Source organism: Mytilus edulis, chromosome 1, assembly GCF_963676685.1.
Source record: "Mytilus edulis chromosome 1, xbMytEdul2.2, whole genome shotgun sequence".
NCBI classification, from domain to species: domain Eukaryota; kingdom Metazoa; phylum Mollusca; class Bivalvia; order Mytilida; family Mytilidae; genus Mytilus; species Mytilus edulis.
Genome location: NC_092344.1, coordinates 81,029,208 through 81,309,291, shown reverse-complemented (window position 1 = coordinate 81,309,291; position 280,084 = coordinate 81,029,208). Strand labels below are relative to the sequence as shown.

Below are 280,084 nucleotides of genomic sequence, written 5' to 3'. Positions count from 1 at the left end.
AATTACAATTTAAGAGTAAAACATATGCTATTTTTGTCTCACTTCAACAAAGTGGAAAAAGTAAAACTTGACAAGCTGTTTTACATCAGCTGTGACAGCTTAGTCTCAACAATGTATTAGTTTGTGATTTGGTCATTTCAAGGTCAATGATATGAGGTAGAATTTGTATAAGCATTTGTACATCTGAATTGCATAGAGATTATTTGGCCCTCCCCCTCAGCCATTGTTTATTGACTTTGAAAGTTTTGCATAGTTGACATGTTAAAACTGCTGATTAAGTTAGTTTAAGATGAATCACTCATTGAAGGTCAATAGTAATTGGTCTTCAGTTGTTTTAGCATTTGTATATCTTATTTCCATGGAAATTATATGACCCCACTCCCTCATCATGGTTCATTGAATTTGACTGTTACAGATTGTGTTTATGTCAGTTTAAAGGGACCACTTACAATAAAAGAGGGGCAAAATTGGTGGTGTTTGTATTAGCATTTTCCTTTCTCATTTTTATTTGACCCTGCACCTTCAGTCATGGTTTATTTATTTTTTTAATGTTTGCAAAGTTTATACATGTATATTCAAATTTTCCATTCCAATTTCAACAATTTCATTAAATGATCAAAATAACATAAAGGTGAGATATATATCTGTGTCAACTTTTATTTATAATTATAAAGTGAAAATCTATTAATGTTTTAGTATTAACCCTTACCATGCTGTGACTGTCATATGATCGGCTTACCCAAACCACAGTGATTTGACTCCAATGGCTCTCAATACTTGTAGAGGTCAACCTTATGATGCATTTGTACTTAATTCAAAATTTATGCATGTTCCCTCAATCTGAGGCTATCTATTGTCATGTTTCTTATGTTTAAGTTACATTTTGAATTCGAATACGAATTTGGAAAATTGAAATCAGATAAGACTGATTTTTCTGCAGGGGTGGGCTTCCTTCAGTGTCTTACACAGGAAGTTCAGAGGCCTAAGACTTTTAAAAATGGTGCAAACCCACAGGAATATAACTACTTATCCTAATTATTATTGAAATACACATAGGAAACAACTACTTGTGGTTTCAAGACCAGTTGAAGTCAAAAATCGAAAAAAAATCATCATGAAATTCAGTATTTTTTTCCAAAGTTACCTTCTTTAGATTGCTGGACCCAGATCAGTTTCACTCTGACCTAAGAACAGTTGGGGTGATGGTTTCAAATTAATATCTGCTGATCAAATTAAAATGTCCACCGCTAAAACATTTTTACACAGCATATATTAGGATAGTAGGATAAGATCATTAAATATTTGAATAATAATCTCAAACTATAAAATGTGTTGGAATTTTATTATCACGAAAACAATATAAAATATATATTTATGTCAAGCCTTAGGTTTCTAAAATTTAACCTAACTTTGTTTTATATGTTTAACTTCATTATTAGGCCCTTTGTTTTTCCAGTCGAAATTTTTTTTCTTCATATTTTTCTTATGGGGCCTTTTATAGCTGACTATACAGTATGGGTTTTCCTCATTGTTGAAGGCTGTATGGTTGCCTATAATTGCTAACATCCACTTTATTTGAACTTTGGTAGATAGTTGTCTCATTTGCAATCATACCACATCTCCTTATGTTTATGCTAAGCCATTGTGATTGGGAAGTGTAACACATCTGTCTACCTTGGAAACATTTCAATTTATATGTTTATTTTTAAGGTTTTATAAAGCATAATTTTAGCTTGTTTTTGTTTTTTACGTTTCATATTTTTAACCACACTTGTTAATATAATTTGATATCATTCCGAAACAAAAGTTAACCTTAACTTTACATATATCCCTTCCCATGATCAAAAAAGTAATCAGATCAAAACACTTTGGTACCACGTTAAGGATTCCTGTTTTTTGGGCCTATTAATTTGTTTATGTTTGATATTGTATTTTTGTAATGTGATATTCTGTTATATATTATTATAATACTGTAACACTAGTAGTTCTTTCATTTTGAATATTGTAATATCTTAATGTTATAATTATATTGCCTTACTCATTTATTGTTAAGAAATATTGTCTATTGTTTATGATATTATATTATTCAAAAGCTGTGATTTGTCAATTCATTTAGAACATAGCCCATATTCAACATTATCGCTATTTTACGAAATTTTCATTTGATCTTGCTGACTGATAATTTTCTTTCTCAGCGGAGTTGAGTGATATGAAAATTATCGCTAGAAACTGAGGGGGCACATAGTGTTGCTAATGAAATTTACATGAAATTGACAACGTCATCATAGGTCAAATAGTGATAAACAGATTATCATTGGTCATCTCAACTCGATTGCTTTTCTCACTTTCGCCGTACCGGCTCAAAGATAATTATACATTATCATTGGTTATCTCAACGAGATTGATCGTCCCGCTTGAGCCTGTATGACAAAAGTGAGAAAAGCAATCGAGTTGAGATGACCAATGATAATCTGTTTATCGCTATTTTACCTAAGAAGACGTTGTTAATTTCCTTGACAACAGCACATGTTCCCTTAGTTTCAAGAAATAATTTTCATATCACTAGACTCCATTTTCATATCACTCAACTCCGCTGAGAAAGGTAATTATCAGTCAGCAAGATCAATGAAATTTTCGTAAAATAGCGATAATCTTTAATTATAGCAAGACAGTAGAAATGGACAAAAATGAAGTTTAAAATGAGTGATCAAAATTGAAGGGTGAAAGAAAGATTTTGGATAATATGATATTATAATATGATTATTGTTGCCTTTTCATATCAGTCAATATTTATAGATTATTACATGGCATTTTCCATATGGCCCTAGTATCAGCCCTAGACTCCCATATCAAGCCAGAGGGTTTTAGCCCGAGGGCTTGATATGGGTCGTGGGCTGATACCATGGACCATATGAAAAATGACATGTAATAATCTATTTATCACATATTTTTAAGCAAGAGAAAACAAATAGCTTACACCAAATTATGTTTGATATTTCTTCAAAAATCAAAAAGATATTTACGGAAAAAAAATAAAAAATGTATCGCTGTGAGTTAAAAAAAAGTTCGTATCACAGTAGGTAAACAACGTTTTGTGAAAAGTTTCAGAAATAATTAACAATAAATATATTAATTCTAAGAATTGCAAATATTAAACAACTTTAAAGTGTTACATTACAAATGCTTAAGAAGAATCCTATATCGCTACTCATTCCAGTGTGGCTTCATCTATTTTCTAAATTCTTTATGAAGTCAAAATTTTTACGAACACTTTTGTGATTTTAACTGTTGATTTCTACTTTTTTTTTACAGTAGATTCGTAACATTCTCAATTTCTTTTCATTGTGTTCAACTTGTTTACAAATAGTTATGATTGACAGGTTACCGGAAGTTAAACTCGGGGGCTTGATATGGATTTCGAGGGCTGATATCGATATCGGCCACGAGGGCTGATAACCAACCTTGACTTCCGGCTATTATTGGCCATGCAAAAAGGTACATATCAGTACAAAATATGTGATAACTGTTTTTATTGACCCTTTCTTATTATGTTTGTGTGAAATATTAAAGGAGTAGAATCATATGGCCGTAATATGACCCCCCTATTTCTAACTTTAATTTTAAATAAGGATTTATTTACCATATCATAATAATTCTAAGCCAAAGAAATGACTAGATTGGAAACATATCTCTTTGTTGAAAATTTACGAATCAGCATTCTTTTAATGAAGTCTCAAAATACTTTTGCCTTGAGCATGATTTTTTTTTAAACGTCCAAAACATGATAGCATAATAAAATTGCACACAAGGTATTATTGTATAGATCCATCTGTTTTTAAATTGATCAGTAATTGTTAACAATGAATGTACAGGAATTGTCTTATTTAGGACATTTTTTAAATTTGCCCAAGATGTAACATTTTCTTGACAATCCTTTGAAAATATTTTATACCTTGCAGTCTTACCTCCCTTTGTATTTACATTTTATTCTGTTATAATTTACATATACATATTTCTGATATACATGTACCTATTAGCTGTATTGTTTCTGGTTTAAAACAAACTTGAACTAAAAAAAAGTATGATTTTGGGAATTTCACAAAATTAATTTTGCAACATTTGTTTCATTTGACTATCATATATTTTAATCAATCTTATTAGAATTGTTGACTATCATATATTGTAATCAATCTTATTCTTCTTAGAATTGTTGACTATCATATATTGTAATCAATCTTATTCTTATTATAATTGTTGACTATCAAATATTGTATTCAATCTAACTAGAATTGTTTCTTGCCTAGAAAATATTTTGCCAAAAGTTTAACAAATTGTTTACCAGGTGCTAAAGAACCTTTTTGCTTGTCTATAGTAAAATAAGAAACTTGAGTATACCAACTGACCTCCAATTAAAAATGTTGATTTCATTGAACAAGGAAATTTAAAGTATTGCAAAAGAATTTGGAGGTACAGTGTAGTAGTTCATAATTTTGTATTAAATGGTAAAAAACTTCCACTTGATTTACGTTTCTAACTAAGGGTGTTATTCTGGAATAGAATTATTAAGTAGGAGTATATGTTATCTTATTAAGTAGGAGTATATGTTATCTTTCCAGAATAGAATCATTAAGTAGGAGTATATGTTATCTTATTAAGTAGGAGTATATGTTATCTTTCCAGAATAGAATCATTAAGTAGGAGTATATGTTATCTTATGTTGAATTTTCATTAAAAGGAGATTTGTTCTATAGTTTATAAGTGTGAGGTAGCATAGCTTTAAAATCAGCGATACAAATGTTATTCTTCACATGCACATATGATTTGCAAGATTCCTAAAGATTTATTCCAAAAGCAATGGTTCAGTATTGATGAAAGTGTGTTTTTTTAGAGAGCTTTATTATTTAAAACACAATTTGCTCTTGAAACCGATATGCTTAGAATATCAAGAAGCAAGCCTAATCTGGATAACAAAATTTAGAACATGTAATATAAACATTCCAATTACAACAATAAATAGCACAAATTATTTTCCAAAAGAGGATAAGACCTGTACAGATTGCAAAACTGGTATAGGCAATCAATTCAACTACCTATTCAAATGCTCAGAAATAGACAGAAATTATGATCAAAATTTGTCTCAAATTATTTTTAAATGAATCAATTATCAATATAAAAAAAATATGTTGTCTGTATGCTATAAGAAGTTGATGTTCAATCTTGCCTTATTCAGAAATGTGTCATAATGTTGTTTTAATTTTAGATTGTTGCTACATTTGTTTTGAAATGATACGTGTTATTATACTGATATTAATGATTTTAATTTGCTATATATAGAAATCAACTGTCTCCACTACCAACATGTATTAAATATATTGAATATGTATTTATTTTATCCTCGTGTCTAATATATTGTTACTGAGTATATTAATGAAATCTTTGATGGGTATATAGATAAGTACTTGTCTCATTGTCATTAGTACTTTGCTATATATGTTAAAAAGATGGATCGTGCTGACATGACATTTGTACTTAAAAAATATGGAAACACCACACATTTTCAATAATAATGATTGATTCTTATTCTCTAATGTAGATTTCATAATGAAGATTATTTTTCTACCATTTAATTTGAAAATCAAAAAGAATACTGAATCTATTTAAAAAAAAAGGTTCAAATATTCACAAGAATTAAGGCTGTCAGATATCAGTAATTAGATTTTTATGCCCCACCTATGTCCGTCTGTTCGTTCATCCGTCTGTTTGTTCGTCCGTCTGTCCCGCTTCAGGTTTAAAGTTTTTGGTCAAGGTAGTTTTTGATGAAGCTGAAGTCCAATCAACTTGAAACTTAGTACACATGTTCCTTATGATATAATCTTTCTAATTTTAAAGCCAAATTAGACTTGACCCAAATTTCATGGTCCACTGAACATAGAAAATGAAAGTGCGAGTGTCAGGTTAAAGTTTTTGGTCAAGGTAGTTTTTGATGAAGTTGAAGTCCAATCAACTTGAAACTTAGTACACATGTTCCTTATATAATCTTTCTAATTTTAAAGCCAAATTAGACTTTTGACCCAAATTTCACGGTCCACTGAACATAAAAAATGAAAGTGCGAGTTTCAGGTTAAAGTTTTTTGGTCAAGTTTGTTTTTGATGAAATAAAAGTCCAATCAACTTGAAACTTAGTACACATGTTCCCTATGGTATGATCTTTCCAATTTTAATGCCAAATTAGATTTTTTACCCAATTTCACGGTCCATTGAACATGGAAAAGGAAAGTGCGAGTGGGGCATCCGTGTACTTTGGACACATTCTTGTTTAATTTTGCCTTATGTTTGCTTTAGATCTTCAAACTGCAAAAGCTGACAAAAACCTCACTTTGAGATATTGCCATTATTATTTATTTTCAACAGTCAATCCAAAAAAGATAATGTACTTAAATATGAGATGTCTTATACAAAGATGTTGATGTGAGTAAAATTATTTCTTGGATAAAGGCTAAAGCTGTTGTAAAAATTATTATAATATGGTAATTTTAATTACATATGTCAATTTCAGCATTTTATATGACAACTCAAATGACATGATTTTATCATATTTTAGATTAACACTAAATCAGAGTAATCTACTGATCCTGTTTGTAATATTAATCTTATAATTATATTTTAAAAGATCATGTTTGCTGTGGTATCAAAGCCAAGTGTACTCATTTTTTCTCTCTCAGAAAATAGAAGTTCATTTATTTCAAAATTTTAATAGGTTTAAACAATCTAAATGTGTATGTGTGCACTAATTACAGCTTGATGTACATAATAATAATATTAACAACAATTTTCCAATAAGATGGATATTTTAAGTATAAAATTGATCAGCATTTGAATCACAAGTTTACAAGATGATATACTCATTCTATGAAACAGTATTAAATGAAGGTATTTTTATACATTTCTGTCAGTGAACTGTTGATATTTGCTAGGTTTATTTACACTTAATACTTATATTTGTAATATTTATTGTGGTATTTTATGTAATAAATAGTTACATATAATATGTGTTTGTTTTTCATTATTGAGAGGATTGTGGATTTCAAGTTGTATTTTCATTTGTATTTCTTTACAGTGAGTTGACTGTTAGTGTTGCTCTCCACCAATTGCAACTCATTCAAAATTTTGACCGAATTGCAATTTGTTTTTTAAAATCAAATTGTTCAACTGGTCAGAAATTTGAACCAACTGCTGTAGAAAACCACAGCCAAGTCATGAAAGTGCAAGGTGATAAAATAAAACATACTTACAATCCTATAAGACTTTAACTCCACTTTAATGATGTTGTGACAAAATTAGTTTATCAGTTTGTATAGTTATATTATATTCATTTCCATGCTGAAGAGGAACTGTTTATTTTGAATTGCTATAAAATTGTCCAAACTAAGCTTTCATATAGTTTTTCTTTCTAAAAGTATTCTATATTTATAAGAATCAGATATCATTTTAAATAAAACATCATATATTCAGTAATATATGTGTGAAATAACAATATGCTATTGATAAGTTTTCAGGGGAGATAACCTAAAATATTATTCTTTTGAATAAAGACTTTTTGAAAGAAAAATTATTATCTCCCCCATGGAAACTCCCTACAAACATATATTGCAATTTTACACATATTTTACTGAATATGAAATGTTTTAATTCACATAATGTCTGATTCTTATAAATATAGAATACTTTTAGAAAGAAAAACTATTAAATTGTCCAAACTAAGCTTTCATACAGTTTTTCTTTCTAAAAGTATTCTATATTTATAAGAATCAGACATGATGTGATTTAAAACATTTCATATTCAGTAAAATAAGTGTAAAATTGCAATATATGTTTGTAGGGAGTTTCCATGGGGGAGATAATAATTTTTCTTTCAAAAAGTCTTTATTCAAAAGAATAATATTTTAGGTTATCTCCCCTGAAAACTTATCAATAGCATATTGTTATTTCACACATATATTACTGAATATATGATGTTTTATTTAAAATGATATCTGATTCTTATAAATATAGAATACTTTTAGAAAGAAAAACTATATGAAAGCTTAGTTTGGACAATTTTATAGCAATTCAAAATAAACAGTTCCTCTTCAGCATGGAAATGACTATTATATAACTACACAAACTGATAAACTAATTTTGTCACAACATCATTAAAGTGGAGTAAAAGTCTTATAGGATTGTAAGTATATTTTATTTCATCACCTTGCACTTTCACATTTTGACTGAACAATTTGTTCAATATTCTGACCAGCTGAACAATTTGGTTTAATAAAACAAATTGCAATTTGGTCAAAATTTTGAATGAGTTGCAATTGGTGGAGAGCAACACTAACAGTCAACTCACTGTAAGATATGTTGTAAGGTGAGGATATTAAAAAAAGGTCTCATAACAAAGATTATACAAAGCTATGTATTGTGGAAATGGGTAGGAGCAGTAATGGTATTATTTGGCTCTAAGTATTGATTCCATAATTTCAAGACATTCAGAACGGTGAGCTTTTGCCATCACTTGGCGTCTGGTGTAAACTAAAACAGCAAAAATGTTCAGCAAAGTAAGATCTACAAAAAAGCTTATATGACCAAAATTGTCAATCGACCCCTTTAAGGAGTTACTGCCCTTTGAAAGACAATTTTTCTGAATTTGTTCATCTAGTTTGCTTCCTTTAAGACTGCTGAATCAAGTTCAGCAAAATACTTAGGCTGTAGAAGTATCGTAGGTGGGGCATAAAAAACAAATATGTTACCCAGCAACAAAAGATAACCACTGAATTACAGGCTCCTGACTTGGAACAGGCAAATACAGAATGTGGCTGGGTTAATCTCGCTTGAAGGCACCAACCCTCCACTAACCTGGGTCAGTGGTATAACAGTACAACAAAAGAACCAACCACCGGTATATCAAAAGAACAGAGTTCCAATGTTCCCCGCATTGTACATATTTTATATTTCCAAGGGGAATATATCTTTTAAAAATAATCAATTGTCCACAATTATATAACTTAATTGCTGAAATCAACCTATAGTACAAGTTTTATAAAAATCTGACAAGAATTGTACCTATGACAGTGCTTCTGAGGCCATTTTCAATAATTCTAATATTTCCAAAGAGCATAACTCTTTTAAAAAAAAGTTGATTGTCCAAAGTGATAAAACATGTCCTAGATATTTCTGATATAAACCTATAGTATAAGTTATATAAAAATCTGGCAGGAATTGTACCTGTCAGAGCGCTAACCACCTGGATGACGAACGTATGACGCCTGGTATTTCCATGTCCCCCGCAACATGTTAAACTAGAGGCTCTAAAGAGCCTGTGTCGCTCACCTTGGTCTATGTGAATATTAAACAAAGGAAGCAGATGGATTCATGACAAAATTGTGTTTTGGTGATGGTGATGGGTTTGTACATCTTACTTTACTGAACATTCTTGCTGCTTACAATTATCTCTATCTATAATGAACTTGGCTCAGTAGTTTCAGTGGAAAATGTTAGTAAAAATTTACAAATTTTATGAAAATTGTTAAAAATTTATTATAAAGGACATTCTTAAAATTACCAGTTCAGGGGCAGCAACCCAACAACGGGTTGTCCGATTCATCTGAAAATTTCAGGGCAGATAGATCTTGACCTGATAAATAGAGAATAATACATGGCAAAATCCGTATCATATGTCGTATCATCCCGAGACACCAATATCAGCCCAAGGGCCTTTAGGCCCGAGGGATGATATTGGTCGAGGGTGATACGGCATGCGATACAGATTTTGCCATGTTTTATACGCTTTATCATATATTTCAACAGGAGAGTATTATATTATATGAACTGTTTTCTGATCCATAGCACTGGGTTACCTGCAGTTCTACTTTTGTCTTGCTTCAAAAGCCTAAAAAGAACTTCTCAATTACTTATCCGAAGCACCTGGGTTACCTTACAATTTGCGTGCTGTTGTTTTAAAAATATTTTGTTTATTATTGTATTTTTTTGTGTGTTTTGTATTTTTTAAAGTTCCATTTAGTGTGCCAAAAAATATGAAAACTTGACGTTCGTGACGTCACATACCAAACAATGACGTCATTCAATAAATTACGTACTCCCGAATGACCGTTCTATCGTTTTGAGGAAAAATTTTCTTAAGCTTACATAAATAAAAAATTGACTTCATGTTAAAAAAAAAAAAAAATTTAAATTAGGGGTGTGATAAAGGGTATGCGATAAAGGGTGCGCATCAAAGTTGCGCGATATGGATTAAATCACATATGCAAAACTACTGTATTTACTACTAAACATATGATAAACAATTTTACCACATGTCAGATTTGCTCTAAAAGCTTTGGTTTTTCAGTTATAAGCCAAAATCTGCATTTCACCCCTATGTTCAATTTTTAGCCATGGCCACCATCTTGGTTGGTTGGCCGGGTCACCGGACACATTTTTTAAACTAGATACCCCAAAGATGATTGTGGCCAAGTTTGGATTAATTTGGCCCAGTAGTTTCAGAGGAGAAGATTTTTGTATAAGATTACTTAGATTTACGAAAAATGGTTAAAAATTGCCTATAAAGGGCAAAAACTCCTAAAGGGGACAACTGACAATTTAGGTCAAGTTGACTTGTTTGTAAATCTTACTTTGCTGAACATTATTGCAGTTTACAGTTACAATGGCCAAGTTTGGTTTAATTTGGCGCAGTAGTTTCAGAGGAGAAAATTTTTGTAAAAGTTAACAAGCTTAAAAGGCTTAACTCATCAGATTTTTGGATAAACTTTTCTCCATTAATTGTCAATCTCACACAATGCAAACATTTCTTCAGTATGAAAGGGAAGTAATAAATAATATGCAAGTTTGATTAGATATTTAATAATACAACCATCCTCAATATACAAATATAGATATATAATTTGATTTATACAACATAATCTGAGCATTAAAGATATTTAAATAATGAATTTTGTCATATGTCACAAAATAATACAAATTTTAAATATGTATTATTTATGGCAAAACAATCAAGTGCTCTAATCAGAGCACTATTGAATAACAAGAGGCTCTCAAGAGCCTGAATCGCTCACCTGGTAAACAATGCCATATTGAACATATTGAACCATGCCAGGCAAACATGTACAGCTAACAATTCTTCAATATTACAAATATATATGACTTACTGTTTATAAATAAAGAAAATGAGACCAAAACACAAACACTTAAAACTTACCAATGGACTGTGAAAATGAGGTCAAGTTCAAATAAAACCTGTGTAACCGACATATAGATCATAAAATATTTTCATACACCAAATATAGTTGACCTAATGCATAAAGTATTAAAAAAATAGACAAAAACTAAAAAAGTTAACTTTGACCACTGAATTATGAAAATGAGGTCAAGGTTAGATGACACCTGTCAGCTAGACATGTACACCTTACAATCATTCTATACACCAATTTTAGTAGACCTATTGCATATAGTATAAGAAAAACAGACCAAAACACAAAAACTTAACTATAACCACTGAACCATGAAAAGAAATGCTTTCCTTTTTGAGATATAAGCCAAAAACTGCATTTGACCCCTATGTTCTATTTAAAGTAAGGGCGGCCATGTTTTTTGACGGATCAAAAATCGAAGCACACACTTTGTGCAGGATAATCTAAGGAACTATCATGCTAAGTTTCATCTAAATCCATTCAGTAGTTTCAGAGAAGATTTTTTAAAGTTAGCAAATATGATGAACAAATTGTGAAAAATTGTCATTAAAGGACATTTACCCCTTAAGGGGTCAATTGACAATTTTGGTCATATTAACCTATTTGTAGATCTTACTTTGCTGATCATTTTTGCTGTTTACAGTTTATCTTCATCTATAATAATATTCAAGATAATGACCAAAAACTGCAAAATTTCCTTAAAATTACCAATTAAGTGGCAGCAACCCAACAATGGTTTGTTTGATTCATCTGAAAATTTCTGGGCTGATAGATCTTGACCTAATGAACATTTTTACCCCATGTCAGATTTGCTCTAAATGCTTCCGTTTTTGAGATATAAGCCAAAAACTGCATTTGACCCCTATGTTCTATTTTAAGTAACGGCGGCCATGTTTTTTGACGGATCAAAAATCGAAGCACACACTTTGTGCAGGATAATCTAAGGAACAATCATTTTAAGTTTCATTCAAATCCATTCAGTAGTTTCAGAGGAGAAGATGTTTGAATAATTGTTAACGACGACAGACGACGACGACGGACCCCAAGTGATGAGAAAAGCTCACATGGCCTTTTAGGCCAGGTGAGCTAATAATGGTTTCAACATCTTCATATCAATTTATTTTAAATAAATGATGCAATACAACGAAATCTCAACTGGCATAACCAACAAACACTGCTTGTTTAAACAAAGTAATGCATTAACATTATTACAATGTGATTATTAAGTTACTATAAAGAAATATAATTTAATTACAAAATCAGACTAGAAGCACTGCTAACAAAGTAACATAACCAAATGAATGATGCTGCTTACAACTAGCAAAGAACCCTTATATGGAAATAAAAATAATAATATGTGTACATACATGGTTAAGATTCTGAGAAAGTTTCAATAAATTTGAATTATGGGTTAAGACGAAGTTGTGGATACAAAATAGTCCTAGATGATTGCCTAAGGATTCATTAAAATAAATTTTGATCCAAAAACAAAGTAGGAGTTGCACAATGGTATCATATGGTGAAGTTAATAAAATTGTGTACTTTAGTACATTGATATTACATACCGGTGTCCATGTTATGCCAAAGTAAACCCCAAAAGCACATCACATGAGTTTTTTATGAAAGATTTTTTGAAAAATTTGTTAAAATTCTGTTCAGTAGCAGTTACAGATATAAAAGTGGAACGAAAGAATGAACGGACGGACTCCATCATCATAAAACACTGCCTGTTTTATAAATGAGGGGTATAACGACATAATAAATATTATACAATCTATACAAAGTAATACATACTGGACCACAACATATGAATATTACTATTGCAGCGGTTGTACTGACCAACAAATGTTATTTCCACATACAGTGCTAGTAATCTTTACATACCTTTATTTACATGTTATATTTTACATAAATATACAGACAAATAGCACTTTACGCCAACAGGAAAGCAAAATTTGGACCCTTGTACAAGTGGAATACATTCATCTACTATGCCTATGTACACATAGTGAGTATTAAAACAATCTTAATAAGTCATTATTGATTTAGCTAACTCCATGTCTAGTTTATACTGGGTTTACTAGCATCTCTTAAGAGAGGACGTCTCTCATCATCTTCTATTTCTTTTGCTACTTGTTCTGCTATTGCCAACTTTTGTTTTCTGCTAAGATTTAATATACCACCCTGAAAAGGAAAAAAAATAAATCTAATTATCGATATATTCATTTCAGTCTACACTTTATTGTCCATTGTAATAAGTATTTCATGCAATATCAGTGCCAGTAAAGGAGTGGTCTCCAATCAAATCTGATATGTCCCAGTATGTTTTAAATCACCATATCTAGATGTTTTTGTCATTGCACGTCTTTTCTTCTTATTTCATAACCTGAAAAACCGAGGGATGCTGATAGATGTGTCTAACTGAAGTCTTCATGAACTCATCAACCACAACAGTTCTTAGGTCAAATCTAAAAAAGGTCATTTGCACAAAAATTCCTGATTTTTTATAAAATTTCTAACTTCAACCGAACATAAAACCAGATGTAGTCATTTCCTTGGTGTATTTCAATATTAACCTGATCAGTATTTATATGCCCACAGGTTTACACTATTTTGGGAAGATTTGACCTCCGAAATTCCTTGTTCAGACATCCAAGGGAAGCCCTCCCCTCCAAAAAAAACCCAGTTTTATCTGATTTCAATTTTCGATGTTCAGGCCATTATATTATGCTCCCTGCATGGTAAGGGTTAATATCAAGAAATAAATTCTTGAAACTTTTCCATAGAATTGACTTATTAATAGAGTGGATTATGTCTTAAACAAATTACTGTGGATTCATTTATTCTGGTGGGTACCAATTTTCCTGGATTAATGAAAACATGTTTCATTTTCATGGAAATTTAATTTCATGGTTTTGCCAAAGTCTGCATAAATTCGTAAGCAAATTTTGTAATTTGTTGGACATTGGAATTCATAGTTCCAGGGTAACCACAAACTCAAGGAAAAATGGTATCCGAAGTATAATAATGAATCAACAGCATTCTTAAATCATGTCATGAATAAAGCACAGTTTGTATATATACTACACTCAGTACACTTAAAATTACAACTTATACCTATTAACTTCCAATATATTTAACTAGTCATGAACAAAGCAGCTGAATACATACCCTTCTTTTATCATTTAGATTAAGAATTGTAGTGGCTGAGAATACATACCCTTCTTTTATCATTTAGATTAAGAATTGTAGTGGCTGAATACATACCCTTCTTTTATCATTTAGATTAAGAATTGTAGTGGCAGAATACATACCCTTCTTTTATCATTTAGATTAAGAATTGTAGTGGCTGAATACATACCCTTCTTTTATCATTTAGATTAAGAATTGTAGTGGCTGAATACATACCCTTCTTTTATCATTTAGATTAAGAATTGTAGTGGCAGAATACATACCCTTCTTTTATCATTTAGATTAAGAATTGTAGTGGCTGAATACATACCCTTCTTTTATCATTTAGATTAAGAATTGTAGTGGCAGAATACATACCCTTCTTTTATCAATTAGATTAAGAATTGTAGTGGCAGAATACATACCCTTCTTTTATCATTTAGATTAAGAATTGTAGTGGCTGAATACATACCCTTCTTTTATCATTTAGATTAAGAATTGTAGCAGCAGAATACATACCCTTCTTTTATCATTTAGATTAAGAATTGTAGCGGCTGAATACATACCCTTCTTTTATCATTTAGATTAAGAATTGTAGCAGCTGAATACATACCCTTCTTTTATCATTTAGATTAAGAATTGTAGCAGCTGAATACATACCCTTCTTTTATCATTTAGATTAAGAATTGTAGTAGCTGAATACATACCCTTCTTTTATCATTTAGATTAAGAATTGTAGTGGCAGAATACATACCCTTCTTTTATCATTTAGATTAAGAATTGTAGTGGCAGAATACATACCCTTCTTTTATCATTTAGATTAAGAATTGTAGTGGCAGAATACATACCCTTCTTTTATCATTTAGATTAAGAATTGTAGTGGCAGAATACATACCCTTCTTTTATCATTTAGATTAAGAATTGTAGTGGCTGAATACATACCCTTCTTTTATCATTTAGATTAAGAATTGTAGCAGCAGAATACATACCCTTCTTTTATCATTTAGATTAAGAATTGTAGTGGTTGAATACATACCCTTCTTTTATCATTTAGATTAAGAATTGTAGTGGCTGAGAATACATACCCTTCTTTTATCATTTAGATTAAGAATTGTAGTGGCTGAGAATACATACCCTTCTTTTATCATTTAGATTAAGAATTGTAGTGGCTGAATACATACCCTTCTTTTATCATTTAGATTAAGAATTGTAGTGGCAGAATACATACCCTTCTTTTATCATTTAGATTAAGAATTGTAGTGGCAGAATACATACCCTTCTTTTATCATTTAGATTAAGAATTGTAGTGGCAGAATACATACCCTTCTTTTATCATTTAGATTAAGAATTGTAGTGGCTGAATACATACCCTTCTTCTTATCATTTAGATTAAGAATTGTAGTGGCAGAATACATACACTTCTTTTATCATTTAGATTAAGAATTGTAGTAGCTGAATACATACCCTTCTTTTATCATTTAGATTAAGAATTGTAGTGGCAGAATACATACCATTCTTTTATCATTTAGATTAAGAATTGAAGTGGCTGAATACATACCCTTCTTTTATCATTTAGATTAAGAATTGTAGTGGCAGAATACATACCCTTCTTTTATCATTTAGATTAAGAATTGTAGTGGCTGAATACATACCCTTCTTTTATCATTTAGATTAAGAATTGTAGTGGCTGAATACATACCCTTCTTTTATCATTTAAATTAAGAATTGTAGCAGCTGAATACATACCCTTCTTTTATCATTTAGATTAAGAATTGTATCATTTAGATTAAGAATTGTAGTGGCTGAATACATACCCTTCTTTTATCATTTAAATTAAGAATTGTAGCAGCTGAATACATACCCTTCTTTTATCATTTAGATTAAGAATTGTAGTGGCTGAATACATACCCTTCTTTTATCATTTAGATTAAGAATTGTAGTGGCTGAATACATACCCTTCTTTTATCATTTAGATTAAGAATTGTAGTGGCTGAATACATAGCCTTCTTTTATCATTTAAATTAAGAATTGTAGCAGCTGAATACATACCCTTCTTTTATCATTTAGATTAAGAATTGTAGTGGCTGAATACATACCCTTCTTTTATCATTTACATTAAGAATTGTAGCAGCTGAATACATACCCTTCTTTTATCATTTAGATTAAGAATTGTAGCAGCTGAATACATACCCTTCTTTTATCATTTAGATTAAGAATTGTAGTGGCTGAATACATACCCTTCTTTCATCATTTACATTAAGAATTGTAGCAGCTGAATACATACCCTTCTTTTATCATTTAGATTAAGAATTGTAGCAGCTGAATACATACCCTTCTTTTATCATTTAGATTAAGAATTGTAGTGGCTGAGAATACATACCCTTCTTTTATCATTTAGATTAAGAATTGAACAAAGTAGGTGAATACATACCCTTCTTTTATCATTTAGATTAAGAATTGTAGTGGCTGAATACATACCCTTCTTTTATCATTTAGATTAAGAATTGTAGTGGCAGAATACATACCCTTCTTTTATCATTTAGATTAAGAATTGTAGCAGCAGAATACATACCCTTCTTTTATCATTTAGATTAAGAATTGTAGCAGCTGAATACATACCCTTCTTTTATCATTTAGATTAAGAATTGTAGTGGCTGAGAATACATACCCTTCTTTTATCATTTAGATTAAGAATTGTAGTGGCTGAGAATACATACCCTTCTTTTATCATTTAGATTAAGAATTGTAGTGGCAGAATACATACCCTTCTTTTATCATTTAGATTAAGAATTGTAGTGGCAGAATACATACCCTTCTTTTATCATTTAGATTAAGAATTGTAGTAGCTGAATACATACCCTTCTTTTATCATTTAGATTAAGAATTGTAGTGGCAGAATACATACCCTTCTTTTATCATTTAGATTAAGAAATGTAGTGGCTGAATACATACCCTTCTTTTATCATTTAGATTAAGAATTGTAGTGGCAGAATACATACCCTTCTTTTATCATTTAGATTAAGAATTGTAGTGGCAGAATACATACCCTTCTTTTATCATTTAGATTAAGAATTGTAGTGGCTGAATACATACCCTTCTTTTATCATTTAGATAAAGAATTGTAGTGGCAGAATACATACCCTTCTTTTATCATTTAGATTAAGAATTGAAGTGGCTGAATACATACCCTTCTTTTATCATTTAGATTAAGAATTGTAGTGGCAGAATACATACCCTTCTTTTATCATTTAGATTAAGAATTGTAGTGGCTGAGAATACATACCCTTCTTTTATCATTTAGATTAAGAATTGTAGTGGCAGAATACATACCCTTCTTTTATCATTTAGATTAAGAATTGTAGTGGCTGAGAATACATACCCTTCTTTTATCATTTAGATTAAGAATTGTAGTAGCTGAATACATACCCTTCTTTTATCATTTAGATTAAGATTTGTAGTGGCAGAATACATACCCTTCTTTTATCATTTAGATTAAGAATTGTAGTGGCTCAATACATACCCTTCTTTTATCATTTAGATTAAGAATTGTAGTGGCAGAATACATACCCTTCTTTTATCATTTAGATTAAGAATTGTAGCAGCAGAATACATACCCTTCTTTTATCATTTAGATTAAGAATTGTAGCAGCTGAATACATACCCTTCTTTTATCATTTAGATTAAGAATTGTAGTGGCTGAGAATACATACCCTTCTTTTATCATTTAGATTAAGAATTGTAGTGGCAGAATACATACCCTTCTTTTATCATTTAGATTAAGAATTGTAGTGGCAGAATACATACCCTTCTTTTATCATTTAGATTAAGAATTGTAGTGGCTGAGAATACATACCCTTCTTTTATCATTTAGATTAAGAATTGTAGTGGCAGAATACATACCCTTCTTTTATCATTTAGATTAAGAATTGTAGTGGCAGAATACATACCCTTCTATCGAATTGTAGTGGCAGAATACATACCCTTCTTTTATCATTTAGATTAAGAAATGTAGTGGCTGAATACATACCCTTCTTTTATCATTTAGATTAAGAATTGTAGTGGCAGAATACATACCCTTCTTTTATCATTTAGATTAAGAATTGTAGTGGCAGAATACATACCCTTCTTTTATCATTTAGATTAAGAATTGTAGTGGCTGAATACATACCCTTCTTTTATCATTTAGATAAAGAATTGTAGTGGCAGAATACATACCCTTCTTTTATCATTTAGATTAAGAATTGAAGTGGCTGAATACATACCCTTCTTTTATCATTTAGATTAAGAATTGTAGTGGCAGAATACATACCCTTCTTTTATCATTTAGATTAAGAATTGTAGTGGCTGAGAATACATACCCTTCTTTTATCATTTAGATTAAGAATTGTAGTGGCAGAATACATACCCTTCTTTTATCATTTAGATTAAGAATTGTAGTGGCTGAGAATACATACCCTTCTTTTATCATTTAGATTAAGAATTGTAGTAGCTGAATACATACCCTTCTTTTATCATTTAGATTAAGATTTGTAGTGGCAGAATACATACCCTTCTTTTATCATTTAGATTAAGAATTGTAGTGGCTGAATACATACCCTTCTTTTATCATTTAGATTAAGAATTGTAGTGGCAGAATACATACCCTTCTTTTATCATTTAGATTAAGAATTGTAGTGGCTGAATACATACCCTTCTTTTATCATTTAGATTAAGAATTGTAGTGGCTGAATACATACCCTTCTTTTATCATTTAGATTAAGAATTGTAGTGGTAGTAACACAGGCCAAAGAATTGGCCAGCAGATATATCATTACATATTTCCATCTCAATAATGAATCTTCTCTTGACAAACTGAAAGTAGACAATATTTTTATGATTTATTTGTGGAGTAATAATAATAACATACATTTTTTCCACAGAAATACAATAAAACTACTAAAACATGTATTCATAAATTGCAATATGTTCATCCATTCATTCACTTTTAATACCAAACATAGAAGGTCCTTTCTTGAAACTAGCTACTTTACAGGTAGTTACAAGCATAAAACCTGATTTCTTTATCAGTCACATCCTATTTTGTCATTTGTTAAATTTTAACAGTGTCAAAAACCATTTTTGTTCACTTTTATTTCTGTATTCATGATGCAAAATTATATATATTTTTAACAATTATTTCTGTGAACCCTTTGAAATTATTTTTTTTATGCCATGCAATTATAAGCAAGAATCTATTTCCACATGACATTGTGATCACTCTCGCAATCCCATTTCAATGTTCAGTGAACAGTGAAATCAGGGTCAAAACTCTAGTTTGTAATACCGGTATGTTTCAAATATTTCTGATGTTTAAGGAGTTGATGTGATGACAACTTCATGGTGAACCACATATGTATTCATTATCAAAAAAATAATCGCGTATATTATCTATTATGTTTTATATTCATGTTTTTTTCCTTTGAATTGTTTCACATTTTTATTATAGCAGATGACATAGCTTTTCTCATTGTTGAAGACTGAACTGTGACCTATAGTTGCTTAAATCCACTTCATTTTTGGATTCTACTGGATAATTGTTTCATTGACAATCATACCAAGTCTCACTACTTTATATCTTAAACCAAAGTTTTAACCAGATCCTGAAAAGACCTACTAATGAACACTCTGTCAGGAAAACATGATGCCCTTCCAACATAGGCTAGACACAAAACTTTTCCTTTGTGCAATGGATCAAAGATATTTTTTTTTAATTTTTAATTTTCCTATATAAAAGTATTTGTAGATAAAGACAAGAAAGGGTCAAAAGGAACTATTTAAAAACAATTTAGAACAGACAAACTTACTCTTGACTTTTTCCCAGTATTTGTCCAACAACCAAGTTTGATATACCAATACCAATCATCTGTATTGAGGTAGTTAGTCCCATAGCTGTACCAACTGTAGCCTGACTCACAACAAGTGGGATTGAGGGCCACATACTAGCCTACAAATCACAAAATTTGATCATGTAAGTTTACTATGAAGAATTTGTACTAGTAACAGAGTGGTCTTGCCATCTTGTTACATTTAAAATCATACTAGTTATGTGTTCCAGTTACTAATGTGGATAAAAGCTTTCAAAACTGAATACTTTTATCAGCTGTACAGAAACCAAATATAATATTACTTTATTTCAAATCCAAATATGATACATACCTCCTTCAGACTAAACCAAGATGAAATGTTTGAAATGACCAATAAAGGCAATTAGGTGTCATCCATACAGGAAGTGATTATGTAACATATCATTTATCATGAACTTTCACAATTACTTTCTTTACAAAATCACAAAGTCACTATACCAACAATATATAAATATAGCCTGTAGAAAGTTGAATATACAAAATTGTCAACATGAGAAGGTTAATTCACAGAGGGCATTATTTTCATGGGAGATAACTCATGTGCAAATCAAGAAACTTAAAAAGTGACTTGCCGGTGAATAATAGGGTTATTCATCGCTGGTGTAAATTTTTAGGGTTATTTGTTCTTCCTATACATAAATGAAAATTAACTGAATTAATCCATGTCACATACAGTTGTTAAATACACATGATTTACGTATCCGATGGAGAGTTGTCTCAATGGCAATCATACCACACCTTCTTATTTTTATACTGGTGCCAAGATATTTACAAAAATTAAAGCACGCTCACATACCCCACGTCCCCACATTGTCACTGGAGAAATAAAAAAAATGAATCCTAATTTCCTGTCGATATGCACATCTACATAGTATGTCCTAATTATCTAAAAAGGTTTCATGAAATTCTGTTGTGTGGTTTGAGAGGAGTTGTGATGACAAGAAACAGGACTGACGGACTGATGGACATACAGACAGATGGACAGACAGACGGATGGACGGACGGACGGTACGACGGACGGTACGACAGACGGACCGACAAGTCAAAAACATTATACCCTTCCCAACTTCTTTGTGTGGGGTATAATAAGGACTACTCAAGTAAAATTTAGCATATATAACATGACATAAAAGAATAATTTCTTTAATATGTAAATGTCCAAAAGATGTCCCTTAAAGTGGAGAAACAAGTCAACAAGATTAAACAAATAAGCTGGTGTTAATTGAAGGTGATGCTGTCTTTCATAATTATTTTCATTTATGTTAACAAATCTAACTATAACTTACTGCAGCAAAAGAATAGGTAATTCCCAGCCATAAAGTTGCCACAAGCGGGTATACATAAGTAAAAGCTAGTATTCCAAAGACAGGTATAGTTAACAAGGCACAAGTTAAGGCAAGAATTCCTCTCATTCCAATAACATCCTACAATATATAAAGTTCAACAACTCAGACACAGTTGACAGTTCTCAGGGTAAGTCAATAAGCTTTGTGAATACTCTACAATATAATGAAATGATTACATATATATACAATAGTTGACACAGGGACATGTTTTATCTGTATGTAATTTTGATTATAAAACGCAAATGTTGATATCAAAGTATCAATAATTTGCAAAGCATATGAAGTTGATGAACCAAATACATCAAATGTGAATAAATTTACAGTGTTATTTCTGAAATTTTCTCAATTCAACAAAACACTGTGTGTGTAAATTGAAAGAAAACGGAGTAAAAGAAGAGGGACGAAAGATACCAAAGGGACAGTCAAACTCATAAATCTAAAACAAACTGACAACGCCATAGCTAAAAATGAAAAAAGACAAACAGAAAAGCAATAGTAAACATGACACAACATAGAAAACTAAAGAATAAACAACACGAACCCCACCAAAAACTAGGGGTGATCTCAGGTGCTCCGGAAGGGAATGTGAATCACAGACAACTTTTTACCATTTATAATTAACCAGACAACATTTATATATAAAAGCTTTTACATTAAAATAAATTACAACATGACATTAAAGATATAAACATAGTGTACTTACAATTAAACCACCAAGAAAAGGTGACAATACCATAGAAACATCATATACAGCACCAGCCAATATGGAGGATGTTCTCTTACTGAAGTCATATTTATCTTTATACTTTTCAAAAATAAAATCACTGAAAAGGAGGTTACATGTTTAATTTAATCCTAAATTAATTTATGCAAAAGCATGAGGTAAAGAATAGATTCACTTTATTGTTTGAACATTTTCATTGGGAATTATAACACTGTTTTTTCATATTTTAATATATTGGAGAAAAAAATTGCTTGTGTAAGTATGTTGGCATAAGGACTCTATTAATATTTCTGCTGACTGACAATAATTATTTTGAAAATTATTTTTTTTGTTTTTCAAATATTTTTGTATCTGGAAGACTATAGACTATAGCAAAGTTGATATTATTTTTAACCAATTAACATGAATTATTCCGTCTACAACATTTAGATATATACTATACCTTGCATCTGCAACAAAAGGGAAAACTCCATTATAGAAGAACATAATGGTCAATGCCAACAACCAGTATGACATGGAGAAATACTTTATGTCTGTTACTTTCTGTAATGTAGAACAACAAAAGGGAAAAACTCTATTATAGAAAAACATAATGGTCAATGCCAACAACCAGTATGACATGGAGAAATACTTTATGTCTGCTACTTTCTATAATGTAGAACAACAAATCAATTATGTAAATAAATCTACAGTGAATTGTAAAACACAGCAATTGCACGAAAGGATTTTTCCTTCCCTTGTTGTCAATCTGAAGTTTATTCTTTTACCAAAGTAATACCACAGTTTTACAAAATGTCTAACTGCAGTATTGAAACTTTATATATAAACCACTCAGTAACTACTAAGTGCCAATCTGCCTAAGAATCAGGCAGTGGTACATACATGACAAACAAAAACCGACTAAAATTGACAATAATTTATGTTTAAAATGAATAATGCACAAATGTAACATTCGTTTCCTTTACCTGTTCTGGTACTTCAAGATATAATTTGGTTGAAATGCAGTAAAAGTAAAAAGTAAGGGGAGATAACTCCGTAAATTGCTACCAATCTAACCAAAATTTATCTAGGTATTTCTCTAATTAAAATTACCAGACACAAAGATAAAAGACATTAAAAGACTACCATTTCTAACTCGGTTTGAGGGTAAGTTTTTTCGATTTTTTTCTTCAAAATTGCCTGATTCTTACAAAGACTTGTACTTTTAAAACTTTAAGCTAACTAATCTGTTGTAATAACATATACCGTATTTTTTTTTATTACTTTGAAAAGATAAGAGAACTACATCAAAACTAAATGGACAAATGCTCTAAATCAAAGGTGATGAAAGTATTTTTCAAAATGTGTAATTAATGGGAGGCTTTGGTGACAGCAAACTAGTTTAACCCTGCCACATTCTGCATGTGCCTGTCCCACAGGGAGAGATCGTAGTTCATTGGTTGTAATTTTTTGCTGTATACCATTTTGTTTTTCCTTCATTATTTTGAAAATAAATCAAGTTGTTAGTTCTCTCCTTTGAATTGAAGAGTATTGTTTCAAAATTTCAAGAGTATGTGTCAACTGACCCAAAATTCATTGAATAGCATTTTGTCTTCAGATGTGAACATTCAAATGAAAACGATATCAAAAACATAACATATGACAACAAAAATGTGTAGTCATATAAAGAGTATAAAATTTTAAAAATATAGTTTATTTGATTTGCCTGTGTTATTAGGATGCTGTCAATTGATGTTAAATCTACATCATCTTCATGCGGACTGCATGAGTTAATGAGCTATGTCATGTGTACTTACTAGTTTTTTAGACTCTGTTTGAAGGTTTTGTTCATCTCCAAGTTGTCTTACTCCATATATATCCATAAAACTTACAATAAAGGATGAAATGAATCCCAAACCACATAAGATTGCACCTACAAAAAGAATGCATTACTGTTGTTGAAACAATAATATTTGGAAATAAGACAGATATGCATTTTTACAATACATGTACTATGGTAACTTATAAATATTACAGAAAATAACATTTTCATAATATAGTGCAAATGAAATTCAAATCTTCATATGAGATATTCAATTTTGATGAAATTTACATAATTTTACAGTTATAATCTCCCAATATTTATGTTCTAACAGTTATCTTATAAAATCTTACCATTGAACACATTGGACTAGTAGTTAGACATTCAGGATACTGAAAATAACTTCATAATTTTTGAGTGAGAAAATTTTGTTAAATCACATTTTAACAATTAATACATGGTAACTTACTATACTACTTCAAGTATAATGGAAATGTTTAAAAAAGCCTTTAAAATTTACAGATTATAATCATATACCTGCCCATAAAGTCCATGTCAGTCCATAAGCATCCTCAAATATTTGTGTCATAAAGAAATTCAATACACTTCCAAGACGTGAAAAAGCCAGAGTTATTCCAAAGGCCATAGCGAGTTCCTTGTTCCTAAACCAGTATGCTGTAATTCTATTCTGAACAACTGAGAAGACATTAAGACATAATTTGTATTCAAAATATTTGAAACTTCCAAGCTAAACTTAACCAACATTAAATAACAAAACACATATACATTTGTATATATATACTTTCAGTTAAAAGAAAAATAACTAATGTTAAATGTTCTGCCAGCCATCACAAATGCATTATACTTTATACTTAAGAGTTATATTTACCCTTTTATTTTCTTATTTTCGAACTCTTTATTTTAGTATTGGTGTTTGTCAACTTATATTTTACAATAGTAAGTTCATTAAATAATTTTAAGTATTTTAAAGTAAGTAACATTAACAGTCTGTTGACAGGGTAAAACACTTATCAATCTACATGATCTATGAAACTTACTTGTCAAAGAACCATTCCCAGATCCAAATAACAAACGACCAATTAACATCACTGGTAACATGGCTGATGTTCCTTTAAAGAATACCCCAGCAGCAAACGTAGCTGACCCCAGAACACACAGGAATGAAAATAGGAATAATCCAACTGTCAAAAAATAATTATTCATATTAGTTGAATCGTGTAACACATTTTTTTTATATCAAAACAAATCAGACTTTTAACAAAATCCTTTGTTCAAATGGTCCTGAATAATTTGTACCATAACTGACCACATGAGTGGAGGCTGTCTGAGATCAGTCTTATAAATTCAATTTAAACTAAAGGCTCTAAAGAGCCTGTGTCGCTCACCTATGTGAATATTAAACAATGGACACAGATGGATTCATGACAAAATTGTGTTTTGGTGATGGTGATGTGTTTGTAGATCTTACTTTACTAAACATTCTTGCTGCTTACAATTATCTCTATCTATAACAGTACTTTCTGTGAAAAATGTTATTGAAAATCTTCAAATTTTAAGAAAATTGTTATAAATTGACTATGAAGGGCAATAATTCCTTAGGGGGTCAATTGACTATTTTGGTCATACTGACTTATTTTTAGTTCTTACTTTGCTGGACATTATTGCTGTTTACAGTTTATCTCTATCTATAATAATATTCAAGATAATAACAAACTAGAGGCTCTAAAGAGCCTGTGTCGCTCACCTTGGTCTTGTGCATATTAAACAATGGACACGGATAAATTCATGACATAATTGTGTTTTGGTGATAGTGATGTGTTTGTAGATCTTACTTTACTGAACATTCTTGTTGCTACAATTATCTCTATCTATAATGAACTTGGCCCAGTAATTACAGTGGAAAATATTTTCTAAAAATTTACAAAAATTTATGAAAAATGTTAAAAATTAACTATAAAGGGCAATAACTCCTTAAGGGGTCAATTGACTATTTTGGTCATGAAAAATTATTTGTAGATCTTATTTTGCTGAACGTTATTGCTGTATACAGTTTATCTCTATCTATAATAATATTCAAGATAATAACAAAAAATGGCAAAATTTCCTTAAAATTACCAATTCAGGACAGTAACCTAACAACGGGTTGTCCGATCCATGTGAAAACATCAGGGCAGATAGATCTTGACCTGATAAACAGTTAAACCCTGTCAGATTTTCTCTTAATGCTTCGGTTTTTGAGTTATAACTTCAATTATTATAAGCCAAAAACTGCATTTTACCCTTATGTTCTATTATTAGCCGTGGCAGCCATTTTGGTTGATTGGCCAGGTCACACCACACATTTTTAAAACAAATTACCCCAATGATGATTGTGGCCAAGTTTAGTTGAATTTGGCCCAGTAGTTTCAGAGAAGAAGATTTTTGTAAAAGATTACTAAGATTTACGAAAAAATGGTTAAAAAATTGACTATATAGGGCAATAACTCCTTCAGGGGTCAACTGACCATTTTGGTCATGCTGACTTATTTGTAAATCTTACTTTGCTGAACATTATTGCTGTTTACAGTTTATCTCTATCTATAATGATATTCAAGATAATAACCAAAAACAGCAAAATTTCCTTAAAATTACCAATTCAGGGGCAGCAACCCAACAACAGGTTGTCCGATTCATCTGAAAATTTCAGGGCAGATAGATCTTGACCTGATAAACACTTTCACCGCATGTCAGATTTGCTCTAAATGCTTTGGTTTTTGAGTTATAACTTGTAAGCCAAAAACTGCATTTTACCCCTATGTTCTATTTTTAGCCATGGTGGCCATCTTGGTTGGTTGGCCGTGTCACGCCACACATTTTTAAAACTAGATATCCCAAAGATGATTGTGGCCAAGTTTGGATTAATTTGGCCCAGTAGTTTCAGAGGAGAAGATTTTTGTAAAAGATTACTAAGATTTACGAAAAATGGTTAAAAATTGACTATAAAGGTCAATAACTCCTAAAGGGGTCAACTGACCATTTTGGTCATGTTGTCTTATTTGTAAATCTTACTTTGCTGAACATTATTGCTGTTTACAGTTTATCTCTATCTATAATAATATTCAAGATAATAGCCAAAAACAGCAAAAATTCCCTAAAATTACCAGTTCAGGGGCAGCAACCCAATAACGGGTTGTCGGATTCATCTGAAAATTTGAGGGCAGATAGATCTTGGCCTGTTAAACAATTTTACCCCATGTCAGATTTGCTCTAAATGCTTTGGTTTTTGAGTTATAAGCCAAAAACTGCATTTTACCCCTATGTTCTATTTTTAGCCATGGCGGCCATCTTGGTTGGTTGGCCGGGTCACGCCACACATTTTTTAAACTAGATACCCCAATGATGATTGTGGCCAAGTTTGGTTAAATTTGGCCCAGTAGTTTCAGAGGAGAAGATTTTTGTAAAAGTTAACGCAGGACGACGACAACGACGGACGACGACGACGACGGACGCCAAGTGATGAGAAAAGCTCACTTGGCCTTTCGGCCAGGTGAGCTAAAAAGGAAAAAAAAACAGAAAAACAGATTTGGTTTCCCAGATATAACCCTCAGTTTCAAGCTTTTTCTAAGATCATGTGTTTTATTTTGTTTGCTTCTTCTTCCTAAATAAACATTCCTAATTTCTGGTTATATTACAATTACATTAAAACAATGTTTCCTCCTTTTCTGTCTGTCATAGATATAAGAAGATGTGGTATGAGTGCCAATGAGACAACTCTCCATCCTAGTCATAATTTATAAAACTAAATCATTATAGGTCAAAGCATACTTCATTAACAGAATAAAAATGTAACATTTAGATAGTCACATACACACAAAAAAATGTTCGGTACAAATGTTATAGTAACTGTAATACATACTTCTATTTCCTAGTTTATCAATCAGAAAACCAGCACCAATTACTACAACAGCATTCCTGTAATATAATTAAAAGTTGGTTTTGAAATCAAAATCATTTTTGGAATATTTTTTTCAAATTAATAACTTATTAAAAAAACTGTTTAACATAGTCAAACCAGTGTATAACCTATGATACTTGATGTCACATATGTGTAATAAAGAGCGCTATAAAATTGATCAGACACACATTTCAAATCACAGCCGACCATGCAAGACCCTCATGGACAGTCAAGGTTGTTGAAAACCACCCTCATCATTAAATCAAGGCAAATAATAATTGAGTGCTATAGAAAATAACTTAATTACAAAGAGGTTACTATAATATGATTAAAATATAGAATAAAAAACGCACCTGATTTATGGTGGATTTTTTTTTGTAAGACGAATTGCGTTTTCTGAAAGCCAGTGTGAGGACAGGTATGCCTCTAGTTTATAAGAGCATTGCACAAGGGGGCAACATTTTCTGTGACATCTTTACATTAGATGTTTTGGATGTAAGATGATTGATATTTTGTTCTGAGTAAACACAATTTATCTTATACATTTGAGTTGTGATTGGCTTTGAACTACCTTTCAGTAACTGCAAGTACTAACAGATCTTTACTTTATTGGCTTTGAACTACCTTTCAGTAACTGCAAGTACTAACAGATCTTTACTTTATTAGTTGTTTTTTGTGGTTCAAGTTGATCTTACTGAATTACCCTTTACAATTCAATTTAATACCTAGTTTTATATGTTGTGCTGTAACACGACTGTTCCAGGTTAGGGAGAGTTGGGAGCTCGCAAAGGTGTTTAACCCTATGATATGATTGCCAATGAGATAACTGTCTACCAGACCTCAAATGAAGTGGATATAAATTCATTTATGGACCTGAAACCTTATCCCTATGGACACCTTTAGCTAATGGAAAAAATCTTACGTCCATGCATAAATAGCATATAACAGATTGTAATCATCATTAGACATTCCAAGACATCCTTTACACTCATCGCATATGGTGGAATTTTCTGTGCAGTTTGATACCTGTAACAAAACACATAGAAAGATAAATTGCAATAATAAAATTATGACATTTAAAAAACTATATTCTATAAAGAAATATTGTTTCTTTTGTCAATATGGTGTACGTCTGAATTATTGGAATATCAATCCAACAACTTGTACACTATTCAGTAAACTGTGCTTGCATAAGACTTGGCGTATTAACACACCTACCCCAGTAATTTCAACTACCGGTATGCTTGTAAAACACTGCATATCAAAACACTTACCCCAGTAAAATGTGCTTGTAAAGCCTGTGGTTGTAACATTGGGCATATCAAAACCCTTACATTTACCCAAGTGAACTTTGCTTGTAAAACATTAGGCATATCGCATGCATATCAAAACACTTTACTGCAGTAAACTGTGTCTGTTAAACATTCTGAATATTAAAACACTTACCCCAGTAAAATGTGCTTGTAAAACACTTGGCATATTAAAACACTTGCCCCAGTAAAATGTGCTGGTAAAACACTTGGCATATTAAAACACTTACCCCCAGTAAACTGCTTGTAAAACACTTGGCATATTAAAACACTGTGCTTGTAAAACACTTGGCATAATATTTCAATACTTACCCCAGTAAACTGTGCTTGCAAAACACTTGGCATATCAAAACAAAAATAAGATCCAAATGTCAGCATACAGTTGAAAAACAGCAACAAGAAACGGTATGATCCTGAAAATATATATATGTACTACTAATCAAATCTATTTTGGACCTACCTGATAGTATCATTCAAAATAAGAGATCATTCGTTAAAGGTGCTTTGAGGTTGTTTTCATAGATGTATTCTTTGGTTACATTATCAAAATAATTATTATTGTCGTGCTTGTACTTGTGTTTTGTTATCTATCATACAGGTATAATATATTTGCTTTTCTTATTCAATGAATGTAACATGAACTATTTTCTATTCATTTAGCTTTTGTCAGATTACTAATCAGTATTTAAATGTAAGCAAAAGACTTCAGTCTGTGTGTACAAATATGCACACTGGATCATCCCCGATGATGAAGTAAAGGCATGCTTTAGATTGGAGAATTCAATTTTTCGTGAAGTTAAAATATTTTTTTTGGTCATCAGAGAACATGATTGTAGAAAGGGGTCATATGTGACCTTAACAGTAAAAATTATGGCAAGTGTATGGTTGCAAACATGATTCATATGAAGTTGATACAGTCATACAGTGTATGATACCACTTGACACTATCATTATAGACAATATATTTGAGAGACTTTTAAAAGTTTTTCTAAATGAGAGGCAATCATTAGTTAATGTATTTTGCAGTGATATATATATATGTAATGATTGGCATCATGCTGTTGCACTGGCTTTGCTGATCATTGCTGCTCAAGTGTAGACATATGCTTCAGTGATATTTCATATCTTTGTCAATTAAATATGTGTATGCCTTTAATATAGATATCTCTTTATAATATAAGGTCTGAGTATTAAGGTAGAGCATAATGTCTGGAAAAGAATGGTTTTCGACTGTTCAAAACGCCCCCTTAGATTATATATTTTACTGACAGTTTTTGTTAATTAAACAGTTTTAAGACTTACTATCTGTTGCTTCCATATCTATTTTGTCCGACTATATTAACGGCTTATATTGTGTTACCAATTGTCAGCGTCGGGGACAGATCAAAAGTCAGTGTCACATGATCACTCAGAAGCTCTCATATTTAGTTTGAATCAGAATATTGTCATACTGGTTGTCAGTATAAATCACAGTTACAAATGAGACTTTTGTCAGAAAAATCCGTTAATGATTCTAAATACTTCAATATATAATAATTGGCAGCGACTTAGTAAAGTTTAGTAGTAAGAAAGTCGTGAAGTATTGTGTTGTTTATATTTGTTTCCATTCGAGTACTCTCGTGTCTTTTCCTTCTGGAATGAAAAGGACAAAGGCAAAAACCGCGGGAAATCTGATTATTTACTGTCGGTAAAATTAAATTTTTAGAATTAAAATTTAGTTTTGTAAATTAAATACTCACCTTCATAAATTTAGATATCAGTCCACTCGCTGCATTATTCAACCGGAAACCAGCCAGAAAAAGAAACCATGACCCCGTGACAACCTCTCCCACCTGACACCTGTGTGTCCTAAACCTTCATCATTTATTCCTTAAAATGCTAGGCACTAAAAGGGGGATGAAGGGGAGGAGGGAGGGACCTCTGATTTATGAAGGTGAGTATTTAATTTACAAAACTAAATTTTAATTCTAAAAATTTAATTTTTATTACATTAAATACCTCACCTTCATAAATTTAGATAACAGAATTTAACGAAGGGCTGAATCCCCATCACTAGGAGGAGGAAAAACAACCTGTTGAGCAGCAACCAAAGGCCCTAAAGAATAGAGGTTGTCACAATGAAGAGGCATGGACCGTAAATAATGGTTATAAAAGGCACTATCAGACCTCCAAAAACCAGCTGACATGATTTCCGACATAGAGGAGGAATTAAAAATGTTCCAAGAAGAGGCTAAGGCTCTTACTTCGTGTGCTTTAACTTGATGTTTAACTAAAACTTCAGAAGAAGAAGATTTATAGGCCAAAATGACAGTATTGCAAATCCAAGTAGAAATGGTTTTGGCAGAAATGTCAGAAATTCCTTTTTTAATAGGAATAAACAACCTAGAAGAACCAGCAGATCTTAATTTCGCTGAAGAAGCTAGGTAAACAAGCAAGGCTCTCACTGGACACAAAACCTGATTATCCGATGTGGGAGGTAAAGCAGGAATAGTAATAATACCAGAACCTTTATCAGGTAACTGGTTCTTTGCTAAAAAAGATGGATCAGTGAGAAGAGTAACTGAAGACTTATCAGATGCAAAGCGGAGACAAGACTCAGAAATTGACAGAGCATGAATCTCACTCCTTCTGCGACCAGTAGCCAAAGCTATCAGAAAACAACATTTATAAGATAAAAATTTGAAGGAGGCTGAATGTAAAGGTTCAAAAGGTGAAAACTGAAGAACCTTCAAAACTAAACCTAAGTCCCAAGAAGGAACCAAACGCCTTTGACGAGGTCTATTAAGGCAAAAGTTTTTTATCAATAATGACAAAAACTCATTATCCCCAAAATCAGAGCCTCCTGAAAGTGATATTGTTCTGGCTATGGCAGATCTATATCCCTTTATAGTAGAAGGCGAATAACCTTTCTCCTCAAAAAGGTAAAGGAAGAAATCCGCTAACTGTTGTACAGTGACAGAGAGTGGATTAATCTGCTTCGACAGACACCAAGTACAGAAGATAGACCATTTGGAGTCATAAACTGCTCCTGTAGATTGTCTGACTGATCCTGAGATACGCTTGGTTGCTCCCTCAGAAAAGCCTCCCTTTCTGAGGGAATCCCTGACAACAACCAAGCGTGCAGATGGAGATTCTCCAGACCTTGATGCAGTTTTCTTCCTTTGAATTGAGACAGTAGATCCTCTCTTAGAGGCAAACAAAGGGGCTTCGCACAACACAGAAGTAGTAGTTCTGGGAACCAAGACTGTCTTGACCAAGCCGGAGCAATAAGAATGGTCTTGCAAAGATCCCTCTGAATCTTGTGCAAGATCTTTGGAAGAAGACGAAAAGGAGGGAACATGTAACTGAACATTCCCTTCCAAGATAGGGTCATAGCATCTACTGCCCAAGCTTTCTCGTCTGGAATGGGAGAAACGTAAGTCTCCAATTTGTGATTCAGACTGGTGGCAAAAAGATCTATATGAGGACGATCCCAACGAAGAATGATCTCCTGAAACACTGATGGATGAATTTCCCATTCTGTGTTCACTGGAACACGGGAACGGGAGAGAGCATCCGCCAGAAGATTTTGACTGCCTGGAACATGTCTCACTGACAGAAAAATATTGAGACTGTGACACAGAAGAAGAATTTCCTTGCTCAGATGATACAGAGAAAAGGAATGGGTCCCTCCTTGATTCTGAAGATAAGCCACTACTGTGGAGTTGTCCGTGGCAACCAGTAGTGACTGACCCTGAATCACAGCCTGAAACTGACGGAGAGAAAGAAACACAGCTCTCATCTCTAGAAGATTGATGTGTTCCTCCAACTGAGCACCTGACCAAAGGCCTGATGCTGTCCTGCCCTCCAGATAAGCTCCCCAACCCATCAGACTCGCATCTGTGAACAAAGTTAGGCTGGGGTCTGGAGGATCCAACAAAACTCCCTTCCGAAGATGTTTTTCCTGAAGCCACCATTGAAGATGAGGTAACAACCGAGGAAGGATGGGAACAGGTGCCTCCCACAACTGAGAAATTGGATGCCAAAACTCCATCAGATACCACTGGATTGGACGAATGTGTAGACGTCCTAGTGGAATGACGTCCATGATCGAAATCAAGAAACCCACCAGCTGAAGCAATTGACGAGCTGGGACAGATGAAAACTGAGTCAGAGCATTGACTAACTGACATACCTTGACTACCTTCTCTTCTGGAGGAAGCACTAGACCCAAATCTGTCCGAAAATGTTCTCCCAGGAAATTGAAACTCTGACTGGGAATTATCTCTGATTTTTCCCATGAAATCAAAAAACCCAGTCTCAGGAGTAAAAGGATAGACAAATTGGTGTGTTCCTCCAAAAGAGAACGGCAATGATTCTTGATGAGAGAATCGTCTAGGTAGGAATGAATGAGAACTGCCCGAGTATGAAGATACGACACCACCGTCTGAAAAATCCTGGTAAAAACTAGGGGTGCAATAGCCAGGCCAAAAGGCATAGCCTTGAAACTGTAAACCTTGTCTGCCCACACCAGTCTCAGGAAATGACGAAACTTGTGAGAAATAGGGATGTGAAAATAGGCGTCCATCAAATCTAGAGAGGTTGTCCAAGTTCCTAAATGAATTGTCGACCTGATAGACCTGTTGGTCTCCATTTTGAAATGTGGGACCACCAGATACTGATTGAGAACAGAAAGATCTAGAACCGGTCTCATTTTCCCGTTCTTCTTGGGTACCAAAAACAGCCGGGAATAAAACCCTAGATGAAAAGGAGGATTTACCTCCTCCAATACACCCTTCTGAATCAGAATGTTCACTTCGTTTTGTAACAACTGATTCTTTTGAGAATCCTTTGTCACTGACAGATTGATTGGAACAGGAGAAAGAGGAGGCTGTTCCAGAAACTGAAGTTCCAATCCCCTCCGTAAAATCGAAAGTACCCACTTGTCTGAAGTTATCAGAGCCCATTGATCTAGAAAGTGGGACAGCCTGCCCCCCACTGGAAGATGAGGAAGAGGAGAAGTATAATTTTCCTCTTCCAGTGGGGAACGATTCAACGGAGGGGACAACACATCACTTACCCTGCTTCTTTCCCTTAACCACTTTAGCTTTCTTCCCACTTGAATAGTTGGGACGAGAAAAAGCTGGCCTCTTCGTAGACTGTGAAGAAGAAGAAGAGGTAGAAGCCTTGGGTTGATGAGAAGACGAAGAAGGATTATTCATCCGAGTAGTTTTGACAAATCTTTTCCCATCAGTGACCTTCACATCCACCTTGACTACAGGAGGGGCCTTATTCACCTCCTCCTGTAACTGCTCTAAGGAAACAGAGAACAACTTGTCCTTAGACAAAGGAGAACTGACAAGTCTCTGCTGAAGAGCTTCAGAGACAGTTGATTTTTCAAGAATCTCCTGTCTCTTAGCAAGAGTAAAGTTGGCCACAGTACCAAGAAGAAGGAATTGAGACATTCCAAGACTCTTGTCTACCTGAAGCAGCATAGACCTCAAATCTGAAAATTCCTCCCCTTTGTCCTTTAACAGAGACCCAGCTGCTGACAAAAAGTGCTCAGCTGTCTCAAGAACAAAAGTCAAACACCTCAGATTATTCTCTGACTTGACATAAGAAGCTTGAGAAAGTCTGAGGCCATCCAAAGGTTTCGAACCAAGCAAACTAGAAAAAGCCCGGTCACAAGCAGGAGCCGACATACCCAAGGAAGATCCATGGATCTCAAAGTCCTTAGATCTACATCTCCCTGGGTAAGAGGCAGGTCCGAAACCAGAGAACTTACTACCACCAGTTTTGCTAGTGTTAGCAAGATTCTCAGCCAGAGAAGAGTTTACAAAAGACAAAGCAGTTGTAAAGTGCCCAGACTCTGGAAAAGAATAATACCCCTTAGACTCTGGCTTGACTATACCTGAGCAAGCCATGAAATCTGAAGGAGTAGAAGAAACCCTAGGTGGAGACGACATGGGCATATCCGACATATTCCTACGAATAGAATAGACCAGACTCCTAAGGCATTCTGGGTTGCCTGAAGCAGGATCCTTAGGAGCGAAAGCATCTCCCTCTGTGCTTACTACACTATCAACATCAGAAATACCATCTTGGTCCTCCAAAAAGTTACCTTCCTGACTTCTAGGGGCCAAAGAAACTGAGTCGTCTTCCAACAACTGTCTAGGAGGTCTGGGAGGATCCTGTGCAGGATCCTGAGACAGACCCCTAGACTCCATAAGATCAAGCCTGTTACCAAATTCCAAAAACTTAGCATTAACAGTAGCTTGTATCTTGTGAATGGAGGTGGTAAGACTCCTCATCTCATCCTTAAAGGAGGATGACTCTGAAGAGGATCTACCACCAAACCCCTGACCAGACCAAACTGATTGAGCCGAATAAGGATCAAAAGGCTGGGGATAAGGCGGCAAGTTGGGCATTCCCATAGGCATGGGAGGGTATGCAAAATTCATGGGCCACCTAGTCCGAGAAAAGGGGTCACTCCTGATGCCAGCTGGTAGTGTCTCCTGCCTGCTTGTCGTGCAAGCCACAGGAGACGTTGGTATCTCTGCAGGCCTAGTTACGGTATGTGATACCCTGCTAGGCCTAGATAACCTCAACTGACTAGCACCAGGAGTGAAAGGCAAAGTCCTGACAGGAACAGGTTCCGAGTCCTGTTCCAGACCGACACCAGAAACACCTGGAATAAACTCCAAACTTCTATCCCAAAATTCATCTGAATGGGTGGCCGAACGCCAAGGGGACAACAAATTACCATTGGATGTGTGAATTTGACTGTCACTTACCTCTTGGGTACCTGAAGCTGGAATTTTATCCATAATATTCAGATAAAATTAATATAAAATTATCCAAATATACTATAATTATAAACAAAAATATCAATATAAATTACTAAATATATAAATTATCAACTTGTTAAACTGTTTGTGAAAAAATAAACTTTTTCCTCCTCCACAAAAAAAACGTGCAGCATGCGTTGTAGAACCGGAAAAAAATGATGAAGGTTTAGGACACACAGGTGTCAGGTGGGAGAGGTTGTCACGGGGTCATGGTTTCTTTTTCTGGCTGGTTTCCGGTTGAATAATGCAGCGAGTGGACTGATATCTAAATTTATGAAGGTGAGGTATTTAATGTAATAAAAATTTTCCAATGAGCTTTTCGAGTATAGATCAATATAGACTCCCTTTTAGAAATTGTCATCTAACTGAGGGTCTGGAAGTCTTTACTGAGTTCTTAGATATTTAAAAAATGAAATTATTCGGTAAAATACTCAGGAAAAAGATTATTCCACCAGCAGTGTTATTTGGCATCTCTTTTGTTGTTATTTAGGGAGCTACCATTTGATTTTTTAGCTGTAATCTCTGTCCTGCCTTTTTATTTTTCTTTCTGTTTGGTCCTGCTTTTTTATTTTAGTTTATCCTGACTTTTTTTTACCTAAATTGTCGTCCTGACTTTTTTTTTTGGCAATTGTCTCATCCTGCCAAATTTCATCCTAGCCCCCCCCTAAAAATCAAATGGTAGCTCCCTTATTCAACCAGCAGTGTCTTTTGGCATCTCTTTTTTTTTTAATTTCTACAGTAGTGTTATTGGGCATCTCTTTTGTTGTTTTTTTCCACCAACAAGGTGATTGTGCATCTCTTCTGGTTTTTTTTATTCCTACAGTAGTGATATTGGGCATCTTGTTTGTTGTTTATTCTACCAGCAGTGCATTGAGCATATATTTTGTTGTTGTTTATTCCACCAGTGTCATTGGACATCTCTTTTGTTGTTGTTTAATCCACCGGCAATGCTATTGAGCATCTCTTTTTTTGTTGTTTTTCCTCCAACAAGGTGATTGTGCATCTCTTCTGTTGTTTTTTATTCCTACAGTAGTGATATTGGGCATCTTGTTTGTTGTTTATTCTACCAGCAGTGCATTGAGTATATATTTTGTTGTTGTTTATTCTACCAGCAGTGTTATTGGACATCTCTTTTGTTGTTATTTATTCCACCAACAGGGTTATTGTACATCTCTTTTCTTGTTGTTTATTCCACAAGCAGTGGTATTGATCGTCTCTTTTGTTGTTTTTTTATTCCACCAGCAGTGGGATTGATCATCTCTTGTTGTTTTTTTGTTCCACCAGCAGTGGTATTGAGCATATCTTTTGTTGTTGTTTATTCCACCAGCAGTGGTATTAAGCATATCTTCTGTTGCTTTTTATTCCACCAGCAGTGGTATTGATCATCTTTTTTTTTATTATTTCACCAGCATTGGTATTGATCATCTATTTTGTTGGATTTTGGGCATCCCTTTTCTTATTGTTTATTCCACAAGCAGTGGTATTGATCATCTCTTTTGTTTTTTGTATTCCACCAGCAGAAGTATTGAGCATATGTTTTGTTGTTTTTTATTCCACCAGCAGTAGTATTGGACATATCTATTGTTGTAGCAGTGTTATTTGGCATCTCTTTTGTTGTTATTTATTCTACCAGCAGTGTCTTTTGGCATCCCTTTTTTTTATTATTCCTACAGTAGTGATATTGGGCATCTCGTTTGTTGTTTATCCTACCGACAGTGCGTTGAGCATAAATCTTGTTGTTTATTCCACCAGCAGTGTTATTGGACATCTTTTTGTTGTTGTTTATTCCACCGGCAGTGTTATTGGGCATCTCTTTTGTTGTTTTTTTTCCATCAGCAAGGTGATTGCGCATCTCTTTTGTTGTTGTTTATTCCTACAGTAGTGAAATTGGGAATCTTGTTTGTTGTTTTCATTTACCAGCAGTGCATTGAGCATATATTTTGTTGTTGTTTATTCCATCAGTAGGGTTATTGGTCATCTCTTTTCTTGTTTATTCCACCAGCAGTGGTATTGAGCATATCTTTTGTTGTTGTTTATTCCACAAGCAGTGCATTGAGCATATATTTTGTTGTTGTTTATTCCACCAGAAGTGTTATTGGGCATCTCTTTTGTTGTTATTTATTCCACCAACAGGGTTATTGTACATCTCTTTTCTTGTTGTTTATTTCACAAGCAGTGGTATTTATCGTCTCTTTTGTTGTTTTTTATTTCACCAGCAGTGGTATTGATCATCTCTTTTGTTGTTTTGTATTCCATCAGTAGTGGTATTGATTATCTCTTTTGTTGTTTTTTTATTCCACCAGCAGTGGTATTGAGCATATCTTTTGTTGTTGTTTATTCCACCAGCAGTGGTATTAAGCTAATCTTCTGTTGTTTTTTATTCCAACAGCAGTAGAATTGATAATCTTTTTTTTATTATTCCACCAGCATTGGTATTGATCATCTATTTTGTTGGATTTTTTATTCCACCAGCAGGGATATTGGGCATCCCCTTTCTTGTTGTTTATTCCACAAGCAGTGGTATTGATCATCTGTTTTGTTTTATCTATTCCACCAGCAGAAGTATTGAGTATATGTTTTGTTGTTGTTTATTCCAGCAGTGTAATTTGGCATCTATATTGTTTATTCTACCAGCAGTGCATTAAGCATATCTTTTGTTGTTGTTTATTCCACCTGCAGTGATATTGAGCATCTCTTTTGTTGTTGTTTATTCCACCAGCCGTAGTATTGGGCATATCTATTGTTGTAGCAGTGTTATTTGGCATCTCTTTTGTTGTTATTTATTCCATCAGCAGTGTTATTTAGAATCTCTTTTGTTGTTTTTTATTCCTACAGTAGTGATATTGGGCATCTCGTTTGTTGTTTATTCTACCAGCAGTGCATGGAGCATATAATTTGTTGTTTTTTTATTCCACCAGCAGTATTCTTGGGCATCTCTTTTGTTGTTGTTTATTCCACAAGCAGTGTTATTGGGCATCTCTTTTGTTGTTTTTTCCACCAGCCGCAGTATTGGGCATATCTATTGTTGTACCAACAACACTGCTGGTGGAATAAACAACAACAAAATATATGCTCAATATCACTGCAGGAGCATCTCTTTTGTTGTTGTTTATTCCACCTGCAGTGATATTGAGAATCTCTTTTGTTGTTGTTTATTCCACCAGCAGTTGTATTGAGCATCTCTTTTGTTGTTGTTTATTCCACAAGCAGGGTTATTGCGTACTCTTTTGTTGTTGTTTTCCACCAGCAGTGTTAATGAGCATCTCTTTTGTTGTTGTTTTTTCTACCAGCAGTGTTATTGGAGCAATCTATTTTGTTTATTCCACCAGCAGTGTTATTGGGCCAATCTATATTTTTTTATTCCATCAGCGCTGCAGTGTTATCAAGCATCTCTTTTGTTGTTGTTTATTCCACAAACAGTGTTATTGAGCATCTTTTGTTGCTTTTAATGACTTTAAACTGACAAGTTTTCAGTAACAGTGGGTACTCTCAGATGGTCACTTTGTGACGTTTTTGTCTTTAATGTTTTGTTGTTGTTTATTCCACCAGCAGTGTTATTTGGCATCTCTTTTGTTGTTGTTTATTCCACCAGCAGTGTTATTTGGCATCTCTTTTGTTGTTGTTTATTCCACCAGCAGTGTTTAATATTTGGCATCTCTTTTTCGTTGCTAGTGACTTTAAACAAGTTTTCAGTAACAGTGAGTACTCTCAGGTGGCCACTTTGTGACATTTTTGTCTTAATGTTTTGTTAGTAGTTTATGTGCTTCATATCAATCTGTTGAGTCAAGCTCTTTTCAAGTTTGTACTTATATTGTATTGTGAGACCACTGTCCCAGGTAAGGGGGAATGTTGGTCATACAAAATTATGTTTAATCACACCACATTCTGTGTGAGCCTGTCCAAAGTCATGAGTCTGTAACTCTTTGGTTCGTCTTTTGTTGCTGCAAAGCATACAATTTTTTGTTCGTTGTTTTGTTTATAAATCAGCCATTGTGTTTTTTGTTTGAATTGTTTTACATTTTGTCATGTCAGGACCTTTTATAACTTGCTATTGGGTATGAATTTTGCTCCTTGTTAAAGATGTACAGTAATCTATAGTTGCTGAATTGCATCCTGTATGAGCTGGAAACATAAGTTTATAGATTATTGTTAAATTGACAAATTTTTATCCATCCTAATTTTTTTGGGTGGAAAAATTGCAGTATTTTTAATTTAAGTCTGTTAGGCAACAATGACTACCCGGTGGTGATAACATTAAGATCTAACTCAAGTTGAATCTTCATGAAATATTATGTAACCAACTTTTATAGTCAATGCTTGTCGCCTTTCGATCAGCGAAAAAACCTAATACCGCAACTGGAACTCAATCCAGATAATGCAAAAGGGCACATGGCGTCAATTTTTTCAGAAGAAAAAGAGCATGGCGAAAAAAAAGGGCTTGGTGTCTGAAACAAGAGGCTCTCAAGAGCCTGAATCGCTCACCTGGTAAACAATGCCTTATTGAACATATTGAACCATGCCAGGCAAACATGTACAGCTAACAATTCTTCAATATTACAAATATATATGACTTACTGTTTATAAATAAAGAAAATGAGACCAAAACACAAACACTTAAAACTTAGCAATGGACTGTGAAAATGAGGTCAACCAACAATGGTTTGTTTGATTCGTCTGAAAATTTCAGGGCTGATAGATCTTGTACCTAATGAACATTTTTACCCCATGTCAGATTTGCTCTAAATGCTTTCGTTTTTGAGATATAAGCCAAAAACTGCATTTGACCCCTATGTTCTATTTAAAGTAAGGGCGGCCATGTTTTTTGACGGATCAAAAATCGAAGCACACACTTTGTGCAGGATAATCTAAGGAACTATCATGCTAAGTTTCATCCAAATCCATTCAGTAGTTTCAGAGGAGAAGATTTTTTAAAGTTAGCAAATATGATGAACAAATTGTGAAAAATTGTCATTAAAGGACATTTACCCCTTAAGGGGTCAATTGACAATTTTGGTCATATTAACCTATTTGTAGATCTTACTTTGCTGATAATTTTTGCTGTTTACAGTTTATCTTTATCTATAATGATATTCAAGATAATGACCAAAAACTGCAAAATTTCCTTAAAATTACCAATTAAGTGGCAGCAACCCAACAATGGTTTGTTTGATTCGTCTGAAAATTTCAGGGCTGATAGATCTTGACCTAATGAACATTTTTACCCCATGTCAGATTTGCTCTAAATGCTTTCGTTTTTGAGATATAAGCCAAAAACTGCATTTGACCCCTATGTTCTATTTAAAGTAAGGGCGGCCATGTTTTTTGACGGATCAAAAATCGAAGCACACACTTTGTGCAGGATAATCTAAGGAACTATCATGCTAAGTTTCATCCAAATCCATTCAGTAGTTTCAGAGGAGAAGATTTTTTAAAGTCAGCAAATATGATGAACAAATTGTGAAAAATTGTCATTAAAGGACATTTACCCCTTAAGGTAGCAATACACAGTTAGGAGTTTAGTTTCGCATTATGGCCCCTGTGGATTTTTCAAATAGGAAAGTTATTGTGAAATAAAATTCATTTTTAGACAGATGAGTGTTAATTTAGCCTTCAAAGGTAGTTTATAAGAGCATCAAGATTATTTTTTACATGTTTTATGGGCTGTTTTCTGTTTGACAGTCCGTATTTTCATAGCTAGACCGGCCATCGGTCCAGAAATTAATGTACTGTTTACAAACACTCTTTTTCTACACGAAGTTTTTGACGCAATTTTACAAAAAAATGAGATGAAAGACATATGATTTTCATTGGATTTGCTGAATGATATATGTACACAGTTTCAGAAAAGGTATTACTTCAAGCAATTGAAATTCTACTTTTAGTAAAATTTTGGGGAAATATGTGACATCTTTCCCCCCCTTTTTGCAATATTTTATAACAAATAAATGCAGATTGTTGCCATGGATACACCAAAAAGAAATTATATTTTACCATTTTATATACTGGAAATAAAATCTATGAAAGATTCTGATTACATACATATGCCCATATATGACACAAACAGTAAGCTTGATATTGCAAGAAAGCAATGAAAAGGGAATGGTAAAATTCATAAGGGCTAATTTTATTATTTTTTCCTAACTGTTTATTGCTACCTTATGGGGTCAACTGACAATTTTGGTCATATTAACCTATTTGTAGATCTTACTTTGCTGATCATTTTTGCTGTTTACAGTTTATCTTCATCTATAATAATATTCAAGATAATGACCAAAAACTGCAAAATTTCCTTAAAATTACCAATTAAGTGGCAGCAACCCAACAATGGTTAGTTTGATTCAGCTGAAAATTTCTGGGCTGATAGATCTTGACCTAATGAACATTTTTACTCCTGTCAGATTTGCTCTAAATGCCTCCGTTTTTGAGATATAAGCCAAAAACTGCATTTGACCCCTATGTTCTATTTTAAGTAACGGCGGCCATGTTTTTTGACGGATCAAAAATCGAAGCACACACTTTGTGCAGGATAATCTAAGGAACAATCTTTTAAGTTTCATTCAAATCCATTCAGTAGTTTCAGAGGAGAAGATGTTTGAAAAATTGTTAACGACGACGACGACGACGACGACGGACGCCACGTGATGAGAAAAGCTCACATGGCCTTTTAGGCCAGGTGAGCTAAAAAAGGGCATTGTGCCATGCTTAAATGTTTTAGATAAAACACTAACACTGTCTATGACTGAACACAGTGCTCTACAATCATATCTTATTAGAAATAATTTGAATTATATATTACATCAGGTACAACCTAAATACACTCTATACATATCAAGGAAAGTTATACATGCTCTAAGGAGCTGTTGAGATGGGAAATAAAATTATTCACAATAAAATAATTCCTGTGTGATTAATTTATTTTTTGCACTGTTCCTAATAATGGCTGATTCTCATCAGATACATTGTTATCCTTTTCAGTTGAATGTTCCACTGATATCGTCTTCTCAGTTTCCAAATATTTACTTTGCAACATCTGTTTTCTGCTTTGATTCAAAATGCCTCCCTACAAAGAAAATTAAAATAACTGTTAGATTACTATTAAGTCTCCAATAATCAGTTATATTGTTCAAAACCATCCTTTAAACCTTGTATACATTCATTACATGATGTTATGTACCTACCGTATGTAAAACCATGGAAGTTTTATATTTACTTTTATGGTAAAACATAATACATCTTAAGGATGTATTGCAAAAGGACAAAGTATTTCCCTCGTTTGAGTAGCTTTAACTGTATTGTTTTATTTTTTTGGACAATAAACTATCCCATTTAAGAAAACAGATCAATTTAAATGAAAAAAAAAAATTCCCTAAATAGATGAAAATATGGTTAATGGACTTGGTGGTCACATACTACGATGTCTATTTCAAACCTCATTATTTTATATAATTTATAGATTGAATAAAAAACAAAATTAAAATTTAAAAGTGCTCATATCGATCATGTCCAACCCATTCTCAGGTAAGTGTTTGATTTCTTATTTCGCAGATGTAAAGTTATACATGAATTGAAAAAGGGACATTGATATAATAGTTTTTGAAAAGAGCTCGTTCAATTTTTTTTTAGTAAAAATAGTAACAATTGAAACCATAATCACATTTTCATAAGCAGTAACTACATTGATATAAAAAGGATTGTTTTTTTTTAAAGTGGATAACGTTTTGTGCTGTTCTGTATGTAAATTTTTGAGAGTATTATATCATTTTCTTGGAGACATCTATTATCAATTTTAATTGTTGAACTAATTAAAACAAATATTACCCTATTTGCATCACTAATATTGACAAATACTGCAGCTGTGAAACAGGCTATAGCTGTACCCATTAGGAAAATCATCATATACTTCCACCTCACCAGTCTCTCTTCTTCTGTTAGGCTATCAACAATAATCATTAAGTAAGTATATTGAGCTTTGGCATCTACTTGATTGGTCCTTTATACCTTACAGTTTCGGCTTTTTATCATGTAATTTGTAACTGTATATATAACCCAAATATGTTTTAATGAGGCAGAATTTTGTTTAACAAATTCAAGATAAAATTAAACAAAGGATTAGAAAGCATAAAAATATAGAATATATACCAATACACATAATTAACAGCGCCTGGTGATGTTTCATAGCCTGACCGGTTTCGGTCCAAAAAGGACCTTCATCAGAGGCAGAAGGCAGAATGGTGGATTAATGTTTGCACCCTATTTATATAGATATGGTAACCGGCGGTTGAGTTAACCGGCGGTTGAGATTTAACAGGCGGTTGAGATTTAACCAGCGGTTCAGAGTTAACCGGGGGATCAAAGTTATCCAGTGGATAAATATGTATCTGGTTGATGTCTAAACAGGTTAAATTATCCTTTCAGTGAAAAATCCTCGTGGGGTTTCCTTGGTTACAGTTATCTATATTTAGCTAATGTACAAGTTACAGTAAACTTTTTGACATGTTACGGTAAACATTTATTTTGACATTATACGGTAATGTGACCTAATGATATAACCATACTTGGGCTTTAGCATTGGGTAAAGGGTGTTTTAATAATTTAAGAAGTACATGGTAATCATTTAGTCGTGATCTGTGGCTTATGATACACCTAAATATCAAGTCTTGGAATAGTATTTCATGGTAGTTATGTGATCTTGATATTTGGCTTATGATACACCTAAATATCAAGTCTTGAAATTGTACTTCCTAGTAGTCATGCAGTCTTGATTTCAATCTTATGATACACCTGAATATCAAGTCTTGAAATAGTAATTCATGGTTGTCATGCAGTCTTGATCTTTGGCTTATGATACACCTCAATATCAAGTCTAATAATAGTATTTCATGGTAGTCATGCAGTCTTGACGTTTTAGCTTGTTAACTCAACCGCCGGTTACCATATCTATATAAATAGGGTGCAAACATTAATCCACCATTCTGCCTTCTGCCTCTGATGAAGGTCCTTTTTGGACCGAAACCGGTCAGGCTATGAAACATCACCAGGCGCTGTTAATTATGTGTATTGGTATATATTCTATATTTTTATGCTTTCACATTTCTCTCACTGATACACATAGTTAATATGGCTTCTACTAACGAAAGCTCCATTTGGAGTTAATGTGTTTAGAGACTTCTTATGTCAGTACACCTTTCCTATATTGCCTAAACAAAGGATTAGGTCCAGTAAGACCCCTATTTGGTCCCAAAATATAGCAGTTCTACAAAATTGTAAAAATGTAAACTATTTATTGGATGTAGAATGCTTCTGCTACATAAATATGGGCTGTTTTTTGACAATACAATGCACATATATCGAGAACTAGCATCATTAAGTCATGTAAATTACTGAAATCTTCACAATTTTAGCATTTAAGTTATATTTTAGACGGTTTCCATCTTAAATGAAAGTGGCCACATTTGTGATCATTCTTAATATTGAAATGTAAGTTGTATTTGATGATAATACATAACATATATAAAGGTTGAGGATGAACACGGATGCGGCCACTTTCATTTTTGACAAAAACCATATGGAAAGTGACATTTTTTGGTATATTTGATAGAATTTTCCTATTTAAGCTTGAATAGGAGCGTTTTTAATGATTAAATCATTTAAAATCTTTCACATAAACTAATTGAATCAACTGAAATAGACACTTTAAAAAGTGTCCAAAATCTTTCGACAGATGAACCTGAAATTTGAGGCCAAAATCGGCCCTTATTGGACCTACTCCTTTCAGATGTGATATGACAATTAAATATAAAGACCCATTGCTATTGTTTTTTGTACATTGTTAACTTTTAAAAAAAATCTCTTCTGAAACCATTGGGCCAATTGAATCAAATCTTGGCATACATCGTCTCCTCTGGTCTACTTTGAAAGTTTTGTAAAATGACTCTGTTGGTTTTTCTTTCTTCTTCGTGCCAGTAATATAAACATAAAGATAAAGAATACATGTAATATAATTTATTCTTTACAGAAGAAGGTACACATTATACCTGTTATTTTTGCCCAGAATTTCTCCTACAACCAGATTAGCTCCTCCCACACCAAGCATTTGTATGGAGTTATTAACACCCATAGCAGTTCCTAACATAGACTGTTTTACAACTATTGGTATAGATGGCCATATAACTGCCTGAAATGATAACTAGGAAATGAATAGTTATATAGCCATATTAACAAAAATAGATTGTTGACATTATTCTCAACTCTTTTTCCAAAATTCATAAAAAAAACACCTTAAAACACAAATTTCTGACAGAAAATCAGAACCATAACTTTGCACACAAACAAAATGAAAATACCTTGTATTTCATGAATGCATAACTGTGTCAAACGTATAAAAAAATTGGTTAAGAAACAAATATTTATATAGAAACATAAAAAAATGTCAAGGTTTTTCATACAAAAGAAAGGAACTTCTTCTTTAACAATAACTGTCAGACTTGGTAAGTCAGGGTTTGTCTTTCATAATATGGTAAATAATATTGTGTAAAAGGAAATTTAAAGATATGGCGACAGGTAAAACATACTTAATATATTAGAAATCCTTGAAAAAAAGTGATTAAAAAGGGCCAACACTTTGATGAACTTGAAATCTGTGTTTGTGGCTTTTTATAAAACATTTATATTGGTGGAGAAAGTAATCTACATGTGGGATGATTTTTTTAATCTACATAATACTTATAGTCTGAACTACACTTACACTAGCAACAGAATATGTAATCCCTAACCATGCAGTCACTATCACAGGATGGATATGGGTAAAGGCTAACACTGTATAAACTGGTATCATCATAAAGGAACATATCAACATCATAATGCCTCTCTTTCCTATTCTATCCTATAAAAAATAAACTGGTATTATTATAAAGGAACAGATCATATTTAAATGGCAATAGTTCTGTAATGAAAGGGGTTAGTTGACGTTTTGGTTATTTGACCTATTTGTAGGTCTAACTTTTCTGAACATTTTTCCCTTTTAAAGATTCTCTTAATCTTTCATAGTTTCTGTAAAAAACTAAACTAGAGGCTCTAAAGAGCCTGTGTCGCTCACCTTGGTCTATGTGAATATTAAATAAAGGAAGCAGATGGATTCATGACAAAATTGTGTTTTGGTGATGGTGATGTGTTTGTACATCTTACTTTACTAAACAGTCTTGCTGCTTACAATAATCTCTATCTATAATGAACTTGGCCCAGTAGTTTCAGTGGAAAATGTAAATAAAAATTTACAAATTTTATGAAAATTGTTAAAAATTGACTATTATAATAAAGGACAATAACTCCTCAGGGGGTCAATTGACCATTTCGGTCATGTTGACTTATTTCTAAATCTTACTTTGCTGAACATTATTGCTGTTTCCAGTTTATCTCTATCTATAATAATATTCAAGATAATAACCAAAAACAGCAAAATTTCCTTAAAATTACCAATTCAGGGGCAGCAACCCAACAACGGGTTTTCCGATTCATCTGAAAATTTTAGAGCAGATAGATCTTGACCTGATGAACAATTTTACCCTGTCAGATTTGCTCTAAATGCTTTGTTTTTGAGTTATAACTGCATTTTACCCCTATGTTCTATTTTTAGCCATGGCGGCCATCTTGGTTGGTTGGCCGGGTCACTGGACACCTTTTTTAAACTAGATACCCAAATGATGATTTTGGCCAAGTTTGGATTAATTTGGCCCAGTAGTTTCAGAGGAGAAGATTTTTGTAAAAGTTAACAACGACGACAGACGACGGACGCAAAGTGATGGGAAAAGCTCACTTGGCCCTTCGGGCCAGGTGAGCTAAAAAAAATAAATGGTAAAAATCATCTTTCAATTGCAATAGTCCAATAAGGGATCAATTGATGATTTTGGTCATGTTTGACTTATGTGTAGGTCTTAATTTGGTGAGCATTGTTACTGTTTGAAGTTTCTCTATTTCTGTCATAGTTTCTGCAAAAGAATGAAAAAATGTCTTTCAATGATAATAACTCATATAAGAGTTTAATTGAAATTTTCTGTCATGTTGACTTATTTGTAGGTCTTACTTTGCTGGACATTTTTGCCATATAAGTTTTCTGTCTATCTATCATAATTTCTGTTAAAAATTTGTTATATGCAAGATAATAAACAACAAGAAGTCCTTAATTTCTTATGGGAAATAGAATTTGACCTGCTGATCAGTTTTTTTCTAACTGCTTTAATTTTAATACATGCTAAATCTTCAAATTTAGCTTCTGTTGGGTTAAGGAGTCCAAAACTGTCCAAATAAATTATTTAGGTGAAAAATATGAAATTGTATTTCTTAGTTTTAATAAATCGAAAAATGTGAAATAAATAGCAGCTTTTAAACATTTAAATATCCAACTTATTTTTGTTTCTCAACATGAATATAACAGATTACAAATTTAATTATTTGATAAAACAATACATTGAAATTGACAAATAAAATTGAGAATGGAAATGGGGAATATGTCAAAGAGACAACAACTTGACCAAAGAGTATTTTTAAATTTAATTGCTTAAAAATATTTAAATCAATACCCCCAATTCTTCATATTTGATGACATATTCTTTCTTTTTTATAGAAATTGTTACTTACTATGATCATACCAATGATAGGCACCAGAACAATAGACAAGTCATATACAACTCCTACAATTATTGAAGACATTCTAGGACTGTAACCATATTTCTGGTGTACAAACAAGCTGCAAGAATAATACAAATATACAGATACTACTATATATGTTATTGCTGTTCATACAAAAACTTACATCTGAACTTTTAAAGTTTACACAAGATAAAAGTCTTGAAGATATCTAGTATAAAGAATATTCTTTAATTTCATAATTGAATCATTTCTCATTAAGAATGCTTGCTGCTCAATGTTCATTTCATATTAATATTTTTCAACTTCTCAGACATTTCCGTCATGAAAGAAAAAAACTAAAAGAATTTGTTCAGGGACTGCTATATTTCAACATTACTGGGGTAATTGTTGTCAGTCTTTTAATATTTTGTGTATTGTAAGCATATAGGTGTCTCAAAAACAAGTAAGTGGATCTATCTTTTATTTTCAATAATTTCTATTTTTGCACTTTACCTGATGATTAACTTTATTAAAACAAAATAATTTTGACCATCTGTAGCAGACCTTTCAAGAAAATAATCATTTCTCGATCAATTCATGTAATTCCAATAAAATGTTCATTTTTTTCTCATTATAATTTACAACATCCTTGTTAAAATTACTTATAATTACAACTTTTAACATTCAAAATGAGCTTATACACAATTGCTTTAGAGGGTTTGAGCCTTGCAGCAACATTTAGGTGAAGAATTTTTAAGTGAATATAAGCTTTGGTCATAAATTGCAGGAGCAGTGTAATTAAACGGGTTACTAACACTGATCTGACCTGGCATCTGCCATGAATGGTAGAAGTGAGACATAGTAGAACATGACTGCCATAACCAATAACCAATAAGTCAACGTAAATTGTTTTATGTCAGAAAGTTTCTAGAAAACAAAAATGTTCTGAATAAAGCTAAAAAAATAGATATAACTAAAATGAGCAAAGCATTGTGACTTAGGGTCTGTAGCTGCATTAAACATGGTATTGAGATCTAATAAACATGTTAAACCCCGCCGCATTTTTGCGCCTGTCCCAAGTCAGGAGCCTCTGGCCTTTGTTAGTCTTGTACTATTTTTAATTTTAGTTTCTTGTGTACAATTTTGAGTTTAGTATGGCGTTCATTATCACTGAACTAGTATATATTTGTTTAGGGGCCAGCTAAGGGACGCCTCCGGGTGCAGGAATTTCTCGCTTCATTGAAGACCTGTTGGTGACCTTCTGTTGTTGTCTTTTCTATGGTCGGGTTGTTGTCTCTTTGACACATTCCCCATTTCCATTCTCAATTTTATAAATAATCCTCAAAATTGGAGAATCAACTCAATGTATTCAAAATATTCAAAATTGCTTTTATAAGGACACCCATTAATTTTACCATGTATATAACTTTGTTGAATTATTCAGACATATGCAACTTTTTTCTCCTTTTTTTGTTAAGATATTTAATATACATATGCTTTAAAGATACCGGTTCTTAAAACCTGCAGTCTTTTATCTCAAATTTTGACTTGATATGTTGAATCTGTAAGCTTTTGTGAATCAAAATAATGAAAAATTGAACAATAAACAGAAGATATTTGTTAGGTTTACCTAAACAGTACTCTGATGAGACAGTAAACTTAATCATTGTTACACAGAAACAGTAGTTAATGAATACAAGCAACTTACAAATTTTTTGGATTCTGTTTGTAATGCTTGATGATCCCCTAACTGTTTGACTCCATTAATATCCATTATACTGACAATGATGGCTGATATAAATGCAACTCCACATAAAATAGCACCTACAAAGTTAAACACTAATATTTTCCACAATTTAATATTTTCCTAACTATACAATATGTACATTTTGATTCTTAACTCTTTGTTCCATGCAATCAAATTAAGAGTAACCTAAACCATGATTTGTTTATGTCTTTAACAAAAATACACATAATATAATACCTGTTCTTGTAAAACATGAACAAACACAAGAGGGGACATTTTGCTTCCTTACTTATCATAATTATTTTTGTGGTAAGTCTTATAGTAAACAACAATACATTTCATTACATAGACTTTCTAAATGATTCATATAGTTGAGGTAAAGGTCAGACGAACCCTGTCAGACAGAAATGTACACCATTCAATCATTTCATACACCGGAAATAGCTAACCAGTATTCAGTATTGCTTATAGAATCTGAAAACGTACATGACCATGAAAAAATTACCCTGACTTTGAGATCCATCATGATAAGGTCAAGGTCAAACAACTTGCCACACAGACATAAACACCATGCAATCATTTCATACAAAATACAGTTGATATAACACTTCTAATATCTGAGAAACAGGCCTTATAATGAAAACTTAACATTGACCAATGAATCATAAAAATGAAGTCAAGGTCAAATGAACTCTGCCAGATAGATATTAAGGATACGGACTTGACCCCAATAACTTAAAAGTGATCACTGATCCATGAAATGAGGTAAGTGTCAGGAGAACCCTGTTTGAAGGACAAGAAGACCTTGCAAGGATCCCATTTACCAAATAAAGGTAACCTATTACTCAATATTAGTGAGAAATTCATGCAATATATATTAAGGTACATAAGAAGGGGGACAAAGGATCAGAGACAAGTACTTGTGTACTTACATGCTCAAAAAGATGTAAATGAAAATTATCTTATGTCTACAACATGTTTTACTTATACATGTAATACTTTGTATGAAAAATGAATATGAAAAACAGTCTGTATATACATTATCAGAGAATGATTCACTGTCTCTACTTTGAATATAAAGTGTAATATAGAAAGTTGAAGGATACTATATTAAAGCTAAGTCAGATTTAACAAACATACAAATGAAACTGTCAATATTAACAATTACCATTCCAAACAGCTAATATCAAACCAAAGTGACTGGCAAAACTCTCAGTAAAGAAGAAGTTTAGTACACTAGCCACCCTTGACATGGCAGTTTTACAGGCAAATGAGAAAGCCAGTTCTTTGTTCTTGAACCAGTAAGCTGTCACTGTACTCTGAACAACTAAAATAGGTAAACAATGTAAACATTGATATTTTACTGTAAATTGTAAGAATATATGTGGACAGAAAAATAGCCAGTATGACATATTATCTTCAAACCAATAACTGCTTCTTATTTTCTTACTATGAAGTGCATCTTTTGAATGAAAAAAAAACAACACAAAAAAACACTTCTATCACTTATGCAATATATAAGAAATAATTCATGGGGGCTTGAATATATCGTGATTTTACCACAGGTTGGCCCTTAATGACAAATATTTTACCCTGAGCGATCTTCATGAAGGGCCAACCTGTGGTAAAATCAAGATATATTCAAGCCCCCATGAATTATTTCGATTCTAATTGGACAAATACTGCAATTCTCATGGATCGAAGCGCTCTAGTTGGAGGCAAATATTTGCCTTTCCCATAAATAAACGCACTCTTCAATTGGTGTAAAAGAACAGAACAAACTGAATTAGTGACATGCTTGAACTATTTACAATAGCGTATTAAGATAGTTTTGGATGAATGTAAATGATAATTTACTTATGTGTCTTATATGTTTTTAAAAAATGGCTTATATCACATTTTAGCATCGTTTGTTTACGTTTCCTTGTTGTGATGATTTTCAGTTTCACAAGTGTGTATTTTCCCGTAAACTGCTTATATTATTACATCATCGTTCTATGACGTCGGGATGCTCATTCATAAAAAAGCATATGACATGGGAGTACGATCAGAACAGCCAAGGAAAAATATTCATATTTTACCACGGGTGTGTACTCAAAGCGTTTGAAGGATGTCGTCACGTCATGTTAGAATACTGCATATATATATATGTTATATATGAAAGAAAGAGTAAAACATAATTATCATTTAAGGGCAATAACTCCCATGATATATAAATTCTGTATGCCATGGACAAACAATTACCCCTACAGTCATCATACAACCTTTTTTTTGTAAATTCTCAGGCTGGTATTGTATTTTGTGATAATATTACTAGAAGCCCAGAATATTTTTGTAATACAGGAGGAAATAACTCTTGCAAAAAGAAAAGTAGCATATGTGTAAACCAGAATAAGTATACCTGTCAAAGCACCTCCGCCAGATCCAAAGATAAGTCTTCCAGTCAGCATGAGAGGAAACATTGCAGATGTGGCCTTCAGCATGGTACCAATAGCAAATAAAGACGTCCCAAGTAAACACAAAAAGGAAAACAACAACAGTCCTACTGAAAGCAAATTCAACTAAGGTTAATGATTCCATGAAATATATATATAGATACAAAATTAATATCAAACAAACAAGTTATCAAAATAGATAACAAAACTCATTTACTTAAATTTTTTTAACTACCATATATATACTAAAAATTTATAGTCCATGTTAATTTTACAAGGACTTTTGTTAAAACTGATCATAATCATTGATAAAAAATAAGTTTTCTTATTATTTTCCCTTTTTATTTATTATCAGTTCATTCCTCTTTTAAAGCTCCAAATATTTCATTCTATTCACATATATGGTCATGTATGAATTAGACAAAAATATCTCCATTAAAAATTATACCTCTGTTGCCAAGGCGATCAACTAAAACACCAGCACCAATCACAACCACAGCATTTCTGAAGCAGACAAAATTTCTGTTAAGCCAAATACATGTATTTTTTTAAAGGCTGCTGACTTTCAGCAAAGCCCTATGTTAATCATAATTCCTATCATTTAAGTTATTCAGAAATTCTAATACCAAAAAACTAATGTTGAAAGAAATATTGTTTATTACAATGCAAGAATGGATTAGAGTGCACTTACAGTAAATTAGCCTGTAATATAACAGAATAAGAATGTTCATTTATACTTACGTCCATGCATATATAGCATAGAGTATGTTGAACTGTCGGGATGACATTCCAAGACATCCCTCACACCGTACACAGGTTTCATTGTATCTTGTGCTATTATCTGTACAGTTTGTTATCTGTAATATAAAAAGAATTTGTCAAATGAATCCAAATACATTTTTTTTTATTTAAATATAAATTTTTAAATAAAAATTTGAATATCATACTTTGATATTACTATCATTAATTAAAAGGAGGCTCACGGATATAAAAATTTCAGAAAAAATTAAACATTTTTTTTTTTTCATTACAAATTTAAATAATTACATTATTAGTTGTTACTTTATCATATGGTACAAAATTCATTAAAAAAAATCAATTTGTTTTGGCCACAGATGATTTTTAAAATGTATACATCATTGAAAAAGCTCCAAATTATCTCCCTTTGGTGCCAAAATGCCATTTTTTAGCCATAAAATTGAAATATCTTTCTTAACTCATCGGTGACCTATATTTTTTATTATAATTTTCAAAAAAGCTTTACTTAAACTAAACTATTGTAAAATTTGAGCGATTTCTGTAATTAATTTCTTTTCTTATTTCGATATTACCTCTATTTCTCCTATTAATCCAACAAAAAAAAAGTACCCTTACAAAAATGTATGCTTCTTTCAAAGGCAGATTGTGAGCGTAAATGAAAGGTGACCCCATTTTTTTAATTTATTTTTCTATTAAGTATAATTTAAAGTTTATTCATAGAAAAATATAGCGAAATCCTATATTAAGAAAAAAATTGATTTAGACCCGCGAGCCACCTTAACAACTTTGGCTCAACAGTAAACAAAATGTATTTTTGTTCTTTAAATATATTTCAGCACATTCAACAGAGATTGCCCAATTTATTTTCTTTCAAATCTTTCACATTTTCAAGAAATAAAAGCCCAAGATTTAAAGCTACATACAATAAGGTGCAAAGATGCAGAATATTCTATTCTCTAAAGTTTAATTATCTTTTTTCATAGTTGTCACAAACCCAAACCCCTGGGGGTGGTCTCAATTTCTCCAGAAGGCAATGCAGATCCTGCTTCACATATGACATACCTGGTGTCGCTCATGTCAGTACATATATGTTTCCAATACTGAATTAGAATAAATCTTAATTAATGCAAACAGTTAAAACTTACTCCTTCTAGTCTATGCTGCAACACTCCTGGTAGATCAAAACTAAAGTACATTCCAAAAGTAAGAAGACATGCAAAAAATAGTAGTACAAATCTGTAAGTACCTGAAAAAACTATCATTGTCAATTTTATATATAAACATAGGTTTTAGTACAACACATTATGATCATTGGTACTTTTTTGTTTGTTTCTTTGTTGGGTTAATGCCACATTGTATTAGACATTCATACAGTTTTATTAGAGTTCCCATGGAAAAGTACATCATGGACCTTGGGTAAGTAACAGATTAACTAAATGGTATTGTAAATGCATGTGCAAAACAGTCAATTGAAAATAAGTGCAATGTAAATATTGCATAGATTGCAAAAATCAAGTCCCTTGATTTGGTTTTAGAGAATTTACACTATAAAATGAAAATATCTGAAACTTTTTTCTTTTTTTTTTAGGACAAACTTTTATAATTTCTCATTTTATTTTTGTTGGTTGAAGGAAAATAATATCTGTTGGTAATTAACAAGCCACAAATATTGTATGGCTTATGGTCCGAGTACACAGTTATTTCGTAGTGCATTTCTTTTAGACAATAAATGTAAATAAAAAAAATCCCACCTGCGCTTTCTCAATTATATTTTTACAGTGTGTTGTACTACTTTTGGGACAAATTATATCAAAATTATAGAAAACTTCATCAGCTCTAACTCAAAATATGGACAATTTTGTGTTAAGGGGGTCTTGAAATCTTTTGACAGCTTCCGAAGTGCTAATTTTTGACCTTTTTCAGCTGGACCTAATCACTACTTTACCTAAATATTTATGACCCAAATTTTTTTACAGTGTCATTTCACCCCCCAACTTGCTATATGAGGCATAAAACATGGAGAATTAAATTTGGAAGGGGTATAACAAAAATTGGCAAGTAACACACTGTCCACATTAGGGACTATATTCGTGGACAACGAAAATCAAAGGACGATAACTGTGTACTCGGACCTAATAGGATAGAAAAAGTTGACCAATCTTTATAAAACTTTGTATGACAAAAGCTCAACATATTACAAGACTGCTTACAAAGTTTCATATCAATAGGATATATATTATAGACACTATGATTAATTCTATATTCAACTTTACGTGTTAAATTTGAACGTTAAAATTGAGAAATTTCAACTATCAACATTTGGGGCTTTTAAAATTAAAATATTGCAAAAAAATACTTTTAAAATGCCTTAATATATAATACATCATGTATTTAAAGCAATAGAGTACTCATTTGATATATCAGACTTAGCATAATTTTTCAAAAGTCAAATTTATATGAGCCTGTGCCTAAAAATGGAGGTTTTCCAATGAAGGGGAGCCTTACATGAAGATGTAATATTTCCAGCAATTTTAAATGTGTGAAGCTTTTTGATTATAAATAATCCTTACATATGTACTTAATATACTTTAAATGGAAAGAAAACTTACAAATAACATATCATATTAGTTTAAAAGGGTCTTAGGCCAAGTATGACTAAAAATAATTTAGGGTCAATTTAGGCCGTAGCACATATTTACATTTAAAAATGCATATTGAAGCTATAGGAAATAAAAAATTGTGTCTTTTCTATCATTTCTATACTCAGGTGACATGATACAATAAATCTGAGCACAAAAAGGCTCTTACATTCAACTTTTTGAGCAGACAGTATGGTCTGATACAAAGATTTTTCACTTTTTGGTGAAAAACTTGCATGCAATTTTAGTCTCAACAGGCTTATATTTGAACCACATGGTACCCTACAGAGGTAAAGAAAGATATTATGTGAAATGCAACAGGTGCAGAAGACATTGTTAAATGCTTTTTATACAAATTTAGTGAGGTCTTTATTATGGACTTCAACTTTTATGTGCCATGCTCCTCACATTTAACTTGATCCAAACAGGGCGTTAGATGAGGGTCATTTATACAACACACTTTGCTCATATTGTCTGAGATAATCTTCTTTTCTGTAGATTCAGAGTTCACAAATGAGTAATACAACTGGATTAAAGCATAGAAACACAAAAATTGACAAATGAAAACATGTCAGATAGAAAGTCAAAATGCCACTTATGCATCAAAATTGAAAAAGCTATGAAATGCTTATTTTGACCATATAATGCCAAAATTGGTCAATTTTGCAGAAATTCTATCAAATAAAAGTTTAAATCCTTTAGTTTTATGCTATTTGACAAATTGACACAATCAAATCATTCAGGGAAGTTGCCAAAGTACAGATTCTATATTTCCTGATTTCACCTCTTAGGTCCGAGTACACAGTTATTTCGTAGTGCATTTCTTTTAGACAATAAATGTAAATAAAAAAAATCCCACCTGCGCTTTCTCAATTATATTTTTACAGTGTGTTGTACTACTTTTGGGACAAATTATATCAAAATTATAGAAAACTTCATCAGCTCTAACTCAAAATATGGACAATTTTGTGTTAAGGGGGTCTTGAAATCTTTTGACAGCTTCCGAAGTGCTAATTTTTGACCTTTTTCAGCTGGACCTAATCACTACTTTACCTAAATATTTATGACCCAAATTTTTTTACAGTGTCATTTCACCCCCCAACTTGCTATATGAGGCATAAAACATGGAGAATTAAATTTGGAAGGGGTATAACAAAAATTGGCAAGTAACACACTGTCCACATTAGGGACTATATTCGTGGACAACGAAAATCAAAGGACGATAACTGTGTACTCGGACCTTATGAGAAACACTTGAGATGGTCTTCATTAAGGTGAAAAATATTATTAGTTACCGTATGTTTGTGACCTAATACGATATATACAGGGTCAGTAAATTCCATATTGGGTTTCTTTACTTGACTGTAATGTTATTTTTTGTAGCAAGTCCATCTGTTCATTTCTTATTGCATCTTTGGTGGTTCAAGGAATCATAATCTTCTTCTTTTCATAAATGAGTTATTGATGTTTGGAATTGAGATGTGATGACTACACTGATGAGGATTCCAGTCTATTTCTTAATATATTGAAGAGGGATGTTATTGGTCAAAGAAATTAAGAGTATACTTACAATCTGTTGCCTTCATTGTGATATAGATCTTTATTCACAGACTTGCTCATAAACATGCATCAAAATTGTCTAAAAACAAAAACAAACACATTAGGTCAAAATAAGAATATTGCAGTTTATATCTGGGCGTTTATATTTCATTGGTCACTGTTTTTGTTATGTTTATAAACTGTTTTTTGAAGTAGGAATGTAGTTTACTTTATCATTACATAAATATGAAGAAAAAATTAGAGATGGACCATAAGTTACAAGAGCCCAAATTATTTATAATGCACTTTCCATAGGGCACCAGCAGAACCTTTTTAGGGACGTTGGGATCGGGTGTTTTTAAGCTCGGGATATCGGGATTGATCCTTTCGGGATCCAGGAATTAATTTCGGGATGTCAGAATTTAAATTTCCTTTAAATTTGGGACCTCAGGATTTCATGTTTTTAAGCCCCGGATTTCGGGATCAGAACCATTTGAGACCTATGACAAATCATGATAAGAATGTTTGACGAATCACAGTTAAATTTTAACAAATTTGACTCTGGAAGTAAAAAATTACCGTTTAACATCTGACATTTTATACCTATATTCATATCTGCAAGCAAAATTACAAGTGTAAGCTCATTTAAAATCCTAAGCTGAAGACTGCCCAGAACCTGGTGAGTGATGTCATATTTAACAGTTCCCAACGACGATAAGCCCGGCTGGGATGTCAAGATGCAAGAAACAGCAAGTAAGCAGTCAAGAGTATCTACATGGTCAATCTCAGGGAGTTACGGAACTACAGATACATTTGTAATATTTGTTTGTTTGTTGTTTGTAATACTAACTTTAACCAGGAACATATATATTGACTAGGTATACTGTTCCCAGCTTTAACCAATTTCCCAAAATAAATAGTACAACAAGTAAACAAAGTGACTACCATTCACATGATAAGAGGTATTTTAAATAATATAAGGCTTTTTTATTTCTTAGTTTCTAGGTGATACTTTATTATTCATTCTATTTGTGATATCATTTGTAACCATGATAGCCAGGCATCAACCATTCATATGGGGATAAAAGAATTTAAAGAAGCCAAACTCCAACAAAGAATTTGATAAGTTGTCTTAAGTTTTTAGTGAGTGTAAGCTTGACACCATAATCTCTCTGTATTTTACTTTACTCAACACACACACACAAACATTGAACGTGCTAGATTTTGACCTATAGGACATTCACCTCTAAAATTACCTCCCCTGAAAAATATCCGGTTTTGGCAGGAAGACAACTTTTTGTGCATGGATTATCAAATTCCTTGTCAGATCGATCTAATTTTCATTAGAACATCATATTTTTGAACATTTTCAAGTTTAATAATAAGGTTGTTGTCTGTTATAGAACGTAGATATTTACTCTGAAAAATTGTGCGCAGGTCGACCTGTCATAAGAAGAGCAACAGGCTGTTTGGCAGTGTTGCAAGCAAGAGTTACAAACTTACATGTAAAATAAATTAACTTTCAGTTACGTCACATGAAATTGAAAACAGAACAAAAAGTCTTATTGAAACTAACAACTGCTACCAAGTACATATATTGCATATTATTGAAAAACATGAGTTGTAGCACAGGCACTTGTTTCTATCCATGGGAAAGGTGACATCCATATTCTGTTTATACTGGGCCCTCCCCTAACTCAGCCTCTCATAAAGATATGTGGATATGAGACCAGAAAATCGTTCGCCTACCCATTGTTTTAACATTACCAAGTTATGCAAGAATTGTGTCCGTTGGTCATGTTGGTCTGTCAAACTTCTTGTTTTTGTTTGAGGTTCATGTGGACCCTATGGCTAAAATGGCCGTATTTTCACCTCAAAATTTTCTCTGAGTACAGGCAAACCTGTGCATCTGGAAAAGTTTTAAGGCATAGCATGCTCTAGATAAATAGAATTCAAATGCATTGTATGATTTAGAAAATTCATAACTTAACTGGATTTTGCCGTACACTTTTTTTCGTCTCTGCAGAAGATGATAAAATTAACAAACAGTTGAGTTTACCTTGATATGGTCCACTCAGGTACACAGTTTAAATAATCAATTATTGTCGGGTATCTATTGTCCATCTAATGTCCATGTCAATTAGAAATGCTCACTTTAATTTTTACCTGTGGGGAAGTTCTTCCCAACTTAGTTTATTTTGGCACCTTCTGGAGGAATGAAAAAAAGTGCACGGCAAAATCCGGGTAAGTTTTTATTTTTCTAAAACATAAAACATACTTAAAATACATTTATCTAGGGCATGCTATGCCTGAAATTTTTTACAGATGCGCAGGTTTGTCTGTACTCAGAGTAAATTTTGAGGTGAAAATACGGCCATTTTAGCCATTGGGTCCACATGAACCTGAAGTCGAACTACAGGTATCTGAAAATATTTCACTGGTCTGGCTGACTTCAAGATAATGAGAGACAAATGTATATGATTATTGTGTACTGTACATTTTGTACTTAACTTAATCAAGCACAATACCATGAATACTGTGTTCAACTTCACACTCTAGATCTCTTGTTATTTATATTGGAATGATTTTGCTTCATTTTTATGCAGTTAAGCTGCATTATGCGAGCACCCTAGATTTGTGTTCTACCCAATAAATACTGAAATACTTGCCATTGTTATTATCTAGCTCGCTATATATGTTATATATAACTAATTGAACACTTTTTTAATACTTTTTATTCTGGATTACAAAAAATATGACCAGAAAAACCTAAAATGATCGTCGATTTATCCAAAAGTTTTAAAGTTACACATAGGAAGTAGTGCTTATTAAGAATCCTTGTGTAGTTCATTTTGACTTGTGCTTTTAGCTAAGATGTCAAAGAACAATTGTATGAAATATTTAATCGCCGAAAATCTCTTAAGACAAGTAGTTTAGATTTCCCAAATGACAAAAGTCGTAGGAATATTGTTTGTCATCAATACGTAGTACAACTACGTCAGTAGTCTATCATATAATAAGTTCAACTGTTCATGCTGTTGGCGGCAATTTCAAATTAGTCTAGAAAAAGAAATTTTCGTAGCTTTTCAATTTGGAGGCAAGTGTGCAAATTAGCGGTGGTCCGAGGTCCGCGACCTTCCACTTTTGCAAGCGGAATTTCGAATAGGATAGTTGGTTTCTAGCTACGCCCGACGTAGTCACCTTCCACTTGAAAGAAAATAAGAAATTACTTTGCAAACCTTTTCACCATGTTCACCAAAGTCTCCAATTAAACGAGCTAAAAACTTATTTTTATCATTATTAGTCATGACAGCGATGTTCATTTTGTTCAACCGCTAGCTTTATACAGAAAATCGCCGACAAATATTGTATAAATTCGAGTAAAATCGTATCTGATTGACACAAACAACATTGTAAACACATAACAATGGCGGCCGTGAAGACCAAATTTTATAATATCGGATCCGATTCCGGAAGCGGATAAGGGTAATTCCGGGTTTGGCGATCATTTACAAAATAAATCCAAGCAGGTGAAACAACACATCTATGCATGGTAAATTAATGAATATAAACACTAGAATTGTAAACCAAAAGATATATGTAAAAGAAAGAAAAATCAGAAAAATATTTTATTCAGAAACTCAAAATTACTTTTTGACAAAGGAGTATGTTCGATAAGGTCCTAAAATGGCCCACTTTTTTAGTGTAAATTTCAAACTCGGATTTATTGACCAATATCACGATAAATTATAGCTAATACATTGACTAGATAGGATATAAGCCATTTTGTTTAAAATTTTACGTTTCTGTGTTTCATTATGACGTCACAAGTTGTACTCATATTGATTTTTCACGAAAAAATCAATGAAAATGGGGAAATTTCCAAAGATTATTTGACAGGAAACATAGAGCGCATACGTCGACAACAAAGATCTTTTAAAATAATGTTTGTGAAGACATTTAACATGTCTTATTTGAATATTAAGCTTGTCGACGCCTGCGCTCTATGTTTCCTGGTCCTTTATTTGGTTGAAATCCCGCTGATTTTGTCAAATTTCACCAAAATCCCTTATCTTGACCGTTTTGGAATGTAAAAATCGTTCTGTTAGAATTAAACTTTGACAAAAACAGCTCTGTTTAACTTTTTCACATGTCTTTAAGGCAACTTAAAACAATTATTGTCTTGTAACCATGAACTTTATAATTGGGGCCAAATATGGCACTTACCGAACTTACTCCTTTTTAATTTAAAAATCCAATACACAGTGACAGCTGGGAACAGTATATCTAACAATATACATGTTCATGGTCACAGTCGAAATTTTCTTTATAAATGATAAATGATGATAATGCATGTGAGATGCTTTTAAAGTGTAAACATATTACTGCAATTTCGAAGGGTTATTTGTTTTTCTCAATTTTGAAGGGTCAATTAAAGTAGCTGAAAGTTTCTTTCTTAATTTTCACAAATTATGCAACTATATTATATATACCTTAATGTAAGTAAATCATATGATATATAGGTGGCATTCTTTGGGCCACTCTACCCCCTCCTGTTTGATAACTTGGAAACGGTTGAGCTCCCCACCCCTAAACCATATGAGGGGCAGATCCAGGATTGTAGGTTAGGAGGGGCGCAAACTTAAATTTTTGCCGAGCAGAGCGAGGCTAAAAAAATTTGAGGTAAAATTATCGGAATATTCTTTATTAAGCTAAGAACAACCCATGCTTTGCAAATTTAAGGGGTGTGCAAGCCCACAACCCTCCCCCCGTCTGAATCAACCCCTGCATATATTCAAGTATAGGACAATATAATAAATAAAAAATGAAATATAGGGGGAGTCCCTGGAGTTACCCCACCCCCTCCTGTTTGAGAACTTGAAAACGGTCGAGATCCACACCCCTTAACCATATATATTCATGTTTGTGACAATATGAAAAATCAAATGAAATATAGGAAGAGTCGCTGGGGGTCACCCCACCCCTCCTGTTTTTAGAATTTAAAAATGGTCGAGATCCCCACTCCTAAACCATATATATTCATGTATGGGACAATATAACAAATCAGATAAAATATAGGGGGAGTCCCTTGGGTCATCCCACCCCCTCCTGTTTGAGAATTTGAAACCCGTTGAGATCGCCACCCCTTAACCATATATATTCATGTACGGGACAATATAACAATTCAAATGAAAGATAGGGGAAGTCCCTGAGGTCACTGTTCACCCTCCTGTTTGAGAAATTGGAAATGGTCAAGATCCTTACCCCTAAACCATATATACTCATGTATGGGACAATATAACAAATCAAATGAACTATAGGGGAAGTCCCTGTGGTCACCCCAACCCTCCTGTTTGAGAACTTGGAAACGGTCGAGATCCCCACACCAAAACAATATATATTCATGTATGGGCCAATATAACTAATTAAATGAAATATAGGGGAGTCCCTGGGGTCACCCTACCCCTCCTGTCTGAGATCCCAACCCCTAAACCATACAGTGTATATATTCATGTATGGGACAATATAACAAATAAAATGAAATGTAGGGGAAGTCCCTAGGGTCACCCTACCCCCAGTGGCGGATCCAGAAATTTTCATAAGTGGGACCCACTGACCGACCTAAGTGGGGCCCGTTCCAGTGGTTCCCTATATAAGCAACCAATTTTTTTCCCAAAAAAGGGGGGGGGTGGGACGGGCCCCCTGCCCCCCCTAAATCCTCTGCCTACTTTGAGAACTTGAAAACCGTTGAGATCCCCACCCCTAAATTATATATATTCATATGTATGGGACAAAATAACAAATCATTTACATTTACTATGGGCAGGTCAGTCAGACCTCACCTTTGATCCCTGTTGTAGTGAACATTTGTCTGATTCGTGTCTCATAACTTTTGTACTAAAGAACACAAACTCAGTTTTCTTTCCAGGGAAAACCAGTCCATTCATACTATTACATGTTCATACTAAGTCAAATTGAACTTCTAGCAGTCAAATAAAACCAAGGTTAACTACCAAGTAGAACAACTGCAATCATTGGGAACTTGTACCACTGCAGACTCACCATAAAAAAATATACATTGATATATGCATTGCTTTTGAAACCTTGATAACATGAAAATTATTTGCCTTAATAATTAAATCATTAGATAAACATGAATGTACTATATATGAATGTTTAATGTTGAGGCAACATTGCCACAGTTTGCCTTGGTTTTTGGTTAACTGCCTTCAGCGCTTACAGCGCTTTGATTTATATTTATAACTGTACATGTTATTCATAAATTTAAAATATAAATTGTATTTTTTTTAGGACTAAGGACATAAGGATATGTCTTGGATTTCGTAAGAACAGTAGCAAAATGTACGATACTCCAGTCAGCCTGCAGGGCTGCTGTGTAGACTTTATATGTGAGAATCTAGAGGCATTGTGTGATGTCAATCCAGTGGATTCCCCACTTCCCAAAATGACATTTAAAGACCCTGATGTGTATTTCCATGGAGATTTGTCAGAACAGCTTTTGACAAAGTTATGTGACAAAGGAAAGTTGACTGATGATACATTAAGTCTGTTTAATCCTAATACTACAAGCTTAAAAAGAGTATCTATTCAGAATTCACAGCTAACTACAAGAGGATTGAGAACCCTTCGTGCACACAGAATTTCAGATCTTGAGATTAAAGGTCTGCGAACAGTAACAGTGAATGATGTTATTGGTTGTCTTGGAGAATGGACACTTTCACATCTTAAATCACTGAATGTCACACATAGCACATTTATGAATAGTACTAACTTCATAGTAGTGATTTCATTGACAAAGCTTCAAAACTTGCAAAGTCTGAATGTTAGTCACACAGAATTCAATAATCATGGCCTGGAGATCATTGCAACAGATCTTCCATGCCTAGAACATTTGGACATCTCAAATACACGTGTCACAGATATATCATCGGTTAAAAAGTGCAAAGACAGGTTGAAATCACTTTCCATCTACAATATACGTCCACTAAATGAGGAGGAAGTTATTCCCATCCTCTTTGAGATGAAGCATCTAGTTCACTTAGATATTTCAGAAGATCCATCAGTGCAGCCGCTTCTAAATTTACAAAATGGAAGATTTAAAATTAAAGCATTATTAGCTGTGCCATCTTGTTTACCATGTCTGACATCTTTAGATATTTCAGGAAAGGAAGGGGCCAATGAAACAATGATCAGGTAATATTATGCTAAACAGACTCCATGAAATTTATTTATCCTAACCAACAACATTTCATCAGGCCTGCCATTTAAACATTTTGCACTTGCCCAGTTACATGTACTACTGTTTTACATGTCTTATACTGACATGACTGACATAAAGAAAAGAATATGATGCGTTTCTAATTTATTTTAGATTGATTTGCTCTAATCATAATAACATTTTCATACAGACAATACATCTGGATTTGTGATATTTAATTTTAAACTTTAAAAATGTGAATTTGTTTTTTAAAGAGAAATGATTGTAATTATACTGTGTTTATATTTATTTTAGGGATTTTATGACAACACACACTATGAGATTTGTAGGTGCAGCTTTAACACCTTACTGTGAATATGAAATGCTGGCAGATGAAATAAACACAGATATTGTTGTAAGTTTATTGTTTTCATATACTAATATGTGATTGTTCTCATTTGAATTATTTTTGATAATTTAATAACAGATTTAAAATGATTGATCGAGGTTAACAATCATCAAATTTCATCCCTACATTTATTTTGATAAAAAAATTATGGATTTCTATAATTACTTTATTTTATCCGTAGTTACTTTCTAATGTAAACATATATATCAACACCACCTTTCATTTATTTTCATTTCTATTTGTCAATTAGGGTCAGGTATATCAGGGTGTAAATTGTAATATATTAATATCGATTTATGCATGTACGTCTTGGTACAAGATTTAGGAAAGTTCGGTTTCTTGTTTATTCCGGATTTGGTTTGAACATGTTATAATGTCATATATGTTTGTTAAGGTGACCGGTGAAGCCAACGAGAAGCAGATACTAGAAGCTCTAAAGAGATATGTGTTAAGAGCAGTTTATGTTCAGAAGTCTCTATATACACTGTTCAGACTGACCCAGGTCATGGTAGAACCTAGAGAAGATATAATTAGGGTAAGTGTCCAGAGTATGGCAATTCACATGTGACAAATGTGGGGTGCTCTTTTCTTCGTGGGTTTTGTAAGTTACATGTAGTTAGTTTAAAATTGAGAACGAAAATTGGGAATATGTCAAAGAGACATCAACCTGACAAAAGAGTGAATATAGAAAGCCTTGCTGCAGACCATATGAGTGATGTTTGAAGAATGTCATGATCCCTGTATGTGAAAGGCCACTTGAGTTGTTGTCTAAAAGAGAAGTTGTAGGTTTATCAGTATAAAACTCATTTACATTTGAATTGATGACATACATGATAAACTACAGTTTACAACAGGTAAACAGATCACATACATAACAAACTACTATTATACACATGAAACAGATCACATACATAACAAACTACTATTATACACATGAAACAGATCACATACATAACAAACTACTATTATACACATGAAACAGTTCACATACATAACAAACTACTATTATACACATGAAACAGTTCACATACATAACAAACTACTATTATACACATGAAACAGATCACATACATAACAAACTACTATTATACACATGAAACAGATCACATACATAACAAACTACTATTATACACATGAAACAGATCACATACATAACAAACTACTATTATACACATGAAACAGTTCACACACTTTTTTACAATCAAAGAGACTTATAGTTATTAGTCTTACTCAAATACTCAAACTTAAATATTTTATGTGAAATATGGAGATGCTTGGGATCTAAAGTGATAAACTGTCATATATTACCTATGTGATATATACAAGGAGATATTTTAGAGTGTCAGAAACACCTACATTTGTACCTTCACCAGCAGGGAATGTGAAAGTTCACAACTAGAGTAATAACAATCTGAACTACCTTTGTAAACTGTGTTTTTTTTCACAGCTTGTATTACCAGCAATGAATGGACATCCTAAACAATTAGGTGTACAAATGGCAGCCACAGCATGTTTATATAACTTGTCTAAAGGAGATGTTGGAATGAAAGTCCATCCAGCTTGTCTGAAACATGTGGTCAATTCTACACTGTCAGCCATGGAAAACTTTCCCAATCATCAACAGGTATTTATTTTACTTCTTTTAACTATACTTTCAACAAAGATATCATAACACATTGTACACATCAACAAGTGTCAAGAACGGTCAATTAAACATACGAAGAAAAAGAATAAAGAAGAAATGTGATAGCTTCTATAAATCTGTCTCCAACCTGAAGTCTGAAGCACTTTATGTTACCATTGGCATAAACAGACTCCTGCTGTCAAGGTTTTATATAATTTTCTAAATTTTACCAAAGAGACTGTGGGAAATATAGATTCCACAACTGCAACAAGTGTATTATGATATTTTTCCATTCGAGACAGTTAAATTTTAATATTTAAAGCGTGAGGCTTGCCGAGCTTTTTAAATAATTAAAATTTAACTGTTGAGAGTGGAGAAATATCGTAATTTACGAGTTACACTGTTACAGTGGTGGAATCTGTTTTTCTTATGAATTTTATTCTTCTTTTTCAAAGATTTGAGGAAAGTTGTGTACTTTTGATGTGACGTCATCAGGCATGGTCGCCTTTTGTCATGACGTCAACATAAGAAAATTCAGAAGAAAACAAGAAAATTTAAAGTCACAATTAAATTTCAACCAATCATTTGCTGAGAACAGATTTGATTATATATTAGTTTGAAAACATCAGATATAGATAAACTGTTAATAGAAATAAGAACCTGGGTTATACTTTTGATATTGTTTGTAGTTACAGAAGAATGCTTTGTTGACATTGTGCAGTGACAGAATACTACAGGATGTGGTAAGTAAACGGTGACCAATCAGATTTATATAAAATTGAGTATGGAAATGGGGAATGTGTCAAAGAGACAACAACCTGACCATAGAAAAAACAACAGCAGAAGATCACCAACAGGTCTTCAATGTAGTGAGAAATTCCCGCACCCGAAGGCGTCCTTCAGCTGGCCCCTAAACAAATATATACTAGTTCAGTGATAATGAACGCCATACTAATTTCCAAATTGTACACAAGAAACTAAAATTAAAATAATACAAGACTAACAAAGGCCAAAGGCTTGGGACAGGCGTAAAAATGCGGCAGGGTTAAATATGTTTATGAGATCTCAACCCTCCCCCTATACTTCTAGCCAATGTAGAAAAGTAAACGCATAACTAAACGCACATTTAAAATACAGTTCAAGAGAAGTTTGAGTCTGATGTCAGAAAATGTAACCAAATAAAATAAACAAAATGACAATAATACGTAAATAATAACAGACTACTAGCAGTTAACTGACATGCCAGCTCCAGACTTCAATTAAACTGATTGAAAGATTATGATTTCATCATATGAATATCAGGCACAATCCTTCCTGTTAGGGGTTTAGTATCATACCATCATAACATATATGAGAAGAACATAACCTGTGTCATGCCAACAACTGGTTTTTAAATAAATGTGTTTAGTTCCAATGCAAAGACCCTATAAGTGAATCAATATTAACGCCAAAATATGCAATCTTTAATGACCTGACAACAGTATCGTAACTGTATCCCTTCTTAATAAGTCTATTTAAAGGTTTTGTTAGTTTCTGAGGTGAATACTGACATTTTTCTGCTTTATTAAGAATATTTCCATAAAAAATTGAATGTGAAATACCTGAACGTATACAATGTAAGAAGTCTGCATGTTGAGCTATATTTACAAATGATGTGCTTTTACCGATGATAAAATTTAGTAAATGTTTTGACTAGTTTGTGATATCGAAAACCCTGGTGTAATAATTTTTCAGTAATACATAAATTTCTCTCATTAAAATCTAAAACATTGTTGCATACACGAGCGAATCGTACAAGTTGAGATATATAAACACCATAAGATGGTGACAAAGGAACGTCACCATCTAAAAATGGATAATTAACGATAGGAAATGAAAAATCATCTCTTTTATCATAAATTTTAGTATTAAGCTTTCCGTTTGTGATTATATACCTGAAAATCAGCAGTTGTTGACCAATAAGATTTATTTACAGGAAAATCACCAGTGGACTAGTGGTCTAGATATGAATTGTTCAATTTCTATTTGTACGGTCATAAAATCTTGCTCTTTTTAGATTAAATTGTGATTAATAGTGTTTACATGTAGGTCAGTGGTTTGTCTTTTTTATGTGACAAAAAAGTTGACTTTCTTCACAAATATAGACCTGGATAAAAATAATTGGAAAAAGTGACAGAAAGTATTTATTTTGATATTTTCTCACATTTGTTTATGCACTTAAACAAACATTGTAGCCATATAGACATCATTTACAGTATTTCTGTAACAATGTCGAAATAAATCAGTGGAGATATCTACATAAAATAAGTACTAGCGGTCAAAGAACAAATATATGAAAAATCCTTTACAATGAGCATGTTTGATAGTATCAGATTATTACATGGCATTTTTCATATCGCATGTATTATCAGCCCTAGGTTCAATATCAGCCCAAGAGCCGCATGATCTTTTTATCATATGCTTCAACAGTAGAGAAAAATAACAGATTCATATATTGATCCTTTTACATGGTTCCCGAAAAGAAGTTGAAAGAGTAAAAAGTTGACGGACGTCGGACCCAAAATTTGATACATTCAATATGAAATCTTTCTATCATATATGCCTCAACAAAGAAAAAAAAACACATTTTAATATGAATGAATCGACAAAAAATAATTCAACAATAAACATAGTGAACATTGTTTGGAAAAGTCAACTTTTTTAAAGTAACTTTCTAAATTATGTTTCAGAAAAACTTAAAAAATGCATTTATTTAATATATTTTTTTGAATTTTTTTTGAATTTAATTTAATTATTTTACACAATATTCTTTTCAGTATTCAAATAATTGTTTTGTACACTACTTTGTAATGTTTTTCACTGAAAACGTAGCATTGAAGTGTATTTTCCGGAATTTGCCAAGTATCACCGGAATGCCATGTGATAACGTTACGGAAAGGCATGTGATAACAATCGAAGCATGTGATAAACTTTTCATATCAGCCCGCTACGCACCAATTCGAAAAATATGGAAAAATACTTTAATTTAATGCTATTATCATAAGGTAAATATCATATGTTATTTAGTCTAAGTATATGATAATGTACACTAACATACAATTGGTAATTATGATATACATAAACTGTTTATAGTCTATCGATGTACAAAATGTAAAACTGTATTTAGTATTTACAATATTGATTCACACAGATATATATTTTGTAGACATTTGATAGATATAGATGTGCCAGACTTGTAATGGAGTGTCTGTGTCAGTTTGATGAAACATCTATGAATAGAATGTCTGTTGCTATATGCTCAATACTAGCAGCTAAGGTGAGTTATTACCAGTTTTAAAATTATTATGTAGAAATTTAATTTCACTTTCATTTTATTACTTGACATTTGAAAAAATTGCTTCAACAGTATTTTAAATAAGCCAACTAAAGAAGTGTTAGAGTTCTATCACACATAGAACTGATCAAAGCATAACCAACACAGATAGGAAAGTAAACCTAAGAAATATGTCTAATGTGTATTGTATAAATTGTTAATAAGTGAATTTTGTTTCAGATTTCAACAGAACAAACATCAATGCTTGGAGCCAAGGCAAGATACATGAAAAAGATGTTAGAACTTGTGAAACAGAAAGTAGAAAATAAAGTGATAGATATAACTCTGAAGTTTACACTTAGTGCTTTATGGAACTTAACAGGTCAATATTTACAAATTTATAAACTTCATTGCAAAAGTTTTGCTGTGAATATGATGACCTTGACATGTTGAAATTGACATATATGACCTAAATTAAGCATTGTACAAATGTATATATTTTTGATATTTTAAAAAGGAGCCCCAGTCTGACACCAAATGACATGTTTTGCCCCCATCAATTTATTTTGTAATAGGCTAATTATAATCTCTTTTGAAAAGGGTGTGTCTCTGTTGTAATCTCAATGACAAGATATCATAGCGATGTTGCTATCACGTTGGCGTCGTCGTCTGCGTCGTCGTCGTCCGAATACTTTTAGTTTTCGCACTCTAACTTTAGTAAAAGTGAATAGAAATCAATGAAATTTTAACACAAGGTTTATGACCACAAAAGGAAGGTTGGGATTGATTTTGGGAGTTTTGGTCCCAATATTTTAGGAATTAGGGGCCAAAAAGGGCCCAAATAAGCATTTTCTTGGTTTTCGCACTATAACTTTAGTTTAAGTGAATAGAAATCTATGAAATTTTGACACAAGGTTTATGACCACAAAAGGAAGGTTGGGATTGATTTTGGGAGTTTTGGTTCCAACAGTTTAGGAATTAAGGGCCAAAAAAGGGCCCAAATAAGCATTATTCTTGGTTTTTGCACCATAACTTTAGTATAAGTAAATAGAAATCTATGAAATTTAAACACAAGGTTTATGACCATAAAAGGAAGGTTGGGTTTGATTTTGGGAGTTTTGGTCCTAACAGTTTAGGAATAAGGGGCCCAAAGGGTCCAAAATTGAACTTTGTGTGATTTCATCAAAAATTGAATAATTGGGGTTCTTTGATATGCCGAATCTAACTATGTATGTAGATTCTTAATTTTTGGTCCCGTTTTCAAATTGGTCTACATTAAGGTCCAAAGGGTCCAAAATTAAACTTAGTTTGATTTTAACAAAAATTGAATCCTTGGGGTTCTTTGATATGCTAAATTTAAAAATGTACTTAGATTTTTAATTATTGGCCTAGTTTTCAAGTTGGTCCAAATGGGGGTCCAAAATTAAACTTTGTTTGATTTCATCAAAAATTGAATAAATGGGTTCTTTGATATGCCAAATCTAACTGTGTATGTAGATTCTTAATTTTTGGTCCAGTTTTCAAATTGGTCTACATTAAGGTCCAAAGGGTCCAAAATTAAACTAAGTTTGATTTTAACAAAAATTAAATTCTTGTGCTTATTTGATATGCTTTATCTAAATATGTACTTTGATTTTTGATTATGGGCCCAGTTTTCAAGTTGGTCCAAATCAGGATTCCATATCAAGTATTGTGCAATAGCAAGAAATTTTCAATTGCACAGTATTGCACAATAGCAAGAAATATCTAATTGCACAATATTGTGCAATAGCAATTAATTTTCAATTGGAGTTATCTTTCTTTGTATAGGATAGTAGTTGATAATATATGTTGGAAATTTGCCAGACATGACTATGATGTCATTTTCTATTTTTATTTGCCAATAACTTTATGTAAATAACTTCATTGGAAATTTGCCAATATAAAATGTTGCTGATGAAGCTTTTTTTCCTTATCTTATCTAAAATGTTTTTAGATAATGTATGTTGGACATTTGCCAGACATGACTATGATGTCATTTTCTATTTTTATTTGCCAATAACTTTATGTAAATAACTTCATTGGAAATTTGCCAATATAAAATGTTACTGATGAAGTTTTTTTTATTGTTTTATACAATAAACAATGTATATTCACTTTTACTACCAACCAATCTTTACCATTCAGTGATAACAAGCACTTTATTTTACATTTTAATATTTTATGATGTATTTAAAAGAGTAGTTATTGTTGCAAACTCCATTAGAAATTTGAATTGATATCAGTTTTGGAAAAAGGGAAACGGGGATGTGAAAAAAAAGGGGGGGGTTTAAATTTTTCTCATTTCAGATTTCATAAATAAAAAGAAAATTTCTTCGAACATTTTTTTGAGAGGATTAATATTCAACAGCATAGTGAATTGCTCAAAGGCAAAAAAAAACTTTTCTGTGTCAGAAACCTATGCTGTGTCAACTATTTAATTTTAGATTTAAAAAGTTTGAAGAAGAAATCTTTAATTGATTTGTAAAATCTTGACATTTGTTTTGTGTAAAAAAAAACCATGTAATGTCAAAAATTTGATCATAATCCAAATTCAGAGCTGTATCACGCTTGAATGTTTTGTCCATACTTGCCCCAACTGTTCAGGGTTCGACCTCTGCGGTCGTATAAAGCTGCACCCTGCGGAGCACCTGGTTACAAATGTAGAAGTTATTTATTAAATGAAAAATGTTGAGGGTATCATTCAAATGTGTAAAACAAATTTCAAAAATAGATTTGTAGTAAAATAATTTATATTCATAATAATCAAACATCAGTTTGAATTTAAATATGTTATTCACATAAATAAATGTTTGAAATACAATATGTGGTAAATAAGTTTCCATGGGAGATAATCCAAAATCATTGATCTTTATTAAAAATATGCATCTTATCTATCTCCCTTTAAAACTTCATTAGAATGTATTTTTTGCTTAAAATATATTTCACCAAGTATTTTAGAGATTACCTGAAATTTAGAAACTTCAGGGTAATGATATCACAGAGTTATTAATTTGAGTTTCTAGGTTAGGCACGAGTCCATTGTCAAAACAATTTAAAGAAAGCTGTGTAGCTTTCATAGAAAAACATCCTTTTAGAAGTAATAATTAAAAAAAAATTGACATTTCAGAAATTATTACCTATCGCTTTTTGAATAACAATTACAATGAAAATATGTATAAAAATTCTTTAAAAAAGATTTTCATAATATTAATAATGTGGAATAAAAGTCTTACAGGATTCAAAGTTATGGTTTAATTTATTTTATCATTTTGTCCATGTTTTAGATGAATCTCCACCAACATGTCATGTATTTCTGAAGGAGGGAGGTTTGGATTTATTTATGGAAACATTACAGGTCAGTTGTAGTATAGAATAGATGATTGGTATCTTACAAATAACAGTTAAAGAAAGACGGATAAAATATTAAAGGGGCATTCAAACTCATAAGTCGAAAATAATCTGACAACATCAAGTCTAAAAAAAGATAAAGACCAACAGACAAACAAATCACAACATACAAAATAAAAGACTGAGTAACACAAACCCCACCAAAAACTGGTGCTGCAGAAGGGTAAGCAGATGCTGCTCCACATGAGGCACCTGTCATGTTGCTCACATAGTACAAACATGGTAATAAGTTTAATTTAGTAGGTCACATACAGCAAAAAGCAACAGGATTGTATTTACAACATTAGGAACTTATTGGCTATCATCTGTTAAATGGATGTTTACCTGTATACCAGTAATGTACAAACTAAATTTTATTTTACAGGTTGTCAGTGAAATGGAACCAGACACAAGAACACAAGTGGAAACAAAAATACTTGGACTGCTGGTAGGTATACAGTCAAACCTGATTAAACCGGACCCTGAATAAACCGGTTTCCTGTCCATTCCCGCCGAAAATGAAAGTCCCATATTTTTCCATTCAAAGTCTTTGTTAAAATACCCTTTGTAAACCGGACCCTGTGTATTCCGAATTCCAGTCTTATTATGAAGTCCCAATACTCTTAATTACATTAATTTTTACCTGTCAAAACCGGTTTGTCTAATTAATTTCAATGATCGATATGCAATCAAAACATATTTGTTGATACAATATAACTTTTCGTGATAATCAATTAGTCAGGTGTCAAACTGTGAACCTACAATCGTACAGTAGTGAGCTGTATTATTTATTAAAACATTATAAACGTGTCAATTAAACGAAAAGACACACCGAATATATATCTCGGATTGAACTTACGTTTTAACTTGGATAAACAAATTAAAATCGCGAAGTAAAAAGTTCACATCGTAATTTCGAAATCCTTGGTTCCTTGTTGTGAACCCCTAAACAAATGACCTTGATAATGAAAAACACCCGGATGACAACAATCAATGGATATTGTACACTGTACGACAACGTTTCGAAAGTGATGACATTACGTTTGATAATATTCTGGCTTTTTAATCGGCCATTCCAACATTTCAAATTATTGATCATGGGAGTAAATCGAAACTCTCGTCTTACAATCCAAACAACGCGAGCATTATGATGCAAATGCAAACAATGAAAAACGAACTGAAAGTATTTTACTTTATCAGATATAATTTACAATCAGAGATAATTTTTTCATGCAAAATGTCGGACGTCACAAGTCATTAACTTCCGGTCAAAACAGAAACCTGAATAAACCGGCTCACTGTCCAAACCGGCCCTTTTTCATGGTCCCGTAGCCGGCCGGTTTATACAGGTTTTACTGTACTCATAAAACTAATTTGGGACAGTAATAATATCCTCCGCTTTATTGATTAATTGATATCTACATAATAACATTTAAAATTGTAAAGGTGTAAACTCATATTCGTGAATTGATCAATTTGTGTTACCACATGAGATCGGAAATATCTCTATTGATATTGGGGTCAATAGCTTTCAGGTATAGGTCACAGCAGCTATTCATGAACATTAATTAAGCAAATTTTTGGTTCCAGATGTTATTTTTGGAAATGTAAATTCCGTTTTTTTCCAATTTTGATAATGCCCCATGAGTGAACAAACATTTTTGATTTTTATGTCACTAGCTCAAGTTTTAGGAAGATTAGTGTTAATGGCAATATATTTATATTACATTCTTGATATGAAATCAAACATGGATTGTTAAATGTAATTAAAAAAATAAATCCAACCTATTTTAGTATTACAGAGATAAAATAAATTTGTTCGTATACATTAATGTATTCTTTATGATTGTAATCTTGAATGTAAATTTTAATTTTGTTTCAGAACAATATTGCTGAAGTGAAGAATCTTCGAGAAGCGTTAATGAGAGATGACTTTATGATGTTAGGGAGGAGGTTGATGCATGCTGATCAGATAGATGTAGGATACTTTGCTGCAGGAATTATAGCACACCTAGCCAGTGATGGTCCTCAGTCATGGCTTGTAGGAACTCCAGAAAGAGAGGAGTTATTAAATGAATTAGTAAGCAGTTGTAACACTTTAAATTTTGTTTTTAATCTATAACTTTAAGGGAAATCTTATCAATCTACAGTGTAACCTGCCTAACCCGATGTCTGAGTATTCCAACATCCTGCTTTAACTGACACATTTTCCTTGTCCGAAAATATGCCTATGCTTTCAGAAAAAACCTGAGTATTCCGACATCCTGCTTAATCTGACATTTTTTTCTGGTTTGCCAGTGTCAGATTATTCAGGTTACACTGTATTTCTTTAAATTTAAAAACCACAAATATTAATTATTGCATGGTGACCAGGCAACATTTATGTTATTGAAAGCAAAAAAAAGTTCATGTTGACAGTCTCCAACAAATTTTCTAGTAATTGGTAAAATGTGCTGAATGTTAGTTACATTGCCATTTTTAAAAACTTTTGAATACCATGCCGTAGATTTTGAGTTTTAGTGAATTTAGTTCTTGACCAATTTGTATACTAAGTATAAGAAAATAAAATGACAGTAACAAAAGTCTTTATTATATCATAATTACGCAGTCAGAACATAACAGTATATATATATATCTTAATTTGAAGGGTGAAGTTGTACTGAAATGGGAACAACCTAGTGGTGAAATGGTTGCATACAGGTAAAATAAACAGATACTAAATAATCTTGAGTGTATGAGGTGCTCAAAAACTTACCTAGTAAGGGAAACAAATTGTTTAATTTTATCAGTCTCTATTTATTTGCCACTTTTTTACCTCAAACCATGAAAACATGAAAAACAAGACTGTGCAGAATAATATCTTTATTAGTCCCCTACCGACTGCCACATTAGGTTTGCACTCTGTCTGTCTGTCTGTCTAATATCAAACATACAGATTTATAAATAATATTGTGTAAACCCTGTTGTTCAGATAAAAACTACTGTAAAAAAAAGATAAAACATCACTGATGACTGAAAGGGGAAAAAAAACAATTTCATCTTTAATGCTTCTTGGTATATTTCATTTACATGCAAAGAGAACACTGTCTTTTTGGCCGAGTTCACTTGAAACTCTAGAGTCAACTTTACTAACTCGGGTTTCAACAATTCGAGTTTACTCAAACATCTCGAGTTAACCCTGCTTATCCCGGTCCCAACCCTCACTGAGCCAGGGTTAAACTCGAGAAACCCTTGAATGACATCAAACCAATCAGATTTCTCTTTTTTTAATGCTTAGTCAGGGCCTTACCTTAGAGTTACTTGGAGTTGTTCCGAATAGCAACTCCAGTTTACGTGATACTCTTCAAACTCTGAAGTGAACTCGACCCAAAAGAGGTCAAAGTAACAGCTGATGTCCAGGATATAGATCAAAACCTTGTTAACTTGATAAAAATTAAATCATTTAATCATTCTTCTTTAAAACTTAAAAAGGGTAATCTCCGTAATGAGAGGAGATAGCGCTTTAAAGATACTATTGTACATGTAGTACATTTTGTAATTCTCATTTTAGAAGACTGTCAGTGAAATCTTGTGCTTTAAGGAAATTCAACTTTACATTTCTCTTGTTTTAAGCTGGTCTGTATGTAAATTTGTACCTTTAAAGTATATTTTTGTCATTTTTTTCAGGTCTTTCAAACCCTTCTTTCCTTTACTGAGATGCAAAACAGCACCAACTGTACAGTTGTGGGCTGTGTGGGCTATTCAACATGTATGCACTAAAAATGGTAAGCTTTATGGGATGAGCAGCTGTCTGAAGAAACAACTGCTAATCTTTAGATTCTATTTATTAAAACAATTGTTTCATTTCAATCTTTTTATACTGTTATACAAGAGATCTAGTTGTCTCATCACTCCTTGGATATTTACTTTGGATTGTTTTACTAATTGATATGATATCTTAACTTTCAAATTGTTTCCTAGAAGCAAAGTTCTTATGAATGGATCTATAAACATTGATAAATTTAGGTTAAGGAAATACATATTTTTTTTTAATTAACTTGAAGTTAAAAAAATTCTACAATTATTGAATCAACAACAAAAAAATGATGTTAAAAGAAGAATACCATAATTCATACATGTTATAGAAGTTTTATTGTACATGTACTTCGTTCAATACTTGCTATATTTTATGAATTATAAGTACAAATTAACAGTATAATAATACCAAGTAAATTATTTTCAGGAAACCGTTATTGTCCCATGCTAGAAGAGGAAGGTGGTGCCCATATTTTAAAACAAATGATTGACAATCCTGAGTCACATGACCATGTCGTTCAGATTTCCAAAGATATACTCATTCTTAGCAGGGAAAACAAGGCTCAAGCTCAGAAGAAGAGAGAAAAGAAAAGATAACATAGTCCTTTTTAGAGCTTCAATTTTATCTTTGAAATTTCCTAAATTATTGGAAAGTTTTACCTTCTACTTTCATTTTTCTCCTAATTACTCAGAAGGGGGAGAAACTTTTTGTGAAGATAATAAAAAAATTGTAAATAAATGTTTAAGAATACTGGCTTCAACATGTATTTTGTTTCATTTAATGTTATGATGTTTGTTTCCCTTGATATTTTTTAAGAAAATAACAAGAAATTACAGTCTACTTTGAATTAGTGTTTGAAATTTGTTCTCTATACTAAAGTCTTAACCAAAAAGTTAAGTTAAGAGAAAAACAATTAGGTACTGACTAAAATTATTCAGCATGATATCAGATTTTGTTCTTTGAAAATGATAGCAGGATTTTCTTACTCAATTTGAGTCTTAACAAAATGTCATTTATTACAATTTAAGTGCTAAGAAATGAAGTGCTCATATTGACCCGATCAAGTCTTGAGTGTATGATGAAATTAAGTTCTGGATTTTTTATGTTTTATATATCTACATCAGCAAGCTTAGTTTAAAAATGAGTACTGAAAAAAATCATAGGTAATATTTTACTATAAAAATTGTCAATCATGTTTATGTATGAAAATTTAGAAAAATGCTCAAACAATCATGATGTTTATTTCATAGTATGTAAACCAAAGGGTATTATTTTGAAATGGATGCTATTTGTGTTTATAACTATCTTTATTGTTCATTATGCGGAAACATCAATGCAAAATTATCATTTATCTGTGAAGTTTCATTCCCTTGTCCCATTTTAATTCATGATACTACATTGTCGATTGGTTTTTGGTGTTTTTATTCATTCCAGTTTGTGCATTAGAATGATATACATAATGTTAGCTTGCTGATATATGTAAAAATGCTCCAATTATATACCAGTCTCATGGTCATCTGGATTTTTTCATCTGTAACAATCATGATTCCCAAACAATAATCTATTAATTGATATTTTAGTTTATTCTTCTGTAAATGAAATTTCAGTGAGTTGATGGTGAACCATCTTCAGTTGTCTGTATATGCTTGACAGTATTATCTAATATGCATCTTTAACTTAAATATTCTTCAACCTTAATTAATTGGAAAATACTATGACAGGTATTTAGAAATGTCAGTTTTTTGGTTTTTAAAATATTGGTTTCATACTTTGTTAAAAATAAGTTATTAAAGTGTAACCATGTTATATCATGGGTATTTTTGTCATTTCAGTAAGGAAAAAATGATATTCTTGTTATAAATAAATAAGTAATGTGTTTTTAACCGGATTTTTGTGACAAAAATGTCGGTTATTGATTTGGGGATGTACGGCGGGCGGTCGGGCGGGCGGCAATCAAATGTTGTCCATGCATTAACTCATGAACCGTTCAACCAAAGCTTTTATAATTTTAATATGTTATTCCTGACAACTATCTGAAGGTCAAGTTCAATAATGGCGATTTTGACTTTTACCATTCAGGAGTTATGGTTCTTGAAAGATTGAAAAATGGAGTTGTCCATGCATTTACTCATGAACTGTTCTACCAAAGCTTCCCAAATTTTAATATGTTGTTACTAATGAAAGAATGGAGGTCAAGTTCAATAATGACGAATTTGACTTTTACCGTTCAGGAGTTATGGTTCTTGAAAGATTGAAAAATGGAGTTTCCAGTCGTGTCCGTGCATTTATGCATGAACTGTTCTACCAAAGCTTCCGAAATTTTAATATGCTGTTACTGATGACAAAATGGAGGTCAAGTTCAATAATGACGATTTTGACTTTTACCGTTCAGGAGTTATGGTTCTTGAAAGATTGAAAAATGGTTTTTCCTGTCGTGTCCGTGCATTTTCTCATGAACCATTCAACCAAAGCTTTTGAAATTTTAATATGTTGTTACTGATGACAAAATAGAGGTCAAGTTCAATAATGACGATTTTGACTTTTACCGTTCAGGAGTTATGGTTCTTGAAAGATCGTAAAATGGCGTTTCCATTCAGGTTGTTGCATTTACTCATGAACCATTCAATCTAAGCTTTTCAAATTTTAATATGTTGATACTGATGACAAAATGGAGGTCAAATTTGATATTGACGATTTTCACTTTCACCATTCATCAGTAATGGTTCTTGTGATATTGCCAGGACACAAATAAATGTTAATAAATCCGGTTTGCTGTCGTTGTGACAGCCTCTTGTTTATGAGATAATTTTGCTGTTGTACTTTTGGATCACAAGAAACATTGTGACAGTGTTTAATTTTCTATAAATTGAGAAATTTAATTTAAATGATGAAAGTTATTTGGATAAATTGTAAAAGTAATTATTTTTGCGTTTTACCAAAATTAGATTATTATTTTTTGTAGTGCATGCTTTAATTGAAAACACAAAATAGAACAAGAAAAAAATGATTTTCAAGGGTTTCCATGAAAATTAATTTTTATTTTGTGTCATTTTTTTATCAGTATGAATCATTTATAAGTTAATGTTGAGTTGACAGTCTTGCAGTGCCAGATGTCTCTGGTAAAATTTAAATATCATTGAAAAGCATTGAGTTGATATATATCATGAGTCACTCGTCACACTTAATTATGTCTAATATTTGAACTATTTACTGATAGAACAAATGGCGGAGACCAAAATAACCCCATTTTTTTGTATGATGTAGACGCTAGAAATTGATTAGACATAAGCAAAAAAATTGAGACAAACATGAATAGAAGCTGTATTCAATTTACACAAGAGTTAAAAAGATAACATTCAAAGTTGTATATCTGGGGTTTGTTTGGTCTCAGCCATTTGTTCTATCAGTAAAATTGATTGTAATTGAATTGCATGTTCTTGATGAAATCAAGGTAAAAAGTATATCTTCTAATAATAAAAGATATACAGAGTAATCTTACAGTTGCAAAAAGTGGTGAAAAGGACTTATTGATTTGTAATAGATAATAACCTTAAAATAGCAGTTTAGAATTTGGAGATGAACATAGATGGTATGGTGAAGTTAGGATTAAGAATGTTAATCTTGTTAAAGTTTATATCATGAAATACTTAGAGCAGTGATTTACAAGAAATGTTCTTGTGATTTTGTTACTTATGAACATCCATTGTTAAATGTGTTAATTTTATGTCATATATATTTTGAAGTTGTTAACTTATAGTCATGAATAAAATGGATTCAACAATAATGCATTCAATACTTCACACAGATCTATACAATATTGTTCAGTAGTACATTATGGAATGAGACAACTATTCACCAGAGAACAAAGAAGGATGTAATATAGAGCACTGAACAGCCTTCAACAATCAGCAAAATCTTTACTTACACTTCTAGATTTGATAGGCCATGGCATTACAAACTACCATAACCATTTTAGACGGTAACCAATAAGAATCAATGGATTACAGGCTAGCGACTTGGAACAGACATACAAATAAGTTGCAGGGTTTTAAATGTTTACTTATGTTTATATTTGAATTTATAGGAAGTCTTTTGCCTACAAGTATCACATAAAGTTGTCAATATTGATGACCAATGTAAATGAGGGGATGGAAAGATGAACCCTGCCAAACTTCCAAATCAATCCAAAATTCAAATATAGTTGACCTTTTGCTTATCACTGCTTGTAGTATCTTAAGAATCCAGCTGTACAATATTACACATTGTTTGATGACCTATAATTTTATATACCAAATATAGTTTACTTAATACTTTCAGTATCTGATGAACAGACTTAATTGAGGAATTTTTTCAGTGGCCCAACTTGTGTATAACATTATAAAGTTACATTACTCAAGAACACTAAAAGTTACTACTTAAATTGGTACTTGGTCAGAGTTTTTGTCTAGCCTGCGACTTTTGTCTACATAGGGAAAGGGATCTGGTGGCAGCAGCGGCGTCGTTAGCTTATTTCTCAAAAACTTTATATTTTAGAAGGTGGAAGACCTGGATGCTTCATACTTTTATAAAGATGCTCCATGTTATGAAGTTTCTGTCAGTCACATGTCCAATGTCCTTGACCTCCTTTTCATGGTCCAGTGACTCCTTGAACAAAAAGTTAAAATTTTTGTAATGTTAAATTCTCTCTTATTATAAGTAATAGGATAAATATATTTGATATGTGTGTACCTTACAAGGTCCTCATGCCCGTCAGACAGTTTGCACTTGACCTCGACCTCATTGCAATGAACAGTGAACAAGGTCAAGTTTTGGTGGTCAAGTCCATATTTCAGATTCTATAAGCAATAGATCTAGTATATTCTGCGTATGGAAGGACTGTAAGGTATACATGTCCAACTGGCAGGTGTCATCTGACCTTGACCTTATTTTTATGGTTCAGTGGTTATAGTTAAGTTCTTTTAGTTTAAGTCTTTTTTTCTTATACTATATACAATAGGTCAATTATATTTTGTGTATCAAAATATTTTTTTATCCATGTCAGTCGCACAGGTTTTATTTGACCTTGACCTCATTTTCAGTTCATTGCTAAGTGTAAAGTTTTTGTGTTTTGGTCTGTTTTTCTTAAGCTATAAGCAATAGGTCAACTATATTGTTGTATGGAAGAATTGTTAGCTGTACATATCTGCCTAGCATGGTTCATCTAACCATGACCTCATTTTCATGATTGATTGGTCATTGTTTAGTTTTCTTGGTTAATGTTAAGTTTATGTGACAGTCATAGGCGGATCCAGGGGGGGGGGGGGGCGATTATATAGGGAATCATTGAAGCATGACTGGAGCGGGCTTCCCTTAGGAAAAGTTCTGGATCCGCCACTGACAGTTGTAAAGTTGTAATAAAGCTTTATATTTAGAACTATCAACAAAATATCAAGGATTAGTTAAGAAGGCGAGACATTTCAGCGTGTGCACTCTTGTTAGTAATAAGCATTGTGTATAAGTTTCATAACATTTGGTTAAAGCAAACTGATGTTAACAGAACAAAAAAATCAGCAATTTTCCCTTTTGAAAAGGGGCATAACTCAAGAACATTAAAAGTGATGCCACCCAAATTCAAATTTCACCTGTAATTTGTGGATATAAGCATGAAGTACAAGTTTCATAAGATTTAGCGGAGGCAAACTTAAAGTTAGAGAATGGAAACCATTATCAGGACCAACCTACATACACACAGACAAGGATAAAACATGAGACTGACAAAGGACAAAGACTCCCAACTAAGTACAACTAGAGGCTCTTATGAGCCTTTGTCGCTCCCCTTGGTCTGTGCATATTAAACAAAGGATACCGATGGATTCATGACAAAATTGTGTTTTGGTGATGGTAATGTGTTTGTAGATCTTACTTACTAATCATTCTTGCTACTTACAATTTTCTCTATCTATAATAAACATGGCCCATTAGTTACATAGGAAAATATTAACGTAAACACTTACAAAAATTTACCAAATTAATGAAAATTGTTAAAAATTGACTATAAAGGGCAGTAACTCCTTAAGGGGTCAACTGACCATTTTTGTCATGTTGACTTATTTGTAGATCTTACTTTGCTGTTTACAGTTTATCTCTATCTATAATAGTATTTGAGGTAATAACCAAAAACAGCAAAATTTCTTTAAAAATTACCAATTGGGGGTAGCAAGCCAACAACCAGTTGTCAAATTAATCTGAAAATTTCATGGCAGATAAATATTGACTTGATACACAATTCAACCACTTGACAAGATTTCCTCTAAATGCTCTTGTTTCAGAGTTATAAGCCAAATCTATATTTCCCCCCATGTTCAATTTTTAGCCATGGTGGCCATCTTGGTTGGTTGGCTGGGTCACCGCACACATTTTAAAACTAAAAACCCTAATAAAGATTGTGGCTAAGTTTGGTTAAATTTGGCCCAGTAGTTTCAGTGAAGATTTTTGTAAAAGTTAACGACGAGGCCGGACGCCAGGTGATGAGAAAAGGTCACTAGGCCCTTTGGGCCAGGTGAGCTAAAAATGCAGTGTGGTTAAACATGTTTTGTGATATCTCAACACCTCTAGCCAATGAAGAATCAACAATCACATATTCATCCATTTAATCTGCAGTATTTTTGTGCTGTGTTCCAGCTAGGATTGTCAGTCTGTGTCCATCTGTAAAGTCGTTTTTTTTCTTTCTGGGATGGACCTTTTTATAGATTACTTTCCAGTATGGATTTCACTCAGCGTTGAAGGCTGCATCATATATGATGACCTATATTTGATAATTTGTTCCTTTTGTCTCTGGTGGAAAGTAGTCTCATTGGCAATTATACCAATCTTATTTTATTTTCTATATTAACCACACAAACTTAATATTTACCAATGAACCATAAAAATGAGGTAAGGGTCAAATGAATCCTGCCACAAGTGCATGCACATCTAACAATATTTTATTACACCCAATGTAGTTAACCTATTGTTAAGTATTTTCGTAATGGACCCAACAATGAAAACAAATATGGTTAAAGTTGTCAAGAGATTTTCACAATTAAAGAAGAATGAAATGAGTGCAAAGTTCTAGTAATAAAGTACTTTATACAAATAATAGGTAAACTAGTGATATCTCTATCCAACCATAGAAGGATCAATATGTCCATTATACAGGCCAACAAGACCTCGACATTTGTATTTCTCAACATATACAGTACAGTACCTGTTACCATAAAACAAATGTCAATTTCTAATAGATCAACTATATTTGATTCATTAAAGACATAACCATATGAAGGCTGGACTTTTCCCTACTCCATAAATAATGCACACTGTGGATTCACTATTGTTCCTGGGGTACCAATTTTTATAGTTTTTCGTTGGTACAGGTAAACCACGAATTTAATAATATTCAACAATTCACCAATTTGCTATTGTGTTGTATAGACTTTGACAAAACCATGAAATAATCAAAATTCAACGAAAATTGATGCCCATGAAAATAAATGAATCCATATAAATAAATTATTTTATTGTCAGTTTTTTGGATATTAAATGGTATGAAAGAAATATGTATGGTTAAAGGTGTTCATGCCAGTCTCGTAAGACCTAGACCTCATTGTACTGGATCACCTTAACTGTGTTTTTATAGCACATATTCTCAAGACGTTGTGATTGTATGATCAGCAAGAACAATCATGAAACTAGACACCCTAGTGATAAAGTTTTGGTGACCAGCTTTAGAGAAATTTTTTTTGTAAAAGTTTATGTCTCTCTATACTGAAAAAAGACAAGACCACAATCATAAGAGAATAAAAACAATGATTTTGCTTTGGGCAAGAGTTGTAATAATATTTTAGACAATGATTTTATCTATATGATGGGTCTTTTGTCCATCATTTTATTGTGTTGTAAATGCCCCTTTTAATATAAAGACAACTTCATATCACATTTTTTTTTTATTTTAGTCCTTTAAAGAACATATTCTGGAAACTCAAAATTAACGTCTTTTCCAGTTAACTTCTTGTACACAGCCCCGAAAGTGTCCAACTGAAATGACAAATAAAAGATAATGATTAGATTTATATACAACTATAAATATGCAGGACTTTTCCATAACAATGTGTATATGATAGTGTTGTATGGCTTTTCAGAATTTCAAAGGATGATTTTTTTTCATCTTAATTGACATTTCTGCAAAATTTCATCTCGTTCAAAGAAATGTTTGTTTTTAAAGTATATCCCCTAAACAAATGTCAACATGAGAGCTATTACTAACTTCTTTACCAGCTATACATTTAAAATTCAAAAGGCCATTAATCCCATAAAAGAATTTAAGCAGCAGTCCTTTCTGAATTTGAGATATCATTTATAAAAATATCTTAAAGAATTCTGCTTAAGGGCATACGATACAGTTTTGATCCTGTATTTACAAGTTGATGAAAATTTGCATATAGGCTATTTTAAACCTGATCAAATCAAATATGTTATAAAAATTATACCTTCATGTGCTACTTTTTGAGTAAATTGAGGTTCAAATTTCAGATATTTCCTCAAAATACGGATTTGTGGACATATTTTTCCTTTCGATAGAAAGACATAACTTTTTTGTTTTAAAAGATAAACACGATCTGTTTTTTGTTAAATTATTTGTAATTCGTGTGTTATATAAATATTGCATAAATTTGTACATTTTATTTTTACAAATAACTCAAATTTATCAAATGATCATGAATGCAGGAAAAAAACGTAATTTTTGGCTGTATATTTATCAAATTTAAAAAATTGCACTATTTACGTTTTCATGAAAATTGGTACACATAATCTTCTTACGTAATCAAACCAAATGTCATTTTAAAAAAGGGGGGTCCATGAACTCATTTTCAAGTTAAATCAGTATGAATGCTAACAATTAGCCGAAAACTGCATCTTTTCCCACTAAGTCACCGTTTGACATCGCGAAAATAACAATTTACGTTAGCAACGTCATTACCTCCCCTGTAACTGTATCGTATGCCCTTAAGCTGGTGCTAGGGGCCTTCAGGCTTGCAGTGTGGCGAGACTTTTAGATGAAGAAAACAGCAATACAAGCACTGTTCCTTTGCTTTTTGTGTCTGTTTTGCTCTGTGTGTACTGATTCTGTGTTATGGATGGATACCACATATCCCTTTTCTAATTCATTATCATTCATATAAAATTATGTGTGAAAGCACATAGAAAATGTCTCATTGATGTGTGTTACATTTGCAAAGGAAGGCTACAACTACCATCACTATTTTGCAAACTATGAAAAATATGAAATAAATCAAAGTATTTAAAGGCTCCCCTTACTTATTTTTCTCATTGTAAAAGGCCTTAAAAAAAGTACAAGACAATTTTGTTTTTAGTTTACATATCCAGGTGCTACTACTCCCATAAAATCTGCCCCCTGTTTCTTAAGACATCGATAAAGATTTAGTTATGATGAAACTAAATACATGTAACATTTATTGGTAAGGAAACTTCGAAATGTTTTACAAATTTACACTCAGGCATTTACTTATCTGCAACCAACACTTCTTCAATGTTTGCATAGGCACAGTATCAATTTGTCCCACAACCAAAGAATTTTGTTCTCTTAAAGACCATAATAATATATACCTTGTGTTCAATGTTTGTTTGCTGTGTCTTATCCAAATGAACTTTAATCAGTCTGGAGCCATCTAACTTGATTCGGATTCTTTTACCAACAATCTCAGCTGGGAAGGTCAAATCATCCAAGATTGCATCATGTACAGATGTCAATGTACGTCTAGAATTAAATAATAATAAAAAGAATCAATTTTATACTCTAAGACTAAACATAAGTATTAGTTATCTCCCAGAACTAACTGGATTCAAGACCTTATTGCATTTTTTTCCTACTACCAATCTAGGGACAATTTAATATCATTCTAACAAATTTCATTACTATCACTAACCAATTACAGTACCTAGAAGAAACAAGACTTATAGACTGATTGCTATAATTTATTTTTGAGAACTTCTAGCTTTAGATTATAAACTTCCTTTTCGTAATTCAAAATCTCATATTCTCGTCTTGTTTGAATGGCCCATAGCTGCTGATAATCAGATACTACTGGTAATATAATGAAAGTTTTATTAAAAACTAAGACTCAAATTTTAAAACAAACAAACAAACAAATCTAAATTTAGACTTAAAGCAATTCAATATCCTTATATTCAAAAATCGACATACGAAATTGGTCTTTTCTGCTTATTTTTCCTCCTTGTTTTTCTTGTTGGTTTTGGCAAAATTCTTCTCTGTAATAAAAAAGAAAGCTTTAAATAAATATCATACTAAGCTTATTTAGTTATATAATTCATTTTTTTTATCAATATAATGTATGGTAGTCATATGATTACATAGTTTATAAAAAGTTCACATGTTGAAGATATTGCCATGCTAGCATTTTCTTTTTAGAATTTATTGAAAAATAAGTGGGGAATGTATCCAAGGGAAACAGATGATGCCCTTAACATTGTAAAGGGACATAACTCAAGAACAGTAAAAGTGATACTACCTAATTAAGTACTAGATCTTGAGTTTTTAGGTAATAAGTCTTGTGTACAAGTTTGATAACATTTGGCCTAGCCAAATAAATTTAGAGAATGGAAACAATAATTCAGACCTTTTTCCATTTGTAAAGGGGCATAACTCTTGAATGGAAAAATTGAAGCAACTAAAATTAACCCTAAATCTGTATTTGTGGTAATAGGCATTGTGTATAAGTTTCATAATATGGTTGAGACAAAGTCATATTAGAGACTAGAAACCAACTTTGGGACTCATTGACAGTCTAAAAAGGCTAAAACATAATGACCCTTCCACATGCTATTTTCTGGAAACTACAAAATGCTTATTTGGGCCTCTTTTTTACCCTTAATTCCTAAGCCGGTTTAACCATAACCCCTAAATCAAAACCAATCCCAACCTTCCTTTTGTGGGTATAAAGACTATGTTTAAATTTCATAGATTTCTTTCTACTTGTACTGAAGTTATTGTCCCGAACAAAATGACATGGGACGACGCGATACTTATATATGAAAGGTTGTACAAAATGGCTTCTATCCAAATTTCATAAAAGTAATAAAAGTTGTTTAAAGTCTAAAAAAAACTTTTGACCACAGACTGAACCTTAATGTTGACGCCCTGATACCAAATCTTTTTCTTTTCCATTATATTGAATTCTAATTACCTGTGCAATAAACACAACATGTTTGCCACTGAATTTTTTTTCCAATTCACGAACAAGTCTGGTCTGTATTTTCTGGTAACTTCGCAACTGTGGTACTGGTACAAAGATGATTATGGCTTTTTTGCCGGCAACATCAATCTCCTGCAAGAAAAATCTTTCTTTAATGGCATTAAGTAGGATTATTCACAAATAACTGTACCAATGAGTTGTATTAAGTGCAATTTGAAATCAAAACAACAATATCATAATTATAGATAAAAGGAGATATGCCATTGACATTAATGCGTGAGCAACAGCAACCATTGATAAAAATAAAGTGGTCTGTTCAAGTGACCTTAGGATATTTTTCATAATTAGGCCTAAAATAAAATTTCATTTGTTTGGCATTGCCGCCCGATCCACTGAAAAACTTGCCGACCAAATAATTTTATTTGCGTTTCAGAATTTATTTTTTTTTTATTTGAAAAAAAATCAAAATTGTGCCGGAATTTGATCGTATCCGCCGAGTTTGTTCCTGGCTTTACTTATTTCAAAACACGATCTTAAAAGCACTTGCCTTACACTGTATTGGGAGCAAACATTTAAATGACATGGAATAGAAAAAGTCTGCCAAAAGTAATGTCAAAGAAGCAGGCAGGGGAAAGCATCTCCCCTATGCTGCAATACATTGGTTAAGGGAGATAGATTTTATCAAAAATCAAATTTTCAGCTATTCTTTGAAAGAAACGTTCTGAGAGACCTTGTAGAACAAATATGCGTGGCTCTTACATTTGTTGAAGTTTGTTGAAGTTATTAAATATATGAAATTTATCATTGACAAATTTTCCCTTGAACCAGAGAACAAAGTTTCTACTATAGTCAGAACCACAATGATGCATTCAAGATAATTGTGGCTGTAAGCACCAAAGCTTAAAGACCAAAATGGTCCCAGATATACAGGTTTATAGTAGTTTTGTACGAGAAGATGCTAGCCTGGTACAAAACATACATATTTTAAAGACTAGCATCTTGTGTTAATTGAAGTACTTCCCCCTTTTCTTGCCTTTCTTCTTAACATGAATAAGATAATTCTTAAAACATAAAAGATACTGACAGAAACATATTTATAAATGTTTCTGGTGTACTAGTGATGAATAAAATCCCCTCCTTTTCCACAATTCTAAGGGCTCATTAAATTATCTGTATTCATGTAATGCATGTCCAGATTTCTGTTAATCAAACAAGCATTACAACCCATAATTTATTTATCTGCAAAAACTGTCTGTCCTGCTGCATATTTCCATTTTAAATTTATCATACGTTTTAAACCTAGCCCTGAAAAACCTTGCACTTGGATAATATTAGTATAAACACCATGTCTATTTGTGCCAACCTTCCAAATTTTTAATATTTTGCTATCCTAATTTGGTACAGATCCTTTATCCTCAAAACTTATTAGGGTCAGTAGGCGTGTTTGTATGGTAGTTCGTCACACCTTACATGTATGATTACTAGCCTCTAGGTATTGGTTTGAGCCCTAGTTGGGCAGTTGCAAAATTAAGGTTTGATTTTCATGTCATATGTGATAAGATTAGTCAGTTTCCTCCCACAGGTTGGCGTTTTCCTTCAAGTACTACGGTTTAGTACGCCACTAAAACTGACTGCCATGAAATTACCAATATGGTGTAGAAAGTGATGTTTTAAATCTTTTGTCCATTTGTACAAGGAGCCGTAGTGGTTGAGCCATTTAACTTATGGTAATTTTACCAAACTGTGACCACAACTTCAAGATGTGACATCAGGCCTCTGTTCAATGGGCAGTCCCACAATAAAAGTTCAATTTTCACGTCATACATTTTATATGGTTAATTTGTCAGTTTCCTGCCTCAGTTCTGTGTTTTTTTCTGAGTACTTTGGTTAACTCTGCCAATAAAACTGACTGTCTTACATGAAATTATCCATATGATATAGAATGTGACATTGACGGTTGACCCCTTTCAAAGAAATCACCAGCATGTACACACAACAATGCTGCAATGCTTTAGACAACATTGATCTAGAGACTTCATGATTTACATGTATAAAGCTTTTGAATGTAAAAAAAAAAATTTCCCTACCTACCTACCAACCTGCTGATAGTGTGGGTCGGCAATGCAAACCAAACAATTTTTTAAGGGTGGCCTTAAAAGTAAACATTAGGTATACAGCATTCAATTGTAAATTATAAGTAAAAATGTACATCCATGACAAACAAAAAGAATTTTAATAAATAACAAAAAATTTCATGCACATTTTGAAAACATATCAGTGAAAAGATAATTTTTTGTTTTTATTTTTTGCAAGAACATGAATCTTAACCCTTTCAACACTACACAAAAAAATAGAAAAATGGCTGCTGCTGCTGCATTTTTTTTGTGTTAATTCATTAGAACAGTATATTCCTTTTCAGACTGCTGTATCTTTTTTATTATAAGAGATACAGAGAACGTTATTGCATGAAAAATGCTCAGGGGAGTATGAACTAATGTTGGGCAGTTATTTCAGTAAAAATTTTATTAGGTAACCTGCATTTTCAGGTAATTAACAGGTAAAAGATGTAATTTATTACATTTGTGTTGAATTTGGAATAAAAACTACTTTTAGTCTTCATATATTTTGTTGTTTTATCTGCCATATAATAAAGAAGACACCAATTGCTCGATTCCGTAGCGTATTGCACCATACACAACATATTATGTAATCGTGGCACAAATTTTCAGTCAACCTCCGTTTTCCCCCCTTTTTCTACGTTTCGTAATGATCGATCAAATCGTATTTCCCACACGAATTGAATGTAAATGTAATAAATACATTGAGATAACAAGAAACCTTTTAACTAATCCTCGTTGTCAGTTTCGTCATAGAATTGCTGAAATATTTCCATATTTACAGCTTCGTTTCCGATTTCCGCCATTTGCATTTGTCAAAATATTTGTTTTTATTTCCCTTCAATTTTCCTTCTACTGCATGATTTTACAATAAAAATTTCCAGGGTTTCAAGCGCAAATGAGACCTTGTATATCCTCGATTTATACAAGGAAAAATTAGAGAGGTCCCGAATGAAAACTGAATGGTTTAAGAGTCCTTATGAAAAATCTGTTGTCATCGCGGCATATGCCGTGAATAGCAGTGGCGGACAGCGTATGTCATCGCGGCATATGCCGTGTATAGCGTTGAAAGGGTTAAAAGAAAAACCTATTTCAGCTACCTTGAGCATAGTGCCTAAAAATATGATTTTTGTCAATCATTTAATCACTGTGTTCTGCCTTTAACATCAGGATGCTACTGAAAGTTTCCAAAATCTATACTTGTCCACCTTTTGTTTTATATCTTACCTTTGCACCAGTAATATATAGTTCACGAAGTTGTTGTTTCAGGTCACTATTCATTTCCAGTTCCAACAAAGCCTACAAAAAATATAACAATTAGTTTCATAAGTAACGTATGTAAAAAGAAATTCAAATTATAACAAGCATTCTGAGAGTAATAGTCCCCTACCAGGTAAAAAAATCATTATTCTTGAATAAACTGCTAACTTGTTCTCTAACATGTCATGGTGTAAACAAAAAGAAAATATCAATTCATTATCTTCAAACATGAAAAACTGATTTTATGAGTGAATTTTTTTCAAGTCTAAAGACCATTGCTCTGCACAAAATTATGACTGAAACAAACATAAGTTAATTTACACACAGTTCTCTAAAATTAGATATGATGTTATATAATGTATATCTATTTTCAAATTATAATCAAATATCATAAATAGTTCTAAAAAATTCTTTCATTTGTCACAAAAAAGGATTTTGAGATTGTTTGTCAAGTCTATTGACATGATTGATGGGAAAATAAGTTTAAAATCACATATTGTCTGTATAATGTACATTTGTACATGTAAATCAATACCATTCACTTCTGATTACTTTGCAAACATTGAAAAAATCAAATCAATCCATTTGGTCAGTCTGGTCTTTAATATGAAGGAATGATGACCTTTAACATTTAGGTACAATGTAGGATTATTATGAAGTCAATGCTGGAATTTGGCCTATAGGTCAACAATGTCACATCTTTATCAACTAGATACTTTGGCTCCACATATACTTTGTCCACTTCAAACTTGCAAATATCATCATTAAATATTTCTATTAAACAAGAGCGTCAAGTATGTTTGTTATTTTCTGGTCTGGAATTTTAAACAACACTTACCTGTGAGATCGACTGTTCAAACTCATCAGGCTTCTCACCTTGAGGTTTCACAATTTTAGCGCTCGCCGAATACATCTGAAAAATGCAAATGTAGAAATATTAAATCTGGAATACACGACATACATTGTACATGCAAATTTATATTCAAATATTGTAATAAAAAGTTTTCTCCCTAGTTGTTTACTCTGAGACGCCAACAATGTGCACGTGGTAAGAGTTTTACTAATTGTTGAAGGCTGTATGGTGACCTTTAGTTATCAAAACATTTGGTTTGGTGAAGAGTTCTCGTTGACATTTATACCACACCTTTCAAATCTATAATACTAAAATTACGAGGTCCAATTTATCAGCCGGCATCAGGTAAAAGCGGCATATCAAAGAATTCAACTTTATATATAGCTAATATAGGACAATTGTGTAGATTAAAAATTACACCACTCCAGACCCTTTTGTTTTCCACATAATTAATATTGCCAATAATTAACAAGTTCCGGGTCGAATCCGGTACCGACACCAAAAGTATATTCACCTGTTACCCATTACCTTATCTGTACGTTCCGCATCTAACAGGCGCACCACCAAATGGTGTATTTGATTTTACTATATACACGGGTCATAATCACAAAGTCGACACAACTAAATTCAATCATTGTCAAATTGTTCCCTATTGTAGTTTTTTAATTAGTAAAGTTTCTAAGATAACAATACGAATACTAAAAATTTGGACTAAGGCGTATAGGTACAGTTTTCAATTTGTTAGCGGGCATGACGCAAAACAGCGAATCAAAGATTTGAACTTTATTGGACAATGCTGTTGATTAAAAAATACTCAATTCCAGGACCTGAATATTACCAATAATTGAAAAGTTCCAGGTCGACGGGTTCAAACAGAAAGATTTGAAAGCAGAGAAAACTGTGTATCTTATAATCGGCACGACTTTATCAGATGACAATACCAATACTAAAATAAGGCTTACGCATAGTTATATACTTTAATTCAGTCACGGACCTGCGATATCACGGGTGTGTTCTAGTATTATATAAACATGCACCTGGTCACCTAGAAAATAAATGAACTACCAAAATCCATAAAATTTGACTGACAGGAGGACTGACAGGAGTTTTCACTTTAACATCAGTTTAATGTTCTAGAATTTAAGTCCATCATATTTTACAGAGTTTGGTTCAAAAATGTATTCTATATTCTTGGAAAGTAAAAAATCTTGTTACAAGTTGTGAAATCAGGGAAACAAAACAAAGTATGTCATCGCAAATCTCAGATGAAATAGACAACTTTTGAGTTCGATGCATTCAAGATGAAGGTTTTGGTTTTAGTGAACATAATTTGTGCGTTTAAGGGCATCGTCATTTCAGTTCCCATGTTGAGTGAGTAGTTGGAATTACTGTATTGCACAAATTATTCAGCAAATTGAACTTCAGCACTGCTGTCATTCAGGAATTGTGATTAAGTACTTACAGAACAAACATTATTTCTAATTTATCCTGCACAATGACAATAACTCAGATGGTTGATAAACATTAGTAGTATAGGGATACAGGCCATCCCCTCTATCTGGTGAATGATGTAATAAAGGTGCTCATAATTGACACGCTTCTCGCAATGAAGGACAAAATTTCTAGTCATCTATTGAACTTATGTTGTCACTCACGAGGATATAATTTCAAGAAATATTTTGAACCAACATGCAATGTGAAAAAAGTGTGTTAAATAATTTATGTATGACAAAATTTCTAGTTGTAAATAAAGATTTCATAGAAATGCTCAAATTTTTTTAGTAGTCCCAGTTCAGACAAAAAAATCATAACATGTTTTCAGACATCTTCGCAAGCCAAGGGTTAGGATCCACTCCCGCTCTCTTCACCCTTGGCAGATTGAGATAAAATATCAGACATAAGGTAAGGATTTTTATTGGTTGCAGTCGAAACTCGCCGCATGCAATCAAAAAGCGCCTAAAAAATGATCACGTGTAAATGTAGAAAGTGTTTGTTAACAATTGCTATGTGTTTATTGTGCAACAAGTCTTTACATCCCTAAACATACGACTACATGTATCAACTTGAATGTTTTTAATCAACTAATAGAAGTTCCTGTGTATGTTTCATGCACAAATGGATGAATGTTGACATATATTTTTGTTTCCGGCTTTATCAAGAGTGTAGATAGACGCTACCGTGTTTTTACCTCCAAATTGAAGAGTTAAAATGCTACCATTGATCAATAATAATATATTCGGAATGGGCATGACTTTAAACTTCCAATAGATGGTGTAACATTGTTTTCACAAATGTTGGCTTAATCTGCCAAGGGTGAAGAGAGCGGTAGTGGATCGTAACCCTTGGCTAGCGAAGATGGTTTTCAGAATATGTCAAAATATCTTTTAACAGGCTTTCACATTGTTAAAATTGTTTTTGGCCCCTAAGGAAAAAGGAGGCTAATCTTTTTCTAACATTGTCATTGAGTACATAAGGAAATACTTAAATATGCAAGACAACATGATCTATAACTAAAAGATGCGATCTATATATTGAATAATTAATTGGTTCAGAGAAGTTATGACGTGATCAGGACAGTCTCCGTTGCGATCTGATATGTCAAGATACTGAAGGACTTAAGTGTCTTTAAAAAGGACTATAGTACCCTATATGCCAACATTCAAGCAAAATATCATCAAGTAAAATAAAAAGAACGTGGACAGAAGGGGTTCAATCCATGAATATCTTTCTTTGTTTTCTTCATCGGAGAGCAATGTAATGGCATATCGATCTTAAATTAATATTGAACACATGATATACTTTTTCAAATGTGTAGGTTGAATAAAAAGGTATTAAAATTGAGTTTGATTTGACATGTTATCTCAAACAACCTTGTTCAATGGCGGCGACGGAAGAAGAGAATTACACCGGAAGAGGAAGTAAAAAACTTATATGCTAGCGCAAAAGTTTGTATTTGTAAGTCGACCGCAACTTGCGATAGTTCGACAAGTCATAGAAGGCTTTGCGATGCCGTTTTATGCTGTTAGAACTGGCAGAAATCCAGGAATATATAAAGACTGGTATATAAATTTGTTGCTATGTTGTTGTCGTAATGGGCTATTTTTTTGACAACCCTTTTGGAAACAAGTCGTTTCGGCCAAAGAGCCAGTTCGGCCTTGGACGTTTTGGCAATGTAATAAAAGATTTCGGCCATACAGTACATTTTTTACATTCAGACATATTTCATTTCAAAAAAAGATTTTGTTATTTACACATGGGCTTTTATTTTTATTTACCTTTTGTAACTTTAAAAATGCTTTTGAAGAAAATATGACCGACACAATGAATATTTAAATGGCTTTTTTTTAAAGCCACTCATTTATATATGGCAGTGTCTGCGCGTACCCACATGTGGGTACGAATAGTCGAATTGACATTCGTAGGCTTTGCGTACCCACATACAGTTTTATGATAAAATGCATTTCAAATCGGGAATTAAATGTGAAATATATACAGAAATTATCGATAATATGGGGATTTAGAGTAGAACGAGTGAAGGGTATGACAAATAATATTTTCGAATTGTATTTATAAGTTAATAATATATAATAAACCTTGCAAATTAAATGCACATTGATTGAAAACAAAATATACAGCCTGTAAACTATAGTCCTATTATATATAATATCCGAATTTTAAGTTGCTTCCACGCCTCAGAGGCAAAATATTCTTTGATGCGCTGAAGGTTTACATTTACGTCAAACATTTTGTTATTTATTAACGAAGCTTTCATAGAAGACTATTGGCATTGGCCTTTGTTTTTCAGAAATAATGTATTAGGCCTTAATTTTTCCTGTCGAACTTGTTTAGAATTTTTGCCTCCGTGAATACAGGAAAAAATTATTCAGTAAAACTTGATTTCCTCTTTATTTTTTGTGTTTCCAGTTCTTCTTTTCTCTGCAGCTGCAATTGACTCCGAGTTTGTTTTTATATACAATTAATCGACTGATACTTTTGAACAAAGTGTTCCAATTCATGATAACTTTGAAATGTCTGCCCCACATGTATATCACCCTTTTCCCATTTTAAAAATATTTATTAACCGAGAAAAACTGTTCACTTACATATATATATAAATGTTTACAAAACTTCTAAGTAGTTGATCAATTTTATTCACTAATTGCGATAATTTCTGTATATATTTTACGTTTAATTCCCGATCCTCTGGCAATTTATTATAAAACCGGATGTGGGTACGCATAGCCTACGAACGGCAATTTTGCTATTTGTACCCGCATGCGGGTGCACTCAGACACTGCCTTAATATATATTGAAAAGCAAAAATAATCGTTGATGAAGATTTAAGCAAAAACAGGTGAGCGATTCAGGCTCTTGAGAGCCTCTTGTTTAAATAAAAAAAAAACAGTAACTGGCATCAAGGGGATTATCACAGTGGGATTTAAGAGGACAAGGGACGGCTTTCCTTATGAAGACTTTTTCAAAGTACCACTCTAATACCAGAAATGCCACCAACCCTTTTTTGAATCCTTGATCATGTCAATATTTCTGTAACTACTAGATTATAATGCTGTTTCAATCAAGAAGCCAGTGAGTTATGTTTTACTGTAGGCAGGAACGTTTTATTTGGTTTGCTTTTATTTTTTATTATTTATTAAAAAATTAATGTTCAATATTTATGTCAGAGGATATAAGCTCGTTTAAGATCACCTGGCCTGAAAGGCCAAATGAGCTATATGCATGTATTCTAATCACTTTTTTTTTTATCTTTTATTTGTTTTTCAATAGTCAGGATTTTACACACCCCATTACACTACCACCTGACAATGGTATATCAAAGGGTAAACAAAAAAAGAAAAAAATAGCAATGTACAAAATGAATCTCTGACTTATTAATTTTTAACAATAAGAATATTTTAGGTTACATATAAATTGTATTTGATTTATCTCTCCTCTCTCTATAATCACTTGGGGATTGTTGTTGTTCCTTGTCGTTAACTTTTATAAAAAATCTCCTTTGAATATATATATATATACATGTATATACTGGGCCTATTTTAACCTAACTTGACCAAAATCATCCTTAGGGTTGTAGTTTTAAAAGTGTATCCAATGCACTTGTCTGCCAACCAAAATGGCTAAAAATAGAACAAATGTATGAAAACTGCTATATCATGTATATATAGCAGTGTTTTCCATTCGGCATTTAAGCCGGGTGTGCCGACCCCCTTCTTTTGAAAGCCGACCACCTTTCGATTTTAGGAGGTGGTCGGCTTTTTTTTCAAATTTCGGATTTTTTTCGGTTCCGTACCGTTAAAATTTGAATACTTATCGCGCCTCGCTGATTTGTTTTCATTGACAAAGTAGGCGTCCAATCGTCAAATTTCAATGTTTTCATTTATCAATCGGGGTACAAGAAAGGTAGATGACGATGATGATAAAGAAAATACTAGACCAAATAAGTTAAATAAAATTGATAGTTATGTTGAAGTTGTGGAAATTGAACAAAAATCAACCAAACAACAGAAAAGACACGCAAGTGAAGACAAATATGAGCAAGACTTCAAATGGCTTATAGTCACAGAGGAAGGATACTACTGTTCTATGGGCCAACAATATGGCACAAAAGCAAGAAACAGGAAATAAGATTGTAAATGAAAGAAGAGAGAAAAGAGATAAATTGTTGAAAAAAATCAAATCAAAGAATATTTGACAATTAATATGACTACGTCTATTTATGTTTGTTCAACTCCATTAAATGTGAATATTATACTAATCTTTATTTTTGTGACCCCCACGTGCACCCACAGTAAATTTTAAAAAAAACGGGTGTACATTTAAAAAAAAAACCACCCGGTTGCAAGTGATTTTTTTAAAACACCCACCTTCCCTTAGTGAAAAAAGGAAAACACTGTATAGAGAACATCTGAAAGCAGTATAAATGTTCAAAAATTTTGATATCCATTATTATAGTAAATTTTCTTTAAAACTGTCAGACAACTTTTTAAAGTAGTTATTGCCCTTAAATGACAAATTTAACCAACTTTTGCCTACTTACCTATCCAAGTGATTGCCTAAAATAATAGTATTTAAAAAAAAAAAAAATGTGTTTTGGAATAAAAAATACAGAGAAATTTCAAACAAAAACATTATCAGCAATACAAGGTCAACAAATGTTTTTTAGTCATGCCTTCTATTCTAGACACATGGCTTGAGAGAGTCCACTTTTGAAGGGGCTCATAGAAAAAAGTATTTGCCCCTAGTTTAATTTATGGCTTTTCTCAAACAGTTCTATAGATAGAGAGAAACTGTAAACAGCAAAAAAATGGTCAGTAATATACAATCTACAAATAAGTCATAATGGACAAATTGTTAATTAACTATTTATAGCAGTCATAACATATAAATGTAAATTTTTACCCATTTTTTATGCCCCACCTACAATAGTTGAGGGGCATTATGTTTTCTGGTCTTTACGTCCTTTCGTCCGTACATCCGTTCGTCCTGCTTCAGTTTAAAGTTTTTGGTCAAGATAGTTTTTGATGAAGTTGAAGTCCAATCAGCTTGAAACTTAGTACACATGTTCCTTATGATATGATCTTTCTAATTTTAATGCCAAATAAGAGTTTTTACCCCAATTTCACGGTCCACTGAACATTGAAAATGATAGTGCGAGTGGGGCATCCGTGTACGGGGGACACATTCTTGTTTATATATATATTCTTGAAATTACACTGGTCAGATAGAAAACATTAAATTTGTAGAAATGATCAGCTACATTGTATATAAGATCTACAAATAAGCAAACCTAATTCATTCACGACATTGCTATAAAGGTGAAAATAAATATATAATGCCATATTTTTTTTAATCTGACCAATGCAGGCTCTCTGGAGCAACTAGTTAATTTTTTTTTAATTAGGTGAGGAAGTATATACATTAATTACATATTAAATTTTTGCTAATGATATTGAATTATTGGTATTAATAGGGGCTCCTGTAAGTCACAAGTAGACAAGTTTCCACAAGCACGCTACAAGAAATTTAATACTCAAGAAGAAGCAGAGGACTTTGTTAAAGGAAGTGGTGGACCATTACGCAACTCATATACAAATAATAATGGTATGCTTAATATAGACTTTTTTGTATTAATAAACTTGTAATTCTTTTAGGTAAAATGACCTGTCATCTGAGATCTTTTCTTTACCAAAAGGTCCTTGATCCATATATTCTAAAGTCTTTTGGGAGTTTGATATCTGTACTATAAATTCTTCGGTATATAAACAAGTTTTGCACTATTTTAAGAAATCTTATTAAGATATTAAACAAGAAAAGCCAAATTATACATTACTTTTTGTCTTGCTTTGGCGGAGTCAAAAAGCAAGACATAGGTATGCTGATTCCTGCAGCGTCAACAATGTATTAGTTTGTGATTAGGTCAGTTGGAGAACCACTAGTGGTAGGTCAATGATATTTGGTATGAAGTTGTATTAGCATTGGCATACCTTATTTCCAATACTGGAGATTGTTTACACTTGGGGCCTCAGGGAAGTTCAAGATTAGTTATATAGGCTATAGCTAATTGTGTAACTTTCTTGAAATAAAAATATTGTTGTAACTTGTTGTTGGTGTTCCTTCAGTCATCGTTCATTGACTTTAAATATTTGCATTACTTACATGTTAAAGAATTCAGGCGCGGATCCAGAGGGGGGGTTCCGGGGGTTGGAACCCCCCCTTTTTTTTGGCCGATCAATGCATTTGAATGGGAGCATATAGCTGGAACCCCCCCTTTACTCTGGGTTGGGAACCCCCCCTTTTTAAAATGGCTGGATCCGCCCCTGGAATTGCTATTTTAATTTCTCAACATTTGCATTTTTAAAATTTCTTAAAGGCGAGAAATATCTCTAGTCAGTAGTGTTTATTATTATAATCACAAAAAGGTTTTTATTTACCCATAAATCTTTATATAGAATAAAATAATTTTTGATGATTTCTTTCATTGAAGGATCATCCTCCAAGCCAGCTTACCAAAAACCTGTAAGTAATTATAATGCACCATCCTCATCTCACAAACCAAGTCTGAAGGAACAAGTGTCTCATCTGTCTGCTGTTGTTCATCAGTTATCAGAAGAGATAGAATCTTACGAGAAAACTCACGTACCGTCCAAAAGATCTCACCCATCTAGTGCAACACAGCCTGGAGGATCAAGGTCATACTCAACTCATTCTTCTTCACAGTATGGCAGCAATCCTAAACGATTCAAACATGACAACTCAGATGGAGGTATGAAATTACAGGGTGGACATTTCAACCAAAAATTCATGTAGCTATGAGAAGTGTTCTTCCCACAAACAAATATTATGATATACATGTATTTTTGTTCTCCTATGCCTTTGTATCCTCTTTGTTCTTTAGTATTCTTTTTATGGAGCATTTGCCCTAGATTCATGCTTTTACAAGGGTAATAAATTTCACATTTTTTACTGGAAAATTTATATATATAAGGAAATGTGTGAAAGGAAAACAGATCTGTCAAATATTTCTGAAATTAAAATCTGCACATTTTTTACTGAAATATATAAATTTTTAAAGAAAATGTGTAATTGATTTTTTTTACACTGTACAAAATGTATATCAGATTTGACTCTATGGTAATAATTTTTTGGTATACAAACAGAATATTTGTTGTTTATTCATAAATGAAAAATATTTGCAAGAAAGGGGAGATAAGATTTTTTTTATTGGTACATTGTACAAGCTGTAAATTATTAAACAAAGAAGTCTGATATGATTGCAAATTAGACAACTTTCCATCCAATTCAGATCTATTTTTATGCTTACCAAAAAAAGCTACAGTAATTCTTTATTTACATCAACTTGCCAAAGGGTCATAGTAACAAGCTCATTGGAGCCTTACTTATGTTTATTTTCTGAAAAACATTTTGATAAAAGCTATTTTTTTATCTTTATTGTAAATGCTATAATTTATTTACTATCTAGTCGCATATTATATTGCTTTTTCCTTATATAAATATTGTGAGACAAGAAACAAGAGAAAATGTGTCCGGTTTAATCTCTGATATGTTTTATGCCTGTAGGTTCAAATTCTGAAGAAGGTGTAACAGTATATACAGATGGTGGATGTTTTGGGAATGGCCAAAAAGGGGCCACTGCTGGCATTGGAGTCTACTGGGGAGATAATCATCCCGAGTAAGTATTTATATTATTATGCTTTCTGTAATGCTTATTGAGAATTTACAGTAAAAAGTCACTATACCCCTTCAAACAAAGTCAGATTTTAAAAGTGTTAATATGTTGATATATAGGAATCACCTTGTCCACCCATCTGTATCCATGTGCTGTTATTGCTACTCCTTATTTGCTGAACATAGTTGTGGAGCACTACCAGAGTATGATCTTAAAGAAACAATCCTGGTCCATAAAAAAGATGTGAAACAATTGAATTTACTAACTTAAATTTTTGTCTGTCTATCTGTCCATGAACCTTGTAAGCCTAACTCTGCTATTTCCATTATACTTAACACAAATGTATTACTCTACCTGAGGCTGTGTATCAATGAGCAGAGTCCATACTACATAGCCAGCTTTAAAAGGCCCAGAAAGGACAAATGTAACACAAGTTAAACTAGAAACATATGGCCTTGTTTATGTACAAAATAATAAACTAAAAACAAATATATTACACAGCAACAAACAACAACCACTTAATTACAGGCACATACAGAATGTGGTGGGGTTAGACTCATTTGACAACCCTCCCCTAACCTGGGACAGTGTTGTAACAGTACAACACAAAAACACACCATGAAAATCAGTTGAAAAAGATTTAACTTATCAGATGGATACAAATAGAAATCTTTCCATGGTTGGGGGGGGGGGGGAGGGGGGGGGTTGCTGATGAATTTGATTTGGATTTTTTTTTTCATTTCTGAGTCAATCAGTGAATGTAATTTTTAACAGCATATGATGAAAATTACTTGCCAATAGTCAAAGAGTAAATCCTGTACAGTATGTCAAAATTCAATTATTATACTTCAGTAATCTGAGTGAAAGGTTAGGAGGGAGACAAACAAATAACAGAGCGGAAATACATGCAAGTATATTTTAAATAATGTATACATATTATGTATGTCTTGTCCATTAATTGCTTCCTACTATTGATTTCCTTTAGACTGCAAGACTGTTCAGATAGGAGGATTTTGAAAATAAATAATGCAGCCTTGATAATCACAAAAATAGATGGTTTGTTCTGTGGTAGTTTGAAAATAAATTACCTGGCTTGCAATGTATTGAAAATAAATTACTCAGCAGGTCTAATCGAAAGTATGAGATGGCACTAGATTCTTCATAAGTTCATTTTTTTTCCCATAAAAATCGAGAAACACTTCCCAAATCATTTAATAATAAAAGTATAAATATACTGTGGATTCATTTATTTTCGTGGATAGAGAAAAAAAGACGTTTCGTGGTATACGTAAATTCGTGGATCGCTGATTACAACAACAAAAAATAGATACGTAATTCGTGGATTTCTTTTTGATTTAGGAGATCATATAACATCCTTGGTTCGATCAATAATAAAACAAAACAAAAAAGAAGGAATTCATTGAAAAAGTTTTGAATTGTCAAAATCCTCGCTTAATTGGTCATTCTAGGTTAAAGTGTTCATTGATAACTTCGATTACAATAATGGGCAGAGACAACTAATTATTTGTTTGTTTTACAATTTATCTTGTCTGAATTCTATAAGGCATTCAAAACTTTATGATTGAAAGCTAATTTCCCTAATCACGATATAATAAACAGTGATATAAGTATAAGGTGTGAAAATTAATGTTCCTGTCATAAACAATATTACCTATGGGCAATATCCCCGTACTTAATCCTATTGATTTATAATCACAGGTAAACTATGACACGGTAATTAACAACTTGCAGTTATTTTCCATGAACAGTTTTAATCAATTTTAAAAAGTAATTCTAATATGACGTTCTTCTTAAGCTTTGGGTACAAAGCCATGTTCTAATTCAAATACAACATGGGCTGCACGTGATTGACGTCACAATTGAAATTGCAACGTCAGATGAATTTTGAACAACGCCAGAGATCAAAATGGGCATTTTTGTTGGTGTTGCTCGCTAGGAAATTAAATGAAAACATTCTAAAAGTAAGTTTAAATGTTTCTGTTCTTTTTTATTGATCAACTGCTGATTTTCTATAACGTTTTTGGGTCATGAAATCAAAATGGCGACATTCCGAGCGTCTACTATAGGTCCGCTTCGAAGTGAAAAAGTTCAAATATTCATATTAGAATCGAAATAATTCTTTCCTGCCATGCTCTATGCTCATTTTAATATGGGTGGGCATTATATTTGTAACATTTAATACCTCGCTAATGCTCGGTATTAAGATATTAACAAATATAATGCCTACCTATGTTAAAATGAGCATAGAGCATGGCAGGATAGAATTATTTCTTAAATTATCACTGATATTCAATATATTTATTACAGATTTAATCAAAATACTTGTATCTTCTTTCAATCGAAATCACGTGTTATGTTACAATGTTTATCGCTAGTCAACACTATACTAGAACTGCATAACATAACCGGAAATAAACATCCAACTCCATACACATTTTTCGGGATTATTCTTCGTTGAGTTCTTAAACTCGTGGTTCGCTGTGACCCACGAAACCCACGAAAATTGGTATACCACGAATAAAAATGAATCCACAGTACTTGAAATGTCTGAAAATTGGTATCATTTAACTTGAGGTATATTTTCTCAGAAACACTTACCTCACTTTTATTACAGGGCCATAACTACATTGAGGTAAATGCCTCATGTAGGAAATTTCAAAACCAAACGCTCATCTCAATATCAAATTGTGTTCATGGTGAGTGTCTTGCAAGAAGCAAGTTCTGTTCTCTCTCAGACGTAGCCCCTGATTTTTCAGGATCAATGTTTCTTATTTACATGTATTTGTCTATTGTTCATTGATTGCCCTTCTGTATTCTGTTAGTGTTGCATTCCTTTTGTAATTTAGTAATTTTGTTATTAACTTGATCATGAGTTTGAAAAAAACAGAAGCCACAGACTTAACTATGTGAATAATATTTTTGCTTTATCATGCATATTGGTCTTTTGATGTTGTCCCTAGAAACTTAAGTCTTACACTGAATCTATACATTTTGCTTTGAGACCAAAATATTATCAAAAAATTATTAAAACAGAACTTGCATTTTCAGATTAAGAAAGGGTTTGGGGAACACCCTGAAAGCATGATTTTGCATCATTTGTTCTATAGCTTCTTGGGCCTTCAATGGCATTATTACCCTTGCAAAAAAAATTGGCCTCACTCCGCTCGCCTTAACATGTTTCCAAATACTTTTATAAAAGGCTAGATACAACCAACTTTAATACTGTGTATGTATGCAGTACATTAATATATATGCAGTTTGGAATATAGAAAATTCATTTCTGCAGAGGAGGAGGATTAATTCAGATTAAATGGTACATAATGACTTGACTATACATGTATTATTTATAATAAACAAACAATTTAAAAATTGATGTTTTCAAATATTATAAATATTGTTTAGAAAATAAATAAACAGTCTCTTGCATTAATGAAAAATGAAAAATCTTGCTTCAAAAGTGCAGAAAATAGATAACCTGTCCTCTTAGTTTACAAAAATGAATAACCGATCCTCCTGCCCTAATATGCTACCTTCAGATCTTAAACATGCCACAAATAATTCAAAAAGAGCAAATCGAACATTTGATTTTAATTAAATTTTCTACTCATTGTAGGCTGCAGCAAAAGCTATCCAACAGGCCAAAGCTAAAGGAATTACAAACCTAGTCCTAAAGACAGACAGTCAATTCTGTATTAATGGTAATGCATAAGGATAGTAGTATACACATGCATTTTAAAATAGTATAATTGCTAAGCCTTCAGTTATTTGACTATTGGATAAGTTTGTCATCTACTATGTTTCCATATATTTCATGGTTCATTGTATGAATTACCTTATATCAAAGTAAACCTTTATGCCTGCGTCACACTGTCCCTATTTTTATATACGATTGACACCCGAATGCGAAAACTGTAAGTTCGTACAAAGTTGGTCCCGATCTCGTTAAAATACCAAAAAGTGACCGAAGCAGGTACGATGAATAACAAGGTCTATACGATGGTGCCGAAATTATATTCGATAGCAAAAGATGGACATACGAAGGTTAACCGAAGACGGGCATTTAAGCTTCATATCTCAGCCGAAGCCTACACGATGGATCATGAAGGCTACACGATGGATTACGAAGGCTACACGATGGATTACGATGATGGCGCGATGGCCATACGATGTCTAAAAGACGTCGTGTACAGCTTACGATGCATTTAAATTATATGCCGAAGGCATCACGCTTTTTAGATTGTTTGATCAATATTGAATATATATATATATATTATATTGTACATTTAATTTCTGGTTTAATCATAAGACGGAATACCGTGGGCTTGAAGGGTAAAACTTGACTTTGAGTCTCTGCATATAATGCCACCAAAATCAGGGAGAGGAAGAGGAAGAGGGAGGGGTATGAGTCTGTACAAGTCTGCCATGCATGGCGGGAAATCGATCTTTTTGTCTAATTCTTATAAAACTTAGTTTATTATCCCCTCGCCTACTACATGTAAGTTGCGTGTAGATAAAATTGTATAAATGGACACTCTAGAACCAAAATGCTCAAAACTTGGTATGGTGTTACTCGTTCAGAATATCTTAAGCGTTATTGACTTTAAAGTTCAAAGGTCAAGGTCACAGTGGCAGTTTTAATACAAGGCAATATCACTCTTGTGGACACACTAAAACCAATATGCTTCAAAAGATTTTAACCACATTTGGTATGTTCCTCCTTGTAATGATCTGACAATTTTTACGTTCAAGGCCAAAGGTCAATGTCATGCAGATGGACTTGTTTTTTCTCCTTGAAATAGCATAATACACAGGAAATTGGTTGCTCATTTTTTTACCTGCTGGTTCTAAAGACAATATTAAAGGTATTTCCAGCTACTGAAAGTTTTGGTTGATTTCTAAAAAAATAGTTTATGTATCAAATATGCATATTCAATTTAACATTTTCTGCATGTGTCATATACAAATATAGTGCCTATATTTGTCCCCAATATGTTACATACGAGGGGATGCCACGCTCGGCATTGCCTTGTTTGAACTGTAAAATGTGTGCACTAGTCTGAATAATCACCCATAATTATGCCCATGTTTACTGATCTATCTTAAAGGTAAGGTAATGGGTTCGTTGATCCCTTTTATTCAAAAAGAGCTCTTTCCAGGAGAATATCATAATAATATAGACAAAAGGAAGAATGTGGGGAAAGCATCAAATGCGGCAAAATATGACATATAGAAAACAAAATGGTTATGTAGTAAACATTCGTGTGACAACAACTCAGACGATACATAAAAAATCAGAATAATGAAGAAAAAGTTGATTTCCCTATATACGTGTACCTCCAGTGTTGGTGTATGAGGCGCGTTTATGATTTTCATTATGTTACTTGATATGAAAAATTGACAAACAATAATATTTTACTTGTAAAAGTAAATCCTGAGCCTGTAATAGCTGCTCTTTTTGTTCCATTTGAATTAATAGAAACAACGCTGTCGCCTTTCTTGTTCTCATAGAATTATATGATATAAGCTCCATGTTTTGTGAACGTCTTTTTTAACTGTTGTATTAGACAGACCAGTGCATATCGTGCATGGCACTTTAAATGTATTTTAGCGCGAAAATTAACTTACATTTAGCTTGATTTATTGCTGTCGTAGTTCCATCTTGTCACCTTCGTACTTTTATTTGATGGCAACACGACGGGATAACGAGGTCTTCACGAAGTCGTGTTGCCATCGTAAGACCTTTGGGTAGCTTCGTGATTCATTTGTGTAGACATCGTAATGGCAAAACTGTCCGATGGAAACGATGGAAACACGAATGCAATATGATGTTCAAAGATGCATTCCCGGTGACATTACGATGGTGAGGATGGTGATACAAACTCAATACGAACCCTCAACATTGGACGCACCTTCAGGGATTTTTTAACATGTTAAAAAATTAAGAACCCTTCCCAAAGTTGTCCCCGAAGGATAGAAAAGTGGCCGATGGTTCTTCGATGGTTAAAGATGGCACTACAAATAGTCCGATCTGGATACGATCAGTCCCGATTTTGAAAATTTCCATAATCGTGTTGCCATCCGCGTAAAAATCGGGACAGTGTGACGTGGGCATAAAGAGTTATGTCCAACCTCAGGATCACATATATGATTGTGTATCCTTGAATATAGGTCAGCACCCAGTCAAAGGTTGTTTCATGACATATAATTCAAGCTTTCGAACAACAATGTGTGCATCTTTTTCAAATTGAAGATCCTCCACATTACTTTTACTGCTACAGTGTTGTTTATGTTGTAAGTTTTTTTATATTTCAAGGTCATACATCAGTTTATAATGTCTTTATTGTAATACAAATAACATGTAAATTATTTTGTGACGAATTTCATGTTAAAGGAGTAGGTTCAGTAAGACCCCTTTTTGGCCCCAAAATATAGCAGTTTTACAAAATTGTTAAAATGTAAACCTTTAGTTATTTATTGGACAGTAGAATGCTTCTGCTACATAAATATGGGCTGTTTTTGACAATACAATGCACATATATCCGGCACTAGCACCATTAAGTCATGCTAAATTACTGAAATCCTCATAATTCTAGCATTTTAGTTAAATTTTAGACGGTTTTCGTGTAAAACGAAAGTGGCCGCATTCGTGTTCATCCTTAATATTGAAATGTAAGTTGTATTTTATGATAATACATAACATATATAAAGGTTGAGGATGAACACGGATGCGGCCACTTTCATTTTTACCAAAAACCATCTGAAAAGTGATATTTTTCGGCATATTAGGTAGATTTTTCATATTTGAGCCTGAATCAGATCGTTTTAATGACTAAATCTGTTAAAATCTTTCACATAAACTAATTAATTCAAATAAAATAGACACTTAAGTGTTTAAAAAGTGGTCAAAATCTTTCGTCAGATGAACCTGAAATTTGAGGCCAAAATCGGTCCTTACCGGACCTACTCCTTTTGCATTTCCGTTATTATTTGAGATTGTAGGTATAATCTATATGGATTTTATGATGAAACATGTTTTTTTTTCTACTAACCTCTAGGTATAACAAGTTGGATACATAAGTGGAAAAGGAATGGCTGGAAACTGAGTACAGGTCAGCCTGTCATTAATAAAGATGATTTTATAGAATTGGAGTCTTCACTACAAGGAATTAATGTGAAATGGGTATGTCTAACATTTGTTCTAAATAAAACAGCATTTTCTGCAGTTTTCTGTCAGACAGTATTGTGATGAGAGACTCACTCTGATAAAAAGTATAATGACTTAAATTTAAAAAAAAATAATCAAATAATGTGTAGAAAATGCTGATCATTAGATAACAAGAGTCCAATCTTTTCTGCCTCTAGACTTGATTCAAATTGCAAATTTTAAATGTATCAAGTCAGCAATATTGCCAATATGCAACAATTAAGAAAATATTAATGTAAGAGGTGTGGTTCATTGTTGTTAATTATTTTGGTGAATCCTGCATGCAGTATATATTTGCCAGTCAGATAACTATTTCAAAAATATATCTGACAAGTAAAGACACCTGTGTAATGTTGAAGATTGTATGTTGCCCTCTTGATGTCTTTTGCTATGTCATCATTAGATTGCTGTCTCATTGCTGTATGCATAAATAAAATGAAAATCTAAATTCAAAAATACAAATTTCATTAAAAAATTGGCCAAATAAGGTCCTTTATCCACACCCTGTATATTCCACTCAACTTGAAATGTGAAATTGTTTAATGAATAAAGTGCCATAATTTTATTTTTTTACAAGGTCCATGTTAGAGGACACAAAGGAATACCTGGGAATGAGGCTGCAGATAAACTGGCAAATGCAGGAGCCCTTAAACCTGCTGTCTGATGATAAACTGGCAATGAGGGAGCACTTAAACCTCAAGTCTTATGATAAGACTGAGTGATAAATACTGTGGATTTATTTCCCAGGACTGAGGGAAAATTGCATTTTCGAGGATACCAGTATTTGTTTTTTTGGTTTTGCCAAAGTCTGTATAAATGCAAATAGAAAATTTGTTCTTCATTGAGCATTTGATTTTATTGTTTACCTATACCAACGAAATCCATGGAAATTTGTATCCAACAAAAAATATTCAATCCACAGTGGTGGTTCCTCAAGGTGCTAGTTATACTTCAATGACACGTTAAAAACAGAACATTAAAGGAGTGAAAAGTGCCAAATGTATATAAGAAAAACAATATGCACTCAGTAATGCTAAGATAAACTGCCAATTTAAACCTTTTTATGAACAGATGGTTAAGCATTATTATGGGCACATATAAAGTTAACCTTTATTTCAGTATGGTGATATAAACGTTGTGTAGCATTGTATATCTAAAGTTGATAACAATAACTTTGTCATTTTTGTGACAAGTTTGTAAATTGTGTATATGTTAATGCGAATATGGTTGTTTGAACTTATTACAATTTCTGATTATAAATATTATTGTTTTGTTTTTAAATTTTTTCGAAACGGTTTTTGGTATGTTTTTGGAATTACAGTCCTTTGATAACTTATTTCTAAAATAGATTACTCTGATTTTCAGAATCAAATCAGTTTTATTGTGTAATACCGCTTTAAAATGACAGAAAATTCAATACTAATATAGAGCACAACTCTCACCAAAAAAGATATTTAACAGTAATTGTATTTTGTATCTATTCACTACCAAAAAACAATGTGGGCAACACTTTTGCTCTAAGCTTATTAAGCAAACTATTGCAAAATTTGTCTCATGTAAAAACAATGTTTTCCATTTAATAATTTGAGTTCACTTTGAAGGGGCTTAAGTACTATATCTAACTTAATGAAGGTCAAATATGGTTTTCACTGATTAAATGTACCTTTTCAAGTTTAAACCCCATGAATGTCACAATATGGTAAAAATGGTTTATTATTGATAATGTAAGTGCTTTGGTATAAGTCCTGATAATATCAGAACATAACTACTAATCATCAAAACATTTTGGGTTTTAATTTAGCTGTTGCATCAAATACTTTAAATGAGTTATGCCCCTCCCAGGGGTTAAAATATGAAAATTTGCTTTTTAGTTGATAAGGTAATTACTATTAGCTTAACTCTCATGATATTGTAATAATTAAAAAATAATTAATCGAAGAATCCAAATAGAGAAAAATATTCAACGAGTGACCGAACAACACATTAATTCACAAATGTGCGTAGCGCAATAGTTAATTATCAAAGTTGTTCGGTCATGAGTTGAATAGTTTTCGATATTTGAATTCTTTAATTAGTTATTCTTTTTATTACATTGGCAAATGGTTTTTTTAAAGAAATTAATGTAAAACATGTAAGGAACTATATCTTTTTTTCTAGGCATTCACAATTTGTTTTTATCCACTGTTACCAATGTCTTGACAACGCCTATTGTTGTATGACGTCAGAGAGTGAAATAACCACGTTTATTTCACATGTGAAATTATCGGTTTTTATTTAACTGGGAAATCAATGTAATACAAAAATGTAATACAATTTACTATGAATTAAGTTCTGTATGTTTGAAATGTTGGTTGTAACTGATTTTTATTTCAGATGAATTGTTTCAAATAAAATTGGTATATTTTGCCTAAATGATTTATTTTAATGCTATAAATCTTCACATCATGGTGCAGTAGGTCTAAAATTCTACACATTTTATGATAACTTTATTTTATTTTAATAGATATAGGAAGATGTTTTATGAGTGCCAATGAGACAACTCTCCATCCAAGTAAAAAATTATAAAAGTAAACCATTACAGGTCAAGGTACAACCTTCAACACAGAGCTTTGGCTCACACCTAACAGCAAGCTATAAAGGGCCCCAAAAATTACTAGTGTAAAACCATTCAAACCGGAAAACCAACAGTCAAATCTATAGAAAAACGAGAAACACTTATGAACCACATAAACAGACGACAACCACTGAACATCAGATTCCTGACTTGGAACAGGTGAAAAGGTCAGTCAACCCCAAAAAGGAGTCCATTGACTAATTCCATCTTTCATTTTCTTTAAGATCATGTCTTGCTGATAATTATTGTTGGTTGGAGTTTCTCTTATTCTACTATTGCTTTCACAGATAATGCCAATTATGAATTACATAATTCATCACTCCTATAAGGTATCAACTGATTATTTTGTCCATGTTGATTTATTTTTAGATAATCATCCGATCAATTATGGTGTAAAAAAGATTCCATCTATCATAATCTTCAGGATTTTAGACAGTCACAAAACCAAATAAGTGAAAATGGTCATTGACAGACAATACATTCTACAAGGAGTCAATGGACAATTTTAGTTGTGTTGAATTATTTGAAATCCTACAAGAAATGATCAGCTAGTGTTTTCAAGAAAATAGCCATCAACTGTGAAATTTCCTAAAAGTGCATTGTAAAAGCAATAATGCCATAACTAGGTTTCTGTTTTTTTCTGGGAAGTAGATAGATCATTATATGCTACTAATTTTTATCCAGTCAGTTTACCTGCTTAAGGTTGTACTTCTTTAAATATAAAGAATGCATTTTCCATTAGGAACTCCCTATGCGGCTAAAACTGTGACACTTCATGAAGTTTCGTGAAAAATAATATCCCAGAACGGAAAGTTTATAGGAACTTCTATTTTATTCAAAGGTCAAAATATAGGGCTAAATCTTGGACATAATTTATTAAATAAAAATATTCACACCCAGTATGGTTCAAATCAAATTGTTGGTTTTTAAGGCGAAGAATTTTTTAAAGGTTACATCCACAATGGACTGACACAATGATAAACAATTGATTGTTGGTGTTTTAGTGCCACTTTTACGCTATATTGGGGCGCCCAGTTTTAATTTGTGAAGGAAGCTGGAGTGCCCAGAAAAATACCACAGTCCTCGATAGGAAAACTGACAATCCTAGTAAATTAAGATTGGAGTCCGAGTGCACCCGCAAGAGCCAGGTTTGAACTCATACCCTCAGTGCTGACTGGCTAGTGATTACAGTAGTAGAACAACTTAGACCACTTGGCCACCGAGGTCCCTCAATGATGAACAAAGGAAACTAAATGATAGCAATAGCTCATATGAAACTTTTGCTCTAAGTGAGAAAAAAATATATATGTGGTCTTCAATGATAGACATCATGTATGTTTGTCTCAAATAATTTTGTCACTGCATTGTAATGTTCTCAGGATTTCTGTCTTGTCTTTATTACCTAACCTTAGTTATCCTGTAATGTTTTACTTGCTTCACTTTTGTTTACATTAAAATGTTTAATCAATACACATGCATTATAAATAATACATAGAAAAAATACACATGACTTTATTGGCAAGGTTCAATTAATATGATACAAAGTTGTAACTGGCAGAGATTATGGATTCATAATTCTTTCTATTCAAATCTTTGGTGAACAGTTGTAGAAATGTATTATTTTGTAAAAATACAATTACAAAATTACAAAACATAAAATAACAATACTTTAAAATAAACAAATTATCACAACTTAAGATTCAAAGAGTCTTCGCTTATCTGAATCATTTACTAACACAAAAACAATTATTCATCAGTTAAATCAAAAAAAGTTTAGACTAAATCATTGCGTCAAGTTATTTTTCTACCTCTGAGGAAATAAAAGGTTATGAAATTAGTTGGTTTACAGTTATATGTCTCTTTAACATACTAGGGTTGTCTTCGTGAAATATAGGTTGCTATTAAAAAAATCAGTCATTATTCCTTGGCAAATAGGTTGAAATTTATTATCTTCAAGTTATTGCTCATGTCAAAGCTGATCCAAATTTTCTTTCTTTGAATATGGTCAAAGTATTCACAATAAACTTTGGTATGATATATTACTTTTAACATCAGCTTGATTGCAGAAATTCTGCAACCTACCACAAATGGATTGTTAGGTATTACTCAAGATACAACTGAGATGGAACACCATGCCCACTTGCACATTCCTGTCCATGTTGAGTGAACTGTGAAATCTGGGTCAAAATTGAAATTTGTCATGTAATTTAAATGAACAAGTTGGTGTGCCCAAAACTTCATGATTAACTAACTTAAAACTTGAACCTGAGAATGAAATTATTTCCCAATCTCACATTTCTATGTTCAGTGACCCATGTAATTGAGGTAAACACTGATTTGGTATATCATTTCAGATGAAGTTCACATTATATGAAAATGTGCACTTAAGCTTTAAGTTGATGTTACCACAACACCTTCATTACAAACTACCTTAACCAAAAACTATAACCTGATATTGTACGGACTTACTAATGCACAGATCAGTATACATAATGCCCCCTTCTATCTTAGTCAGAGCAAAAATTCAGGTTACGGTGTTGGTTTGAAAGTTGTTTTCAAAGTTGTCTTGTATCCAGTATAAACCCCGTTTACTTATTCATAAGGTTTTGTGTAACCTACATATTAATTTTTATGAACCCTACAACATAGCTAATGATGTTCAAAAACACTCTTCAGTAAGGAGGTATCAATGTCAATCAACTATTTCCCATAGTTACTTTCCTTTTACTTACAAATGTACATACATAATGGTACTATATAAATATTACTTGTGATTTGAGAGTGCCATTTTAAAGCAACACTATTCAAGGATATGGTTTTTCATTGGAGTATTGTAAATAGAATTTGAGAAAAAATGATAGTACCATTTAGAACATTGTAATATAAAAGTTATTTTGCATTTTTAATTGAGTATTATATTATATTGAATTTTAACAGAAAATGAAAGCACCATTTTAAACAAATCATTATAAATACAAAAACATTAATTGAAATTATCATAATAAATAAAAAATTAACATCATATTTATATACACAAAACAAATATAATATTGTAAAATAACTTTATAGTAGAAAAATATAAATATATATATTGCACCAATAACACTTCATTACACACATTCAGTCAAATTAACTACCTTTACATGTATACCTCAATTCAATTGTATAACTTAAAGCTTTCTGTAATTATCACAATAACAAAATTAGATTTTCCATATCTAAATTCGATTTGTAGATTTAACTCTCTATTATTTAGAGTCTTACAAAATACTAATTTCTAAAAAGTCTATTCTGCTTATGAATTATTTATTCTTGGTACAATTTTTTTTTGGTTTGCATAAAAATCATAGTTTTGTAGGTACTTGATTTTGTAGTTTTGAAAAATTCTGCAAACAGGTCTACAGATAATTAGTATGATATCCACAAAAATTAATATCTTACTAATAATAGTTCAACCACAGTATAGAACAATTCTAATATATACACAAATGCTTATTCAATAGTTTTAAAACATAACAAAAACAATTTAAATCAACAATATTTAAGTTTATGTACAACAACAATAATAGTCAACAATACTATAAATTATAGAGTATAGGAATGATTTAAATACATTTATTTATACACTAAACTGCCTTTGATTTTAACCTGGACTAGAAATCTTTTATCAAATTATCTGAATGTTCAGTTTAAATTTATCTAGAGCTAGAACAATGAAATAGAAATTATGAGGCGTTCCAACTTTTGTGTCAAATAGTATGTGACTGCTTGGTAGATATGAAAATCACTTACAAGGAAACTCAACATTATTAAATTACAAATTAGATATCAAATATTATACATCTGCTGTATTTAAGAGGAGTGATCATTATTTATACAGAAGTTGCATAATATGTAAAACAAGAATGTGTCCTCAGTACACGAATGCCCCACTCGCACTATCATTTTCCATGTTCAGTGGACCGTGAAATTGGGGTAAAAACTCTAATTTGGCGTTAAAATTAGAAAGATCATATCATAGGGGACATGTGTACTAAGTTTGAAGTCGATTGGACTTAAACTTCATCAAAAACTACCTTGACCAAAAACTTTAACCTGAAGCGGGACAGACGGACGGACGAACGAACGGACGGACGGACGCACAGACCAGAAAACATAATGCCCCTCTACTATCGTAGGTGGGGCATAAAAAACATGGCCAGAAAGACCGACAGATGCTTGAAGAAATAATGTCATTGCTAGTACAACCTACTCCTTGTGATATAATTATTCTCTCTTTATCATTTCACGACTTTCAGGGTTATCACGTTCATGTAACTAAATAGCATGTAATAAGTTAGTTATTTTTTCTGCAAAAACAAAATAAATGCTTTGTACAAACAACTTTAAATAATTATATAATTTGTTCTGACATTACAAAAAAATATTGCACCAAATTTTTACTAAATAGTTATCGCATACTGTGAAATCATTTATTTTTTCGTGACTAGCAAATTTGGTGGATTGAGGGAGAAATGTATTTTTGTGGCTATTTGATATGATGATTTTTCCAAAGCCTGCATATATGTCAATATATAAATAACACATAGCTGAGAGGGTGATAGAGTAGATTATTACCCCGAGAAAATATTGTCAACCGCAGCGAAGCCAAGGTTGAAAATGCTTTTTAGAGGGGAACCAATCTGCTCTATCACCCTCTCAGCTATGTGTTATTTAATCTATTATACTGAATGTCCTATCATTATAATCTTTTACAGATTTTTTTTTTAAAGTATTTTCTATGACGTCACGTACATAACAACGTTACAGGTATTAGAAATAACAACAAAAGTTAAGCAAGATGTTTTCTTTTTTTCTTTTTACAGTCAAATAATAAAATCTGAGCCAAAACGTAGAACTTTAGCATTGTATTTAATTACTTTATGTAAATTCAATTCATTGTCCTTTAAACTATCGATTTTTGATTGGTCTAGACGAGATGGTAACATTAAAAAAAATTGTCACCCTCTCAGCCATGTGATAGAGTAAATTAACACCCTTGTATCAAAATATGGCATTTTATCATGAAGTATAATAATAGAAAATTTCCACTATGTTAAATTTTACATTTAAATTTGTGGTTTACCTATATCCATGAAATTTGGTATCCAACGAAAAAAGTTTAAATTCACAGTAACACAAATTCTGAACAGTAAAGCATAAAACTAGAATTACAATGAAAATAAATACTGTATGTTTAACTAAAGATCACTGATCATCTTTGCTACTATCATCAAGATCTCTTTTTTTTTTTTTTTTTTTATTCAACAACAAATTGCACTTTCTGCTGTTAACAATATACCTCACTAGTCCAGCATACAAGTGAAGAGTCCCTGTTTGTTAATACCAGAAATCCAGGGTTGTTTTCAGGTAAGCATTAATATCTTAAATCAACATTAGTCTTATAATCTAACAGTTAAGTTGTAGAATTATCAGCATGAAATAATAAACAAGTAAATATCAGCGAGACTTATTTGATTACCTATATATATATTAATAGAAAAGAATACTATATATATCATCTAGCAATAAATGACTTTTGAGTATAGTTTCCGGAAATTTTCCATATTTTTTCCGTTAACGTGTGCGTTGTTTTCCTATCAAATAACTTCCTGGTTTGAAACAAAATTTTCACACCGGTTTATATGACTTTAAAAATAGAAACAAACAGAAGTGATGTAGCATTTTAACAGGTATGTCTAAATCAAAATGTATCAGTAGTATAAAGAAGATCAAGAGTAAATACTTGTTTCTTTTTAAAATCTTCTTTTTGTAACGGTAAATTGATTTAAATAGCCTCATTATTATTCGTAACATGTGGCGGTGAACGGTTAAATTTATATTACTTCATCAGTTCCTGATGTGTAATTTGTAAAATTTATATCTTTGATTAACTTATTCAAGATCTCAACCACAAATCTGGTTGTCTAGTGGATAAATCACTGATCTCAACCACAATTCTGGTTGTCTCATGAATAAATCATTGATCATCACCGCTACTATCATCATGATCTCCACCACATCTCTGGTTGTCCCGTAAATTACCTCTCATTCTATCCAGTTCAGCTAGTTCATTCTGAAACATATCATAAAGAAAATCAATAAGCTAGAAAACCACCCGTCAGTAATAGCCAAACTGAAAATTTTTGTGTGAAGGCACAGCAACAAATAATTAACTTGCGTAAGTAAAGCAATTGAATTTCATCAATTTTAAATTAGGAATAAATTCAGATTCTGTTCTCTATCAATATAAAGTTTTGATAAAAATCCAAGCATAATGTATTTTGGTGGCCCTTACATAAATGGCTCAGAAATCAATTTGTTATGGCAAACAATGTTTCTCTCAAATGATTACTTTTTAAAAACAAGAGGCTGTCACAACGACAGCAAACCGGATTTATTAACATTTATTTGTGTCCTGGCAAGAACCATAACTGATGAATGGTGAAAGTGAAAATCGTCAATATCAAATTTGACCTCCATTTTGTCATCAGTATCAACATATTAAAATTTGAAAAGCTTAGATTGAATGGTTCATGAGTAAATGCAATAACGTGAATGGAAACACCATTTTACGATCTTTCAAGAACCATAACTCCTTAACGGTAAAAGTCAAAATCGTCATTATTGAACTTGACCTCTATTTTGTCATCAGTAACAACATATTAAAATTTCAAAAGCTTTGGTTGAATGGTTCATGAGAAAATGCACGGACATGACGGGAAACACCATTTTTCAATCTTTCAAGAACCATAACTCCTGAACGGTAAAAGTCAAAATCGTCATTATTGAACTTGACCTCCATTTTGTCATCAGTAACAGCATATTAAAATTTTAGAAGCTTTGGTAGAAGAGTTCATGCAACAATGCACGGACACGACTGGAAACTCCATTTTTCAATCTTTCAAGAACCATAACTCCTGAATGGTAAAAGTCAAATTCGTCATTATTGAACTTGACCTCCATTCTGTCATTAGTAACAACATTTTAAAATTTGGGAAGCTTTGGTAGAACAGTTCATGCGTAAATGCACGGACACGACTGGAAACTCCATTTTTCAATCTTTCAAGAACCATAACTCCTGAACGGTAAAAGTCAAAATTGCCATTATTAAACTTGACCTTCGTATAGTTGTCAGTAATAACATATTAAAATTTTAAAAGTTTTGGTTGAATGGTTCATGAGTTAATGCACGGACAACATTTGATTGCCGCCCGCCCGCCCGGCCGCCCGCCCGGCCGCCCGTCGTACATCCCCAAATCAATAACCGACATTTTTGTCACAAAAATCCGGTTAAAAAACTAAATATTTTAAACTCAAATTATGACTGAATAATTTCTTGTCATTGAGAACAGGCGTGGGGTAATCGTAATCAGTAATCGTAATCAGCTGTAATCGATTACATTTTGCAGTGTAATCCTATGTAATCAGTAATCATGCCATTTCTGATTACAAGTAATCGTAATGTAATCGATTACATGACAAAAAACAGTGTAATCATGATTACTTTTAGATTACTTTGAGATTACATTCATAAGATTACTTGATGATTACAAATCTTGTATAAATATGAACAAAGATTTTGATAGACAAGATGAAAATAAGAAAATGTAAAGCTTGAATGAAAAATCATGAAACTAGTAATCACAATGATGGGACCTTGTTTAATGTGATCATCTATATAACAAATTTGTATAACCAAGTGTTTTATTTTGTTTTAACAGTTTACAAAAAGAAATTTACTGTCCAATATTTCTTTGTGAAATTGAGCTCTAATGATAAAAGAATATGCCTTGAAAGCATTTGTTTGCCTTGATTGAAAACTTCTGATATTAACTCCAATTTCATATTAGTTTACCCAATATTTTTACATAAATACATTGAAATTCAAATGCAGAAAGCATTTAGTTCCTATTTGACTTTGATGGTCGGCATAAATATATAAGCCCACTTAATTCAAAATGGAAGTTAAAACCAGGTTTCATTTATTGACAAAATTGAATGAATTTTATTTTCCATAAATTCATGTATAATATGTGCTTTCTTAATTTTATTCTTTATTAACTTTATTAGCCTTTTAAGGCTCACCAGTATAAACAAGTACATTTTGTACATGTACAGTGTATACATATGGCATAAATATTGCAAACAATAGGTGACGTCAGAAGTTTCATCAATACAATAAACTGTTGCTTCAAGTATTATAAATTTTCAAACAAATAATGACAATCAACCACTTTTAACTTTATTTATATCGTTATTAAGACAATAAAATTTTAATACCCAAGCCCACCCATTGTTTGTTTAAAAAAATGAAAGTAGTGATTAACACCTGTAAAAACATTAATGGATGTGTCAATTATGTCCCAACAGACAATAAAACTATACTTAATTAATTTTTCCTTATTTTCAGTTTTTTTGTTAATTAGGCAGTTGGTTACAATTTGTAGTTAAAAATAAAGTTTCATCTTTTACATAGAGAAAGGACACTTGTCTATAGCTATTTTATCAAATTACACATGTTACACTGTAACTGTAACTGTCTTGTCTATAAATTCTTTTAAAAGATGAATAAATTAAGGCTTTTAAAAAAAATCACCACAATAAGCGGATAAAAAGTTATAAAAAAACTTTGATATAGCATGTACAATGTAATCATAAGTAATCTAAAGTAATCATGATTACAATAAAGAAAAGTAATCTAATGTAATTGATTACTTATGAAATAGGGAGTAATTGTAATGTAATCGATTACATTTTATTAGCAAAGTAATTGTAATTTAATCGATTACATTTTAAAGTAATCGACCCCATCCCTGATTGAGAATCAATTTGACTACCATATCATCATCTATAGTATCTATACATAAATTTTTATTGAAATACTTGCACAAAATTTATCTTAATTTTTTTTTTTTTTTATATTTTACCTTGAATTTTAAAGTTAGAAACTATAACTTTATAAGGTTATAAATGAGATGGTTTAGTTTAATTTATAGATATCTATCAATCCAAACAGGAGTAGCAAATGCTGCACACCAAAAGTTAAAAAAAAGTTAAATAAAACCACTCAAAACAAAAAACAAAGAAAAACTACTTTCACATACTTAATCCCCCTCTAATAACTTTTATGGAACAGACCTAAACATAACGTTGTTAGTTACCTTAACATGCTGCAGATGGAATTGTCTTCTGGTACTTATCATCCTCATTGGAAATGGATTGATCCAATTAAAGGCAAGCTGAAATAAAAAATACTAAAATATTATTATTTCATATATTATTTATCTATTGACTCGCCTGGATAAACAGGAGGAGGATAGCTCAAGAAACTAAAGGTCAATAGGGGTTTTCCTATAACGATGGGCCAATTAAACCAGATTTGGTAAGATCTTCATTATGGTTTACAAAAGATTTCCTACAGCATTCTTCATGCTATAAGCCAAGTCTTATTTTGTTGCAACTAAGGTTTCTAGAAATTAATTGGTGCATCAAATAGGAAAGTGGAAGTAGGATTTCTAGATTATTGAGGAATTTATTTGAGGTAAATTTTGGTTCTATTATACTTTTTTGGGGAAATGTGCATGAAACTGATGAAAAGAAAGAGGATGAATTCAAGGTAGATGAGTGAGCCTTCCCTACCATGATTTTCTCCTTACAGTTACAGATACAGTTACAGGGGAGGTAATGACGTTGCTAAAGTAAAATGTTATTTTCGCGACGTCAAACTATGACATATTGGAAAAAGATGCATTTTTCGACTGATTTTTATCATTCAAACTGATTTAATTTGAAAACGAGTGCATGGACCCCTATTTTTTAAAACAACATTTTGTTTCATTTTACAGGGAGATTATGTGGACCAAATTTTATAAAACTGTAAATAGTGCAATTTTTTTAATTTTGATAAATATACAGTAAAAACATACGTTGTTTTCTCAATTCATGACCATTTGATAAATATGAGTTATTTCTGAACAAAAAATGCACTTTTTTTTTAGAATACTTATAAAATGCAGAAATTACAAATTATTTGACAAAAAACAATTTTTGTTTATCTTTTAAAACAAAAAAGTTATGGCTTGCATTCGAAAGGGAAAATACGGACACAAATCCGAATTTTGAGCAAATATACAAAATTTCGACCTAATTTAACTCAAAAAGTAGCACATGGAGGTATATTTTTTATTACATATTTGATTTAATCAGGCAAAAAATAGCCTATATGGAAATTTTCATCAAACTGTAAATACAGGATCAAAACTGTATCGTATGCCCTTAAGTTTTCCCCTCTCAATGTATGACATGTCTTTATAGATTTGTGTGAATATTAGTACTATAAAAACTTGGTACCTGACATATGTGTTTTGGATTGTTCATTTTGTCTCCCATTACTCTCATGAAATGGTTCAGTTGTAGGGCAGTTGTTTTTTCCAAAATATCCTCCTCAACACTTTTAAAAAAGGCAACAGCAAACCTGAATAAAACCTAAAATAAAACAACTACCTTGAGTGTATAAATAATTTAATTTATTAGAAAATGTAATAATTATGAGGTATCTGGATTCATTTACACATAAAAAAACTGCTGAAAAAAATGTGTGAAATTCTAAATTTTTTTATTTTTTTTTTTGGTTACATCTTTGACCTAAACTACTTACTTTGCTCCCTTCATATAAGAATGAGTCCCATATTCGTAGGAATGTACCAGTTGGAATATTATCTATGAATATTGTCAGGAACCAGTTGAATGTAAACAAGGAAATATCAACATCTAACTGCTCAAAGTGATTATATAGTCTTGGTAGCTTGTCATGAAGCAAATCTTTAAGAACCCTCTGCAATATAAAATCAAAATCATATGAATCTAATAGACACAAAAATGTATTCTTCTGAAATACCCAACACTATGAATAAAGTGTGTTGACAATTTGGCAAATTCTTGTGAGGGATAAAAAGCCACTTAAACCATCAAAGATAGGTCAAGATATGATTAGAGTCTTGTTTTTTCCCAACAGCATTCTCTAGTTTAGTTTGAGAACATATGGCATATGGTTCAACAGATATTATGCTGAAACCATATTTTTTTTACCAAGTTTCAATTTATTAATTGCTCCTGTGACATTGACCCTTGTTGATTGTCCTCAAAATCAATGGGGGTCTTAGTAGTATAAAAAAAAATTGGTAAAAGATTGAATCGTGGTTCAAAAGATGACATCAGGAAACAAAATATGTTTTCCATTTTCAATCCTTCAACAGGTGCTGTGATAATGAACTTGGATATGATGATCCCACAACTAAAAGTGGTCTTGAACATTTCATGTGCATGATGGAACCATCTTTGAACAAAGCTGCATAAATGTTATAATTAACATTGCCATTAAAGCGGGAGGTTTGGCATGCCACAAAACCAGGTTCAACCTACCATTTTTTCTTTAAAAAATGTCCTGTACCAAGTCAGGAATATGGTCATTGTTATATTATAGTTCGTTTCTGTGTGCGTTACATTTTAATGTTGTGTTTCTTTTGTGTCGTTTGTTTCCTCTTGTATTTGAGTGTGAATTCACATTATTATAAGACGTGTCACGGTACTTTTCTATCCCAAATTCATGTTTTTAGTTTTTATGTTATATTTGTTATTTTCATCGGATTTTGTCTAATGGTTAGTTCGATTCTGTGTGTGTTACATTTTAATGTTGTGTCGTCATTCTCCTCTTATATTTAATGCGTTTCCTTCGGTTTCGGTTTGTGACCTGGATTTCTTTTTTTCTATCGATTTATGAGTTTTGAACATCGGTATACTACTGTTGCCTTTATTTAAAAGATAACATATTGAGAATATTTCTCAAATGTCATTCTATCAGTAGATGTGGTGACATTGCCATTTATTCTATTGAGCCAGAAAATAAAATCAGGATTTTGAAAGCAGAAAGTGACTTCACAGAATTTGATCTGATATCACTAATTTCCCAAGATTATGAAATCATAGATTCAGCTGTTTGGAAAGGTTACCTGTGTTTTAAATATGATTTTGAGAGGATTATTTATCCAGCTTAACAGTTTCAGAAAAGAAAGAAAACTACTGATAAGCTATGTATACTGTGGCCTTTTTTGATAACAAGATGAATTATAATGTGCTTAAAGGACATAACGAAAGATTTATCTTACTTGTTTCATTTCAACGTGCCAAGTGGTTTTAAGTTTACAGATTACTAAAAGACATAAATCTGGACAGTTAACAGATGGAAGATCTTGAAATAATAAACATTGGTCAAAGAGATATCAATAGTTGTTACTGGTCAAAGAGATATCAATAGTTGTTACTGGTCAAAGAGATATCAATAGTTGTTACTGGTCAAAGAGATATCAATAGTTGTTACTGGTCAAAGAGATATCAATAGTTGTTACTGGTCAAAGAGATATCAACAGTTGTTACTGGTCAAAGAGATATCAATAGTTGTTACTGGTCAAAGAGATATCAATAGTTGTTACATGTCAATCAGATCAGGTGAAGTAAAATACTGTAAAACCTACCTGGTCAACCTGAGCTGCCAATAAGGCTTTACTGTAGTAACCCCTCGGCATCAGAAAACCAACATTGGACAAAGAGATATCAAAAGTTGTTACTGTACACTAAGATCATTGCAAAACTTACCTGGTCAACCTGGGCAGCCAATAAAGTTTTACTGTAGTAATCCCTTGGCATCAGAAAATCAACAATAGCTACAAGATTCCAGAATGCCTCCTCTTCTGATAGGAATAATAAACTGATTGCTGCTAATCTGTTTAAACCCTAGCAAGAAAAGAATTAATAAGGATACAAATTATCTTTCTAATCAGTATCTATTACAGAAGAAACTTCAAAGAATCTTAATAACCTTTAATTATGTTCATTGTAAGGAGTTTCTAAAAATAGTTTTAAAAAATTCTCCCACCTGCTACAATTTTTTGTATCAGGAGTATGAAAATTTACACAAATCAAAGTTTGTGATCTAATGTGTCTTGATACCAAAGCACAAAATTGATAACTTCATTATATACCACAAGTTTTCTTACCTGACAATAACCAATGCTTGGATTATGCCAGCTATAACTTAACAAAACTTTCCGTAATTTCTCTATGCCTTCATTTTCAATACTCTCGTAATGTCTGTTGTTTGGTAATGTTCTTAGAAGATCAAGTTCTATCTGGGGAAAAAAAGATAAAAACAATGGTTTAAGATTTCGTGTGAATTCGGTTGTTAAATATGGTTAAAAAAACTTACTTTACATTTTCATGGTTCTTAAATTTACTGGTACAGGAAGCTAAAGTGCCAAGGGTAAATCTTTAATCAATCTCCATTCTCCAATGAGTAGTAGATCAGCTATTTAGCATACTAGGAGATACAATGAACCTGAATAGATTGAGACTTACCTGTCACCCTTAGGGTGGAGGGATCTTTAAAGGTAGATTATAACTGGTTACATAGAATATTTACCCACAAAAGCTATCAAACAAGTCTGTGAAAAAGCAAAATCAAAAAGATTTTTTTTTAATCCAAAAAGTTATGAAAATTGGTTACTTAGAAAAGTTATGTAAAAAGATTATCAAACTTTATTTTAATCCAAGTACTTGCAATTACAATCTACTGCACATGCAGAAGTGTCCATTTCAATAACAAAATTCATCTCTGGCTTAAAGATCCAAAAACTTGATATTAATGTTTTTTTCAAGATACACTAGTAAACCATCTTGCTACTACACACAGTATAAGAATTATTATCATGCATTCTTCCTTTCACAAGTTGGTGCAGGATATTTTGCATTACAAGCTTTCGTCTCTACCAGACCTACATTCAATACAAAAACAATGTCTTCTTTTAAATATGGAATGCATGAGTGACCTTTAGGGGATGATACATTTCTTGGCATGTGAACCCAATATAAAACCATACACACCTGTTTTGTTTCTGGACTAAGGGAGGCATTCTTTGTTTTATTAGCCAATTCCTTATAATAATTGGGTCCCAGTTTGTCTCTGGTCTCTCCAACATAAAAATTCACACAACTGAAACATAGAAGTCAAGTTCTTCCATTATAAAAATATAAAATCACATTCAATTTCACCACACATAGAACTTCAGGTAATAACAATGTTGGAATGAAAAAGACAAAGCCAGATCAAATTGAAGAGAACTTAGAAATAATGGATAAAATTTTAGAATCTATTGATTTTGAAACAAAAATGGTAAACAGATACTAAATACACTTGAGACAATTGCATAGTTCAATTGAATGAGCATGAGGCATACCATATAAGTTAGTTATAAACTAATACAACAAAAAGTAATACCTTAAATAAATGATCTATGCTACTTTTTGATAAAACATGATCTCTACAATAAATTAAATCTGTAACGGTAATTAAATCAGGTAATATATTTATAAACTAGATGTGTCAAAGCGACATGAATGACCCCGTCTCAAAAAGTTCAAAAATCTGCAATTTCAATAACACTTGTGGACACAAACATGATGGTAGTCATACATATAAAAAATCAGCTCAAAATCTGGATGCGTATAGAAAAAAAGTCTGTAATCTGTGATTTTCAACAATTTTCAAAGTTGTAAACCCTTAATTTTGGCAAAAATTAGCCGAGCGGAACAAAACTTAAAACTTGATCTGTAACTAATCATGAGTAACTCACATACCAAAAATCAGCTCAATATCTGAAAGCATTTAGAAAAAAAGTCTGTATCACTGTGATTTTCAACATTTTCAAAGTTGAAAACCCTTTATTTCGGCAAAAATTAGCAGAGCGGAACAAAACTTAAACTTGATCTGTAACTCATTATGAGTAACTCACATACCAAAAATCAGCCCAATATCTGAATGTGTTTAGAAAAAAAGTCTGAATAACTGTGGTTTTCAACAATTTATCAAAGTCCAAAGCCCGTAATTTCGGCAAAAAATAGTGGAGCAGAACGAAACTTAAACTTGATCTGTAACTCATCATGGTTAACTCACATACCAAAAATCAGCCCAATATCTGAAGGCGTTTAGAAAAAACTCTGTATAATGGTTTGTTGCGGAATGACGGAAATTTGGAATTAAGGAATTACGGAATTACGGAATATCGGACAAGGGTAAAACTATATGGCACCGACAACTTCGTTGCGAACTTGGTTGTGGGGCCATAAAAAAATGTCTTATATTTTGTAATCAATGAAGAGTATTACCCTTTCCATATTTGTTCTCTGTATTCATTAGGAATACCCATTCTTATCAAATTCTTCAACTCTGAAGATCTTGTAAGTGGTTTTACACCTAAACCAACCATAAAGTTCTCCCATCTCAGTTTAAAGGATTGGATTTCCTCTGCATCCTGTAAAATACAAATGTGAGGGGTTTCTTTAACACAAAAAACATATATCTGTTTTATTTCCTTAAAGTTATTTATAAGCAGTAACTATGATGACTAGAAATACAATAAAGATATACCTTTTCAAGATTAGGGCTTTGTCCAGTGTTTGTAGAGATAAGTATTTTAAATCAATAAAAGGATATCTTTTCTTTTTTTCTATTTGATCATTCTGGATCTTAAACTTCTCATGTTTTCATTACTACATTATTTTCTTCCAACGAATATGCATATATTTCAAATAATTTATAAAAAGCACAGATTTACAGAAAATGAAGAAAAAAATTTACATAAACAATTACTGCCAAATACTACCTTTATTTTATTATTTATTTCCTCTGAGTGTCTTTCTAATTGTTCAGCTTTAACTGCTAAAGGATCTATTTCCTCTTCATCCTCTCCATATCTCTTTACAAATCCATACCGATCATATTCCTGTCCACTAAAAAAAAGCAAGTTATATATATTCTTTATTCCAAAAACAATAAAGCTTAGGTATAAGATAATTCATCATGGTCATAGTGATATCTACAAATATATGTTGTTTTCAAACATATCTAACTTTAATTAAGTTTTATAATCTGAATTACTTATATCTTCAAAATGTCATGAAATCAAATATATTACAATTATCATGCAAGACAAAATAAATAAAATGACTTCTTTATTCTTGTTAAATCTTATGCTGATGGATTGGTAATGAATAAAATTGAGAAAGGAAATGGTGAATATGTCAAAGCGACAACCACCCGACCATAGAGCAAACAACAGCCGAAGGCAACCAATGGGTCTTCAATGTAGCGAGAATTCCCGCACCCGTAGGTGTCCTTCAGCTGGCCCCTAAAATATGCATAATAGTACAGTGATAATGGACGTCATACTAAACTCCGAATTATACACAAGAAACTAAAAATTAAAATCATACAAGACTAACAAAGGCCAGAGGCTCCTGACTTGGGACAGGCGCAAAATTGCGGCGGGGTTAAACATGTTTATGAGATCTCAACCCTCCCCCTATACCTCTAGCCAATGTAGAAAAGTAAAAGAATAACAATACACACATTAAAATTCAGTTCAAGAGAAGTCCGAGTCTGATGTCAAAAGATGTAACAAAAGAAAATAAATAAAATGACAATAATACATAAATAACAACAGACTACTAGCAGTTAACTGACATGCCAGCTCCAGACCTCAATTAAACTGATTGAAAGATTATGTCTTCATCATATGAATATCAGGTACAATCCCTCCCGTTAGGGGTTTAGTATCATACTATCATAAAATATATGAGAAGAACATAACCCGTGTCATGCCAACAACTGTTTTTTTAGAAATAAATGTGTTTAGTTCCGATGCAAAGACCCTATCAGTGAATCAATGTTAAAGCCAAAATATGCAATCTTTAATGACCTGACAACAGTATCGTAACTATATCCCCTTTTAATAAGTCTATGAAGGCTATTTGTCTGGTGCTTACATGTTCATTTCCTTATTTTTAACAAGCCTATGCTGAAGTCAAACAAATTTTATTGAATACTAATTTACATGTAATACATGTATGATTTTTGTTTCATCCCCATTTGAAGATGGGGAAATGTATATCTGTAGATGTATATATATTCAATTTAACATGGGCATGGACATGAAAAGTAATATTGTTTCCTTAAGTGCACAATTAATTCTATCCAACTCTGAGCACTAATCCTAGAAGACTTTCAAAATAAATATCAAAATTAATAGAAAGTAACTGGACAGGTTCATGCCACATCTCGTTTTTACTCCAAAATAATGTAAAATTGAGAATGAAAATGGGGAATATGACAAAGTGACAACAACCCAACCAAAGTGAAGACAACAGCTGAAGGCCACCAATGTGTCTTCAATGCATCGACATTATCCTGCACCAATAGATCGTCCTCAGCTTGTCCCTAAATAAAATTGTGTACTTGTTCAGCAAAAAAGGACTTCACACTTATGAATATCAAACGAGTCTTAAAAGATGGTAAGAACATCATAGCTAGATAGCTAGTACCTTGATGTCAGCTGGAATTCAAGACCTTCTGCTTCGTCATTTTCAAAAGCCATAGCTTCTTTCAACAATTGGCTTACAACATCATCTTGCTGATTTCCTTCCTCACCTTTAAATAATAAAATACACCCAGGTCAATATAATATTCATAGATTATCATTGGTCATCTCAATGAGATTGATTTTTTGAGCCAGCACAGCGAAAGTGAGAAAAGCAATCAGGTTTTATTATTATTATTTTATTTACAATATTTATATAGCGCATTATCTAATTAAAATAAGGTTTGAGATGACCAATGATAATATGTTTATTGCTATTTTATCAATGAAGACATTGACAACTGCACTTGCTCCCTTACTTTCTCGTGATTAACTTTTCATATCACTCTACTGTTCTGAGAAATGAAATTATCAGTCAGTAAAATCAAAGGAAAATTTCATAAAATAGCAATAAAATTAGTTACACAGTGTGCTAGTGACCTAATTTGATATATACAGGATCGGTAAATTTTATGTGGGTGGGAACACAGTACCAATTTTATTGGTTTTGAACATATGTTTTGAAAGACAAGTAACTGTTTCCAGACACTGTCCAGTGTCCTGAACATATGTATATAAAGAAACCAGACAACACTATGTTTTGATAAAGGCAGTCTTTTTTTATATCCTCTTGTAACATATAAAAAGCATCTAAAACTAAAATTTATACTTAGAAGTAGAATCAAATAGATATAATTTAATTTTGGATGTAAAGCGTCTTTTGATTGGCTGACGTTATTTTGTTATGAGCCCATAGACATAATTTAGTCATGTGACCGTTACGTCATCAACGTTTTTTCATGCTGGGTTTTCTACGGTTTAAAATGGAATTTAGAATTAAATTATAAGAAATGACTGTAATATTTTTTCTGTCTATTCGAAATAATATAAAAAATGTGGTGCTACGCGTGTTATTCAGTGTGCACCAAATTTTTTATGTTATTTCTTCATAGACAGAAAAAATATTACAGTCATTCCTTAAATGAAATCTAAAAAATATGATCAAACAACTAAATGAAAAGTATGATCTATATAATAAATTTTTCATTTATTACACTGACCCTACAGGGAAATTTGAGGGTAAAGACCTTGATTTCAAAAACTGACCTATGAAAAGCTTCAACTATTAAATTAAAATTACTAAAATCATTTAAGCAATGTTAAATAAAACAATACCAACCTTGTTTGGGTTTCTTTATTTCTTGAAACAAGACTAAATATTTGCTTCTTGTTTGGAAATACTGAGCTTCTAATTTTGCATTACTCCTGTAAATATGCAAATGAATTTTTGCCTGCATTAACTATACATATATTTCTCCTTCTATTAGCAGTAAAATGAAACAAGATAACTTCATGGCTTCATGGACTTAACTACCATTGATACTCGACTAAAAGTCGATCTGATTATAAGTCTGATGTTCTTTACAGTTGTAAAATCTGAGGATTCAGTCTTGACCTTCGTAAAAGTCTGTCGAAATTGGAGCTTTTTTTTTGGCAGCAGACAGTTATTGATCATCGGTAAAATCAAGAATGATATTCAGTATGAGTGAGTCCCTTCCTGCATTGAATGAATGTTTGTTTGTCTCAATTTGTATATACATTTATATCATTTATTCTGTTGATAATAATAAAGATGTATAATATTTTTGTTTCTTGTTTTATTCACTGTTTCATTTATCCATGTGTTGTTTACATAGGACTTTAACCTTGATCACTGGTCCAAAAATGAGGTCACTGCCAGGTAAAACCTGTCTGACAGAAATGTAGACATAGCAAGGATCCTATATACCAAATACATTGACAAATATACAATAACATTTTTTTCAAGCTGTAGCTGAACCATACGGATGAGGTCAAGGAAATTGGTTTAAAATAGTTTACGCCATCTCTGCTGCCATAACAGGATTGTAATACCTATGTCTTGCATTTATTTCTTCATAGTTGAGATAAAAACTTAGTATATATTGGGATGTGATCGTGATGAAGAAAAAGCCAGATGATTTAAAATAGTCAGTTTCTCAAGAAATTCATTATTAGGGAGAAAAACAACAAAGCATTAACCAAACAGAAATAAACTTTAGCCTTTAAATTCAGTGGTTGTTGTTTGCTACTGTACAGGTATATCATATTTGTTTTTTGTTTAATGTTTTGTACATAGAACAAGCTATTTTTTTCTTGTTTGGATTGTTTTACATTTGTCATTTCTGGGCTATTTATAGTTTACTAAGTGGTATGGGTTTTAAATTTTATTGTAGGTTGTACAGCAACTATAGTTATCAACTTCTACGCCATTTGGTCTCTAATGGAGAGTTGTCTCATTGGCAATCATACCTCATCTTCTTATTTTTAAATCATGATATTATCCCCAAAAACCAATCAATTATCAATTACAACTAACTTACATCATAAGAGCTTTTTCATTGGCTTGATCATTTTGTCTGAGGTAGTTGAGTTCTAAAATTTCTTTGGTTAAAAATTTGTTTTGTAGTTCATATGCTTGACACATATCCTGCAAAAAAGTAAAAAAAAAAGTTTTTATTATTTAAAGCATGGGAAGCAACCTGCAATGATAAAATTAATCCATAGCAGAGTACCCAATTCATATATTAACGGGGAGGAGCCTAAGGCTGGGTTGCATTTGAACAAAAAATGTTTTCTCTTGTTATCTAAGGAGAAAATATCTCATACTGTACCATATCTACAAAATCAAACTTTCGGGTGTGTGATTTTCTTGCTGTGTTGAAGACCCATGGTGGTCTTCAAAGAAGGCTGTTATCTGCCCTTTGGTCAGGTTGTCTCTTTGACATATTTCCCATTTACATTCTAAATTGTATTTCTTCTAATTACCTCCAGATACAATACATATAAACCTACCTTTAATCTAGCTAGCTCCTGAGTATCTGACACAACAATAACAGATTGTAAACGTACCTTTAATCTAGCTAGCTCCTGAGTATCTGACACAACAATAACAGATTGTAAACGTACCTTTAATCTAGCTAGCTCCTGAGTATCTGACACAACAATAACAGATTATAAACCTACCTTTAATCTAGCTAGCTCCTGAGTATCTGACACAACAGTAACAGATTATAAACCTACCTTTAATCTAGCTAGCTCCTGAGTATCTGACACAACAATAACAGATTATAAACCTACCTTTAATCTAGCTAGCTCCTGAGTATCTGACACAACAATAACAGATTATATACTGCAGCTGTGCTATTTGAGCAGTCAAATTGCATTGACTGTATATTTATTTGTGATATACAGTCACTGACCGTATATCACCTTGTTTATGACGTTGACAATGCGTTTCCGTAGAGTTTTACTTATGACGTCAATAAAACATACAGGTTCGCGGCAATTTTACGTTGTCCGCTCACAATAAAAGAATGACGTTTTTTACCCTAAATACTTCATTTTGAACAGTTATAAGAGTTGCAGTATATAAAGAATAACCATACATTGTCTCAAAATATCAATCTGTTATTTGTACTCGGCTCGAAACAGGTAGAAAGCGAGGCTGTAACAGATTATAAACCTACCTTTAATCTAGCTAGCTCCTGAGTATCTGACACAACAATAACAGATTATAAATTTACCTTTAATCTAGCTAGCTCCTGAGTATCTGACACAACAATAACAGATTATAAACCTACCTTTAATCTAGCTAGCTCCTGAGTATCTGACACAACAATAACAGATTATAAACCTACCTTTAATCTAGCTAGCTCCTGAGTATCTGACACAACAATAACAGATTATAAACCTACCTTTAATCTAGCTAGCTCCTGAGTATCTGACACAACAATAACAGATTATAAACCTACCTTTAATCTAGCTAGCTCCTGAGTATCTGACACAACAATAACAGATTATAAACCTACCTTTAATCTAGCTAGCTCCTGAGTATCTGACAAAACAATAACAGATTATAAACCTACCTTTAATCTAGCTAGCTCCTGAGTATCTGACACAACAATAACAGATTATAAACCTACCTTTAATCTAGCTAGCTCCTGAGTATCTGACACAACAATAACAGATTATAAACCTACCTTTAATCTAGCTACCTCCTGAGTATCTGACAAAACAATAACAGATTATAAACCTACCTTTAATCTAGCTAGCTCCTGAGTATCTGACACAACAATAACAGATTGTAAACCTACCTTTAATCTAGCTAGCTCCTGAGTATCTGACACAACAATAACAGATTATAAACCTACCTTTAATCTAGCTAGCTCCTGAGTATCTGACACAACAATAACAGATTATAAACCTACCTTTAATCTAGCTAGCTCCTGAGTATCTGACAAAACAATAACAGATTATAAACCTACCTTTAATCTAGCTAGCTCCTGAGTATCTGACACAACAATAACAGATTGTCTTGTATTTTCTGAATTTTTGACATCATCACTGTTTTGAGTGTTAGTTTGATTATTATTCCTTTCTTTCTCCAATGCTGTGATTTCATTGGTCAGTTGAATGATAGTATCATCTTTGGCTTTTAACATATCTTGATACATAGTCACTTGTTCTGACAATTCACCTGTTTCTCCATCGATTGACCTGCAAAAGAAAATTAAATATTTCTATTGATTTTGCAAATATCCAGACCTCTGTCAAACATGTATTTGTTACTTTGTTATGAAAACTACCATTAATATATCTGTTCCAGTTTAAAAAAATAACGTCTATCTCTTTTTTTAAAGAGGCTGTCCAAGTAAATATCAGGCAAATCCTATGATAATGGTGGCACAACATAATTTTTTTCCCACTGATTTTTTGTTCCAATGCAATGTTTATATCATACAAAGGATATATATGTGAAAGATATTTTTGAATCAACAGTGGATGGCTCAGAAAATGATTTTAAAGTTCACTAACAACTCAACAAAATTTTGTACAAAATGAAGAGTTATCTCTCCTTTTCAATGAATTTTCAGTGGTTTCTATGTATTTTTTTCTCTTTATTTGTTGTAGTTAATAAAAAAACAAAACTTAACTTTGAGAAAGAATGAATTTGTGATATGAAATAGATGAAAAAACTTTGAAAACAAAATATGTCATGTGCCATCCACTGCCTGGTTTTTTCATGGACACCCTCTTAATATGTTAGGAACAAATACTGTAATAGTTTTCTTGGATTTTTTTTTTTAAAACTACACAGGCCCAATTACATCATTTCCTGTTAATAACCTTGTTAATAATATTTTATCATTAGAACAAAAACTAGATATGGACAATGCCTCTCCTCCCTTTTTCTTCTCTGTCATATTTAGTATAGATCCACATATTTTAGATTGGAAATACAGTGATGTTGGCATACAACCTGAAATTGTTATGCTGTCTGTAAGTCACAAATGATGCACTCGCCTGACCATAGGAAAATAAAAATTTAACACTATGTATGATGATGCAACTGTAGGATAAAATTAGCCTGACAAACCATGATCTTTTTATGAAGCTAGTACCCCAAAAAATGACCAAGTCCAACTACCTGTCATTATCAGAATATTTGAAAAAAATATCAAAATTCTGTGGCCATGCACACCTTCATTATGTCTATGAACATCCTGCAAAATATTAAAGTTGTACCTCCAAAACTGTGAGGAGATAGGTGGACAAACATTGTATCCTTATCCAGATGGACAGACAGGGATAAATTAATATCCCATTAACGTTTTGTAGCAAGGGCATAAAAAAAGAAGATGTGGTATGATTGCCAATGTACATGTATTAGTTTTTATTACTGGTTACAATGAACTGCTGACACAGAGATATGCCTTGCCTTTATGTCATTTGATAGTACAATGTAAAAGTTTAAATTAAAATGGCAATACTTTAACATGTAAACTATGCAAAAATTCAAAAACCAAGAAACAATGACTTAAGTTGCATGACCAAATAATTTCCAAGCAAATGAGATGTGCAAAAACAAACAAAGAAAAAAAACAATGCACACTTAATACCAATGACTTATCATAATATGTTCCTGTAATAAACTGACCTCAACGTTAACTTTAACATGTAAATTTAGCCCAGATTCAAAGTCAACAGACCATGACTGAGAGGCAGGTTAACTTTTTTTTATCTTTTTGGCAAAATAAAATTTTATTTATGTATGAAAGTTTACTTTTACCAGTGGGTGTCTTGATGAACACTTTACCTGAGTTTCTGAGACAGATGTTCCTTTTCCTCTTTGAGATTGACAATAGAATACTGTAGTTCTGTGATATGTTTATCTCTTTCAGCCACCATTTTCAACAACCCTTCTCTGTCTTTGTCATCTGCCTCATTTCTTAAAAATATACAAGTTTCCTTATAAAGTACAAATCAAATTTATACATTCACTTTTTTGAACATGTATAAACTGGAAGTTTCAAAGAGCCTGTCACTTATCGATCTATATGCATTTTCAAAATATATATTTCCCGACTCTAGGATCTCTATTTTGTATACTAAAGATGATTTTATTTTAAAATGTATATTTTTAAAAAGGCTACAATCAGTTTGATAACAAATAGTTTTGGTTCTGATGGTGAAAATTTTATAAATATTAGGTAAGGAATGTCTTATTTATAATTCTGTGAAAGTTAGAGTGGTTTATGATTTAAAAATTGAAATATTGCTGCGCTAAGACACTTTTGGCCCCATAGTTGTATTCACTAATACTGTAACTAGTTCTTTAGTGGTAAATATATTCTTTTTATATAATAAGAAATGTTGGTTAATTTGTACCTAGAAAAAACATCTCTACTGAGTTTGTCCAGTTCTTTCTGCAGTATACGAACAATTTCTCTATGGGCCTGAAGTTCATCTTCTGTCGAGTTATGTTCTTCTTTTGACATTGATAACTGGGATTGCAACTGTTTACATCTATGACAAACTTGATTATCTGTAGGTGATGTAGAGTTATTCCCCTTTTTTCCTACTTTAATTTTACTAAAAGCGTTCATGATTTTGTTTTGAGGGTTTTGGGACTTTAGAGATTTTGCATGTTCAGAATTTTCTAGAAGAGTCCAATCATCACTGGTTGTACTTGTTGATGAAGGTGAAGGTGAAGGTTTTGATACTTTACCACCTCCTAACTTCCCTAAAAAATAATGGTATATTCTCGTTAATTTATTAGCTGTTAATAATACATGTATATAAAAGCAGAAATTATATTTCATAAAGTGAAGAAAAAAAAGTACCTGAAAATTATCTTGGTGATGTTGAATTTTAAGACAATACTAGATAATTTATCCTACTGTGAAAGTACTTTTATTCGTGGGGTACCAATTTTCGTGGTTTTCGTGGATGACTTTATCCACGAATTTAAGTGTCCAACGAAATAAAACAACCATTGTCCAAATCAAGACATGGAAAGATCCCCATCGGTAGGTTTGACCACTGATATGATCTAGAGAATATATTGAATAACGCCAAATCTGAGAATACATTAATAGCAGTCACAGAACTACAACCGCATGCAGAATTATACCCATTTAATCTTTAATAACCTAAACTGTACAACTTTTAATCTTTTTATTCTCATAAAACATATTGTTGATTGACGAAAGTCAGATTTCCGGTATTGATATGCTAGTATGATAAAGTGTTAATTTTATATCCTCATAGTTCTCCTACATGTGGGAAATAATAATTTCAAGCTGGGCTTGATTTTGATAAGAATTATTTGACAATTCAAGATACGTTTAAACCATTTATTTATGTTACTGTTTTCTTTAGGTGACATGTTTATTGCCTAATCAACACCTTTGATGGTCTTTAATCTGTTGATCACTTTATCATAGGTTAATTAGTGTTATCACTACGATTTACACGGTCAATGTTTACTTTGCAATTTCCTTCAATCAAGACTATTTGTAACCTTCGTTTCTAAAGGCTTTAATTTTTCAATTATTTTTTTTATATTAGAAAACTAAAATCCACGAATTCAAAAACCCACGAACATGTTAATAATACTCAAACCACGAAAATTGATACCCACGATTTAAAGTACTTTCACAGTATTTATCAAAATTTTAACTTTCTGGTTGATAATTGGCCTTTTGCTAAATGTATCTAAATGAAAGAACTGTTTTGTAAATGTTGTTTCTCAATAAATTAAATATGGCCTTCTAAGGATTAATTTTTAATATACTTTTTATGCCAACTTTTTCATAGTTTCAAAACTATGAAATTGTTAATGGATAAAATAGAAGAAAATATACAATGTTCAACAATTTACTAATTAATGGTAGTTGTGCATTTCTAGCTTAGTAAAGCTTTTTTATATATAACAAACAGTTTTACCTTGTCGATAGTAATGTGATGGTGCTGGGTTCTATTAAAATTAATGTTCAAGCAAGTCGTTTAACAATAAACCTCAACAAAAATTTAACATAATTTGTAAACACCACTTATTGAACAAAGTTCTAATGATTGGTGATGGTAATCAACAATACTATGGATATTCATTGTATGTTTCAGGAAATTATAACAAATAAAATACTGGAAATCTTTTCTAAATCTTATTTATATTCCTGAATCAGTGCATTTTTTAGACATGGTCTACAAAAAAGATTCTTGCAAAGACAACTACATTGTACTGAAAAGAACATATTCTTCTCAAACCAGTACATGGGCAATCTTGAAAATGGCAGTCAGGTGTTTTGTACAATTATGAAAGCCTGACTGTAACTTTATTAAGATTAATTACATGTAGGGAGTTTGTGTCCCATCGTCTGGTATATATCAACAATTATACATTGTTTGAAAAACTTTTATCTTCTTAAAATCTAAGAGGTCTATTACTTGTAAAAGGTTTAGTGCATATATATTAAATATATTTTTGTAAGTTTCAAGCAAAGTGTGAGATTATTAATTCAGCATGATAACTTGCAACAAAGTTAGACATCTGCTTGCTTATGTGCCTTGTAACTTTCACCGTGCAGCAGGTTTGGGATTGTGAAGAAAGCGTCAACAACCTGTAATGCTTTGTCCATTCATTATGGCACCTATGGCATCCCTTATATCTGTTTTCAATGATGAAAATGACCCTGTATGTGACCTTTTAATGGTATCACCTGTACAAACAGAAAGTGGTGAATATGAAGGCACCACAATCTCTGGGATAATGACTGTGCTGCTAGGAGAAAGATCTTTTTCAGTTGCCTGCCCATCATTTTCTTTCCCATTATCTATTTTAGGCATATCAAGTCCACTCAAGCGTTGTGGCCTCTGAAAATAAATAAATTAATTTAATATGTCTATATTCATACTAATCTTTCCAATAACTGATAAATACTGATGCATTCTTTGTGAGTTACAGGTTCTTTAGAGTCAATGAAATGAACAAAACTTTAATTTTCTCCATATTGAAATCTTAGGAATTTTTACTTGTACATTGTATAACTCTCCACTCTTAATTTAACATATAGCAATCAACCATTTCATATATTTCATGATCCAATGTAAAAATAAAATGTCGAGTAAGATCAGTTCAGTATTGATTTAGGTTCTCCAATCAAAAATTGTTACCAGTAACATTCCATTAACCAATTTTACCAGAAATGGTCAGATGTAATATATAAAAGAAATGATTTTAATGTTTCTTGTTCATTTGCATAAATTGTTGAAAACATTACTTATATATGCTGTGTACAAGATGTAAGTTTGTATAAATTATAATTTGTACAGGGTTTTTGTGCAAGTTATACGTTTTTTTGACACATACCTTCTTTCACCAGGTGATACAAGTTTATCTTCTAAAATGTACTAGTTTAATGTTTTAAATTCAAATTTATATACCTCAACCTAACATTTAGTGCTCATCTCCTTGTCCTCAAGCTTGAAATGAGGATACCTGAATGGTTTCAATTCTAATTTTATTTTTCTCCTTATACCATATTCATACCCATAAAAAGTCTTTTTGTGGTCATATAATGTTTTTTGTATCATAAAACACTGATATAAACTTGAATAAAAAATCTGTACAACATTACAACTTGTACACAACATATAAAATTGAGAATGGAAATGGGGAATGTGTCAAAGCGACAACAACCCGACCATAGAGCAGACAACAGCCGAAGGCCACCAATGGCAATGGGTCTTCAATGTAGCGAGAAACTCCCACACCCAGAGGCGTCCTTCAGCTGGCCCCTAAATATACAACATTTTGATACTGATTCAAGAAAGCAGGATGGAATGTCTAACAAAATATAAGTTTGTTTTCGATTCAGCTCAAGTTTTTCTTTGTTTTTATAATTTACCAGACCAAAGGAATGATCTAGTCATTGAACCTTCTGGATACAGTCTGATACTCATATAAAATGTTTGTATCAAAATACCTTAACTGGTCTGGTTAGTTTAGAAGATTGATTACTATTGTAAATCCTACGTCTTTTCTGTAATTCTTGTAACCAATACATCATAGTATGGCGATTGGATGCATCTAACACATGTTCTCTATTATCTGACCTGTAAATATATTCATAAATTAATATGTCATTCAGATCAAAATTAAAGAACCTTTGTGAGCACGCTCATATTTTCCAAGACTCAACATTGTCACTGGGCAAACAAAATCTCAAGATATTCATAAGACTTATATTATAACTCATACAAAAGACAACGGATTAAAATTACTTGTGGAAATGCATATCTTCATAGTATTTCCATACTTTCTATAAAATTTCATGAAATTTTGTTGTGTGGTTTCAGAGGAGTTGTCATGACAAACTCTTGTAGTAGTATAACTGGGCCAAAATTCTAAGTTTGAAAGAGTCATAACTTCTAGAAAAAAAATTTATTATTATATAATATTCATTATTAACTGTCGTTATGCCCATCTACATAATTTTTCATAAATATCTACAAAGTTTCCTAAAATTATCTTGTGTGAATTAGGAGGAAGTGTGATGACAAGAACAGAAAGGATGGACAGATGGATCTACATGTACAACATAATACCCTACAAAACTTTGTTATGTGGGGTGTAATTACTATTGGTAGTTACCTCTGTTAATTCACATAAGCTTCCCGTCAATTATGCAATATTAATAAGTACAAGCAGACTGTTTTTTCCCGGAGTCAGAGAATGTAATATAAGGCTGCCTGTCCTCTTGCCATCTGTAGGCTTATGATTTAGAGAAATAACAATGATTCTCAGTCTAGCACATGTCATGGTAGATTTATCTTACAGTTATGACTTTCGTTATCATCCTGACATTTATTAAAATATCGCAAGGTTACCCAATTGCAAATGACACAAATGTATACCTAGAGATCAGCATATGACAACAGAGAGCAAAGGTTTTCATAGTTGGGACCTGATCTTGTAAGATAGAAGTTAGAAGTTCTGCACAGAAATAATAAAAGAATGACTAAGAACAGGGTTAGTTCAGATAGGCATTAGCATTTCACAGAAAATGTTTTTGTGTTTGTTTTTTTTTTTGTATGATACATTTACATGATGTATGTATACTATATAAATATATCTATATGTCTGTGACATCACATTTAATCTTATACAGTTTAATCAAAGACAACTTGCTCAGAAGATATTCTGTGGTCTATTATTTCAAAAGTTAAATGGTTACTTCAACCATTCTTAACATTTTTAAAAGGTCTCATTACATAAATGAAGGGCACATCCACCTATATGGAAACAAGCCATCATGCATTTGATTTCTGTATTTCCACATACATTAAGTGTGGCTGATAATTAACATTGTAGTTGGCTTTGTCATCTTCGCAGCACAAAATGATATTTGAAATAATCTCCTATTATTTAGTTGCATACATGTACATGTAATTTATGGTTAGAACGACATCTTAAAGACCTCATCTATTAACCCCTCCATTTGATCAACTGAATAAGCATTATTGCTTGCAAAAGTTTGCCTAAATTATGATCTTAATAAAGCTTTTAATAAAAAAAAAGTTAATAAAATCTAGGAACTCAGTATATCACCTAATCTGGAAAGCCCCTGGTTTATCCACAGTAGGTTCAAAGTGAAATGTTGCTCTTGAAATGTCAATCTCTCCAAGTGGGACTATGTCATTTTGACTTCTGTAATAATAAAGTTTACATGTTTTGTCTCCATACACACACCATCTTTGTCGATTTGTTTTGATTAAACCGCGAGCAGTTATAATTAACCAACCACAAAGTTTCCCTTCCGGGTACTTGGGTGTCGAATTTTCACTTTTTTCGTCTGTTTCTGAACGATCAGTGACAGAGGTTTCGTTTTCTGTTGGTTTAACATTCTCATTTGCAGTCTGAAATTTTATAAACTGTCCCGTAGCTTTGACAGCAGACGGTTTTATGAGTGTATCATTCTTATCTGTAGTGTCCGGTCCTCCCACTTCAACTTCCATGTTTGTTTTGAGAGGGAAGTGAAACAAGACCACGTGGTTCTATTTTTAGTTTCTTATTTAATCTTTTCTTTTATTTCTCTCCTGTTAAGGAGCACTCAGTAAGTGTATTTACTTGAACATACATATTTCACAGGCACTTGTCTCAGAAAAAAAATCCTATATATACCTTAATGTTATATTAAGGTATATATAGGTTTTTTTCTGAGACAAGTGCCTGTGTACATATACTACGAATAAAGTGTATTTTCAAAATTCCATCTGCTTTCATTTTCAAGTTTACTATCCACGGCGGTCACAGAGTTTATTAAATAGAGAGGGTCTGTATACTATATCAATAACCATCATGGATCGATTAGTAAACTTAGAATTGAAAGTAAATACACTTTATTCATATATATAGTAATGAATGTTCATAATATACAGATAAGCGCTAAAATTATTCATGTGAACGATATACCTTTTCTGAAATTCTCCAGTCATTAAATCTTTTACAATTTAAAATTCATTGTTTACAAAAAAGATGTGGTATGATTGCCATGTTGAGACAATCTGAGACTACTGTGTGTTATAGTAGTCTCAGAGACAATTAACTCTCCACACTTGACTCTCTCGGAGACCAAAATGACACAGAAATTAACAAATACAGGTCACCGTACGGCCTGCAACAACGAGCAAAGTCTATATACCGCATACACAGCTTTAAAACACCCCGAAATGACACTGTAAAATAATGCAAACGAGAAAACTAGCGGCCTTATTTATTAACAAAAAAATGAACGAAAACGTCAATTTTTATGGACATCTCCCTTATTGAATTTACCTTGGACTTCGCCGGGTATATTCTGGGACTATGTTAGTTATAACATATTTTTTTTAAGACCAGTATAACGAATTCCATCATACTGTTATTTGCCAGGTACTTGAACACTAATACTTGTATTATACTTTACTGAATAATAGAAAGTTTGAAAATAAAAAAAAAAACAATCTGATGGCCATCAACATTGCCAATCTATTCAAAGTCACATGTGCAGGACCATAACCATAACCTCGAAATTAATAGTCGTCAAACTATATTTAAATGTACATCAACAAATGGAGGTTTTTAACGACCATGACTGGCTATACAGCCCTTGCACGGTCAATACATATACTCATAGTAATGCAAGTTTATATATGTTTCTCAGATCTGCAGTGACATCACAACATGTAATTGACCAATCAATGATTAACATTTGTGTTATGTAATCAATGTTGAGAGGTGATGCGAATAAGAATCCTCTAGATTTTCCATAGACTTCAATGCAAATTGATTTTAATAATTGATACATGTCGTTACCAGTTGAATATACTAATTATACTCTTTTAATATCGTTAAAGACACTATATATAGTATCTCCATTATGATTTTAACATACTATAACCTCTGGTTAAAAAATAATCGGCAGTAATCACCTTCAAAAAGATGAAAAATCTAGAGGATTCCTGTTGGTATCACCCCCTGAAAAATGTAAATGCCAAGATGACCGGATCTGAGATATTCATCCTATCTAAGCTTAGGGATGACATCAAAAGATCGATGTAGGATAAAAAAAACTTAAATCAAATAGTTTGGGGGTTGGGGTTGGGGGGGGGGGGGTCAACATTGCTGTAAGTTTTGTTAATCTAAAATCGATTTTACATATATTCCTATTGGTCAATCAATTTTTCCCAAATTAAGTTAAGAGGGGGTGTGAGGGTCAGTGAAAAAACTATGTGAATTAAGTTTTTTATCCTTCATTGAACTTTTGATGTCGTCCCTTACTTGAGCAGATAACTTTACATTGAACATTGCTCATTAATTGCAAGTCGCTGGACCTTAACCTAGGGGACATGCATAGACTCGAAATTATTATAGTCAAACTGATATGTATTGGTGCAATTTAATACAAAATATAATTGATGAAGTATATAGATATAAGAAGATGTGGTATGAGTGCCAACTGAGACAACTCAGTCTCCACCCAAGTCACAATTCATAAAAGTAAACCATTATAGGTCAAAATACGGTCTTCAATGAACCCTCTTCAACATGGAGCCTTGGCTCACACCGAACAGCAAGCTGAAATGGACCCACAAATTACTAGACTAAGCGTAAAACCATTTAAACGGGGAAACCAACGGTCTAATCTATATAAAAAAACGAGAAACGAGAAACCCTTAGGGACGACATCAAAAGATCGATGTAGGATAAAAAAAAAAACTTAAAGCAAATAGTTTGGGGGTGGGGGTTAAAATTCTGCAAGTTTTGTATATCTAAAATCGATTTTTACATATATCCCTATTGGAAAATCAATTTTTCACAAATTAAGTTAAAAGGGGGGTGGGATTGGGTCAGTAAAAAAACTATGTGAATTAAGTTTTTTTTATCCTACATTGAACTTTTGATGTCGTCCCTTATGAACCACATCAACAAACGACAACTACTAAACTATCTAAAGCAGAAACCTTAACACAAGTTTACGCATCCTCCGTCGTCGCCAAAAGGAACTCTGACCTATGTCTCGCTTCCGCGACTTTTATGCGGGAGAGACAATAAAACAAAAACAAAAATCAAATAAATATAACTTATTTGTACGTAGTATAGCTCTTTGTATGGATTTATTAATATTGTTTGAAGACAGAACAACGTACACAGGCCAACACTCGATGGTCAGATATCCAAGGATTGCATGTTCCTCATTCGTAATTGGGCATGCAATATAGGTCGTACGTACTAACAAGCTTGATTACATGCTCTGAATTCAATTCAAGATATTTAACCAAATCGGCATTATGCCAAAATGCCAAATTTCATTTGAACAAAGCGAGATCAAAGCAGCATGCAATAAATTAAATTGTGTATAACGCCTTTCTAACCTTTCTCTTATTATACGAACAATACTTGAGACTGCTCCCACAAGAATAGTCAATTTAAGACTGCCAATTGATATTTTATCGTGTGTTTTTCCAAGTTGTGATGTTATGCTATTGTTTCAGAAAAAGGGATAAGGTTTGGGTCCATTAAAACGTTTAATCCCGCTGCAAATGTTTGCACCTGTCCTAAGTCAGGAATCTTATGTACAGTAGTTGTCGTTTGTTTATGTAATTTATACGTGTTTCTCGGGTTTGGTTTTTTTTTTTTTTTTATATATAGATTAGACCGTTGGTTTTCCCGTTTGAATGGTTTTACACTAGAGTAATTTTGGGGCCCTTTATAGCTTGTTATTCTGTGTGAGTCAAGGCTCCGTGTTGAAGGCCGTACATTGACCTATAATGGTTTAAAAATTTTTTAAATTGTTATTTGGATGGAGAGTTGTCTCATTGGCACTCACACCACATCTTCCTATATCAATTTGAATTTACAAAATCAATGTTTTGAAATGTTTTGGTTTTATCTTCAGGAAAATGATAAGTCTCTGATACCGGCCACTGCAAAGTAAAATGTGCTAATTACTTCTCTAGTTAACCGCAAAAATGAAAATTGTTTTATAGATTGAGTGATATTTTACACCTGTGTAGTCAAAACAAAGTCAAGCGGAACAGGTTCCAATTTCAAAGTCTTTAAATGAGAGTATAGTGCTAAGCGACCCGAAAGGCCGTAGAATAGTATTGATGTGAAAATCTAAGTGATTAACGGTATTTCATAACAACTATAGATGTGAGTACAAATAATCTTCATTTCAATTATGTAAAAATATTTGCAATCTACATCAAAGAATTCATTTCATATCAAATATATATATTTGTATATGTATTTAAATCAATCAAACATTTAAAAGATTGTAAACTAATTATAGACTCGACCTTTTAAATCATTTAATGACCAAAGAGACCCAACATTCGTTTAATGTTTCCGATATTTCATCTAAATTATTGCCTTTTTATCATGCAATATGTTTTAATTACAAAATTTAATACATTAAATAACCGGTCATTAAAAGTATATGTACTATTGTGTTGACATAAAGAGCAAACATACCAAAAGACAATTACTTAAATACTTCACAACAGTTTGGTTGTTCTACACAGAAACACGTACAATGCATATCGTGTTAATATGCGCATAGAATGGTAGCTTACAAAATTACACCACTAAAAAAGACAAAGATTTTTTCATAAACAAATTAGTCACATAAAAGATAACTGAATAGTGGGAATAAAAAAAAACATTACATGTTCAAAACAAGAATCAATATGCATGTATGATGAGAATCGACAAATCATCTTTTTTTTTAAATTCTGTCAAACTCTGGGCTCCATTTTTTAGGTCACATACTTGACTGAAGTTCTTTGATTACTAAACATGGACAAACCTTTGAAGTATTTCGCTATCAAAAAGATATATGAACCTGTGGTCTGCAACTACAATAGCAACCATTCTAATCTATATAGTTTTAAAATATCAATGGACAATGTCAAACTTCATCAATAAAAATCTACGAGAAACGCTCTTATATGAGTCATGTTTAAATAAAAAAAAAATAAAAAAGGGATTTTTTAATGGCGACAATTTAAGAGATACTATGAAAGCAAGCTATTTTGTAGCTTTAAAGAGGAGATTTAAATGGAATAGCAATGTAAAATCCAAAATATGGTGCTGTTTGACTAGCAAGAAGCAAGGGTAATTTGAAGGACATCCAGAAATATTTACTTGATGCTATGTATTGTATTTGACCGACTACTGTCGATAAAGATTTTGTGAAAAAGAATATAACACAAAACTCAAGACAAACTAGCTTTAACAATAGAAAGGTTATGATACCTTTATTGTTAAGTCTACGTTTGCAACCCCAAAAATCGTTGCCTGTCTCGGACTTAAAATAATATCAAGGTTTGACTCAAGTCTTATGAACGACACGAAAAAGTTAAGTCTGACTTTTTTATAATATGAATAAAAATTATATGTAGGAAACTTCAACGCAACCCAATGAAAAGGAAATTAAAAGACAGTACAAGGTCAACATGGCCAACATACGGACCGCTTCAAATATAGAAAATAGAAAAATAACAAGATTCAAGTGGTTCTGAAACAACATGTTCAGCTCCAAGTCGACTGCGTCTAAGTCTAACATAGTTGTGAATTACATTAACAAAGACTATCAAAAACACATTACTTTTAAATACTGCATTTATTGAATTGTAATTGAAATCGTTAAAATTATAGTCATTGTCAATTATTCATGTCTTTTTTATTCCAAAAACCATTAAATTTAAAAACGATAATATGTTAAGTCTACGTTATGAAGTAAATTACAAGTATAGGAAATTTAAAATAAAAGTTTATATTATTATCCTAAAATGCTTTGTTCCTAACACTCACATTAGTTTTCAATTGATGTACGATGATTTTCTCTTACTGAAAATTATTAGGCACGGTTTGCATGTAGCATTTAGTCAAAGTCCATACATTTCCATTTTATGGGTGGAGGATGTTGGGGCGGAAAGGGGTGGACGTGATTATTTCTATCATATATCAAAAAATAATGTATTCTTGTTTTTTTTTTTTTTTTTCATCCTTGCGTTTTAAGATAAAAACTCAAATAAATTTTCAAAATTGAAAATTGACGTCACAGAAAAGCCAACAAATATACACAAAAGCCAAGACATAAATTGCACTGTAATTTACTTTGATTTTAATCACTTCTTTAACTTTTGGTAGACTAATTCTGTCATGTAATTTTAAAAGGTCAGAAGCCTTGAAATCGTCTGAAAGGCGATTTTCTGCCCGAACGATCAAACAATATTACATACCCGTAAAACTTGACATAAAAGAGAACTTATTTGTCATATATATAATAAGTAATGTTTTCATTGTTACTTCTTTTTGTTCATTTTTGAAACCGAGTGTGTCATTGTTTCTTCTTATTAGTTACACTTATTAAACTTGTCCGAACAATATAACTTAAAATTAATATACACCGTCGGAACAAGAGTAATGAAAGCAATTAGGTATGGTTGAAACTCAGGACTAACTGCTACTATAAAAATGGAACTGAACCATCATGTATTTTCTTTTCTTCGTTCATTTCTATGAAAAGATGATAAAATAGTTATACACGGATAAAAAGACGGGTAAGTCCATTCATCAAACTTATTCTTATTATTTCTTCGAAAATAAATACCGCGTACTTTACTTTGGATTTAAAATGATCAGCGCTTTTTAGTTTTCTATAGACTAGACAATTTACTAAGATGAAAATACGTATACTCGATCGTAAGAAAATACACGTTATATCCTTGTATGTAATTATATTTCTACAACTCGACGGGAAGAAAAGTAGAACTAATGTTGAACATCATTCATAGGGGTTCCGCAGAACTTTTTGTTTCGCCTACGATTGCTGGTTTCGGTGTTTAAGTGTATCAGTAATATACAAGAATTAAAAAAACAATTTCCTAAGATGTATTTTTTTGGTATTGAAGAATCATGAGTTCTGTCCAAGTTTCATAAAAATCCATGAACGCTTATGAATTTCACAAATAAAAAAAAAAACATACCTGGACTGTCTTGTTCATGTTAACTGCAAAAACGACGTCCATCTATCATAAATATATATATTTTTAAGGTTTGCTCATTATCATTATCTTAATCATTAAAAAGCATCCAACAAAGTTTCATAAAACTCTATAACGATTTGATAAAGTTATTGACGTGTAACAGACTTTAAGTGGTATTGGGTTTACTCATTGTCGTACGGTGGCCGGTCTATAGTTGTTGTCTCATTGGCAATCATATATTACACCTGTTTTATATTTAACCTCAGACTAAATTTGAATGTAAACTGTAAAAAAAAAACCAAGAAGTCCATTAATTAGTAAAATACGGAAATAATGAAAATAAATATTTTCAAATATTGCTCTGGGTACTGTATATTGGTCAGAAACAAGCTTCTGTCCAAATGTCATAAAATTCCATGTAGGTTTGACAAAGTTATTGAATGTCTTAAAAAAACACGTTAATCACATCAACTGAACCTAAATGTTGATGCCGCCGACGAAAACTATGATCGATATATGTCTCGCTTAAAGCGAAATAAATTTCACAGGCTCGACAAATAAGCAGAGTGAAACATTTTTTTTTATTTCCCTTCAGTAGACATAAATAGTCCAGACAGTCATCTTAAACTCAGGCATTTAAAATTGACATTTAACACGATCAGGTGATAGAATGCAAAGTTAAAACAATATTTGAGAACAAATATTTTCTTTTTTTAAATCATATTTACACGTTTTAAAGTTTGCTGATATGTAAATTGACTAAGTCATAAAAAGAAACTGAATGTAGACATATTAAATGTACCTTAGTTTAAATCAATAAAATACAGCAAAGTGTATAAGGTAAGAGTTTCAACACAACATCAAACAATTAAGTGGTCTAATCTAAGGGTTTAAGCTATGCTATAAAACGTGATCCTTTATATGATGATTTCAATACCAAGGCAGGTCATTCTACTTTTCCTCTGTAACTTTTGAATACCAAATTCTTAAATGAATTCACTGTATGTTTTGAAACTTGCAACAGAAAAGAAAGAATGAAGTGTATTTCTTCACGACTCAATATAATGCCTAAACTGAAGCAAATTATCAGCATTTCATTAATGTTCTTCATCTAAAAATCAGCACGGTGCCAATCTATTTTTTTTTTTTTAGATATATTGTAACTTGTGTCATAGGAGCACAACGAATCAGAAATCTATATTATATTCATATTGACACGGCGCAATAACTCACACCTTACTTCAAGGCCAAAACGGCCAATAGTACCGGTTTGATATGACTTCGTTGACAGATGTTGGTTGTACTGCTATATCTAGCACACATATGAGGCAAATGACGAAATAATAAAGACGAAATTTACCATAAGAGCTGTATCGGATAGTAATCGACCTTATACAATTGCATTTATACATGTACATCTATAAAACTTTGATTTTGGAACGTTTAAATACGAAAAAGATGAGTTTTGGTTTCTTTTGTATGCTTCTTATAGCAACTCAGTTTTCAAACAGTTACAGACTTTTCGTTGAGGTTTCAGTTCTACTCGAAGGAGGTTAAGCGATGTATTGATATTCATTTGCACACGGTCGATTTCTATCCGACGCAGCTCAATAATGCTATAGCTTAAATTTGTCAAGTTATGGTTAATTCAAACTAGAGGTCCCTAGAGGCCCAGGAAAGTCTTACTTTTTACCTTTCATTTTTGCATACTATTAAAATACTATAGTTTATGCAAAACAAAGAAGACAACTTGTTTAACACGTTGAGTTAATTTAAGTAATGTGTCCCTTTAAGAAATTATCGGAAGATATCCTACAAGTACTTCATCATAGCAAATTAACAAAATCGTCTTTATTAACCCGTTCTTATTTTTTCTTTTAAATATATTGTGAACTTTATACATGTTTAATTTTCAGGTAACAAAAAGCCATTTTGCAATTGATAGTATCTATTTTTGTTTTTAATCTGTATAGCAATCTAGGAATGATAAAGATATAACAGTTAGACAACTATTCCCAAATAATAAAACATGATATTTGCTCATTTTAAATAACAACAATAATAGTTTCAATTTTAGAAATTTTAAAGGTTTTTTTTCAGCTCTAACCACATCGAATGGTGACTGAAACAACTAGGGTCAATGTTGTATGACGACAATGGGGGAGAGGCCATCCATCAGTAACGCCAACACCTGGTTAGGCCCCCGAAGTCTATCGCAGATCAGAACAGATTATCATTCTGGACGGCCTCTCTCGTGTAAACGAAAGCAGTTTCATCTTCCTAATACCGTACCCGGAACTAAAGTCACGGAGTATACCTTCGGCCATTCTACTTCATATCAAGCAAAGGGTCCTATTCTTTTTGAAAGTCCACATGTCGCAAGGGTTTCAAGTTATCCGGGAGTAACATTTCCAAAACTCCAAGGCAATTTAACATCTTATGTCAGTAAAACGGACACTAAAACAACACCAAAGGATAAAAATTCAGCGACTACACCATTAGAAAAATTAAGAATCGAAAACAGACAAAATACATCAGAAAGCATCATCAACAAAATTTTAACTCATGCGGAAAGATGTCGGTCAAGAGATACAATAGGAAAAGGTTCTCCTAAAACAGGATTGACAGACGAAAATTGTTTTGATTATATTGTGATCAAGTCATTCACCAAATCAAAGATACAGAGAGAAATGCGACAAGCTCTTAATAGGATAATTTTAAGCAGCAAAAAGAAAACTCTTCTGCCAACATCTCCACATTTATCTGAAAATATACTTCGGCAAGCTTCTGCTCTTTCTAGAGCAACGTGTTCTTCTCGGTACACAGGAAGTTCATCAGATCGTTATTCTGCAAAGTACGAGAGAAGAGAAAATTTAACTTCGAACCTAAATTTACAAAATATCGAATCTAGAAATATACTACACAAACACCACAATAGCACACAAAAATTGAAAACCAACGAAATAAACGGAAATCCAGATTCAGCAAATAGCACATCTCGTCAAGTTAATAAACAGAAATCAGCAAGCAGCCGTGGCACTGAACGAACATTTGTCCAACCTACACTGCCAAAACTAATAACAGGAAATAATTCTTGCATGTTCAGACTTAATGGTCCAATTTTACTTAGTGCACCTCATGGTTTGAAAATATGGAGAGGCGGAACGGACGGTCGAAGGCGTCGTATACATTATAGAGAAATATATGTTACTGAAATTGTTTTGAAATTAGCACTTCATATCAGCAAATATACAGGCTATCCTGCAAGTTTTATTATATGGGATAGGAAAGTAGCTATGCCAGCAGATTTTAGAAATTTAGATCCGAATTATTTAACCGAGAAACAGTTTACACAGTCTCCTTGGCATGAAGCATTGGAACAATTTAAAATTTACGGCAAAGAAAACAATATGCCAATATTTCATATTGACATTCACGGAAAAAAAGATAGGAGAAGTAATATGGATGTAGACGCTGGGTTTCGTGCAATGGAAACTCGTTGGCATAGCACAAAGTTTGTGGATATGTTCAAAGAGGAAACGCATTCTGCTTTTACCAAAGTGTTCCAAGACTCTGCGTACGAGAAAAGAGGTATGAAATATGCAATAAATGTGGACCCCTTGTTGTGCGGAGACTGGGGAGGAGATTTATATACCATGACAACTCAATCTGTTTGTCTAGGTATTCCTTCATTTCAATTAGAAATACCCAGAACCGTCAGAGCTCATATGGTTGAGGATGACGAATTAACTTCAAAGTTTGCAAAAGCTATAGTTGACATATACTCAAAGTGCGTTCTTAAAGATAAACAGTTACCTTCGAAAGGAAATGACATGTCAACAACTGAGTTTTTGGAAAAAATATATAATGACCATCTTAAAATTGAAAAGGCATTTCCAGAAAAACAAATATGATATACTAATACTGAAGGAAATGTAATATAAATATATGCTCACATTGGGTCATAGTAATAAATGCGTGTTTGTTCGATTTAACTATATGATGCATGTTACTGGAATAACAGACCTCGTCATAAAACAAAAATCACTTAGAAATTGAAGTTGCGGACGTATACTATATGCAAGATGCACACATTCATCTTGCAATCACTTTGCACACAAAATGTTGTTGGCCTATCATATATATTGTCAAGTTACTGAGTTAGAGGCCTCATCCTGTAATTTAGGTCAAGGTCATATGACATATGTCAGACAGACACAAAATACGGTTCAGGCAAAATATTATTTACACATGATGAACAATTAACGAAAACAGGTTCTATTCTAAAAAAAAATACACTGAAGTATGATATCTGAGGTCAAGGTCGTATGAAATATAATAGATGACATACGCTCCTCAGAACAAAATCACTTACCAAAAATGGTTTTACTTTAATGCATTTATACTGAGATACTGACCGCAACATAAAAATCTATATAATCACTTAGGCTTAAAATAAAGGTATGGTAATATGACATGTGCAAGATGCTGTAAAAGTATGTATTGTCAAATTACTGAGTAAGAGACCTCTCCTGAAATTTATGTCCAGGTCAAATGACATATGTCGGATGGACATATTCTCCTCACAAACAATGTTCAGGCAAGATATCATTTTACATCATGTACAATCACAGAGAAACAGGCTTCGTTCTGAAAACTTTACAATGGAATTTGAGGTCAAAGACATATGAAATTTTCCTTACACTCATTGAAATCAACTTAAAGCAAATATGGTTGACATGTCATGCGTATTTATTAGGAAATAAACCTAAGGCTGAAAACTTCAGCTGATCACGTAAGCTTGGTATAGATCTAGGCCAAATATTAAGACCAGACAAACATACTATAAACCAACTTATTTTGGTAATCATAAGGAACAAACCTCATCCTGATAATTATCCTGACGATTGGAGTAAACAAAAGATGAAGACCACATTATAGATTAGAAAGACATACACTTTATGCAACAACTCTACATATCATCTTAGATCTTTTGCTGATTTATTGTATACATTTACTGAGAACCAAACTTTTGTCAAAAACAACAGCTTATAAATTGCTTTGCCGATCACAGCTGCATACGAACGCAGAGGTCCAGCCCTGAACAGTTGGGGCAAAAATTGACACAATATTTGCACTTGATACAGGTCTGAATTTTGATTGTAATTAAATATTTGACACAAAATAGATTTTTGACACAGAATAACTGTACTCAAAGAAAATTAGAATTGGTTATATGATTTGAATTCATATTCATTTTTTTGCTTTTGTGCAATACACTATGCTGTTTGGAATTGACCCCTTCACAAAAAATTAAAAAAAAATAAAAATACCCCCCTTATTTTTTGGATTTTGTGCAATACACTATGCTGTTGTGTATTAAACCCCCCTCCCCTTTTTTTAGGATTTTTTTTTCTTTTTACTTACTGAAATCTGAAATGAGAACAAATCTTTCCCTCAAAATATGGTCATAGTCTCATTTCAAATTTCCAATCAGTGGCGGATCCAGAGGGGGGGTTCCGGGGGTCCGCACCCCCCCTTTATTTTGGCCGATCAATGCATTTGAATCGGGACATATGTTTGCACCCCCCCTGCACCCCCCCTTTGCCCTGGGCAAGCACCCCCCCTTTCGAAAATTCCTGCATCCGCCACTGCCAATGATTACCCATTTAAATACATCATAAAAGTCTTACAATAGAAAATGACCAACATAATCATGGCTAAAATTAATATTCCTTAATCTGCATCTAATAGTAACTTCTAAAAGTAAATTGACAGCTAATCACCTCAAGATAATGCAACATTTCCTTATACATAATTTAAAAGCAGTATAAGGGAGGTAATCCAATAGTTGTTTGGATTACCTCCCTTACACTGCTTTTAAACTGTCTTAAGTAATTGTCCATTAACCAGGAAACTCTTGTTTTTGCCCCTAATTGCTAAACGGTTGGATAAAATTAACGAATATCACGTCCAAGGCAATGTGTATATTTCTACAAATCTATGGCTTCCATTGTTTTTTTCTTAAATATAGTAAACAGGGCATTTAATTTATATGAAAAGGATGTGGGATTCACATCAATGAGACTGTAATCAAACAACACAACAAGAGACTGTCAAATTGGCAGCAAAAAGGGGATTCCTTTACATATATAAATATCATTGTTAAAGGAATCAAGGGACAAAACTCTGTCAGAACAGCATAAAGAGGAAATGATCAAAACTGTAATTGATTTGTTTGCTAATAGTTGACTTCTATGATGTCATGAGCAATAACTTATCAAAGAAATAAATAAATTGAGGACCCTTCATTGGCCCTATTTCTAGCCAAAATTTACCACAATGATAAGAAATTTTTATTGTTTTTAATTTCTTATGCCTGCCCACCATTCATACTGAAAACTCCAAATCAAATTTATTACCTGGCTAATAAACAGCTGCCCCATAAGCACATTATACGCCCGTCATATTTTTAGCGAATAAAGTTCAGTTACTCCCCAATGTCATATTTGAAATTTATGAAATTCAAAAGGGAGCTTACATCAATAGATATAAACAATTCACCAAGGTTTCATGAGAATTGCCGAAAGCATTTTTGAGTTACTGTCTGAAAAATGGAAAATCCCCCTTTTTTTATATGTCCGTCTGTCTGTCTGTCTGTCCGTTTGTCCGTCCATCTGTCTGTCGTACCGTCCGTTCATCCGTCCATCCGTCTGTCCGGCGTAAACATGTCGCACCGTAACTTGAGAACGACTAACCCAAATTTCATGAAACTTATTATAGTTGTTTCTTATGATGGTCAAATGATCTGTATACTTTTCGGTGAAAATAAGATTTAAACTTTTTGAGTTACGGCACTTTGTAACTAAAACAGGGGTGTGTTTTTTTTCACATGTCACACCGTATCTCAAAAACGTTTCTTGATTATTGCTTAAAACTTTACACACTTCTTAGTTATATTAATCTTAATATCTGTATACTTTTTGGTGATGATTAAAAATTTCATTTTTGAGTTTTTGAGTATTTTGTAAAAAAGGGGGAGGTTTTTTTTACATGTCGCGTCGTATCTCAAAAACGATTTATGATTATTGCTTAAAACTTTACACACTTCTTTGTTATACATGTATTAATCTTAAGATCTGTATACTTTTTGGTGATTACTCAAAATTTCATTTTTGAGTTATTGAGTATTTTGTAAAAAAGGGGGAGGGTTTTTTTACATGTCGTGCCGTATCTCAAAAACGATTTATGATTATTGCTTAAAACTTTACACACTTCTTTATTATATTAATCTAAAGATCTGTATACTTTTTGGTGATGACTCAAAATTTTATTTTTGAGTTATTAGGTATTTTGTAAAAAAGGAGAGGTTTTTTTTTACATGTCACGCCGTATCTCAAAAACAATTTATGATTATTGCTTCAAACTGTACACACTTCTTTGTTATACTAATTTAAAGATCTGTTTACTTTTTGGTTTGATTCAAAATTTTATTTTAGTGATATTTGTAAAAAAAAAAACAGGGTGGGGGGGGGGGGGTTTCACATGTCCTGCTGTGTCTCAAAAACAATAAATGGTTATTGCTTAAAACTTCCTCAGAAACTATTTATGATTATTGCATAAAACTTCCACACAAGACGTTGGGCGTATCATGCGATCATGGCGCAGCTGTTTATTGAGTTAATGTCTGACTTGTTGACGACAGACAGATGGACAGTTAGACGAAAAAAGGTATACCATAATACATCTTGTAAAGGGGCGTATAAAAAGAACAAAAAACATATAGAGATCCTACATTAACAACTTTTATTTTTTGCAACTTCTTCTTTATTTTGACAAGACAATTTTCTCAATAAAAGTTGCAATTTGTTTTTAGTATAAACATACTAAATTTTGAAAAACATTGGTTGAACAGTTCAAAAGTTATTGCACAGAAACTGTTAGCACTGCTTGCCAAACTGTTGCCCACCGATTGCCTGTCTGCCCACCATACTTCACCAAATCAATAACTGTTACACAGTTAAAATCTATAGTCAACTTAAAAATATTTATTCAACTCATGATGACATAACTTTTACAAATTCTTCAGCTTTATCTGTTGACCATCCATACATAACTGGTAATTTTGCACACACAATATATTTTGATAGTAAGTCTTGTCCTATAACCTTTGGATTAAAGTCAGAAGTGCTTTGTCCTGGTTTGTTACATAACCAATAACACATTTCACCAGCATACATCATACTTAGTAAGTGTGTGTCACTGTATATACCTGTAAAGATAGAAAATATTCTTTTAAATAACAATGCATTACTGATACCTAGTTACTTCTTATAGCTCAGTACAGCCGTGTATGTAAGGGTGGCTAAAATCAAATGACCCATTTCCATCTTTACATAATTTAAATTCCCTGTAAGTTTTGTCACTTATGTTATGAAATACTATAGTTATTTTAACCTACAATTGATAAGTTTATCACCAGGTGTAAGACTGGGTTTTTACAACAAATATCAGAGGTGGACCAACTGCTTCAATGCTTCAAATATTGAGAGGAATTAAAATGAGTTGTTTTTGTCTAGAATTTTCAAAATCATTTATCCTTGTTTGATTATTGTTTTTGGGGACAGAAACAAAATGAGGTCAAACATGTGTTTCCAATTTGTTAAAGGTGTCAGGGTTTTAAATAGACAATCACTTGTACTGATATCTGGTAACCAAAAAATAAACATTCTCCTTTCTTATGATTCTATGGTGGCTTGTTCTGCTAGTTGGTTTTAAACGTTAACAACGATATCAGACTAAATTAAAAAGGTTCCAGACATCTCGATAGCAAGTAAAGAATAATGAAGTTACCCATGTTTACTAAGTTAACAGCATCCTGATCACCCTCCCATTCAGAAGTATTGGTACGACCTGTTAACATCTGCTGTAAGTACTCTATACCCTGCTTTACATTCTGAAACATACATGATATAATGGTCACTCAATTTAATTTAATTAAGATGTGGTATGAGTGCCAATGAGACAACTCTACATCCAAGTCACAATTTATAAAAGTAAACCATAATAGGTCACGGTACATTCCTTAACATGGAGCCTATGCTCATACCGAACAGCAAGCTATAAAGGGCCCCAAACATGGCTAGTGTAAAACCATTCAAACAGGAAAACTAACAGTCTAGTCTATATAAAAATGCTTTATTGGTTCAATAATTTGATAAAAATATCAATACATATGACTATAATATGAAAAACAATGTTATAAAAAATAGAACATAGATTGGTCAAAATGCAAACAAATAAATAATACACTATAGTTTCATAAATTTTAAGTTGTTTCAATGAAAAAACTCAATTTTCCAAAATAGTCAATAGTTTTCTATGTTTTTCCTTGATAATTTAACAATTGATTTGAAAGTAATATTATTCATTACTGATGATGAAAAGATTGTGTGCATTTGAAGACATACTTGAAATACATTTGGATTTAAAAAAAATCTAATCAACTCTACACTTATCCTTTAATACCAAAAATAATAACATCACAAAAATATATTTTTACCATATAAAATTCATCATTTATTTGGTCTTCTCTGTTACTATCACCATTAATTGTACTGCATAACATATACAACAAAGCACCCTTCCTCCAATTGATACATTCCACTAGTTCATGTCCCAAACAGTCTACCATCTATAAATAGAAAGTTTTAAACTAACTTAAATATTTTCAGGGTTTCATATATGACAATTAGTTTTCATGTTTAAACAATTATTAAGAGATAAATTAAAACTTCATTATAAATACCTAACATATTTAAAAAAATTCTGTACATTTGATTGGCTAAAACCAATGCACATTCATGACAACGTCACAACAATGTATAGGAAAACAAACTAAAAGTGTTAATCTTGTGACAACGTCACAACGATGTATAGGAAAACAAACTAAAAGTGTTAATCTTGTGACAACGTCACACCGATGTATAGGAAAACAAACTAAAAGTGTTAATCTTGTGACAACGTCACACCGATGTATAGGAAAACAAACTAAAAGTGTTAATCTTGTGACAACGTCACACCGATGTATAGGAAAACAAACTAAAAGTGTTAATCTTGTGACAACGTCACAACGATGTATAGGAAAACAAACTAAAAGTGTTAATCTTGTGACAACGTCACAACGATGTATAGGAAAACAAACTAAAAGTGTTAATCTTGTGACAACGTCACAACGATGTATAGGAAAACAAACTAAAAGTGTTAATCTTGTGACAACGTCACACCGATGTATAGGAAAACAAACTAAAAGTGTTAATCTTGTGACAACGTCACAACGATGTATAGGAAAACAAACTAAAAGTGTTAATCTTGTGACAACGTCACAACGATGTATAGGAAAACAAACTAAAAGTGTTAATCTTGTGACAACGTCACAACGATGTATAGGAAAACAAACTAAAAGTGTTAATCTTGTGCACATTTTGAGGTCAAGTCACAGTAAATGGGCATGGCTATGTCACAGATATTTCTAAAATTTGGCATACAACTTTTGGTTCCTTGAACTATAATTGAAACTTGAAAAAAATAATGCATAGATTTCTGTTATCATCTGAAATATAACTCATTTAATTCTTTTAACATAGTTGAACATTTGTGTAGAAAGCACATAAAATCAACAACAAAACTTCTTAAACTTGTGTTAAATTTGTCAAATATATAATTTCTACTACATAGATTTTTCTTGAAAAAAATATATATGTTAATTTTACAGAAATTTCCCTTTTGATAATGTAAAATAATAATAGGGTCATTTTATTAACATTAAAAAATGTCAATAAATAGGTTTTTGTTTGTAATGAATTATAATATTTACAGATATCAGTAGTTCAGTTACCCTAGTTGTACTGATCTATTTTTTAACACTTACTGATGTTTCTGGGAGACATTTCTTTACAAGTTCTTCTATTGTATCTATCCAAACTAAAAACATATAAAACAATTATATTATAAAAGATTATTTGAAGTTTAGAAATTCCATTCTGAACTAGTCAATACTATGTATCCTACATTGCATAATTTCATATATATATAAAGCACTGATGTTAATCAAGAATCATTACAGTCTTTTCAAAGGACGGAATCATACATTGTTTACAAAAAGAAATAATATGATTAAACTTGATAAAATGTCTAAATTTCGACAAATAAAAAAAAATCCATGAAACTTTATAAATGATTTTGGCGCAAAGACGTCATTGATAAACGTGACGTCATACAATTGAAAACTTACATACTTGAGGTTATTACGTTACCTGTACGATTCAAATTCCAATAACATTACATTAAAATGGCGAATTCAAGGTAGGTGTTGTTTTATTTACAACTATATAGCAGTATTAGAACATTTGTTGATTCAATCAATTCAAAATGGCGGGTTCCTCCTTAGTTATGCCTGGTCAACTGTGGATTTGACGGCAACTTTTAGCCAATAAAAAAAATTGGTACATAAAAATTGTATTAGAATTAGATATACTAATGCTCATACAACTTCATAACACATGTAATTGACCTTTCACTAGTGGGTTCCCTTTAAATGAACTTTTGATATACAGTAGACTCTCATTATATCAATCTGCTTGGGACCACAGAAATTAACTTGAATCAAGTGAAAATAGAGATATAAGGAGTAAATATGTATACTTATTACAGTCGTGGGTCCAAACACTGTTCCACTTTGGACTTAAATGTTTGTCAAGATAATAAGAGTCAATTATTAAAGCAATGGCATCTTAAAAGAAATCTTATTACCAAATATGGTGTGTATCCTTTCTTTACAAGTGTCTTGTGGAAATAGTTCTTCTACAAGTTTGGTTTCATCAACGTAAGTATAATCTAGAACTATCTGCAATGAATAACATATCATTACCACAACCATTGGTTTATTGTTATAAAGATCATAGTTTTGTTAGTAATTTTTCTTTTATTTTAATTGTACACTTCATGCAGACTTTAGACAGCGGACAGGAAAATTGTAACTTTTTCAATAACATAATACAGAATTTCTTTTGTTCGATCCTTTTTGTTAACATTTTAAGTTATGCTACTTTGTGTACTTTTACTTTGATCTTTTTTGTGTTAATTTTTCATATCACACTACTCATGGTAAATTATCATCAGAAACTAAGAGCACACATGACGTTATGTTAAAAGGACATTCTTTGATTGTGATCTGTTCCTATAAAATTAACCTGTACACATTCAAAAATACTGTTTTACCACTTGACTTTACTATTTCAGCATTAGTACCAAAGTATTATCTTCTTTATGTCATTTAACATTTCCTACCCACTTTTCAGTGCACTCAATATCACTAATATAAAGATGTGTATAAATAAAATGTCTTCCTTCCATAAGGATTAGCTATGGTTAGTGGAAAAACTCTTCATGCAGCAGAGTCAATCATGGCAGCTCCCATCACTATCATCTATTTTATTATCGAATTCACTTTATCATAGTTTACTATCTTAAAGAACTCATAAAAAAAAATATGATTCATTATGACTTGCATTGCAATTCTGAGAATGTCCAGATATTTCAGCTATTTTGAATAGAGACAAAGTAGGTCTAAATTGTTTAATTCCATAACTTTGTACAACAACCAGCCATCCCTCCAGTAAAGATGATCTCATAGTACTCTTGTGTTCAGGATAAATAGATATATGTTTAATTTGTAATACCTTAATTGCACATCCGTGCTTGAAAGTAACTATTTAGTCCTGAACCATATCAAACAATTATGTCTAGATTCTAGAAACTGTATCAAATCAATGTGCATACATATATATAAGTTCAGTTATGATCTCTATATATATTTTAGCAACTACCTACATTAAAATTTAAAATATCTTCTAGTTTTCTACGAGTTCTAGTTTTACCTGAGCATATTGTTTCAGAAGCTCAATCAAACTCTCTTCACTTGGTGTTTTTTTACAAACATCAATGGAACAGGTACATTTGTCCTTCAATTGCTTCAACACATTATCATCTGCAAAATTATATTTATAAAGAATTAAAATTCATCATTGTAGACAATTGATAAATTATAAGAACTGATTTACCATACAAGTCATGAGAGTTGATTATTCTAGGTGTAAATAAAGATGGAGTATAAACAACTTAACAAGGGAGATAATAACTGGTTACATATATTCTAATGTAATTTCATCGGGAATATTGTGACAAGGGAGACAACATATTACTTCTATTCTTATGTAATTTGATTTGGGATAATGTGACAAGGGAGATAATGACTTGCTACATCTATTCTAATGTAATATGATCTGGGATAGTGTGACAAGGGAGATAATGAATAGTTACATCTATTCTAATGTAATTTGATCTGGTATAGTGTGACAAGGGAGATAATGACTAGTTACATCTATTCTAATGTAATTTGATCTGGGATAGTGTGACAAGGGAGATAATGACTTGTTACATCTATTCTAATGTTACTTGATCAGGGATATTGTGACAAGGGAGATAATGACTAGTTACATATATTATAATGTAATTTGTTCTGGGATAGTGTGACAAGGGAGATAATGACTAGTTACATATATTCTAATGTAATTTGATCTGGGATGGTGTGACATCCATTTTTTGTCACAGCCAGTCTAAGAATGCACCAAAATCAAAGCATGGTTTTGTAACATTTGTAAAGCATTTTGAGCTTGTTGAATGTTACTTTTTATTTTAAAAAATAATGGAATATTTTTATTAAAGGTTTTTATTAGAATGTAGATTTTTTATAGGATGTATGCATAATTGCTTCAAGTGAATTATATCTGTTTTTTAAAAGACTTCCTAATAAAGTAAAGAATATCAATTTTAATATTTATCAATGTTTATGCTTTTTTATCTAAAAAAAAAAGAAGACATATTTAAGAGACTTAAAGAATATCAATTGTAATTACTAATATGCATGTTTTGTAAAAATGTTTCAGAGAACATATTTCTCTGTACATGGTATATTTAAGTGTATGTTTCTTTATTTTCCATTCTTAATGTATATACTTCCTTTTTAGTTTTGATTTTGACTAGTCCAAATAATTATGTCGTCTTGGAATGCTTTTTTAAATTTCTGCTCTGACACCTTCCTAGGACGATGTAAGGGGTCGAAGAAAAAATGTAAAGCCTTTCAAGATGTCATATACATTTATTTGGACTAGATTAAGACCAGCAAAATAGCAAAACATTATAAAAATCGCTATTTAGCCGGAGCCTCCAAATTAGCCAATGCCATAATAAATATGTGCTTTTATATGACTGTAGCGGGGTTGCTTTCCCTTAGTATAGGTAGAACATATAAAGCCAGTCTTAATCAACTGAGCTAGGGAATCGATTCTTTGGCTCAGTGGGTTAACGCACTTAATGTCACACAGGCGACCGGGGTTTCGAATCCCAGTGATGACGACATAAATTTGTAGTAGAGTAGATACATGCTCTCTGGTTACATTTGGCACCCAACTAAAAAATCCACAATGGTTATCTGGAGTATAGCCAGGGTTTGTGTTATTAAGAGTCATATATAAAGATATGATGACTCTTGAGGTGGGGGAATAGTGTAGTGGGGTTGCTTCCCCTTAGTACAGGTAGAACATATAAAGCCAGTCTAAATTAACTGAGCTAGAGAATCGATTCTTTGGCTCAGTGGGTAAACGCACTGACTGTCACGCAGGCGACCAGGGTTCGAATCCCAGTGATGACGATATAAATTTGTAGTAGAGTAGATACATGCTTTCCGGTTACATATGACAAACAGTCATATCTCAGAAAATTTTTGATTCAATATTTTTATTCATTAGAGGAATTGTTCCTCACCTTATTAAGGTTATGTTACACAAAAAGAACACGAAGAAAGGGACTTTCATACTAAAGGGAAAGCTGACAGATTGGGGTTTAGATGTATCACAAACATAAAAAAAACGTTTTCGATTTTAAACAATTACTTGTCCTAACACTAACTATTTACCATTTGATATCAATGCCTTCTCACAAAGTTTGTGTATTTGATTCAATCGTTCTGTGATATGTGTTGTCATCTTACCACCAGCTACTTGTACTCCCCTCTATTACGGAGTGGCGTTTCCCTTCCGTATTTGTTTAAGTTTTTTTCAACATCAAAAATTATTTTATCCAATCGATTTTCAAATATTGAGATTACTAAGTGCGGGATAGCTTTGTTTACAACATGGCGGATGAACTTCTTCGCTAAACTTCGCTTTTACAATTGTTAGTGATTAATTTCATTGTAGTCGTAATTATAAGCATGCCTCCCAAGAAACCACCAGTAACGAAAGCCCCTGCAAAAGCACCAGTGAAATCGACACCTGCAAAAGGGATTCCTGCAAAAGTTACACCTGGAAAGAAAGTCCCAGGTGCACCTGCAACAGGTACAGTATTAATATTTGTAATGATATTGTTTTCAATATAACCCTAATTCTAGCTATGCAAAAAAATCCTATCAGTACTCCAAGTGAATATGAAACAACTCAGCCTCGGCGACAACTCAGTAAAAAGCGCGGTTAAAAGCTCATGACATAAGCTTAGAGTTAGAGCTTATGATTGTATATTTTGGGTCTCATTGGGGTCTAAGCGTGATGCAGGATTGCCGATTTTTTTGTAAGCGTGACACATGAAAGTCAAATTATTGTGCCTTGAAAACAGGAAATGAAGTCTAGCGGCACATGGGAAATTACAAAAAAATGAGAATTGCTTACATATATAGTGTTAGCTGGATACAGGAATCTGACAAAACAGTAAGCAGGATCCGGGATCAGAACATCCCAATGAGACCCCCTGTATTGTTATATATGTGAACCGAATCAAAATAACTCTTTTGTATTCTATCCAGAGAAATCTCAGACCAAGTTGTCTGTGATTCAGTAATAAAGTCAACTTGGACCCAGACAAAGCTTTTAAAGAAAGTTAATACTGTTAGAATTATTATAAATGATCAAATAACTTTTGTCCTCTGGATACATGTACTTGATCTCAAGAGGGCTCAACTTGTAATCCATTATTCTGCCTCTGAATAAAGTCTGTGAAGGACAGAACCTGATGAGGCTATAATCATCATTAGATGCTTATAAAATTATGCATTTTGGCAACTTAATTTTTTTTTACATATTCTTTTCCCCTGCTGAATTACATAACTAAAATGGCTTCCAATACCAAAAAGTCCCATTTGTGACTTCATTATATAGGGGTGGGGGTATAAATCTCATCTATGTACATGTATCCAAAAAAGAGCATTCTGTGCAGCAGGTAACAGTTCATACTTCATGCATGGGTGTATATTTGTTTAGGGGCCAGCTGAGGGACGCCTCCGGGTGCGGGAATTTCTCGCTACATTGAGGACCTGTTGGTGACCCTCTGCTGTTGTTTTTTATTTGGTCGGGTTGTTGTCTCTTTGACACATTCCCCATTTCCATTCTCAATTTTATTACATGTACACAGGTTAATTCAAGGTGTAAATTCAGATTTTCAGACATGTTTGGAAAGAAATCATCATCTGAGCATTCAATCTTTATAATTTTGTATCGGAAAATAATCTTCAAAAAAGTAATTATGAGAAACTGTTATAAATTTGAATTTTGGAAAGTAGATAAAAAATATATGATGAGAACTAACCCAACTAAATATGGTTAGCCATACATGCATGTTAACTTTATTTTCACTGGTATAAATTTATGTATTAACTAACTAACCCCCTTAGCCATGGGTACAATTAATGCTAACCCTATTTAGTTTGATTAGTTTTCATCATATATTTCTATCAACTTTCCAGAATCAAACTTATTCCAGATTCCAGATTCAAATTATTCCTTGTTTTAAAAGTATTAATGTTAAATTAGTGAATCTGCATGCATAATGAGAACTAGATGTGTCAAAGCGACAGGTATGGCCCCGTCCCAAAAAGTTGAAAAATCTGCAATTTCAATATAAACACATGTGGACACAAACATGATGGTAGTCTCACGTATCAAACATCAGCTCAATATCTGGAGGCGTATAGAATTTTTTTTTCTGTATAACTGTGATTTTCAATAATTTATCAAAGTCCAAAGCCCTTAATTTCAGCAAAAATTAATGGAGCAGAACTAAACTTTAACTTTACCTGTAACTCATCATGGTTAACCCACATACCAAAAATCAGCGCAATATCTGAAGGCGTTTAGAAAAGACTGTATAACTGTGATTTTCAACGATTTTCAACAAATTCTCAAAGTCCAAAGCCCGTTATTTCGGCAAAAATGAGTGGAGCGGAATGAAACTTAAACTTGATCTGTAACTCATCATGGTTTAATAACTCACATACCAAAAATCATCCCAATATCTGAAGGCTTTTAGAAAAAAGCTCCGTATAATGGTTTGAATATCGGAATTTTGGACAAGGGTAAAAGTATATGGCACCAACAACTTCGTTGCGGGGCCATAAAAATACATTGTACAAAAATATGTACTGTATGTTTGAGTTTTTTTTTTTTTTAGTTTAAATTGGTTGCTAAACAGGTATTTTCTGTTACAAAGAGTAGTTTAAGACATTAAGAATTTTAACATGAAAGATTCAAGATAAGACTCTTTGACTCCATTATAAGAAGTCTGTGTTCCTGTCTTATTAGGGAAATTTATAATTTTTATGTTCTCATAAATACATGTATGTAAACAGTGTTCATTTTCATGTTATTTTAACTTGAGTTTAAAAATCCAAATTTTAGCATTTCTGATAAAACAAAACTTAGTTACTTACACCTAGCTGTATCTTTATTTGTACAATTTAATATGATCAAAATTGATAATCAACCACCCAAATATGATAATTCTGAATACAAATTAAGCTTACAAGTGGATAGGTGATAAAAATATGTTAGAAAGATTGATTATTGATGCTATTTCCATATTCACAGGTGCAAAAAAGCCAGGAGCTGCACCATCTAAAGGCAATGCACCATCCAAAGGTAATGTACCTGCAAAGCCAAAAGAAAAAGTCTGGACCAAACAAGATGACTCTGCCAGGACTATACAGACAAAATATAGACAGTTCAGAGCAAAGAAAATACTTGAAAAGAAGAAAAAAGAAAAGTTGGACTATGAAGAACTTATGAATAAATTAGAACATGAGGTACTATAACCAAGGCCAGTACATTGGACGTTCCTGACCTGGTTATTCATCTTGCTAGGTTGGGGGAACTAGCTGGTAGCTTTGATATGAATACATGTCAACGTAACACAGATTCAAAGTTCAATATATAATGTTTATTAATCAGCATTCAGTAAAGTTATCAATCACAATTAAATCACATCATAAGTTCATGAGACATATTAAAACAGCATGTCTAATATCAATTCAATACAACTGTCTAAATCCAAGTATAAAACACAAGTGTCCAATATGTGACTGTCAAACAAGTGTCCCTAACTACATGGTCAACTAATATATATTGTTTCATTATTCAATTTACATAACATTAATACTCAAATAGCTAATTTACATAATAATGCTTATTTATCTATATTCCCAAATATCAAGTCTTTGTGACATAACTTAAATCATCTTAAAAAGTAAGAAATCCTTTTTGTATATATAACACTTCTTTAATCCTTAATTCTCTATTGTCATTTAGGCCTCAGGGGATTACATAATAATTTGCTTTACACTTATCTAAAATTGTGAAGATTTATATTAACTATTTATCAAGTAAATTATTTCTTAAGCTAGTGCTAAATATCTTAACTATAATACTAAATTATAACAATGATTTGAATTCCACATTTTAACATTCTGACATCTAAAATATACTGGTTAGCCTGTGACTTCCAAACTTATGTCTTTTACAATATAGTACAATATATATATATGAGAATTAAACAATAAGCTAAGATCAATTATTACATAATGTGTTGACAAATATAAACAAGTTATTATCCAGATAAAGAAAGATAAATAATTAATACAACTCTTTTAGCAATGTCTCTAATTTAAGAAGGATAAAGGATTAAGCCCTGAGGCATTATTGTCACTTTGATTGTAAAATGTCCATTATCAATTAGATATATATTAACTTATTGTCCAAGTAGAATATATAATATAAAACATAGTTAATGATAAATTCTTTGAGTCTCAACATTAACATTAAACCTAAACACATTTGAAAGTCATTTTAACTCTGTCATACATTTCTCCCTGTCCGACTAAAACATTTCCACATGTTTTTGAATAACACCTTAAATCTTAAGATGTATTTTTGGAAACACGAGATTTGCGTTTTGAATTCTTTGAACTTCTTTTGGTTGAATGTTTTTTATTTTGGTTTTGAATCAATTTGTCAACAATATCCATTGGAGACATACGTGTCTCTGTATTAAGTCTAGTTTCTTGTTTCTCGATGATTGAATTTGCACATTGAACTGATGTCAGATGTTCTATTTTACTTTTTAGAGTCCTATTTTCATCCTCAAGTTTTGAAACTAATTTTAGATGAGTGTTACTTTGTTCTTCCAGCATTTTGTCCACATCTTTGTTCGTAATAAAATATGTTTCCTCACCGTCAGAATCAAACATTGTATTTTCTTCTTCGAACTCTTTATATTCCTCTAGTTCCTCTGATAGTTCACTGTTCTTTTTTATAAGTTCTTCCAGTATTTGATTTGTATCAGCTTCTGACTCTTTGTTTTGGTCTACAGTTATTGAGAGTTTTTCATTTTCCTGCTTTAAATCTGATGCTTGGTCAATGAATTTGGTAATTATTTGCCGAGCTTGAATTATTTCATTTACTAGTTTTTCTAATTGAGACTGTAATTCATTCACATGATTTTGCTGGTCAATTTGATTATCCTTGTATTTCTGCTTAACATTTTTCAGTTCTGTTTTAATCACACATGTTACATCCAAATATTTTCCAAAATTTGCATCCTTTAAGTTCGAAAATGGCAGTTCACGACATGTTTTCTTGTTCTGAATGTATGTGTCCATTCTCTTCTTGTCTCTTTGAATTTGCCTATTGCTTTTGTGCTTTGAATTCAATGCATTAAGTTCCAATTTCGGTTTATCACTAGTTTTGCACATCCTTGCATAATGTCCTATTTTCTTACACTTATAGCAACTCATAGTTAATGAATAGCATACTTTATATAAATGTTTATTTCCACATCTTCCACATGTTGGCATTGTTGGTAGCTGGCAAGGAAAATAGTTCCATTGTCTCCACTGTGGTTGAAATGAGTAGTTCATACTTTCACTAAACAAAGTTTTTCTTCTTGGGGGGTAACTCGCTGTGCTGCTGAGGTTGCCGGAAAAGGCGGTCCTCGACCATGTATGACCAAGAAATCCACAGTCTAAAACTATGAGACTGATATGAGGATTCGGTCACAACTAAATGTTAAACCTAAATAACCATGCACCATAAACTAGCAGTAATACACAGAAGATTAATTCCACTTAGTATATAATTTATTTCCAAGACTGGAACTTGTCACCAAGCCTGTGACTTCCAAACTTATGTCTTTTACAATATAGTACAATATATATATATGAGAATTAAACAATAAGCTAAGATCAATTATTACATAATGTGTTGACAAATATAAACAAGTTATTATCCAGATAAAGAAAGATAAATAATTAATACAACTCTTTTAGCAATGTCTCTAATTTAAGAAGGATAAAGGATTAAGCCCTGAGGCATTATTGTCACTTTGATTGTAAAATGTCCATTATCAATTAGATATATATTAACTTATTGTCCAAGTAGAATATATAATATAAAACATAGTTAATGATAAATTCTTTGAGTCTCAACATTAACATTAAACCTAAACACATTTGAAAGTCATTTTAACTCTGTCATAGTACATTGTAACAGGCAATTTCTCCAGTAATTGTTTCACTCAAGAGTCAGCTGCATGATTTGTAATTCCAAGGCATGGTTCTGTATTTGCATACCCAAATGTAGATGGCTGCACATATAATGAAAGTGTGTATATGGCTGAACATTCTGCCAATCCAAACTAAAACCCTGCACTAAGAGTAAGGTCAAGGGCTTTTGTGAATTCAAAGCAGATGACATAATACAACCTGCTTTTTTTAAAGACTGAATGTTGCCTCCTAGTTGTTCTTCAGTTATTTGTTTTGTTGGTTTTATATCTCACACCACCAATACACCTATGACCTATTCCACATATGAATTCAGATTTAAGTTTAATGTACCCAATCTGCTTGGAGATGGCTGTACATTTGAAAAGCCCACATTGTTTATAAATACCATTTTCAAAGGAATAATTTTATTATTGGTTTGAAATATGAATAAAAAGATTTTTGAGATCTCTGAGCAACCCAAAGATACAAAAAAGAAGACATTCATAGTTATTTATTCATACAAGGTTTGGCAACTTTGTGCAATTGAATTATATAAATTCTGTCACAATAGTAACACTTGAAAAATGAAATATCTCAAAAATAAGAAACTGGCTCAAAAGAAACTGCAGCAGACAAATTCTGAGTGTAACCATTTATTGCATAACAACAAACATGTCTTTATAATTTACAAATATTGTTTTCAGGCATTTTTGAAACTGGTTCAAATGGAACAAGAACAAGCAGAGAAAGATAGAAAGAAAGAAGAAGAAGAAAGAAAGAGAAAGGCAGAAGAAAGAAAACGGAGGAAAAGAATGTTGGAAGCAGCTTTTGATGGAGACAATGAAGAAATGTTACAAATAATTAAAGAAGTATGTTTGAACAATTTATGAAAGAGACTGACTGTGTTATAAAACCAATTTGAATGGGAATATGAAAGTTTATAGATAGGGTTAACTGTAATAGATGTCTTTTGGATTATATAATTTTTGTCATTGGTTTGCTGTATATTAATATATATTCAACATCTCCTTTCATACTGCAATACATATGTATTACATGTCACTTTTGCAATTTGGGATAGATTTTGATATGACATATTCAAAGGTTGATTTCAACAATATCTTGTTTGGACAATCAAGTTTTTCTGTGGCATTATTCCCCTTGGATTCATAAATCATTTGAAAACTGCTTTTTTAGCGTTTTCACTCATGAAATTCATAATGTATTTTGAAAATTTTTATAGTCAGGTTATTTTTTGACAACATAACATTTACTTCCCTTCTAATTCTACAGGTAAAAGAATTGGATGATAAGAATAACATAGGAAATGATGTGATTGGTAAAAACTTACGAGACAGACATTTACTGGCTATAGTGGAGTGTGAAGATGCTAATGAAAATACACCTATATCAGAGGCAGCAAGTAAATCATTTTATATCCACAGTTCCAAAATTTGCTTATCTGTATTCTGTATTTATTATTTTATAGTAAATGTATCTTCAAAAACAGTATTTTGTAATATATCAAAAATTAAAATTTGTGTTACCACATAACAAGTTACAAAGTAAGAGTTTACTTATATAAGATGTTAACAGTTTCTAATGAAAAGGTATTAAATATAATTCTTGTATTCACTTTAACTTATATTGCTTCCATTAACTGTCTTACATATATGTACCTCTGAAAAAGTCAAAATTATGTCACTTAAAGAAGAGAATGTTAATTGTTGTAAAGAATAAGATAAATTCAGCGATATAGAAAGCATAAAAAATAATTATTATAAAGTTGTTTACCTTTATTGGGCAGGCTGATATTTTTAGAGATAAAGCACTTACATAATTAATAACTCAAATTATGACAGAGATTGAATAATCAATTATTCTATTGAAATCAATGACTTTGTTTTAGATGGTGGTAATGCAGACACTATAAAATTACTACTTGATAGGGGAGCTAACCCAAACACGCAGGGACAGTTCAAAAGAACTCCATTATATAGAGCAGCGTTTGCAGGTCATTTAGAAGCTTGCCAGGTAACTATTTTCCTATATATTACTAGCAGCAATCAGATTAAGTCACAAAGGGTTCTTTAATCATTGTAGAATAAAAATAAAAAGGAAAGGCACTAAACTTTATAATAACGGTATAATACATAGCAAAATTACATGTGCAAGCAAAACAACAAAAATGTACTGCTGATATTAAAGGGAATTAATTTACATGGTATATATAATGAGCAGAATACAAATTAGATTATAAATGTCCCTTTATTATGATTTCAACATTCTTTTCAGAACACATGATAATAGCTTAATAACCATGGAAACACTGTTTAGAACAAATTACTTGAAAAATGTCATTATCATGATAGTTGATAGAACATAATAAACAAATTAAAATGTAACTTTTTTAAGAAATAATTGATGCAAGCTATACTTTATTGTGGTTTTAACATGGGTAAGCATTATATTCCACGAATATAATGCCTACCCATGTTAAAACAAAAGAAGCATGTCATATTAGAATTCCCTTTAAAGACACATTTGATGTGAATTATGCAAAAACTTACAATATGACTTTTTTGTCGAGCCTTCGACTTTTGTTGAAAAAGCATGACTAAATGATCCTACATTGGGTCGTCATCGTCATCAGCGGCGTCCACAAATATTCACTCTGTGGTTAAAGTTTTTGAAATTTTAATAACTTTCTCAAACTATACTGGATTACTACCAAACATGGACAGAAGCTTGTGTATGATCATCAGATAGTATCCAGAAGTAAATTTTGTAAAAATAAAATTTCATTTTTTCCATATCTTACTTATAAATGGACTTAGTTTTTCTGCAGGGAAACATTACATTCACTCTTTGGTTAAAGTTTTTAAAATTCTAATAACTTTCTTAAACTATTCTGGATTTGTACCAAACTTGGACAGAAGCTTGTTTATGATCAAAAGATAGTAAAAAGAAGTAAATTTGTAAAAAAACAAATCCATTTTTTCCATATTTTACTTTAAAATGGACTTAGATTTTCGGCCAGGAAACAATACATTCACTCTGTGGTTAAATTTTAAAAAAAATTGATAACTTTCTTATACTATTTTTAATTTGTACCAAACTTAGACAGAAGCTTGTTTATGATCAAAAGCTAGTATTTAGAAGGAAATTTTGTTAATATTTTGTACCTGTGTATCTGTATTTTACTTATAAATAGACTTAGTTTTTCTTCCAGTTAACATTACATACAGTCTGCAGTTAAAGTTTTCAAACATTTATTAGATTCATAAACTATCCTGGATTTTTACCAAACTTGGACAGAAGCTTCTTACAATCAAAAGATAGTATCAAGAGGAATATTTTTATTGATTTTTTTCCTCATTTTTGTTGAGCCTTCGATTTTCAGCAAAAGTAGGCGACACTGGGTTCGGTGGAACCCATACAAATTTTTCTTAAAAAGTTTTTTAAAAAAATAAGGAAGTAACAACCGTTTAAATTAAACAATGAGCTCAAATACTTTACCAGTTGATCAGCTTGTTATGTGCATGATTTCATCTGCAAATGGGTAAAACTTTTTAGTAATTGGCATTTGAATATGCACAGTAATTAAACCAGACTTGTCCAGACAATTTGTCCAGATTGGTGTACATCAGAGTAGATTACATACAGCAATGTCATCAGAGTACATGAAGACATGGTGTTGTCCAATGCCTAAGAATAGAATTGTGCAGTATATTCCTTGCACAAAAAATATTTTAAACTAATTTTTCTAGAATTCTTTCATAGTTTAACATGAAGTGATTGCATGTCATTTCAACATCAAAATCAATTTCAATTTACTTCATTCTTTATTTTGAAAGCCTGCATTAAAGTTATTAATTTTTGAAAAAGGATAACAGATTTAACTTGACTTCTTTCTGCATGTCCACTTCAACCAACCACATTAAAATGCTCTTTTCATGAAATCTCCGAAGTTCTGACCCTAAATTCACTAAAATACTAAAACTTTGTTTGAATGGTTGTTTCAAAGTACACACTGATGAACATTTGGATATCCAATGTGGTTGCTGCCACATTGAAAATGTTTACAAAGAACCTTGTGAGATAGCGATTGCTTGAGTAGATTATTTCCTCTGAAAAAAAAATAATCTACTTGAAACAAAAGAAGGTTAAATTTTGATCATCGGAATTCTGTCTTGTTTTAGAATTATAATTTCTTATTTTCAACCAAAACTGCTGTACAATTGAAAAACAATGGTTTAAAAGACCAGTTCTACTGTAAAAGAAATAATAAGCCTGTACAATAAAACTTAATTTAATCTATATTTATTATCCATAATTTAAGATGCTGCTACAGAATGGTGCTGACCCCAGAATCTATGCAAATGATGGACAAAATCCTGAGCAGGTATGTCAGTAGCATCTTTATTAAAATTAAAATCTTGGCTACAAATCTTATGTGATATGAGCTGCGATAGATAGAAATCAACCTTATGCACATGAATATCAATACAGCTGTTCAACTATTTTAAATTGAAAAAAAACCTACTGAGTTGTCATATGAACCCTACAAAACAGTCCAAAACTCATCTTTTATTTCTGATTTGAATGCTCCAAACTCAATCAAAGTCTTATACATGTACATGTAAACATACACTTGCTTAATGTTGATTTCTCTCAGATGCAGCTCATATGTCTACATGCTTTCAGGAAATGGCATGTCAGTCAAAAATTTCTGTACAATTTTATAGTTTGATACAAATAGTATTCTTTTGTATGTGCAAATAGATAAATGTAAACATGATCAAACTGAAAACAAATTAAAGATATAATTATGAGAACATGAGACAGATGTTAATGAAGATTAACAGTATATGAAACATAATAATTAAACAGTATAAAAATATCTTCATCATTGAAGGATGAGAATCAACTTAATAAATATTTTGGCCTTTGATAGTTGCTGTAATAAATTTATTTACTTGAACTTTTAGGTAGCCTCATTAGCAGCTGTAATTCAGTTATTAAAAGAATGGGATATCAGTCAAACAGAAGTATTATTGGAGAAACTTGAGACTGAGAAGGAGAAAAGATTGGAGGAGGTCAAACAAAGAAGAGCTGCTGAGGAATCCATGTTAGTATTTATTACTAGTTTTACCCTTGTCTTGTTAGATTATTCAGTGCATAAAATTTTGGTCACATTTTTTTTTATTGAAATCAAATTCAAATCTCCCAGAAATTTGACATCAAGATTCATGTGAGAACTATAAATTTATCCACCTGAAATTTCATCCGAAGCTTAGTATGAGCATGTCATACTGTTTAATGCTTTTTCATACTCCATGCTCATCAATTTCTTGTTTAAGGAAAACTTACAGTGATGATGACTTAAGTGAGAAATTAATAGGTCACATAACAATGTGTCTTCTTACTCATTAACTGGTGAACAATTTGCTAGATAATTATAGATGGTGTTTATTCCTCAAGTTTTATTTAACTTTTTTATTGTGGTATGAAAATTTCTATAATTATGGATTATGTAACATTTCTGAAATATTAATATATGTAAACATATTTTCCTTATTTCCACTGTTTTAAAAACTATATGTTCAGGTAATTGTTGAGAGAGTTTGCATAGAAAGTTTTATCTATAATTTTAATGAATCTCAATGAATCAATAATTGCAACAGTTTATAATAAGGTATTTTAAATTCTGAAATTTATAATTAAAAGAGAAAATAAATGCATTGGCTATCAATAATAGCAACAGTTTATAACAGAAAATAAACGCATTGGCTGTCAATATACAAGTACATGAGCATGACTTTTATTACAAAACAATAATTCATTTCAACAATTTTAGCTTAGAGAAACAGTTAGAGATAAGCCAGCAAGAATATGATGTAATGCAGAAACAGGTTGGTATTAACTATACTATATGCCTTGAACTTATTTTTGTGAATAATTGTTCCCAGTTACATCTTCTAGCTAACTGAAATTCATGCAGAATAACAGTATTGGAAGTCAATTCAACCATTTCTATTTGGTATATATATATATCATTTTAACAATAAATTAATTGAGAAGCCAAGGTCCTTCATCATTTTTTTGCCTGATTTCTCTAGTAATTTAGTTGGGTTTTTTTTGTAAATTATCTCTGCAAACTTAAAATGTATTTTGTATTTTAGCTGAATCATGCTTACTGTGAATTAGAGAAAAGAATTTCAGAACATGATAATGCCGTTGCAGAAGGATTTAATAGGCCTGAAATATTGGTGCTGGTAAGTTTTTCTTCCTTTAAAATAATGAGATTGGGGAAGGAGGTAGACCATTTTAGGTAAGGTAAGAGACAAGCTGCTCTAGGAAGAGATGGTTTCAATCTTATAGGAAGGATTGTTATAAACTCTTAGCCATGGATCTCTAGGAAGAGATGGTTTCAATCTTATATAAAGGATTGTTATAAACTCTAAGCATTGGATCTCTAGGAAGAGATTGTTTCAATCTTATAGGAAAGATTGTTATAAACTCTTAGCCATGGATCTCTAGGAAGAGATGGTTTCAATCTTATAGAAAAGATTGTTATAAACTCTTAGCCATGGATCTCTAGGAAGAGATGGTTTCAATCTTATATAAAGGATTGTTATAAACTCTAAGCATTGGATCTCTAGGAAGAGATTGTTTCAATCTTATAGGAAGGATTGTTATAAACTCTTAGCCATAGATCTCTAGGAAAAGATGGTTTCAATCTTCTAGGAAGGATTGTTATAAACTCTTAGCCATGGATCTACAACCACTGACAAATTTTATATTTTACATTGATTCAAAATCAACATTAAATCTTATCAAATTTATTATAAATGATGATTATTTTTGAGAGTAGTATTCCAATATCAGGATTTAATGGTAAACTTTCAATATAGTATGTGTAATCACTTTTAAGATGTAGCACTTTTAAAAACTTTAAGACATTTGAAATATTTAATGATATAGATAATTAATTTTCTTGCAAAAGAAAAGCTGTTTAAAAAAATATATGGTGTGTAATCAAAATTGCCCAGGTGGAATTCCAGTAAAGACACCTACTTGAGGCATACTGTTTTACATATGTTATCAGTGGCAATATATATGCTTAACAAATATTTAATTAACTTTTTATTTTAACTAATATAAAAATGCAATTTGAACTTCCGTTTGCAAGAAAAATAGTTAGTATTTATTTGAGTTTATGTCTTTTTGTTGAGTCTGCAACATTTATATTTCAAAAGCAAGACAAAGTGATCTTAATTTTAGGAACCAGAAAACAGTATCCAGAGCAAAATTAAAAAAATATTTATTTTCATTTATTTGTATTTAAGTGATAAACTACAGACTTAGTCTTGTTTACAGTTAACAAGAAGATACAGTCAGGGGTTAAAGTTTGTTACACATCAATTACTTATAATTAAGAGATAATGTCAGAAGCAAACTTTTGATTTTTTTCCTTCATTTTCAGTATTTTTCTGATAGATGGTTTATTTACAGTAAGAATTTAACGACAATCTGGGATTGGATTTTTTGACATGATAAATTTTTGAAACATGCAGGGATTGTTATGAATCTTGGACAAACGCCAATCATTTTTAAATTCTGTATTTTACTGACAAATGGACTCACTTTTAAGGTCAATAGTACACTTTTGCACTGACAGCAGCAATCTCAGACGAGACACAGCTGGGCACTACAGAACCATCAATGATAATAACAATTTATATTTTGGTTCATAAAAACAGATGCTTCAGATATATTGCTCTGTATCTGCATTCTCTAAATCTGAATATTTGTTCTTTTTACTGGTTTTATTTATTATATACTGTTAATTAACTAGGCAATACAAGATGCTGAAACTGAAGTAGAAATATTAAAGATGAACACAGAAAAATCAAGAGATAAATTATCCCAAGCCAAACTGAGACTGAGGGAGCAACAGAAAGGTGGAGATGGTAAGAACTTATTGACAAAGTTTGATATTGGGAAGATTCTTTATATTAGAAAATGTAATATAATACAGAAAAAATACCCACCTTCTATCCCTCTAAGAAAAGTTAATGTGCGGGAGTGCTTATCAAAATCACAAAAGCACTTCAAGGTCGTTAGTTCTAAAATAACTCTGTGTTGAAAAAATTCTCTGACCTATAATTGATTATTTTTAACACATTGTGACTTGAATGGAGAATTGTCTCATTGGTACTCGTACTTCTTATTTCTATCAACTCATGATCATTGCAGGTACAAAAGGACTTCTATTCAAAAACATATTACCTCCATAGAGGTTATGCTAGCTTAGCAGAAAATATCAAGTTTAAATGACTGCCTTTCTCTATTTAAGAGTTAGCATGAGTTTTCATTTGCATTGCTTTTATCATTGTCTCATTACACATATCTTATCCATGCATTCTCTAAATCTTTTATCATTGTCTCATTACACATATCTTATCCATGCATTCTCTAAATCTTTTATCATTGTCACATTACACATATCTTATCCATGCATTCTCTAAATCTTTTATCATTGTCTCATTACACATATCTTATCCATGCATTCTCTAAATCTTTTATCATTGTCTCATTACACATATCTTATCCATGCATTCTCTAAATCTTTCATCAGTGTCTCATTACACATATCTTATCCATGCATTCTCTAAATCTTTTATCATTGTCACATTACACATATCTTATCCATGTATTCTCTAAATCTTTTATCATTGTCTTATTACACATATCTTATCCATGCATTCTCTAAATCTTTTATCATTGTCTCATTACACATATCTTATCCATGCATTCTCTAAATCTTTTATCATTGTCTCATTACACATATCTTATCCATGCATTCTCTAAATCTTTTATCATTGTCTCATTACACATATCTTATCCATACATTCTCTAAATCTTTTATCATTGTCTCATTACACATATCTTATCCATGCATTCTCTAAATCTTTTATCATTGTCTCATTACACATATCTTATCCATGCATTCTCTAAATCTTTTATCATTGTCTCATTACACATATCTTATCCATGCATTCTCTAAATCTTTTATCATTGTCTCATTACACATATCTCATCCATGCATTCTCTAAATCTTTTATCATTGTCTCATTACACATATCTTATCCATGCATTCTCTAAATCTTTTATCATTGTCTCATTACACATATCTTATCCATGCATTCTCTAAATCTTTTATCATTGTCTCATTACACATATCTTATCCATGCATTCTCTAAATCTTTTATCATTGTCTCATTACACATATCTTATCCATGCATTCTCCAAATCTTTTATCATTGTCTCATTACACATATCTTATCCATGTATTCTCTAAATCTTTTATCATTGTCTCATTACACATATCTTATCCATGCATTCTCTAAATCTTTTATCATTGTCTCATTACACATATCTTATCCATGCATTCTCTAAATCTGGCAACACTCCTTTTGCGCCAATTACTGTTTTTCAGGGGTATCGTTTGCGTCAATTTTTTTTCTTTCAAATGTATCAATTGCGCCAGTTTTCGGAACTCATTTGCGCCAATTTACCTGAACACATATTGATTGTACATATGAAAGATTAATATATATTTAGTATCATTTTGTCTGAGTGGAAATCTTGCACATATACATGAGACAGACCCACAAAAGTTAGAGCGTCAAATACTACGAACAGCATGCAAAAGAAAAGCTACAGAAAATATATCCGAAAGACCAGCTAAGATCAATCTACAGAAAAATGACTTGAAGTGCATAAGACAGTCTATGTACAGAGAGAGAAGATAACTGTACCCTGCCCAACCAAAATGTTCAGTAGAATTTCAAAAATTTTAAGTCACTGATGGAACATTTTTAAGTGTTGTCCGAAGTATTTCCAGCAATTGTATACAATACATGGATTCAGGAATGGACATTTAATTTATATTCCACTTTTAGATTGCCTTTTGCCTTCCAAATCAGGAAACTGTAATAGAAAAATGTTTTCTTTGTTTAAGGGATGTTCTTCTTTAAATTGGCGCAATCGTATATTTTATTTCTGGCGCAAATGATACCATGTGATTTTTAAACAGGTGGCGCAAACGTAGCATTAGAAAAAAAAAGTTGTGGCGCAAAAGAACGCATTTTTGGCGCAAACGGATCTCTCCCCTAAATCTTTTATCATTGTCTCATTACACATATCTCATCCATGCATTCTCTAAATCTTTTATCATTGTCTCATTACACATATCTTATCCATGCATTCTCTAAATCTTTTATCATTGTCTCATTACACATATCTTATCCATGCATTCTCCAAATCTTTTATCATTGTCTCATTACACATATCTTATCCATGCATTCTCCAAATCTTCTATCATTGTCACATTACACATATCTTATCCATGCATTCTCTAAATCTTTTATCATTGTCTCATTACACATATCTTATCCATGCATTCTCTAAATCTTTTATCATTGTCTCATTACACATATCTTATCCATGCATTCTCTAAATCTTTTATCATTGTCACATTACACATATCTTATCCATGCATTCTCTAAATCTTTTATCATTGTCTCATTACACATATCTTATCCATGCATTCTCTAAATCTTTTATCATTGTCACATTACACATATCTTATCCATGCATTCTCTAAATCTTTTATCATTGTCTCATTACACATATCTTATCCATGCATTCTCTAAATCTTTTATCATTGTCTCATTACACATATCTTATCCATGCATTCTCTAAATCTTTTATCATTGTCACATTACACATATCTTATCCATGCATTCTCTAAATCTTTTATCATTGTCTCATTACACATATCTTATCCATGCATTCTCTAAATCTTTTATCATTGTCACATTACACATATCTTATCCATGCATTCTCTAAATCTTTTATCATTGTCTCATTACACATATCTTATCCATGCATTCTCTAAATCTTTTATCATTGTCTCATTACACATATCTTATCCATGCATTCTCTAAATCTTTTATCATTGTCTCATTACACATATCTTATCCATGCATTCTCTAAATCTTTTATCATTGTCTCATTACACATATCTTATCCATGCATTCTCTAAATCTTTTATCATTGTCTCATTACACATATCTTATCCATGCATTCTCTAAATCTTTTATCATTGTCACATTACACATATCTTATCCATGCATTCTCTAAATCTTTTATCATTGTCTCATTACACATATCTTATCCATGCATTCTCTAAATCTTTTATCATTGTCTCATTACACATATCTTATCCATGCATTCTCTAAATCTTTCATCAGTGTCTCATTACACATATCTTATCCATGCATTCTCTAAATCTTTTATCATTGTCTCATTACACATATCTTATCCATGCATTCTCTAAATCTTTTATCATTGTCTCATTACACATATCTTATCCATGCATTCTCTAAATCTTTTATCATTGTCTCATTACACATATCTTATCCATGCATTCTCTAAATCTTTTATCATTGTCTCATTACACATATCTTATCCATGCATTCTCTAAATCTTTTATCATAGTCTCATTACACATATCTTATCCATGCATTCTCTAAATCTTTTATCATTGTCTCATTACACATATCTTATCCATGCATTCTCTAAATCTTTTATCATTGTCTCATTACACATATCTTATCCATGCATTCTCTAAATCTTTTATCATTGTCACATTACACATATCTTATCCATGCATTCTCTAAATCTTTTATCATTGTCACATTACACATATCTTATCCATGCATTCTCTAAATCTTTTATCATTGTCTCATTACACATATCTTATCCATGCATTCTCTAAATCTTTTATCATTGTCACATTACACATATCTTATCCATGCATTCTCTAAGTCTTTTATCATTGTCTCATTACACATATCTTATCCATGCATTCTCTAAATCTTTTATCATTGTCTCATTACACATATCTTATCCATGCATTCTCTAAATCTTTTATCATTGTCACATTACACATATCTTATCCATGCATTCTCTAAATCTTTTATCATTGTCTCATTACACATATCTTATCCATGCATTCTCTAAATCTTTTATCATTGTCTCATTACACATATCTTATCCATGCATTCTCTAAATCTTTTATCATTGTCACATTACACATATCTTATCCATGCATTCTCTAAATCTTTTATCATTGTCACATTACACATATCTTATCCATGCATTCTCTAAATCTTTTATCATTGTCTCATTACACATATCTTATCCATGCATTCTCTAAATCTTTCATCAGTGTCTCATTACACATATCTTATCCATGCATTCTCTAAATCTTTTATCATTGTCACATTACACATATCTTATCCATGCATTGTCTAAATCTTTTTGATTTGGTGATTTATTTATTTTCTTGTCCTATTTTTAGATGGTCAGGAACCAGATGATCTCCCTGGCCTCAAAGTAATGGTTAAAGAATTAGATGAAGTTTTATTTAGAGATGTTGGAAATAAAATCAAAGACTCTGGAAAGTAAGTTGAATTAGTAATAGAGATATTAATATTTATCCCTGATTCAGTTCAATGTTTCAAGATAAATAAATGTTAAAATTGAAGAAAAGACATCTGAGAAAGATAAACTATTTTTGTCAAAGTTTTATTTTAAAGGGTTTGTTTTTAAATCCCAAATAGGTCAAAAATAGAGATTTTCTGTATGTGAAGGGAAATGCTTGCTAATCCCTTAAATGAACACACCAATAATACTGATGTTATCGACAAAGAAAATTGAATAAGTGACATTCTTAAAAGATATATAATAACATACTGAGAGAGATTTGGATGAATTTAATACAAATACAAATTCTTACCATCGTTTGTTTATATTTTCATGCTCAGTTTCCCATTTGTGCATTTTCCTTTAAAATACTTACATTCTTGCATCATCATTCAATAATATACAATTATGGCCCGTTGAAAAGGTGAATATCCAAAATTGTCAACACGAGAAGGTTATTTCACTGAGGGCGCAGCCTGAAGTGAAATAACTTTTAAGGGTTGACAATTTTGGATATTCATCGATTCTAAGGGGCCACAATTGTTTTATTATACCGAACTAACAGTGGAAAGGTCTTTCGAACACTTTCTATATATTTTTTACATAACAAAATCAAAGACAAGCTGACGTTTGAAAATACATTGCATAGAATGTACAACAAAGGTAGAATCTTTTTGTAAAATATTGATGGCCCTGAAAAGGACCGTTACTCTATAAGAGCTATCATCAGCTGCTGGCACTCTATTCCTGTCCAATGCCTTAATATTTCCTCGTCTCACAGTGAGCTTCAAGTGTAACGTGAACGCTGTTATTTTGTTTATTTACGTCTATGACGTCATTTTCATGGGAGATAACTGAAGTACAAATCAACAAACTCAAAAGGTTATTCGCCGGTGAATAATAGGGTTATTCACCGCTGGTGGAAATTTTTAGGGTTATTCATCCTTCCTTGCAATCGAATGAGAAACAACTGAATTATTCCATGTCACGTGATAACGTTTCACCCAATAGAATTGTTTAAAATATATGAAAGGTATAATAATATACAATTATGGCCTGTTGAAAAGGTGAATATCCAAAATTGTCAACACGAGAAGGTTATTTCAATGAGGGCTCAGCCCGAAGTAAAATAACTTTTAAGGGTTGACAATTTTGGATATTCATCGATTTTAAGGGGCCACAACTGTTTTCTTATACCGAACTAACAGTGGAAGGACATTTCGAACACTTACTATAGTGTCTATATTTTTAACATAACACACAGACTGACGTTTGAATTCTCGAATTTACAACAAAAGTAGAATCTTTTTTGTAAAATATTGATGGCCCTGAAAAGGACCGTTTATAAAAGATATTATCGGCTGCTGGCACTCTCAGTTCTTTTCATGTCCAATGCCTTATTTCCTCGTCTCTCGATGGGCTTCCACAGGTGTAACGTGAACGCTGCCATTTTGTTTATTTACGCCTGTGACGTCATTTTCATGGTAGGTAACTCAAGTACAAATCAACAAACTCAAAAGGTTATTCACCGGTGAATAATAGGGTTATTCACCGCTGGTGTAAATTTTTAGGGTTATTAGTCCTTTCTTGCAATTGAATGAAAATTAACTGAATTATTCCATGTCACGTGATAAGGTTTCACCCAATAGAATTGTTGGAAAAATATGTAAGGTATAATAATGTCATTTACACCATCTTACGTGAGGCCAATCATTCATAAAAAGCAGATGACGTGGGAGTAGCATTAGAATCACCCAAGCAAATCATGACGTTTTCTATCAGCTTACACATGAATTTTGGAATATATTGAAAATATTAGAATTTTACCACAGTTGCGTATTCAAAGCATTTGAAGAATGTCATTTAAGAATAGAAGATATTTTTTGATGATGCATGCACTTTATGTTTCCTGTCAAAAAAGTCCATAGAAGTTTATTGGTGTTCATTGAATTTTCGTGTAAAATCAAAACAATTGCTATTTGTGACGTCATGAATAGAATGCAAGTATTTAGATTATCAAAAGGGATACACATATAAGAAACCTGGTAAAGAATTTCATTAAAGTAATGCCAACATACCCCACCATTCATACCCACCAATTCTTAGGGAAAATGTTAGTTTCTGTTTTTGACAGTTATTATAATATATGCAGCATTAAAAGCACATATTTTGTTTTTATTCAAGTGCACTTTTTTGCTAAAAATTAGCTATATTTAAAGAGATTAATAGAAATATATTTATAACATTTTTTTTTAAGATGGCCATTAATAATTGATCGAACAGGCCAAGCAGCAACTTTTCTCAGATATCGTGACACAAATTGTGTAAATGCACTTAGCCCTAAACAGATGGAAGATGATAAGGTGCGGCTAGCACTTCTTGGTGCTGTAAGGTAAATATAAACCTTGATTATCTCATGATAAATTACTTAAAAAAAGTTTCCATTAAAAAGATTTAAATCAATTTTCAAATTCAAATCAGACCTTACAGTCAAGGAACATCAAATGCGATGTCAAAGATTGCGGTAAAATTTTGTATACAACTTTGGATATTTAAACCAAAAAAAATAATGCCTTAATCTATTTTATTTTGTGACGTACAACTGATTGGATTCTTTCAAAATAGATGAACATATGTATAGAAAGCACAAAAAAATTGGGAAAGCTTTATAAAATTGTTTTAATATCATTAAACCTCCAAATTCAAATACATAGATTTTGCTCTAAAAATATATGTTATTGATAGATAAACATCTGTTTTAATGTTATTTAATAATTGAGAAGGAATGATGACCAATGTAATGCATATCCAGAGGCAGATTTAGTGTCCCCCTTATGGAGTTTCAAATATGATAAATACATCGACTCTTTACAAGTATCACTCCACACAGATTGGCTTGTCAGGAGGCCCCCCTTTTTAAAAATTCCTAGATCTTCATCTGCTACCCATGTTATGATTAGCAAATATAATGGCATGATAGAATTATAATGATTAGTATAAGAAACTTAAGAGATTTTTTACTTTAAAGTCAACCTATAAGACATGTTTAAAAGGCAGTCATTTTGATTTATTGAAGCCAAAACGTTACAAACACCCAATCAGTTCACTATTTAAAAAAGAAGAGATACATGTAAACTTAGTTACTTACTATAGGAATTGTTTTTATTTCATTTCCTAGCAAGCAACACCAATAAAAATGTCAAATTTGATCTCTGTCTTTATTCAAAATACAATTTTAATTGTCATGCACAACATTTGCCCAATGTTCTATTATCATCTGAACATGGCTTAGTTTACAAAGTGAAAGAAGAACATCTGCTTTGTGTATTTTGTTAGATTTGGTAAGCCCTTTATTTTGGACATGATGGAAGTTGATATGTTTGACACAGTTAGTGACAGATTTGACAACATTTTGAAAGGATTAATGGGAATGATCATGGACAAGAGTATAATGCAGGAGGAGAAGTATGTATAGATATATAGAAAAATCCACTGTTAAAATATAGAAATGTTTACTAGTAAAGCACCAGCTTATATGAAACTTGATTTATTTAGCAATTAACCCTACCAAGAGGTCATTATTGGTCTAACCTTTAGGTTAATTGGTTTTATATGAAAAGTACACCTTGTCATTGTTCATTATTATTGGTTTGTAACAATTTTCATTGATTTTGTAAATGGGGAATCCATGATATTAAATTTTCAAGGAAGAAAAGAACACTATTATTAATAGCTTGTAGGTAAGCTGACTGGTAAACCACAAAATGTGTCGAAAAAATAAATAATATTCTCTGGGGTATATGTGCTGTTTAGTTTCATGGTTCATTGGATAAGGTAAAGTTTTGTATTTTGGTCTGTTTTTTAAATGTTACTAGAACACACCCGCGAAATCGAGGGCATTAGAGCTTGTGAGAATTTGTGTCTGGAGAATTGCAGTAAAAGATTTCATATCTGAAGAATTTCAAAAAAGGTATCAAAATTCATAGATACTTGGAAACAGTTTTAAGTCCTCTCCCTTGTTTCCAAAGTCCGTTATTTTTTCTGTTAAATTCCATTATTTTCGCGTTTCTGTATACTATGCATTGTTTCCAAAGTCCGTTATTTTTTTCTGTTAAATTCCATTATTTTCGCGTTTCTGTATACTATGCATGAACATACGTATACTATAAATAAAGAGCATTTGCCATTAACTATGAATTTCTTCTCCTAGACGATCACTGCTAAATTATTTGGAGTCTCTATCGATGCAATAATTATTCTTCTGTCCTCGAGTACTCTTATGAAATTTATGTGCAAGTTTAAAACCAGAAGTCCTGTATAACTTACATTTAAAAGCGAAATTGCAGACATTTTAAGGTTGAAAGTATGTTAACTATTTAAGGCTGAATTTTTGTAAAAAAAAATTATGTCTTGAGAATTTAAGAAATGATATCAAAAGTCATATAGGTACATGGAGACAGGACAATATTTCTAAGCCCTCTCTTTTTTTTCAAAATCCGTTATTATTTTGTTTTCTGTTATATTCCATTATTTTCGCGTTTCTGTATACTTTGAACATACGTATCTATATTATAAATATTAAAGTGTATTTAATTTTCTATTAACTATTAATTCTATAAAGTTTTTTGTCCATTTGCGATCACTGCTTTATTATATAGAGAGTCTCTATGTATTATAATAGTATATTAATCATAGTATATACATGGGGATGATGCAGATAAACGTGAAAATTGCGTGTATTAAAGTTAAAACCTAGGTATAATAGAAGTGGTTCTTACGATCCAAAAACCACGATATGGACAACGCTCTGATTGGCTAATTTATTTATCATTTTTTTTTATCTATCATACGATTGGTTATCAATGTTAAAACCGGTAGTCATGTCCGACTTAAAAGTCGGTTTGATGACGGAAACTCACTGCTATATTGTATGAAGAGTCTCTATATATTATATAATAATATATTAATCATAGTATCCATGCAGATAAACGCAAATATAATAGTATATTAATCATATTATACATACAGATAATCGCAAATATAATAGTATATTAATCATAGTATACATGCAGATAAACGCAAAAATACTTGTTCTCTCCCCGTCCGAGAAGTTATAAAAACTATTTGTAAGTTAAAACCGAAGTATAATAGAAGTGGTTCTTATGTGTAAAAACCACGATATGGACAACGCTCTGATTGGCTTGTTTATTTTTCATTTTTGTTATCTACCATACAATTGGTTCTCAATGTTGAAACCAGAAGTCATGTGTGACATGGAAGTCGGTTTGATGAGGGAAGCAATATTCGGATGCCTTAATTTTCGTTTTTCTCCCAAAATAACCCAAACTGAATAGTCATAAGAATGGATGACAAATGCGACTATGCAAGGTACCTATAGAACACAGAGGCATGATGATTAATTTATTGTGGGAGGAAGAGAAGCGACACACAAAATGAGGTCTTCTCGTTTAATAGTACAGATAAGCAATATGTCAATTATATTTGGTGAATGAGGTGATTGTAAGGTGTACATGTCTGTCTGGCAGGTATAGTCTGACCTTGATCTCATTTTCATGATTGCTTGGTCAATGTTAATTTTTTGTACTCTTGATTCTTTACCAATTTTATATGAATCTTTTTGTTTTACAGCTATCTTAAATTAATAAAGGAATCAGATGGTCCAGACTATCAGAAGAATCAGTTCAATGACTACAGGACATCAAGTTTCAAATTCTTTATAATTACAAAAAATCCTTACCCACCAGAAAGTTTGATGGACAATACATATCCTATTAGAATCTATGTACCAACAGCTAGGTAGTTGGCAGGACTTTAATAGATTTGTAAGCTTTTTGTAAATCAATTTTCTTGTGCGAGTCTATTTATTTTGTACTGAAACTACTTGCATATGTTTAAAGTAAAAGAATATAAAATAAAGAACTATTCTAAACCATAAGAGGGAAGGGAAAAAATTTGAGAATGTATATAATAAATATGTAATGATAAAAAAAATCAGACGACACTAAAAAGATAAAGTGATCACATTATTCCCATTTGAGGGGTGGAAGGAGGACATTTAAGGGAAAGTAGGGATTGGGGCTTTATTTTTGTTTTAAATTTTGATTTACACTTATCAGAAAAGATATAAGTAAGAAATTATTTCTTTTTGGATCTGAGAAGGAATGCTTTAATTGTTTTAAGATATTTTTTTTGGAATTTATTGTACCCCCTCACACTAAATTGCTACAGGTTAAGGGAGATCCAGATGTATTATACTAGTTTTCTAGTCTTCCAAGCATTTAAACAATCACATTTCATAAATGATCACCTCTTATTATAGTGTAACTATATTTTCTTTTAAACACAAATTACAAAATTAAAGTCTACGAGCATACAAATCAGCCATTTAAGAACAAAACTTGAATACTATGTATTCAATCCTCATTTAGTTTGTATCAAATCATAAATCTTATAGTCAGCAGTCTGACAAGTATGGGTAAGAACACTTGTTGTTTGAAAATGAGTTTAAACTAGAGGCTCTAAAGAGCCTGTGTCGCTCACCTTGGTCTATGTGACTATTAAACAAAGGAAGCAGATGGATTCATGACAAAATTGTATTTTGGTGATGGTGATGTGTTTGTACATCTTACTTTACTGAACATCCTTGCAGCTTACAATATCTATAATGAAGTTGGCCCAGTAGTTTCAGTGGAAAATGTTAGTAAAAATTTACAAATTTTATAAAAATTGTTGAAAATTGACTATAAAGGACAATAACTCCTTAGGGGGTCAATTGACCATTTCGGTCATGTTGACTTATTTGTAAATCTTACTTTGCTGAACATTATTGCTGTTTACAGTTTATTTCTATCTATAATAATTTTCAAGATAATAACCAAAAACAGTAAAATTTCCTTAAAATTACCAATTCAGGGGCAGGAACCCAACAACGGGTTGTCCGATTTATCTGAAAATTTCAGGGCAGATAGATCTTGACCTGATAAACAATTTATCCCCCTGTCAGATTTGCTCTAAAGGCTTTGGTTTTTGAGTTATAAGCCAAAAACTGCATTTTACCCCTATCTTCTATTTTTAGCCATGGCGGCCATCTTGGTTGGATGGCCGGGTCATCGGACACATTTTTTAAACTAGATACCCAAAAGATGATTGTGGATAAGTTTGGATTAATTTGGCCCAGTAGTTTCAGAGGAGAAGATTTTTGTAAAAGATTACTAAGATTTACGAAAAATGGTTAAAAATTGACTATAAAGGGCAATAACTCCTATATGGGTCAACTGACCATTTCGGTCATCTTGACTTATTTGTAGATCTTACTTTGCTGAACATTATTGCTGTTTACAGTTTATCTCTATCTATAATAATTTTCAAGATAATAACCAAAAACAGTAAAATTTCCTTAAAATTACCAATTCAGGGGCAGCAACCCAACATCAGGTTGTCCGATTCATCTGAAAATTTCAGGGCAGATAGATCTTGACCCTATAAACAATTTTACCCCCATGTCAGATTTGCTCTAAATGCTTTAGTTTTTGAGTTATAAGCCAAAAACTGCATTTTACCCCTATGTTCTATTTTTAGCCGTGGTGGCCATCTTGGTTAGTTGGCCGGGTCACCGGACACATTTTTTAAACTAGATACCCCAATGATGATTGTGGCCAAGTTTGGTTTAATTTGGCCCAGTAGTTTCAGAGGAGAAGATTTTTCTAAAAGATAACTAAGATTTACGAAAAATGGTTAAAAATTGACTATAAAGGGCAATAACTCCTATATGGGTCAATTGACCATTTCGGTCATGTTGACTTATTTGTAAATCTTACTTTGCTGAACATTATTGCTGTTTACAGTTTATTTCTATCTATAATAATTTTCAAGATAATAACCAAAAACAGTAAAATTTCCTTAAAATTACCAATTCAGGGGCAGGAACCCAACAACGGGTTGTCCGATTCATCTGAAAATTTCAGGGCAGATAGATCTTGACCTGATAAACAATTTATCCCCCTGTCAGATTTGCTCTAAAGGCTTTGGTTTTTGAGTTATAAGCCAAAAACTGCATTTTACCCCTATCTTCTATTTTTAGCCATGGCGGCCATCTTGGTTGGATGGCCGGGTCATCGGACACATTTTTTAAACTAGATACCCAAAAGATGATTGTGGATAAGTTTGGATTAATTTGGCCCAGTAGTTTCAGAGGAGAAGATTTTTGTAAAAGATTACTAAGATTTACGAAAAATGGTTAAAAATTGACTATAAAGGGCAATAACTCCTATATGGGTCAACTGACCATTTCGGTCATCTTGACTTATTTGTAGATCTTACTTTGCTGAACATTATTGCTGTTTACAGTTTATCTCTATCTATAATAATTTTCAAGATAATAACCAAAAACAGTAAAATTTCCTTAAAATTACCAATTCAGGGGCAGCAACCCAACATCAGGTTGTCCGATTCATCTGAAAATTTCAGGGCAGATAGATCTTGACCCTATAAACAATTTTACCCCCATGTCAGATTTGCTCTAAATGCTTTAGTTTTTGAGTTATAAGCCAAAAACTGCATTTTACCCCTATGTTCTATTTTTAGCCGTGGTGGCCATCTTGGTTAGTTGGCCGGGTCACCAGACACATTTTTTAAACTAGATACCCCAATGATGATTGTGGCCAAGTTTGGTTTAATTTGGCCCAGTAGTTTCAGAGGAGAAGATTTTTCTAAAAGATAACTAAGATTTACGAAAAATGGTTAAAAATTGACTATAAAGGGCAATAACTCCTAAAGGGGTCAACTGACCATTTGGGTCAGGTTGACTTATTTGTAAATCTTACTTTGCTGAACATTATTGCTGTTTACAGTTTATCTCTATCTATAATAATATTCAAGATAATAACCAAAAACAGTAAAATTTCCTTAAAATTACCAATTCAGGGGCAGCAACCCAACAACGGGTTGTCCGATTCATCTGAAAATTTCAGGGCAGATAGATCTTGACCTGATGAACAATTTTACCCTATGTCAGATTTGCTCTAAATGCTTTGGTTTTTGAGTTATAAGCCAAAAACTGCATTTTACCCCTATGTTCTATTTTTAGCCATGGCGGCCATCTTGGTTGGTTGACCGGGTCACCAGACACATTTTTTAAACTAGATACCCCAATGATGATTGTGGCCAAGTTTGGTTAAATTTGGCCCAGTAGTTTCAGAGGAGAAGATTTTTGTAAAAGTTAACGACGCCAGACGACGGACGACAGACGACGGACGACGGACGCCGGACGCCAAGTGCTGAGAAAAGCTCACTTGGCCCTTTGGGCCAGGTGAGCTAAAAAAATGTGATTATATTTAGTACAGCTTTATCAGGAAGTCACAACGAGAACATTTGTTTTTATTTTTATGCATCATTTTATTATTCAGTATAAGGAGTATTCAATGGCAATATATTGATTGCAATCCTCTTATTCATCAAGTACAAATGTATTGCATTGGTGAAGAGGAATAATTATTTCCAACTTTTCTTACAAATTTTATGAATGTTCTTGAGTTTGAATAGTTTTTACCTAAAAGTAACAAGATATAATTATATTCAGTTACTTTGATAAATAACCTGTTTGAACTATTTTTTTCATTACACATAGTTCTTTTCTTGGTTTCATAAAATGTAATTTACAATGTTTGAATTAGATTAATTATAATAAAAGTTGTGTCAAATAAACATTGAAGTATGAAGGTTAACATTTCTTCTGAGCACAGAATCTCCAATTCAATGGCATTAAAGGCAACAAAAAATGTATTTTTAAAGTAGTTAAGAAAAGTACTAAAACTAAAAACTTTTAAACTATTTTTTTCAAATTTAAAGTTGTTTTTTTTCTGGTGAAAGATGTGAAGTGTTTGAATGTATTCAATTTTGGTAATCATTGTAATGAATTTAAGATAAGTTATCTACATACCTTGTAGCTTACTGCCAGGTTAGGAATACTACATAGAGGTAATTGTCTACCTTCAGTATTAGGCGGGTGGGAATTATGTTGTCTGTTCTATGCATCCATCCATCAACTAATTCATTTTTTCTATATAAGATTAAAGTCATATCAACTTGAACCTTAGTGCATATTGTTCATCATAATATGGACTTTTTAAAATGAAAGCTGAAAAAATGGAGAACAGCATTATACTGTACATCATTTACCAAAGAGTTTTTGTTTATTATTTTTTTTTCTACTGTGATAATAATACTGTGATAATATTTTTTTAATTAAATTGAATGTGTGATTTATTATCCTGAGAGAATGAAGTCTTACTATCTGTTATGAGAGTTGTTACATCTTATTATCTATAAAATACTATAGTTTTTATGTAATAAAGTTATATAAGTCACACACTGTTTTGTATCAATGGATTGTATGTGTATTAAAAAAAAAATCACAAAAAAAATGAACTCCGAAGAAAATTAAAAAAGTCCCAAATCAAATGTCAAAATCAAAAGCTCAAACACAACAAAGGATCATAATTTATATACAATGTATGTTAAACAAGAATGTGTCCTCAGTACATGAATGCCCCACTAGCACTTTCATTTTCTATGTTCAGTGGACCGTGACATTGGGATAAAAACTCTAATTTGGCATTAAAATTAGAAAGATCATATCATAGGGAACATGTGAACTAAGTTTGAAGTTGATTGGACTTCAACTTCATCAAAAACTACCTTGACCAAAAACTTGAACCTGAAGCGGGACAGACGGACGAACGAACGGATGCACCGACCAGAAAACATAATGCCCCTCTACTATCGTAGATGGGGCATAAAAATGTTAAAAACATTTATGCCTTTTATACTATGGTCAATGGCTTAAATTTCCAGCTCTACTAACCTCATTCTTCATTCCTACCCTTAAGATGATAAGTGATGGTTTTGATATGGTCTCTTTTGAGCTCACCTGGTGATTCCAGCCATTTTTTAAAGGGTTTTCAAACCCAGGAAACCCTTAGCTCCACCACTAGCCACAATTATCCTTGGTGTCTCAAATTACAAAAAAATGATCAATAATTCCACTGGACAACTAACAGGGCCACTAAGGCTAAAAAAGAACATGAAGTAAAATGCAAGTATTGACCATGTTATAGGTTGAAAAAAATATGACAGGACAAAACTGCCAGAATGTCAAGATTGGTATTCTATGCTGTTTTTACTCAAATTGTCTGGTGATTCATTAAAAGTTATTGCCTATAAATGACATTTTCTTTTTCCAATATTTTGTTTTGTCTGGCCTGTGCCGAAAATCACATTGCGAGACATAGGGATTATAATTTGGTAGCACAGGTGGAGGCCACAGCATAAACTAAATGTCAGACAGAGTTCACCTGACCTTGACATCTTTTCAAAAATCAGGAATGAAGGCTAAAGTTTCATGATTAAGTCCGTTTCTCGGATAATATTAGCAGTAGGTCAACTATATTTGATGTATAGAATCAATATAATTAAAATAGAGATCTTTATTTTAATTAGATTGGTATGGAATGATTGTAAGGTGTACATGTCTGTCTGGCAGGTAACACATGTCGATCCCATATTCATGGAACACTGGTATGATAGTAGTAAATCCTTTCACTCTTAAGACTTGCAACATAAATAAAGGCAACAGTTGAACTGCTGTTCAATATTTTTTTCTGGAAAACAGATCATGGCCAGTAAAGAAGGCAAGACGTGTCAGTATGTGCATACTTGTTACAACTTACTTGACATAAGTAAATATATAGAACCATCAGATTTAGACAAAATCGAACTTGTGATCTCACAAAAATCTGCAGATCTTTGACTTTTTATTCATTTATCAAATGCGAATGATTTTTTCCCTTTAAAACCCTGCAACTTTTTTCCATGACATTTTCTTTTTTTATCCTCAAACTATGCTATAAACCCTGGTTTAATTCACCATTTTCTACATGAAATGCCTGTACCAAGTCAGGAACATGAGAATTAATATCCATTCATTTAATGTGTTTGAGGTTTTGATTCTGCCATTCCGTTTTGAGTTTTCCTCGGAATTCGGTATTTTTGTAACTTTTCTTTTTTATGCTAGTCTTGCAGGAACAACATGTTGCTTATTTAGTTCATTTCTTTTCTTTTAGGATAAAGCTTTGCTTTATACCTAAATACGATTGTTTTTTACTACCACTGATTTGTTGCTGGTGCTGTTGTTCTTTTATGATGGTACTATTCTTTATAATTGTTCTCGAGAATCTTTTATTCTTATTGAGTCAAAGTAATTTACAGACCATGAGCGATGTAGGTTCCTAAAGTGAGCTTCTTCTGTTATATTGCATAGTCTCAGCATATCTAAATTAGGAGTAAGCACAAGTCTGCTCAAATTGACAGTTTTAAGGTTAATTAACAACTATTCGTTTAATTGATAAAAATTATTGAATAATAGTATAAGATATCGAAAATGATTTTGTCAACAACTAAACTATGAATTTGTAATGGGTAACATTTCGAGTCATTTGGTTTAATTATTATATAAAGTTAGCAAAGCCTTATTGCCACTTCATAACACAATATGTGGAAAATCAAGAATTTCGATACCGAGTACAGGGTACAGATTTATGTGAACATTGTAAAAAGATTTGCAATTGAATTTCGTAAGTTTGAAATTTTATTACATTTCTTATACGTTAATGACAAAGAGTAATCCGGAAAATCAAGTATATAGCTTTACATACTCGCGGGGACCATATTTTTTTTTTTAAATGATAGTTTCGATGTATTTGTGAAGAAGTTATAAATACTCACTAAAATAAACACCTATTTTATCTTATATTTTTACTGTCGATTACATTAATTCGGAATTAGTATTACGTTTTAATAATAGATTTTCGTAAAAAGAATAATATATTGTGCATCAAAAGAATTTATGTACCGTATCAAATTTCGTATATGAGATGGCTATACTATCTTTGAATATCATTTTCTGAAGAAAAAAGAAAACAATGTTTGTCTGATAGTAGTAAATTTGATAAATCGGAACACTGTATTGAAATACGCTAACCACTTGGAGTTTATACTAAGCATCAATAAAACATTTATTTGGTTCTTTATAAATATGTGTGTTCGTTCATCAAAAAGTCGCCATCGAATGAGGAGTATTAAATAAAGGCAACAGTAGTTTACAATTGTTCAATGGTAATTATTTCATTATGCAAAACCAAATCAGGTTTACAAACTTAAACCAAGGGAAATGAGGGAAATCAATTATAATAGGAAAACCAAGGAACAACAGAAACACTGAACTACAACAAAAGCAAACGCCAACACACATTTAAAAACAGATTGTCGGTAACAACCGCCTGACTTGGTACAGGATATTTTTAGAAAAATGGTGGATTGAATCTGGTTAAAAAAGACTCATTGTTAGAAATAATCAAGCGATCATCTCATTATCAGATTCTATGACATACAATTCGATTTCAATTTTGAAATTATAAATTTTCATCACCTTAGCAGCAATATGCAAACATACAGGTATAAAACATATATAGAATAGCTGTACTATATAAGGGAGTTGTTAACAAATAGTAATTAAAAAATAAATGAGTGGCCTGTACATTTGTTTCTACTATGAACTATGGCCATGACATAGTCCCTATTCATATAGTGTACATGAAATAAAAACAGTAATTTTAAATCTAGAATTTATAAAGAAAGAAAAAACGTCCCAACAAATTCTGCATGACTGCAATGTTTTTATAACTTTGTTTTTCATTAATTGAGATTCATCTGTGTGGATCTGAATACTATGTTTCACTGTGATTCAAAATTGCCTATAAATTATGGAAGAATACTTTATAAGTTTGATCAATGTGTGTCTCATCCCTTTTGCATATTTGAGCCCCCCAAAAATGGAAACTAACGAAGGTTGGTATGTGTTTCTTTAACCTGAAAAGAGCTGATGCCTTAGGATAACCTATTTTGTAGCTAGTTTGGTCGAAAATCAAAAATATGTAAAAGAAGTTTGTTTTTCAATCAAACATCGAAATTTTGATGGGCATATTACATGCACTGATTCTTTATTCATTTTAATTCTGTCCATTCAAAACTACACAGGAATGATAATATGTTTTGAAATGTAGAAGTTTCCTGAAAAACAAGCAAACCATGACACTAATATATAATTCATAACACGCTATCAACCGTTCAAAATGTATTTGCTCGAATCCAGGTTATTTGGTCTCGGGATGATAGTTGGCAATCATAGGATATTTTCTTATTTAAACTATTTATATAGAAGGTGTAAACAGAGATTCTCAGAAGGATGGGACTAATATCAGTTCTGAAACATTATTATTTCCAATGGGAGCTGGCAAGTATGTTATAAGTGATGGATCCAGTAGAACGAATCATTTTTTGTATCCTTTAACCGTAATTCAGCAGTGGTTATCTTTCTGTATGTTATATTTGCTATTCGTTTATTGTTTGATTTATAACCCAGGCCGTTAGTTTTCTGGTTTGCATGGACTGCATTGTGTTACAATTATATAACATTGGTAGGGTGTTGGCATTGGTAATGACCATATCTTTTTATCTTTATATTGATTTTATTTTGATTTTAAATAGAAAAATGGAAAATTGCTTTGTGTATATGATGTTGCCTCTCTTACATCGAAATTCATAAAGCTTTTACAGTCCTTATATTTTTACCATTTGAGTAAACTGAAAAAGGAAATTGGCTCTACATCTTTTTCCATATTTTACTTTTCGATTCGTTTTTGATGTGTTTTAATTGCCATTTGATTTTGCCATGTGATTAGGAACTTTTCGATTTTATTTTCCTCGGAGTTCAGTATTTTTGTGATTTTACTTTTTTCTCACGCTTTTCACGATATAACTAGATTTTCTCTCTATATCCATATTATGTTCAATTTCCCATGATATATATATCATAAAAAAAAACAGCAACCGAAATTGTGCAGTATTTGATTATCTCCATTATCATGATGATCATGTTTAAAAGGATAATCCTCACTTTACAAATATTTTGGATAATTTTATTCACTATATCACAAATATTTTCATTATATCACTTGATTTTACTATATCCACAGTATTGCGTTTTTATTTCTTTACCAAAGTATATGTTTCAATGAAACAATATTAGATCCAGAATATTTTACTTTTTCTTTTCACTATTCTCTACTAAATTAGACTATATCCACTAAATTAATTAACCCTATTATTTCATTCCCATGATATATATATCCCCTTTAAACAGGTGAATCACTCGTATACTAGTAATATATCCCGAAATTTGTAATGAATGTTTTCAAAGTCGTATTTAAAGCCACAGAAACATGTTGAAATCATTTCTCCTACTTGCATTCCAGTTTTGATTTTTATAACCTTTTTGATAACTTAATCCATACTATGCAAATTGTATTTCCTTGAGTGAGCAGGTTTTTTTTGCACAAAGGTCCTCTTATAATTGATTTCAAAGAAAAACCCTGCAAGGTATACGTACTCCAAAAGTATTTAGAATTTTACATGTACATCATCATGTTAAAGCCACACAACACGTTTTGAATGCATTAATTCTTTCTTGCTACCTTCATGACAACAAATTCTTGGAAAAAACAAGTCACATATTTTTTAGCAAAATTACTATAAAAAGGCATATGAGAAATGAATTCAAATAAAATGAATCCAATATCTTATGCACATTAATTCCCATAGATTTCAAATATTGCAAATATTATAATCCAAAATAAAAACTTAAAGGGACATATGAAGAAATGCACAACATATCCATAAAAAAAAATGAAACAGAAAACACCAGGGTTAAGTTCAATATCGTAGCAGCTACGTAGCTGCTATCAATATCTATGTACAGCAGCTAGTCTATAGCTACACGTTCAATAGTCAAAATATACGTAGCACTACGTAGCAGCTACGATATTGAACGCGGCCCTGGATAGCTCTTTCTTTTTTCACTGACAATTAGACAATACTATGTATAAGGGTTAAAAATTTAAAGAATCATTCATTATGTAAAAAACAGTTTGATTTTCATACATATTAACATACAGTTAATAAAATATTTTACTGACTTAGTTTTTTTGGTTAATTTTAGAAATATTATCAATACTGGCAGTGGGGATTTAAAACAATGAAAACCAAAAAATATTTCTGCCCTTTCAATTTTTTGATAGAATAAATAGGTTAAAAAAAACTTCAGTGAAAAAGCATTCTAAAAATTTGGGTTCGGTGAATAAAAACTTCACATGTAGCATCAACTCCAACAATACCAACTAGTCAATTTAAATGGCCCAATTGTATTATCAATTTTATAAACTGGTAGAACAATAGGTATAGGTAAACAGCAGCACCCATAGTCAAGTCACGGAAATATAAAATATAAACTCCTGTCAGCATTTGATTCTTCAAGTTAGTATAGTAGCATACTACAATACGTTTGATTTAAGGGCCATTTCATTCCCAAACTGTGAGGTTTTTTTTCAGTTCTTATTATCTGTTTTGTTATTTGTTAATCATGTTAATATTGTTTGTAATATGCCATATGTATACACTGTACATGTATTTTATTATACTGATGAGCCGTTAGGCTTAAAGTTAATAAAGAATAGAATAGAATTTGATTTTCAAAACAAGAACTATCAGTCAATTATGATCAAAATTGTGTGTCATATAATTTATCATACAATATTTTTGATTATAAAGGTCAGTAATACTTACACTACTTGGAAACGTGTTTCAATAGGCAATATTGTATTTTAAAATCTTTATTTTGTCGGCAATCTCCTGGTAAATACAGAAAAGCGATCCAGAGGCATGCGAGTTTTAAAGTGTTTTTTCATCTTCTTTTTAACCCGTATTTCATCAATATGTGAAAGGGCCATAAGTATTGTTACCTAATGGTTGATGTTGCACAATATTTTAAATGTACTGAAGTTTTAATACTTTTCTTTTTCTTTAACTGATCGTAGATATAATTGTATTTTTAATCGGAGGACTTGTTTTCTATAAATTGGCATCGTTTTTATCATCTATATGGAGCTCCATGTTTTAAGCATTAGACATGGATGTTATTATGTAAGCAGTTAGAGGACAACGATATTTTGTGTGAGAAACAAAATGGCTTTCGTCCAAAACGCAGTTGTGAAGAGCATATATATAGCCTTACTTCAGTTATAACAAACAGAACAAAATCAAAACAGTCTACATTCGTCAGTTTTATAGATATGAGGAAGGCGTTTATAGATATGAGGAAGGCGTTTATAGATATGAGGAAGGCGTTTAATTCTGTATCTAGAAGCTTTTTATGGTATAAACTACGACGTGCGGGTATTCAAGGAAAATTCCTATCCGCCATGCAGTCACTTTACGAGTATGTCAAATGTACAGTCTGCGTGAATGATAGATACACTCCATGGTTTGATGTTGACTGTGGTGTGAAACCAGGGTGTTTGTTATCACCGGCAATGTTTGCGATCTATATTAATGACTTGGCCGAACGCATTAACAATCTACAGTGCGGCATTCGAATAGGAGATGATCTTTTAAGTATCCTTCTTTACGCCGATGATATAGCGCTTATTGCACCCGATGAAGATAGTCTGCAAGAAATGTTGGATGTTGTCTCCGATTGGTGTAGTCAGTGGAAGCTTGATGTTAATCAGTCCAAGAGTAACGTAGTGCATTTCCGAAATCCATCTATCGATCGTAGTAACTTTAACTTTACTTGTTCCAGACAAAACATTGCCTATGCTACATCATATAAATATTTAGGCATGTGGTTAGATGAACATTTAACGTTCGACAAAGCCGTACGTGAACTATCAAAATTAGCGAGCAGAGCACACGGTGCGTTATATGGCAAATTTATAAGCGCAGGTGGAATGACACACTCTGTATACTCCAAGTTGTATTCTACTATGGTTGAACCAGTGTTATTTTATTGTTCGGGAATATGGGGCACAAAAGTGCATTCAGTAATAAACTCTATTCAGAACAAAGCAGCTAAATTTTTCATGTCTGTTGGAAGATACACTGCAAATACTGCGATTCGAGGAGATATGGGTTAGACCTCGTGTTTTACGAAACAAAGAACTGCATGTATACGATTATTAAGTCGGATATTGCGATCTGATGATACGCGTTTAACTCGAAAGATTACAGAGTGGACTAAAAATCGACGTAAAGGATTGTACGTTAAAGTGAAACTTTTTCGGAAACCGTTGATGGAACTGCTATTCTTAATGATACATTAATTTCTACAAAAACTGTTATGCGAACAATAAAGGAACGCTTTGGTATGGTTGATAACGATGAATTCAAAAAAGCGTTATTTGACGATTCGAACAATGTTAACGGAAATAAATTAAGGACCTACCGTTTATACAAAACAAACGTTAAAACTGAGCGGTTCCGTAGCGGGTCTGTGCCGTTGGCGATCGAGACAGGACGATATGACCGACCGCGAACAACAGTAGATGAAAGACTTTGCCGAATATGTAATAGCAACGATGTTGAAAGTGAAAAAAAACATTTTTTGTTGTTTTGCCCATTATATGACGATATTAGATTTGAATTGTTTGCTAAAGCTAGAACTTTAAATTGATAGTTTCGATACTTTGGATATGGACAGTAAATTTATCGAAATAATGTCTTATGAAGATATAAAACTTCTTTGTCATATGCAATTTTAAAATCTTTTCAGAGACGAAAACTATTTAGCACATGAGAATTTATCAAGCAAAATTTTTTAATGTTTTTCTATTTATATTTATAAACAGTGATTTTAACTCAAATTATTTAGTCATTTTGGAAAAACTTTTACTTTTTTGTAAGTTTATCTGTGATAATTAATATTTCTTATTTTTAAACCTCAGTATGATGATAAGTTAATCTTTTTAAATCTTTTTTAGATTTTTAGAAAGTGAATTTTTGAACATTTAGACTACAATGACTTGTTTAATGAAGTCTTTTAACTTTTTGATTTTAGAAATGTTTGTACATAAGTATCTCATAAGTCTACATAAGGCTGGATATTTGGTCTTTTTATTTTGTGTTGTTTATGAAATTGTGTGTATATATATATGTCTGATCAAATATGTGACACTATAATAAAATAAATTATTATTATTATTATTATTATTATTATTATTATTATTATTATTATTATTATTATTATTATTATTATTATTATTATTATTATTATTATTATTATCAAATATGTGACACTATAATAAAATAAATTATTATTATTATTATTATTATTATTATTATTATTATTATTATTATTATTATTATTTATTATTATTATTATTATTATTATTATTATTATTATTATTATTATTATTATTATTATTATTATTATTATTATTATTATTATAATTATTATTATTATTATTATTATTATTATTATCATTATTATTATTATTATTATTATTATTATTATTATTATAATTATTATAAGCTCGAAGAAGCATTCCACTGAATAGAAGTATGTTTCTACTAAATATGATGCTGAAGAATTAATACTTTTTAAAGAAATTAACGTGTTTTTGTTTATTGATGACATTTCATTAAAGGACTGTTTCTCATCATCTATGATTTCCCACGATTTTGATTATATTTATGTGTCAGAAAATGAAAAAAAAATAGTTTAAAAGAAGAACGCAAATGCCTATAAGATGATCAGTTTAGTGAAAGAAAGAACATTTATTTGTCTATATTGATAACAGTCATCTGATATAAACGATCTATGTGAAGATATGTGACGTACAATTAAGGTTCCAATCAATTACTAATAAATAACTGTTTTCAGATAATTCCATCAATTTTCTCTAGATTCAATTGAATTATGCTCTATTGTCGTTTTGAAGTATTTTTGAAGGTGATATATCAAATCTTAGAAATAGTACTTTACAGCAAGGATTTGTATAGTGACATAAACAAATCCTTGTTTACATCAGCTTATTTTTTGACTGCTAATTACATACATCTTGAAATAGTTTAACGTTTTAACTTTTTCAACCTGTATAAATTGACAAAAACAAGTTTAAAATTATCTTCTCTATATAAATATTTTCATTAAATTGCATCAAAAGAATAAATACACCGTATCAAATACATATCTAAGATGACATTCTATTAAGTACTTATAACCTGCAGTTGCACATCACATGCAATACGTGGTAATGACTTTCATCATGAAGACAAATTCACAAAAACCCTTATCTTTAAAGAACATTTTCTGAAAAAGAAGCAAACAATTGTTGTCTAGTAGTAAATTCAATTCATTTGAAAATTTGTATCTAAATAAGCTGACCTCTTGGAGGTTTATACTAAGTGTCAATAATACATTATTTTGGTTCTTTATAAATATGTGCATTCGTTAATCAAAAAGTCATCTTCGAATAAGGAGTCTCTTTTTGGGGATTTTGAAAAAGACACTTTGTTGGACATACACATCGAAATTGACTCAAATGGTCGACATGTGACTTTGTCAGTACCTGATTCTATGACAAACTATACGATTTCAATTTTGAAATATAAATTTCCCTCAATTTAGCAGCAATATACCAATTTCACATTTGTATGGATTATGAATTTATCTACTCGTTCGATATTCAAAGCATGCAGCTGCTATTTAGAATTAATAAAACATGCTCGGTATCTGAGCAAAAAAATACTGGGCCAGAGTTTGTCGGGGAAGAAGCGCAATGTTCAGCTATTGGCAAGCTGGAATCATAGGCACACCGACTCTCGGAGGTTTTCCCGAATAAAAATATATACAGTATGAGCGGGTCTTTACACTTCTTATAATATCACACAAGAACATATGAATACCACAATATTCGGTTGTAAAATTATAAAACACAACTGCAATCTGTAAGAGTTCATATTTCCCCCTAGCGTTGACTCAGAGTTTTGACAGCTAATAATAGGACTGTTCCCATCATATATGAATTTTAACGCCTTTGACAACATATACATATTAGAAATTGTAAAATATTTTAGAATAAGAACGCATGTGCGTTTAAGATAATCAGTCTAGTCAAAGAAAGAATAGTTGTTTGTCTTTATATATATGATATTATATTATGCTCCTGGTGAGCCCATTTTATGGAAATAAAGCATCTTCGTCTTCTATATGTAGGACTCGAAATTTAAGTGCGATGGGGACGCTGAAGTGCGTGGTCCCCGCCAAAATACGATGGTCCTTTCGTTGAGGTTCGATGGTTTAGCATGACATTTGAATATTGTGACGTTTTTAAATACAACATGGATTAGTTTAAACATATTTTATTTGCTGAATTAAAGCAAAATGGATTAGACACAAGTAAATCATACTTAGAAGTCTTTTCTAATGGATTCGTAGGCAGGAGGAAACGTTTCTTAGAGAAAGGGTTGTAGACGAAGGTTTCATGCTAACAAAGGAAAGGAATGGAGATAGAAAGTAATGAACGTTTCAAGTCCCGGAAAGTTTTGAGCATTACATGTGGATGCAAATGGGTGTTTCATCATATGTAGCATAGAGGGCGTAATGTTTTCCCGCTTCAAAATTATTTTCGCGGTATTTTATTGCCTATGTAATCATTCAGCACGACATCGTCAATCTGAGCAGTCGAATTTTCTTGGTACACTGCCTATCTTGAATTTGATAATGGACCCAAATTCTCCATTACTTGAGGAATCTCGTGCATGGTGTTTCAGCACAAGTTAACAATTAAAATTTCAACAGCAGCCCTTTCACTGGTATTAAAGAGATAATCGTAACTGCAATTACGATTATCCCAATATGGCGACGGTAGATATAGGTAAAATCTTTACACTCATTTTTCTTAAATGTAGCATGTTTTTGTCAATAGTTACTCAGCTGCAAGGTTTATCTATACCATTTCATCATATTTGAATCGTAACGGTGCACTGGAATTGTCTAAGCGCTTTGAAAATAGCCGTTGAAAAATTCGGGATGATAATCGTAACTCGGAAAAAAGATAATCGTAATTATGGTATTGAAAAATAAAAAAGATAATCGTAACTAGAAACTGTTTTATTGATATTGACACTAAAACGTATATCTGATAGCATATTATGAAATTATGGCGATGAATTATTTACGAAACGTCCCAACATCTTATGACATTTCTTTTTATGCATATATAATTAATTGTTCTTATGAAAACAACTACATACTAGTATATTATAAAATTGGAAGGGTAAACAAGCTTCAAGAAATTTGGAAATGGGAAAACACGAACTTTGTTAATAAACAGAAATTTATTGAACTAGGTATGCCACAAAATATGTGAATGAGCGATGGAAATTATGATACATGACAATAATTGTCAGTCACCTTACATCAGATTTCTGATTAAGACAGTAAACAAAAAATAATTTATCCTGAAGTAAATAGTAAATATAGTTAATATTGTTTAAATTATTTTATTGTAGGTGGTTATATGTGCTATTTCTGCCCCCGGGAAGCCACTGCTGATTTAATTCTAGAACATACCCTAGTATTATGCCATAACGAAGTAGGAAAGACATTTAGTATTCGTCAAAAACCGTTTGACGAGAAATTAGTGGTTACATTTTTCATGTCACTTCGATCATTTTTCATGGATGATATCACAACTTAAAAGTTATGATGAACAAGAGATAACTTTGAAAAGTGTTTTACAGTGTCATTTCTTTTATAGCTGACTATGCGGTATGGGCTTTGTTCATTGTTGAAGACCGTACGGTGACCTATATTTGTTAATTTCTGAGTCATGTTGGTCTCTTGTGGAAAGTTGTCTCATTGGCAAACATACCACATCTTCTTATTCATATTAGCTACTTCATGACTGTCACTGAAATTTCAGTATCTCAGATATAAACTATAAACAACACAAATTCAATTTTGAATTATGATAATATGACATCCTTAAAACATTTAATGCTATATAAGACTAGAGAATGTTTGGCCCTAAATGGGATTCTTTGTGTATTATGAAATTAAGTAACGTGGAGTTCATTGACAAACATGGATTTGTGTTCTTTTATAGTTTGGCCAAAAGCCCGAAAATCAAAAAATAAAATTGATGTAGCTTTAAATTTTCTTACAAGAAATACTTATTCAAAGAATGACTGCAAAGATGAGAATAAAATAACGCATATTCCGCAAAATTAGAAACAAACTTATTAAAAATTCATAAATACTCGGTATATGAAAAGTATGCTGCATACATATGCATGGAAGATATTGTAGAGAAAAATATTGAAGGTACTAAACAAGGAACATTTTTGTATTTGCATACTTGCCATATAATTAGTACTTTTCTATTAAATGAAAACATAAATTAGCCTTTCCTAATTTTCATGCATTTTTCTGAAGCACAAAATATTTGTTTTAAAATCTATAAAAATCTTTGTAATTAAACCAGTTCCGACTGTGATAATCTACATGTTTGGCCCTTTGATGTAATTTATCAATATACATATTTGTGTTTTTTTTTCGTCTGTCAAATGCTTCGTAAGACTATAGGTAAGGCTAATAAAAACAAAAAATAAAAGTAACAATAAACAAAAGTAACAATAAACAAAAGTAACAAATAACAAAAGTGACAATAAACAATAGTAACAATAAACTGGTAACTATTCTAGATCCTTTACCATCCACACTGTTTAAAGAAACGTCCTAAAATACATGGGAATTTGATCAAAACATTTGAATTTAATTTTTAAAATCATATATCAGTATAAAATAGAAAAAAGTGAATCCAAAGGAAAAATATGGACGGCTGAATTTATTGATAAGAACTAAATCATCAGCGTATAACAGATATGATATACCATTATCATTTAACTTGGGTGGTTCACATGTTGAGTCAAAAATAGATGGTAAATCATTAAAATATAAAGAAAATAATGTAGGGCTTAAAATACACCCTTGTTTTTTTCCCCAAATGAGGAATTAAAAAAATCAGTGATACCTTCCGAGATCTTTACCAAGTACAAAACCTCTTTATACATATCTTTCATTATACTAAAAAAAGGGACCATCTATGTTGTAATAAGACAATTTGTAAAAGAGGGCATCTCTATTAATAGTATCAAATGCCTACCCTGAAATCAATGAAACAGGCATATATCTTTTTTGACATATGAAAATGTGGTATACGTGACTTTCATTTTGAGCAATGAATTGAAAGGATTGCACTTTGGGAATATGGGATATAGCTAATCCATCCTTTTTCTCATCAATTAGAGATATATAGGTAAATTTATCCTAGATATTAACCTGTAAGTTTCTTCATTTATTTTTATATACGTTAATGTCATTGTTTAACTGGGCATTTACATTTTTAACACACAAAATACCATTGAAATGCTGAAAGACACATTTATTATGTTTCAGTTACTATTATCATATAAAGAAAATTACGATTATCAAAGAAGAAAAATACCATAGAGTTACGATTATCATCCCGAATTTTTCAACGGCTATTTTCACAGCTCTTAGACAATTCCAGTGCACCGTTACGATTCAAATATGATGTAATGGTATAGATAAACCTTGCAGCTGAGTAACTATTGACAAAAACATGCTACATTTAAGAAAAACGAGTGTTAAGATTTTACCTATATCTACCGTCGCCATATTGGGATAATCGTAATTGCAGTTACTATTATCTCTTTAATACCAGTGCCTTTCGAGAACCTCATCCCGGTTGTATATGCCTTTTATCGTTTTATTGCAACATGTCCAGCACGAGCGGAACGAAGTCAGTCTAAGTTTCAGGAAGGAGCCTGCTATGGTTATGGATAACCAATATTTGAGGAATAGATGCCTATTCAACCGGAAAGCAGTCGATAGGCCAAATACGGAATTATTTATAAAGATGAGTATTTAAATATTTCTATTGGTAGTCAATCGAGTGCACACTCTCTCACACACGACTATTTTGAATATGAACAAGGTCAGTCTAAAATTATCGTCAGAGATAGATTATAGAGACATATTGATTTTTGGTATACAAGGGGTACAATCAAAATCACGTGATGGATATACACACACCGGAAGTAACAGTCGAGCAGATCGAAAGGTAAGTAGTCGTATTTACTTGTTTATATCAATAAAATTTAATAAATAAGGTAGTGCACCGAATGTAGGATACTATCTAGTTTTGAAATACACAATTATCCTTGCTGGACAGCGTGTAGTTAATGCGAACACTTCGACACAGTTCCAAAATTTCACCGTCGAAGTGTTTGCAACTGAGGTTTGCAATAACTGCACGCTTTCTAGCAAAAACAATTGTGTATTTTAAAGGCAGTTGCTATTTGTCCGGCTAGCCGGACGAATAGTACCAGGACTATTTGTCCGGCCAATACAATGCGCATGTCATTATTTGTGTGTGCGTGTTATATTATCTTCAGCAGCACCAGGGGGTAGCACATATGTTTGTAATCTTTATTGTTAGGGCCTGATCTTGTTACTAGTAATTGAAATTGTTGTTTACTGCATACCAGAATATTGTCCAATCAATGACGAATAATGATAAAAAAAATCATGTATAATATATTCCAAATTTTCAAATAAGTAGAGAGAAAAAATTACTAGTAAAACAAACTTAAGTATTGTTTGACTCAGTAGAGAATTTTAAGTTAACGTAAAGGATTTTGCGTAGCTGAAAAGGGTACAAAATTATTATGCCTGTAGCTGTCAAATAGAATTATAGACCCCTTGACATAAAGTTATCCATATTTTGAGTGAGAGATGGGAGATTTTTCTATAATGCCCCCCCCCCCCCAATAAAAAAAAGAAAAAAAAAGTGAACAACACTGTTAAAATCGTGTTTAGACATTCTAGGTTGGATTTTATTTTATTTACGTGAGGGGTCGGGATGACACGGTGTGCTCCTTTTCCCAAATTACTCTTTTCTTTTTTTCTCCCAATCCCATCTTTGTTGTCCCCTGTATTTCATTATCCCACTTTTTATAATCCTATATCCAACATCCTTCAAGGTTGTAACCTCCCCCCCCCCCCCCCCCCCCTTTCTTTAGTCCCTTTCATAAGATTATATCATTTTTTGAAGTTCATACTATCGTTTTTCATTGTTAAATTCCGATAAAATTGCAAGATTTATCACAAATATTGATATCGCCGTTTTCAGCCATGATCTTAAAATTGAAAATCAGTGATCGGATTACACGCGCCCCCTCGGTGCTACTGAAGATAATATTACACACACTTCCGAAAGCACATTATATGACATGCGCATTGCAATGGCCGGACAAATAGCCCTGGCACTATTCGTCCGGCTAGCCGGACAAATAGCCACTCCGTATTTTAAAACTACATACTATCCGACATTCGGTGTGCCAACTTATTAATCAAAATTTAATTGATATAAACAAGAAAATGCAACTACTAACCTTTCAAGCGGCGAGTTCGACTGTAACTTCCGGTGTGTGTATACCCATCACGTGATTTTGATTGTACCACTTGGTATAACATTGGTTGTCATTATTTCATTACCGATACCATTTTACACGCTTATAAAATACATTTTATACTACACGGCTGTCCGTTTTGTTTACAAAACAACATACAGTGATTTTGTTTTATAGAAGCTATTGAAGATTTTTTGCTTAGGGGACATTATTATTGAATGTACTGATGACAAACCATTGGTTTGCTAATTCACTTGCTACCTCTGTTCTAAACAATGGCAATGAAAGTTTTAATTTTAGATATAGGTCATGTCAATTTACATCTATGGTAAACACCTTTGTATAATTTGAAGATATCTTGGTAGCTATGCAATCTAATTAAACAGAATTTTATTGTTTTAAGTTTGACATTCAGATTATCACCATATAGGCATATACGATCTGCATTCTGATTATCTTGTTCTTTACTGGACATATGACAAGGTATAATAATTGAGACTACACATCCTTGGATGAAAGTTCATATATTTTTATTCTCGTTCCCCCTTTTTGGATAAAGTTCTGCTTATTGCGTAAACCCCTGAGGGTTTACGCAGTATATATTGGACGAATGATGTAGTCTTTCGGAACACCGGATGTTATTCGGAACACTTCTGTTCTTTCTATGACCACCTTTCAAATACACGCGCAATAGCTATGACCACCTTTCAAATGCATGCGCAATAGCTTACTAATCTGTTGAATATGCATTAGCATCTTAAGTTGCTATAGAGATATTTTACGCATGATCTAAAATTTATTATGATATAATATTTTCTTGCACACGATTACAAGCTGCTAATATCAACCTACATGCGTAGTATTTTAATTAGTCAAACGATGTAACCAGCTGTGTTTAGATATGAGATAAGATTTCATGTAAACAATGCGCTTTATATTCTGAACGAGAATAATTAAAAATAAAATCTTTAGAAAGATTTCTAGTAGCATTTTATTTTAGATTTTACGTTTAGTGAAGATGTACATGTTGTAAAAACCAAGCTATTTTTTTTTTTACTGAAATTAAAGGGAAGTCTTTCTTGCATATGATTAAATTACAGTTATTTTTTTGGTTAAATATTGCAACTTTAAAAAAAAAAAATGGTTATTAAAAATAAAATTAAATAGATATTGAATATGAAAAAATAAAATATTTTGAACGAGAACAATTAAAAATGAAATCTTTAAAAAGGTAGTAGCACTATTTTGAAATTTTACGTCTAGGATAGACCAAGGAGGTTATATTAGATCTAATATAACCTCCTTGGATAGACCAAGGACATGGAAATATAATCATAAATATGTGCCTCTAATAGGTGTAAAAACGAGGATTTTTCAAAAAAAAAAATCGTTTTTTGAAAATAACGTTAAAATTAATTATGAAAGTTATGTTCGTATTTATTTTCAGTAATATTGCAAATTTAAAGTTATTTTCTTTGTTTCAATATTGCAACATTATTTACTTTTTTTTTTAAAACAAGGAGGTCACATAATAACCTCTGAATCCTTTTCGTCATTAAAATGCGACTGATAAGTATATAGATATTCAATATGAAGGGGGAAAAATAACCGTGACTGAAATCTAAATCTTAGATTTATTTTAAAAAAATACACACTTGACCATGCAGATGTAAGAAATGATACTTCAAGCAATGAAACAACTAATTAAATGTGCCACTTTAATTACGACTGATAACCTAATAATGAATCATGCATGCATTTTTAGCAGACTTAACCAGGTCGGCGATAAGATATCGAAATATAAAAAAGAAGATGTCAATGAGAAAACTATCTACAAGAAACCAAAATAACACAGAAATACAAACTATGGGTCACCGTACGGCCTTCAACAACAGGCAAAGCACGCACCGCGTAGTCGGCTATAAAAGGCCCCGAAATGACAATGTAAAACAATCAGTCAAAAAAGAAAATTAACAAAGTCCGTATCATCGTATGCGTAACTTAGTTGCTCACCAGAGGAACGCTACGCAAGCGTTTAAATCCGCGTTCCATAAGTTTGAAGTACGTCGAAATGCAAAGGTATAGGGTGAAATTCTTCAAACCTACAGAAGATATTACACCCTCTCCAACCATGCAACATGGGACTAGACATAGAAGTACAGGAACTACTCCCATTAGTTTGAGCTGTACAAGATCTACAAAAATATCCCGCCTGCCTCAAATGTGCATAGGATCGACCATGTTCCAGCACTAATGATACAAGTACCAACCAGAGTTACAATGCCGTGGTTGTAAGTCTTTAAAGGCATGCACCGAGCGGCCTCCAAAATGAAAAAAAAAAAAACACTATTTAGTCGGCTATTAAATGCCCCGACCATTAAGATTTAAAAACAAAAATCAAACAAAACTAAACAGCCTTATTGATAACAAAATAATTTACGAAAAAAACTTGACCGACATGAATTATGAACAACAACCACTTCACTACTGTTCCTGGCTTTATAATGGACGTTGGCACATAAACAATGTGCATGGTGGCCATAAATCTAACCCTCCCAAATGAACCAAACCTTAAGGACAACACATCGCAAGAAAAAAATGTAAAATATCAGTTGCAATTCGCGTCCCTAAAAATATGGGTACGGTGCACAATAATCACTTACATAAAAAACAATAGACACAAATCACTGAAATAATCGCACTTACCGAAAGCTTGTGAACATTTAGACGAATCAGTGGACATAGACGGACTGGTAAACATGTAAACAGACGGGCGAATGTGACAGACGTATTGACAAACATTCACATATAGACAGACTTGCAGTTGGGAATGTAGAAAGACTAGGAGAAACGCTTAGGTACGCTTTACGCACACCCAATACACGCTTTAAGCTCGTTGTGCACACGATACAGATATGATTGACAGGTTGAATGCATCAAAATTACTAGCGTATTGGTAGCGTGCATGATTTTTTTTTTACCACGACCGACGTACGTCGGATCTATACGTTGATGTGTGAAGCCGGTATTACATTAAATAAACAGGCAATGTCAGTTTCTAATTCTTATGCACAGCAAAAGTTAATATAAGACAATACATCTTTATTAAACAATTATCTAATATATATATAATGCCAAACAAGCATTTGGGTTTACGATTGCATTTCTTTTTTTAAAGAAAGCAACTTGTTATATATTTACTAAAGTTACTTGACCTCTAATTAAATTGAGGTGAATGAAAAGAAATTTTCATGTATACATATAAATTATGGATTTGGCACCAATTCTGATATTAGCGTGTGTACAGATATTGCCTGACATGAGTTAAACAAGACCTTATTGATCAAAGTGGTTGTGTCCATATGGTCTCCCAGTTATACATTGATATATTTGGTTAGTTTATTGATACAGACAAAGCTCTCCTAAGCATACCAGTTGGGAGACTGTCATAACAAACAAGTTAAAGTATCTTCAGGATATTTAGGTTATTTTATGGGAGAACTGTAGCTTCCGTTGGTCAGATTATATCCATTTCGTATATATGTCATAGGAATGTGGCTTATATTATCATAATGATTGAATCATTAGCATTGATGTTAAATCAGCCTATTCGAATTCTTCGAATCTAATATTGGACTTTCAGTTCAAAGTAAAGAGCAGCTTATACTCTGGCTGGTAAATCTTAAATGTGTTAATTCTAACATTTTGTATCCAATTTTTCGTGTCACACTATGTTTTAAGTGATACCAGTGGAACTGGATAGGGTGGATGTTCAGTAGAAAATCCTAAGAATATTGCTCATGGTATGTGTCATGAATACGATGTACACCATAGTTCTACTTGGAAAGAACTTACGGCTGTTAAATGTATATGGCTTCTTTGACAGATTTTATGAGAGATAAACGCATTAATGGTTTACGGATAACCAAAACTTTGTTTCCATTGTTCATATATGTATAACCCAGGGCAGTATGAAGCCCTATTGGCAAGATATTGCATATGCCATTTTTATGCCCCACCTACGATAGTAGAGGGGCATTATGTTTTCTGGTCTGTGCGTCCGTTCGTCCGTCCGTCTGTTCGTCCGTTCGTCCGTTCGTTCGTCCGTCTGTCCCGCTTCAGGTTAAAGTTTTTGGTCGAGGTAGTTTTTGATGAAGTTGAAGTCCAATCGACTTCAAACTTGGTACATATGTTCCCTATGATATGATCTTTCTAATTTTAATGCCAAATTAGAGATTTTACCCCAATTTCACGGTCCACTGAACATAGAAAATGATAGTGCGAGTGGGGCATTCTTGTACTGAGGACACATTCTTGTTGTGACTTGTTTGAAGCACACTTGTTCTTAGAGGTTGAATGGATACCTAGGGCTAAGAATGAAATTGCAGACTATATAAGTCTTATCATAAATACCAATGACTGCCGTTATGCAGTACATATTTTTGAATATTTGGATTCCCTGTTTGGGTCCTCATGAAATTAATTGGTTTGTTAGTGATCGTAACCATCGATTACCTGAATTTTACTCCAGGTATTATGTACATTCAATGTGTAGTGATGCGTTCACTGTCTATTGGCAAGGTTTAAATGGGTGGTATGTTCCCCCAGTTTGCCTATTATTGGAAGTCCTTATGTATACATGCAGCAGTGTAAGGCATATTTTACTATTATGTTACCTTTGTGGAGATCGGCGTATTACTAACCGTTTGTATATGTTCCAGACCATACGAGTATTTGGACCGTACGCGTACGGTCCGGACCGTATACGTATACTCGTACGGTCGGGACCATACGCGTACGGTCGGACCGTATGAGTATACGCGTACGGTCCAGCTGACCATACTTGTTTTGGGATCATATGGGTTAAATTCAAACAAACATTTATCAAAATCTTTATTTTTCGTTATACAAATTGTTATAATTACAGTTAGATGGATAAAGTGAATAAGCGAACAATTGAAATTAAATATTTGTTTATCCGATAATTCTATTTTGTTACTCAAGGTGACACTGGTTTCCACAGAGAACGTCATATTTTTTTTTTACATTAACATGTTTTGATCATGCATGTTCCTTTGCATATGCATTTTTTTGTAAAGTTCCTAAATATTCTAAAACTATAATTGTTCTCCCACTCTATGTTTACTTCCGATGAATTCAATTTCAATGAGCATACTGGGCAGCTATTAATGAATTACTTACATGCTAAATACAGGAGATTAACAGATTGAATAAGCGTGATTTTTTTAAATAGTTATAATATGAAAAGTTTTTATTTCAATTACTATTGAACTTTTTATATTATTTTCAGATATAAGTTATGTTGATCTACCATATACATTTGTATCAAATAAACTTGACCAACTTCTTAATATTAGTCAGACCGTACGCGTACGGTCCGACCGTATGCGTATTTTGAAAAAGTACGCATACGGTCCAGACCGTACGCGTACGGTCCAAATACTCATACGGTCTGGAACATATATACCAAAGGAGATAGATTAATTGATCAGAAGGTATAAATGGGTGGTATGTTCCCCCAGTTTGCCTATAATTGAAAGTCCTTATGTATACATGTACAAGGCAGATGGTACCTATTATTTTACCTTTGTGGAGATCGGCGTTTTACTGGCCGTTTTTATTGTCGAGCCTGCAACTTTTGTTGCAGAAAGCTCGACATAGGGATAGTGATCCGGCGGCGGCGGCGGTGTTAGCTAACTTCTTAAAAGATTTATATTTTAGAAGGTGGAAGACCTGGATGCTTCATACTTTGTAGATAGATGCCTCATGTTACGAAATTTCCGTCAGTCACATGTCCAATGTCCTTGACCTCATTTTCATGGTTCAGTGACCACTTGAAAAAAAAGTTCAGATTTTTTGTAATGTTGAATTCTCTCTTATTATAAGTAATAGGATAACTATATTTGATATGTGCCTACCTTGCAAGGTCCTCATGTCTGTCAGACAGTTTTCACTTGACCTCGACCTAATTTCATGGATCAGTGAACAAGGTTAAGTTGGCTATTGGTACTTTACGGAACGGAACGGAACGGAACGGAACGGAAAGGAATTTCATTTAAGGTATCCAAAGGGGGCATTTATCAAAATTTCGAAAAATCTTTAAAACAAAATAAACTTTAAAATTTCTGTGTTTTACGGTTTTCCATATACAAATAACACAAATGTATACTTAATCTCATCTTCACAGGTGAAATGTGTAATAATGTATAACATCGGGAAATATTCTGTAGATGAATATGTCGGATTGTCCTGATAAATTATCATGAAATTAACGCATTTGCAAGTCATGCATTATGATATCTAGACTGACCTCACGTCGTCCTTGATTAGAGACAGTGATCAAAATGAATCTGATTTAAACTTTTTAATTTATTTTTCCGTTCCGTTCCGTTCCGCAAAGTACCAATTGCTCTGAGGAATTGGTATTTAACGGAAAAAACGGAAACAGACATCTTTAATGTAATTAAAGCAGTATGATAAAAAAAAAATTGTCTGACACCTCTTTTTGCATGAGTGGTATGTGTTTTAGATAGCATTATCGACTTGATCAATAATAAAAAAATTTAACACAAAGGCAGGTTACACAAAAAGTCTTTCTCCTTCCATCGGTAATTATATTTTAAAAAAGGGGCCTTCAACAGCCCGTTCCGACGATGATTAGAGACAGTGATCAAGTTGAATCTGATGTAAACTTTTTAATTTATTTTTCCGTTCCGTTCCGTTCCGCAAAGTACCAATTGCTCTGAGGAATTGGTATTTAACGGAAAAAACGGAAACTGACATCTTTAATGTAATTAAAGCAGTATGATAAAAAAAATTGTCTGACACCTCTTTTTGCATGAGTGGTATGTGTTTTAGATAGCATTTTCGACTTGATCAATAATAAAATATTTAACACAAAGGCAGGTTACACAAAAAGTCTTTCTCCTTCCATCGGTAATTATATTTTAAAAAAGGGGCCTTCAACAGCCCGTTCCGACGATGATTAGAGACAGTGATCAAGTTGAATCTGATGTAAACTTTTTAATTTATTTTTCCGTTCCGTTCCGTTCCGCAAAGTACCAATTGCTCTGAGGAATTGGTATTTAACGGAAAAAACGGAAACAGACATCTTTAATGTAATTAAAGCAGTATGGTAAAAAAAATTGTCTGACACCTCTTTTTGCATGAGTGGTATGTGTTTTAGATAACATTTTCGACTTGATCAATAATAAAAAATTTAACACAAAGGCAGGTTACACAAAAAGTCTTTCTCCTTCCATCGGTAATTATAATTTAAAAAAGGGGCCTTCAACAGCCCGTTCCGACGATGATTAGAGACAGTGATCCAGTTGAATCTGATTTAAACTTTTTAATTTATTTTTCCGTTCCGTTCCGTTCCGCAAAGTACCAATTGCTCTGAGGAATTGGTATTTAACGGAAAAAACGGAAACAGACATCTTTAATGTAATTAAAGCAGTATGATAAAAAAAATTGTCTGACACCTCTTTTTGCATGAGTGGTATGTGTTTTAGATAGCATTTTCGACTTGATCAATAATAAAAAATTTAACACAAAGGCAGGTTACACAAAAAGTCTTTCTCCTTCCATCGGTAATTATATTTTAAAAAAGGGGCCTTCAACAGCCCGTTCCGACGATGATTAGAGACAGTGATCCAGTTGAATCTGATGTAAACTTTTTAATTTATTTTTCCGTTCCGTTCCGTTCCGCAAAGTACCAATTGCTCTGAGGAATTGGTATTTAACGGAAAAAACGGAAACAGACATCTTTAATGTAATTAAAGCAGTATGATAAAAAAAATTGTCTGACACCTCTTTTTGCATTAGTGGTATGTGTTTTAGATAGCATTTTCGACTTGATCAATAATAAAAAATTTAACACAAAGGCAGGTTACACAAAAAGTCTTTCTCCTTCCATCGGTAATTATATTTTAAAAAAGAGGCCTTCAACAGCCCGTCCCGACGATGATTAGAGACAGTGATCAAGTTGAATCTGATGTAAACTTTTAAAGTTTTTTAGATGAAAATAACAAATCTTCCAACAAAATGACTAAAATGTATAAAACCAATGCATGAATATCGCCCAGCAAACATCCATGTAATCTATATTTATTGTAGCATGCTAACATAAGAAATCAGAGCTATTTAAAACGTTTCTCTTGTTAAAATGTTTCTTAGGAGAGGATCTGTTTTTGCCAAACTTTTAACAATTATTTAAGAGTGCTCAACTAAATAGAAATTTGTATAGTGAAAAAGTCTTCTCTATAATGATAACAATTATCTTTGCTGTTTCTGAACACCTCAAATATATGTACACAACTCTTAACATGGGCGATCTAATATTAAACAGAATTTTAATTTAACTAAACAAGTTGTACTATTACACCATTGCTCTTGAGGGGATAGAGCGCTCACGGCGACTTGAACAGCGCCTCATTATATAGATCAAGATCCAAAATCGGCAGCTTTTAATTATGCGTGTTATATTTGTTTATTGCTTTTTTTTTCTAGAAACCGGAAACGCTGTTTTTCTCGCTTTTTATTGGTTTACATTTAGTAGTGAGTGCAAGTAAAGGGTCTCTTATAACTTACTATATTGGATGTGCTTTGTTCATTGTTGAATGCCATTAGGCATACGATGTTTTATTGGGGTATACATCTTTATTAGTTCGTCTTTTGATAAAAGTTGTCTCATTTGTAATCATACCCATTATGTCTGCTATGTTTATATAGACTACACTGCATTGGCTCTGCGATTCCAGTTTCCTTCTGTCGTCGTCAGGCAAGTATAATATTACATGAACATTCCTTCTGTCATCGTTGATTGAATTTATTTCCAAAAGAAGAATCATGAAATTTATAGTAGGATAAACAAAGAAGATTAACACATAAATTTTTATCTATATTCAAACCAAATTAAATCAAAATTCAAATCCCGTGTCTACTCTTAAAAAGTTTGCGTACAAGGATCTGACAACACTCCGTTTTACTTTCTGTCTTGGTAGTTTTTACATCAGCTAATAAAAATTTAAGCTTTCAAATTTTAAAAGTGTGTATTAATCCGACAAATTAAGAGAACCTCAAAAGATCTTTAAACAGAAAGTAAAATTGAGCGTTTTCAGATCCTTATAAGCAACGTATCGACACATTTTATATGATCTTTAGGGACGGACCATTTAACTTGCAGAGGGGGAGGCATGCGCGCATTTTATTTTTATTTTTGGGAAGTGGCGCGACAAATTATTTTTTTCAAATTTAACATTATTTTTTATGGTAAATATCCTCTGTCAAAATTTTTTTTCTCCCTTTGCTGGCCAAATTATTTATTTTCTCTATTCAGAATCAACATATTTATTTACGAAAAAAAAACATTAAATCAATTTTCAATAAGGCTCTCTATAGACACAATATTAACAACATGAATAAACATAATCTACTACTACGGGTTTTTTTTAACGACCTTGACAAAAGCCCTTGCACGGTTGATATAAACCAAATCAATCTAGCAATACACAATGATGAATAATAGTATAAATATTAAATTACATAAACAAATACATGAACAAAAAGGATTACATGATAGTGTTTTGAGTTTTATTGTTAAAATATATAATGATTTGTAAGTATACTTGAATGACGATACATTTTTTTGATTTTTTGATTTCTTTGGATAGTGAATTCCACACCTTTTGACCACTAAAAGAAAAGCTTGGTTTGTATAATTCTGTATTTGATTTTAGAACAATACAATTATCTGAAAATGAGAGTCGAGTACTGTATGACTGTTTGCTATTTGTATTGACAAGTATTGGGGTACCAATCCATTGTTTTATTCATACATTAATAAGGACTTGTGGTATAATATTCTATTACATGTATTTACTGGAATTATTCCAGATTCTTTAAAAAGTTCAACAGATGGTTTTTGAAAATCGTGTTCATTTAAAATAATTCTAGCTTCCCTTTTTTGTAATTTAAGCAAACTGTCGATTAAAAATGTGTTACAGTTGCCCCATATTGAACAACAGTAGTCAAAATTTGGAAGAATGTATGCATTATAAAATAAAATTCTTGCATTATGATTTAAATATTTCTTGATCCTTTTTAGTAGAGCTAAAGGAAGAATTTACCTTAAAGTTTTTAATAACATATTTGATATGATCAGACCAAGACAGAGTTGCGTCCACAAAAATACCAAGGACTTGTTCACGCTGACTTTCATTAAGATATTGATTATTAATGAAGATATTAAAAGGTTCATTACACATGACAGAAAGTTTGTGTTTTGAACATAAACACATTTTCTTTGTTTTGGATACATTGATTAACATTTTGTTTTCATCACACCAATGAGAAATATTTTCTAACACAGTATTTAGTGTCTGGCTATACAACTTTTGTTTTTACCAGTAACAGAAATAGTACTATCATCAGCCAAAAGATCACTGTTATGATTTAGATTACACAAAGGCAAAAAATTAATGAATAATAAGAATAATATGGGACCTTAAACGAACCCTTGAGGTACACCTGTTTTTACTTTTAATACACCTGAAAAAGTATTTGAAATGTATACAACCTGCTGTCTATCAGTTAGATATGAAGTAAGCCAGTGCAGTGAAGAATAAGAAAATCTGTATTTTTGTAATTTCTGGAGGAGCAGTTAATGATGAAGAACATCAGAAGCTTTACAAAGATCCAGAAATACTGCTCCTACTAATTCGCCTTCATCAATTGCTTTTAACCATTTATCTAACAAAGTTGTCATGGCAGTTTGACAGGAATGGTTCGAACGAAAACCTGATTGCAGGACATACAACAGATTATATGTGTCCGTATAGTTCATTAAATAAGTTTTTACGTGTCTCTCAAGTATTTTAGATACTAATTATAAAAATGCAATTGGTCTGTAATTAAATACATCATTTTTTAACATTTATTTTCAAAAACTGGTATGACTTTATAGCTAGTTTGAATAATGATGGATAAACTGATTTTTTAATGCTTGAATTAAAAATTTGACATAAGGGAACTGAAATAAGATGAGAAGTAATTTTTAAAAACTTTGCACTGATATTATCAAGACTGCTTTTATTACATTACAGATGCCTGTTTCCGTTCGATTCCGTTAAATACCAATTCCTCAGAGCAATTGGTACTTTGCGGAACGGAACGGAACGGAAAAATAAATTAAAAAGTTTACATCAGATTCAACTGGATCACTGTCTCTAATCATCGTCGGAACGGGCTGTTGAAGGCCCCTTTTTTAAAATATAATTACCGATGGAAGGAGAAAGACTTTTTGTGTAACCTGCCTTTGTGTTAAATTTTTTATTATTGATCAAGTCGAAAATGCTATCTAAAACACATACCACTCATGCAAAAAGAGGTGTCAGACAATTTTTTTTTATCATACTGCTTTAATTACATTAAAGATGTCTGTTTCCGTTTTTTCCGTTATATACCAATTCCTCAGAGCAATTGGTACTTTGCGGAACGGAACGGAACGGAAAAATAAATTAAAAAGTTTACATCAGATTCAACTTGATCACTGTCTCTAATCATCGTCTGAACGGGCTGTTGAAGGCCTCTTTTTTAAAATATAATTACCGATGGAAGGAGAAAGACTTTTTGTGTAACCTGCCTTTGTGTTAAATTTTTTATTATTGATCAAGTCGAAAATGCTATCTAAAACACATACCACTCATGCAAAAAGAGGTGTCAGACAATTTTTTTTTATCATACTGCTTTAATTACATTAAAGATGTCTGTTTCCGTTTTTTCCGTTAAATACCAATTCCTCAGAGCAATTGGTACTTTGCGGAACGGAACGGAACGGAAAAATAAATTAAAAAGTTTACATCAGATTCAACTTGATCACTGTCTCTAATCATCGTCGGAACGGGCTGTTGAAGGCCCCTTTTTTAAAATATAATTACCGATGGAAGGAGAAAGACTTTTTGTGTAACCTGCCTTTGTGTTAAATATTTTATTATTGATCAAGTCGAAAATGCTATCTAAAACACATACCACTCATGCAAAAAGAGGTGTCAGACAATTTTTTTTATCATACTGCTTTAATTACATTAAAGATGTCAGTTTCCGTTTTTTCCGTTAAATACCAATTCCTCAGAGCAATTGGTACTTTGCGGAACGGAACGGAACGGAAAAATAAATTAAAAAGTTTACATCAGATTCAACTTGATCACTGTCTCTAATCATCGTCGGAACGGGCTGTTGAAGGCCCCTTTTTTAAAATATAATTACCGATGGAAGGAGAAAGACTTTTTGTGTAACCTGCCTTTGTGTTAAATTTTTTTATTATTGATCAAGTCGATAATGCTATCTAAAACACATACCACTCATGCAAAAAGAGGTGTCAGACAATTTTTTTTTATCATACTGCTTTAATTACATTAAAGATGTCTGTTTCCGTTTTTTCCGTTAAATACCAATTCCTCAGAGCAATTGGTACTTTGCGGAACGGAACGGAACGGAAAAATAAATTAAAAAGTTTAAATCAGATTCATTTTGATCACTGTCTCTAATCAAGGACGACGTGAGGTCAGTCTAGATATCATAATGCATGACTTGCAAATGCGTTAATTTCATGATAATTTATCAGGACAATCCGACATATTCATCTACAGAATATTTCCCGATGTTATACATTATTACACATTTCACCTGTGAAGATGAGATTAAGTATACATTTGTGTTATTTGTATATGGAAAACCGTAAAACACAGAAATTTTAAAGTTTATTTTGTTTTAAAGATTTTTCGAAATTTTGATAAATGCCCCCTTTGGATACCTTAAATGAAATTCCTTTCCGTTCCGTTCCGTTCCGTTCCGTTCCGTTCCGTAAAGTACCAATAGCCGTTAAGTTTTGGTGGTCAAGTCCATATCTCAGATACTATAAGCAATAGGGCTAGTATATTCGGTGTATGGAAGGACTGTAAGGTGTACATGTCCAACTGGCAGGTGTCATCTGACCTTGACCTCATTTTCATGGTTCAGTGGTTATAGTTAAATTTTTGTGTTTTGGTCTGTTTTTTTCATACTATATGCAATAGGTCTACTATATTTGTTGTATGGAATGATTGTAAGGTGTACATGTCTAGCGTGCAGATGTCATGTGACCTTGACCTCATTTTCATGGTTCAGTGGTCAAAGTCAAGTTTTTGAGTTTTGGTCTTTTTATCTAATACTATATGCCATAGGTCGGTCTTTTTATCTAATACTATGTGCCATAGGTCAACTATATTTGGTGTATGGAAATATTTTATGATCTTTATGTCAGTAGCGCAGGTTTCTTTGACCGTGACCTCATTTTCACGGTTCATTTGCACAGTGTTAAGTTTTTGTGTTTTGGTCTATTTTTCTTAAACTATAAGTAATAGGTCAACTATATATGTATAGAAGCATTGTTAGCTGTACATGTCTGCCTGGCATGGTTCATCTGACCTTGACCTCATTTTCATGGTTCATTGGTCTTTGTTTAGTTGTCTAGGTTATGTTAAGTTTATGAGACAGTTGTAATAAAGCTTTATACTTAGGACTATCAACATAATATCAATGATTAGTATAGAAGGCGAGACATTTCAGCGTGTGCACTCTTGTGTCCCAAAGGAGATAGATTAATTGATCAGAAGGTATAAATGGGTGGTATGTTCCCCCAGCTTGCCTATAATTGAAAGTCCTTATGTATACATGTACAAGGCATATAGAACTATTGTTTTAGGTTTTACCTTTGTGGAGATCGGCGTTTTACTAGCCGTTTGTATGTCCCAAAGGAGTTATATTTATTGATCAGGTGTTGGGTTACATTACCTACCTACTAACAAAGCTAATTTTTTACCTGGTATAGAGGGATAAATCGGCCTTTGGTATATTGATTTACCATTTAGGGTGTTGGCTATTAGAATGAGTTTAGGGTGATTAAATTAACTAGTATTAACTTGGTGATAGTTTTCATGTTGAAATTAACTAGTATTAACTTGGTGATAGTTTTCATGTATTGGGGTCATTTTTATTGCATGTGCTATATTGTATTTTTTTTCTTTCATTTTATTGGTATATTATGTATTGTACTGATGAACTATGTCAAAACTTGGAAGGAATCACATATCAATTTTAAATTATGTTATTAAATACATGTATGTTTTTTCCAGGTGTTCAGAAACGATATTGCTTTGTCTAGTCCTGTGTGTGATGCATACTATAGTATAAAGGGGCGCACTCGATTATTGGTGAAGATTCTCCAACAGATTCTCAATTAGAGAAATGTGTGTTTGAGGATGTTAAGAAGAAATTAGGCTCACAAATCTGGAAGGAAGAGCCGATGAGTTATTACAGGATGCGTATAATAAACAAGTTATTTTGTGCATATAATCGTTTTACACAACGTACCATTTGTGCGTGTATATTGAGATATCTAGGTTTTATGCGTGTATCAGAATTGTTGAATTTGCGTTATTATTAAATTAATTGCAAGTCAACACACATTTCAATTTTTATCGAAAAAAACGGATATTTACATAGATGGAACCTGGTTTATTATTGTGAAGAACGTCAGAACTTTGCGTCCAGTCCTAATTTGGAATTATATATGCATGCAGTGTCATTCAATCTGATTAAAATTTGTATTCATTCAGAAATTTATCACAAGTGAAAGATATTTTTGTTTTTCGTTCTACAAATAAGCCTTTAAGCTATACAAGGATGAGGGAACTTTCTTTTATGCAATTTCTCTATTTGTTCCCGATATAAATTAAAAGCATAGGGGTTATATAGTATCTTGTGGTGCTATTACCGCTGCAAGGTTTGGTTTTTCAGATAGACTTTTTTAAACGTCATGGACGTTGGAAGTGTGACACTTCAAAGGATCGCTATGTGAAAGACGATTTATCAGAACGTAGGATTGTTTCTCAGAATTTGGGAAATGAATATCTTTTTTGTTTATTTAAATTTTGAACTATATAATTTTCCATACATAGTAATAAATAGCTTCCCGTTCTTTGTGTTCAGCATCGGCGTTGTCGTGCGACTATCCACTTTACAAAGTCTTTGGTATTTAGTGGCGGATCCAGAACTTTTTCTAAGGGGGGGCCCGCTGACTGACCTAAAGGGGGGGGGCTACTCCAGTCATGCTTCAGTGATTCCCTATATAATCAACCAAATTTTTCCCACGAAAGGGCCCCCCAGGCCCCCCCCCCCCCCCCCTGGATCCGCCTATGGTATTTATTATAGCCTTTTATGGCGTGTATATTCAGAGTGTATATATGTATACTTGGATATTTGGTACAAGAAATGGTTATACTTGGATATTTGGTGCAAGTATTGGTTTTATGTCTACATTGGTGGGTGGTTTATACCAGGAGAATGAATTATTCACATGCAAGTGAACTTCAATCTAACCCCTAAGCTAGAGATGGATAGCGCACGTGACCATTGCACGTGTTCGATTCTTTAATTAAAGGAAAAGTATGTCAATATTGAAAGTGTAACAAAGGTAACTCATTTGATGATTGATTCGATCTACAAAATATCAATCTTATTCAGGTTAAAACGATAATTAACATAAATTTATAAAATCTACACAAGTGTGGACACAGATCAGTGTGAATAGTATGTTTGGATGTTTGACAGTGTTGACATAAAAGTTCTCTGGTTTCCCCCCATATGTTCTATGTTGTGTCATGTGACAGCAAATCTGTACCAAACACTAAAAATAGTCACCAAAGTTTAATGAAATTTGCCTAAAGCACTTGAAAGATATTGTCCAAAAACTGGAAAATCACCCCTTTTTATGAATAAACTTAGAATCTGAATATAAAAATCGAAAGTGAGCGAAAGACAACAGATATAAACAATTTACCATATTTTCATGAGAACTGCTGAAAGCATTTTTGAGTTATTGTCCGAAAACGGGGAAATCCTCCCTTTTTAATGAAGCTAGATTACCTAAAACTCGGAAACATAAAATCGAAAATGAGCTTATGTCAATAGATATCAACTATTCACCAAAGTTTCTTCCAAATTTGAGAAAGCATTTTTGAGTTATTGTCCGAAAACTGGAAAATCCCTCTTTTTAAAATAAATAAAATTCCATAACTCAGAAACGTAAAATCTAGAATTTATATATAAAAAAAAAAAACAACGAAGGGGAGCTCAAGTCAATAGATATAAACAATTCATCAAGGTTTCCTGCAAATTGGGTAAAAAGTGTTAAAGTTTATATCCGATATGTTGACGACAGTCAGACAGACTGGTAACGGTATACCGTAATACGTCCCGTGATTGGTTGGCACAGTTGGTAAATAGTTGGCGTTGGCAGCACAACAAAAAACCGACGTTGGCCCAACAAAACTCAACCAACAGTTATTTTAACACTATTGGCCCCTTGTTGGCCCAACAAAACTCAGCCAACAGTTATTTTGACACTATTGGCCCCGTGTTGGCCCAACGACTTTACACCAACTGTCATTTTGGTGTTATTGGCCCAATGTTGGCCCAACATTTTCTTACCAACTGTTATTTTTAAAGTAGCTTGCCCAACGATATTTGACTTACGTTATCCATTGGTTCAGTGTAAGATCTTCAGACTGAAACTACTGAACCAATTTTATTCGAACTTTATTTGAATGAGTCTATGTTATTGTAGAGAATTAATATAGATTGTGTTTGAAGGGCATTGAGGACTTAGTAAAAAATCAAATAATAAAGTCTTCCCAAATAGGACTATTTTAAACCGTCTGTGCCAAGACCTAGAAAATTCTTAGTATTTTGAATACAGTATATTTATAAAAAAAAAAAAAAAACATAAAATTATCATTGATATTTCATGACAATATTGAAATATGAGCCAACATTGTGCCAACAATATGCCAACGTATTAAGTTCTTATCTCCCCGTATTATACCACAGATTTTTTTAATTTTTTTTAGATATTATTTCAAAGTGCGAACCAAAAAATGTGCTCTTCATTCTCTTTATCTAATATTTTCAAATCTGTGTAGTCATTTAAATGTATTTATCTTAATGATTGAATAATTTTATGCACAAACAAAAAATACTTAAAACCAGCCCAAAAAAACAAATAAAATTTGAATATAGTTTCTGCAAGTTGTTCAACCGACCGTGCGAGGGCTGTATAGCCAGTCAAGGTCGTTAAACACCACCACATATATAACTAATCAACTGAACTCAGCTGCTCATTTGACCCGAGTGCAATATCACACTCTCCACATGACAGCCGAGATTGACCTGCCAATATAATATACATTATATACTAGAGATAAATATTTCTTAATACATAACATGAAATGCATGAAAAACATGTTTGACAGACTGAAGCCATCGTTGGCATACTGCTGTTCGACCAACATTAGTCCAACATAATTTTAAAACCAGACGACGTTGGTAGACTGTTGGCAAATAGTTGACATTGTTGGCAGATTGTTTGCAAATAGTTAACCTTGTTGGCATACTGATGTTGGGCCAACAAAGACCCAACATGTTGGGCCAACCGAGGGCCGATGAGCAAAATGACGTTGGCCCAACATAGTTTTCCAACATTGGCCCAACAATGTTGCCAACAGAATGCCAATATTGGCCCAACACATGTTTGCTATCTGGGGATATGGTAGACTCCAAAACAGATTCTCATGACTCCTACACACTAATTAAAATTCTTTCAGATATGACAGGATTGACAAACAAAGGGATTTAAAAAAAATTATTAATCTATAATATGAAATTAAACAGACCTAGAAAAATCCAAATGCGCGAGTCTGGCATCAATTTATATTTATATTTATGTTTATATCCCTTAAATGGTAATCGGAGATATTAGGAGGTCAACTTGGCTCGACAGTTAATTAGATGGCGTCTAGACTAAAATACACACGAAACGAAGCTAAATATTTTCGAGCCCATGTCCGGTATATGGTTTATTTTAGACTTTTTATAATTTGGATACATATTTTACACTGCTATAAATTATATATGAGAATTTGACTCAAACCGGTGAACATGAATTTGACAGCCAGTGCCCCTTTGCTATCATAATAGCATTTGTTTTTGTTATATCAAGTTGATACCAGTATAATGTTGTTTTATTTCCGAGATAGATCCTGATTTGTAAGAACATCGTCGCTCCAGTCTTATTGTATTGTGGTAAAAATGTTAATATCTACAACATGTTAGGCCGAAATTAACGTCATGACTGGACCCTGCTTGTACTTTCCAATTTATCATACTTTGTAAAATATAACAGACGACGACGACGGACGACGGACGCCAAGTGATGAGAAAAGCTCACTTGAGCAGGTGAGCTAAATCTAATATTTAAACCATTCATGTGTCCTTGTTTCCAGCTCTAGGGCAAGGAATATCATTAAATGTTAGGTCACAGTATTTTAATTTAAATTATAAGAAATTAAACTGATAAATTTTAGAAAATAAACTTTTATCACCTGCTGCATAAAAGTATGTGCCAAAAAAATATAACTTGTACAAAGACCCTGTACAAACTATATGTACAAATTATAATTTGTATTATAATTTGTACAAACTTACATCTTGTACATGACTTATACATGTATACCTCCTGCTAACTTTCAAAACTTTAATTGTTGTACATTATATACGTTGCTCACGAAGTACTAAAATTGATACCAACAAAGAAATCATCAAATTATACCTTCACAATTTTTTTTTATTACATATTTGATTTAATCAGGTTAAAATTAGCCTATATGCAAATTTTCATCAAAATTTCAATATTCTAAATTGTATCGTATGCCCTTATTTCAACTCTAATATCAACGTTGAAATGTCAACGTTTCATCCAATGTTGAATATTTGTTGTTCAACGATAAACCTAATAATATTTTTTTAAGAAATAAATTAACATATCAGTGTTCTCTCTATGTTTTTTTTTGTGTTTTATAAAAATGAAACATGGGTTTTCCCCAGCAGATACACAAGAATGATTTAACATTAAATCAGAGACATATTATTGTATTATATGTCTCTGATTGAATCGATGTTTATTTTCTATGTTGAATCAATGTTGAATTATTATTAGATTTTACAAATTTGCATCAACGTTGAAATCCTATGTTGAATCAGCGTTGATATTCAACTTTGAATCAATATTGAATAATTATTGCTTCAGCATTGTTTTAACCAATAACTTAAATTAATCTGAATTCAGATTGAAATCTGGGTGAATATCATATTTTGTAAAATGACATGTGGTTTGATTACGTATGGAGATTATGTGTACAAATTTTCATGAAAAAGTCGATAGTGCAATTTTTTTAATTTAATAAATATTCAGCAAAAAGATGTTTTTTTTACATTCATGAACATGTGATAAATAAAATTTGTAGAAATAAAATGTACAAACTTATGGAATATTTATCATATAAAACAGAAATTACAAATAATTTAACAAAACAGCCTGTGTTTATCTTCTAACACAACAAAGTTATGTATTTATGTCGAAAGGAAAAATACGGCCACAAATCCCAATTTTGAGGAAATATCTTAAATTTCAACCTCATTTTACTCAAAAAGTTGCACATGATGGTATTTTTTTTTATTACATATTTGATTTAATCAGGTAAAAATAAGCCTATAAGCAATTTTTCATCAAAATTTCAATACGGGATCTAAATTGTATCGTATGCCCTTATTTCAACGTTGAAACAATGTACTAATATCAACGTTGAAATGTCAACGTTTCATCCAATGTTGAATATTTGTTGTTCAACGATAAACCTAAATTCAACAAAGATTCAACGATGATTCAACAAAGTGTGCCTGCAGGGTAGATATAAAAGATTTTGTATTTCTGCCAATGAGACAACTATCCATCCTAGTCAAAATTTGTGAAAAGTAAATCATAATATAGAGCAAAGTACGGCCTCCAACACCTAATAGCAAGATAGCAAGGGCTCCAAAAAGGACTAGTGGAAAAACAGTATATGATCTATATAGAACACGAGAAACGACAAAAAATAATGAACCACATCTACAAACACACTTACTGAACAGATTCCTTACTATCCATTTATTTGTAACTTTAATAATAAAAAAGGCAACTTCAAGACATATATTTATTATTGATGTCATGAAAAAATTATATCTACATTATACATTCAATATTATAACATATTAGTAATATAACTTTCAGCACTAAGCACAATATTTTACAAAACTTCAATAAGACAAGTCAGATGTCCTGTATAAGCACTATTATCATTATTGTCACTTATAGTTTATCTGTAGTAACTACCAGACACAAGACGGCTGATGTAGACATTGACATCTGTTGAAGCTATTCTAGATGGTCTCAGACATGGAAGTTGAAGTGTTGACTTCTTGGTCTGTTTTGCCTGTTGACCTGTTATAGAGATTCCTTTCCTCTGTTGGCTGGAACGCTTTGTTGTGTTTAATCGCCTCTTATAAGAACTCCAGTGCTTTCTCCATGGACTGTTGAAAGATGCTGGTCCATTAACATGGGTTGGTGATTCTGGGTCTGGCTTTATATGTCTGTCACTAGCTGGTTCCTGCTTAACAGGTCTTGGTGATGATGTGTAACTTGCACTTGGCTCTGTCTTAATGTTGGTAGCTGGACGTGTGCTGTCATCAACAGGTTCCTGTTTAATGTTATCAGAAGTAAACACTTGGTCAGGATCAGACTTAATCTCTTGTTGTTGACTTGGATGTTGTCCAGTAATGTTGTTGTTCTGGTCAGTATTGTCACTGCCAAAGTGCAGTATAAGGAAGTGACCATTGCCTGATGTTCTGGTATGCTGTGTAACATTTAGTCCCTCTGGTAAAGTGGTCAGGTAATCCTGGACAGAGCTTTGGAATGACTGGAAATAAGACATACTGGAACTATCGGTGTATGGTGATATATGGTTATTGCCATGGATGGAACATTATTTATAACACAATTTCTGTAAAAACAAAGTAATTGGTTGGTTTAGGGGAAAACTTCTAAAATAACATAAAATATCATTGGATAAAACTTGGGCTTGGGTATGCATTTTGGTTTGATCAAACTGTGAAATTAAACATTATTTGTTAAATGCATCTAATTGAATTGTTTTTGATATTTTTTCATTGTTTTTATTACATGTTAATTAAAAGAGAAAACATTAATTATAACCCTTTTATGTTTTATTCAGAAACTTTTCAGCTTGTCAAACCAGGCATTCTTTTTTATTGCAAGCTTGTTTCAGCTAATTACTGCTAGATTGGTCATTATTTTCAATTACTCAACTTGGACTTTTATATATACTTCTGAAATCAAAATTATTTGATGTTATACATCAAAGAGTACTTATAATCTTCTTTTTATGGTCACATTCGAAATTTAATTTGAAAAATGTGAAAGGTAATTAGATTCAAAACATTTTATAAAAAAAAAAAGAAATAAATAAATTATTTTTTCATTAAGTTTTCAGAAGCAGTCATTTTCAAAATGCAATATCTAAAATTTAGTTTCAAGATAAACTTGATCCAGCTTATCACTTTTTGAATTGACTGTTTTATGTTAGTATCAGCGTCAGAAGTTTTTTACGATTATTGAAAAAAAAATTGGTATAACAAGCAAACTTCTATAATGTTTTAAAATGCATTTCACGCCCTCCCCCCTCCTTGCTTTGAGCTTTGGATTTGCGCCTGCTATAACTTTTTCTAGAAAATAGAATTCGAATTCGAATATCACGGCCCAGCAGGCCATGTGTAAATTTCCAGCAAATCTATGACTTCCATGAATTATTTTTTAAATAGATAACTGGAAGGAGCAAAGTTTGACGCAAAGGCTATAAATAGGCTAACCTCAGACACAGTTAATTAAAAAAATGAGAAAAAAGCAAAAGCGACTTTGACACATAAAATGTAATATCGAAAAATTAGAGAGGTAAACTTCAAGTTTTAAGTAAGAGCAAGATTTGTTGTTCTTAAACAAAAGCTTAATGGATCACTAGGTGTCAAAATCATATTCACCGATTTGACTCAAATTCTGATATTTGATTTCTAACATACTAAAACACATATCCAGCTTATAATATGTTTTAACTCGAGTAAACAGTCCATATACTAGATATATATATTAGATTTTTTTTGTGTTTCAAGTTAGTCTAGACTCCATCTAATTAACTATCGAGATGACCGTGGAAAACTACCGACGGTCACCGCCATGGTCCTCGTGCAAATTGATTTTTCTATGTCTATTATTTTCTTGTTTTAGGTTAAAAAAAATAAGTTAATTCTATTTTACCTGTATGAGAATGTTGTTGTTGTTGTGTGGAATCAAATGATTTACCGGCTTTGTTTCACATTTAATGTTGACATTCTTTTCTTTTAAGTTAACCGAACACGCATCAATCATGTATAATCAATCTCTAGCTAAGGGGTTAAATTCACATGGATACGAATTCAATGAGGTCGAATTATTCACTTGCAAGTGAATAATTCATCATCCTTACCTTACCTCTGTATTTTTACCCCCTTCAAAGGAGAACCACACAGTTTCTGTGTGTTGAACGGGTGCTTTGGGTGGCGGTGCTCATTATTTACATTGGTGCTGTGTCTGTGGGTCCCATCACCATAATTTATCCATGAATTTTTTGGATCATCCTTCCACCATTATGTACATTATTTACATATATGAATATCACTAAAGATAATGTTTGCAATCCGCAACGACACCTCCCGACATTTTAAAATTCATGTATGTTATAATTAAAAGTTCATGGCGATTTTTATCAATGTTAAAACAAGTCTATCCACACGGGGTTTTGTGTTAATATATAAAAGCGGCTTCTTATTAATCGCTTATAATCTAAAATCTAGAATGTCCTCACATACGGAATATATATATATAGAGAGAGCGACTTTGCCTGGTTAAAATACGTATTTAAAGCTCCATGTTTTAAAAATGTTTGCTCTTAAAAATCTAAAAGTTCAGTGTTCATACGAAATTACTGCATTGTGATAAAAGTATATGTACGGTAAAATCTAAAAGTATGTCCATCGATGTTTCCTAGGATTTGTTACAAATCCTTGATGTTTCTTAGCTTATATTGACAAAATTGAACCATATTGGCTGTTTCAAGCGAATTATTATTTCAATTTTTCACTTTCATTCATGATTGAATAAAAAAGAAAAGAATTTAAGTATCTTGTAGTTTAATAATGCCCGTTTAGGAGACCAAACATTCTCCGTAGTATATTTGTTATACTTGTTTCCGGATTTTTACCCGTATGGCTCCTGAAATTATTCTGTCCTGACAACATCCGGATGGCTTTGCGGTAACTTGGATCACGAAAATTAAAAATAACATTTAGAAACATTATGATATTCAATTTCAGAATTATTTAATCTGTTTTTAAACTGTTATCTACATTATCATCGTGTCTATTGTATGGATAATTTACATCCTGGTAGCTTTTTTACTGAGAAAAAAATCTCGTGCTGTTCCTCGGTATCGGGATCGTTCGCCCTGATTACATGTTCGCCCTAGGTTCGTTCGCACTGAGTTTGTTCGCCCTGATAGTTCGTTCGCCCTGGGTTCGTTCACCCTATATTCATTTATGATATGTATATGCTACATTAATGAACGATATATAAATATATAGGATCCGCCACTGCCAATACCTTGAAGTCACAATATCTTGTAGTCCTCAAATGTACAGAAACTTATAACCTAGTAGCAGCTTGCTATAAACAACATGATACATCGTTAATATTCGGCCAAATTGTAGACTGACTTCAACACATTCAATTACACACAAGGCAACACTATACTAAAAAATAAAATCAGGTCGAACAGACTCAGGGTGAACAGGTATTAGGGCGAACCAGAATCAGGGCTGTATTTTACTTGGTAACTTTTCACTTTGAATTTTGGATAGAATTTGTACTTCAGAAATATGAAGTTAGTGTTTAACTGCCAATTACAATCTTTCCCCCCAAAATTTCCATTAAATATAATGATTATCTTGAGCTTGAAACCACTAACCCACCTGGGATAACAATAATTAACTATAGGGGGTGCATATCATATATACATAGATGTTTTGGGGCTGAAATATAAGCCAGTCGACTGGTATGCATGCGTTATTCATTATGTTAATAGCACAGGGGCACATATTAAAACACTGTATATCGCATACCAGTCGACTGGCATATATTTCTGCCCCAAAATATCTATGATACCTGTCCCTTAGTCCAAATAATTATGACGTCTTAAAAGGCTATTATATTTTTTTTATAATAGCCTTTCAAGACGTCATAATTATTTGGACTACCTGGCCCTGTGCTCAGGGTGCAGGATTTTCTCAGTGTGTTGAAGACCCATTGGTGGCCTTTGGCTGTGTTCTACCCTTTGGTTGGGTTGTTGTCTCTTTGACACTTTGCTCATTCCCATTCCCATGCATGTGATATTTCCGGCAGGAGTTAAAATCTCCCGCTTTTCAGACCCTCTTCCATCCCTCTTGTTAATTTTTGAAATCTTCTGCTTTTTGAAAATGTCAACCTCGAAAAATTTCAGTAGACATTTTTGTTTACAAAATTGATAATGACAGAGATAAATTCTGAGAATCTCAAAATCGATGTCTTAAAACTCTTTGAGAAAAACGGAAGTCACCATTTCCTGTTATGGTTTTGTGTCAATTCACTCAAAAGGTAAATAGGTAATTAGCGCCGAGTAATCAATGAAGGTGTTTAGGATTAGTCTGCATATACAGCAATTAAAGATTATTGGCAATTACCTGGTAATCAACTAGCAAGTTTAAATCACACGCCTGGATGATTAAAAGTGAAATACTGACAATGGATTAAGTTGTATAAACAACAACTTTAACTTGAAGCTGTTAAAAAACATTGAATAATTATATTACTGAACCTAAAAGACAAATGTTTTAATGAACTCAAATATGATATTTATGGCATGTTTTCTATCCAATCCAATGGAATACCTATATAAGTATGCTTGTCTTAGACACATTTAAATTTTTAAAATTTGACAAAATGCAAACCGTATGTTTTAACCAGAACCATATAATATATTGTATGTCTCTGTTATCACCAAATACATGTACCCCAACAGCAAATTGAAAAAGACCAAGTATTTAGCCAAATTAACTCGGCCAGGAGGTCTGATTTCAAGACCAGTGCCAAGGGTCAAGACCATGCTTACTACACTTCTTGTAAAGCTGACTATCATGACTATGGTGACTAATGACTTGACCAAACATATGGAGACAGCTACCCACCAGAAAGCCCACAACTCTATCAATTCAACACCACTGTTCAGTACGTACATATGTACATGACATAGTGGTACCAAAGTTGACAATGTAGCTTAGGAAGATACTTTTTACCAACTATATATGATGGCTGATCACTTTATCTTGAACTATATATATAATGAATAAATATTTGAAAACCCCTTATCTTCTATTTCTATCAAGTAAATATGGCTATGTATTGATTTAAAGGTATAGAATCATTTTCAAAAAAGGAAAATATGCAGTTTATTTATAAACACCCAAAAAAGGTTGATAAAAATGTTGATAAAAAATCTCCAGTTATGAGGCCCAAACTCCAGCTGAAAATTTCCAAATCTCCAGTTGTGGCTTGACAACTCTGTCACATGTCTGCATTCCCATTCTCAAATTTGTTATTTCCTACCAGATTTATGACCACTTTTCCTTCATTTATCAAATGTGTGACTTTTTTCCATTTGCCTTGTGTGTTCATTCAACTTCATTGTATAGTGTTTTTGTATACCCGCTTGTCAATCATACATCCTTTGGTTTTACTCCATTCTTGCACATTAATTGTTTATTGGCTCAATTTTTTGTTGGGGTTACATGCAATTAGTTTTGTTGCTTAGTCTTTAGTTTTTTATGTAGTCTTTGGATACTGTCCAGTGTTGTTTGCCTGTTAGTCCTTTTCTGTTTTTGACATGCTCAATGTTGTAACTTTATTTTTAACTTGCATAAACCTAAATTCAAAATCTACCAAGAGGCAAAAGATACCACTTGGACTTGTATGAGTTTGAATCACAGGCGCTTGGGTCACAGACTCACAGGCGCTTGGGTATATGATACAGATATTTTTTTTGTTTGTTGATTAAAATATTCAATTTTTTAGATTTATAATACATATCTACCACTTCTGTGCATGTCTCACCTAGTTTAAACAACTCAGAGAAAATATCAAATTTTACGATCCATACTAAGAAACTAAAAGGCAACTAACTCGACGCCATTTTTCTGCTATCTATAAATTAATAAATTGACCTACTGGATTCCCCAACAATTTCTCTGGAAAACGTGTCTTCCTTGCTGTCAGATCGCAGACATTGTTTATATTTATCAAATTAGTATTGTTCCTAACATTTTTAGTCCATCTCCAGCATATAATAAAAAGATTTTAGTATGGATAGATATATATTATAAATCTAGAAAATTGAATATTTTAATCAACAACAAAAAAACAAAAAACAAATCATATAACCAAGCGCCTGTGGTTTGAATGCCCATGTTGTATCTATTGCCATTCTTGTTAGATTTTGAACAACCTCCAATAGGTTACCACTCATCAAAACCTTGAACATGTTAGATCATCTTCAAATTAATATTTACAAGTTTTCCAGATTGCAAAAATTCCTTGCTATAAGGGGATTTCTAATGAAACAACTATCAACCAAGAAAAGTGTGAACTACTTAATATAAAAAAGAAGATGTGGCATGATTGCCAAATGAGACAACTCTTCACAAGAGACCAAATGACACAGAAATTAACAACTATAAGTCACTGTAAGGTCACAATGCAGACGTGAACAATGAAATAAACTTAATTACTTATTCTCTGTGATAAAATTTGTAGCAGTTCAAACATGTCAAAAGAGAGAAAACATTTGTGGTTTCAAAGAATTTTTGTCAAAAATTTTCTTTTTTTCTTTTTAGGTACCTTTTATACCCTGATGAAGGAAGATTGGTTTATCTGTCTTGGTGAACAGTTGGCCACACAATGTTGAATGGAACCATACCATACCTAACATACATGTATGTTTGGGAATCTATTGACAACCTTGACATCAACTACTGGAAATGGGTATTATGGGTACTATACCCAATTGTCATATCCTTCCTGTTGCCATTGGTCATTCTATTGTTTTTCTATGGAATGGCTTTGTTTCTACATGTCCATAACTATCGACATCGTCTGCGGGAAGCTTATAGTCAAGACTTTTGGGATGGAGCAAGAAAGACAGTGTCAGCCTTCTGGGATGGTCAGGCAAGAATTTGGCATGGTATGTATATTTTATATGTTATCAATTGGTATGTATGTAAGGAGCCTGTTCAGTGGTAGTCGTTTGTTGGTTTGGTTCATATATATATGTAAGTGTTGTTCATGTCTCGTTTCATATATAGATTTATTAGACTGTTAGTTTTCCTGTTTGAATAGTTTTACGCTAGTCATTTTGGAGCTCTTTACAGCTTGCTGTTTGGTGTTAGCCAAGACTTTGTATCGAAGGCAGTACTTTGACCTATAATGCCATTATGGTTTACATTTTACACCTTGTGACTGGGATGGTAAGTTGTCTCATTGCCACTCATACCATATGTTCTTATTTCTATGGCATGTCCATTTAGATATTTTTGATTTTGATATCTTATCCACAAAATTGTTTGCAATATATTTTACTTTGAATATAAACATTACTGATTGAATGTGGCATATTAATTTTTACCTTAAAGTTGACAGGTCTTATAGATGATTAAAACTTATAAAAAGAACAACAACTCTCAATTGCAAACAATTAATAAAGAGTGGACTAGATATCAGACAGAATGCTAGATTACAGGCTTAAGATGTGGTAGAGTTAAAGCTGTTGAAAATTGAGTTGAAATTCATATATTCTTTAGAATTTAGAATCTAACATACAATTTTCTTTTGTTGAATATAGGTTATGAAATTGAAGGCCTGGACAAGATTCCAAAAGAAGGACCAGCACTCTTAATATATTACCATGGTACCATACCAATAGATTTCTACTACATTATAGCTAGGTGTATGTTAGAAAAAAATAGACATATACGAGCTGTTGGGGATAACTTCTTATTTCACATTCCAGGTATGTGTCAAATGTGTTTGTACAATGTATAATGTTTTTGATTATATATTATGAAATGCATTAGTACTTATATAAATTGATTGTTTAGTTAGGTACTACTGTCCAGTGGAAATATAACATGCATATCAGGAGAAGAACATGTTGATATGACATGATTTTGCCTACATGTACAACAAACAGAGAAAGCTTTTCCTTATACATGATATATTGCACACTCTGCTGTAGTTAACTTGTATTCATTCTGCAGCACATACATTTATTGCCAAACAATAACTTTTCAGCATCCACATCACACTTTAGAGCCCTCCATAGTTCATACACACATAAATATGGGATATACAGAGCGTTTCTACCGGAGGTCACCAGTTTTTGCATTTATACATGTATATAGTGCCTAGAAATTCAACCTAATGATGTTAGAGAAGATCTAATTAGTAACTTCCTCTCCAGCAGGTCTGGAACATGTACTTTTTATTTCTAACTTCTACAACAACACCACCTACAAAATGTAGCACTGCACAGACACCTTATCCCCTCCTCTTATATACTTTGAATATAAGGTGGAAAATGCACTTAATTTTTATGTTCAAATAATATGTATCTTAATTTGTTGAAACCTACTATCATACTATTAAATGCTAAAAGAAGAGATTTCGTGTTGTATAGATTTTCAGGATGACATTAAATTGTATCTTTTGTTGAATTTGGTCTAGGTTGGAGACTGTTGATGGAAGTAATGCGAGTTACACCAGGGACCATACAGAGTTGTGTTAATGTTCTGAAGGGAGGACACCTTTTAGGAATTGCTCCAGGTATGTAACAAGGTTGTTAATACAAGACTTTGTAAATGTTCTGAAAGGAGAGCACATTTTAGGTAGTGATCTGGGATAGAACTTACGTTTAACTCTTTCATGGTTCATTGATCAATGTTAAGTTTTTATGGACAAGTTAGTTTCTCAGATACTGTAAGGGATAGGTAAACTATTCCGGTATTTGGTGTATGGCAGGAATGTGAGGTGCACATGTTCATTTTGCTGGTTTCATCTGACCTAGACAGCTAGACATCAATTGCATAGTTCATTTGTTAAAATTAAGTTTTCAGGGTCAATTTCTCAGATACTGTAAGCATTAGGTCAACTTTTCATTGTGTTTGGAAAGATTGTTCAGTACATCTGACAGGGCTCACTTTTTGTTTTGTTTTTATTGACAATAAAAACCAAAAAAATATGAGCCATTTTCATTTTGTTCATGTATACCATTTCATTCTCCTGTAAATCAATATTTTATCAAATTCTTTGGAGATAATGTGTATCACTAATAAAATGGAGTCCATGACAGAATCTTGTTTTTTATATAGAAAGTTCATGTCAAAATTAAAGGTTATATGATACTTACATTTTATTATGTCGATGAACAATTGTTATATATATATGTGTAGTGATGCAGTTTAATTGATTTATTATGATAATAGGTGTAAATGAACTTGGCTAGCTAAAACCTCTTTAAAGCCAAATTAAGGGAAATTGAATACTAGAATCGTAATTATTCTGTTTTGTTCCTATTTTTTAGGTGGTGTAAGAGAAGCCTTATTTGGAGATGAGTATTATCCAGTAATGTGGGGTAATCGTAATGGATTTGCTAAAGTGGCTATCCAAGCTAATGTGGTAAGGTCTGAATCAGTCTCTGTATTATTGAATGGCAATTGGCATTATAATTTTCAGGTACATCAAAGGTTTTCGGGGAAAGATGGTCTTCAATCATCTTTTGAACATAATTGGTTTACACAGGAGTTGTTAAGTGCTTTATTATGTTGCAAATTATTTGTGTTTCCAAACTCTAAATTCCTTTTATTACCATTCATCTATCCAGTGCTAAATTACTAAGAAATTGATAAAAGTACATAGATTTTGATGTTTTATTAATTAGTTATGTGATAAAACCTGGAAAATTGACAAAAACTTGTATTATGAAAATTAACCAATTGTTGAGGTTTAGACATGCATGTTATACTTAGGAGGGTTAGTTAGTTCATACCGAAATATTAGTGAAACAAACCTGAACCATGTCAATTTTCAAGAATTCAAAATTATTCCAGATTCAAATAATTCCTTGTTTTATAAAGTTTTGTAAACTTTCAAAAAAGCTTCATTTTCTATCTAACAGTCCAACCTTTAATAAAGGAGCTTTGGTTGTTTACAGATAAATGAAAATTGTGGGGGGCTCTTTTGAATGTATCTATGGAATACGTTTTTTTATTTCTGTAATGAGAACCACATTTAAAATCTATTTAATTGTATCTAAAATGAAGAACATGGAGGAAAATCATACTACAATGCCTCCCTTTCCCCAAAGAAAGATACACAGCTTGTGGATAGATGTCTTTATCATGGTAGCATTGTCAGTGATGTATAGGATATGAACATCCTATATGTTGTTTGAGGTTATGATTTATATCTTACAGATTCTACATATCTTACACTAATTAAGGCATATAAAGAAGTTTTTTTTTATATTGTGAATGACATTAGAAGTGAATTTCATTATCATATAACCAATTTTAGAACTAAATTCTAATTCTACATAGTGGGAAAACCTGTATAAATGTGCATAATTTCTAACACATGTCATCTAGAATAAGTCGGGTTATGTATTGTCTAAAACTGAATGATATACTTAGGGCTATTCCAGACAAAAATGTATGGGGGTGTTGGAAGGCAGTTTTTGTCAGCACCCGCCACCCAGACATTTGTAATTGAGAATTATAGTGCATTATAGTGTGAAAAGTTGCTCTGATACCCATCACCCATGTATTATTAATACAATGTGCCTAAACCCCCGCCCCCCTTACATTTTATTCTGGAATAGCCCTTACTGTTTACTGTAAAGATATTCACAATAAATATAATTGCAAAAAAACATGAAAATATTTCTGATCATATAAATTATTGCAATCTGAATTTGTTGTAATTATATTGATGTACTATATTTTCAGCCAATATATCCAGTATTTACTAAAAATCTACGTGAGTCTTTCAGAACACCAAGAATTGGGAGAAGTAAGTATATTTTTTCTAGACATACAGCTTAAATTATACAAAGGTAGAATGATGGTCTGTCATTATGTCATTCTATCCTATAGGTGAAATAAGACTATTCTCAGATAATATTCAGTAGTTTCTTAATGTAACAGAAACAAATTACATCAGTTACCTTTAAATGTGTAATAGTAAGATTGTACTAATAATTGGTTACTGATTCCTATTTGTGAAACGAGGCTTTGTAAAGCACTGAATGAGGTATTCAACATTAAGCTATTATACATACACTTAAAGATTAGAGGCTTTATAACAATCATCTTGTCTGTCCATTTGTCTTTCAGTCCAACACATATTTTAATGCCCAACCTATGATAGTAGAGGGGCATTATGTTTTCTGGTCTGTCATTCGTCCGTTCCTTCGTTCGTTAATTTGTTCGTTAAACTTTTTGGTCAAGGTAGTGATGAAGCTGAAGTCCAATCAACTTGAAACTAAGTAAACATGTTCCCAATGATATGATCTTTCTAATTTTAATGCCAAATTAGATTTTTGACCCCAATTTCACTGTCATCTGACATAGAAAATGATAGTTCGAGTTACAGGTTAAGGTTTTGGTCAAGGTAGTTTTTGATGAAGCTGAAGTCCAATCAACTTGAAACTTAATACACATGTTCCCTATGGTATGATCTTTCTAATTTTAATGTCAAATTAGATTTTTTACCCCAATTTCACTGTCCACTGAACATGGAAAATGATACAGCGAGAGGGGCATCTGTGTACTTTGGACACATTCTTGTTAGTCATGCTTTAAATCTGAAGGTACACCAGAACAGAGGGACTTTAGTTAGCACCTTAAACAATAAGACTTTTTTTGGAGAGTAGTATGGGGTACCTTTTGTAAATCTTTAGTTTTACTTTGCCATAGATGGAACCCATGACCCTGGTGTAAACAATTAAATGAAACCAACAAGATGGTACTTGGACAGACAAACCTTAACTCTGATCAATATTATTTAACTTTAAACCATATTCACAGTGTATTCATCAGCATACAAATACATGTAAATATTAAAGTTTATCTTGTACAAAGCAGGGTTTATGATCATACCACATTAATGTTGTTCTGGTTTAGCATGTTGAACATCTGTCAATCAATTTATATAAATTCAATTATAGATACAACAGAACAGATCTATATAGATTCTTGCATAGTATAAGTGGATTATCTGATTTATTCAATCAAGAAATATAAAAAAGAAGATGTGGTATGATTGCCAATGAGACAACTATCCACAAAAGACCAAAGTGACACAGACATTAACAACTATAGGTCACCGTATGGCCTTCAACAATGAGCAAAACCAATACTGCATAGTCAGCTATAAAAGGCCGCGATAAGACAATGTAAAACAATTCAAACGAGAAAACTAACGGCCTTATTTATGTAAAAGAAAGTTTATCTCGTTCTAAAATCTGAGTCTTGGCAAGGACTAAATTTGAATGATAAAACTATTGAAATAAAATAAATATAATAATCCAAGAGTACTTAGAGTATAAGAATCTGTTTCTTTAAAGATTATTATTTATATAAAGTTATCAATTTCTATAATACATGTTAGCACATTTCAATTCATTCAGAGAGCTTATAAAGGTTGTGACCTTTTAACTTAGCCAATCATCTTTTGAGTTCGTCACCAATTACATATTGGTTTAATTTTTTGAACAATGGGTCATGAAAGAGTTAAATAGCGAAAGATTTGGAGAAATATTTTCATATCACATTTTTAATGAAATTTCAAAATTATGATACTAATATTAAGATAAATCATTTTTCTAATGAATCCTATTGTTTATTTCTAGGTTGGTTGAGAAGATTATATGAGAAAACTAGATTACCAATAGTTCCTATTTATGGAATTTTTCCTGTAAAAATGAAGTAAGTACACCTTTAATGTGTGAAATATTCACTTACACAAACAATGATTGATTCAAGATTACAACGAAAGAGGGTTTGAATTATCAGAAACAAGTTCAACATATTTTCCCATGTAAGGAACTTCATCAGTGTTTTCTATTTGTCATATTTATTTCTTTTATATTTTCGAAAATTTAGTGTTGATTACAGATTTGTGATAGTATCAGTAATTTTTTATTTTCAGATTTTTCTTTAGACTCAGGATGATTAAAGTCATAAGAAATTAGTGACCGGTGAAAAATAATGTTCTTTAATTCTTGAACCAATGCATACAAACATCATAAACTTAGTCTTCTGTTCAAGAATTTTCCATTTTTTTCGCATAAATTTTGAATAATAGTCAATTATTTTTTCAATCAGTCAGTGTTGTTGTGAAAATATGGCAGGTAATTAAAGTTCATGTTTTGAAGCCGAAGTTTAACGATTGTCACCTGTTTGTCAACAATCAACAAAAAATCAACAAAAAAGCATGGAAATTGAGCATGTGTTTAACATGTAAATTCAAATAATAGATTATTTTAAGGACATCCATGCGTATTGCGATCACCGGATTTTTACAAGATGGGTCACACTGAGGTCACTTTGCATACGGAAAATATGTCGGGGGAAGCAATTAAGATAAAGTAAACTTCTTCTAAATATGAATAAAATTAAAGAATTTTCTTCAGAAAAAAGAATATGCACATAAGTTTTATAATGAAAACTATCCATTGAGTTATAAAAAAACATATGCATTATTTTTTTTAATTTGAGGTTTCTTATGACTTTAAGAGCTTGCCTTACATGGTACTGTTCTAGTCCATTATTCTTTTATTAGGCGAGTGACTCTAACCATAAAAATAAATTTTTAATGCACCTACCTAACACACGGCTAAATTATATATCATTTGAAAGCTACACATCTGTACTATCTGTTTTGCCCAGTCGTAAAAAAATCGTACGGTGGAATTGCCGTCAAATCAAGATCAAAGGCCAAGGACGAATAAGTGCATGTTTTCTAAGATTTCAGCCTGATTGCATAATATGACTTTTATATACTAAATTCACATATGCAAACAATTTAAACTTTTAGCAGAGAGATTAACAGTCATTATTCAAATGCATTTTTTAATATTTAAAGCGTGTTTTTGACAGATAGCACAATCATGCTTCCTGAAATTCGAGTAAAAGTTAACAAAATGTGTGAAAACCCAAATTTTTCTTTCTGGTGCAAATGCTAATCAATTATAACTAAGTAAAACCCTGTAATGACTACCAAAGAAGTTTTTGACATCATAAAATTTCCTAAAATTATGCTTACTTCTTATCAAACAGCAAAATCATAACAACTCATACAGTTGCCCAAAATACCGCCATCTGCAAAAAAAACAGCTTTTAAGCATTTCTTCCTATTTAAACATTGTATGTGGTCAATATAAGATTTAATAAACAAATTCTTAAGAATCTGAAAAATTTAGAGTAGAAAAAATATGTGCGCGAATCATCTTATTGCTTGAAATAAAGGGGGTGAAACTAAGAGATTGCAATTTGCATTGTAACTACCAGACTGAAATAAACATATTTCGACTTTTCTAATTGTTTGATTTGTAGCTTTATTATAAATATTGATGTAGTGAAAAGACCTTTTATTTATTTAATGTTAATAGAAAATTTAGACCAAAATAAATTGATGAAAATTGAAATTTCAAAGAATTTCAAAAACAAGTACACACATTATAAAACTTGACTACTTGATTGCTTAAATTGCGTTGTTCATTGTTTACATGCATTAATTCGTCAAATAAGAATAATTTTGAAGAAAAAATATCCATTAATACGCAACGATTCTAGTTACAACTAGACTTCCTGAATAGCTTGAATGACTAGTTCATTTTTCATACGAGGATGACTTCATGCAAGAGTTTCTGATGACGACTGCAAAGAAGCTATCATTATCTTGAAACTTCCTGTTCAATTATATAGATGATGTCATCTCACTGAATATCGCAAAATTTGTGACAATGTTGGACTCGTATTTTCAATAAAAATAAAAGACTCAAAAGATACAGTTTACTCTATCACGTATCTTGAAATCGATGATGAGGGTTGGTTGAGAACAAGTTTTACGACAAAAGAGGTGAGCATAAAACAACCCATAAATACACCCCTTACTACCAAATTATAAACTTTTCATTTCTATGTAACAACATTATAGCAACGCCTGCATATCTATACTACTAAAGGAGAGACCGATATGAGCCTCAACTCCTCTGAAATAAAGGCAACTATAGTATACCGCTATTAAATAGTTCGCCAGATGACGACTGATGAGTTCCATCGACGTAACCAAATTGCCGTCATTTCTGCCGTGAATGTCACCAACCGAATAAGGCTTGGCACCGAGTTAGGAAATACATGAGCCACAAGACGGATAAAAGAGAGTCGTGGTGTAGTGGTTAGTGCATCGGACTACTAACACGAAGGTTCCTGTTTCGTTTCCGTTCCGTGATGAAAATTTCAGGGACTGAATTTTCGGCTCTTCCTTGACACCATTTGTGAGTATGGTCTTGAGGAAACGATGAAAGTCCGTCGGAAGGGGACGATAAATGGCTGACCCGTGTTAAGAGAGAGCCATATCTCTTGCACGTTAAACACACCTTTGTAGATTTCGAAAAAGAGCAGGCTAATGCCGCTACAAGGCAGCACTCGCACCCGCAAAGTGGAAAGCGATTAATTTAAGTTGCAAAACTTGTTTTCCAATCCACTATAAATAAATATGTTTAAACTAAGACGGGTGTCACTTGTGGAACATGATCTGCCTACCCTTTGGGAGCCCCTGAGTTCACTCAAAAAATGCGGGAGCCCCTGAGTTCACTCAAAAAATGTTTTGGGGGTTTGTGTTACTCAATCTGTATTTTTATATGTTGTGTTTTGTATACTGTTGCTTGTCTTGTTCGTTTTTTGCCTGGCTTTGTCAGTTCGTTTTTAATTATGAGTTTGATGTCCCTTTAATATATTTCGTCACTATTCAAGTAGTAAAAGGTTTAAAAATTGTAGATCAGTGTAGCTAAATGTATCATGATAAAGATTTGGTTCTATATATATATCATCGTGAGCAAATTAAGTTATTTTCGCGGATATTTGTCTTATTGCGTTAATCTTCTTCACTTTACTTTGAGGTGATTTTTTGGCTGATTTTCATTACTGCAAGTTAATGTGTTTAAAGTAAAATAATACCAAAGGGACAATCAACATCTCAAACCATGAATCAAATAAAGTTAATTAAAACCATGAACAAAATAAGATTAAAGTCCAAGAGATGAACAACAGTCCAAAAAACACAGCATACCATGAAAACGAACACTCCTAAAACAGCGAATGATCTTATGAGGTCAGGAAGGGTATTTAACTTTTTCATTTTGTTATTTCACAACTGCTTATAGTGTTTTACATACACAATGACATGCATTTGTATTTTTAAAGCTTATGTAGAAAATACTCAAAGCATATTTTATTCAAATAATTAAAGCGATTAAACTTCTAAACACATTTAATATGACTTACTATAACACGATTTTAAACTAAATAAGAAGCAGCCGCATTTTATTTAGTTCGTTTACATCCCGCTTTAGACAACCAAGTGTTTCTTAACAAGGTTACTTATTTCAATGTTGCCTACGATTTAGTCGCAAAGTAATGTTTGCATTTAAACAAGATTACAAAAAGTAAAACAGTTTGACTTCGTAAAAAACATATTTTAACCTCAATTACCTCGCATATATTCTTTTCTTACTTTAAATACCCCTTCTTTTATTATGGAAAATCATTCTCCTCCCTGATATTTACAATTAGCGATGTGCTATTTTAACATAGATTAACAAAATGATCGCTATTTGCAGATGGCAGATTTTTGGGCAACTGCAAACACTTCAATAGAAGGCTGTTCCATGAACAATAATTAATAATTGCATCTTAAAATTACAAAACAAATATTCCTTGACCTAAAACATATACATTTATCTATTTTGTTAGCATTCAAATATCGATTCCCCAAGATATATTTTGCTTTTTGAATAATTTTTAATTTTTTTTAGGATTTGTGATAAATTTCAATTTTCGGGAAATTTTGCGCATCGAATCTCTTATTTTTTGTTTGATTTGGAAATTATGTATGATGTTCTATAAAGTTCATATGATCTTCTGGAAAATTTTATGGTACAAGAATTAGAAAATGGCGTTTTATTTAGTAATCGCAAAAATTGGAAATTTTTTTCATGACTTTTGACCTTGATTTAACAAAAATTGCACCGTACGATTTTTTTACGACCGGGCAAAACAGAAAGTACAGATTAACAGCTTTCGAATGATATATAATACAGCCCTGTGTTAGGTGGGTGCATTAAAGTCGTTAATTAAGCGTCTTTTTGAAATAAGTCACTCGCCTATATTGATTATCATTTTTTTTTCTTCAAAATTGAAAAAAAAATGAGGAAAACTGTATACTCTTCTACCTTCCAAATCATGAAATTATAGCCTACACACTTCATATTAAATTTTATAACAGCTTTGAGGGAATGGTAATTACATTATTATTATTATGTCAAATTAATGATGTTCCTTCCTTATGATAGATGTTTAGTCCAAAAAATCGTGATGTCATGAAAGGCTATTTAATTTTTTGCTTAGGATGGTTTCAAATAAAAAAAAAAAGAGTATCCTTTCAAGATGTCATAAATAAATGGACTAAATTATGTACAGATCTTTGTTAATTGTTTGTTTGTTATTGTAGAACATTTATTGGAGATCCTATCTATCCAAAAGAAAATATGAATCCTGATGAGTTAGCAGAACAGGTATAAACTATACAAAGGTCACTCTATCCTCATGTGAAAGTTACAATTTGTATTTTCTATCCAACATTTAGACCTTTTTGGTCCAAATATTGGATCTTCTATTTTTTGCATTAATTGTTCTGTGTATTTTTTAATATTGATTCATTAAAGCAAGATTACAAAAAGTGCTTGTTTTTGTATTAGTTGGATACCATTTAAGTGTCTTTTTCAACATTCTAACTACAAATTAAGCCAAGGGAAATTGGAATACAGTTCTGTTATTTCAGTGCCTAAGTTAATAACAATTTTAAGATTTTTATTAATAAAGCTAAAAAAGTTTCATATAAATTGTGCATAGTGCATTAATTTTGTCTATTATAAAAATTGCAAGGATGTCATTGTTAAAAGTAATATTTAAAATTGGAGTTATCTTCCCTTGTCCATAACTGTAGTGAAAACAATAATGACTATTGACAAATGATGATATTCTAAATATTGCCTTCCAATGACTTAATCAATGCAAAGTTAAGTTCTTAATGGGGTATGGGCATTTCTCATTGTTGAAAGTCGTACAGTGACCTGTAGTTGTAAAATTTCAGTGTCATTTAGTCTCTTGTGAAGAGGTGTCTCATTGGCAACTATTACCACATTTTATTTTTTATAGATAAAAGTACAATTTTATAGTTGATAAATTGAAAATTTAAGGTCAATATATATAATTCATATGATTACAGCATTCAATAAAATGCTATGGGTGTACAGATACACTTAAGGTTTACTTGTTACCAATACCTACCCAGTGGTATAATATAAATGTGTCGTACCAATAACATTGTGCTAAATAGTAAGAACAATATTAAGTCTGCCAATAGTTCCTAGATGCAAATAGTAAATCCTTCCTGTTGTCTGAACAATATTCACTGTTCATTTCCATTAAAAAGATCGACATGCTATTTACTGGTCACTTATCATGATGTTTTATATTTCAGGTTAAAGAGTCTGTCCAGCAGCTGATAAATACTCATCAGAGAGTACCAGGGAATATACTTAAAGCTCTCATTGATAGGTTAGGCTTTGAATTTTCCAAACCAAAACAAAGTTAAAGGAACAGCTGTTTTTTTTGTTTTATACTCAGGGTTTGAATGATCTTTGTTCAACTGTAGCATTTGTAGATACATGGTGCTGTATTTGTTGATCTTTTAATGTGGTTTAATGCTTTAAAAGACAAAAAAAAAGTAACTTGATATTATTTATAGAATAAGATTTGTTTTAAGCACTGAGATAATGTTTTCTCATCAGGTATTACGATAATTTATTGAAAAATTAAAATGAAGTTAAGTAGATATATTAGCAAATAAGGAACCAATTTGATCAAACAAGTTTTTCAGCCATCCTTGTATGTTTTCCATGATTTTATAATTAATTAGAACATTTTTGCTTTTATCAAAAGGTAGTAAACTAAAGTACTGTTAATATTGATTTCACTGTCACTTAGTAAACATACAAATAGAAATCTTTTGTTCCATATACACTATCAAATAAATATGGTGTATTAAGATATTAATCAGGATGTGTAATCATGGTAGGAAAAGTAAAATGTGTGTGGAATGGAAAAAAAATCATGTAAATAAATATTATCTGAAGTAATATATTACATTTAAGAGTGGAGTTAATATGAGGGGCTAGTTTTTCAAAGTACAGAAAATTAAGTAAATATAAGGAAATTATTAAGTGACAGGATTACAAGGTTACATAAAATCAAAGGTGTAATATTAGTTACATAGTGTGTTAGTGACCTAATATGATATATACAGGGTCAGTAACTCTCACCCCATATGGAATTTACTGACCCTGTATATATCATATTAGGTCACTAGCACACTATGTAACGAATTTATCTTACCGACTATCTTTATGTGTTGAATTTAGACTAAAGTTGTCTTATTTGCTTTCATAACACATCTCCTTATTTCTGTATTAAAGTGTTCAGGTGTTCAATTTTAAGAACCTACTTCAATTGATATGCACTAAAAAAAACTAATGTAAACGATAGATATTTATAATAAACAACCTTGATATAACAATATTAAAAAGAACTTGCAATATTTGAAATAATCAAACAGTGCCTAAGTCGCAAATTCACTACTAACCTAATATTGAAATAAGCCCCGCCTCCCTACTAACCTAATATTGAATATACACGGTCTCCACGAGGTCGCTTTTAACCAATCATATTCCTAGAAATGTATAGGAGGTAAATTATTAAGTGACAGGATTACAAGGTTACATAAAATCAAAGGTGTAAAGGTTTGTATAGACCTGATGGATTAGTTTAAAGTTTATTGTGTAGATGCCACACACAAGTTATTTTATTAAAAGGTGGATGCTATATAAAGTGAGAAGTAATGAGCATGATTTGATTAGGGTTTTGATGAATTCATTACATTTTGTTAGAAAGAAATGTGATCATGTTTATTCCTAGCATCAGACAATCTTGTCAAAGATAAAAAAAAAATTTAAATTTGATCATACAAGAGATTATGAGTGACTTGTGACAAAGTAGACATTGATTTGGGGCCCTAGTAGTGATCAATTTAAAGTAAGAAAATCCGTCTTTCGTACTCTGATGTAAGTCTTTCATTCAAATTTATAAATTATTGTTATCTAAAATTAGTGCTTATTTATATATTTATTTGTTCACACTATTGTAAATGTGTTCTTTTTCTAATCTTTAAGAAATGCTGTTGATTTTTTATTATGGGAACAATCTGGTTGTTTTTATTTACCAGTATTGATATTTGTTATGACAACTTTATGTAATTTTGATATTTTGCTTATTTGCTTTAAATCATGACATATGAATATATTTGACTTTTTGTTGTAATTTTAGTCTACTATGGTATATTTATATAATCTTCTTCATGAATAAGTTTCATATGAGATTAAGTTTTGAATGCAATTTATATAAATCTTGTGGAGCAGGATCTGCCTACCCTTTTGGAGCAACAGAGGTCTTTGGTCGGGTCCAAATTGCTCAGTCTTTACTTCTCTATGTTATGTAATGTGGACTGTTTTTGTGTGTATTCATTTTTTTTTTTAGCTCACCTGGCCTAAAAGGGACAGTGTGAGTTATAACCATCACTCAGCCAGAATCTGGAATTTGTTGTTGTTGTCTGTTTACATTTATACTCTTCTGAAAATACAAGCCAAAATTCATAGCACACTTAGCCATAATCATCCTAGGGCTTTAGTTAAAAAAAATTATGTACGATTGAGCCCACCATTTAACCAACATAGCCCCCCAAGGCTCAAAATCGAACATAGGTGAAAATATGCAAGTATTGCATTTTGTTTTGAAAACAATTATAGAAAAGAAAAAAATCTGATCAAATGCCTCTTAATGAGGGCTTGATCTACAATTTGACAAAAAACATAATTGTCAGTGGATTCCTAATAGGATTTATTGCCCTGAATGATAATTTTTCCCACTTTAAAAAATAAATGGTTAAACTGTCTGATTTTTAACCTTTTCAGAGCTAAATTAATATTAGAGTGAACCTTTTTTTCTTCATTATAAAAAAAAGAGATTTACAGTTAAAATAATAAAGCATGCAAACCAAGAGTTTAAATGCCTTTCTTACCAACTTTGGACACCTAAATTCAATGGGTAGGTGGAGTATAACAGTCTGTTTACTATACACAACGGTTTGATTTGTCAATAAATATCAAAACTTTTTCCAATATAATATTCATTGTCCAATCAACTCTGTTTCATATAGTAAACACACTGTTACTCAGCCTCTCCATTGAATTTAGGTGTCAATCTTAATTACAATGCCTGAGCAAACAGCCAAACAAAGTTTGCAAGCAAGGCATTTAAATGCTGGGTTTGCATGCTTTATTATTTTAACTGTAAGTCATAAATTATATTCTAGTCTACAATAACTGAAAATGGCTATTGTTAATTATGCAGATAGATCCAGTGAGTGACACAGTCTCTTGTTTTTTCTATGATGAAGTCAATCTTTCTTCATATTCTCAACTTTGATTGTCCTTTTGGTGTATTCTGCATCTTTTATCATGGAAGATTTCAACAAGCTATTGAAATAACTGAAATGAAATTGAAATGAGTATTGAGGGTCACCATGGGTGGTAGGAAAGTGGTTGTGTGGTGGGGCAAGAGAAAGTGCAACGAAAGCAGGGATCTATTTTTAGAGGCTATTCTAGTTAAGCCACTTGCACTAATTGACATGCTTAGTTTTACCATTGAACATGTCTTTCAGTTATTGAAGGTAATTTTTTTTTTTATTAAAAATTGATTTATTATTATTGTTATTGATTTAATCAGATGTAAATTTTATATACTAAGAAAAAAATGTCTTGATGTCTTAATATAAGTAGCATTACAGTGGTTGATAAAGTAAATATTTGTAATTGCTTATGATTGACGACTCAAATTATGAAGATCTCAGGCTTTGTCATCACTTGGCACAAGACAGCAACAATCACAATATAAAAATAACTTGAACCATCTTTTATATGCAATTTGGTAACACTGAAACAAGTATGTCTTGGCTGCATTTATAGCAATGTTACAAGATGCAATAACAACAAAAATACATTTGATAAGATACTTTTTTCCAAGGTATTTATAGACAAGCTTTGTAATGTAAATTTTTCTGAAAAGTACAGCAATTATTTAGAAACTTTGCTAAACAGAAAATATTGTTACAAGGAGGTGGAGTAATATGTTCAAATAAATATTATATATTTAAAGTGACTCCTGATCTCATGTTCAAGTCAATGTTATTTCACATTTTCAGTTTTATTTTGAATAAATATTTTGAAAATGCATGTATATATATTCAATTTATGATCAAAATAACAAATAAGGTATATTAAAAAACTCATGTATAGTTGTCAGTTGTAAAGGAAAATCATCAGGTTCATTCACTTTTGGAAATGAAGCTTAATAAAGGGTGGGTTGGACAGTTGACAATGAGGGTCGTTTGAAAACAAAACTTTACGACAAAAGAGATGATTTCAGCTTTCCAATTGTGAACTTTCCATTTCTAAGTAGCAACATTCCAGCAGCACCTGCATACAGGGTATATATCTCCCAGTTGATACGATATTCCCGTGCTTGCATTTCCTATCATGATTTTCTTGATAGAGGGTTGCTGCTCACAAGGAAGCTATTAAACCAAGAGTTCCAAATGGTGAAGTTGAAATCATCCCTTCGTTAATTTTACGGACGCCATCACGAGTTGGTTGACCGTTATGGAATAACCGTTTCACAAATGATATCGGATATTTTCCTTACATCGTAACTACAATCCCCTTCCCTTTCATGAATGTGACCTACCGAATTAGACCATTTACCGGATTTGTTATCACATAAGCAACACGACGGGTGCCGCATGTGGAGCAGGATCTGCTTACCCTTCCGGAGCACCTGAGATCACCCCTAGTTTTTTGGTGGGGTTCATGTTGTTTATTCTTTAGTTTTCTATGTTGTGTCGTGTGTGCTGTTGTTTGTTTGTCTTTTTCATTTTTAGCCATGGCGTTGTCAGTTTGTTTTAGATTTATGAGTTTGACTGTCCCTTTGGTATCTTTCGTCCCTCTTTTGGAGAGGTTTTACAGTCGAACCTCACAACTTGTATAATAATATTCCTGTTTCAGTAAGCTATCTGTCCTCTAGTAAACATGTAAATTTGTATTAGTTAATCCCATCCACTCAAACCGATGATCCCCAGCAGCACTGGTGTTAAACTGATCGTGGTATTTGCAGGAGTAGTTTATCAGAGTTTTTGTTCGTCCCAAGATTATGAAAAATTTATACATTGTTTACCCAAAATTTACATTAGGACAAATATATCATGCAGAGCTGAAAAGGATACACATTCTCTTTTTTTAGGACACGAAAAATCTAACTGATATTTTAACCACACTCATTTTAACAACAAATTAATCTGAGCAAGAAGATAATATCATAAAAATGACGGACTTTTTGTTTGACAAAATATTAGTTGAGTTTCATTGTATGTTATTTTAAGACATTGGTTAGTCAAATGATACTTATTTTGAAAACCTTCTGTCCTACTCGTTTTTGTACTCATAGGAAACGGCATTCAATCAGAACCGTATTCTTAGAAAAAGAAAAAAAGCATCTTGCAAAGTTCTTTAAATTCGCTTTCAGGTTTATTGGTTATGTCCAGTTACTCAATAAGCCACATTTCTGAAAGCGATTGCATTACATATATTTAAGTATATTTGATACTAAGAATACTAGAGAAAGTAAGTCAGCTTCATTTTTTTTTTTATCTTACCCTCGATATTGACAGATGGATAATTTTTGAACTGTAATATATATGATATACGTGTTCATTTCAAATTTCCAATGAATTCAATGCGACCGTCATACAAGTGAGAGGTTTAGCTAGCTATAAAATCAGGGTTCATCCACCATTTTCTACATAAGAAAAGGCCTATACCAAGTATGGACTATGACAGTTGTTATCCATTCGTTTGATGTGTTTGAGCTTTTGATTTTGCCATTTAATCAAAGTCCATTTTGTATTTTCCTACTAGTTTGGTAGTTTATTATCTTGCATTTTTACTTCCAGTTTCTGTTCAAACTTGTAAACAGAGATGCACTCCCGAAACAAAAATAGTTAGAGCAGTTGTGAGGACAAACAACTGAAGTTGACACTACATACGTTTTACGGTCAGCATCACGAATTGGTTGATATATATGTGTTTTGTCAAATCACATAATTGTCGGCTGATCTGTAAATAAACCAATTTAGCTCTATTCCATATCTTAATATTTTGACTGATTGTGAATTTGTGTGCCTTGTTTGGCATAGCAGTAGATGCTTACCATGTTGATCAATAGATTATGTTTTTTTTTTATCTTGGTATGTATTAAATTTAAAAAGGATATAACAAAAATACCTAATTTTAAAGGTAAATTTAAAATTGGGAATTCTGCAAATACTGAATTGTTTTACTGCAATGAAATGTAGAATTATTTCCTACAACAGTCAAACTCGGGGAATATTTCTGTTCGACCCTTTTTCCCCATTAATCTAAAACTTCATCTTGAATGAACTTTGCATTTGCGACCCAGGTTTCAGTGGCGGATCCAACTGACTGCCTAAGTGGGGGGAGGGGCTCCAGTCATGTTTCAGTGAATCAGCCCCCCCCCCCCTAAATCCGCCTCTGGGTTTGACAGTATGGGGAAAACTAAAATCTTAAATGTTTATGGTAATGAATTTAAAAGTTTGGTTAGAATAAAATTTATTTAGTTTTTAACTCTCTCTCTTACTTTAAAACTTGTACAATGCTGTTTAATTTAAAAATTCCCTTTTTAATGTTTGTTCAGCTAAAACAAAAGCCAGAATGTGAATATATTTCTATTTTTACATTTATACATTACTACCGTATTCTAAATAATTTTTTATCCGTGTTTTATTAAGGTACATTTTTCACAAACAGACTAAACTCAACAGACAAATATTTTATAATGATTCATTTTATTTATTATTTGAAATTACACTGTTTGTAAAAAAATTGTTTATTGATTATCCATTCACTAGAATGTGCTAATAAAAAAGGTTGAGGTGTACTTTGACATGTGATAATATTTTTTTTTCTCAGATTTCATTGTTACATTTTGTTTGGAATGTTTTACTTTCATATATATGACATAAACTCAAACCTGTACATAGCATTCTTCATGAAATTACCTTAAAAGTAATTAAAAAATAAGAAATTTCACACCTATTTGCATGCACTTATCTATATTCGTAATCGTAATCGGCAAAAGTTACTGACGTTCCTTGGCCCTTCTCTAAAACAATATTAAATTCCGCTATTTCAGTACATTCTTCCAAGTCTTCTTCATCACAAAAGAGAACAGTTTTGACAATCAAATCTTTTCGGTATGATGCACACACATGACAAGAATCATTCCACCCAAGGTTACTATCTCCATAAAAGTACATTTGTGTAACAAGGTCCTTGTGATCATGCTGTCCGAATATCTTAAAATGTAGGTGAGCCGGTCGGAAAAGATAACTCTCCGGGTCTGTTTTATACTTTCCAGGGTGAAGTGTAGTAAATTCATAATATCCGTGTTGATCAGTGTTTAAGAACCCTCTACAGTCGGTTGACATTTCATAATTTCCATCGTGATCTGCTTGCCATATTTCCATTCTAAGAAACGGCATTGGGGTTTCACAGTCGCTTTCAAATATTTTACCATGCACTAGCAAAGTTTCCGATTCTTTTATCTTGTTGTCACCGGTACAAAACTGTAAGAGTGGTGGCGGGTCTGGAATATAATATGGTCCGTATACATCATGACTTGTTGGCTGACACTTTCTTCCTTTGAAAATTAATCCATTAGAAAGTGTTGCAGAAATAAAGATGTAAAGTAAAAGCTTGTGGATCATGTTGTAAGCAAATTAAGACTCCTTAAGACGCAAACATTTTACTCACTCGTTTTAACCAAGAGATATTTTCCAATAAGTCTTACTGAATTCCTATTCTATTTTTTTTTTAAATATGGTAGATTTCATGCGAAAATAATCATGAAGCAATCTGCTATGGAAGATTCTCTATTCTATGGCAACGGACATATTTATGCATGAGATAGCTTAAGATGTAATTACATGGCTTTGTTTGACAGAACTATTGACGTTATACTAACTTTGTTCAGTGGCGTGAAATACTCGTAGAAACGTACAAACCAATCTATTCCTAATCAGAACACAGAACAACAAACCTTGTCAAAAGACAAAGAATTGCTGAGATATATTTGTCAATGTGATAATTGGTTCGATTGTGTCATGGGATAACGTCCTTTGTGCATATAAAGGCATCAGCTGATTATTTCCAACTGTGAAAATGTATTAGAAAGTGTAAAACGAAGATGTGAATCAAAAAATATATCTTAATCATGTTTATAGTTTTTCCTTCAGTTAATCATTTGTTTCGATTAATAAAAACAATATAAAACATTCCTTCAGTTAACCATTTGTTTTGATTAATAAAAAAAAAAAAAATACAAAACATTTCAATTGAATGCTGATATCTGAATAATAATGTTTTTTTTTTTAAATTCCTTTGTAGGCATTTGTAACGCAAAAAGATATCATTTCGAGAAAAATATTGAAAAAACTTTTTTTTAATTGACATTGTGAGAGTAATGAAGGCATTCTACAAGTAAAAGTGGTAATTCATACTACTATAAAACGGATTTTATTTAATACTTAGAGTCTTGGTAATAATAAGCAGCAGACAATTTCAATGCCACACAATTGCAATTGCAAACAGTTAAAAATATACCGTAGATGAGTGGACACTCGATTATTATTAATTGCAACGCCGTCGTTTACCTTTTTTTGGCGTACAAATAAATAGGAACTTAATTATTGATCATAGTAACATAAATGGTCTTCATTTTGTCTGAATTTTATGAGCAGTAGATTTTACATGTTTAAACATATAATTTTACATATCGCTCTATGATTTGTAGCTACTCTTAAATTAACGAAACTAATTTGTTGAGATTGTGTATTTAGATGCATACGAAAATATCGTTTCATAATTTGGAAAAGTTATTAGCTGCCCTTGTTACTTGATCGTGAACCCTTTAAAGCTGATGTAAATGCTTTTATTGACATTACAATTTTTTTTAAGTATGGAGGATTTTCAATATGGGAACCATATGTGCCCCTCTTCTTGGTGTTACACATTCAGTCATATGTGGTACACTTCATTTAGGGGGTCTTTGAATTACTAGATAAAAGTGAAAATGTAATGAATACATACAATAAAAGGAACTTTTGAAATGAAAATTATCATCATTATTATTTATTCATGCAAAGCCAAAACACTATTTTCGGTCCAACAGAAATGTACAATGCTGCAACTAACATCATTCAAGGAATACATTTTTTTCAGAATGTAAGTTTTTCAGAACGTAAATTTGGGTAATTTTGTAAATTTATGTTTTGCTCCCTTTTATAACCCAATAAAGTCTGTTAATTATTTCATTTTGAGTAATAAATAAAGGCAACAGTAGTATACCGCTGTTCAAAACTCATAAATCTATGGACAAAAACAAAATCGGGGTAACAAACTAAAACTGAGGGAAACGCATTAAATATTAGAGGAGAACAACGACACAACATTAAAATGTAACACATACAGCAACGGACAAAGCATAAGACAACATCCGATGAGAATAACCAATATAACATCAAAACCAAATACATGAATTTGGGATAGAAAAGTACCGTGACACGTCTTACAGTAATGTGAATTCACACTCAAAAATAGGAGAAAACAAACGACACAACGGAAACACAACGTAAAAATGTTACACACACAGAAACGAACTATGATATAACAATGGCCATTTTCCTGACTTGGTACAGGACATTTTTAAAGAAAAAAATGGTGGGTTGAACCTGGTTTTGTGGCATGCCTAACCTCGCGCTTTGATGGCATTGTTAAATATAACATTAAAATGACAACATAATAATACAGGACTACAACACAAATAAATAGCAGAACGTATTAGGCATATAAACACATGAATAATAGATAACAAAAGGCATCAGGTTTAAAATTCATTACGTCAAAAAAGGGTGACAAAGTTGTACAGCTCTGAGGATCAAAAGTTGAAAAAGGTTGTGCCAAATACGTCTAGGGTTTTTTGCTTGTGATAAGAACATCCTTATTAGATAGAACAATTTATGCTATTGCAAACAGTAAATTTTATCAAATGAATATAAAAGATGAAACTGACGTTAACTAATTACAGAAAACAAAACCATAATATATAATGCATTGAAGACCAACACAGAAAATAGACACACCCGACTCAGTGACAAACCAGGTCTGAACGCAAAAAGTCATAACCATAACGTCACATACGAAGTTTTGAAAAGGTACAATATTACGTCATGCAGACATTTGAATTTCTGAAACAGCACAAATATGACGTCATATTTGAAAAATTATTTCTAAAAAATAAGATAGAAATAAGATTGAATTAAGATTATAATAGAACTAAATATTGATATTACATTTAAACACAATGCACATCGCAACACTAATCAATAGCAATTAACTATATTATATAAACAAAGGAATGAAAAGTTGGACTTCTATTCTGGTGTTTGAGCGTATCGACTCCATCAACATGTGCTTGATTCAAGTACGTGACACTCTTTTGCCACTCAGAATTGATGATTTGGGATATTTCTTAACCTATTATGGATGACAAGCATATAAGAGACGTTTTAGAATAACATGTCAATTCAAACTATATAGACGTTGTTTCGACCAAAAAAGGATGTTTTTCTGTTTTGAAATTATGAACAAAATTATTTGGGCATTACATACGATTGTTTGTGATATTTTTAGCTCAACTTGCCGAAAGGCTAAGTGAGTTTGTCTCATCATTTGGCGTTTGTTGATTCCATTTAACCGCCAAGATAGCCGACAAGTTGAAGACTAAAATCACATGCTTTTGTCTCAGATTATTTTTTATATATACAATTTTTTCTATTGTCTTGAAAATCGCTATGAATAAAGAAAATTTGACAGGGTCAAATATGTTAAAAATGTTGATATATATATATATCTACCTGCTGTCTATTTACGTCAAAACTGTCAGACGACTTTTCTTAGGAGTTATAGACATAAGTTGTAAAATTGTATCATGCTTTAAAATGGGTTTCTATTATTTTAAAAACTGTAACACGTACAGAGATATTGTTATAAAAGAAAACCCGATAAGCAATAACAAGATCTAACAATAAATCTACATGACTGGAATCATCAGACGACTTCTTAATTATTGGAGTTATTGCTCTTTAAATACGTTTTTGCCTCATATTTTAAAAATAACGATAAACACGTGTTATGTGTATCGTCGTTAGAGTCTTAAATGATTAGCGATAACATAACAGAAACAATAGCAAAAATTCACAGTGCACACTTGCTTTTTATACAGTTGTTACCAGAAAGAAACACATTACTGTATTTGAACTTTATATGCAGAATAACAAAGCGTACAAATGTACAATAAACTAAATTGAAGGCTTTAAAAACACAATTATAACTTTATAAAGATTAAATTGACAATTTCAGTCATGTTGACATCTATGTAAATATTGTCTTGTAGTTCATTTTTGCGATAGAAAGTTTATATATATATCCATCTATTACAGCTTTCAAAATAATAGGCAAAAAGCAAAACTTAATTTGCAAAAAAAAGTCATTAACAGGCAATAACTTCAACAAGAAGTCAACTGACGAGATTCTTTTCCCATTTAATTCACAGTAATTATTTTTTTTAATCTTTGTTTAACTTTCTTTTTTTCCCTGTTATTTTCCTTATCGTTCTATAACATCCAAATCTTGAATTCCTTACGTCGTGTTGTTTGTTCATGTTTGTGTGTATCTGTATCTGTGTGTGAACGTCGAAGACACCAATGCTTGCTTTTACGCAAAAAACCAGCAATATTTATGTGTATAAATCATCGAAGGTTGTGGGTGTTGGTGGTTTGTGTGATCTGTTGTACTGCATGTCCAGTATTTTTGTTTATTCCTGATATTCTATAGATAATGACGTCTTTACACTAAATTCATTGGAAATTGCATGTGTAATGATTGATAATTTAGTCTTGGATGCAGGATTTGTTATTGGCTATGAACTAGCTGTCAGTAACTGCGAGTTTTCTCAGATCTGAACTAAGTGTCTTTTTGTTGTTGGGATGTACAAGTACTCAGCCTTGTCCACTCTGTGTTTTTGTTAGATGTATTTCTATTTGTATCCAACTGGTGAGTTAAGCTTTTTTAAATGGATTTTATAGTTTATTCTTATTTTGTAATGTTATACCACTCTACCAGATCATGGGGATCCCGCTAACATGTTGAAACTCCGCCACATTCTGTATGTACGTGCCTGTCCTAAGTCAGGAGCCTGTTATTCAGTAGTTGTCGTCTGTTGCTTTGTTACATATTTGTTTTTCGTTCATTATTTGATAAATAAATATGTCTTTTTTTCCAGTTTGCATTGTTTTACATTTATCATTTCGGGGCCTCTTATAGCTGATCATGTGGTTTTGGGTTTAATTATTATTGAAGGCGGTATGGTGACCTATAGTTGTTATTGTCTGTGTTATTTGTTCTCTTATAAAGATTTGTCTCATTGACAATCATAATACTAGTATATATTCTTTTTTAAATATCATATAGAAGTGTGTTGATTGACTTAAATCGTTTTGGCTTACAGAAAAACCCTGATTTACACAAGAGCAAATATCAACAACTAAATTCTACCTCAATTATCTACCATGCATCGATTTCTATCCAAAGCAGCTCGTATTCATTTTTTCATATGAAACACAAAAGATATATGGGTTCGAATCAAGAATTTGTTTCAATTTTGTGGGCATGCATTTTTCGTTTTCATGTTTGTATATTTTGACTTCTTGCATACAAAACAATAGTTATGGAGAGGCCAATACAAAAGAGGGACGAAAGATACCAAAGGGACAGTCAAAATCGAAAATAAACTGACAACGCCGTGGTTAAAAGTAAGGTGCAGATCTAATGGATAAACATTTATTTATGAAACAGTCAAAGTACGCCAATTAAACAAGATTAACGAAGGTTTATTCTCCATCCTATTTTATACACATCCTTGTCGTCAATCCTGGTTTCTTTTAAAAACCAAAAAAGTCTACCTGTACATTGTTATTGTGTCAACCTGTGATGAATTTATTCCAAGCTTTATAGTTTTAAGATGTTTATTAATTTTTGTTGTAAATAAACATGGGGATTTTCTGGAAAAAGTTACTACGTTAGTTTGTAATTATGTCACATCTAATCGAAAATATAAAAGCCTGCGGCGAGCTTTATACAACATTAGTTATTTATTACATGTGAATTAAAAGTGTATGAAAATATGTTGCAGGTAACACGATCGTGTTTATCATTTTGGCTTCTATGTGTGTTGTTAATTAGTGAAATCAGCACTAGAACGTCAAAATCTTTGAAAGGAAAGCATGTTAAACTCTCAAAAACGCCTACAAAGCCAGATGGACAACTCGTGTCCATTGTTGACATAATGAAACGACCGCTGTCGCAAAATGGAAAATTAGACCTGGCATTTGTAATGGACACAACAGGCAGTATGAGTTCGTATATAAATAGTGCAAAGCAGAATATCAGAGAAATTGTAGAGGAAATAGTTACTTCATCCGGCAGTGATGTACGATTAGCTTTGATAGAATATAGAGACCATTCACCACAAGATAGAACTTTTGTCACCCGAAAGAAAGATTTTACGTCTTCTGTATCCACTATGAAATCCTGGTTAAATTCTGCAAGCTCAAACGGAGGAGGTGATACACCAGAGGCCGTTGCAGAAGCTATGTATCAAACAACTAAATTGTCATGGCGACAGGAAGCAACTAAAATAAGTGTCATGATATCTGATGCACCTCCCCATGGACTTGTGCCGTCTGAAGAATCGTCATTCCCACAGGGATCTCCAAATGGTCACGATCCTATGCAAATAGCTCGAGACTTGGCCCAGAAAGATATAACGTTATATGTTATTGGTGTGGAGCCACCAATTCTTCCATACAAGGACTTTTTCATGGCTTTAGCTTATATAACAGGAGGTCAATATGTCCCATTATCAGTACCTCGTCTTTTAGTTGATGCTATAACTGGGGGAGCTCAAGAAGAATTGTCTTTACGTAAGTTTCAAGCAGACGTGCAACGAGAAATTAAACAAGCTTCTACAGCAGGTGGTTCGATAAATAAACAGCAAATTGCACAAACTGTATTCCAGAGACTACAGAAATCAGGTGCTAAATCTAAACAACTAGTAAGGAACAACAAAACTCTAGATGGACCTTCAGCTGATGCTAAAGTATTAGCAACGAAACAATCAATGGCGGAAGTTAGAAAAGTATTTGAAAAAGGGACCACTTCGACACCATTTAGAGGAGTTGGAGGCATATATGGAGCCTTGGATGAAGTCATGGATGGAGACATGCGTTTAGGCATGAGTGTAGGCATGGATGGAGGCATGCTTGAAGGCATGCTTGGAGGAGTCGGAAGTGTAGGCCCATTCAGAAGCATGTCACCTGGAGCTATGATTCCGAGTTCTAGTGCGAGTGAAAAACTTTCAACAAAAGAATCTGGAATTACGTTAGAACAAATTAACAGGTTAGTTGAAAAGGGGACGGCGAGATTACCGAGTGTTTGAAATGTAAATTTAACTTTTGTATGAACTTGTCTATGTGTGTGTATATGTGAATGTTTGATTGTTATCTTTCTTCCATTTTCTATTTATATTGAATTGAATCATTAAAAAATGTAATGTCAACATTAATGTTCGTTCCCTCGCTTAATAATGTCACATTGCATACAATTGTTCTATACAAAATTTTTTTTTTTTAAATCAATGCTTAGTATACAAATAGTGAAGATGTGGTATGAATTTCAATGAAACAACCATCAGATACCACATGACGTGAATCCCCATACCAAATAGTAAGCTATAAATAGGTGCTGAGATGTCAAGATATCAAACAATTCAACCACTAAATTGCAGGCTACAGACTTGAGACATCCCTATAAAAACATGTTTTTTTGAAAATTAGGTTCCTGACTAATAAATTAATCTGTTTTTTTTTGTTAAATATCAAGAAGTGTTCATAACTGTATAGCAATATACGTCTATTCATGTTTAAATTCATTAAGATCAAAATCGATGTTATTACTAATAGAGATAATATTCAAAGATATCATTGTCGTGTTAAATAATCAGTCAACGTTGATCGTAACAAATCAAACCATGCTCACGAAATAACATCACAGTAACCATAAATTCATTGATTGAGTGATTGATTGGTGTTTTACGCCATTTCAACAATATTTTACTATTTCACGGCAGTCAGTTTTATTGGTTTAGGGAGCTGGAGTGATCGGAGAGAACCCCCGACCTTCGGTAGGAAAACTGGAGTCGAGTGCACCTGAACCGTTCGGGATTCGAACTAACAACCTCAGTGTTGATCATCTAATGGTACATGGTTGCACAGTGTAGATACTATTCTGTACGCTATCCGGAAGTCGCGATTTTCGAAGCGATGATTTCTAACTGGCTAACAGGACGGTTTTGCCTACGGTAACTTTTCTCATCATTTGTTTACTCCTATATCTACAAAGTGCTTTGAACATCTTCGAGGTAATACCGTATATATAGCATCATAAATATGAGTAACTGTAACAAAACATGTATTAGAATATAAAATATACATGTGCATCACATCAACTTGGTAGAAAAAAATGAAATCGATGGACAATTTTGCTCTCGTAGTACAAAGCAAATAATCTTTTATTGCTAATATGTGCATCAGTTTACAGTTAAATACATACTGTTTCAATATTCTTTTCGTATTTAAGTAGAATATTCGTATTTCCCATAAAAAAATATGTTTTCCTTGAGGATCCTATAATAAATTACTGTACGATCAGTCTAGAACTGACTGTATTCTAGAAGCGATTTCAGTTTTTTTGACTGTATGACCAGTCGTGATTTTGAAGAAAAAACAACAGCAATTTGAAGGTATATATGTGTATATGTGATATTATGAACTATCCAGGGAACTATAACGTGTATTTACTTTCATCAGACAATTCAAATATATTTCTGATGAATTTTTTAGACGGCAAAATAATTGCATTTTTGTGCCATCAGTCTTATTTGAAATCAAATGCCTAAAAAGTAATACATGATTCGCTTGTGGACTTTGTACTAGTGTATCGTTACAGTTATCTGTTTAGCTATTACATTTTTAAAGATTATTTATACCGTCCGCCGTTGACCAATTGATGATAACATAAATCAAGCCTGTCTCTTTTAATATAACAAAAAATGGATAAAGACAGCTTTGCGTAGGGGAATAATTCATGTGATATAATTTTGGTAAGTTTACAGAAATAGAAGGTCCATATATAATGCATTAATCGAGTAAAAATGGAACAATTTCAATTTCAGAAAACTTTAATGATTGGTTTAGGAGGTGTTGGAAATACCTGATGGGTGCCCCCATATAATGCAATGTTCAAGTCCGTATCTTATATAAAGTAACCCTATAAAAGATTTTTACTAAAATTCGAAATGGACGGTGCACAATACAGTCGTTATCATTTATGATAAGGAAACCGAATAAGATTAATTAATAGTTATATCAGTGACGGATTCAAAAAAAAGGGGATCCGGCAGTTGTAAACCTTTTTTAACTATCAATGCATTTGTATGGGAACATATATTTGGAATCCCCTTTTCTCCTGGATTGGACCCCCTCTCCATTTAAAAATGTCCGGAACCCCAATGTATTTTAAGTGGTTATGCGCTTACAAAACCGGCGAAACATATTGTACCGGTCCAACGGACGAACGGAAAGACGGACTTCTTTAACTCTATAACCCCCGCTTAACAAAGTGGTGTACAATTGAGTGTCAAAGAGACAGCTCTACATCTTAATCAAAGTGAAGGAACTGTGATCAATTATAGGCTACGGTACGGCCTCGAATGTGTGTAAATACATGCATTTTTATATAACAACTAAATCTGTGTGTTTGTACAATTTTAAGTATAACGGAGGACATTTCTGAAACTTATATACTAGTATACATCAAACATCCCTCTTATTTTAGCAACATTTAAACATCCTTATACTTATTGTAGTAAGTCGAGTACACCCTATCAAGCTAAACCATGTTGCATAAGTTTTCAGGATGTGAATGTATTGAAATATATTTGTGTTATTTAGAAAAATGCCACCTTCTAATGTATCGTAAATAACTTTGAAATCACCACTAGAATACAGTGACATAAAGACTGATCATACAGTTTTAAAATATACAAGCGAGACTGATCGTACAGTGACAAATTCAAACAAGTGTAATTTTCTTATTTCTGGCTTCAAAGATCTGGTTGAAACTTTTACCACCACCTGAAATTGACATTGAATTGACAACATTGTGTGAACAAATCACATAATAGGTACAAATGTCAAAACAGGGGTGCAACAGCAGTCAACATTGTGTTATAATCTGAATTTCTATACAAACAAACAACTATGTCCATAAGGAAAAACCAAAAGGCATATAGATAAATAAACTCATCATAGATACTAGGACTAAATTTTGTATATACGCCAGACGCGCCTTTCGTCTACAAAAGACTCATCAGTGACGCTCGAATCCAAAAAAGTTAAATGGCCAAATAAAGTACGAAGTTGAAGAGCATTGAGGACCAAAATTCCTAAAAGTTTTGCCAAATCCAGCTAAGGTATTCTATGTCTGAGGTAGAAAAGCCTTAGTATTTCAAACATTCTAAATTTTGTAAACAGTCAATTTATAAATATAACCATATCAATGATAATTTATGTCAGCACAAAAAGTGATGACTACTGGGCTGGTGATACCCTCGGGGAAATAAATCTCCACCAGCAGTGGCATCGACCAAGTGGTTGTAAATAAACTCATCATAGATACCAGGACTAAAGCATATAAGCAAATTCTACAGAAAAGAATACACAAATTTACCAAAGCACAATAACACAATGACGGTATGTATAAGTACCGAGCCACGTCAAATGGAAACCACCAAAATAGACTTAACACCAATTTAGAAAGACAAATATAAGAACACTACAACACGTAATTAAGATGATAAACCACGTCAGAACCTATAATCTATACATCAAGACCATCGTGTATGATTTGTGAAGTTCATACGGAATATCTATCAACACCATCTTGAAATCCCTGGATAGTTTATTGCTTTGTTTTGTAGTGTTATTATTTTTCTATAACAATTACTGATCTACCGGCATTATAAAGAAATACGCTTTTTTATTTCTGTCATTGTAAAAAATAGAATTCATAGTTACCGGGCTGGTAATTTTTTACTGCAGAAGGAAGCTTTGTCTACAAGTTAGTAAGTAAGTAAAGTAAGTAAATTTTATTTAGAGTCGGCATATATATACATAATAACAGACACAACATGAGCTCTGGTGAGCTCTTTAGTCGACTATCACATGCAGCATCATGCAAATACTATCGAATAAAAATGAAAAAGCATGCAAATATAATGAAAGCAAATATATTTTAGCTACAGAAGACTCATCAGTGAAGATCAATTGAAAAGGATAAAGTTTCAGAATAAAAGTTGTCCTTACGTCCGCTTAATCAATAATGATACACAATTTTTCATTTTGAAACATCTTTTTAATACATTCTGTCAAATTATGCAATATAAAATGAGCGGTGACCCAACAGCCCTGTACAAAATAGAAAATAATAAATATAAGTAATTTATTTACACAACTTTGTGGTAGCAGTTATAAAGCTGATCAGACTTGAAATTTACTTTGTTTAATAACCCTTTTAAATTAAGATCTTATAGTTTCATTTGATGATCTTAAGCATTTGCATCAGTATTCTGGAACTTTGAGGTTTGTAACATTTGAGGATCAACGATAACCTTATTTCTATTTGTTTCCAGAATTTTACAAAAATGTTTTTTTTAACACGTTTATGTTCTTGGAAATATCTAGCCAACGAACCACACCAATATATTACTTGTTGAACAAGTAATACTTATATCTTAAATAAGTGTGTGCGTTCAGAAATATACACTTTATTATTGTGTTTCCGATGTAAAAAAAACACTTCTCTTTGTCGTAATCACAACCTTAATATATTTTTTGTTTGTTTTCCATTGTTATTTTTTAACATTCTACTCCTTGAGTATAACAATATGAAATGTTCTTATTTGAATAAGGAAATAAAACGGATTAATATAAGCTAACAGCTTGTTTCTGGATGCAATTAATTATTCACTTGTATTGATATGTAAATGCCAATTTGGGTTTTACAATAAAGCTTTAGAAATACTTTTTATTGCGTCATAACTTCATTTAAATTTCGAAATACAGAGTGAATAAACTCATCATAGATAAATTAGTGTATGAAATAAGAAAAACAAATTATCTGCAGATATAACAACGACAACAGTAGCCAATTGCTCGTGCAAATAATTATAATACTAAACAAGGATTCCATATTGTTATCTTGAAGACTGATTAGAAATATTAGCCAATCTTCGTTCATATAAATAAAAACCTATATCTTGTTTGAGGGAGGAACTTTTTGTGGCATTACGCAGCATCCTTATTCTAAAAAAGTTTCCTCTTTCAATTTAACAGTTATCTCTTGTTTCTTTTAACAAGCAGGCTGCAACCATTGACTTGATGGCGATCGTCATTCTATTTATTTTATATCTTACCATGAGTTAAACAAGAATGTTCTACGAAAAAAAACCAGCACAAGTCCTACCACTTTTGATATTGAATTTCGAACAGCGGCATATTACTCTTGCATTTGTTTTTCTTAAATTATTTACCATAAACTATTAGTCTAATCTGTATAAAATGATTGAAAAAAACTATCAGCAACAGCCATTCTGTAAAAGAGAAAGTCAGATCAATTTGTCGTATGACAAAACAGATGTGGTGAGATTTCAAATCACACAATGAAAAGAATGCCACGTGACCAAGACCAATCAAGATATATTCATATATGTACATTTCTTTCAATTAAAGGTCCATTCATAATGAAGGTGTGAAAAAACATATCCCTTTTGATATAGAAAATTCAGCCTTCTTTGACACAAAGAAAGAATGAAAACGAGATAGAACTTAAATCAATTAATTTGGCATTATTATTTCAATGATAGGAAGTTTCCAGACCGTTGTTACTGAAACAACCAAACGCCATAGAAAAAATACAACGAACTCGTGACTACCTAGTTTCAGACTGACATAAAAGAATTAAAGCAAAAACATCTGACAACTAATAATACAAAAACAATAAACATACAAGTGTGTGAATATTTATGGTTAACTATATTAGCTTCTGAGAGAGCTAGAGCTTACGTGCATTGAAAGAAAAATGTATAGAACAGGACGTCAAACCCACATCATTAACCTTTCTCTTAGATACGGATATATTCTGTTCACGTTACATGTTAGGTCAACATAAGGGTGCAAGTAACAATTTCAAATAATACGGGTTATTCCCCCGAATAAATATTGCCAAGGAGTGAAATTCCTTTTTATTTACATAATTGGTGGGAACTTATTACATTTTCAATATTTGATTGTCAAAATTAGTTACTTAATAAATAGCTTCAAAAACATATTTTAAAATTAATTTAAAAATCAGGTTGAATATACATGTTTTAATGGGAGACACCAGTGTGAAAATCTTTTGGTTGGGAAAATTTTAAATTTATATGTATAGCTATTGTATCTCTTTCCGGAGCAGAACAATTTACACTGAAGTGAGAATTTGTTAAAATACTAGGTAAACATATTTAATTTCATAGTTTTGATTATGCCTGTATCATGCCTACATGGGTATTGTACATGACCTGATTTCAGGTTGAAATTAACATTTTCTCTGGGTAATTTATTTTTTATGTCATAATGACACTTTTATACTTCATTATAAACAAGAGAAAATCTTATGGCATTGTTACCTAGTTTTATACTAACTTCTCTTTTTTTAACAATACGAACAAGAATCACTTATGCTTGGTCTCTAAAAATTTGACAAAAAAAACCTTGTTTGTTGTACTCATAAATTTTTAGTAAGTCATGTAACTATGTCGCTTTGTCGTTTACCTACTAAAGCATGTTATTTTGTTCTACTAGGAAAATTTTAAATTTAGAAAAAACTCATCATAGATACCAAGATTGAAATTTCGTATTGCGCAAGACACGCGCTTCGTCTACAACAGACTCATTTGCGACTCTCGAATAAAAAAAAGAAGAAAAAGCACAAATAAAGTAAGAAGTTGAATAGCATTGAGGACCAGAATTTCCTAAAAGTTTTGCCAAATACAGCTAAGATTATTTATTTCTGAGGTAGCGAAGCCTTAGTATTTCAAAATTTTCTGTTATAAACAGTAAATTTATGATTATAATCATATCAATGATAATTCTTGACAGCACAGAGGTGCTGACCACTGGGCTGGTGATACCTTCGGGTATAATCACTCTACTAGCAGTGTTATCGACTCACTGGTCAGTGGTTGTAAATAAACTCATCAAAGATACCAGTATTGGAATATTGTATTTGCTCGGACGCGCGTTTTGTCTACAAAAGATTTATCAATGACACTCGATTTAAAAAACCGTTTAAAAGTCCAAATGAACGAATTCGAAAAGCACTAAGAATCAAAAATTTATAATTTGTTTTGTTAAATACAGCTACGGTAATCTTTTTCTGAGGTAGAAAAGCCTTAGTATTTCAAAAATTCAAAGTTTTTTTTTATAAAAAAAGGAGGTTTTGCATGCCACAAAACCAGGTTCAACTCACCATTTTTTTCTTAAAATGTCCTGTACCAAGTCCGGGAAAATAGCTATTGTTATATTATAGTTCGTTTCTGTGTGTGTTACATTTTAATGTTGTGTTTCTGTTGTGTTATTGTTCTCCTCTTATATTTGATGCGTTTCCCTCAGTTTTAGTTTGTTACCCTGATTTGCTTTTATTTTGCAAACAGTTAATATAAATTATGATCATATCAATGATAATTCATGACAACACTGAAGCTCTCATTAATGGGCTAGTGAAACCCTCGGGGATTAAAATATCCAGCAAGAGTGGCATCAACACAGTGGTTAAATCAATACAGTGGTAAAATCAATATAGAGACCAGGATTGATGTTTTGTATTTTCGTCAGTCGCGCGTTTCGTAAATGCAACAACGACAAAAATTAAATGCCAAACATGTTAGTGAATTACAACGTTATAGCATTATATAACCCCCAAAAATTGCAGTAATACAAAAAAATGATTATTCTTAAATTGAGAACATACATCCTTTAGAAATGCTTTTTAAACATTCTGCTTATTGTGTTGGGAGCTTTTTTTTCAGTTTGAAAAACAACAGAAAATATCATGAATGCTAATTCTCACATTGAAAAACTTTGTTCATATTGAGAAAAGTATGCACACGAAGATCTACGTTCATATATAGAATAAGTTTGTGCATATGTAGAAAAAATATCTGCATATAAAGTAAACTCTGTGTATATGTAGGAAAAGTATTTGTATATATAAACATATTTTCGCATGAGGCAGCCACGGTTTGCCATATATTAGCCTTCGAAACAAAATGAGCGCATGTCAATAAGAACGCGTGTAATTTGTGCGCACAAGTTGCTTAACTAGTGTGCACAAGTTCTGTAATTCGTGCGCACAAGATAGTAAAAAATTGAAAACCACACGTTTAATAATTGCATGTGTCCGAAGGAACTTTCGCGCACAAGTTGTAATTTATTTTTTTCATAGCTCTACAGGACTCAATGATCCAAACAAAAGAATTTTTTAATAACGGATAATAAAAATTTCATCAATTAAGAATCTTATAAAATTTATTTTACGTCTTTTTCATGGATTTATTTTAAGGTAACCTAAAATGTATTCTAAACGGTATTAATTATTTCCTAATGAAAAACTATTTTAAAAATACAGAAGTACTTCTGTTTCGAGTTATGTTTTGAAGTTTACAGTTTTTGGTGTTTTTTTTATATTTGTTATTAACTTTTAGTGTTTTGTACGTTTATCAGGAAGTTGGTATTCTTTTTGATATTTTTCACATATTGTCATGATTTGGCCTTTTTAATACTTTACTGTGTTGCTTTTGTTCACTGTTCAAGGACAAACAGTCAATTGTAGTTGTATAAATCATCGCCCTTTGGTTTCTGGAGAAAAGTTATCGAACTGACATTGTATTTCAGATTATTAAATAAATTATGTTTGAAACTTGTTTGTACGTGTTGATAAAGATTCAGGATAATTTTATTTTCACCTCACCATAAACGATGTCCCAAAATATTTTGAACCGATTTTCGTTTTTTTACATGAAATCATTTATAACCGATTGTACAAAATCGTTTCTAGTTCAAGGTTACGAATAAAAAAAAAAGTATTTCAACTTTTTCTATATATAGCGCTATGTTACTTTTTGGAACTTTTGGATTATAGCTCTTCGTCTTTTATATGATAAGCTTTGGATTTTACATATTTTGGCCACGAGCATCACTGAAGAGACATGTATTGTCGAAATGCGCATCTGGGCGGAAAAATTGGTACCGTTAATGTTATTACTACCACTGGGTCGATGCCTCTTCTGGTGGACTGATCGCCCCCCGAGGGTATCACCAGCCCAGTAACTAGTACTCCGGTACTGGCATGAAAATACGAATTTTTTGTGTTATCAAATTTGCTGTTACAAAATATTACAAATTATTATAAATTAAGGAATGTATCTCCCTCATGCAAAGCTCTGATTCCTTTCACAGATTTGGCTATACTTTTTGGAACTTTTGGATTATAGCTCTTCATCTTTTATATGATAAGCTTTGGATTTTACATATTTTGGCCACGAGCATCACTGAAGAGACATGCATTGTCGAAATGCGCATCTGGTGCAGAAAAATTGGTACTGTTAATGGTATTACTACCACTGGGTCGATGCCTCTGCTGGTGAACTGTTAGTCCCCGAGGGTATCACCAGCCCAGTAGCCAAAACTCCGGTACTGGCATGAAAATACGGATTTTTTGTGTTATTAAATTTGCTGTTACAAAATATTACAAATTATTATAAATTAAGGAATGTATCTCCCTCATGCAAAGCTCTGATTCCTTTCACGGATTTGGCTATACTGTTTGGAACTTTTGGATTATAGCTCTTCATCTTTTATATGATAAGCTTTGGATTTTACATATTTTGGCTACGAGCATCACTGAAGAGACATGTATTGTCGAAATGCGCATCTGATGCAGAAAAATTGGTACCATTAATGTTATTAGCCAAACGCCATTCAAATGCTAGTGATGTTGATAGTGGAAGCTATCAACCAAATACTGGCGCTGATGTCAGTGTTAAACCCTGGAGCAGGTGCATGATTACATTCAAAATTAGGAAGATCGGTCCTCTTGAAACAAAAGACAAACTTGCTGCACTTATTGATGGACCATTAATTTTTTTTTTGCTTCGGATGACAGTCTGGCTATAATACAGTTGTTTACCATTACGTGTGTACTTTTTAATCCTGCGTAACTAAGCTTTTGATACACGGAGTGGATAATTCTTTTCTTATAAAACGGAGAACCAGATACAATAGATACAATAGCCTTTTTACTCTCAGTAAGAACAACTTTCACACATTTTGTTTAGGGAAACTAGATATATCCATTATTTATGCCAACGTGTAAACAAGGTTGTAACAGTGATACATGCTTACCTTAAATTAGATAAGCGTGAGCCGTGAAGAATCCGTATCAAGAACAATATCTGGTTCATAATAGTTAACAAAGGTACCAGGATTATAATTTAATACGTCAGACGCACGTTTCGTCTACATAAGACTCATCAGTGACGCTCAGTTCACAATAGTTATAAAGCCAAAAGAATACAAAATTGAAAAGCATTGAGGACCCAAAATTCCAAAAAGTTGTGCCAAATATGGCTTAGGTAATCTATTCCTGGTATAAGGAATTTTTTTTTTTTTTTTTTTTAATTTTTTTTATAAATTCAACGTTTTGTAACAGGAAATTTCTAAAAATGACCATATAATTGATATTTATGTCAACACCGAAGTGCTGATTACTGGGCTGGTGATACCCTCGGGGACGAAACGTCAATCAGCAGTGGCATCGAAAAAAAACATACATCGTTGTTCCCATTTCAGACATGTTTCTAACATATCATCATTAGATCTTGCCCATTTGTACATTCAAGTTGAAATAATGAATCTTCCGATTGAACAAGACCATGTGGGGAGAATCTGATATCAACCAACTTGTTTTTACAACGTCTCGTCTTTTTTTTCTATATGAATATGACAGATAAATCAATTAAAATCAGAAAACGGAGATACATTTTGTGCTTGGAGAAGCAGTATTTTTTCTCTTGTAAATAGATTAGACATTTCGTCAATAAACTAAGATTGTCGTATACATTAACATGAGCAACACGATGGGTGCCACATGTGGAGCAAGATGTCCTGGCCCTTCCGGAGCACCTGCGATAACCCCCAGTTTTTGGTGGGGTTTTTGTTAATTATTATTTAGTTTTCATGATGTGTCTTGTGTACTATTATTTGTGTGTTTGTCTTTGTCTTTTTTAACCATGGCATTGACAGTTTATTTTGATGTATTAGTTTGACTGTCCCTCCGGTCTCTTACTTCCCTATTTGTTAACAGTTTATTTAACATCTTTGTTAATAAAATAACTAATGAACAAATAAACCATCTCACTTTTATTGATATATACTTTGCATTATTCATCATAAACTTATGTACTCTAATATTTATGATGATATTTTCGTTGTTTACACCAAGTACGTTTTACTTTTTCATGTTATGATACGTAAGTATTTCTATACAAATATTTGTGCTTCTTTATTCCACATAAAACTTGGGGGCAATAGTTTCAAAGACAATTACCCTTGCAATCATACTGAAAAACATCTTTAAATGTTGAATTTAGGGAACGCTGGTTAATCGATGTTGAAATTTTGTAAATCGATAAACAAGAAACAAATCACGGTTACAAAAAACCTAGGGAAATTGAATGAACTGCAAAAGATAACAGAAAAAAATCAGATAGCTGCCCTCATGGTCAAAGTCAAATTGATAAATTACTTACCAGGAACAAAAAACTCATAATCAAATACACGTCACTGCTTGAAATAATGTTTCAAAAAGACCAAAAAAAGTCTACATAAAAATTGTTGTGACATTTTTAGAAAATCGTTTTTTGTCTGTCGTGGAATACCCATCTGTAACTACGTATGCACACGGACATATTTTTTTAGTTAGATGCACTTATATCATGAGCACAAATTATAACACAAGGATCCATATTGCTTACAACAAATCAAATACTTGCATATAACATTAGGACATCAATACATTCCCATACATCATGTGCATATTTACTTGTAAATGACATTTTGTTTCGCCAGGTGGTAAATGTAATTGTCTTGTTTGGTATAATAAAACACGACATAACTTAGCCTTAAGCAAAAATGTGTATCTTATGGACAACACACTTGATATTTCCATAGTAGCAAGTCAATTAGTGAACGAAAACATATTCTTGTTAATTTCTCAATAATAAGCGATATAAACAACACACTTGCAAAAAGAATCCCGCGATTTCCTATCTGTCGAAATGCATTCGTAGTATAATAGTATAATGAGGGGGTATTATCTTTACTCAATTCTTCAATTGATCTAAGAATATGTTACGTTTTTAACGGACATAGGCAGTTAGCCTTATCATATTGAATCGGCATAATGTTTGTAACTTTAACTAAAGGCATGAAAAGATATCAAAGGTACCAGGATTATAATTTAATACGCCAGACGTGTGTTTCGTCCACATAAGACTCATCAGAGACGCTCAGATCAAAATAGCTATAAAGCCAAACAAGTACAAAGTTGAAGAGCATTGAGGACCCAAAATTCCCAAAAATAATACCAAATACGTCTAAGGTAATATATTCCGGGGTTAAGAAAATCCTTAGTTGTTCTAGAAATTTAAAGTTTTGTAAACAGGAAATTTATAAAAATGACCATATGATTGATATTCATGTCAACACCGAAGTGCTGACTACTGGGATGGTGATATCCTGTGGGATGAAACGTCCACCAGCAGTGGCATTGGCCCAGTGGTGTGAAAAGTTATCAAAGGTACCAGGATTATTATTTAATTCGCCAGATGCGCGTTTCGTCTACATAAGACTCATCAGTGACGCATATCAAAAACGAGATACTAGTAAAAAAATCTTTAAAATTATTTTAAAGGTTTTTTTCTTATTTTATTCTTCAAATTTACTCTCTTGTGATGACTATCTCATTTTTTGTGTATATTCTCCAATTAAGAGAAACATAGAAAAACAAAGAAGATCTTAAAAATTAAAATATTTCAAAGATTTTTTGTATAATAATTGGCCCTTCTTTACATATACTACCAATTTCACTGATTCATCTGTACAAAAAGCATCGCACCACCTTCATGTTTTCACAACCCAAATATAATGACATCATAGTAAAATTAATGGCTACAAAAATATATTAATTACAGAGACATAAATAAAATAAAACGATATAGAAAATAACGAATGTAATTAAGTACATATTTTGTCGAATAAGAATTTGTTAAATGTAATAAAATGGATGATTTTAACTTAAGTTACAAAACATTCGTTTATAAATATTGCACAAGATTGTAAATTTACTACAATATCCATTTACTCTTTTAAGTTCGTTCAGAACTATACCGACCAACATAAGAGTGTAATAAGGTCAAGTTTCTATATAAGCAGTTAAACTACAATTATTTTAGTAACTTTGAGTATTTTGATATGGTAATATTAAGTTGAGTGTTTCATGGTAAATTTGGTCTTTAGCGTCTGTAATATTAATCTGGTTTACTTCAATTTTGCTACCCCTTTTGCTGTTATGACTTTGCGAAATATTAGTACAAACCAATCTGATTCAAATCTGCTAAATGAGAATGTGACAGACTCAGTTTGTAAACTTTACATATGTCGATCCTTAAATATTTAATTTTTTGTATTTCATTTCACTTATAAATACATTAAAAAAACCCAGATAGCCTGTGTATGGGTGTGGACAGAACGATTGACATATTGTTGAAAAGGAACCGCCTTTGAGTTTTATTTATTTTCATCACATAGTATATATTCTATTGTTCCTAGCTTCAATTTAAATTACAAAACAATGACAAATTAATTGTTTATTTGTTCTTCCGTTTTTTGGCATCTGCTTTTTATAATTTTTTGTCTAGCCTAAGCCGGCAAACAACTCTTACATACAGTCTTTGATTCTTTTTTGTGTCTGTAAACCATGTTAATTGAGTGGTAGCTTCATGCAGGATGTGCAATAGCCACCATATCACGTCAATAAATTCAAGATTCGAGGTTGGGTTTTATTTTTCTTTGGAGTGCTATATATTATCGTTACCGTTGATATTTGTAAAATATTCAAAATTCACCTGTACATTGTCATTGCGTCAAAATGTGATGAATTTACGACATGTTTACCATATTTGTATTGTATATACATGGTGATTTTCTTAAAATACGACGTAGGTAAGTGGTAACTTTATGTCATTTTTCCGAGTAGTGAACTGTTTTGGAACATATAAAGCCCGTGACTAGCTTTCATCATAGATTATTCTATAAGGTATATGACAATATGATCAAGGCAACACAATCTTGTACATCATTTTGGCTTCTATGTGTGTTGTTAATAACTGGAATCAACACAAGAACAATAAAATCTGTGAAAGGAAAAAGCATTAAAATTCATGAAACGCCTTTAAAACCTGAAGGACAACAGGAGTCCATTATTGACTTGATAAAACCATCATCATCCCAAAATGGAAAATTAGATCTGGCATTTATAATGGACACAACAGGCAGTATGAGTTCGTATATAAATAGTGCAAAGCAGAACATCAGAGAAATTGTGGAGGAAATAGTTGCTACATCCGGCAGTGATGTACGATTAGCATTGATAGAATATAGAGACCATTCACCTGAAGATAGAACTTTTGTCACCCGGAAAAATGACTTCACATCTTCTGTATCCACTATGAAATCCTGGTTAAATACTGCACGTGCTAGAGGAGGAGGTGATGGACCAGAAGCCGTAGCAGACGCTATGTTTGAAGCAACTAGATTGTCATGGCGACAGGATGCAACTAAAATAAGTGTCTTGATATCTGATGCACCTCCTCATGGACTTGTGCCATCCGAAGACACTTCGTTTCCGCAGGGATCTCCAAATGGTCACGATCCTATGCAGATAGCTCGAGACTTGGCTCAGAAAGATGTAACTTTATATGTTATTGGCGTGGAGCCACCAATTGTTCCATACAAGGACTTTTTCATGGCTTTAGCTTATATTACAGGAGGTCAATATGTTCCATTATCAGTACCTCGTCTTTTAGTTAATGCTATAACAGGCGGTGCTCAGGAAGAATTGTCTTTACGTAAGTTTCAAGCAGACGTGCAACGAGAAATTAAGCAAGCTTCTGCAGCAGCCGTGTCAGGCGCGTCAATAGATAAACAGCAAATTGCACAAACTGTATTCCGGAAGCTAAAGAAATCAGGAGCGAAATCTAAACAACTAGTTAGGAACAACAAAACTCTAGATGGACCTTCAGCTGATGCTAAAGTATTAGCATCGAAAAAAACAATGGCAGAAGTAAGAAAAATATTCAAAAAAGGTAATACTCCGAGAACATCATTTTCATTTTCACCACGTAAAAAAATGGGTAGGTTGATGCCAGATTTCACAACGAAGGGCGGGTTCCGTAGAAGCGGAGGAGGAGGAGCACGGCGAATGTCAAGTTCGTTTTCCAAAATTGGATTATCTAAAGCTAGTATTCCGAGTTCAAGTGTTAGTGACATACTTTCAACAAAAGAATCTGGAATTACCTTGGAACAAATTAACAGACTAGTTGAAAAAGAGACTGCAAGATTACCTAGTGTATGAGATTAGTTAAACTTAAAGTTTTTAAACAGCTTGACATTGTGTGTTTGTGATAGACTAATCATATGGGTTAGCAAAAAAATGAACAAAGGAATTTAGAATTTTCTTGGAAAAAAATTAACAGATTAATTGTGTGTTTTTATATGAGTGTCTGCTTTATTGTTTACATTCTGCTATCTGCATTGAATCATTAAAAACTGTCATATACAAAACGCTTTATATTTCCTAACTTTAGGATGTTCCTATCCATAATCTGAATTACATTTACTTTGTTAAACAATATGGGTTTTCATAAACGTAGATTAGTGCTTATAAATGGTCAAATGGTGGACTGATATCGTTTATGAGCATTTGTAGAATAAGGATAACAACATGATAGTAAGAGCAACCTATTCTCAAGAACATATGACAGGAGGTTGAAAAGGGTTTTATTAAGTTTGGGAATAACCATCCACAGCATACAACAGAAAGGTCCCTACCCAATTCTGTTCTGTGATTATCAGATGATAAACACAGTTCAATTTTCTTTCTTTTTTTTACAAGTTAAGAGATAGCACTGACAGGGGTGTAAGGACCAATAAGGTCACAGTGACTGAACGTGACAGTAGCTAAAACAAAACCCTTCAGTTTGTATAGTGTCCGTGATAAATTATAGCTATGTTTCATTGTTAACCTAATTGTCTTGAAAATGTATTAGATAATTCTTGTTTTCATTTTGACAAAATATTTAAATGTACAATGGAAAGTAATGAGGTTGATTCGTAATCGGATTGTTTAATGGATGATTGTTTTATATCATTGAAATATTTTTTAAAATATGTGAAGCCATGGATAAATGATGAAACATATTTATCCAAATCTAGGACTGCACGATTGTTTTTATAGGGAAGGATACGTAATGTATAATCGTACAACTAATTTTATCGATGGAATTACTATAATATTTTATGATATCTGTCTGTCTAAGTTTTTTAAGACACATTTGCATTTCGTATGATGATTTTTTTTCTACATTTAAATTTTATTTGGTGCTATAAAGCTTTAAAACTGTAAAAATTGGTCGACAAACTAATACCTAAACGACAAATTTATTTGTTTATTTAATTGTTAATGCTATCGGTATTAAAATGTGCATGGTGGACACAATTTCTAGTTCTAAATGTGCGTCTAGGGTGCAGGTGCTCCCTCTACACAAGCAAAACTCAGATGGAATTTAAGGGTATTATAATACGATGCATAAAATACATCATACTTTCATCTGACACAAAGGTCAGTTACATAATTTCATATTATTTGACAGTCAGAAATAAAGGTAAAGAAGTATTTTGAAGTTTTGTTTTTAACTAATTTATTAATGCTGACGACATTTCGGGTATATGGATACATTGTAAAAAGAAGTGTTTTTGACAATGGCCATGTAATAGTAATTACGTGACCTGCTGGCTTAAATAAATGGGTAGCTACAACAGGTGGACGCGGGAGGGGTAGACACGAAGTCGCCAATATTGAGATCCGGCTTTGTAAATGAAAATTATAGTTCCAATATTTTTTGTTTGGGTAAAAGACATGACAGGTTCAGACTGATCTTTGAATAGGGAAGTATTTTCGAATGAGTTGGTTTATGATGAAAGATTGCCCAAGTCGATGTCATCGATACCTTGATTAACAAAATGATGTTGTAGAAAAAATCTTTTGTCTCCTCAAATGTGAACCGTTCCGAAACAATATGTTACTGACAATATCTTAGACGAAAGCTGTAAGTTTATATTGATTTGAATGAGTGTTTTCAAATCATAAGCTGCACAGAGGTCAAAGTTTGGAAGGATTGGTGCATTACGCTACAGCGTGCGAATGTGATAAATATCAAAGGTTCTTGTAGAAATGGCAGAAGGTCATAAAAAGATACGTCATCAAAAGTTAGTGATGCATAATGGCGATGACCATAACGGTGGCTACGTTGAGTTTCAGAGTGGAAAGTGTTCTTCACATTCACCGAGCTACAGGATGTATACCTATACCACAAGTTTTGTCATTGCAATAGTATAGTGTCGCATGTCTGCGCTCCCGAATCCAGTAGTAGTCTTCCTTGTGTCTACGGAGATGTTTTGCAAGATGAGGATTGTAAGACCTGTGGTTGTTTATTGATAATTCCATTTGCATAGAAAATATTTATAAACAGATTAATATTCTGGTAAATAAAGGCAACAGTAGTATACCGCTGTTCAAAACTCATAAATACATGGACAAAAAACAAAATCGGGATAACAAACTAAAACCGAGGGAAACGCATTAAATATAAGAGGAGAACAACGACATAACACTAAAATGTAACACACATAGACAAAATCCCACGAGAATAATATATATAACATCAAAACCAAATACATGAATTTGGGATAGACAAGTACCGTGACACGTCTTATCGCAATGTGAATTTACACTCAAAAATAAGAGAAAACAAACGACACAACGTTATAATGAAATACACACAGAAACGAACTATAATATAACAATGACCATATTCCTGACTTGGTACAGGGCATTTTTAAAGGAAAAAATGGTGGGTTGAACCTGGTTTTGTGGCATGCCAAACCTCGCACTTTTATGGCCATGTGAAATATAACATCAGAATGACAACACAGGACTACAATATAAATAAATTTGAGAACACAATTGA

The 280,084-nt window shown here is 32.0% G+C and overlaps 15 protein-coding genes across 21 annotated transcripts; 7 read left to right on the top strand and 8 right to left on the bottom strand.

The window, feature by feature from the left end:
* Positions 1 to 10,880: 10,880 nt before the first annotated feature.
* LOC139491678 (lysosomal dipeptide transporter MFSD1-like) lies at positions 10,881 to 31,074 on the bottom strand. The gene is made up of 13 exons (XM_071279491.1): positions 30,756 to 31,074; positions 29,766 to 29,866; positions 29,066 to 29,169; positions 28,105 to 28,160; positions 25,247 to 25,390; positions 24,726 to 24,884; positions 24,184 to 24,299; positions 22,830 to 22,930; positions 22,367 to 22,487; positions 21,604 to 21,741; positions 20,258 to 20,397; positions 19,151 to 19,265; positions 10,881 to 13,427 (listed from the first exon to the last, which is right to left on the bottom strand). Exons 1-13 carry the CDS (start codon positions 30,769 to 30,771, stop codon positions 13,305 to 13,307), a joined length of 1,434 nt encoding a protein of 477 aa, XP_071135592.1. The 5' UTR covers positions 30,772 to 31,074; the 3' UTR covers positions 10,881 to 13,304.
* Positions 31,075 to 31,480: 406 nt separating this feature from the next.
* Positions 31,481 to 34,399, bottom strand: LOC139486014 (serine-rich adhesin for platelets-like). The gene has a single exon (XM_071270739.1). It carries the CDS (start codon positions 34,397 to 34,399, stop codon positions 31,481 to 31,483), a length of 2,919 nt encoding a protein of 972 aa, XP_071126840.1.
* Positions 34,400 to 43,176: 8,777 nt separating this feature from the next.
* Positions 43,177 to 59,243, bottom strand: LOC139491659 (lysosomal dipeptide transporter MFSD1-like). 4 transcript variants are annotated; one of them, XM_071279461.1, is made up of 14 exons: positions 59,225 to 59,243; positions 58,055 to 58,123; positions 54,991 to 55,091; positions 53,828 to 53,943; positions 53,535 to 53,590; positions 53,053 to 53,196; positions 51,820 to 51,978; positions 50,613 to 50,728; positions 49,731 to 49,831; positions 48,914 to 49,022; positions 47,025 to 47,162; positions 46,315 to 46,454; positions 44,099 to 44,213; positions 43,177 to 43,340 (listed from the first exon to the last, which is right to left on the bottom strand). In XM_071279461.1, the coding sequence occupies exons 2-14, from the start codon at positions 58,068 to 58,070 to the stop codon at positions 43,188 to 43,190; spliced, it is 1,464 nt and encodes a 487-aa protein (XP_071135562.1). In that variant the 5' UTR covers positions 58,071 to 58,123; positions 59,225 to 59,243; the 3' UTR covers positions 43,177 to 43,187. The 4 variants fall into 4 exon arrangements, with proteins under 4 accessions (XP_071135562.1, XP_071135580.1, XP_071135571.1 ...); XM_071279479.1 differs by lacking the exon at positions 59,225 to 59,243 and having other exon boundaries at positions 54,991 to 55,030; positions 58,055 to 58,220; XM_071279470.1 differs by lacking the exon at positions 59,225 to 59,243 and having other exon boundaries at positions 53,053 to 53,193; positions 58,055 to 58,183.
* Positions 59,244 to 59,265: 22 nt separating this feature from the next.
* On the top strand, positions 59,266 to 81,576 carry LOC139491644 (protein zyg-11 homolog B-like). 2 transcript variants are annotated; one of them, XM_071279434.1, is made up of 15 exons: positions 59,266 to 59,409; positions 64,336 to 65,238; positions 65,558 to 65,657; positions 66,046 to 66,186; positions 67,099 to 67,275; positions 67,965 to 68,018; positions 70,481 to 70,591; positions 70,829 to 70,970; positions 73,894 to 73,964; positions 74,382 to 74,444; positions 75,879 to 76,076; positions 76,644 to 76,696; positions 77,663 to 77,760; positions 78,219 to 79,665; positions 80,580 to 81,576. In XM_071279434.1, exons 2-14 carry the CDS (start codon positions 64,385 to 64,387, stop codon positions 78,386 to 78,388), a joined length of 2,232 nt encoding a protein of 743 aa, XP_071135535.1. In that variant the 5' UTR covers positions 59,266 to 59,409; positions 64,336 to 64,384; the 3' UTR covers positions 78,389 to 79,665; positions 80,580 to 81,576. The 2 variants fall into 2 exon arrangements, with proteins under 2 accessions (XP_071135535.1, XP_071135543.1); XM_071279442.1 differs by having other exon boundaries at positions 59,266 to 59,528.
* A 4,164-nt stretch (positions 81,577 to 85,740) lies between these two features.
* Positions 85,741 to 96,212, bottom strand: LOC139491639 (small ribosomal subunit protein eS7-like). The gene is made up of 7 exons (XM_071279421.1): positions 96,142 to 96,212; positions 93,257 to 93,331; positions 92,386 to 92,457; positions 89,033 to 89,173; positions 88,033 to 88,097; positions 87,435 to 87,585; positions 85,741 to 85,844 (listed from the first exon to the last, which is right to left on the bottom strand). Exons 2-7 carry the CDS (start codon positions 93,329 to 93,331, stop codon positions 85,767 to 85,769), a joined length of 582 nt encoding a protein of 193 aa, XP_071135522.1. The 5' UTR covers positions 96,142 to 96,212; the 3' UTR covers positions 85,741 to 85,766.
* On the top strand, positions 96,173 to 112,113 carry LOC139491628 (ribonuclease H1-like). Its single transcript, XM_071279412.1, has 8 exons — positions 96,173 to 96,330; positions 100,260 to 100,390; positions 101,274 to 101,552; positions 102,368 to 102,479; positions 103,329 to 103,383; positions 106,111 to 106,195; positions 109,553 to 109,677; positions 110,279 to 112,113. Exons 1-8 carry the CDS (start codon positions 96,203 to 96,205, stop codon positions 110,363 to 110,365), a joined length of 1,002 nt encoding a protein of 333 aa, XP_071135513.1. The 5' UTR covers positions 96,173 to 96,202; the 3' UTR covers positions 110,366 to 112,113.
* A 5,045-nt stretch (positions 112,114 to 117,158) lies between these two features.
* On the bottom strand, positions 117,159 to 142,222 carry LOC139491619 (TBC1 domain family member 2B-like). Of its 2 annotated transcripts, none has more exons than XM_071279401.1 (18): positions 141,797 to 142,222; positions 140,172 to 140,301; positions 138,906 to 139,059; positions 136,573 to 136,927; positions 136,001 to 136,132; positions 134,169 to 134,400; positions 132,225 to 132,331; positions 131,003 to 131,088; positions 129,788 to 129,893; positions 128,071 to 128,197; positions 127,574 to 127,719; positions 126,293 to 126,401; positions 125,410 to 125,541; positions 125,009 to 125,146; positions 123,015 to 123,191; positions 122,708 to 122,842; positions 121,519 to 121,596; positions 117,159 to 118,430 (listed from the first exon to the last, which is right to left on the bottom strand). In XM_071279401.1, exons 1-18 carry the CDS (start codon positions 142,201 to 142,203, stop codon positions 118,335 to 118,337), a joined length of 2,847 nt encoding a protein of 948 aa, XP_071135502.1. In that variant the 5' UTR covers positions 142,204 to 142,222; the 3' UTR covers positions 117,159 to 118,334. The 2 variants fall into 2 exon arrangements, with proteins under 2 accessions (XP_071135502.1, XP_071135491.1); XM_071279390.1 differs by having other exon boundaries at positions 138,807 to 139,059; positions 141,797 to 142,217.
* A 3,195-nt stretch (positions 142,223 to 145,417) lies between these two features.
* Positions 145,418 to 152,722, top strand: LOC139491606 (uncharacterized). 2 transcript variants are annotated; one of them, XM_071279377.1, is made up of 2 exons: positions 145,418 to 145,882; positions 150,823 to 152,722. In XM_071279377.1, the coding sequence occupies exon 2, from the start codon at positions 150,870 to 150,872 to the stop codon at positions 152,634 to 152,636; it is 1,767 nt and encodes a 588-aa protein (XP_071135478.1). In that variant the 5' UTR covers positions 145,418 to 145,882; positions 150,823 to 150,869; the 3' UTR covers positions 152,637 to 152,722. The 2 variants fall into 2 exon arrangements, with proteins under 2 accessions (XP_071135478.1, XP_071135482.1); XM_071279381.1 differs by lacking the exon at positions 145,418 to 145,882 and adding an exon at positions 148,045 to 148,296.
* A 3,785-nt stretch (positions 152,723 to 156,507) lies between these two features.
* On the bottom strand, positions 156,508 to 163,901 carry LOC139491712 (RAB7A-interacting MON1-CCZ1 complex subunit 1-like). Its single transcript, XM_071279547.1, has 7 exons — positions 163,757 to 163,901; positions 161,661 to 161,770; positions 160,534 to 160,627; positions 159,653 to 159,705; positions 158,285 to 158,416; positions 157,576 to 157,678; positions 156,508 to 156,994 (listed from the first exon to the last, which is right to left on the bottom strand). Exons 1-7 carry the CDS (start codon positions 163,824 to 163,826, stop codon positions 156,780 to 156,782), a joined length of 777 nt encoding a protein of 258 aa, XP_071135648.1. The 5' UTR covers positions 163,827 to 163,901; the 3' UTR covers positions 156,508 to 156,779.
* Positions 163,883 to 192,588, top strand: LOC139491705 (IQ motif and ankyrin repeat domain-containing protein 1-like). Its single transcript, XM_071279536.1, has 15 exons — positions 163,883 to 164,177; positions 166,695 to 166,909; positions 170,347 to 170,511; positions 170,936 to 171,065; positions 171,552 to 171,676; positions 173,985 to 174,047; positions 174,634 to 174,773; positions 175,503 to 175,557; positions 175,828 to 175,920; positions 177,504 to 177,618; positions 182,079 to 182,181; positions 184,461 to 184,595; positions 185,540 to 185,668; positions 187,853 to 188,726; positions 191,532 to 192,588. The coding sequence occupies exons 1-14, from the start codon at positions 164,054 to 164,056 to the stop codon at positions 188,022 to 188,024; spliced, it is 1,764 nt and encodes a 587-aa protein (XP_071135637.1). The 5' UTR covers positions 163,883 to 164,053; the 3' UTR covers positions 188,025 to 188,726; positions 191,532 to 192,588.
* A 36,220-nt stretch (positions 192,589 to 228,808) lies between these two features.
* On the bottom strand, positions 228,809 to 231,919 carry LOC139491599 (uncharacterized). Its single transcript, XM_071279364.1, has 2 exons — positions 230,997 to 231,919; positions 228,809 to 229,668 (listed from the first exon to the last, which is right to left on the bottom strand). Exon 2 carries the CDS (start codon positions 229,597 to 229,599, stop codon positions 228,985 to 228,987), a length of 615 nt encoding a protein of 204 aa, XP_071135465.1. The 5' UTR covers positions 229,600 to 229,668; positions 230,997 to 231,919; the 3' UTR covers positions 228,809 to 228,984.
* A 44-nt stretch (positions 231,920 to 231,963) lies between these two features.
* Positions 231,964 to 251,544, top strand: LOC139491589 (DGAT1/2-independent enzyme synthesizing storage lipids-like). The gene is made up of 10 exons (XM_071279352.1): positions 231,964 to 232,030; positions 235,697 to 236,043; positions 236,701 to 236,868; positions 237,582 to 237,680; positions 238,438 to 238,532; positions 239,861 to 239,924; positions 241,765 to 241,840; positions 246,648 to 246,711; positions 247,680 to 248,454; positions 248,990 to 251,544. The coding sequence occupies exons 2-9, from the start codon at positions 235,761 to 235,763 to the stop codon at positions 247,791 to 247,793; spliced, it is 963 nt and encodes a 320-aa protein (XP_071135453.1). The 5' UTR covers positions 231,964 to 232,030; positions 235,697 to 235,760; the 3' UTR covers positions 247,794 to 248,454; positions 248,990 to 251,544.
* A 2,945-nt stretch (positions 251,545 to 254,489) lies between these two features.
* On the bottom strand, positions 254,490 to 255,149 carry LOC139485843 (protocatechuate 3,4-dioxygenase beta chain-like). The gene has a single exon (XM_071270523.1). The coding sequence runs from the start codon at positions 255,147 to 255,149 to the stop codon at positions 254,490 to 254,492; it is 660 nt and encodes a 219-aa protein (XP_071126624.1).
* A 5,490-nt stretch (positions 255,150 to 260,639) lies between these two features.
* LOC139491581 (uncharacterized) lies at positions 260,640 to 262,123 on the top strand. The gene has a single exon (XM_071279341.1). It carries the CDS (start codon positions 260,684 to 260,686, stop codon positions 261,995 to 261,997), a length of 1,314 nt encoding a protein of 437 aa, XP_071135442.1. The 5' UTR covers positions 260,640 to 260,683; the 3' UTR covers positions 261,998 to 262,123.
* Positions 262,124 to 275,992: 13,869 nt separating this feature from the next.
* Positions 275,993 to 277,619, top strand: LOC139491561 (uncharacterized). The gene has a single exon (XM_071279320.1). The coding sequence runs from the start codon at positions 276,106 to 276,108 to the stop codon at positions 277,408 to 277,410; it is 1,305 nt and encodes a 434-aa protein (XP_071135421.1). The 5' UTR covers positions 275,993 to 276,105; the 3' UTR covers positions 277,411 to 277,619.
* The last annotated feature ends 2,465 nt before the right edge of the window (positions 277,620 to 280,084 follow it).

Bases quoted from the DNA above. Each gene is read 5' to 3' on its own strand.
- LOC139491712 (XM_071279547.1), bottom strand. From the start codon at position 163,826: ATGACAACACATATCACAGAACGATTGAATCAAATACACAAACTTTGT. The intron at 161,771-163,756 runs GTAAATAGTTAG...ATAATTTTGCAG, and splicing joins GAAGGCATTGATATCAAATG to ATGATAATGTGTTGAAGCAA. The intron at 158,417-159,652 runs GTAAGTGTTAAA...TTCTATTTATAG, and splicing joins AATGTCTCCCAGAAACATCA to ATGGTAGACTGTTTGGGACA.
- LOC139486014 (XM_071270739.1), bottom strand. From the start codon at position 34,399: ATGGGCTCTGATAACTTCAGACAAGTGGGTACTTTCGATTTTACGGAG.
- LOC139491561 (XM_071279320.1), top strand. From the start codon at position 276,106: ATGATCAAGGCAACACAATCTTGTACATCATTTTGGCTTCTATGTGTG.
- LOC139491589 (XM_071279352.1), top strand. From the start codon at position 235,761: ATGTTGAATGGAACCATACCATACCTAACATACATGTATGTTTGGGAA. The intron at 236,044-236,700 runs GTATGTATATTT...TGTTGAATATAG, and splicing joins TCAGGCAAGAATTTGGCATG to GTTATGAAATTGAAGGCCTG. The intron at 241,841-246,647 runs GTAAGTACACCT...TTGTTATTGTAG, and splicing joins ATTTTTCCTGTAAAAATGAA to AACATTTATTGGAGATCCTA.
- LOC139491606 (XM_071279377.1), top strand. From the start codon at position 150,870: ATGACGACAATGGGGGAGAGGCCATCCATCAGTAACGCCAACACCTGG.
- LOC139491705 (XM_071279536.1), top strand. From the start codon at position 164,054: ATGCCTCCCAAGAAACCACCAGTAACGAAAGCCCCTGCAAAAGCACCA. The intron at 170,512-170,935 runs GTATGTTTGAAC...CTAATTCTACAG, and splicing joins TGTTACAAATAATTAAAGAA to GTAAAAGAATTGGATGATAA. The intron at 182,182-184,460 runs GTAAGTTGAATT...TTTTTTTTTAAG, and splicing joins AAAATCAAAGACTCTGGAAA to ATGGCCATTAATAATTGATC.
- LOC139485843 (XM_071270523.1), bottom strand. From the start codon at position 255,149: ATGATCCACAAGCTTTTACTTTACATCTTTATTTCTGCAACACTTTCT.
- LOC139491619 (XM_071279390.1), bottom strand. From the start codon at position 142,203: ATGGAAGTTGAAGTGGGAGGACCGGACACTACAGATAAGAATGATACA. The intron at 140,302-141,796 runs GTGATATACTGA...ATATATTTACAG, and splicing joins CCAGGGGCTTTCCAGATTAG to GTCAGATAATAGAGAACATG. The intron at 139,060-140,171 runs GTATTTTGATAC...ATTTATTTTCAG, and splicing joins AACTAACCAGACCAGTTAAG to AGGCCACAACGCTTGAGTGG.
- LOC139491639 (XM_071279421.1), bottom strand. From the start codon at position 93,331: ATGTATTCGGCGAGCGCTAAAATTGTGAAACCTCAAGGTGAGAAGCCT. The intron at 88,098-89,032 runs GTAATTAGAATT...TTTTTATTACAG, and splicing joins ATGTTGTGTTTATTGCACAG to AGAAGAATTTTGCCAAAACC. The intron at 87,586-88,032 runs GTATGTCGATTT...ATTTAATTCTAG, and splicing joins AAGCAGAAAAGACCAATTTC to ACGTACATTGACATCTGTAC.
- LOC139491581 (XM_071279341.1), top strand. From the start codon at position 260,684: ATGTTGCAGGTAACACGATCGTGTTTATCATTTTGGCTTCTATGTGTG.
- LOC139491644 (XM_071279442.1), top strand. The intron at 66,187-67,098 runs GTAAGTGTCCAG...TTTTTTTCACAG, and splicing joins CTAGAGAAGATATAATTAGG to CTTGTATTACCAGCAATGAA. The intron at 68,019-70,480 runs GTAAGTAAACGG...TATATTTTGTAG, and splicing joins ACAGAATACTACAGGATGTG to ACATTTGATAGATATAGATG.
- LOC139491659 (XM_071279461.1), bottom strand. The intron at 51,979-53,052 runs GTATACTTATTC...TACCTATTTTAG, and splicing joins TGGCGGAGGTGCTTTGACAG to TTGTTCAGAGTACAGTGACA. The intron at 43,341-44,098 runs GTAATATTTGTT...TTTTCTTTGTAG, and splicing joins ATATTAGTGATGCAAATAGG to GGAGGCATTTTGAATCAAAG.
- LOC139491678 (XM_071279491.1), bottom strand. The intron at 20,398-21,603 runs GTAAGTTATAGT...TGTGATTTGTAG, and splicing joins TTACCTATTCTTTTGCTGCA to GCTAGTATGTGGCCCTCAAT. The intron at 19,266-20,257 runs GTAAGTTTGTCT...GTCTACTTTCAG, and splicing joins ATACTGGGAAAAAGTCAAGA to TTTGTCAAGAGAAGATTCAT.
- LOC139491599 (XM_071279364.1), bottom strand. From the start codon at position 229,599: ATGTCTTATTTCCAGTCATTCCAAAGCTCTGTCCAGGATTACCTGACC.
- LOC139491628 (XM_071279412.1), top strand. From the start codon at position 96,203: ATGCTAGCGCAAAAGTTTGTATTTGTAAGTCGACCGCAACTTGCGATA. The intron at 96,331-100,259 runs GTATATAAATTT...TGGTATTAATAG, and splicing joins CCAGGAATATATAAAGACTG to GGGCTCCTGTAAGTCACAAG. The intron at 106,196-109,552 runs GTAATGCATAAG...ACTAACCTCTAG, and splicing joins CAGTCAATTCTGTATTAATG to GTATAACAAGTTGGATACAT.